The sequence below is a fragment of the Staurois parvus genome, unplaced genomic scaffold (genome assembly GCF_062004578.1).
Source record: "Staurois parvus isolate SC_StPar_1 unplaced genomic scaffold, SC_StPar_1.0 ptg000068l, whole genome shotgun sequence".
Lineage (NCBI taxonomy): Eukaryota > Metazoa > Chordata > Amphibia > Anura > Ranidae > Staurois > Staurois parvus.
In genome coordinates, this window is record NW_028317864.1 from 1,045 (window position 1) to 203,681 (window position 202,637).

The 202,637-nt window shown below is 43.4% G+C and overlaps 2 protein-coding genes, 1 non-coding gene and 2 pseudogenes across 11 annotated transcripts; 3 read left to right on the forward strand and 2 right to left on the reverse strand.

Moving 5' to 3' along the window:
* Positions 1-15,540: 15,540 nt before the first annotated feature.
* Positions 15,541-136,060, reverse strand: GOLGA2 (golgin A2). Of its 9 annotated transcripts, none has more exons than XM_089668977.1 (28): positions 135,931-136,060; positions 109,493-109,609; positions 95,998-96,078; positions 89,937-90,044; positions 85,645-85,685; positions 84,328-84,391; positions 77,120-77,176; positions 73,236-73,316; positions 71,938-71,976; positions 71,784-71,846; positions 61,276-61,369; positions 55,371-55,477; positions 52,307-52,365; positions 52,078-52,219; positions 51,525-51,614; positions 49,517-49,624; positions 48,448-48,535; positions 48,023-48,369; positions 39,552-39,665; positions 39,244-39,468; positions 38,552-38,651; positions 38,201-38,289; positions 36,278-36,434; positions 30,776-30,843; positions 27,622-27,724; positions 25,719-25,825; positions 25,476-25,635; positions 15,541-17,934 (listed from the first exon to the last, which is right to left on the reverse strand). In XM_089668977.1, the coding sequence occupies exons 1-28, from the start codon at positions 135,973-135,975 to the stop codon at positions 17,687-17,689; spliced, it is 3,102 nt and encodes a 1,033-aa protein (XP_089525103.1). In that variant the 5' UTR covers positions 135,976-136,060; the 3' UTR covers positions 15,541-17,686. The 9 variants fall into 9 exon arrangements, with proteins under 9 accessions (XP_089525103.1, XP_089525104.1, XP_089525101.1 ...); XM_089668978.1 differs by having other exon boundaries at positions 48,023-48,366; positions 85,645-85,688; XM_089668975.1 differs by having other exon boundaries at positions 85,645-85,688.
* Positions 44,063-45,157, forward strand: LOC149469469 (mRNA export factor pseudogene; annotated as a pseudogene).
* LOC149469470 (U2 spliceosomal RNA) lies at positions 63,123-63,300 on the forward strand (annotated as a pseudogene).
* A 12,095-nt stretch (positions 136,061-148,155) lies between the features above and the next one.
* Positions 148,156-173,561, forward strand: SWI5 (SWI5 homologous recombination repair protein). Its single transcript, XM_089668973.1, has 6 exons — positions 148,156-148,186; positions 148,366-148,489; positions 155,998-156,046; positions 161,054-161,178; positions 163,142-163,236; positions 168,819-173,561. Exons 1-6 carry the CDS (start codon positions 148,156-148,158, stop codon positions 168,881-168,883), a joined length of 489 nt encoding a protein of 162 aa, XP_089525099.1. The 3' UTR covers positions 168,884-173,561.
* A 3,942-nt stretch (positions 173,562-177,503) lies between these two features.
* TRNAR-UCU (transfer RNA arginine (anticodon UCU)) lies at positions 177,504-177,594 on the reverse strand. The gene is given in 2 exon segments: positions 177,504-177,539; positions 177,558-177,594. It is a non-coding gene; the product is annotated as a tRNA-Arg (tRNA).
* Between the last annotated feature and the right edge of the window lie 25,043 nt (positions 177,595-202,637).

The following is a 202,637-nucleotide window of genomic DNA, read 5'->3' on the forward strand; positions in this document are numbered from 1 at the left end:
GTATCCTTTAAAGAGGCAGATAGTATGAGTTCTCAAACTAACATTCTTGATATTTCAAATATATACAAAATATTACAAATTCCAGGCATTTAGGATATCTCTAAAAAAAAGGGGTGATTCCCAAACAATTCCTGGGCATTTTTGTTTGCATGCAACAAGAATGATAAAGAAACACCTCAGCTAATTGATGTTCAAAATTGAAAGCAGTAATGTTCATTTTTTTTTTTAAATCCAGACTAAAGAAGTTCTTATCAGTGCAGCAGTGTTATAGCATACAACCTGATCTGCTTAAAATGTAATATTAGGCCATTCATTCTGCTCTTTTTACTCTCCAGAGGAAGTATCTAATTCCCTTAATGAGCCTCGACATATCTTCTGCATAAATCAAAAGGGGTAGAGATGGAATCAAGTACATCAGTCTTTGTAAGATATTAGATTTTTATTAAATTCACTTAACTAATTAAGCACAAACTCATTAACTGGAGGTTACTTAAAGCGGAGTTCCACTCGACCTATCAAAAAATAAAAGTCAGCAGCTACAAAAACTGTAGCTGCTGACTTTTAAAAAACAGCCACTTTCCTGTCCCTCGGTCCCATGGTGCGTCCCCTGCAGCCCGTTTCACCGGCTGTCCTGGATTCCAGGAGGCCGGCATCTTCAGTGTGGGCACCCGGCTGTGAAAGCTTGCGGCTGCACAGCTGGCTGCGCATGCGCGAGTAGTGCTGCGCTTCATGAATGGTCCTGTAGTCTTCTGGGACCTGTCGCGTGTCCCAAAAGACTACAGGGAGGGAGGACACCTTCCGTTTCCGATCGTCTAGGCGATCTGACCGGAAGCGGGTACCTGTCAAATTCAGGTACCCGCTCTCCAAAGGTGCCAATCCTTAATGGGGAGCGGGGGAGCAGTCCTTAAAGCGGAACTTCCCCTTTTGGGTGGAGCTCCATTTTAAGAGGATATATTTTATCTCACTTTTTAGAAAAGCATAATCCCAAATATAGAAATCTCTGCTTACATTCCCTCCAAGGAGGAGTATATCCCATAAACCATGTCCCAACCACAAATATTCTGACTTTTAATTAATTTTGTATCCTGTGAAGGATCCAATATTTTAATCGAATCTATAATATTTGATAAATACAGGGTTGGTTCACAGATGTACAATAGCAAATCTTCTGCATAAAACAAAACATTTTGTAATTAAGTTCCCACTAGTACAACAGGGAGTTATATTTTAAGCATAATAGCTAGAGGTTCCACATCACCATCCTGATCTTTACACTTATTTCAAAACCATATCATGAAACTTCAAAATTATTTTAAAAAGGTTGACACTGCCCCATTGATGTCTCGTTTGGCCTTCTGAGAAGTTCCTTAGTGGGTAGACCTGGAATCCTTTTGTCACTCACCTGTGAACATCCTAACACCCCAATCAAGGCCTTAAACCTCTTGATGTTGCACAATTTAGACATTTTGGGGGACCACTATTTCAGCAAGCTCAATTTGCTGCATCTACCTTTCACTGCCACTCCTAGTCAACCTACTATTTGTACCTGGCCCAGCAACACCTGGTGCCCTTAAGCTGGTGGAGCTCTTAGAAATACCAGTATTTCCATTTCTATATTAATGGCAGTTCTATATACAGGTGGACTGATGGAAAAGACAAATTCCAAGCTCCTCAGTCTTTCAATATATGCAAATCATGAATTGTCCCACCTCATTTATGTCTATTGGGAACCTCACTGCTCAACTATCTTTTTTTAACATATTTGTTATGTGCTTCGTGATCCAAAAACAAATAACTTTTATATACTCCCAACTCACCTGTTTCAACATCTTGACTGTGCACATTTCCATTTGGAAGAGTGATCTTAAAGGCATGAACACAGAAGAGGATCTTTAAAAAAAAAATGTTCCAAAGTTGCTTTATGCTTCATTCTTAGGACTTCTGCCAAATTAAGGGCCTCACTCAATGACACGAGCCAGATTGGTGCATCACCACCTCGCTTATTCTAAAATGTGCTTCAGAGGTTGTAATGTTACATAGCTAGTCTGGCTAAAAAAAGACAGTCTATCCAGTTCAACCATAGAAAAAAAAAAAAAAAGTTATAATCTGTTGGCAGATCTGTTTGAGTGCTCAAACCCAGGGCCTGCCTTCCTTTTCTGTAAGCCACTACCACTCCCTCTCATTACAGTAACCCATCTTCCTACCTTATAATCCTGATTAGCCCATCTGCCCTCCACATCAATCCCATTAGCTACCTGCTCAGAGAGCAGAAGACCCCTTTCAAGGCTGATAGTTCTGCCCAGTGTTGCAACTTGCTCCTCCAGACCTCTAAAACGCAAGATTCCAGAAGGGAAGCCTCTCACATCTGTTGCAGCGGTATCCATCCTGGAGCTGTTGCTCCATACATGCGGCTCACTGTGCACTGCACAAAACCCTCAACCCTGCTAGCACTCATATCCCAGTTACAATATTAATAGGAAAGATCAGTTGTCACTTACAGGTTACATATTTAATATATCTGTCCCCCATGTTGGCTAAATTTTGGACCAAAGTGTTAAAACTATTACATACCTTATTCAACTGATCTAAATTCCAATTTAAACTAAATATGTGCTGCTGGCAGCTAAACAAACCATTGCTAAGGCAAGGAAGAAATGATTTGTACAATTTTCAGAAGGTCAAGGAACACATGAATTTGTTTTCATTAATGAACTTACAAGCCAGTTTTTTTTCTCCATCATGACATGCCCATGCAAATTTATATGAAGTTGGTTGTCCGACACTTGGTAAATCCTGATCGATCACGTATTTAGGTATTCTGGCACTGTTAATCCATCATCCTTCAAGCAATGGTTTAAACAAGGTAGAGGACATTAAGGAAATAGAACATTTGACAGGCTCCTTAAAAAAGCACAAATGGCAAAATTTCACAAAACTAGGTTTTACTGGCATGCCTATTCTTGCACAGAAGAATTTAAATATATATTAGCCAATTAAGTATATCTTACTAATTCAATCTATTCTCCCTTGGATCTTGCAATAGGACACCCAATCTGTCCACAGGGTACAGGAGACATTATATAAAAGGGGACCTGGGACCCCCCACCAGGTGCTAAATCTCTGGTGTTTTCTTTTAAATTTTTCTTCTACTTGATCTTTTTTTTAACCGTACTGTTTTCCGCTCTTTTATTGTACATGGATTCGTGTACTTATGGGTCACAAAGATACTGTATTTGGGAATTATTTACAATCTGTAGTGGTATCAACAGACTGACTTTAGGGTAGGGTTGCTGAAGGAGGTGATAGATGTATGCCCAATATCCTATGTATGCAATTATTCATTCTTAACTAACCGTTTACAGGTATGCTTTTAATTAGACATACTTTGTATACATCGATTATCGCGTGACCTTTTTGTTTATTCTGCGCTGTGCATGTTATGCTACTATGTGAATTCATTGAACGTATCCTCTGGAACGAAAGTTTAAGTAAAAAAAAAATTACATTCATAAGAAATTTCTCAACATATGGTCCTTATGGATCCAATATGCTCATGGGTTTGCTTCTGCCTGAAAAACTTTACCTCCTTATAAGCCTCTATCCTGGAAGGGACACACATGAGATTTTTGAGCCTCCCGTACCCTCAAAACCTCTTATCCCCCTGCCTACCCCCCAGTCCTCCCAAGTTCTCTTATTTTCTATTTATCCTACCTTTTCTCTCTACCCAATTACAGAGACTCTAACAAAGACCAACCCCTCTTGTTATGCTTGTCAACGCTTTCACTTAAGTTGCTACCAGTGCAGACGTGCATACGGTCTTTTATGAACATTTCTTATTGTAAGCCAATCGAAGGTGGGTGGCACTAATATGTGCCTCTCTGGAACTTTGATTTTTCACTTTCAGTAGTTTAAAATAGACATTTTCAACAAAGGTGAAAGTGGACACCTCTGTCTTGCCCACTTTCCCCAGAAGATCTTAGCTGTCTTAGATATAGGACCATTAAAAATCATCCTTTGAGGGTTTATAAAAGTTCCCCAGACGTTTAAGATTACTCCTACATCCAAATCTCTTCAAGGTCTCTATATTACGATCCTATTGGATGCTATCAAAAGCCTCCTATGAATCTGCTGAAAAAGACCAATCCCTCCTTTTCTGGATCTACACTAACCCTGCGTTGTTTTCCACTGCCCACTAAAAGCTGTCACATATTCTTCATCAAGGAACAACCTGACATACATCTTGCTCAGTTTTCATGTGTCAGGCCCTCAATTACATTCCTCAAGTGCTCTGCCATAATAATTATAATTATTAAATCACCATTCAGTAATGACATGTGATGGGAAGCAACATCTTACCTGGTTTCAATAACAATATATTTACTGTAATAAATTTTGGTATTTACTCACATCCCACAAAAATACATTTTACAGTTTAGTTAGGTTAAGAGCTCTCTAATATTGAATATAATTCTGCACTATATTCATCTGGTCCAGGAGTCTTAAAATCTAGAAGCCCAATTATATCACTCACTTTTTAACTTTTTTTTTTTTTTGGGGCTATTTATTGGTTGACCTAGATAGAATTGTCTTTTTTCAACCAGACTAACTATGTAAGTTTACAATAAGTCCACAATTGTCTACTGTTGTTGGAAGAACTAGATTTATCAAGATTTGTATAAAATTCCATACATGCACTATGGCCACCCCTGATGGTACTACCTGGATATTTATTTTTTTACCTGGTACATAGTGATATTTGAACATTTCTTTCTAAGATTAGAAAGCTTTCCTTATTTATTACCATACCTGGAGCATCGTATTAGGTTCTTTATAGCATTCTCCAGTTCTTGCACCATTTATTATTCCTCCATATGTTTTAGTGTTCAAATATTGCTTATATATATCTTTTATTCTAACTGACAAACTTTTACTGGGAGTTTATGGCTGTTTGTAGTCAACACCTCTTTTCTTAAACTGCTGCCATTGTCCCTATCCCTGCCTAAGAACATTCATTCTGACATTGACAGCATTTCTTACACCAGAAAAAGGGTAAGTCATCATGCTGACATTGGTGAACCACCACAGCTAGTTTTGCATTTTTAATATGACCTCTACAATTTTAAACCAGACATCTACCTTCCAGTGGTGGATCAGCTGGTCTAGGCAGCCATAAACATAATCTATGCCTCTTTGGATGGAAGTTGGTTGAATGCTCACATCAACTCTGTGGTGGTTGTAGCATTGAGAAAAGTCCTCTTCTGCCTGTAATGTGATTTATATTAAAAAAAAAAAAAAAATGTTTCAGGGTGCATAATATGGATGTTAAGTCATGGTCACTTACCTGATAGGGTCTAATACTCCATGCCACAACCTGTCCAAAAGAAGTGTTGGTTTACATTTTCAATTTATAACATGTAATAGCAATACGACCAATAGTTATTTTTGACAATCTACTCTCCTAAAAAATCTCCTTTCATGTTGTGAGTGCTTCGGTCTCCTGGCCATCTCTTCCAAGAACTTTCTGGATACCCTGCATCCTTTGCGGCTTTTCTGCTTATTCCTTTGTTCTACTTTAGGACTACATATCCCATGGTACCTTGCTGTCTGCAAGCAATAACTCCTGTACAGATTCCACCACCTCCTGAACCTCCTCCCTTTAGCACCTCTGTAGTTCAGACAGCAGGTTCTATGGAATTTGTGACACAGCAATACATATTCCACATGACTTTGTAAATGTGTCGCTGCATGTAAGTAAATGTGTGGTTTTAATAAGAAAGTACATTTCAAAACGTAAAGATCTAGCATTAGTAGGAGTAGGCTAAAAATATTTTAAATTCAAAGTGAAAATTAACTTATGATTTTAAATGTTGATTACAGATACAAAAAAGGCTTCCCTGCAAAAAAATAATTAATACCCCTCTGAAACTTACACAACTGCTACACCAGCTTCTGAAACAGACAATTCCAGGAGTCAGATGCCTGGCCTCCCGCTGCTTGCTGTGGTTCCTTCAGTCGCTACTGTATCCTGTAATTATGCAGGGAGCAGAGGGGGAAGAAACATTGTACACTCCATGATGTTTGTTCAGTGCTGAAGACTTTTCTGCCATACTGCTTGAAAACAGTGGAGATCAGCAGTGCAGGTGGCTCTGATATGTAGTACTCCTATTCTTTAAAAGGGAACCCATTTTAAAATTTTGTAGTGACTAAATTACTTTAAAACTGAAACAAGTCATCTAGTATTAATCAGTGGTATTTGTGGTCATCTGTTCTGGAGAAACTATTTTAATATCAATTGCGTTCGATCCCATAGCAAGCAGAAATTTCTCCGTCACACACTTAGACAAGCAAAGAGAAACATGGAGGTTTTATCTGAAAATAGCTACAGCGCAGTTCTGTTGCCCTTTGAGTGGCTAATAAAAGATGTACCGTATTTTTCGGCGTATAAGACGACCCCCTACTTTTCCTGTTAAAATATAGGGTTTGAGCTATACTCGCCGTATAAGACTACCCCTCTTCCAACGCACACCAAATAAAAATGAAAAAACATCAGATTTGATTTCAATATGGTATGCTATTTCAGTATGGTATTCCAATGATGGCGTGCTATTCCTCCCACTGACACCAATGATGGGGCACTATTCCTCCCACTGACACCAATAATGGTGCCCCATCATTAGTGTCAGTGTGTGAGGAATAGTGTCCCATCATTAGTGTCAGTGGGAGGAATAGTGTCCCATCATTAGTGTCAGTGGGAGGAATAGTGTCCCATCATTGGTGTCAGTGGGAGGAATAGTGTCCCATCATTGGTGTCAGTGGGAGGAATAGCACCCCATCATTGGTGTCAGTGGGAGGAATAGCACCCCATCATTGGTGTCAGTGGGAGGAATAGCACCCCATCATTGGTGTCAGTGGGAGGAATAGCACCCCATCATTGGTGTCAGTGGGTGGAATAGCACCCCATCATTGGTGTCAGTGGGTGGAATAGCACCCCATCATTGGTGTCAGTGGGAGGAATAGCACCCCATCATTGGTGTCAGTGGGAGGAATAGCACCCCATCATTGGTGTCAGTGGGAGGAAAAGCACCCCATCATTGGTGTCAGTGGGAGGAATAGCACCCCATCATTGGTGTCAGTGGGAGGAATAGCACCCCATCATTGGTGTCAGTGGGAGGAATAGCACCCCATCATTGGTGTCAGTGGGAGGAATAGCACCCCATCATTGGTGTCAGTGGGAGGAATAGCACCCCATCATTGGTGTCAGTGGGAGGAATAGCACCCCATCATTGGTGTCAGTGGGAGGAATAGCACCCCATCATTGGTATCAGTGGCAGGAATTGCGCCCCATCATTGGTGTCAGTGGGAGGAATAGCGCCCCATCATTGGTATCAGTGGTTGAGAATAGTGCCGCATCATTGGTGTCAGTGGGGAGGAGGAATAGTGCCCCAACGTTGGTGTCAGTGGGGAGGAGGAATAGTGCCCCATCATTGGTGTCAGTGGGAGGAATAGTGCCCAATCGTTGGTGTCAGTGGGGGAGGAATAGTGCCCCATCACTGGTATCAGTGGGGAGAATAGTGCCCCATCGTTGGTGTCAGTGGGGGAGGAACAGTGCCCCATCACTGGTGTCAGTGGGGAGGAGGAATAGCGCCCCAACGTTGGTGTCAGTGGGGAGGAGGAATAGTGCCCCATCATTGGTGTCAGTGGGAGGAATAGTGCCCAATCGTTGGTGTCAGTGGGGGAGGAATAGTGCCCCATCACTGGTATCAGTGGGGAGAATAGTGCCCCATCGTTGGTGTCAGTGGGGGAGGAACAGTGCCCCATCACTGGTGTCAGTGGGGAGGAGGAATAGTGCCCCATCGTTGGTGTCAGTGGGGGAGGAATAGTGCCCCATCGTTGGTGTCAGTGGGGGAGGAATAGTGCCCCATCGTTGGTGTCAGTGGGGGAGGAACAGTGCCCCATCACTGGTATCAGTGGGGAGAATAGTGCCCCATCGTTGGTGTCAGTAGGGGAGGAACAGTGCCCCATCGTTGGTGTCAGTGGGGAGGAGGAATAGTGCCCCATCGTTGGTGTCAGTGGGGAGGAGGAATAGTGCCCCATCGTTGGTGTCAGTGGGGAGGAGGAATAGTGCCCCATCGTTGGTGTCAGTGGGGAGGAGGAATAGTGCCCCATCGTTGGTGTCAGTGGGGAGGAGGAATAGTGCCCCATCGTTGGTGTCAGTGGGGGAGGAACAGCGCCTCATCGTTGGTGTCAGTGGGGGAGAGGAGCGGCTGTTCCTTCTTTCAGTTCGGCCGCTCGATTTTTGCGGGGCCGCTCGGCTCCGCCTCCTCGCCGGTGATTGGTCACCCGTGTGCCTTTCCAGTGCTGGCGCCCAATCACCGGTGAGGAGGCAGAGCCGAGCGGCCGCGCGACCATCGAGCGGCCGAACTGAAAGAAGGAGCAGCTGCGCTTCCTGGACCGGATCGTCGTGGGACCGGAGCCAGGTAAGGTACAGCAGCCCCTCTGCCCACCCCTGTACTTAGTGTCCGTTGGAGGAGGAAAGGGGGCGGTGCCGCGCCGCCCCTCGAAAAAGTGCCGCCCTGACACCGGCTCGCCGTATACCAGCGTATAAGACGACCCCCGACTTTTCAGAAGATTTTCATGGGTTGAAAAGTCGTCTTATACGCCGGAAAACACGGTAATAAATTTAGGATAGTGTCCTTTAAAGAGGTTGAAAAACAAAATCAAAGTTAGTCCCTAATAAAAACCCAAGATCTTTCCTGTCTCCACAAAAGTCCCTGCATTAATATATTCCCATGTTATATGATTCGTGATTGTGGACACTATCACAAATTCATCCATAGTTTTTTTTTTTCCTTTCTAGTTCAAACTTTTTATTGGGGTTTAAAGTTACATGGCATACAACAATATGCAAAGTACATTCTCAGTAGAAAAGAATTAAGGCATGAGGCCTAGTGGCCAATGTTAAAGTTCCAACATTTGTAAACTTAGGAGAAACCGCAATGAGTGGGAGACAGGAATACAAAATAAAGGGAGCAGGGTATTGGTAAATGGAAACAAACATATGGCTGGGTTCCTTGGAAGGTGAAGAAAAAACAATTGGGATAGTGTGAATGGTCAGAGTAAAAGAAAAAGAGCAAGAAAAGGGGGGGAAAAGGGGGGGGGGAAGAAAAGGGGGGGGAAAGGGGGGGGGGAAGAAAAGGGGGGGGAAAGGGGGGGGGGAAGAAAAGGGGGGGGAAGAAAAGGGGGGGGAAGAAAAGGGGGGGGGAAAGGGGGGGGGGAAGAAAAGGGGGGGGGAAGAAAAGGGGGGGGAAAGGGGGGGGGAGAAAGGGGAGGGAAAAAGGGGGGGGGGAGAAAGGGGAGGGAAAAAGGGGGGGGGGGGGAAGGGGAGGGAAAAAGGGAGGAAAAAAGGGGGGCGGACAGAGCGTGTGACTACCAGCATAGAGAGGGGGACTTGGGACCGGACCAAGGCTCAGGACTACCATCAGATGGGGGAAATTATTAAGGGAGGAGCAATGATTCGTCAAAGCTGGGGGAGGGGGTTAAGTGTTCCACCCAGGGGGACCACACTGACAACAATTTAGGGACAGTATCTGTAATGCAAGCTTCCACTTTAGCATGCATCATTGCCTGTGTTACCTTATTCCGAACCGCCAGTATGCACAGGGATGGGGTTTTCCAAGATTTAGCTATAATTTGTTTGGCAGCTGTAGTGCTCTGTAAGAGAAGTTTGAATTGGGACTTGGTTATCGAGGGGGGGGGTCACAAATTTAGCAAGGCAATGTCTGGGGTAGGCGACAGTGGTTGTGAAAAAGAGTAGACAGCATATGGAAGATTCCGATCCAGAAAACTTGACCAGCAGATATGGAAATACGTTCCCGCCATCGCACAGCCCCGAAAACAATCTGGAGAGTAACCCGGAGTATATTTAGCAATCCTTGTCGGGACTAAGTACCATCGAGTCTTGACCTTGTAATTAGTCTCAACTGCTACCAGGTTCTGTGAGGAGGATTTGGTCCAACTAAATGCGGTCCCATTCGTCAGGGCTCAGCTTGGAACTTAGCGACATATGAAGAGCCAGGGGAAGACTCAGGAATCAATAATAGAGTGTAAAGAGCAGAGATGAGGCCCTGCCTCTGCGGGTCTTTCTTGCATGCGCTTTCGAAGATGGTCATGGAGCGAACGGAGCATGAAGCAGTTGATAAGGGGGTATAGAAGTGCTTCAGTTGAAGGTATCAAAAGATTTCCGGCGCTGGTAGTGAATGAGATTCTCATAGGGAGGGGAAGGATTTGATACCTGTAGTCAAAAGGTAATGGACACGAAGAAGGTTTGCTGAGGACCAAAGCGCAAAAGAACATGGAGAAAACCAGGCCAGAGGGAAGGCCGGGTTTCAAAGATGGGAGAGAAGAGGGTTATTCGGCGATTGGAGGGGATATCGGGATTTGAATCTATCCCAAAGGGAAATAAAGTGGGAAGTAATCGGATTCCGAATTGTACGACGGTCAGATGGTCGGAGCAATAGTAGGTTGACTAGTGAGAGCGGATCGGTATCAACTGATTCAAGAACAACCCATTGCGGGATCTCGTGGGTCGCATGGTATGTTGGGAGTTGCGCAAGATGTGCGGCTTGATAATATTTAGCAAAATCTTGGAGGCCCAGACCTCCCATTAATTTACACTTGTAAATGATAGAACAGGATACTCGAGGGCGAACAGGACCCCAAATATATGCGTATGTGCGCCGTTGCAGAATGCGGAGAAAATGTGCCGGAACAGTGATGGGAAGAACTCTACATAGGTATAGTATCTTAGGCAAAATAGACATTTTAACCACTGTTATTCTTCCCATCCATGCCAGTGAAGACCAGTAAGATAAGTGCGCATTGGTAAGTAGTTAACGGAGTATAAGTCCGATAAGGCGGCCGTCAGCTTAACCCTTTGAGGAACATAAGATGTTGGAACGCCAAAAGAATACATTTTTTTGTTTTTAAAGTTTGTACACTTCAGTTGCTGTAACTATGCCATTTCATGAAATAATTGGCAAAAAGCTAGATCCATTTGTTTGTTGATAAGAACTAATATTTTGACTCAAACCAAAAAAAAAAAAAAAAAAAAGTTTTAAGTTCCTAATCAGATGATACACGCAATTAAAAACATGGAACAAATACGTCCCTTGGTCCTCAAAGGGTTAATGCCTAGATATGGGATAGACTGGTGGGACCACAAAAAAGGGAGAACCTGTTGCAAATGCGAGATCTCCTGAGAGGAGAGGAGATATTCAAAACCGAAGATTTTTGGGGGTTAACATGAAGGCTGGAGATGTGGCCAAGCCGGAGTAGGGAGTAGGGTAGAGGCGGAGGTCAGTGACGAAATCAAAAAGGAGTACATCATCCGCGAACAGGCAAAGTTTGTGGTGAGACCCACCAACCTTGAGGCCACGTATGTCAGGATCCGCTCTAATCAAGAGGGCTAGGGGTTCAATTGCTAGGGCGAAGCGTATTGGTGAAAGCGGGCATCCTTGGCGAGTGCCTAGAGATATTGGGAAAGAGGACGATTTGTGGCCCAGATAACGGACACGAGCTGAGGGGATACAATATAGAGAAGAAATCCAGGTTAGGAAGTGAGTTCCAAAGCCCCAGCGTTGTAGAATAAAATTGAGGTAAGACCATGAGACTGTGTGTCAAAGACTTTCATAATGTCCAGTGACAGGAAACAAGTGGGGATATTGCGGTGCCGTGAAGGGATAAAACCTACTTGATCGTTATGTATTAGAGAGCCTATAATCGGATTCAAACAGGTAGAGAGGATTTTAGCGAGAAGCTTGATATCGATGTTGAGTAGGGAGATAGGTCTAATTAGACCAGGCAGAGTCATCGGAGTTTAGTTTCGAGAGCATAGTTATAGTAGCAGATACTGTTTCGGGCTTAAAAGATTGGCCTGTCAAGATAGCGCTGAAGGCATTGGTCAGCACGGGGGAAATAAGATGAGCATATTTCTTATAGTAGGAGGCGGAAAAATCGTCTGGGCCAGGGCATTTTCATGTCTTTAGATCTTTAATTGCGGACAAAGTTTCAGTTGGTGTGATCGGCATCTCAAGGACTTCTACATGAGTGGACAAAGTCGGGAAAGAGAGGTAAGCAAAGAGGTTCTCTGCACAGGACTGGTCGAAGGGCTCCGTCTGGGAATATAATACAGCTAAATGCTTACGGAAGATTTGCAATACTCTCGTGGGATTGCTAGTGTAGCTACCTTGAGATAGTTTTAGGCGAATTGGTTTGGCGATGTGGTCTAGTCTACGGAGTGAAAGAGCTAGGAATGTATCTGGTTTGTTCACTTTGGTGTAATATTTGTGACAAGATCTACGAAGGGATAGCTCGGCTTGGTCTGTCAAAAAGAGATCAAGTTCCAAGCGGGACTGTTCTAAGGCTTTGCGAAGAGGAAGTAGTCTGAAACGCTTGACGAGACTGATTTTAAGCCACCTCAAGGTGAAGGTGTGTTTATTGCCTTCTCTGTTGAGGAAGGACGATTTGCTAATACAGACTCCTCTAAGGACTGGCTTATGTGCTTCCCTTAACAGGAGAGGAAAGATATCTGGGGTGGAGTTCATTGCCAGGTATTCTTTAAGGGCAATCTCTACTGTAGATCTAGGATATATGTTGGGTGGGATAACAAATTAGCGTTGATTACCCAAGAATTGTCGGTAGTAGAGGGGGACAGGGGGGAGATAGTCGTGAGAACAGCGTTGTGGTCCGACCATGGTATGGGGAGGATGTCTGAAGAAAAATGAAAGTGGGAGGGAAGTCACATGGAGGTAGGAGAGTAGTGCAGAAAGCAGAAAACAGCAGATGAAGGGGGAGAACAGCTAGAGTCATTGGTCTGGCCCCAGGGACAGGAGCGTGTCGAACGGTCCAGGGGGGTCAGAAGCAGCCCGGGCAATACAAGAAACCTGTACTGCATGGACTAATGGTGGGTGCGCAGTGGCAGACATAGTGGAGAAGACAACCCGAGTGTAAATACAAACATGCAGACGCCAGTGCAAGCGACAGGTGCCCGAGGCTTCCAGGATAGCGGGGGAGTCTGAGGCTCAGGCAACACTGGAAGCAAGCTCACTGCGGATATAGCTGAGCCCAGGAATGCCAGGCAATCAGGAGGAGCTCCAAAAAACCAGGCGAACAAGGCTGAATAACCTAAGGGAAGAAGGCATGGCAACATTAAGCAAAATACAACACAATGAAATTAGCAAAATGTCAGGAGACAATGAAACCTGAGTGGCAAATGCTTATTAGCAAAACCCAAAGTAAGGGAAAGGCCCTGTTGCGGGCGGGTGGACGGTGGGACCGGGAGGCCATCAGGGTAGTTAGATCCAAGGTGGGTTCTCAAAAGGGCAGGGAGGAGCCTGAGAACCAGGGAAGGTGGCCGTGAGTGCCGGACTGCAGAAGGCTGGCTGTGAGGAGTGGCCAGCTGGGGAACCAGGGCCAAAAAAAAAGGTCCTCCGGGGGTGTTCTCGGTGGGAATAGGGATCAACAATAACGTGCAGTGATAGAAGGTCCCAGTGACAGGTATGGCCCAGTGTAAGGCGAGGTAGGGGTAAAAGATACGGGTGAGAGCTTCAGTCCATAGAATCTCGGGGGGGCTGGAGCTGGAGATGAGAATCATCTGCGTTTGTGGGCACTGAGCTGACCTGAGGCGGATGTTGAGGGATGATTTTTCTGGGGAGAGCAGGATGCAGACCTTCTGCGCGATCCATCTGGAGTGGGCGTAGGAGGTTGGAGTTGGTGTAGTGTGTCGAGCAGCTCCTCTGAGGTCCAACAGATGTAGTCACGGGACTGCAAAAGGAAAGTTCCAACGGTATGCTATGACCTGTTGCTGAATAAGCTGGAAATGAGGCTTCATTGCCCTGCGTTTGGCGATTGTGGCAGGGCACAGGTCTTGGAATAGCTGGTAGGTATGACCCTGGAAGGTTAGGGTCCCCGCATTGCGGGCCGCCTGGAGTAGTTATTCCTTAGTGCGAAAATAATGGAATTTGCCAATAGTATCGCAAGGTGGACTGTCCGGTCTACGTGGAGCCAAGGTGCGGTGTACCCTGTCCAGTTCAAGGTGTTCAATTGGGATAGCAGGTGCTAATTGTTGGAAGAGGGCAGTGACCATGGAGAGGACATCGGTTATGGTTTCTGGGAGGCTGCGGATACGGATGTTTGAGCGGCAGGCTCTATTTTTAAAGTCTTCCAGGCGATATTGAAAAGTTAGGTTTGCATCCCGTAGAGGCTCAAATTTACCTGAATACGTATGAACGGCGGCGTCTAAATTGTCGACCCTATGTTCTAGCTCAGAGGTGCGTACCCCTAGGTCACGTATTTCTTTAGATAGTTTGCCCGTGATATGGTCAGAGGTCTGTTTTAGAGCTTTGTGTAGCATTTTCTCAAATTGTTTGAGAAGGTCAGGATGAGCAGGGTCAGAGATAGGGGTTGAGAGAGGTATTCCCAGGTCATTGTCTGACTCACCATCAGATGTGCAGCGAGAGGGAGCCATCTGCAGGGCTGCATAGGAGAGAATGTGTGGCATAGGTTGTGCTGTGTAGCCGGCAGCCATCTTGGATGAAGCTCGTGCCTGGGCTTCTTTAATTGGTTTTGCCTGGGGCTGATGTTTGGCAGCTCTCCGGACCATCGCAAAAGGTTCCGGGGTTGCCGTTTAAGTGGCCGAGACGTTTGTGGAGCGGAGTCAGGCCGGCAGCAGTGTCTGGGAGGCTTCTTCTCCCGCTATGTTGCGGAGCCTCAGACGGACATGTCTGGTCCGGAGCTTCTGCGCATGCGCCCCTCTTTTTTTTTTTTTCTTTCTATTTTGGAAGCTACCATTACTACTCATGCATTTCACAGCATAAAATGATTTATAAGGGCTTGACCCATCTTTACATACCTAAACCACCCCTCTCCCTATCTAAAGCACGTTCCATCTTTTTTTTTTCTTTGACTTGTTTCCATAGTGATGAACGGCTTTTGTTACTTCCTGGGATGCCATCACCAAGCTTGTGACGCTTTTGCAGGAACAGTTGCTGGCAGATCAGTTTCTATTGATGTAGGCATGCAACCAGAACTACAGCTCTCGTAAGTGCTTTCCATACACCACAGTGTGTGGGCAGACAGCAACACTGACTTATTGGGGAAGGAATCAATGTATGTGAAGAAGACAGAGGGGGTAGGGATGAGTGAAGTGTAGTAGTCCAGCAGGGATAGAGCTGCTTGGGAGTTCTCCGCAGCAGAGACAAGGCTGTCTGCACACAACAGGAAGTGTAAACGATGGAGAAATGTACATGTAATGCAGATGCATCTATTTTTTTCAAGAAGTATTCTAACAAAAAAAAAAACCCTAAATTGATGGCAACATATTTTCTCCACATACAAGGCCCCTTATTTCTTTATGGAACAAGAATTGTTCATTCCAATGATTTTATAATATTTATCAAGAGCTTGGAGATATTCTTTAAATCATATCTAAATTATCTTTTTCCCCAAAACTAAACCTTTGGAAAACACACAATTAACACCAAGTTTAATTTGCTGAATATGTTTATTCAGAAAGAAACAAAATTTATTTCCAACAAGATGAAATCATTTCAGCAACAGAATGGAAAGTGCAGCCCCCTGACCTGTGAAGGATCACCTAATAAATTATAATAACCCCCCAATCCCCTATTAATAAATCTCCAATCAAGATGACAAACCAGCTTCTATAGAAGCTCCATCATATTATAGTACAAGATCCCTGCAGCGGAAAATGCTGCGGAGGTCCAGCGCCTTATCCAGGAATATACAAAATGTTACACTCATACACTATGTACAGGAACCGTTTCCGAACCGGACTCGGGAAAAGATATGGGAATTCTATCCAAGCCTCACCCACCCAGGCTACTTGTGCAAACTTTCAGGACAGAGCATGATCGACAGGATGAGCAGCCAACCTTCTTAATCTCACAATTGTTTCAAGCTCTTACTGAAATTCATAGTTGTTGAAGATGGATAAAACAAAAAGAAACTTTTGATGCAAAAAAGATCCATTTTAGTGTTGCACACTCAGATCTAACATTTACTGGCGGCTCTAAATGTTTTTTCCTGGCAAGGGTGGGATTTGTGAACACAAGTGTTCTGAAAGTGCTAAGCAGTATTACTGTATTCATAAGAGTAAAGAAAAATGTCTTTCTAGTCCATCTCTCTGCTTCTTATTAAAAACCACACACACAGCCATCCTGTTACTGAAAATTCAACACTGTATAGATGGCTATGTTGTGAGACCTACAAGTTTACTAAGAACTAATGCCATCGCCAAATATTACAATACCCACACTCAAAGTGTCATTGTAAACCAACTATTAATATTTCCCTTAGGCTTTTTATATTTTTCAGGGACAGTTCCCCCTAGAGCTCCCAGCTGTACCCCAAACACTGACTTCTGTACACAGCAATGTAGACATGCTCTTCATGCAGATGGGGTGCAACTATCCAAGCAAATCAAAAAGTCAAAGCCACCACCATCCCAGATAGCTATAAGAAGCCAACAGATGACTGGACTTGCTATCATTCAGCCAATGACTGAAAATTCATATCTGGGTAAACTTGCCCCTTAGTTCTTAGCAAATAGACTGCATTCTCACATAAAACGGCTGCCACCAAGGTTTACCTGTCAGCTTGCCTGAGCACATTACAAAATCACCCACAGACTTTGGTTTGGCTTATCCTGAACTGCTTCATAACAAATAAAAAAACCAAAAAAAAAAAAACCTTCAAAAAAGGAATTATTTCGATCGAGTCACAGATGCTTAAATCATCACCTGAATCAAACTGCTCAGGAATCACTTATATGCCCCTCTTAGTAAATTATTAGATTTTCCTGTTAAAATGCAAGTATAAAATCTCTACGCACCTGACCTACGATGGGACCTGCAGCCAAAAAAAAGGGCCACAGCAACCACTAAGAAGAACTGCCAAGACAAAAAAAAAAAAAAGACAAAACATCCCTGTCTCCTTCATTTGGACATTCTTGCACCACGTCATACAGATATACAAAGCAGCATGTAGAAACGTGGACGACACTGCGTAACGGCCTGCCACGGTCCTCAAAGTAAACATTCCTAGGCAGTTGTTCCTTTGACTGCCTGGCATGTTGATGCTTCCATTCTATCTAGTCACTCCCTCTGAGACTATGCCCTGCCTCCTCTTTGTAGCAGGGGCATCTTGCAGACTTCTTGTAGCAAAAAAAAAAAAAAAATAAATTAGAGTTAGAGCGGTTTAAAAATTAAGCAAGAATTTGAATGGCGTAGACTGTTATCTGACCCAAGGAGCTACAGGTTAAACAAGCAGTGCACAGTAACGAAGGATAATGCTAATCTCCTTATGCTGCCAGCCTGTGTGAACAGGACCTACAGACCCTTGGGGTAGCTGTATTGGGGCAAATCATTTTTGAATACTGAAAACCTCCTCTGTTTTCATCATGTTTTGGAAGAAGAATCACACCCTCCCAGAAACCAATGCTAAGGTGAGGGAAGTCAGTTCCAGTTCTCAGCTGTAGTACCCACCGCTCTCCAGCCCACCTCACCCAACCCCAAGTGACCACTCCTCCTGCACAGCCAGAGGTCATGAGTCACAGTTCAGAGAAGAGCTGGCATGGAAGAAGTGGTGGTTTGGATAAGAGGGACTGATCTCAGACCACCATAATCCGGACCTCATCATTCTCATCCACGCGGTAGAAGAAGGGGATGCAGGGATTGTGAAGAAGAGAATTACTGCGTTCTTGTGGGTTCTGGATCTCACGAAGGAGCTGCATAATCTGCTTCGTCGTGGGGTCAGTGGAACTGGGGGTGGCACTTGCTCCTTGTGTTGTAGAGAGGGGAGATGAGATCTGAGCTTTCTCCAGTTCAGAGTCCTCAGCCAAGCTGACTTCCTCCATTACTGTGGAGACAAGGTCATAATTAGCTTTATATTGACATTTGGCATTCTGTTCTGTAAAATTTTCCTCTCAAGTAGTCAGTAGTGGTGTTTTGTGTTTTTAAACAGCATCAGACTTTTTTTTAAAGTACAAGTCCAGTCAAAAAAAATTTTATTTTGGGTAGAGTGGGAAAATATAATTTGTCATGTTTTTTTTTTTTTTTTTTTGCGGTCTCTGCCTGTGAAGGGAAACTTTACTTCCTGTCCTGGTGACAACTCAAGCAAGTGAGATCTTTCCAAACTAACAAAAAAAGTAGAGATATACTATTCTAATAAATATTTTAGAATGGCAATTCTAATAAATATATACAGCATAGTGCCCGTTTGGAATAACAAAATGTTAGAAATATCGTACTGTTTGCTCTACTGCTGCATCACATGTTTAGGCTTGGTTCATTGCGAAGCAATGCGATTTTGGCACAAATTTCAGTGATTATGTAGTGGGACTTTGATGCAACTCGGGTGCATTTTTTTCCTATGGGGCCAAGTCGCACTATAAGATGCACTAAGGTAGGACAGGAACCTTTTAAAAAAAAAAAAAAAATCATTTAAGTCACCTTGATGTGAATGGCCACCACTGGTAACAATGTGATTTTCCTTATCATTTGATTCTGTGCGACTCAAGTCGCATCAGAAAAGCAGCAGTATGAATGGAGCTTCAGTCCTGACATGACTTGAGTCACTGGTGAGAAGGAGGTCAATAGTCACTGTGCCCTTTAAAAGCGTATCTAAAACCAAAAACAAACATTTAAAATATAGAAGAGGTGTCTGCATTCGTTTTCTTTTTTTTTTTCTGGCTTTTCCCCTTTTATTTAGCCTGAAAATCCTGTGAATCATACACTTACTGCCCCTGGATGGCTAGTTATGATTGTTACCCAAGGTGGACTTTAGATATGTCTGTCTTTGTTCAACTCCATTACATGAGGATAATGGAATTTGTAATCTACAAATTGTAAGAAAGATTGTTCTTGTATCCAGGACAGGACATGACAAGGATATAACTTCTCTAGCAACAGGTAGTTTTTGTACTTAACAAAAAAGTTCTCAGCCTGAAAAACAAAAACTAATGCAGTCACCACATCTAAGGACTTGTAAGCTGCAGTACATGACCTTTTTTGGGTTTAGATACACTTTAAGATCAGGTGATGGAACAGTGCTGACAAATCAAAAACATACTTTTTGTGCTGAACATAAAATCCTTTTCTTGGAGTACAGTGATGCACAAAGGAAGTCTTTAACCTTCAATTTATATTTCCATCAACAGGAGTAATTGGCAAACAAATAAAAACATTAGTAGCCCTATGACCCTGACGAATAGGCAATGCTAGATGCTGTAAAGACCCCAAGAAATCCAACCTCTAGGGGAGCAGGTAGGGAAAGAGGGACTCATTTCCTGACAGCAGAAGCCCTAAAGAAAGGTAAATTAACCACCCACATGGGTGGAAGAGAAAGGAGGAGTCCCATATAGAGAACGTCCAGTGAGAAACAGAAGAGGGGTCAGATGGCAAAATAATACATGACAGGTAGTTATAAAGGATGGTCCAGACCCTATCCATAAGACATATGGGAGGTTCTTCCCATAAGGAAGGAGAGAGGAAGGGAGAATGACAATTCCACAGATGGCAATAAAAAAACCCATGGAAGGACCACTTCATTCCTACACAGCGTAAGAAAAGGAGGGGTGCCCAAAGAACATTGGGGAAACCAAAGCAAAACTACTGCTGTTAGGGGAATGAAGTAGAAAAAGTTTGGTTCTTACAAAGGCCTTTTAAAAAGGAGGTTGCCCCTTTGAACACAAAGGGAGGGCTGTGTGGGCAAAATCACCCAATGAAGGCCCAAGAGGGAGGACACAAATAGCTGCAACAGTGACGAAGAAGTGCAACTTTTTGCAAAAGGGAGTGCACAAAGAGTGCAAGGTCAAACGGTTATGAAGGGGGTATAAAGGAAGGTCTAAGACATGACAGGTAACAAAGGCTAGGTGTCTTGAGAGTCCAATGGAAGAAGTTGCAGGATGAGAAATGGGAACAATCCCTAACACAAGGGTTCCCTATCATCACGCTAGGTGAGAACTGCCTCACATGATAGATTACAGAGTATTGAAGGGGCAGTAGTCAGCATGCCCCCAAGAAGGAGAAGCTGGTAGATCTCTAAGTGAGTTTGTAAGACAGTGACATTATTGAATATATTTGGTGAGAGGGAGAGAGAGAAACAAACATGCATGTTGGGGGAAACAAGCAAAAAAAGGAGGTTTTGAGGATGGGCAATGCACTCTTTACCAGTACTAGGTTGGTGTAGAAGTTGACTAGTGTAAAGGCCAATTCTTTTAAGGATGCAAGAGCAGAAAGACTTCATTTCATATAACAGGTGATCCAGTGATCTTTGACCATGATACAGAGATGGAGGACTCATCAAGATTCATGGCAGATTGTAGGTCAAAGAGGCATCTGTACAAAAGGGGGTCCATGTAACGGACCGGGTGTACTGACCCTACTGCTTCCACTAGTAGATCCGTTGAACCTGGTAACAAACCTTTCCAGTTTATTGTTGAGTCCAGGATATCCACTTTCAGCTAAATCTGGAATGGATGATCCTCCAGAAGAAAAGGTCCAACACCGCAGACAGCCAGATCATCCTTTGGTCTAGGATGTAGGACTGGAGAGGAGACTCCTCTGACCAAGTCCCATGCATTGACAAGGTGCCCAGGACTTCCCCCTAGCCCAACAATTAAGCATTTGTCATGAATATCTTTCAAAAGAAGGGAAGGAATGAGTTCCCTGACTTAAGAACTGTATTGCCTCAGCAACCAAACCAGGGAAAATTGTTGCCCAGGGATAACTGAATTGGTCTGTCCAAAGATCTGTTCAACTTGTCCCACAATGAGAATATTGTATTGCAAAGGTCTAAAAGTGAAATACGTCAAGTGGAACTGCCTCTAAGGAGGCAACAATCAGGTCCAGGACTCTCAAATCAGTGAGCTGGATGGCTGGACAGTCAAATTCATGCCAGACAGTACCTACACCAAATGTCCCCTCAAGAGAGTAGGTCATCTAAGTATCCCACAATTGGGATGCCACAAAAGCACAGTGGGGCTAGCTCTCTGGTGAATACCCAGGGTCCAGGTGAGTGGCTGGAGGGCAGGGTTACTCCCATAGTAAAACTAAGGAATCACTGATGTGCTGAAAAAATGGGGGTAAGCACCCTTGGTGTCAACAGAAGCAAGAAAGTCTCTCAATGACCAATTTGACAGATTTCATGCAGAATTCCTGACCCAAATTACCTCAGAGATCCAGAATTCTACAAATGCCCCCTTTGAGCTTGGGCCACTGGAACTTGGGCAGTGAAAGCCTTGATCCAGAAGACCCAAGAGGGTCTAACAGAAATATGCTGATCTGTGCAGTGACACAGGAAGGGTGTAGGCAAGAAACCAAGCAGGGGGCAGGGAACGAAATTCCAACTCACAGGTCTGGAATACCAGTACCTGTACCCAAGTGTTGAACAAGCAAGCTGTCCATAGGTCCACAAACGTTAAACCTGCAAACTGTGTGCCATACCTTTCCAAGCTTGGAAAGTCTCACTTAGAACGCTGACGGCTTACAGAAACAAAGGGGACTTATCTGAACATTCTGAGAAGGAAAGGACTTCACAGTCTGCTCCTTAGGCTTCTGTTGGCATGTGGACCAAATACTTCTTACAAAAACATTCTGCAATCCAGCACTTTAGCTCTATGCATATGTACTGACATAGACCAAATCTTCAAGATCAATAATAGCTGAAACAGCCTCTTTTAATTTGGGAGAAATAGCAATAGTCTGCAATTCCTCAGGTGCTCGCTTATCAGTCAACGCTTGGAAGAACTCCGATTCGGACACAATCTCTGAGGCCGACGCCTCGGAAGCCGGTAATGCTGTGGGCAATTCAGAATCTGCAGGAGAGGGTACATAAACAGCAAATAATTGGGTCATAAAGTCTTGCATGTCAGTAGTAAAAACAGCTGAAAGGGTCTAGCCAGACCCAACAGAACAGCCTCAGAGCCAATAATAGAATCTGAGCTAGAGGCATCTGGTAAATCAGAACTTTCCAGAATGAGACATGTTGTGACCAATGTAAAGGCTAAGGGCAGAACAGCAACAGGGAAATGCTTCCTCGAAAATGATTGGAAACATCATCATTCAGTGCCACAGCATTAACCCCTTCCATGTTACAACCAGTAGGAACAGGGAATAAAGGCATCCAGTGACCTAAGTAAATGCGTTGGCTCCTGGTGCTCAGCCTGATTCTTCCACTCAGTCTTCAGACAGGGCAAGTGCTGAGGCCCTCTGGATCTGGAACATACTTGTAAGCTATATTTTACCAGAATGGAGTCTGGAAAGCACCCAATCAGAGCCAAAATTACTGAAAATCAATTCCAGGCTTTCCCAGTGTCCAACACAGCAAGGTCCAGATGCAGTACTCCAAGAACTAGGCTGCGGACAGCTATGCCAGATGCAACTAAAGAGACAAAGTCCCTGCAGCAATGAAGAAATACATTGACAAATGAAAAAAGCCTAGTGGAAAAATAAGTTAGTCATTAATACAGCAGAGCTGCAGAAAAGGCATTCATCCTTCTAGGACACAAACGACTGAGGCATAGCAGTTATCCAGAGCTGTCCTAAAATTTATTTGCCAGTGTCAAATTCTCCCATAGCTGCCAGTAAAATAGAAGGTTAAAAATGTCCCATGTTGTCCAAGTTCTGTCCCACTCACAGCCCAATGTGTCCTAAATATCCTGGGCACCTTCTATCACCTATTGTGGACCTGTCCCAAAATCTAGGGGTTTTGGATGTAAGTGGTACGGTTTGGGTTTTCCATGATACAATTGCTGCCTATTAGCTCTACAACCCCAAACAAAGCTTACTGCTGCTATACTCTGACCCTGATAAATAAATGACAACATTCTTACATGCAAGAAAACGGATAGCACGTAGTTGGATGCCAGCTATTCTTCCTACTTTTCAGGCTTGCCTTTTAGAAGTTAATACCACCATTCCCCATAAGAAGCTTATCTATGTTCATAGGGCTGTCCCTCTAAATATAATATATACACTCAGGTCCATAAATATTGTGACATCAACACAATTCTAACATTTTTGGCTCTATACACCACTACAATGGATTTGAAATGAAACGAACAAGATGTGCTTTAACTGCAGACTGTCAGCTTTAATTTGAGGGTATTCACATCCAAATCAGGTGAACGGTGTAGGAATTACAACAGTTTGCATATGTGCCTCCCACTTGTTAAGGGACCAAAAGTAATGGGACAATTGACTTCTCAGCTGTTCCATGGCCAGGTGTGTTATTCCCTCATTATCCCAATTACAATGAGCAGATAAAAGGTCCAGAGTTCATTTCAAGTGTGCTATTTGCATTTGGAATCTGTTGCTGTCAACTCTCAAGATGAGATCCAAAGAGCTGTCACTATCAGTGAAGGAAGCCATCATTAGGCTGAAAAAACAAAACAAACCCCATCAGAGAGATAGCAAAAACATTAGGCGTAGCCAAAACAACGGTTTGGAACATTCTTAAAAAGAAGGAACGCCCCAGAGAGCTCAGCAACACCAAAAGACCCGGAAGACCATGGAAAACAACTGTGGTGGATGACCGAAGAATTCTTTCCCTGGTTAAGAAAACACCCTTCACAACAGTTGGCCAGATCAAGAACACTCTCTAGGAGGTAGGTGTATGTGTGTCAAAGTCAACAATCAAGAGAAGACTTCACCAGAGTGAATACAGAGGGTTCACCACAAGATGTAAACCATTGGTGAGTCTCAAAAACAGGAAGGCCAGATTAGAGTTTGCCAATCGACATCTAAAAAAGCTTTCACAGTTCTGGAACAACATCCTATGGACAGATGAGACCAAGATCAACTTGTACCAGAGTGATGGGAAGAGAAGATTATGGAGAAGGAAAGGAACTGCTCATGATCCTAAGCATACCACCTCATCAGTGAAGCATGGTGGTGGTAGTGTCATGGCGTGGGCATGTATGGCTGCCAATGGAACTGGTTCTCTTGTAGTTATTGATGATGTGACTGCTGACAAAAGCAGCCGGATGAATTCTGAAGTGTTTCGGGAAATTTTATCTGCTCATATTCAGCCAAATGCTTCACAACTCATTGGACGCCACTTCACAGTGCAGATGAACAACCACCCAAAGCATACTGCAAAAGCAACCAAAAAGCAACCTTTTTTTAAGGGAGAGAAGTGGAATGTTATGCAATGGCCAAGTCAATCTCCTGACCTGAATCCGATTGAGCATGCATTTCACTTGCTGAAGACAAAACTGAAGGTAAAATGCCCCAAGAACAAGCAGGAACTGAAGACAGTTGCAGTAGAGGCCTGGCAGAGCATCACCAGGGATGAAACCCAGCGTCTGGCGATGTCTATGTGTTCCAGACTTCAGGCTGTAATTGACTGCAAAGGATTTTCAACCAAGTATTAAAAAGTGAAAGTTTGATTTATGATTATTATTCTGTCCCATTACTTTTGGTCCCTTAACAAGTGGGAGGCACATATGCAAACAGTTGTAATTCCTACACCGTTCGCCTGATTTGGATGTAAATACCCTCAAATTAAAGCTGATAGTCTGCAGTTAAAGTACATCTTATTAGTTTCATTTCAAATCCATTGTGGTGGTGTATAGAGCCAAAAATGTTAGAATTGTGTCAATGTCCCAATATTTATGGACCTGACTGTAGATATAGATTTGGGACCTGCTGGCAGCACTGTTCTCACACGTGTGACACCTCCAATTCAGTCCTAATGGGCCTCATGGGTATGCCTCACATTCTTCTGACCTTTTTACGTGACAGTTGTGACCCTACGTAAGCTGTGGTCATGCTGTAATACAACTGTTGGATTTATGTTTCTGAACACCCAGCATGTTACAATGCTGTTGCTACAAGCTGTCCATCACATATACTTAATCTCCACTTTGATATTCGTCACTGACTTGACCTCTGTATATGTTAATTATTCTCTGATGGGTCTTGCTAGGCCATTATTCAATGTAAATCTATAAGTCACAGCTTGTTTTGCACTGTTCCTTTATTTTCATGTAATGATCTTTAAAATAAAGCATTTGCATTTTTCATTGTAAAAACAAAAACGGGAAAAAAAAAAATTCTTCCTGTGTTAACTCAACGGACAAACTGGAAAATACATTTAAAACATTTTTACTAAACCATTAAAAATATATTAATACTTGGCAGGTTTTTTGATTGGCATTTGTTCTGACTGAATGAATTCAAATAACCTTGTTATATACTTAAAATAAAAAAATAAAAATGTTTCCTCTGCCAGAAAGTACAAGCAGCACAGCATTCCCACACTATTTGGTTACTGCTTCCCACTTTGGGTGTTCAGAAATGCGATCATCAGCAGTTAACTCCGTTAACTATTGTAGAAAAACTGTAAACCGGTTCCTTGACTAAAAGTATCCATAGATCTGGTGAATCCAGCCTTACCTTCCCCATCCGCTGCACCCAGCTCCATTGGTTTATCATTAGGGAGAGCTGTATCTCCCACATCTTTAAAGCCTCCTGTTGCTTCCGCATACTTCTTGTACCAGTCATTTCTCTCACCAACCAACCTCATGACTAAAACCTGCAGCTCCAGTAACTTGGCCTGGGCAGAACAAAATGCAGAGGTCGATTACAAAAATAATACAGTACAGGGAGAGCAACCAATCATGTGCCAGGATCCGTCACCTTCATCTCCTCCTTGTCCTGAGCCAGTCGGCTTATATACTCCTCTTTTTCTGTGTGACGCTGTTTTAGGATGGCTCTCTGACTCTGGTAAAGTGCAATGTACTCCCCTGTAGAGACAGAGAATCATTTCATATCACGGTCAAGTTAGTCAACCTTTTTGATCAGCACAAAGAGGCAATTTCAAATATGCATTCTGAATAGACTTAAAGCTGGCTATAGATGAGCGAGATTATTTCACTCAATCAACGGTTTGAACAAAAAAACCTGACCCAATTCCCGCACATATCTTCGGTAGATTGGCAGAATCCACCCCACCGCCCTGCTGACCAATTGTATTCTAACAGCAAGTAGACTTTCCCACCATCAGAATACACTGATCAGCATTGCAGGCTATAGCCTGCAGCACTGATTTAGCGGCGAGTATCTGATACAGCCCATACTAGGATCGAAATGTGGCTGGTCCCTGCTGAACCAGTGAATTTGGATCCATATATGGCCAGCTTATCAAAAGGGATCAGATTACACACAGGGCTGAATAGCGCACTGCTTTTTCTGTTTCTTAGAACAGCTGTGACCTTCAAACAGGGTTACATGCCAGAAGTACACGGATCTGTTACTGGACAATCAAACATGCTCTGCAAGTGTTATGAATGTTACTCCTATATTGAATGCATTTACTGTTAAAAAAAAAATAATATTCAGGGAAAGGTAACTAAACTGATAAGATTCATGGAGGAGCTCAGCTATTAGGGAAGATTAGAGGAACTAAATTTATTCTCTCTTGAGAAGAGGAGATTAAGGGGGATATGATCAACATATATAAATATATAAGTGGTCCATATAGTGAACTCGGTGTAGAGTTATTAAAGACCAGGCCATTACAGAGGACAAAGGGGTACTATTTACATCTGAAGGAAGAGAGATTTAATCTCCACATATGGAAAGGCTTCTTCATAGAGCTGTGAAAATGTGGAATAGACTCCCTCAAGAACTAGTTCTGGCAAGCTCAGTAGATTGTTTTAAAAAAAGAGTTTGGTGTATTCCTATATTAATAAAACATAACCTGATATTAATATTTATAGGTAAAAACTCCAGAGATTGTTGATCCAGGGAATATTCAATTGCCTTCTGGGGATCAGGACGGAATTTAATTTTTCCCCACTGGAGCCAATTGGATCATGCTTTACAGAGGTATTTTGCCTTCCCCTGGATCAACTGTGGGTATGGTATTGTGTATATGGAGGTTTTCTATTTATTTATTGTTTACTATTGGTTGAACTATGTTAGCGCCAATACCTCACATGTGTGGTGAGAACACAGTTTACATATGTGGACATGACTTTTTTTTTTTTTACTATTTTTTTACACTGTCCTATTTTTTTCCTTTTACCACTTTTATTGCTATCGCAAGAAATTTAATTATCCCTTGCGATAACAATACAGCATGACAGGTCTCCTTTCCTCTCTTAAAAACAATAAACAAGGCCTCAGTTACGCTGGGTCGTAACTGGAAGTGATGTCATGACATTGCTCCGGTCCTGCTAGGCCATCTTTCCTTAGCTCATCTCTGTGACCATCCGCTGCCAGCACTGGATCAGTTCCCAGAGCCAACGATCAGCCAGGTAAGCCTGAGAACCACTGGAAGGTAACAGTAGTTGGAGGTTCCCTCCCGCTGCTTCTAAAAGTGATCGAGCAGCGAATCCGCCGCTTGGATCACTTTTAACAGAAAGACCAGAGCCTCAGGGAAATTTAATACCGGGGTTATGGTGTCTACCTGCAGCCATAACCCCAGTATTAAACTTCAAAAACATGATATTTTTCCAGTTAGGTGGTCTGCAAGTAACATTTTATAAGTGTATTCAGAAGACTGATGCACAGGCAATGACAAGCCCATCACACTAACCAATTGTGTCCGTCTCTCCCGACAGCTGGATACAGCGATGCTCCAATTCTTCCACCCTATCTTTAAGTTCCACCCGCTCCTGCATCAGGTGTGTGAATCGAGACTAAAACCAAACACAGGAAGAAAATTAAATATGTCTGCTGGACAGAGTAAGAAATTACAAAAACAGAGTATGAAATCAAACAAAAACACATACTATTTGTCAAAGTCATTACAATATATTGTGCCAGAGTGGATCCTTCAGCATTATATCACAATCACATGAGCACACACATGTCCCATAATAGAAACAGGCCAAACTGTTTATCTCTGGTTTTGCAAAAGTTGTCCAGAATTGCTATAATCTGATAGCAAAGTCTCTGTCCGCCATCCATTAGATTTACCAAAATTTTGTAATATGAGGACCTACCTATACAACCCTTTCAAATAATATCCAATTAGGCAGCCTTTGCACTGCATAGTTGTTGGTAGAGGTTATACTATCAGACTCTGAAGTGTATGACCAGCTTAAAGTGTCAGTAACATACCGAAACTTGGTTGTACATATCAGAAGAAATGAAAATACTTTAAAGAGCAGTCAACAAATGACATTCAAATAATATATGCAAACGTCTTATTTTAGATTCTCCATACTGCAGTCATGTGACATTCTACCAACTGGTCAACACCGCATAGTGAAATGGCAGAGCAAGTAGTAAACTTCTGATGCCACTGAGCTGCTGCAAAACTCCATCAAGGGAGAGGGGAGATGGCAGTCAATCTGCTGGAGCTGCACAGCAATCTGATGGAGAGTCACAAGGACCAGCTTCCAATGCAGAAAGCAAGAAGTGAATGTTTTACAAACAGGTATCTGACAGTGCATGCACACGGAGATGGTTACCGGAGGGTGCAGAGGATTGCCTATTATAGCGCTGTCACTGAGAACAGGGAAGTTGTTTATATGCTCTGAATGGGGGGGGGGGGGGGGTAGTAGGATCTGTGCAAGATATTTAGAGATCAATTCTGCCAAAACTGGTTTCCTTTTAGAAACAGCAAGGAAGAGTTTTCATTGAGATCTGTCTGCCTATTCCATTCACTGTTAGGACAAGAATAGAAAAACAAAAAAAAAAAAAACATTTTTAGTTTAGTGAGAAAAGGTTAGAACTTCTAATACTGTTTTTATTGCGGTCTGTGCATCCTGTCCTAATGACATCTATTTCTTGAACTGATGTTACTGGCACTGATTTTTTTCAGTACCTGCTCCTACTTCGGAAATCCTTACTTAAGCAAGCAGGACATCCCTCGTCCCCCCTTCCTGGGCAGCCTCCTGGGACATGTGACATGTCCCAGGATGCTGTAAGACCATTCACAAGTTGCTGTGTGAGCTCACACATGTCCAGTGGGAATCCGGCTGCACCCAAATTAAATTTACGACCTTTTTTTTCCCACAAACTGAGCTTTCTTTCAGTGGTATTTGATTGCCTGTGCGGTTTTTATTTTTTGAGCTATAAAAAAAAAAGGACCGACAATTTTGAGAAAAAAAAAAAAAAACAACAGCATTTTTTACTTTTTGCTATTAAACATGTCCAGTAAAAAAAAAAAAAAAACAAAAAACAGATTTCGTCAAATGTAGGCCAAAATGTATTCTGTGACATGTCTTTGCTGAAGAAAAAAAATCCCAATATGCGTAAATTAATTGGTTTACATATAAGTTATTTGGCGGGATATATACTTGGATTTTTTTTTTTAATTTGTATTTTTACTAGTAATGACGGCGATCAGTGACTTATAGCGGGACTGCGGCGCACATTCTGACACTGGGGGGAACTGACTTGGTGTCACTGACATCCCCAGTGACACTAATACAGTGATCAGTGCTAAATGACACTGAACAGGAAGGGGTTAACATGTGGGGCGATCAAAGGGTTAACGGTGTGCAGGGAGTGTTTTACTATGGGGCGGTGTGTGTGTTTCACTGTATTCACACTGCTCTGGATGGCTGGGCGCCGACAAGTATTTACCGGTCTGGACCCGGTGATTGACAGCCCGCGGCCGCGAAAGGGGGTGCGGGTAGGGCGCTCGTGCCCCCTACCCAGAAATTCAAAATCACGTGATGTGATGCAACGCGTAGAGTGGGCCAATGACGTCAAGCTGCTAAAACAGGAAGCTTACGAGCCGCCATCTTAGAAATTCCTGAATACATTATAACAAGGTTTTTAAATGTGATGTCCCAGAAGGACACTGGGAAATGTGAGTGCACTTTGTTGTTTTAATAAATCACGCTATAAATATATACCACACTATGGCAAGCGTTTGTTTACATATGCGGAAGATATGTGGGATAAAGAGGAGACAGGACCGTTTGCAGCAGAGTGAGGAGGAAAGTGGACTCATCTACACAGTGTACCCACCCAGGTTAAAAGGGAAAGGCGGTATTTGACCTATGCAATTTGGGTCATAAAAGGAGGTGAGAGTATATATGTATGTCTCTGGTGGAGGCGCACCTATAGGAATATATGTGGATATAAGCAATAAAGAGCACCTGTTTGGAAACAAATTATAAACGCACGGATCAAGCATATATTATGGACTTTTAAGTTGTATTCATCATTGTTGCATAATCACATGGTTTGGATGCTTTAATTCATAGGTTACAGAGATATATGCGTGGCACTATTTTATGAGATATATATATATATATATATATGTATGATTTTGTGCACCCGTGCTGCCCTGTAGCAGTATTTCTACTACAGGGCAGTGGGGATGCGGTTAAACTGTATTGTACAATGTTGTTGCACAGCCTTTGATATTTCCCACTTCTAGCATAACAGATTTGATTTGCTTAAGACTGAAAGTGAAACAATGATGTCAAAGCTTCCAACTGGGAGCAGGGAGAGCACTGGGCTGTACTAGGGAACACACACTCTCCAGGCAGAATAGGTGGTTCTAGTTTAACACAATGAGCCTCCGAGTGTGCCCATGAATTTAGAGTACAAAATGTGCCTGTTCAAATTATAAATGAAGGAGCCCGGTGCTGCAAGGCCATAGTGCTGTACAGGGCAGATAAGAGACAGGTCTGTTCATAGCCATTGGTGATATTTGTATGACAAATGCTGTGAACAAAATAACAAATTGGTAATAATTTCAGAATTGGGATCAGAGAGGCTCCTACCTGTAACTTCTCCATAGCACTCTGTAGAGCATCATACACCTCTCGGGGGACACTATCCACACTTAGCTCTGTGAGCAAGAACAGAAAATAAATATGGTCATGACGCATTACAGAAACAGTCACTACTAGTACATTGACATCACACAATAAGCTCATAAGTCACAATATTATAAGTAGTCATTTTTCACCCACACACAGATCATGCAAAGAAATCACCTCCCACACCTGCTATGGCTACAAGAAATCACACAAAGAGGTACAATTAGGATTTCTTGAAATGTAGAAGTTATGCTGGATGTGAAAAACAACTTATAACACCTTTGGAAATAGTAAATTTTTCTTACAGTGGGCAAAGTGCAGATTGCTGAAGGTGATCTATGGAGTGAGTGGAGTAATATGTAAAGAAGATCTTCAAAAATGACTGAGGCCATTTGGTAATTAGCAGCCTATAAAGAGTCTGTACGGAGGGAAACATGGAGGCTGCTTTACTGACCTCCTGCTTGGCAGTCTCTGGCCTATTACCTTTGAGTAAACTGGAACAGACATGCAGCTAGTGAAGTCAGAGAAAAGTCAGAAATCCTCATCTACAGTTGTATTTGTTATTGGGCAGCTCTGACTATTGATTCTCCCATGGCTGTCTGTATGAAATGTGTTTACATAAAGAAAAAATATCTACCTACTTGTTTAATTTATTCAGAAATTATAGAAGTATAACAGACTTTAAAAGACCCACTGTATTTTCTCACCAAAGGTTCCCTCTAAATGTAGGAATAGCTGAGGGCCATTTTAGTCTCACCCCCTATTTGTCTGATCAGTGAACATGTGGTCTGGATGTTAGGAGTAGGAGCAGGATTCCAATAAAAATGATTAGGTGTCTATGGCAGCACCTGCCTTCCTGAACCAAGAAGCCTACACACTCGCCTTCATGGTGTAGCATCAGTGTCACACTGCAGTTGTCCCATGCTGGCTCTATGATCAAGAACCAAGCGATCACATGAACAGTGCCGTGCTTCACTAAATATGCTCAAAAAGATATATATAAATTAGTGCAACTAAGTGCTACTGTGTATACCAAGTGACAAAAATAAATATTTGAACCAATATCAATTTTTAAAAGCAATACGCATATAACATATTAAAAAAAAAAAATCAATATGCCAAAATTAATGTCCACACACGTGTCCCTTTAACCGGGCAAAAATGGATGGGATGGTGTCCTGCTGTTTAGGGTTCTTCTCCAATCAAACGATAGGCTCCCCTTCCACAGTGGTAGATATAGAAGAATAATCAAATCATAGTGTATAGAAGAATAATCAAATCATAGTGTATTATCCTTTTAAAAACCTTTTATTAATAAAAGGTAATGAACTCACATATGCTCTGCATAAGAACTGCTTTGTGCACACAATGTGTCCTCCGGATATTATCCAATGGTAAATATTCTAAAGTATCCCAGCTGGTGTCAGTATGGTTCCTTCGAGCATTGTGACATCAAAGCCCCTCCCCTACGTGTTAAGCCACCGGTCACCTGGCTTCATCAGAGGGAATGATTCTTTTTAAAAGGATATGATTTTGATTATTCTTCTATATACTATGATTTGATTATTCTTCTGCTATATCAACCACTGTGGAAGGGGAGCCTATCGTTTGATTGGAGAAGGACCCTAAACAGCAGGACACCATCCTATCCATTTAATGATTTTTTGTTTTTGTTTTCAATATGTTATATGCGTATTGTTTTTGAAAATTGATATTGGTTCAAATATTTATTTTTGTCACTTGGTATACACAGTAGCACTTGGTTGCACTAATTATATATATCTTTTTGAGCATATTTAGTGAAGCGCGGCACTTTTCATGTGATCGCTTGGTTCTTGATCATAGAGCCAGCATGGGACATCTGCAGTGTGACACTGATGCTACACCATGAAGGCAAGTGTGCAGGCACTGAATAGTGTTGTGCTAACTCACATAAAGATAATAGTCCATAAACAGATTCAAAATGTGCTAGTTCAATCAAAATATGAAATATAAATATAAAGTGCTTGAATGGTGAAAATACAGAGCGGGAGTTTTAAATTACAAATCGATCTGTTACCGCTTCTACCATATGAGTGACACTCAGGAACTTTTTCATGTGAAATTAAAACAGTATTACACTATGGGTGATGTCCTCTGTTCTTTCTGTATGTGGAGCTAAGCTGAGAAGAGTCCCATTTATACTGTCACTGAAGGGGTGCCTCATCAGCTCTCTGCTGCCATCTAGAGCATCTTTTTGGAATTACCAAGCTTGGTTGACCTGTATTATTTAATGGGTCCCCAGTAGGAGGTGAGCGACCATACATATATATTTTTAGGCGGAGGAACACTAAGTCAAGGTGGAGCACTGTGTTTTTTTAAATAGACTTCAATTATCCGGAGCACATCGTATTGATTTTTCACGATTCAAGCACTTTATATTTATATTTCATATTTTGATTGAACCATCACATTTTCAATCTGTTTATGGACAATAGTGTATAAAGATAAAGGTTTATATGAGTTAGCGCAACACTAATTATGTATGTTTTTGTGTTTTAAGTGTGGGATCACCTTTTAAGTGTTAATTGCAGCGACTATTTTATTAGCTCATTCACAAGTTTGATAGCGCACATTGTTTATTTTATTTAAGCGATCACATGACTGCCAATTGCACAGTTCTCGGTCTGTTTAGAGTGGCGTCAGTCACTGCTCTTTGCTCTGCTCCTCCAGCCAGGCTAGGGAGGAAGAAAGGGCAGGCACAGTTGGCTGGCTCTGGCACTGAGCCATGCACTGCAAGAATGAGCAAGCAGTCAATCAGGAAGCCAGGTGGATCTCAACAATATTTTTGGGATCCTTCCTGTGGCTGGCATAGCTCTGCTTCTTTGGGTCAACATAGAAAAAAAGTGTGCTCCTGTGACCCTAAAGAGAAACACGGCCGAAAAAGCTCTCACCACGCATCTATTTTAAAGCTACTTCAGCCAAGAAAAAGGAATATAAAATATTGCCTTTTTGACATAAATATCTATAAGCGCTACATAAAATTTTCTCAACCACCCTGCCGACTTGCTGGCACTGTAATGCCTCAATGAACAGTTGTACAGAAGACCCAATTACACAAGCTACAACAAACATCAGTAAAATGGTTACTGTGGGGAACACGAATATAGCAGTGGTCCCCACAAGCAGAAAACAGCCGTACAGAGAAAACAATTACACATGTGGTCACAAGAGGTCATAGTTACATAGTTAGCCAGGTTGAAAAAGACACAAAAATCCATTTAGTTCAACCAACGGGATAAAAAAAGGTAAAAGAAAAACCCCATATACACAATCCTATACCCACAGTTCAGAGAAAGGCAAAAAAACAAAAACAAAATTGTGATCCAATGCACTCCAGTGGGAGAAAAAATTATTTTATGATTCCCCCAGGAGGCAATCGGATATTCCCTGGACCAACTACCCCTGGTGTTATTACCTCTAAATGTTAGTATAAAGTTATATTTTAAGCATTTTGCATCCAGATATTTTTTGTAAACAAATTTATTGAATTGTATACACTTGGTACAAGAATATCTTGGCAAACAACTCTAAACTATTTTTTTTTTTCATAACAGTGGTGAGTACAGAAGTCAGTACAACTTCTGTAATGGAAACAAAAGACAGTATCCAATGTTACAACAAAGCAGTACAACATAAGCTGAATTCCAAGAAAGAAAACATTTTTAAGCAATTCCCTAGGAGCAAAAGTTTGGTTATGCAGGCCTGAACAATAACGACTATCAAAAAGACAATTGAGAAAGAGTGTCATATGGGCTAAGAAACATAAGGAGGAGCATGGGTTCCATTACGTGACTGGGAAATATAGAACTGTGGGGTGTGGATACAAAAGGAGTTGGATAATCGTAGTTTGCCCAGCGTATTGGAGAGTTGAGCTTTGAGATACCAAAATGAATATCAAAAAAGTTTCATATGGGTGGCCATTTCCGCAGGAGTAAAGGAGTGTTCCAGAACCACCGCCATCTAGAGATGAAGCGGCGTGCAGATTTAAAATACTGGGTAATGGTGTCCAGCTTCTCAAGATTAAATAGGGCAGTTAGTGCCTGTATTACGATTTTAAGCTATGGAGGGTTTGGCTGTATCCAAGCTTGCATGAGTGCTCTGCGAACTTCCAACAAACAAAAATGAATCCACTGAGGAAGTGCAGTAGAACTTGTCGACATCGCAGGATCTTGATAATTAAAGAGACAGAGCACAGGGTCTTTGGTGAGAGAGATGTTATACAGATTAATGTAACAAAGAACACGGTCCCAGAAGGTGGAAACTCGGGCACATTCCCAAAGGCGATGAAACCGAGTATAGGTCGAGTGTGGTCGCACCAAGGACACGCAGGGCGGGGAGTAACAGATGGATTCGCTAAAAAAGGATAGTAAGCTCTGTGGATGATTTTAAATTGGGTTTCCGCCATAGTTCACAGGCGAGTGAAGTGATTTTCCGGTATCCTGACAATATTTTTTAAAGAATTTACAGAGTTGGCCACAATTAGTTCTTGAGAGTCTATTCTACATTTTCACAGCCCTTACTGTGAAGAAGCCTTTCTCTATGTAAAGGTTAAATCTTTTTTTTCTTTCTACATCAAACAGGAGTGTTTGAAAACTTTTGTTCGATCAGCACTGCAGTCAATAGGCTGCAGCACTGACCAGTATATTCTGACTGCAAAAGTCCCACTGTCAGAATGCAACAGTGCAGCGTGGAGGATTCCCCCATCCACCTTGACTGTGTTGATCAAAAAAAAAAAATACATGTATGGTTAAATTCCTCCTGAAAAGCAGATGTGCACTTCTGTACCTAGATAGTCCAGTGTTTTTAGTCTTCGCTGTATATCAATAGTGTGATATCTTAGTCACTGTTGCTTACTGCTGCTATTGTCTGGAGATTTGGAGTAAGATTTGGCAATGTCATTACGCTTCTGCCCATGTTGGAGAGAAAGCAGTACACAGATTACCCTGCTTCTACTATATTTGTTCTATGGATCCTTTCTTCCTACAACTCCTACTTCATCACAACCACAGCAATCACCAGATTACCAGTCATCAGGGGGGCAGCTATGACATAAAGAAGCAAAGCCCTACCCCTTTACCAAGATGGCTACCCCCACATGGAGAGAAAGCATGGTAAGTCAGTAGCAGTGAAAAGAACAGCTGCAGGGTGACAACAGAAAATAGTGTGACAGCAGACAACTCAGAGGGCAAAGGACTAGTCTTTTACCCTATTTTGACACAACCTCCGGAGTTCAGGTCCTCTTTAACCTACTGTCCATTGTTCAAAGGGAGGAGCTATTCTGCTATTGGCCACTGTGTCCACAGTGAATGGCTACACAAACAGCAATATAAAGACACCCTCATGTACACTTCCATGCAATAACGCAGAAAATTACCCATAAAATGACAGAGGTAGCCCTATATTCAAACATATATAAAATACCTGCAGGGTGATGGTGGGGAGGAGACAGTTGCTGTTGTCGGAGTTCAGATATCTCCTGCAGGAGCTGCTTACAGGTTCTCTTCTGCTCCATGAGTTGCCTCTCTACCTCATCCCGCTCTCCATGTAACTTGGAAATAGCAGAGGAAAGGAATGTCATCTGTGGACATAAACCATTTATACATTGGTTCCAAGACAAGAAATTTGGCATAAGCAGAAAAGAATAAACGAATGGGATTTTTCTACATACTTACCTGTAAAATCCATTTCTTGGAGTACATCACGGGACACAGAGCATGGTATAATCATGACTATCATGACCTATAGGTGAATGGACACTGGCAGATCAAACAGGAAGTTCTCCCCTATATAACCCCTCCTATACAGGAAGTACTTCAGTTTTGTAGCAAGCAATGAATTCCCAGAAAGAGGGGAGGGACTTCTGCGTCCTGTGATGTACTCCAAGAAATGAATTTTACAAGTATATACATAGAAAAATAATTCAGTTTTCTTTATTGTACATCACGGGACACAGAGCAGGCTATAAGCATGACTATGAGGGATGTCCCAAAGCAATAAAACCTGAGGGGTGGGAGACACAACAATAACCACCACCATCAACCCCAAAGGATCTACTCTGCCATTCGTAATATGCCGCAGTCAAAGGTAGTATCCTCCATGGCTCTGACATCCACCTGGTAAAACCCTGTGAACATATGAACCAAAGACCATGTAGCGGCCTTGCAAACCTGAGCCACTGATGCCTGATAGCCCAAGATGCCTCCACACTCCTGGTAGAATGCACTCTCACCCAAAAGGTAAGATATCCCTGCGCTTTCACCCAAAAAGTGAGGTTTCCTGAGATGGACACCACCTGCTTCCTCAGCAGCCCCTGATTCACAGAAGAACAGTTTTGGACCTCAAGGCATGTTTCAAGAACACATGCAGCACATCAGTGGCCAACCACCTTACAGACACTGGTGAAAAAACTGAGGTGGTACTTGTATAGGAGGGGTTATATAGGGGAGGAGTTCCTTTTTGATCTGCCAGTGTCCATTCACCTACGGGTGGTTCACAGTCATGGTTTGAGCCTGCTCTGTGTCCCGTGATATATGGTAAAGAAAACCCACATTTATAGAGCTGTTTTTTTTTCTTTTTACACACAGACATGGCAGAATTCACAATTGAAATTGTCTAAAAGGTAAGTGGACCATGCAGTAACCAGATTCCAACAAAGCCTGTGTACAATTAATATCAGACAATAGCAGAATGGCTGCTTTAGACAACTCGCTTTCCTTATGGAGGCTTCTGACACGCACAAATATAGAAGATGTGGTTCTGAGCCAATCCTCCAAATGGTCTGACTTGTGCCAAGTACAGCACACTGGCCAATCTGGGCACTGTCTGCAGAAATTAGCTCAATCTATTGAAACAGATAAACAGTATCACATACATGATATAAAAGGCTAAAAAAGAAAAAAAAAGGATAATCTAAAGCTGACTAGACTATTACCCCAAGGACACTATTCTTCAGTTTTGAATAGAGTAGGAAATGGTTAATCCCTATCAGGTTTTTTTGCCATCTGTGTCACAATTGGGGAGATTTCCCTGAATTTCTTATACTGTAGACTCAATAGGAAGCAAGATGAAATCACAGTCCTAAATGGGCAAGTAAAAGCATCTCTTTGGGTCAGAAGTGCACAGTTTTTTGGTCCTATACATCAGTTCCATTGTTTATGAGGTTTCCATCCTCTCCATGTTCTCTGTCCACTTCAGTCATTCCAGCACTCAGCCACAAGTAAAAGTACCAACTGTAAAATGTGTAACTGGGCAATTGTGTAATGTTCACAGTAAAAAAAAATTAGAACACAGACAGACACACACTACATGGACAAAAGCAAACACTTTGTATGAAAGACAACCTACCATCTCTTCTCGAGTCTCAAAATCTTCAGGAACAACCAGTGATGTCTTAGGGATTTCATCTTCATACACCGTGCTCTCCACACCATCTCCTGCAGCAGTAAAGGAATGCTTAGCCTTTGTTATTCAAAACTCATTCAGGTAGTTAAAGCCCAAGTCCCATCAATTTATTTATTTTTTGACAGTTTGGAATGGTTAAAATCTTCAATTTGATATGTATTGTGATCCATGTCCAGTGGGGACACCGACAGATTCCCAAAATATAACCAAGGTTGTTCCAACCCTTATCTAATCTGTCCAACACTAGATTTGTCTAGCATTGTGATTTAATGCTCATAGGACAATATCACTAACCTTCTATCCTACTCAGAACTCTGCTGTCTGGGTCACTGCGGATCTGCAGCACCTGTGCTCGGAGCTCCTGGTTTTCTTTGGTGAGAAGTTGCAGACTTTCCTGAAAAGCAAAACAAGATGTTACCTATCTTCCGTGTGCTTTCTCACCACCCCAAATGAGCTGCCAAGCCATCTAAGTCACAAATTACACAGGGCTGTGAACTCCAGTGTCTCCCATGACAGCAAGAATTTGACATGGAAACTGGCCACTCAGATACCATGTACTAAATGGTGGGGAGACAGGAGAAGTGTCACAGGTTTCCCTACACCTGAAATATCAGTTATTTCTCTGAAGGTTGCACAGAGCTGTGCTCCCCAAACCCTCCACTCACATCGCAGCAAGGATTGGGTCTGTTAACGGCCCAAACAGATAAGTATTAAACTGTAATGAGACAGAAGAACTGCCATGTTCTCTCATACCTAGGAGTATCAGTTATTTTTCTGGAACTTACACAGGAAGACAAATTGAAGCAAAGCCCAAATTGGGAAAAGTATTTACGATTAAGATCACTTTAAGATAAAATATGCAACATGGATGTCGCTGTGTTTCTCTTAATACAACAAATCCTTTTTGTAGGAACCTTCTCCTTTTACATACTTTGCTCTACTGAGGGCAGGAAAGTGGTATGCATCTTCCATAAACTAACACTCACTCTGCTCTGCTGTAGCTCCTTGAGATGCATTTCTGCATTGACTTTTCCCTGGACCTCATCATGCTGCAACCTGTCCATAAGCTGAGCCTGCAGCAGATATTGTCTTTGGATTTCCTCCTTCTCTATTGATACTTGCTGGTAGGCTGCTACATATTGCTGAAGATGGGCAGAGATTTCATCTCGCTGTGCTGTCAGTAGCTGAACTTCCTGGTCCTTTGTGGCAAGCTAGAATACAAAAATGGTCACAATGTGAATCCTGCTGTGATCCAAGCAGATTACTCCATAGTATTTCCAAAAGGCAGCCTCACCTGCTCTTTAAAATCTCCTAAGCTTTCCTGCAACTGTCCCAGCCTCTTCGCCAGTTCTTTCTTCACATGCTGCTCACTCTGCAGCCCATTTGTGAGTTCAAGGTTTTCATTTGTCTATACAAGAAAGAAATAAAAAGATCGAACAAAAGGGAAACCAGTCAGACTACACAAAATTCACTATACCACTGTGAAAACACTCACTACATAAAACTCACTGCAATTTCAGAAAACAAACGTTCTTTCAAAATAAAACATTTAAAATAAACCTTGAGAAATATGGGGGTGCCATTCCTGACCTCTATCTGCATATGGGAGTTGTCTGGTTGTTGGAATTAACCCATGGCGTTAATATTTTTTTTTCTGGGCCAGATGTCAGTGCTCATCAGTGCCACATATCAGTGCCTACCAGTGCACATCAATGCCACATATCAATGCCCATCTGAGCTGCCTTTCAGTGTCACCCATCATTGCCACCTATCAATGACTATCAGTGCCCCCTAACAGTGCCATATATCAGTGCCATATATCAGTGCTGCCTTTCAGTGCCACCTACCAGTGCCTCCTCATCAGTGCCATTTATCAGTGTCCATCAGTGCAGCCTATCAGTGCCCATCACTGCAGCCTCATTAGCGCACATCAGTGAAGGAGAAAAATCACTTATTTACAAAATTTTATAACAAAAACTAAGAAAAAAAAGTTTTTTTTTTCAAAATTTTCTGTGGTTTTTGGTTTGTTTACGAAAAAATAAAAAACCCAGAGTTCATTAAGTTCCACCAAAAGAAAGCCCTATCTGTCACAAAAAAAATGATAATGGGGATAACTGTGTTGTGTGACCGTGCAATTGTCATTCAAAGTGCAACAGCGCTGAAAGCTGGAAATTGGCCTGGGCAGGAAGGGGGTATAAGTGCCCTGTAGGCTTGTGGTCAATAATAAAAATAATGCATTTAACCACTTGCCCTCCTGAGGATCTATCCTCCTTCCTGACCAGGCCATTTTTTGTTATGACGCTGCGTTATTTTGACAATTGCGCAGTCATGCAATGCTGCACCCAAATTAAATTTACGTCCTTATTTATCCCACAAATTTAGCTCTCTGTGGTATTTGATCGTCTGTGCGTTTTTTATTTTTTGCGCTATAAGCAAAAAAAGACCGACAATTTTGAGAAAAAAAATCCAATATTTTGGACTTTTTGCTATTAAATGTACAGTAAAAAATTTTTAAAAAAATTTCCTCATAAATTTAAGTCAAAATGTATTCTGCGACATGTCTTTGCTGAAAAAAATCCCAATGCGTGTAAATAATTGGTTTACGTGAAAGTTATAGCGTTTACAAATGGCAGTATAGATAATGGGATTTTTTTTTCTTTCTACTAGTAATGGCGGCGATCAGTGAATTTTAGCGTGACTGCGGCGGACATTCTGACACTGGTGGGGGAACTAACTTGGTGTCACGGACACCCCAGTGACACCAATACAGTGATCAGTACTAATGGCACTGGGCAGGAAGGAATTAATGTGAGGGGCGATCAAAGGGTTAACTATGTGCTGGGAGTGTGCTTTACTGTAAGCACACTGATTTGTGAGCAAAACAATCTTCCTCCCCTTCGGAGATGCTCAGTAATCACCGGACGCCAGCGGGTAATTACCTGCAGGGACCCGGTGATTGACATCCACAGTCGCGAATGGCGGCGCGGGTAGGGTGTGCGCGCCCCCTACCCAAAAAATGCAAAATCACGTATATATACGTGATGTTGCGCACGGGGGTCACCCTGTAACAGTATATCTGCTATAGGGCAGTCCTTAAGCGGTTAAAATTGTAAAAAAAAACATCCTCAACTGTCAAGTTATAGCCTCTGTATATTTTATTTATTTTTCTTCAGCTAAAAAGCTTTGATGTAAAATCTAGCATTTTTTTTTTGGGGGGGGGGAGGAGATTGCAGCAAACACACTAGTTATGCATAATGGTGTGTATCCCATTTTAAATGCAAGCTGCTTCTTTTGCTAAAAATCACCCCTGCAGTGTCTCCTTCACAGCCTCCAAGTACTGCCACAAGAAGCTGCCTTCCAGCATTGTAAAGGTTAAATGCAGCCACTGTACAGAGCAATGTTGTACCACCCACCTGCCCTTTCTGCCTTCTATGCTATTAACAGAACTCCTACTGATATTGTCCCACAATGCACTGCATTCTGTGAATGGAAGAGCAGTTGAATGACAAGATCTCTCATCCTGTCCATTCACAGAAGGCAATCCTTTGTGGGAGAATAATACTACGAACAATATGGTGGAGAGGACAGAAGGGAGTGGGTGGGCGGCACAACTTCTCTGTAGAAGACTCTTCTTTTAATCTCCACAGAACTGAAAGACAGGTTCTCAAGGCAGTGTACAGCGACTGTGAAGGAGACACTGTGGGGATGATTTTTAGCAAAAGAAGCCGCCTGCAGGTAATTGGATACATGTCATTAGTATATATACTATTACTATACTATCCAAATACATCCCCCCTGCCGCTCCAACCCCCTTCCACTGCAGCTGCTGCTGGAGCACATGTGGAAGATCCTTTCTTGAATGAACACACTGAGTGATCGGTATCGATCACTCCTGTGTTCATTCACCACTGAACTATAGCAAACTGTTTTTACTATGCTTCAGTTTGTGTACAGCCTCTATGTGAAGACTGCTATTCATTCATCTGCAGTGCAGCTGAGGCTGCAGAGAAAGGGAGGACCCTATAATATGTCTTTAGTCCCTCTCTCTGTCTCAGGAAAAAAAAAAAAAAAAAAAAAAAAAAAAGACACCAGGGGTCTGTTTAGACCCCTGATATCTCACCAAAGCCAAAAACAAACATAGAAAGGCCTCAATCTCATTAAGGTGTTCCGTGCATCCCCACTGATGTCAATTGGGAACCAGTGGATGCATGGAAATAGCCATTGCTCTCAACCTGACATAAGTGTGGGTGCATGTCCCTAAACTCACACTGTCTGCATCCAAAACGGATGTCAGATGGGGAGCAGTGGCTGTTTGTGCTGCTGCTGCATCCCAATTAACAGGAATGGGACTGCCTGCACAGGGTGCACAGAACACCTATGTATCCCCGTGATGGTAAATACAGCCCTCCACTGGCGTACATTTTACTACGCCCCATGTCAAGGTTCAAAATTTCAAATGCTGAGCTGCTAGCCAGGCCTTAAGAGTTGCTCGCCACCAGTTGCACCACCCAACCCTTACCCTGCCCCTAAACACGCCCTCATAAATGATCTCATGAAATGATACTGTTAAATGTTTTATGCAAAATAAAGTTTCAAAAACAAATATTAATAACTGTAACAATATTAAACTGCTTCCCGTCCGCCCTATAGCGGGAATACTGCTACAAGGCGACACGGGTGCAAAAAAATTACGTATATATACGTGATTTCGCATTTCCAGGTAGGGGGGCGTACCTCCGTTCGCGGCTGTCAATCACTGGGTCCCGGCTGGTGATTACTTGCCGGCATCCAGTGATTGCCAAGGATCTTTGACAGGGAGGAGAATGGTTTGTAAACAAAGCAGTTCTCCCTGTCAGCTCCTGCACACTGCTTTGCATAGCTGTGCACAGCACAACCATACCAAGCAGTCTGCTTACGGAGAAGCATAAACACACCCAGCACACAATTAACCCTTTAGATGTCATAGTTGCTGTAAAACAATCAAAGAAAGTGCAAGCCCATGGAAATAGAGTCCTCTGTAATTAAAGGTTCTGTGAATACTAAGTAACAATCCTGCAAGGTGCTGTACAAACAACATCTAGTAAAGTGCTCTGCAAATGCAGATAACCTGTGTTCAGTTCTTTCATTCATATGAATCAAGCATTACAGTACTGCTTGTGAAAAACCATGACTTGGGACTGACTGCTATACAACAATGATGTGCATTAATACAATACAGTAAAGTGTTGTGCAAACACAGAGGGCCAGTATCCTGAAATTGGCCATAGATGGAGCAACTTACTGACTGTTGATGGGGGAATCCCTCCAGCAGAGCCATTGTGTGCTGCCAATGCTGCTGAGAGAACACAGTGATTACTGTTAGAGGCTATAATAGCCACTAGCAAAAATCACATGTAAAATCCAACAGGCTGGTTGTACTCAAGTAGATTGAACGATCAACTTGGGTACATTCAGCCTGCCCATACATAGTTTGAATTGCATTTGGTTCCTGCTGAACCGTCAAAGATTCAAACTGTCTATGGCCGGGTTTTTATTTTGATTCATAGAAGACATGGATGGCATTGAGGTCAGTGTGTAAAAAGTGTAAACTGCTTAGTAAGCTGCAAGAAAACATCAAAGTTCACGTGATTCCTTTGCAGTGGCTCTGTGACAATCCAGCCAAATGCTGTGCAAATGCAAGGATTCAACGTTGTTATGCATTCATATATTGACTGAATGATCAGGAAACAGATTGCTGGTGGGATGGGTGATTGGCACCGGTGTGGGTTCTTCTGGAGGATTCGGGCAGAAAAATTCAGGTCCAGGATGAGTTTATTTGGCTCCACAAGCGGTTTTGGCACTGGAGGGACCAGCATGTTTGGTGGCACCACCACCAATAACCATAACCCTATGAAGGACATAGAGGTCAGCTCTCCATCAGATGACAGAATATCATGCCTATCCTTTAGCCCACTGCCTATGTCAGGGAACTTCCTCATCACTGGCTCCTAGGCAAATGACGTACAATGTTGGGAAGTGCAGGACAATGAGCAGACTATTCCAAAGACCCAACAAATGTAAAGGGGACGTCTGCTGGAGTGACGATGGCAGCAAAGTATTGACAATGTCTTTTGACAAAGCTGCCAAAATGTGGGACTTGAACAGCAACTAGTCTATAAAGATTACAGATTGCATGGCATGAAGCACCAATAAAAACTGTACACTGGATCAAAGCGCCAAATGATACTGTAGCTGTGTAATGACTGGTAGCAGGGAAAAAACTCTAAAGTTTTAGGACACACGCTTGCCAAATCCTTTAATGGCACTTGAGATACCAGAACAAAGTTACTGTGCGGATGTGGTGTACCCCATGGCCGTGGTAGAGACAGCTGAGAGAGGATTATTAGTTCGAAATTCAGAGGGCTGATTCTCCAACTGATAATCTCTAAGGCCTGAATCTCCATTAAAGCACCAGCACCAATATGTCGCCATATTTAAAGATAAACAGAACAAGACAACCGGCTTTTTCCTGGGAAGTATCAAAGGTCGAGTTGTCATCCACTTCATCAACCCCCCTGAATCCAGGCAAAGACAGCTTTGCATTTAAATGTTATCGGTCCAATGGGAAAAACAGCTGCTCCCCCTGAAATTTATGCCATAAAACGGCATTGCCTTTTTCCGGTACAGACCACGCTGGCCACTGTCGGCTTTGTTGGCTGGTTTGATTTCTGAGACAAACATGCCCGAACCAAATGGAAGACGTCAGAACAGCTGGACCAGCCCATCTCCACGTGCTGCTTCAACCACAATGGGAACATCTTTGCCTATGCAGCGAGCCATGCTTGGTCCAAGGGTAACTAGCTGTCCAAATTGCAAAAGAAGGATGATATTTTCCTGCGAAGAGCCACGGAAGAACTGTAGCTGCAAAGAAAGTAATAATAAAATTCCACCACCGTGTTATTTAAGGCCAAGTTCTGAATACCATCCTTTTGGAGAGATTAAAACCAAGGGTGATAGTTATAAAGCTGTGCCTTAACACCTCCACGTTGCTTTTTAATATTCTTGCATAACTGTAAAGGACAATGATGTACTTTACAAAAGTGCTTAGGGCTCTGCCGGTTTCAGGACTCCTGAGCCAACAGAACGCTAATAAAATTAAAGCCAGGATGCCACTGCCTGCATTACATGAATGGACCGCAAAATGAAAGCCATGGCATATAATAGAGAGCATAGTGGTATTCTCTTTGTGATATAACTTGACCCCTATATGTTTACTGTCACTGTATTCATATGAAGTAGGCTTTGTTCAAATTGTTTTGGGTGGTTGTGGGTCCTTGGATGTGCATAGTGAGGTGATTGGCCTTGGGTGATGCAGGGAATTAGGATGGATTCTCCTACATGGGTTGTGCCTGTTTGCCTGCAGCCCTCTCTCCTCTACAGCCATTCAAAGTGCAGTTTACACAGCATTTCTTAGCTTTCGGGGGGGAGGAGTATCTGATGACGCACACTGCACAGCGGAGAGCTTGGGGTAATCTGGGATCTGAGTAAAGGGAATGGATACAGCCCTTTCTACACATTCACATAGGGAAACATGCAGCTGAGGCCGTCGATCATATTCTGTGGGCTGGAGGGGGGAAGGGATTCCCTGCTGTTGGGATAAATGATCAGGAATGACTCAGGAGGGAGGAGAAAGAAATCGGAGATCACACTAAGTGCTTGGAATTGAGACAGGTTCACACTATAGAGGGATGTGCTTGGTTCATTTTTCATCTCAGAGGTTTACAGCCACTTTAAGGACAGTCATTGTAGTTTGCCTGGTTCATAGAGCTCCCGCTGCACTTCAGGAACACCAGCCAACATTGGCAGCTGCAGGAAGAGCCCAGCAAAGGTGTCATGTCTATGCCCCACCTCCTGCCCAGCCTGTCCAGCCAATCTTAGCAACCAAACCAAACCAATTTTGGCCACTCTAGGCTGCAGTTGGAGGAGGAAATTGTTTTGAGGGTAACAGTCATAAATGTGGCAAGACCCCAAAATCATGTAAAAAGGCCCTATCAACAAGAGATCACTCACATCCAGCTCTGCATTTTCTAAGACACAAATCTGTTATGTTGTTTTATGAGAGAGATGCAGTGAATCGATTTTTCCTATAATAAAGACAACGGTTTAGTAAAAATAAAAAAAAAAATCGAAGTGCCTGTTAGCACCTTGTGCTGAGACTGACATTTTCATGCACAGGGAGAACACCAGCCACTGCTAGGATACACACAGAAAGCAATTGATTTTGTGCCCTGTTCACACTACAACACAACTCGGAGGAGCGGTGCAGTGAGCTGCGATACAATGAAGACATGCTGCATTTTATCGCAACGCACAGAAAGGCACCACATGTCACCATACAAAGCAACACACTGTACTGCTGTACGGTTATATGAATGAAGTGTTGCTTTGTAAACTTGACAAAAAAAAAAAAAAAAACAACAACATCACACTGCCCCTACAACTGCCATCACACTGCAGCCAGAACAGATAGCTGCCCACAAACCAAACCGCTCCAGTGTGAACAGACCCTAAATGATCCAGAGTATGGTTTGGGATCAGCAAAAGTCCATAGCCAATAGTCTCAAATCTGACAACAAGACAGGTGTCTTTCAAAGTATTCAGCCATTTCCACAGATTCATTGAAAACACAGGATTGAACAGACACCTAACATAACATGATAATTTGTATGCTCCATTCGGCAGCCCCAGTACATGTACTCCACACCCAAATGGATAAACACAAACATCTAAAGATTTTTTTTTTGTTAGAGGTTAATAAGAGCATAAAACAAATTTGCAGATGTTAACCAGGTGTTTGAACGAGTATTGTTAATTACTAGGTTAGGATGTGGGAGAGTTAAAGAGTAACTCCACTTTTGTTGAGAAAAAAAAACAAAAAAAAAAACATTCCCCTCTGGTGGATCTATGTACATTGCAAGGATTGTAACAAACTGTTGCAGCTTCTTCCTACCTTTTGTTGCTCTAGAGAAATAGCTGCTTGTGTCCTTGTGCAAAGTGCATGTGAATGGGAGCATCTTTTTCATCAGTGATCAGTTGCTGCACTTGCTGGGTTCCAATGAGGAAAGTGGTGGGGTCTGAATTCTTTTAGATGTGATTAATCCTTTGTGAGTATGTCATCAAACCGGAGATGTTTGTTTCAGAGGATGCAATGATACCAAAAATCTGATTTGTATCTTAGTAAACCAATCACACACAGGAAATGGCATTTCAGGGGGGGCGCTCCATACATCAGCTCTGTACAGAACACCTCCAGGTTGCCATATTGTTTTGCATTTTACTGAAAATTACAGTGTTGCAGATTGAAAAGGAAGGTAATCTTTGAAAATGTGATACTACAATATTGCTTATGTTGCAATAGTATATGATATATTTTTTGTGCTATTTTTTCCCAAGAAAGTGGAGTTACCCTTTAAGTAATGACAATTAGCAGTTAACCTTAGCAGTAAGGAGTCTCTCTCCAGTTTTGTCTCCAGTACTTCCAACTTGTCAGAATAAAGATAGCATGTACCTGTCCTATGACCATAGCAAGATACATACACAAAGGAGACAGCGTCACTATGTAAATTGGGGTTCAAATACTGCTAGGAAGGATTTGACATATGATCAAACCCTAATGTAAAAACACAATGACAATGCCCTCTACCCCATTGTGGCACACAGTCTGCCACAAAATAACCCAAGTACATCCAGTAGAAGCTTAATCTCTGGCAAATGCAAGACTCTTACCAGTTTAACAAATCCATTTTGGAGCTCAGCCAGTTGTTCTTTCAGCTGCCTGTTCTGGGTCAGCGCTCGGCTGATGGTGGCTTTGTCACTCTGCATGTTTTCCAGGATCTGCTGTTTATCTACATTTTCCTCATTCTGCCTTTGTACTGTCTTCTCTAATTCCAGTAGGCGTTCCTCCTGCTCCTGATTGAGGCGACTTAGCTGGCTGTTGTCCTGCACCAGGGCCTGATACCTGGACTGCAACTCTTGAAACTCTTGTTGGAGCTTCTCTACCTCTCTTTGAAGAGCCTGTTCTGTTTCAGAAGGGCCATGTGTCGCAGAGTTCTCTGTGTCAGCAGGTTCCGCTGCTGGAAAGTAGCAGAGACACAAATTGCATTATGTGCAAAAATGACTCTATTAATGACTGTCTTCACTTTGCTGTGTACCTGATGCAAGTAACAGTTCTGTCACTCTGGTCTCCAGCTGTTCAACTTGGACACGCGCGCTCTCCTTCTCTTCGCTGAGGGTGTGTAGCTAGTAAAAAACAGTAATATTAATTGACTTAGTACCAGGGTAATATTTTTTTATAAAATTATTTTTATTGAAATTTATGTATGCGTATAACAACACATACAGAAACAGTACAACAAACAGAAAATAACTTCAGAAGAAATCAGCAGCCTCGCAGGGCCAATTTACTAGGTTAATATTTGACACACACCAGTAGGAAAGGGCATTATCAGTGTCACAATGGGGAGATTTTCTTTCACTTCCTGTCCCTCACAGGCAACAGGAAGTGAGAGGAAATATCTACAATCTGAGGGGCAATCCCATTCAGACAGTTGTCTCCAATGGAAGATGTCCCCTCACCTGTTGCCCTTTGGATTATTCATTACTTTCTGCCTCTGGGATAAACTGACAGTGTAAATCTATCTAAACAGAACACAGTTGACAAACTTGACAGAGGTTCTATTCTTTCCCTGCGCTATCCAATCAAAAGAACAATAAAAGCAATCATGGCTATGTAAGAACAGTTGTGAAATTTAAAGCTATAAGCGGTTTAACTCTAACCAAAACTTTTTTCCCATTTAAGTTTTTATCGCCAGGTTTATACCGCTTTCTGGGTTTGCATTTTGGAAATTTCCACTCTCTTCCTGAACCAACAACATAGGATGTCATAAGAACAGAAAGTTATGGGAAACTCCCAAATGCAAACAAAAACAAAAACACTTTTTTCTATTTTAAAAAAGAAGTGTAGTAGCGAAGAAAACTCCTACGTTTTTACTGCTGTAAAATGTAATTTATCAAAATGTCAGTCAGACAGCAATAGAAGCTGGGAGGAAGTTTCAGCCTTTGACAATCTTGACCGTCAAAGTAACAAAACATTTTTGCAGTTTTGCTTGAATTAAATTGATTATCACCATCCCAGGTTGATAACAAACACATGCTGGTGTAATGTTCACAGAGAGGTTAGAGAAAAGCCAGAGAGGAAATTCAAGCTTAAGTAAAGCTCACCTGCTCAGACAACTGACGAACTCTTTCTTGCCAGACAGTCCCCTCTTCTTTCAGTTTTTCCACATACTGGTCTCGTTCTGCCCTCAATTGTTGAAGAGAATTTGACATCTATGGATGAAGAGTAAAAGACGAACTAAAACACTTTAATGTAGAAATGCTGCACTTGGCTTCCCTCATTCCTGGCTACATGGCCACAATCCAGGAGTTTGGTCACAAGTTTAGAGTTCAAACTGGCTGGTCTTCCCATTAAGCAGAGATTATTTGATTGAGTGTCTAGGCTTTGGGTCTAGCGAGCAGCACTGCAAAGAGCTTGAAGCACCACTGATTGGGTGGAATATCTATCTACTGTTTACTCCACAGTTAAGGATGAATCTTTTAACCAAGTACAGCAGCTGAAGGAGGGCTGTACACATGTCAAATGTATACCACTCACAGGTTACAACAAAGGATAAGGAGGCAACATATCGCCGTCCAGCTGCCTGTCAAATACCATCTGAAAAGAGATCTACAGCATATCACTTTTTAGAGGGGCAGGTAAAGGCTGCTGCAAGTATAAACGAGTCCTAAAAATAAATGAATAACGGCTCGTTCACACTAGAATGTGGTGCGTTACCACAGCTCTCTCGCAACGCATTCTGATCTCAATGCCCTTGCGATTTGCTGTGGGGGTCAGTTAAGAGTTAACGACAACCCAAACGCAGGTCACAAACACAATGCGCATGCCTGTACTGGCCCACACCAAATCGCATAGTAGATGCAGTTACCAAGCTTTTCAAAAAGTAGTGCATGCACTAATTTGAGTGTTGCAATTTCAGCACATTTAAATGAATGGGCTTGAAATCACACCGCACAGAGCTGCAGATGAATCACACAGGAACACACAGCTCGTTCCTGTGGGATTCAGCTCAGAGCATGGTGTGAACCGGGCCTAAAGCTTTCTGCTAAGCTGTAGAACTTATTTCTGCACTGAGCAACAATAGGAAAAAAAAAAACAATAATTGAATTTAAAAGCGGACTAGATTCTTTCCTATAAACGAAAGCATCTACACTTGTAATGAAATAATAAAAGTAATGTAGCTGCCATTTCTGGGATACTGACACTAGCCACAGACTGATTGCATAGCCTCCCCAGTGGTCTGATTATGTCACTATTTCTGTGCTCAAAGAGGTACATTTTTTTGCATGGAAATATGTCGTTTTATTATTATAGGCCTGTACTTTTTAAGAATAACTCACTGAAATCTGTCCGAACAAGAGTCTAGTGAACATCCCGGGTATGTTAAAATTTGAAACATGAAATTATAAATTATAATTTAATAATCATAAAAAATATAATAATAAATTTAATTCAATATAATCAAAACAAAAACACTGAAATTTTAAATACAGCGCCAAGTTCGCACATCAATGAGCAAAGTTGCAAAATCGTTTTCAATGTCTGATGACGAAATTACCCCACGAATCATTATCACTCAATTCTGTAAGTAGTTCTAATTTACGATCGCTGTTTTCTAGCTGGTCTAAAACTGCTTTTTGGACGCCATGGACATTTCTCAGTTTCCAGGCAGAAAGAACAGTAAAAATGGTTTGCTACAGTAATGTTTTACTATGTGATTTTAGTGTATTTAGTGAATGTCATTTTTTCACATTTTAAAATTTCCCACCGTTCCGTCCCCGTACTTCCTGACGTTGCAGGGAACCGAACCCGGAAGACAGATGCCGACATCGGCTGGAGGACATTGCCGGGGACGCTGCAGGAGGAACATCGCGTGAGCGCAGGATAAGGTAAGTGAAGAAGAGATCCCGAAGCAGCACAGCATGGTATTCCTGAGTGTAGCTCGGGGTTACCTGAAACTTTACCCTGAGCTACACTCGGGAATACCTCCTGGGAGGTTAAGCCTGATGATTATATGGACAAAATTGTCCCAAGCAGAGAGAACTGCTGAAAATATTCTCATCTAGAAATTCAGTATACAGCCAGTGGTCATATCCATCACACAAAGGTTACCTGTGCTAGCTGGGTACCCAGTTGGTCTCTCTCTTCCAGGGCCATCAGAAGCTGTTGATTTGCATCCGGTACTCCCGTCTGATTAGAAAACTTAAAAAAAAAAATCACACAGATATATAAATAATGGTCACCAAAGAGGTCATAAAAACAAAACGATTTGGGCAAAATATTAACATAAAAACCCACAGAGTTTACAGTTTAGTGGTTTCATCTGTAAATGACCAGATAACTGAAGTGCATATTTACACAATGTATAAAGGTATTGTGTGAACATCCTCAAATCTTTTGGTAAAACGGATTCAATATGTGAAGCTCTGGTTGGTATAGCTCTATTTAGTGACATGGGAGAGCACCAACTGCAAAGGAGAACAGTGGTATAGACTTGCATACTGATGAAATAGAACTTAATGAGAACAGAAAAACGCAGGCTTCTTCAACAATATAGAACTGTGGCAAAATACCACCTACCAAAGAGTCAGAACCTGAAGTCCAATACCAGAACATTAACATGGATTTCTACCAGAAGAAACAATTTGCTTGCATTAAAGCTTACCTGCTGAATCATAAGTTCAGCCATTTCAAGCTTCTTGTGCAGATCTCCCAGCTCCAACTTCATGGCAGCATTCTCAGAGAGAAGTGCATTCAGTTTCTCTGACAATTCAGAATTCTGCTGCTTCAGCTCATCACTACTCTTACTGTGCGAGAAGATAAGGACAAGCATGACAAGGCTGACCTCTGGTAACCTCTTTAGAGTCAAGACTGAAGCAAAAGAAAGGACTTACCTGTTCTTCAAAGATTCAAGTCGCAGGTTGTCACGGTCTTTCTCCAATTCTTTATTAAGCTAAAAAACAGAGGCAAATGCACAATATTACTAAAAATGGCCAGGCCTTACCCTAGAAACAGAAAGTAAAGATAAAAGTGAGCGCTAGATGGAAAAGCTGCTATGCGCCAATAAGTACCAAACAACTTAAAAAAAGAACATATAAAAGAGAAGGGCGCAGCGCTAGAACACAATATAATTAAACCATATACATATAAAATGGTGACAAAGTGCCAAAAACTGTGCATAAGAATAATGATAGTCCTTTAAACATCAAATGGTGACTGAAAAAACGTGCGTCTTCCGGTGATCAGAGTAACTGAATCATGCACTCACCAGATGCATAATTCAAATATGCATATAGATGGTATCCCGATATCCATACGCAGTTATCTCATAAACGGATCTGGTCATCATCTAAGCACAGCAGTCCATCCAAAGAATCCTCTTATGAATCGTGTGTTGCCACACTAGGACACCCCTCAGCTGTCCCCTAAGAGACTCTGCAAGTATTAGACTCAGCAGGGTCCCAAGAAAAAAGCCAGGATGGTGTGATACCGTTTAAAATAAAGATTTATTGATCCAAAAAATAGATAGACAAGGACTGCATAAATAGACTGACCATAAATTTGCATAAAGATAACCACCGCTCCATGCGGTGGTATAATGTCTGGGATATGCTGCTCTTACCCTGACGCGTTTCGTGCCATGTGCACATATTCATAGGGAGTGTGTCAGCTGACACACTCCCTATGAATATGTGCACATGGCACGAAACGCGTCAGAGTAAGAGCAGCATATCCCAGACATTATACCACCGCATGGAGCGGTGGTTATCTTTATGCAAATTTATGGTCAGTCTATTTATGCAGTCCTTGTCTATCTATTTTTTGGATCAATAAATCTTTATTTTAAACGGTATCACACCATCCTGGCTTTTTTCTTGGGACCCTGCTGAGTCTAATACTTGCAGAGTCTCTTAGGGGACAGCTGAGGGGTGTCCTAGTGTGGCAACACACGATTCATAAGAGGATTCTTTGGATGGACTGCTGTGCTTAGATGATGACCAGATCCGTTTATGAGATAACTGCGTATGGATATCGGGATACCATCTATATGCATATTTGAATTATGCATCTGGTGAGTGCATGATTCAGTTACTCTGATCACCGGAAGACGCACGTTTTTTCAGTCACCATTTGATGTTTAAAGGACTATCATTATTCTTATGCACAGTTTTTGGCACTTTGTCACCATTTTATATGTATATGGTTTAATTATATTGTGTTCTAGCGCTGCGCCCTTCTCTTACCCTAGAAACAACACAGTAGATGTCAAAAAAATACTACTATCTGTAGTATAAACTGTGCAGTATTTCCAATTATTACTGAAAGGTACTATGCAAAGCCATCCAAGAGGATTAACTGTATCCTGCTTTAACCCTTTTACTGCAACAGCATGGAGATCTGATGTCTTGTTTAAAAAAACCTGTCACAGTAAGAATATTATAACAGACGTTTTGAGGCACGGTGATGTCATCTGCAGCTCCTGGGCCATGGAATTCCTCCCCTTTCCCTCCCAGCTTTTCTCAAATCGGCATTTATAGGCAATATGACTTTGAGAGGCGAAAGCTTTTAGTAAAAGCAGAACTTTCATTTTTGTCTGCTTTAACCATTCCCTACTCTATAAGAAAAAATAAAATGAAAGTTTTTACATACTGTAATTGTATCAGATTCATACTATAAACATACTGCACTGTAAACGGCTCTGAATCCTGAAGTTGTCAGTTTTCATCTCTTGGCTAAAGATATCTATTTCCTAAATGAAGCCGAGAGGATATTGATCATCAGTGGGAAACTGAGCAGTCGGTGACATCCAGCATTAGGAGGCACTAGGAGCATTATGTTAACAGGGGACATTTATTAAAGTGTAACTAAAGGTAAAATATTTATTCTGCATAGAGTGGAGAGGGATTAAAACACCTGTTAGATTTTTACAGCCATCTGCACCCTTGTTCGGAGATTTGTCCTCTCAATTTGTCCAGTTTACTGTCATCACTAAAAAAATCTTCCAATGGGGACACTAGTTATGGTGACAAGCAGAGATTCCCAGACTGTGGAGATGAAGGTAAAATTTTCCCAAGGGGACACAGAAGGTGTAAAAATAAACTAACCCCCTTTAAGCTATTCAAAATGAAAAGAAAAAAATAAATTCCTTTAGTTATCTATGCCTCGCATGGGGCAATGTGTGGGCAGAAAAGCTTTAATGTGGTTAAAGGCAGAATGTAAAACCTTCTGTGTTCTGCTCCCCCCACAGCCCCCGTTAATATTCACCTGAGGGCCCTCTTGATCCAGCGATGTGCACGAGAACCTTGGATGTCCTGGGACTCCCTCCTCATTGGCTGAGATAGCAGTGGGAGCTATTGGCTCCCAATTCTGCCAATCACAGCCAGTGAGCCAATGAGTAGAGAGAAGGGAGCAGGGCCAAGACGTGGCTCTAATTTGTCTTATGGACACAAAGCCGGGCTTGCTATTGGGTCCACTGGTCAAGGGGCAGGAGCCAGGAACACCAGCGGGAGACGCAATAAGAGGAGGATTGGGGCTGCTCTGTGCAAAACCACTGCACAGAACAGGTAAGTTACTTTTTTTTTTTAAAGCCAAACCTTTAATACCACTTTAAGAAAAATAACGTAAACTGTGAGTTTAAATGTGGCAGTTACTTCTAATGGTGACTAAAGACACTTTAGAATACTGTGCATTCTGGGTCACAATTCATGATACCTTTAGTCACTTACCACTGATAAAATGGCAAGGCATACAATTAATGTATTGACAGGAAGCCTGCAGTAACTCATAACCCATGCCATCAGAAACCAGCATTCGTTACCTGATCTGGTTGCTTGTTATAGGTTGCTGCAGCCTATCACTCTTTGCAATGAAATAAAGCCAAGAGAATACTGTAAATACAGCAAAACTAGATCAATATGTGTTCTTTATTTCTCATACGTATTATAATTCCACTGTTACCTTTTCTAGCTGCTTCTGCTGAGCAGAGAGGGAGGACAGTGTACGTTCCAGCTCGGTTACTCTCTGCCGGGTGGACTGTAATCGCATGACAAGATCCTCCACCTCCCCTATAAGAACAGAAAGAAAGGTTTATGGCCATTTAATAAAACACAACCAGGGCTCACAGAATAATTATGGTACCGATCATAAAAGGAATGTAAACCTCCTTATGCTTTCCTTTCAGGAACTCCATGCTGAATGTGAACTAGACCAGAAAAGGTTCTATCAGTACTTGCATTACAATTATAAAACTCCCTTGTGATTCTTCGCCTTCTCCTCTATTTGATGCTCTCGGCCAAGTGGCCAATACTAAAGGTCTCCTCTCTGAGGCATATACACAACTGTGAGCTACATTCCTGCTGCATAGCAGAAAAGAATGAGGCCAATTTCAAATGGCATAAGAGATGAAATTTTGCAATCTGCACAGAGGGTAACGTTATCACCTTCATGTAATTAACACAACTTTTCTTCCTCCACAGAGTATATCGTAGCTCTACACATGCATGGCTCCGTGCACATCAAAGAACATTGCACACAAGCTGGTTCATTTGTTTATTTAAGAAGAGACATAGGGGGTTCCTTGGCTTGTCTTGGCTATCCCGGGACTCCCTCTCCTCATTGGCTGAGACAGCAGCGGGAGCCAGTGTCAATCACAGCCAGTTAGCCAATGAGAAGAGAGGGGGGCAGGGCCGAGCCGTGGCTTTGTTTGTGAATGGACACACGCAGAAGTGGCTTGGGAACGCACCTGCTCGGGTGCCCCCATAGCAAGCTGCTTGCTGTGGGGGCACCTGACAGGGGGAGCAGCCAGGAGCACAGGCAGGGGACCCGAGAAGAGAAGGATCGGGGCTGCTCTGTGCAAAACCACTGCACACAGCAGGTAAGTATAACATGTTTCTTATTATTGTTTTTTTTCTTAATTATAAGCCTTTAATATAACTTTAAATGCATTACTATGCATAGGCGATGCTTTAGAAGCCTTTACAGATTACTACTTTAGATTTACAGAGGAGGTCTTGTGCTAGAATTTCTGCCCATGACCTGATGATCGCGGCAATACCTCACATGTATGGGACGATCGCTGTTTGCGTAAGGGATTGACACATGCATTCACATTTGCAGTCATGCCCCTCCCCCTTTTTCTGTCTAAGCATAATGCCCCCTTTTACTATCTGCCTCTTTGCATAGTCCTATCTTTGGCAGGATTCAGTCTGTGTGTCCTCTTCAGGGTCTCCCTCAGCAGAGCCGGGGGTGGAAGGGGTTGCAGATCTGGACAAAGGAGAAGAGCTGCCCACATTATAATATTAACAAGCGGGTGACTATCCGCTTGTTAATATGAAGAGACTCCTCTCTGTCCAGATCTGCAGCTCCTCCTGCCCCTGCTTTGCTGAAAGGATGACACCATTAGTGGGGCTGGAGAGGAGACACAGGCATGGCCACATAGCGGAAGGTGAGTAGAGATCACAGTCTGTGATAGTCCTGTCCGAGCCGGTGTCGCCACTTACCTCCCACTGTCATCAATGGGCCACGGGCCGGTACCTGTGTGCGGTCCAGGGGTTGGGAACCCTTGCTTTAATGCATTCCCTGCATTAAAATGATAGTAAAGACTAAAAAACAAAAAAAAATCATATTTACCTGCTCTGTGCAATGGTTTTGCACAGAGCAGCCCCGATTCTCCTCTCCTCCATTCCCCCGCCAGCACTCCTGGCCTCTCCACCCCGCTCAGTGCCCCCCATAGCAAGCTGATTGCTATGGGGGCACTGGTACGTGCTCGTTCCAGAGCTGGCCTTGTGTGTGTATGAGACACACAGAGCGTGGCTCAGTCCCTCCTCCTGCTCTCTCCAGACTGGGTGTGATTGACAGCAGTGGGGGCCAATGGCTCCCGCTGCTGTGCCTCAGCCAATGAGGAGAGAGAGACCTGGGAGAGCCGATGTTCCTGTGCACATCACTGTATCAAGGGGTGTTCTCAGGTAAGTATTAGAGGGGGCTGTGGGGGGAGCAACACACAGAAGGTTTTTTATATCTATGCAAAATTTCAGCCTCTCCAACCAATTTAAGGTTAAAAAAAATGTCCCAATAGTTGTGGCACCCCACACCCCCTTATACACTTACTCGAGTCCTATCTCAATCCAGGGCTGTGACCATTTGCAGCATTGCTGGTCTGTGTTCCTCTCCTCACAGGACATAGAGGCAGCAGCAGGAACCACTGACTCCTGCTGCTGTCAATTAAATCCTGAGCAGGGAGCAGGGTGTGGGCCTGAGCCATGCTGTGTCTGTGTGTCTATGGACACATCAGCTCCCATAGCAAGCAGCTTGCTATGGGGACAGACAAAGAAGGGGAGGAGAAGAAAGCACCAGCAGGGGACCCCCAGAAGAGGAGGATCGCGGCCACTCTGTGCAGTATCATTGCATAGAGCGGGTAAGTATAACATGCTTGCCATTTTAGAAAAAAAATAAAATAAATTAACTTTTACAACTACTTTAAGTTGTCACTCTATTATCATGTGAATGCTCTTCATTCAGATTTTACATGACTTGTTAAGTGCGTTTACATTTAACTTGTTTCCTGTCCACATTTTGGGTTCTGGAGCCCATGCCTGAAAGCTAAAACCCAGCCATACTTGCACAGTTTTATAGGCTTTTCCCCTGTACAAATAGACACTATATTGCCAAAAGTATTGGGCCCACTCTCCAAATCATTGGATTCAGGTGTTCCAATCACCTTCATGGCCACAGGTGTATAAAATCAAGCACCTAGGCATGCAGACTGCTTCTACAAACATTTGTGAAAGAATGGGTCGCTCTCAGGAGCTCAGTGAAATCAAGCGTGGTCCCGTGATAGGTTGCCACCTGTGCAATAAGTCCATCTGTGAAATTTCCTTCCTACTAAATATTCCACAGTCAACTGTTAGTGGTATTATAACAAAGTGGAAGCAACTGGGAACAACAGCAACTCAGCCATGAATTGGTAGGCCATGTAAAATGACAGAGGGGGGTCAGCGCATGCTGAAGCACATAGTGTGCAGGAGTAGCCAACTGTCTGCAGAGTCAATAGCTAAAGACCTCCAAAGTTCGTGTGGCCTTCAGATTAGCACAGCAACAGTGCATAGAGAGCTTCATGGAATGGGTTTCCATGGCCGAGCAGCTGCATCCAAGCCTTACATCACCAAGTGCAATGCAAAGTGTCGGATGCAGTGGTGTAAAGCACACCAACCACTAGACTCTAGAGCATTGGAGAAATGTTCTCTAGCATGACTAATCACGCTTCTCTGTCTGTAAATCCAATGGACGTGTCTGGGTTTGGCAGTTGCCAGGAGAACAGTACTTGCTTGACTGCATTGTGCCAGGTTTGGTGGAGGGGGGATTATGGTGTGGGGTTGTTTTTCAGGGGTTGGGCTTGGCCCCTTAGTTCCAGTGAAGGGAACTCTTAAGGCATCAGCATACCAAGACATTTTGGACAATTTCATGCTCCTAAGTTTGTTGAAACAGTTTGGGGATGGTCCCTTCTTGTTCCAACTTGACTGCGCACCAGTGCACAAAGCAAGGTCCATAAAGACATGGATGGCCTGCACACAATCCTGACCTCAACCCAATAGAACACCTTTGGGATAAATTAGAGTGGAGACTGCGAGCCAGGCCTTCTTGCCCGACATCAGTGCCTGACCTCACAAATGGAAGAATGGTCAAACATTCCCATAGACACTCCTAAACCTTGTGGTCAGTCTTCCCAGGAGAGTTGAAGCTGTTATACCTGCAAAGGGTGGACCACCTCAATATTGAACCCTACGAACTAAGACTGGGATGCCATCAAAGTTCATATGCGTGTAAAGACAGGCGTCCCAATACTTTTGGCAATATAGTGTAGCTTACTCTGACCTTATCAGTGAGTGTATTAAAAGTTGTAGGAAGTCAAAGTCTCATATCCTTGCTTGAAGAATTTCATCATCATCCAGCACTTCTCTCCACAGCCTGTCACTGGTCCACTCCTTCCATTCATTTGATTTCAGTTTAATCAAGGAGGCTCAGCATCACATTTGTATTACCTAAGGTGGTCTACATGCAATGGCAGCTTGCCTAAGAACACCTACTCCTCAGGACTGATATTCGCTCATCAAGGTATTTTGATATTTGCCTAATTTCTCCCAAAAACAGACCACTGCAAGCATCAAGGTTTAAGGTTCTTGAGAGAAGAATTGAGGCAGGGTGCTATGACGTTTTCAAGAAGTTATATACAGCACCCTGTCAGCCCCAGCAACCAGCCATGATCTGCCTTGCTTTGCATAGAGAAGCACAGAGAATAAGTGATGATATCTGAGTGCGAAGGTATATATTTGCAATATTATTTTTTCATAATATAACTGTTTATAGAACAGGGGGGAGAACAAGGAACCAGGGATGGCAAAACAAAAGCAGATATTCAGCTTTAAGAATTATATTGAGCGTAGTGGTTTAGCAGAAACTTTGCTTTATATTAAAGCCAAACTCTGGGCATTTTTTTCTTTTCCCTTTGCAGTCGGGCTGTGACTACATTTTCAAGACCGCTGGAGTGCGGGGTTGCCGGACCGGTCTTGTGCGGGGAGGACAGGAGGACCAGGCAAGTATATTTCCGCTCTCCTCTCCCCTAGAATAAAACGAGCAATTAACCTTTGCAGTGCGGGCATGGGGGGGAAATGCCCAGAGTTCAGCATTAAGGTTTTGTGTTTCCTCAGAGATAACTGCTGAAGAAATTCTTGATCACTGGGGCGAAAGTGATTTCAATATGAAAGCCTAAACTGGATACACAATGTCTGCTTTTTTTTTGATCAGCCAGCAGGCAGAATAAAAAAAAACAAACTAAAAAAAAAACTGACAGATACATGCATCCACACAATATGTGTGGATGCAGAAATCCTTCCCTGCTGGAACACTATTCTGGCAGAGGAGACTCTTAGCTCTCAGAATACGCCAATCAGACCTGTAGCCAATTGTCTGCAAGTTGCTGATCGAACAAGGTTTTCCAGAAGTCCGATTCGGCTTCTGTCAAAAAGGAAGGACTGCACACAGATCGAAATGAGACTAGTCCCTGCCGGCCAAATTTTGATCCATGCACACCCATCTTAAAGGATAACTTCACCTTTTGAAGCATGTTACACCCATATTCAAGGTGTACAATTGTACCAGCCCCCGCACCCAGGGGATCTTCTCTAAATCCCACCCCCCTCTAGCTGTAAAACCCTGTCATCTATTCACAGTGTACTGTGAATGGAAAGGCTACAAGTCCTGACAGCCTTTGCGGCTGTCGGCTTGTAGTTCTCAATGAACTACCACAGCGCTGCTGAGCACTGTGGTAGTTCATAGATTCTTCCAGTCAGTATAAAACGGTCTGCTCATAAAAGGTACGAGTAGACAGATTACACTGAAAGTCTATAGGAAACTTGCATGTCACCAGCATCTGCTTTTCGCCGGTGCAATGCTTTCCAGACTCCTAAAACAAAAAAAAAAAAAAAAAAAAAAAAAAATAGTAAATGCACACAGTTCTTATTTTTTGTTAAAAGGTGGACTTCTCCTCTTGGCGCCGGTCGAACGCAAATGTGCGGCCTCCCGGTGTCTGGGCCTAGATGCCGAGCGGCCACACATTTGCGTTCTATTAACAAAAAAAAAAAACCATACGTGCTGAGTGCGTGCCCTGCGCGCTCCCAGCACACATGTCCAGTACTCTCCTCTTTCGAGTGGGACTTTTCCCAATCATGTGACCGCCATGACGGCATGTCACGGCAGTCATAGGACCCTAAACCCTGCCCCGCCTCCCGGCTTCTGAAAGCCTTAAAGCGCCGGGAGGCGCCAAGGAGTTAAGGACTGGTGTAAATTTAAACATTTACAGGATACATACCTCCTTTCTGACGTGCTGCCTGCTGTGTAAACGAGAGGGCGGTCTGCAACTCTGACTTTTCGGATACCAAAATTCCAATTGTCTGGATGTGAACCTGTGAACAAACATTATTCATTACGTTATCAGATTTTAAAAGAATGGTGACAAGAAGGCAGCAAATCACTGACAATTTTATGGTACAGTTCATAGAGACCACGACTAGGAATGATGCTCTGCTGGATCTGGCAATCTCAAACCACACAGAGCTTACTACTAATGCTCATATAAAAGAACATCTGGGTAGCAGTGACCATAACATGATTTCATTTAACCACTTGCCCTCGTGAGGATTTACCCCCCTTCCTGACCAGGCCATTTTTTACATTACGGCACTGCATTTGTTTAACGGACAATTGCGCGGTCATGCAACGCTGCACCCAAATCAAATTTATGTCTTTTTTTTCCCCCACAAATGGACCTTTCTTTCGGTATTTGATCGACTGTGCGGTTTTTATTTTTTTTTGCACTGTAAACAAAAAAAGAGCGACAATTTACCGAAAAAAAAAAAAATTATTTATTTTTTACTTTTTGCTACAAAGCCTATCCAGTAAAAAAAAATGTAAAAATCAAATTTCATCAAAATGTATTCTGTTACATGGCTTTGCTTAAAAAAAAAATGTAATGTAGTAATGGCGGCGATCAGCGACTTCTAGCGGGACTGAGGCGGGTGTTCTGACACTGGGGGGAACTGTGCCACTGACATCCCCACTAACACTAAGGGTTCGTTCACACTTGACTGTTTTACCAACGCTTGCCAAACGCCCCTATAGCGTTTGGCAAGCGTTGGTCCGGAGTTTGCGGAGCGCTAAAAACACCCCACAAACGCCTATAATGAAGTTTGAATGGTGTGGAGCGGCACCATAGACTAGAATAGGAGGCTTCAATGCCTCCTGACTCGACCAGAGGCGTCCGTTTTGCCGCGACGCTAACGCTCCCGTTAGAACAGCACCATGTGCTGCAATGTGCAGAATTGTCCGAGGCGTTTAGGAAGCAGTAAAAACGCTTCACAAACGCCTCTCTGCCACCTGCACACAACGCTAGTGTGAACGAAGCCTAATACAGTGATCAGTGCTAATAAAAAGAACTGACACTGTACCAATGACAATGGGCAGGAAGGGGTTAACATCTGGGGCGAGCAAAGGGTTAAACTGTGTGCTGTTTTACTGTGTTTTCTGTTTGTGCTTTACTGTGTACGCACACTGCTTTGTATTGCTCTGCTGTGTACAGCAATACAAACCAGCATGCTGGTGCCGAAAGGGGAGAGATCTGTATTGTTTACATACAGACCTCTCCTCTGTCATTGTTCCTCGGCAATCGTCGGGTGCCTGCGAGGAATCTCCAACCGGGACCCGGTGACCAACAGCTAAAGCCGCCAATGGCAGCATGCGCTCCCCCTACACCAAAAAACTAAATCCTGTATATATACACACACGTGATTTTGCGCAGCCCTATCGCCCTGTAGCAGCATTTTTGATATAGGGTGGTCAGGAAGCGGTTAATGCTAGCTGTAATTAACAAGCACACACTGGAAAGATAAAAACACTCAACTTTAAGAGAGCTAATTTTCCAAGGATGAGGGCTGCTCTCCAAGACTTTGATTGGGAGGGAATATTGGCATTGAAGAACCGAGAACAGAAATGGGAATTCTTCAAAAAGACTGTCAACACACTGCAAAATATATTCCCATGGGCAATATGTTTAAAAAAATATTGTTATGTGGTGCATTTATGCGCATTCTGTCACAGTACAGGGTGGAATGTCCCCCAATAAAGTACCTTTTTTTTATATACCTTATATAAAAATAAAGTAAATTTTTTTCAAAAAAAAAAAAAAAAAAAAAATCTTAGTTTAATATCCAATACATCCCCTATCTGGGCACCATAGCTTAAATGGATTTTTAGAACTGGGTGATGGAAAAATAGCTTGCTCCGTCAACTCCACGCATCGACCTGGTATTGCAGTACCTCCAGGAACAGTGTGCACCACTCTCTTACGCAGTTTTCAAAAAGCAGAAAAGAAAAAAACCCAAGGGAATAAAGGACGAGTTAAGGAGGACAGGACCGAGGCCCAGCCAAGCTGTCCCAAGCCTTTGCCTTCACTCCACCTGACCCTGCTGCACCTGCTCATGGCCAAAGTTAAAAAAGCTATATAGAATGAGAAAAGAGCTTTTAAAAAATAAAAAAATTAAGGATTATCATTTAATTGTTACAAAAAAATATAACAGAATATGTAAAAAGGAAACCAGGGCCGCAAAATTCAAAGCGAGCTACAGGTTTCAAAAGAAAGAATAAACCCCCAAAAATTCTTTAAATATATTAATAGTAAAAAAGGACAGATCCGAGCATGTAGGCCCTTTACAAAATAAACTAGAGTGGGTGACTGGGGACAAAGAGAAATCAAATTTATTAAATACCTTCTTAAGCTCTGAGTATACAAAGGAGCATGGGAGCTCATGCCCATAATGGGGATGAAACTGACACAGCTCCAAATGATCCACACTGGCTCACAATTGATATGGTCCATAAACATTTAGACAGAATAAAGGTGAATAAAGCACCTGGACCGGATGGCATACACCCATGGGTCCTTAAAGAATTGAGCTCTATCATTTCAAAGACATTGTTTCTAATTTTTAGGGACTCTTTAATGACTGGCATAGTACCACTGGATTAGCGTAAGGCCAATGTGGTGTCTATATTTAAAAAGGGGTCAAAATCTTTACCAAGTAATTCTAGACCTGTTAGTTTAACTTCTATAGTTGGGAAGATACTGGAGAGTTTAATAAAAGACCACATAGATGGGTTCTTGCTGGAAAAAAATATTTTAAGCAACAGACAGCATGGATTCATGAAAGACAGAAGTTGCCAAACAAATTTGATTTCTTTTTATGAGGAGGTGAGCAAAACCTTACGCAAAGGAGTAGCTGTGGACGTGGTATACTTAGATCTTGCAAAAGCGTTTGACACAGTTCCCCACACACGGCTAATGTGTAATGAAAAGTCTACAGGCTTGGAAAAACCAGTTTGTAAATGGATAGAAAACTGGCAAAAAGATGGTATTCAGAGAGTAGTGGTTAATGATTCATACTCTGAATGGTCTAGGGTTGTCGTGGTGTACCCCAAGGTTAAGTGTTGGGACCCTTACTTTTTATAAATGATATAGGGTCTGAGATTAAAAATCCCATTTCAGTCTTTGCAGATGACACCAAGCTGTGCAGTGGAATAACGCCCTTACAGGATGTCTTCAATTTACAAGCCGACCTCAATGTACTGTTTAATTGGGCAACTATGTGGCAAATGAGGTTTAATGTTGATAAATGTAAGGTTATTCACTTGGGGGTTAAAAATATGCATGCATTATACATACTGGGGGGGGGGGTACAACTGGGGGAATCAATGGTGGAGAAGGATCTGGGGGTTCTGGTAGATCACAAGCTTAATAATGGCATGCAATGCCAAGCTGAGGTTTCTAAAGCGAGCAAAATCCTCTTGTATTAAAAGAGGCATCGATGAGAGAGAGAGAGAGAGGGGGGGGGGGGCATAGGGGAGAAAGAGAGAGATCATTTTACCCCTGTACAAATCATTAGTAATTAATACCTCATCTGGAATATGCAGTTTAGTTTTGGGCACCAATTCACAAAAAGAACATTGGGGAACTGGAGAAAGTACAGAGAAGAGCAACTAAACGGATACGAGGCATGGAGGAGCTCAACTATGAGGAAAGATTAGAGGAACTGAATTTATTCTTTCTTGAGATTGAGGGGGGATATAGTAAACTTGGTGTTGAGCTATTCACCCTGAGGTCATCACAGAGGACAAGGGGGCACTCTTTACGTCTGGAGGAAAAAAAATGTAATCTCCAAAACACGGAAAGGTTTCTTCACAGTGAGTTGTGAAAATGTGGAATAGACTCCCCCAAGAGTTGGTTCTGGCCAGCTCAGTGGATTGCTTCAAAAAAGGCCTGGATTGTTAGATACACAGAATATAACTGGATACTAACATTTATAGGTAAAGTTGATCCTGGGAATATCAGATTGCCTCTCGGGGGATCAGGAAGGAATTTTTTTTTTCTCCAGCAGGAGCAAATTGGATCGTACTTTGCTGGGGGGGGGGTTTTGCCTTCCTCTGGATCAACTGTGGGTATAGGATTAGAATTTACTTAGTGTTGGGACCCTTACTTTTTATTATACTTATAAACAATATATGGTCTGGGATTAAAAGTACCATTTCAGTCTTTGCAGATGACAACATGCTATGCAGTGGAATAACATGTCGTCTCCAACTTACAAGTCAGCCTCAATGCACTGTTTACATTGGTAACTATGTGGCAAACGAGGTTTAATGTTGATAAATGTAAAGTTATGCACCTGAGGGCTAAGAAAATGCATGCATCATACATACTAGGGGGAGTACAACTGGTGGAGAAGCATATGGAGGTTCTGGTAGACTGATGACTTAATAGCAGAACAGAGTAGAGCAAGAGCCACACCACCCTAGTGGAGTCACATAAACATACCTAGATTGCTCAGCATAAGTGAGTACACCCCAACAGATTTGTCAGAAAACCTTTACTTTCTATTCAGAATGAACATTTTCTATGGGACACTAAACTACAAAATACTCCCACAAATGTGGGCCATTCATTGCAAAAAAGATTTGTTTATTTGCACACAAAAAAACAAAAAAGTATTTTTCCTAACAAATTAATTCAAGACCATGTGGCAAAAATTAAGACACCCCAATGAAAGTCTTCGGATCAAAGCTAAAATTTTAGACAACAAAATCTTAATTAACAAGAATTCAACTACAGGTGTGTCTAAATATTCATTAAACAGGTGTCCAACAGACAGCTGATTATAAAAGGGCGTTACTTAACTAATAACACCCCTCCCATTTCATGCTGTCAGCAATGGCACCACATGGAATAGAAATGTCGTTGCGCACATTTCCAACATGACAATGATCCAAAACACACTGTTGCATTTCTGAAGAACAGGGCGAAAGTGATTCAGTGGCCAAGTATGTCTCCTGATCTGAACCCAATCAAACACCTATGGAGAATTTTGAAGAGATAAGTTGAGCATTACTCTCCATCCAGCATCCAGGCTCTAAAAAAGGTCGTTTTTGAAGAATGGAAAAAGGATCGATGTTGCAATATGTCACTAATTTGTTCATTCCATGCCTAGAAGTCTTGATGCTGTCCTTACAAATCATGGAGGTCATACAAAATACTAGATGGAGTAGTTTTTGTTGTGGGATGTATTCATTTTTGCATCAACCAATTTGAGTAAAACTGAAGATTTTGTAATCCAAGTTATATTATTAACCTTACTTTCATGTAATCAGTTAAACAAATGTTCTATAAAACTCAGTTGTCAAAATTTTGGAAATTGTTCTTGCGTTCATTGAGATATTGATTAAAATCTTACTTTTCAAAAGGGGTTTACTCATTTATGCAGAGCACTGTACGTGTTCATGCCTGGAGAACCACTCTCTACACCATCCATGCCTATTGTTATTATGGCTCCCATAAAATTTCTAACATAGAATGTTAGAGGATTGCGTGCAAAGCCTAAACGCACTGCAATCTTGAATCACCTCAAATATCAACTGGCTGATGTACGTGTCCTGGTGGAAACCCATATTACTGGCAAACCGCACCTTGCTCTTAAAAAAAAACCCTTGACAGGCTGGCTGTACCAGGCCCCCTTTACATCACAATTTCAGGGGGTGGCAATCCTTATTGCTAAAACAGTACAATTCCAGTGATCCATTGCAAATCAGATCCACAGGGCAGGTGTCTATTCTTACACGCAATAATTAGTGGAGTGAACTGTTGCTACTAGCGTACTATATCTCTACTCTTTTCCAATTTTCTGCTGTGCATGATGGATGAACCACTTGCCAACCGTGCTATAGCCGAATGAAGGCTACAGCACGGTTGTCCAGTTCAGGGAGGGCATCATATGACGTCCTCCCATAACGCCCTGGGGGCACACACAGAAACGATCTCCATGATCACAGACACAGCTGATCACATGATGTGGTAAAAGGCCAAACACAGCAGCCTTTTACCACGTGATCAGCGGTAAATGCATTTGCCGATTATCGGCTGCACTTTCCTCACACTGTCACAGCGTGAGGAAAGTACTGCCAATAACCGGCAATTGTCAGAGGACGGAACGGAACCGATCATCGGGGAGCTGATTATCAGTGCCCTGATGATCAGCGCTCAGCAGTGCCACCCACCAGTGCCGCCCACCTGTGCCCATCAGTGCCACCCACAAGTGCCCATCAGTGCCTAGTAGTGCCACCCACCTGTGCCCATCAGTGCCGCCTCATCCTAGATTGTAAGCTCTAACAATTAGTGCCCTCGGTTTCCTCTTGTACCAAATTGTATTGTAACTAATGTCTACCATCATTTTGTAAAGTGCTGCGCAAACTGTTGGCGCTATATAAATCCTGTATAATAATAATAATCAACGCACATCAGTGAAGGAGAAAAATTACCTGTTTGCAAAATTTTATAATAGAAATAAAGAAAAACGTTCTTCAAATTTTTTGCTTTTGGTTTATAGCGCAAAAAATAAAAACACCCAGCGGTGATTAAATACCACCAAGAGAAAGCTCTATTTGTATGAAAAAATTTATAAAAATTGCTTATGGGTACAGTGTTGCATGACCGCGCAATTGTCAAAGTGTGACAGCGCTGAAAGCTGAAAATTGGCCTGGGCAGGAAGGGGGTATAAGTGCTTGGTAGGCAAGTGGTTAAGCCTTTATGGCCCAGTACCTCATAACTCCTATATAGTTGGGTGATTTTATTATGGTTATAGATCACTCCCTTGATAAAGTGGGCTCAGATGCTCCAGTTTGGCTCCCCTTACTAGATTTGGCAGGCTTTTAGCTGAATTTGTCCTGGTAGATACAGGTGAAACTCAAAAAATTAGAATATCGTGCAAACGTTCATTTATTTCAGTAATGCAACTTAAAAGGTGAAACTAATATATGAGATAGACTCATTACATGCAAAGCAAGATAGTTCAAGCCGTGATTTGTCATAATTGTGATGATTATGGCTTACAGCTCATGAGAACCCCAAATCCACAATCTCAGAAAATTATAGAATAGAACAAAAACTCTATAGCTTCCCACAGAAAAGTCAAACTTTCACCCTTGAAAGTGCAAATATCATAAACCTTTTCAATAATCTACGTTAAACACACACCCTCTCCCACAATCTCATACTACTACCATAGTGTCCATAAGTGATCCCGATGCTCATTGCTGCAGGAGGAGGGGATTCCATTGTGTACTCCTATTAAAGGAAAGCATACTCCCAGTGAAGGCAATTCTATCTGGCATATGGGGATTTCAGAATGCTTTGAAAGCAGAAAGAGGGTAATTGTATATTATCCCAAATGTAGAGCGGTGACACTTATTAGATTTGGCACTACTTTTCACTGATCACCAATTGTGTATTTGTGGTATTACACGGATTGCAGTGGTTGTTTCACAGGACCACTAGTGAAGCAGTGTGTGGATTTTCACTTCACGTGTGTGATGTTTATTTTTTAGTGTATTTACATCACCAGTGTGCTTGCATGATATCACTTATAATTTTTGTTAAAGACAATGCACTATATTTAGTTTATTTTTTTGAGGTGCTTTGGATTGAAGGGAAGATTTGGACATTTTCACAGTTGGAAGATTGGAGAGTGAGGACTATAATTTTTTCATTTTAATTTTTGGATTTTCAATTTTGAATTTGGGACTTTATTATGGACACTATGGTAGTAGTATGAGATTGTGGGAGAGGGTGTGTGTTTAACGTAGATTATTGAAAAGGTTTATGATAATCTCAGAAAATAACATATTACATGAAATCAATAAAACAAGGATTGTACATAGAATAATATCAGACCTCTGAAAAGTATAAACATGCATATGTACTCAGTACTTGGTTTGGGCCCCTTTTGCAGCAATTACTGCCTCAATGCGGCGTGGCATGGAAGCTATCAGCCTGTGGCACTGCTGAGGTGTTATGTAAGACCAGGATGCTTCAATAGCAGCCTTCAGCTCTTCTGCATTGTTCGCTGTCATGTCTTTCATCTTTCTCTTGGCAATGCCCCATAGATTCTCTATGGGGTTCAGGTCAGGCGAGTTTGCTGGCCATTCAAGCACAGTAATGCCACGGTCATTGAACCATATTTTGGAACTTTTGGCAGTGTGGGCAGGTGCCAAGTCCTGCTGGAAAATGAAGTCAGCATCCCCATAAAGCTCGTCTGCAGAAGGAAGCATGAAGTGCTCCAAAATCTCCAGGTAGAAGGCTGCGTTGACCCTGGACTTAATGAAGCACAGTGGACAAACACCAGCAGATGACATGGCTCCCCAAATCAACACAGACTGTGCAAACTTCACACTGGACTTCAAGCATCTTGCAGTGTGTGCCTCTCCATTCTTCCTCCATACTCTGGGTCCTTGGTTTCCAAATGAGATGCAAAAGTTGCTGTCATCAGAAAAGAGGACTTTGGACCACTGAGCAACAGACCAGGTCTGTTTTTCTTTAGCCCAGGTAAGATGCTTCTGACGTTGTTTGTTGTTCAGGAGCGGCTGGACAAGAGGAATACGACATTTGAAGCCCATGTCCAGGATCCATCTGTGTGTGGTGGCTCTTGATGCACCGACTCCAGCCTCAGTCCACTCCTTGTGAAAGTCCCCAACACTTTTGAATGGCCTTTTCCTGACAATCCTCTCCAGGCTGTGGTCATCCCTGCTGCTTGTGCACCTTTTTCTTCCACACTTTTCCCTTCCACATAACTTTCTATTAATGTGCTTTGATACAGCACTTTGGGAACATCCAACTTCTTTTGCAATTACCTTTTGAGGCTTTCCCTCCTTATGGAGGGTGTCAATGATGGTTTTCTACACAACTGTCAGGTCAGCTGTTTTTCCCATTATTGTGATTCCTACTGAACCAGACTGAGAGACCATTTAAAGGCTCAGGAACCCTTTGCAGATGTTATGGCTTAATTAGCTGATTAGAGTGGGACACTTTGAGCCTAGAATATTGCACCTTTTCACAATTTTCTGAGATTGTGGATTTGGGGTTTTCATGAGCTGTAAGCCATAATCACCACAATTATGACAAATCACAGCTTGAACTATCTTGCTTTGCATGTAATGAGTCTCATATATTAGTTTCACCTTTTAAGTTGCATTACTGAAATAAATGAACTTTTTCACGATATTCTAATTTTTTAAGTTTCACCTGTACATGGAGACATACATTCACCGGCCACTTTTTTTTTTTTTTTTTTTTTTTTAGGTATACCTGTTCAATTGCTTGGTAACTCAAACTGCTAATCAGCCAATCACATGGCAGCAACTCAATGCATTTAGGCATGTAAACGTGGTGAAGACGACTGAAGTTCAAACAGAGTATCATAATCGGGAAGAAAGGGGATTTAAGTGACTTTGAACATGGCTAGTTGTTGGTATCAGATGGGCTAGCCTGAGTATTTCAAAAACTGCTGATCTACTGGATTTTCATGCACAACCATCTCTAGGGTTTGCAGAGAATGTACTGAAAATGAGAAGATATCCAGTGAGTGGCAGTTGTGTGCATGAAAATGCCTTATTGATGTCAGAGGAGAATGGGCAGACTGGTTGCTGCGACATTCAGATGGTAGGGTCAGAATTTGGCGTAAACAACATGAAAGCATGGAGCCAACCTGCCTTTTATCAACGGTTTATGCTGGTGGTGTAATGGTATGGGGGGATATTTTCTTGGCACTAGCAACGTGTACCCAAAAAAGTGGCCGGTGAGTGTAAGTACCCTACATCCAGGACATATGCACGATTTTCATGTTTTTCCACTCTACTATGTCACATATTGATTATATCAATATCTTTGCTATACAAACTGGGAGAGGTGGGATTTAGTGCCAGCGTACTGTGTTCATATAGTGAACTTGGTGTTGAGTTATTCACTTTAGGGTCATCACAGAGAACAAGGGGGCATTGTATGTCTGGAGGAAAATAGATTTAAACTCCAAATACGGAAAGGTTTCTTCACAGGAAGAGCTGTGAAAATGTGGAATGGACTCCCTCAAGAGCTTGCTCTGGCCAGTTCAGCAGATTGCTTTAAAAAAAGGCCTGAATTCTTTCCTAAATGCAAATATAACTGGATACTAACATTTATAGGTAAAGTTGATCCAGGGAATATCAGATTGCCTCTCAGGGGAATCAGGAAGGAATTTTTTCCCCTGCAGGAGCAAAGTAGATCATGCTTTACTCAGGTTTTTTGCATTCCTCTGGATCAACTGTGGGTATAGGATTGTGTATATGGGATTGTATAATTTTCAACTAGATGGACTTGTGTCTTTTTTCAACCAGACTAACTATGTAATTGACATTTAAATTCTTTGGGGAAAAATAAAAGAAGATTCCCCCTTATATTATGCTTCTCACCTGCAGCTGTTCACGAAGCGCACTCTGCTCCTTTGAAAACTTCTGCTCAAACGCCTTTCTTTCCTGGAGGAAACAAGAGATTTGAAAATTTTTGTAACAAGATGACAGCAGCATAGCAATCAAATTCTTTTTTTTTAACAAGAATTAGTTTTACCTTGTCCAGCTTCTCCATAACATCTTGGTTCTGTTGATTCTAGTTAACACACAAAACACAATAATTAATAAAAAGCATGTTGTACACAGAAGGCAGCAAAGTCGAAAGTTATGATGTGTAGCAGCACACTAATCAGTGGTTTGAAACAGAACCTGCAATATACCACTTGAATCGTAATTTCACTTTGTAGACTTCTTGTATCAAGCATGAACTCTTTCACTGCAGCAACCACAGGCAGATGTGCCTTTTGTGATTTGCTCCCAGCTGCCAATCACAATCTGTAAGTTGACCTGCAGAAGCTGTGCTAAGGAAGACACAGCATTAAAGTTTATTTATTGCTCATCGATTAACTTCTCTTATTGTCCCCTATTTGGTCTGCTAAAGTATGTTTATGTTCTATTATATATACACACACACTATATATATATATATATATATATATATATATATATATATATATATATATATATATATATATATATATATATTTTTTTTTTTTTTATTATTATTATTTTTTTTTAGATAAAGTGGAATGGGGGTAAAGCACGTCAGGTTATTTTTTGCTGTCCCATTTCATCCTCACTTTTTGTTCTGGTGATCAATCTAAATGTAGGGATTTACTATTTCATTGACAGTGGTCGTCATGACCAAAAAAAAATTTGACATAAGGCCTAACCCTTCCTCACGCTTTTAAAAAGTATACACTTAAAATATATAGCTGAAAGCATTTTATTATATCATTCCAAAAAGGGCAAAATTATACCAGGTGATTCTTCAGAATTTCTTAGCAATCATGTGTCCCCTTGCACTCTATTATCTCAAAGACTCTAACCAGGTATCAAAGGCAATCAGCAGCAGCAGCAGGAGGATATCACACGGCAGACTGAATAACAATGTTGCTGCACTATTCTATCCTTAGCACTGCAGTGCAATATGATTTTACAGAGCGCATTCTCACATAAATTGCATTTCATGTTAAATAAAAATGTCTGTTCATGGACTGAAAAGAATATTAATGTGTGCCATATGTAAAAACAACATTTTAAAAACTAAAAAGAACACAGCATTTTGTACAGTAAAAAAATGACATACAAAATAAGCTTTGTTACCACTAAGCATGTTCTATAGACAACATATACAAGGACATTAAGTGGTAATAAAAGACAAGGTCCTACACATGCAAAAGGGGAAAGATTAAAGTGATTTAAAGAAACAGCAGTGAGTAGAGTCAGCACATGATATAGAGCATAGAGAGCAGTACACATTATAGAACTGTGTTAGCTTTACTCTTCTCTTACCAGTTCCTCTATCTTTGAACTGAGCTGTTTGTTTGTTAAATTACTGGAGTCCAAGGCAGCAGACAAATCTTGGAAACGAGACTGCGGCGCATGCACATACAAATGAGAGAAGACAGATTGAGAAAAGGAAAAGGAGAACAATAAACATTTATAGACATGGGCATTATAAAAGAAAACAACGCTTTGTTTACATATTCAAGCCTACCTTTCTAGTAATGAAGGCCATGAATTTTGTGTGTTATGGCCTGCCGCTTTAGGTTTCATTAAAGACTCCTGCCCACTTACAAAGAAATGAAAGGTCTATAATTTTTTATCATGTATATTCATACATCATGATTCATATATATCATGTGTATTTTAAATGATAGAGACAAAATATCAACCAAAAATCCAGAAAAAACACAAGATACAAATGTTATAAATTGAGTTGCAGTTCAATAAGTAAAAAAAGTATTGGATCTACAAGCAAAACATGACTTAGTACTTGATGGAGAAACCCTTGTTGGCAAGCTCATAAAATGTTTCTTGTAGTTGGTTACCAGGCTTGTACACATCTCAGGAGGGATTTTGGTCCACTCTTCTTTACATATCTTCTCTAAATCCTTAAGGTTTCTTGGCCGACGCTTGGCAACTCGAAGTTTCAGCTCCCTCCATACATTTTCTGTAGGATTAAGGTCTGGAGATTGGCAGGCCACTCCATGATCTTAACGTGCTTCTTCTTGAGCCAGTCCTTTGTTTCCTTGGTGGTATGTTTTGGGTCATTGTCATGCTGGAAGACCCATCCACGACCCATTTTCAATGCCCTGGCATGTGTTCTGGAAGTGTTCTGGCTGAGAGAAGAAGGTTCTCATCCAAGATTTTACAATACATGGCCCCTCAATACGACAAAGTCAGCCTGCACCTTTAGCAGAGAAACAGCCTCAAAGCATAATGTTTTCACCTCCGTGCTTGACTGTAGGGATGGTGTTCTTAGGGTCATCGTCAGCATTTTTCTTCCTCTAAACAGTTACGTTAATGCCAAAGAGCTCAATTTTGGTCTCATCCGACCACAGCACTTTATCCCAATCCTTCTCTGAATCATTTAGATGTTCATTGGCAAACTTCAGAAAGGCCTGTACATGTGTCTTCTTGAGGAAGGGGACCTTGCGGTTGCTGCGGGATTTCAATCCATGGTGGTGTATTGTGTTACCAATGGTTTGTTTGGAGACTGGTCCCAACTGCCTTGAGATCATTCACAAGCTCCTGCTGTGTAGTTCTGGGCTGATCCCTCACTTTTCTTATGATCATCGTTACCCCATGAGGCAAAATATTGTATGGAGTTCCAGACCAAGGGCAATTAATGGTTATTTTGTATTTCTTCCATATCTGAAAAATTGCTCCAACAGTTGTCTCCTCACAAAGCTTCTTGCCGATGGTCTTGTAGCCCATTCCAGCCTTGTGCAGGTCTACAATCTTGTCCCTAACATCCTTTGACATCTCTTTGGTCTTGCCCATTATTGTGAGGAAGACTGAGATTTTGTGGACAGGTGTCTTTTATACACATAACGAGTTGTCATTAGGAGCACCTTCTAAAATTGAAATCTAATCTGTGTAGCACATGAGCACATAGCCAGTCTGTGTGAGTCAGAATTATTGAAAGTTGGTAGGGGATCAAATACTTATTTTACTCACCGAACTGCAGCTGAAATTATAACATTTGTATCATGTGTTCTTTCTGAATTTTTGGTTGATATTCTGTCTTTATCATTTAAAATACATCTATGATAAAAAAAATATAGGCCCTTCATTTCTTTGTAAATGGGAAAACTTACAAAATCTACAGGGGATCAAATAATTATTTTCCCCACTGTACATAACCTTGGTTGAATTTGTAAAATGTTAGCCATTTTTAGTGCACCAATGCCACAAAACAGCTTGCTTCCAGTATGCCAAAAAACCTAAACATTTATGGAAGAAAGCATTTGAAGCAATGAGACCAAAACTGAACTCAATGGTCCCAACCATAAGCATTATGTTTGGAGAGTAGTCAACAAGGCCTATGAAGACAACACCATCTCTACTGTGAAGCATGGAGGTGGATCTTTGCTATTTGTGAGGGATGTGGTCTACAGTAGCACAGAGAACTTAATCAAAATGTATGGCAAAATAAATGCAGCACATCAGAAAATTTTGGAAAAACATTTTAATTAATCTGCCCAGAAGCTGCATATGGAGAGCACTTGGACTTCCCAACAAGACAATGATCCAAAATATAAAGCAAAATCAACCCTTTAGTGGCTGCAGAAAAAAAACAAAAAAAAAAAAACGTGGAGTTTCTATGGTGGCCATCACAACCTTTTGACCTCATCATTAAAAGGATAAGTTCACCTTTGGAACATGTTACATCTTCCATCCGTTTTTAGAGTGGAACATGTAACATGTTCCCATAGCCTCAGCCGCGCCCGCCCTCTGACAAATCGTACGAGGATAAATTTTCCTGTACTGTCAAATTTGAAAACAGCGTGGCCATGCGGGGCTACGCCCACGCGGCCATGTCACTCACAGTGTTCAGTGTTAGCAGCTGTGGGCTTGTAGTTTTCAATGAACTACCATGGTGTGAAGCCTCCGGTCAGTATATCTGCTTGCTCGTACATCCCGTACAGCAAGCAAATATTCTGACAGGTCTGCAGGAGACCTGCACGGCTTCAGCAATTTACTGATAGCTGGTGCAATGCTTTACAGGCTCCTTTGGACAAAATAATAAATGCACATTTTTTTACCTGCAAAAAAATGTGCATTTATTATTTTTGTCCAAAAGGTGAACTTATCCTTTAAGACACTTTGGGGATATCCCTAACCAAATTAAATTTACAGGACTTGGAGGCTTTTCCCAAGAAGAATGAGCAGCTTTCCCATACAAGAGAATAAAGGGACTATAACAATTTAACTGAAAGTTGTCATTGATGCTAATGTGACAATACTTGATATTAAAACTTAGGGGTATGCAGAACTTTTGAACAGGAACATTTAATATCTTCCTTTACCAAAAAAGTTCACCTTTACCAAAAAAGACACTATGAAGTCCCACAAGGGTGAGCTCGTATGTAAACCTACCTTCCAGCCAGGGCTTCCTTTTAGTTTAAAGAATGTAGCCTAAAACCACATTTAAAAGAAGCCTTCCTAAAATCTCCTGCAGCCTGTGATGGCTCCATTCTGAGTTACTGCAGGAACAGGGCAGCTGTCGGAACCAGGACCATGGTTCCATGGGAGAAAGCGATGTCCTGTTCTTTCGGGCCACAAATGCGCAGTGTGTGCTCTCTCCTGTTGCTTATGATAAGCTCAGCTACTGCGACAAGCGAGAGTACAAACTGCGCATGTGTGGCTCGAAGAAACAAGACAGCACTCCCTCCTATGGAGGCTCCCTTGAGTTATGGGGCACTGGTCCCAACAGCTACTCTGTATATAAATAAGCTTTGTATTACACTGTGCTGTTCCGTGATGCCGAATAATTATGAATCACATTAAAACAAAAAAAAAAAAAAAAGTGTGTTTAGTCTGATCACTCAGGTTTTCTTAAAACAAAAAAAGGCCCCTATCAATTTCCCTAAGGGTATACACAATTGTATTGGCTGAGATGTAGCAGAAAGCTTCTGTTGTACACATTTCCTTATATGGAAAAAGGTGCCAAAATGGTTATTCCTGCATGACTGAGCTAACCTCAGAGCTCTGCACTATTGAATTCAAACAGGGAAAAATAGTATTTAATATTTAAAATATTTAACCCCTTACATTGGATGCCTCTCATTGCTTGGCCTTATAGCTCAGTTTGTGTATGTTTGTTTTTTTATAAACTTTCCTGGTGGAGTTTATATCAGACAAGCATGAATTATCACAGTTAAACTTACCTCTAATTCGGGACTCGTGGCTGAGCTGATATTCTCCCCATTCATGTAAGAATTACTCTAGAAAAGGAAACCATTGTTTTTACAGATCAGAGCAAAGCTTTGTGATCACACATACACACACTACACACACTCAAACAGGGTATTTTTTACCTAGCTTTTAGTAACAAAAATGTTAGGTTAGGACAATTTATCATAAAAAGGTTTATGTATTATTATTCCTCATTTTGCAGGCATGGTGTTAGGTTGGCCATATTTGATCATTTTTACAAAATTGGTTACATTGGTAGAATGACTGAGTGTATAGCTAGCATACAGCTGAATACGTTTTTAGCAATAGCAAAGTTGTTGCTCATACTGCAGACTACTGGATTCATTGAGAGGGAGAAGACTGACTTTGGGTGAGAGCACCATTTTTAGATTTTTAATTTTAGCTGTCATAAATAAGCTTTGTATTACAGTGTACTTATAGGATGTATTTTATTTAAACATGCTTTTTCACCATTCTGAGCTCGGTCTTTCCTTTTTCAAATGGGCTTGCTTTAAAAGGCTCAAGCTACAATACACACCTCCTCTTCAGCCTGTCCTCTGCAATAATTCCTTTATAGCACTAGAGGTCTTTTCAAGACTGAGCATAGGGCACCATGGACTCATCCAGAGATATGTTACTATGACACCCTGCTCTCACATTCAACAATGAAGTCCAGACTGTGGCTGGAATCAAAATGGGTCCCAAAACTCATTTCATTTGGTCAGGAGTTATAGCCTTCCCTTACTCTGCCAACAAAAATACTGATTTCTGTCTACGGTGCTGTTGGAGATTTTCCCTTCCCTTCTTGTCTGGTAAAACCATTGTTACCAGACCAACAAGTGAGCGGATTATTTTAAAGAGAGCCCAAAAAGCAGTAAAACACAACAGGGGTTCTAATCCTTTCTCAATTTATCCAAAAAAAAAAAAAAAAAAGTGTTCACTAGACTTGTACTTTATTCACAGGTAAAAATGTGTGCAACTGCTCAAAATCTCCAGATAACCTCATTTGTTCTATGCACTCTGTTCTAAAAGCATTGGGTGTGGTTCACAGGCATACACCTGAGGTTTCTTCCCAGTTTTCCCCTCATGAACCACTGTGGAAGAACCCAAATCTAATACACTTCCCAGTGCTGACCCTGTACTGTGGATGAAATATAGGATTAAGACACCCCATTATACAGAGCCTTGAAAAAGTATTCATACCCCTTGACATTTTCCACATTTTGTCATGTTACAACCAAAAACGTAAATGTATTTTAATGGGATTTTATGTGATCGACCAACACAAAGTGGTACATAATTATGAAGTGGAAGGAAAATGGTAAATGGTTTTCCAAATTTTTTTACAAATAAATATCTGAAAAGTGTGGCATGCATTTGTATTCAGCCCCCTTTACTCTGATATACCAAACTAAAATCTAGTGGAACCAATTGCCTTCAGAAGTCACCGAATTAGTAAATTCCACCTGTGTGTAATTTAATCTCAGTATAAATACAGATGTTCTGTGAATCCCTCAGAGGTTTGTTAGAGAACAATAGTGAACAAACAGCATCATGAAGGCCAAGGAACACACCAGAAAAGGCCAGGGATAAAGCTGTGGAGAAGTTTAAAGCAGGGTTAGATCATAAAGAAAAAAAATATCCTTCGCTTTCAACATCTCACGGAGCACGGTTCAATCCATCATCCAAAAATGGAAAGAGTATGGCACAACTGCAAACCTACCAAAGCATGGCCGTCCACCTAAAGTGACAGGCTGGGCAAGGAGAGCATTAATCAGAGAAGCAGCCAAGAGGCCCATGGTAACTCTGGAGGAGCTGCTGAGATCCACAGCTCAGGTGGGAGAATCTGTCCACAGGACAACTATTAGTCGTGCACTCTACAAATCTTGCCTTTATGGAAAGATTGGCAAGAAGAAAGCCATTGTTGAAAGAACCCCTTTGCAGTTTGTGAAAAACCATGTGGGGGACACCGCAAACATGTGGAAGAAGGTGCTGTGGTCAGATGAGACTAAAATGGGACTTTTTGGCCTAAAAGCAAAATGCTATGTGTGGGAGAAAAACACTGCACATCACCGTGAAACATAGTGGTAGCAGCATCATATTGTGGGGATGCTTTTCTCCAGCAGGGACAGAGAAGCTGGTCAGAGTTGATGGGAAGATAGATGGAGCCAAATACAGGGCAATCTTAGAAGAAAACCTGTTACAAAAAGACTTGAGACTGGGAAGGAGGTTCACCTTCCAGCAGGACAACGATCCTAAACATACAGCTAGAGCTATAATGGAATGGTTTAGATCAAAGCATATTCATGTGTTAGAATGGCCCAGTCAAAGCCCAGACCTAAAGCCAATTGAGAATCTGTGGCAAGACATGAAAAGTGCTAATCACAGATGTTCTCCATCCAATCTGACAGAGCTTGAGCTATTTCTCAAAGAGGAATGGGCAAAAATTTGTCTCTAAAGATGTGCAAAGCTGGTAGAGACATCTCCAAAAAGACTTGCAGCTGTAATTGCAGCAAAAGGTGGTTCTAAAAAGTATTGACTCAGGGGGGGCTGAAGACAAATGCATACCACACTTTTCAGATATTTGCAAAAAAAAATTTGATAATTTTCCTTCCACTTCACAATTATGTGCCACTTTGTGTTGGTCTCACATAAAATCCCAATAAAATACATTTAAGTTTCTGGTTGTAACATGACAAAATGTCAAAAATTTCAAGGGGTATGAATACTTTTTCAAGGCACTGTATTGTGTCCCACAGTTCCCTGAGGACCTTTTATAATTTAAAATCACTTTATTAACTGCTTAACACTCATTTCTTAAGATATATTCAATTACAACACACTTCCCAGTCCCAGTATGGGACCGTCCAGCTATTAGAGCTTTTTGGCAAGAGGTTTTGACTTGTATCACCTCGATAACTAGCATTTCTGTTCCCCTCTCCATAGAAGTTTGTCTACTCAGTTTAGTTGACTCTTTTGCAACCATTAAACCCACACATACTCTCCTCACACTGTTATTTTATGCTATAAAACTAATTATCCTCTTCCCCGCTGCCCTATAGTAGAATTACTGCTACAGGGCTGTGCAAAATCATATATTATATATATATATATATATATATACACACACACACACACGATTAGCATTTCTGGGTAGGGGGCGTGCACGTGCGCCACCCTACACGCTCCACACCATTGGTGGATACAGATGTCAATTACCGGGTCCCGGCCAGAGATTCCCCACCGGCAATTGCCGAGTAACACTGACAGGGGAGAGACCTGTGTGTAAACACAGGTCTCTCTCCTGCCAGCAAGAATATGCTGCTGTGTATTTCTCTGCACAGCAAAGAAATACACAGCAGCATGTTTCCCTAGTAAAACACACACAGCACATGATGTAAAACAGCATACAGCACAGTTAACCCTTTGATCGCCCCAGATGTTAACCCCTTCCTGCCCAGAGTAATTAGTACAGTGCTCTTTATTATAACTGATCACTGTATTCGTGTCATTGGGATGTCAGTGGCAGTCAGTTCCCACCCAGTGTCAGAATGCCCCCCGCAGTCCTGCAGTAAGTCGCTGATCGCCACCATTACTAGTATAAAAAAAATTAAAATAAAAATTCCAGTATATATACACTGCCATTTGTAGATGCTATAACCTTTATGTAAACCAATTAATTTACATGTATTGGGATTTTTTTTTTTCGCAAAGACATGGAGCAGAATATGTTTTGGCCTAAATGTATGATGAAATTTAATTTATTTTTTTTACTGGATATGTTTTATAGCAAAAAGTCAAAAATATTGTTTTGTTTATTTTTCTCAAAATTGGCTTTTTGTTTATAGCTCAAAAAATAAAAAAACAAGCAGGTGATCAAATACCACTGAAAGAAAGCTCTATTTGTGGGGAAAAAAGGACATACATTTCATTTATGTACAGCATTGCATGACTGTGCAATTGTCAGTTAAAGTAATGCAGCGGCGTATCACAAATATTTGCCTGGTCAGGAAGGGGGATAAATCCTCTGGAGGGCAAATGGTTAAATTATCGTGGAAGAAAACATCAGCATTATCTTTGGCGGCATGGAAATCGTTGGTAAACAAAAGCAATCCCATTGTACAAAGCCAGATATTCGAGCAGGGGTGCATTCAGTAAGTTCAATAAGGTGTGGGGCAGATAATTCTCTTCGGCTCATGCGGTTTCTGATTAAGCGACTCTATGCATTTACATTTCTAACTATTAACCTATGGACTATGCTCCCTCCCTTTTGTTTTAGACATCACTGTGCCTACTTAGCTATTGGGAGATGATCAGGGTTATCCTGTACTTCATGGAGAGTTGCTGTTCTCCTTGAATTCTCACGGCTATGTCACTTGATGCATACTCCTTGGTAAAATGTCAATAAACAGAATTAAAAAAAAAAAAATGCTACATGCAAAGTTGTAGCAGATATCATATACCCAATGGAGGAGTGTTACTTAAACTGGAGCACTCAGAATCTGGTGCAGCTGTGCATGGTAACCAATCAGCTTCCAACTTCAGCTTGTTCAGTTAAGCTTAGGCAATAAAACCTGGAATCTGATTGGTTTCTATGCACGGCTTGTAGTGACTTTTGGACTATTTAAGAAAAATGATATTATCCCAAAGAGGAAATTCTAAGCTGACTGTCATGGGTTAACATAGTTGGTTGATTTCAGGTGACCTTCCAGGAACCTACCATAAACAATGAGTGGAAGCGACCTGTTTAAAATACAATAAGATTAAACACCACTATTTGAGGTTTTGCAGATGCTCAAACTACCATAATTTGACAATGGTGGGACTAAAACCTTATTTACTCTTTATTACAAGACCTTGCAGATGTGTGTTATTTAAACAAGCACCATTGTCTATGGAAAGCCAGAAGATATTTCCTTTGAAGGTCTCAAGGAAATTCAATTATAGTGAGTCAAACATCTCACTAAACTCCAACTGGATGTGTACTCTAATTATCACACAATAGTGCTAGTAACTAGACGCTTCTTATGTCATCTCTCCTTAAACTTTGCCCTCAGCTCATAAGGAAAAACTTGGTTCATTTAAGATACAAAGGAAAGTGTGGCATATACCCACACACCAAGATCTATTCAACAAAGTTGGGTACTGCATGCCACTCAACTAAAGATCATGAAGTCATAGAATATAAGATGGCTTGTGAGTTGGGTAAATTACATATCTCCAAATAAAAGTTACAATAATACATGAGTCTATATCAAGATGGAGAGAGAGATGGTATAAATCAGTGGTTCTCAACCTGTGGGTCGCGACCCCTTTGGGGGTCGAATGACCCTTTCACAGGGGTCGCCTAAGACCATCGGAAAACACATATTTCCGATGTGTAAAGAGCAGCTACTGTGTAGAAAGCAGCTGGAGTGTTGAAAGCAGCTACTCTGTTAAAAGCAGCTACTGAGTTGAAAGCAGCAGTATTGGAGGTAAAACGACACTCATGAATTATAATTACTGGGTAAATAATTTTATGGTTGGGGGTCACCACAACATGAGGAACTGTATTAAAGGGTCGCGGCATTAGGAAGGTTGAGAATCACTGGTATAAATCATCTGATGAACGGGAATTAAGCACACGAGATAATACCAGAACAAATTATACCAACATTATACAGAGATCGGCCATTTCATGACAAAAAAAATCAGCAATCCCAATACAGCTCATATCAGGAAGATGAGACACCAAATATTTCTATGGTCCTTATTCAAGAGTTAGTGGGGAAGTCATTTATACCTGAATAGGACCCATATATTTTATCCATAAAGACATACTGTTTATATCAAAGGGTGAGTCATCATTAAGATCACCAGTTCATTTGTGATACCTGACTGTCCCCGGTGGACAGGTAAGGAACTTCTAAAAGGTACACAAACTTCTTAACCGTCCAATCAACAAGCCCGTTGGGAGGTCCTTCGGAACAAAGGACTTGTATGGTACAAAAATGCCACACGCCTCAAATTAAAAATCACTTCTAAAATTACTTCTGAAATCACTTCTTGATCACTTCTGAAACTATACTACTGAACTTCTAAACTAATTCATACTATATTTTTCATTTGACTATACTCGCTGCTTCCTGCTACCTGTGGCCATTTTGCTGAAAACTTCCAGCTGCCATTTTGTTTTTGAAGGAAAAGACTTTCGCCAGAGACTCTGCTGCTGATTTAAATTCTGGTGCCTGACTGACCAGAAACAATTTTCTTTTCCCAACTGCATCCCACTGGGAGTCCTCAAAAATGGAAATTCTGGGAGTGGTGAGACTGTGCCAAAATACTATAATTTTCTTTTATATTTCAAACTTAAGATTTACAACATTTTTATTGTGTGATTAGGAATGTACCAAGGTTATCTGAATAATTATTAATGTTACTGTTTGAGTATTAGTACTGAGATCATATACTGCATACTAACTGATTTGTAGTGTTTTTGTGGTGCTAATTATCAGAGATACTTTCTTGTTTCCCTACGGCCGCGGGAAATTGGAAATAATATCTGAAGCACTATAGGTTGCAACTAACTCCTCTAAAATTAGTTGTAAGTCATTTGATAACCATATATTGTATTATACCATAGAGATTAGCGTACTATATCTTTGATTGTGTGTACGAATATATTCATCATATATTCGCGTTTGTATTAATATATATATATATATATATATATATATATATATATATATATATATATATATATATTTGTACATAAATAAATGTATTTATCAAAAAGGCAAATTTTGTGTATATGGTAACGAAATCACATTGGTGAAAAGAACTCAAGAAATATTATTAAGTGGTGATCAAATTATTAAGGTGGCCAAATTATTGGTTTATTAAATATTTGCCGTATTTTAATGGCTGGAGGCACTGCAATATTTTGTTTAAGGGAGCCGACACCGCCCTGCTTAGTTAGTATAAATTATTACATAAACCACCACAGGCTGCACCAGACTTTGCATGCTCCAGTTTTAGTAAATCAACCCCAGTTTGTCCTAATTTCAGATTTCTAAAATTACAAGAAAAGTTGAACATAGCTCCACTATATTCACTGGTCTTTTTCATGTAAGCATATGCCACAAACCTCTTCATATCATGAATCACATTATGTTCTCTGGACAGAAATAGGTTTACCTACTTGTGACACCAGTCCATTCAGCTGTTCAGAAAGCTGCCGCAGACTGTCCGTTGATGAGACAAACCTAGTAAATGGTACACATAAGTAAAGGTGTTGTTTTTCCCACCCAATTATAATATTAATAATACAGTTTACTGTAAGAAATGTTGTTTTCCTGCTATTTGGAGAACAAGCAGTTTTTCACGGTGCAGTCACCCAAAACAAATACTCCAGTTCTGGAAGATTCTGGTTGAATCAACGTGTTTCTTACATTTTCTGGTGACCCACTGAAAAATCTTCACAAACTAACTCGAAATTTCTCCCACCCGCTGCTGCAATCGCAGTGAGACACATACTTGACATAGGATATTTTCTGAACACATACAATGTAGTGAATTCAGCAGACTAATGCATCCCACTGCAGTGGGAGGAAGTCTTAATTACAGGAAGAAAAAAAATTGAGGAACTCCTACCCATTTGTAAGAATAAACCCTTTAAGAATATATAGATGCTCATGGACCAACCCTTATCCGCCGGTCACATAAAAGCCGATTTTGAAATTGTGCGACTTACAGTGAAGTCGCACGATTTCAAAATTTGGGTTACCTGCTGACTTCATTGCGATTTGCAAGACATCTGACACAGATGTCTATGCAAATCGCAACAAAAGTCGGAACCGCACCGATATGACCGCTGTAATAGCGGACAATAGGGTGCGACTTGGCATACGATTAGCAAACCGCATGCCAAGTTGAACCCAATGTGACCGGGGGCTTAAAGTGTTTCTAGCTGTTCATAAGTGCAAATGACTCCACTAGTGTAGAGAGCTCCTGGTAACATTCATTCCTGCATTGTAAGGAGGGCCTTGTTGTTGTTGTCAATTTTTAATCCCTAATAATGCCAAGACTTTCCCCATCATTTAATAATCCAATGTCAGAACCTAAAGGGCAGTAGAGTCTCAGAGAAGAAAATGTAATATAGTGGGGACAAGGGACACAAAAGTAGAATAGCCAAGCAAGCTGCCTGTGTTTCAGCAGTATGATTAGTTTTATGAAGTTTAAAACCCTGAAAGGTTCAATTTACACCTCTGCACCTCTAGCTGAGTGATATCCAAAGCCAGCACCCCTACTCCTGAGCCACAGAGGGCAAGAATACCTCACTCGTGCTTGGAGCAGTGATACAAGGTTTTAAAGGTTCACATCACAGTCATAAGCCAACATCAATGCTCTGTACCAGCATACAAGGTATCTCTGGGATTTGGAGTATCCTCCAGAATTAGAGGAATTGTTTTTTTTAAACCATTTAATGCAGGACACATACTGAGGAGAATACACTTACCTGTTTCCATCGGATGTCACCTTTGTACCATCATAGTCATTCTGCTGAAGAAGAAAACAGGTATTACCAAAAGCAAGGAAGCAAAAAGAAAAGAAAAAGAAAAGAGAAAAGCAAAGAGATCAGAAAGGCAAAACCCAGAAAAAAGAAATGACAGAACCACCAAATTATCTATCCACAGCCAACACAAACCAATGCAGCATGCTAAAGCAGAGAGGACTCCCAACACCCGAACTTGATACAAGAAACAGGAAGTACACATCCCCTACTTCATGCCAAAACAAAACACCATAATTGGTTGTAAACATGAAATTGCGTTGTACTGCGTGTATCTGCTTAATCACAGTGTTAATAAGTTTCCAAGCATCAGTCTGCCACTATAAAAGCCACAGTACCATTTTCCCATTTTTAATATTCTGCAGTTTGCCCCATAACAGGGAAAACACAAATGTCACCTAGTAAAGTTCCCTTTAAAGCAGGGGTAGGCAACCTAAACAGGTGGAGATATGCCTGGAGAAGTCAAAGATCACCAGGCACAATGTCACCTCCTCACACCTGATTTAAACCTCTAATTGTCATATTACTGTGTTGCAATCATGTGCATTCCATGGCAATCATGGGTTTAAATCAGAGGAACATCAGTGCCTGCTGCACTTGTGAATGAGCCCTTAGCTGCATTCGGCAGTGGCACCCTTAGGGCTTGTTCACACAAAGTGGGAAGTGGTGAAACTCTGAGGTTTAATCTCGTTTTTTACCCCCCCCCCCGCCTGAGGAAGCAACCCACAGTAGGAATTAAATCCTCTGTTGCTTTTGGTGGGTGCTACTGCCTGCCAATCACGACCCACATAAAGGGGATCACTCTGCAAGAGAGTGGCATCATTCACTGGAATAGGTCATGCTTGGAAGGTGCTACACCCATCATGACAGGGTGTATAACTCCTGCTGCAGCATGTGTACATCCCTGACCACTGCAGCTAAACGGGGTGTGCTTGGGGCATGGGTGGCAAGAACATATATATATATATATATATATATATATATATATACATACATATATATATACACACACATACATACATACATACACAGACACACACAGTAAAGGAAATAAGTATTTGATCCCCTGCTGATTCAGTCTAAAAATCGAATGGTAGGTGTATTGTAACACTGAGACAGAATAGCAACAAAGAATTCCAAAGAAATGCAGGTCTAACAAATTATGCACGGATTTGCATGTTCGTGAGGGAAATAAGTATTTGATCCCCTATCATTCAGCAGGATTTCTGGCTACCAGGTGTCTTTCATACAGGTAACAAGCTGAGATTAGAAGAGATTAGAAGCAGTCTCTTAAAGGCAGTGCTGCTAATCTCATGTTACCTGTATAAAAGACACCTGTCCACAGGAGCAATCAAACAATCAGATTCCATACTCTCCACCAAGGCAAAGACCAAAGAGCTGTCCAAGGATGTCAGAGACAAGATTGTAGACCTACACAAGGCTGGACTGGGCTACAAAACTATCGCCAAGCAGCTTGGTGAGAAGATGACGACAGTTGGTGCAATCATTCGCAAATGGAAGAAACACAAAACAACTGTCAGTCTCTCTAGGTCTGGTGCTCCATGCAAGATCTCACCTCGTGGAGTGTCAATGATCATGAGAACAGTGAGGAATCATCCCAGAACTATACGTGAGGATCTTGTCAATGATCTCCAGGCAGCTGGGACCACAATCACCAAGAAAACAATTGGTAACACACTATGCCGACAAGGATTGAAATCCTGCAGTGCCCGCAAGGTCCCTCTGCTCAAGAAAGCACATGTCCAGGCCCGTCTGAAGTTTATCACTGAACATCTGAATGATGCAGAGGAGGACTGGTTGAAAGTGTTGTGGTCAGATGAGACCAAAATCGAGCTCAACTCGCCGTGTTTGGAGGAGGAGGAGGAGGAATGCTGCCTTTGACCCCAAGAACACCATCCCAACTGTCAAACATGGTGGTGGAAACATTCTGCTTTGGGGGTGTTTTTCTGCTAAGGGGACAGGACAACTGCACCGCATCAAAGGGACGATGGACGGGGCAATGTACCGTCAAATCTTGGGTGAAAACCTTCTCCCCTAAGACAGGGCATTGAAAATGGGTCTTGGATGGGTGTTCCAGCATGACAATGACCCAAAACACACGGCCAAAGCAACAAAGGAGTGGCTCAAGAAGAAGCACATTAAGGTCCTGGAGTGGCCTAGCCAGTCTCCTGACCTTAATCCGATTGAAAATCTGTGGAGGGAGCTGAAAGTTCGAGTTGCCGAACGTCAGCAACCAAACCTGAATGACAGAGAGGATCTGCCAAGAAAACCTGGTGGCCAACTACAGGAAACATCTGACCTCTGTGATTGCCAACAAGGGATTTGCCACCAAGTACTAAGTCATGTTTTGTGAAGGGGATCAAATACTTATTTCCCTCATGAACATGCATATCAGTGCATCATTTGTTAGACATGCATTTCTTTTGACTCTTTTGTTGCTATTCTGTCTCTCAGTGTTACAATACACCTACCATTCGATTTTTAGACTGAATCAGCAGGGGATCAAATACTTATTTCCTTCACTGTATATATATATATACATATACATATATACATACATACATATACATACACACACGGTACAGGGGCGAACTGACCATTTGGAAACTCGGGCACTGCCCAAGAGCCTGGGGTCAGTAGGGGGCCCCATGAAATGCCCCTGGTACCTTTTTTATAGGCTTTTTTGCGTTTGGGAAGGACACAGGGGCCCCATGATCCCCTATTGCCGGGGTACCCATGAGTTGTCATAACGTTTTCATACCCCCTTCACTTTTTTTCAATTCTGTGATGTTGCAGCCTGATACCAGATATTTACATTATATTTTCCTATCTACATGTAGTGCCCCATAATAAAGTGAAAACAGAATTTTAGAAATGTCAAAATTTTTGAAAAAGAAGAAATTGAAATAGCACATTGGCATAAGCATTCAGACCCTTCGCAACAACACTTGCAATTTAGCTCTGGTGCCTCCCATTTTTTTTGAGGATTGCTGAGATGTTTCTACACCTTGGAGTCCACCTGTGGTAAATTATATTGATTGGACATGATTTGTAAAGGCACACACCTTTCTATAAAAGGCCTTACAGCTGACAAGCAAAGTAAAAGCCATGAGGTCAAACGGAACTGCCTGCAGAGCTCAGAAACAGGATCTGGGGAAGGCTACAAAAAATGTTCTGCTGCACTGAAGGTTCCCAAGAGCACAGTGGCTCTCAAAAGGAAGAACTTTGGCACAACCAAGACTATTCTAAGAGCTGGTCGCCTGATCAAACTGAGCAACTGGGGGGACAAGGGTCTTGGTAAGAGAGGTGACCAAGAGCCTGATGTTCACTCTGACTGAGCTCCAAAGATCCTGTGTAGAGATGGGACAACGTTCCAGAAGAACAGCAATCACTGCAGTCCTCCAGCAATCTGGCATTTATGAATTGGGGGAGGTGTCACTAGGCAGTGCCCCTAAAATAAAAAATCCCCCCCCCCACAGTAGTACCCCCTGCCCCCCCTTTACATCACCACAAACTGCAGTGTCCCATACTCCCAATGCAGTGTCCTCTGCCCCCTTCATATCATCTTGCTGCAGGTATCATGAGAGCAGCCAAGGCTAGGGGGAGGCAGAGCCGCGGGGTCACACGACCCGTCGGCTCTCCGTGGTTGACCGGGCAATCGAAGGCTTGCTGACCCCCCCGAAATAAAAGGGTCTGAATACTTAAGTATATGTGATATTTAAATTTTTTTTTTATATAAATTCACAGACATTGCTAAAATTCTGTTTTCACTTTGTCATTATGGGGTACTGAGTGCAGATTAATGAGAACAAAATTAATTTAACCAACTGTAGTATCAGGCTGCAACTTAACATTGAAAAAAAAAAGTAGGAGGGGGTCTAAATACTTTACAAATGCAGTGTGTGTGTGTGTGTGTGTGTGTGTGTGTGTGTGTGTGTGTGTGTGTGTGTGTGTGTGTGTGTGTGTGTGTGTGTGTGTGTGTGTGTGTGTGTGTGTGTGTGTGTGTGTGTGTGTGTGTGTGTGTGTGTGTGTGTGTGTGTGTGTGTAAAACCAAAGCAGTACCCACAATACAAAGCAAATACTACAATGCCGCAGCCAAAACAGAGGATTTAATGCTTAGGGAACTAAGATCATAGAGTTGGGGAGAGAGAGATTTTAGAAAAGTTGCTACTAAAATCAGCACTACTCAGACAGTGCAGTGTGTGGTCGCTGCACACCTCAGACAGTGGGTTATCAAATTGCATTTCGGTTGGGGTTTTAGAGTTATCGTAGACATCCTCTGTTAGGATTTCAACGTCTTGAGCAACATCTTGCTCCAAGATCACCTGTCAGGGTACACAACATGGATTAGTGGTATAGATGATCTCTTTACACAAGGACCTGACATTTTTGAATTAGAAGACAACAAACCATGAGAACGTGCAGACAAACAGGATGAATAGTCAACAGAACTGGAAGCAAAAACGAGAATATAAACAAATATACAAAGGACAAGACTAGGGGCAAACCAAATAAATACACTAGCCATTACCTTGAAAATTCATTATCCTAAAAAATGCTTAAAAGCTGCATTAACATTATCAATTTTTTTTACATTTATACAGCGCTAAATCAATTTGCATTTCTTTGCAGAGTTTACAGAATCAATCTGCTTAGTCCCTGCCCCAGTGGAGCTTACAATGTAATATCTTTACAGTCAGACATACATGCATACACAAGTAAACATCCCTATCTCAGTTAGAGAGGCTTTGGCAATGCAATTATTCCTGTTCTAAAAATGCCCATTTTGCAAATAAAAGGAAAAAAAAAAAATTGGAAAAAAAAAATATATACAGTCATGGCCGAAATTGTTGGCACCCTTGATATTTTTCCTGAAAATCAAGTATTTCACACAAAAAAGGTATTGCATTAACACATGTTTTGCTATACACGTTTATTCCCTTTGTATGTATTGGAACAAATATAAAACAGAGGCAGAAAAGCAAATATGACATAATGTCACACAAAACCCCAAAAATGGGCTGGACAAAAGTATTGGCACCCTTAACTTAATATTTGGTTGCACACCCTTTGGAAAACATAACTGAAATCAGTCGCTTCCTATAACCATCAATAAGCTTCTGACACCTCTCACCCGGAATTTTGGACCACTCTTCCTTTGCAAACAGCTCCAGGTCTCTCTTATTGGAAGGACACCTTTTCCCAACAGCAATTTTAAGATCTCTCCACAGGTGTTCAATGGGATTTAGATCTGGGCTCATTGCTGGCCACTTCAGAACTCTCCAGCGCTTCTTTGCCATCCATTTCTGAGTGCTTTTTGACGTATGTTTGGGGTCATTGTCCTGCTGGAAGACCCAGGATCTTGGACGCAAACCCAGCTTTCTGACACTGGGCCCTACAGTGCGACCCAAAATCCTTTGGTAATCCTCAGATTTCATGATGCCTTGCACACAGTCAAGGCACCCAGTGCCAGAGGCAGCAAAACAACCCCAAAACATCATTGAACCTCCACCATATTTTACCGTAGGTACTGTGTTTTGTTCTTTGTAGGCCTCATTCCGTTTTCGGTAAACAGTAGAATGATGTGCTTTACCGAAAAGCTCTATCTTGGTCTCATCTGTCCACAAGACGTTTTCCCAGAAGGCTTTTGGCTTACTCAAGTACATTTTGGCAAACTGTAGTCTTGCTTTTTTATGTCTCTGTGTCAGCAGTGGGGTCCTCCTGGGTCTCCTGCCATAGCGTTTCATTTCATTTAAATGTCGACGGATAGTTCGCGCTGACACTGATGCTCCCTGAGCCTGCAGGACAGCTTGAATGTCTTTGGAACATGTTTGGGGCTGCTTATCCACCATCCGGACTATTCTGCGTTGCAATCTTTCATCAATTTTCCTCATCCGTCCACGACCAGGGAGATTAGCTACAGTGCCATGGGTTGCAAACTTCTTGATAATGTTGCGCACTGTGGACAAAGGCAAATCTAGTTCTCTGGAGATGGACTTGTAACCTTGAGATTGTTGATATTTTGCCACAATTTTGGTTCTCAGGTCCTCAGACAGTTCTCGTCTCCTCTTTCTGTTGTCCATGCTTAGTGTGGCACAGACAGACACACAATGCAAAGGTTAAGTGAACGTCTCTCCTTTTTATCTGCTTTCAGGTGTGATTTCTATATTGCCCACACCTGTTACTTGCCCCAGGTGAGTTTACAGGAGCATCACATGCTTGTAACATTCTTATTTATCCGCAGTTGTGAAAGGGTGCCAATACTTTTGTCCAGCCCATTTTTGGAGGTTTGTGTGACATTATGTCGAATTTGCTTTCTTTCCTCCCTTTTTTTGTTTTGTCCCAATACACACAAAGGGAATAAACATGTGTATAGCAAAACATGTGTTAATGCAATACGTTTCGTGAGAAATACATGATTTCCTGGAGAAATATCAAGGGTGCCAACAATTTCGGCCATGACTGTATATACACCACTGATAAACTACATCTACAGAGGGGACGTGGTTCCTTCAAAAACTGGTGGGAAGGCCTCACAAAAATGGGCAGCAGTATTTCAACTGTGTATGCAGCTGCTTGCCAAGAGTTCAATGCTAACCACTCCTGGACTGCCCACCCACAATGTACTGCAGAAGGGTGGCCCATGCAGGAACAGCAATGTACTGTTATGTCACTGCCCGCTTCATGGTTTTAGGGCAAAAATATGCACGCCCTCCCGCCGACACCCATTGTGAGTGTACACAGTGGGAGTCTATCAGCAAGTCCCAGTCAATGATTCATGGCTGGGATCTGCTGTGTCCAATCACAATCCAGAGCCCCGTGTTGACAATCAACACTGGCTCTGTACAGAGAGAACGATCTCTAAGTTTCTCAACCCTGCGAAGCAGCACATAATAGACACACTACACAGTTAGGCACACAACTTACCCCTTGATTGCCCTAGATGTTAACCCCTTCCCAGCCAGTGTCATTAGAACAGTGTATAGTATAGTATCATCAATGTATTAATGTATTAATGCCACTGGTGATGTCAGTGGAAGTTAGTCAGTCCCCCCTCCCCAGCGTCAGAATGCCTGCCACACTATTGCAGTCTCATAAGTTGCTAACCTTGTCATTCGTAGTATAGAAAAAAAAAAGAATAAATAATAAAAAAGTGTGTGTGTGTGTATATATATATATATATATATATATATATATATATACACACACACACATATATATATATATATGTACCTCGGTTTACAAATTTAATGCGTTCTCCGGGACATTTTGTGTTGCGAAAAATTTGTAAACCGAAACAAGGTTTCCCATAGGAATGCATTGAGAACCAACTAATCCATTCCAGAGGTCAGAAAAAAAGTAAAGAAAAAAAAAAAGTCTTAACTGTTCAAAACTTTATAAAGTGCACTTTAAAGGCATAAATACTGTCCAGGGACACGATTAAAAAATTTCCAGAATGGCTCCAAAACTCGATGCAAAAACCGCTCCAACAACTCTACAATCAACACCACATGCTACCCACAGACTCCAGCATGCACGGGGGTGGCACCATAAACCTCCCTGGCGCAATGCATCCTGGGGAAACTTGCTTCGTATTGCGAAAAAAAATTGTGAACTGAAACGCGGTTTCCCATAGGAATGTATTGAAAACCAATTAATCCATTCCAGAGGTATACACATATAAAATTCACACAAACCAATCAATATACACTTATTAGGATTTTTTTTTTAACCAAAGACATGTAGCATAATATATTTTGTCATAAAAATATATTTTTATGTGTTTTATAGCAAAAAGTAAAAAATGTTTTTGTTTTTTTTTTCTTCAAAATTGTCCGTCTTTATTCATTTATACCACTAAAGATAAAAAATCCAGTGGTGATCAAAAACCACCAAAAGAAAGCTATATTGTTTTGGCATGACCGCACAATCATCAGTTAAAGTAGCGCAGTGCTAAATAGGAAAAAATGGTCTTATTATGAAGGGGGGTAAAACCTTCCGGAGCTAAAGTAGATCACCTAGCAAACAGTTTTGGTTTTAGATAGACTATGCACACACGAGGGCCTTGTGGTGCCATTTATTTGATTGGCACACCGACACACTAAGGCAACACTCCTGCGATGCACTACTGTGCGTTATGGTGCTCTGCATTGAAAAGAAGAGCACATAACTGTTTGTAGGTTCATTGTGCTGCACTGGCACTACTGGAATGAATGGTGTGCCTTAACATAACCTGCGTAGAGTTGTGACGCATTCAGCGGGCACTATTACCCACCGAACATGAGCCATTCAACAAAACGGAGCTGGGCAGCAATCCCATGCAACTGAGATGAGGTAGTGTGGCATGTGGGGGTTAGGAGAAGAAAAAAAAAAAAAAAAAAAAAAAAAGTGAGGTGAGGTGGTGATAGAGCCTTCCTCACTACCTGTCAAACACCTCTGAATAGCAATGTTACTGTGGATCACTTTTCAGAGGTGCGGCAGTCCTTGCTGCTAGTGTAAACAAGCCCTAAGAGGCAGAATATATAGGTGTGTGCATGTTATAGGGATTCTGAGATTATGATTTTAACCTTGAGTTCAGCTTTGTCACAGATGAATAATATTTTGTAAAGCACTGCCCAAACAAACAAGGCCTCTGAACACAGCCCACTTTATAATTTACAAAAGACATTTAGAAAGATGTATTTTTTTAGGCAAATCGGTGTATTCTTGCTTGTTTTGCCTTTGCTGAGATTTCTAGTTCAATAACCGAATTAGGAACAGAAGGCACTCTTCATAATAAAGTCATCCTTCTCATGCAGGAGAGTGACGTGTCAGCAGTGACTCACATGCCTACCTGTGAGAAGTTCCTGTTTGACAAGTTAGGGAGTTGTTGGCATATAGGATGAGAGGAAAGGAGCTCAGACACCTGTGAAACCGACACCATCAACATGTTACTACCTTCTGTTTTCCTGACTGCTTTTCAGGAAGAGCTAAGCTGGTCACACACTTTCAGGTTTTTTTTCTTTCAACCAGCCATGATACCATTATCTCCTACCTGTGCTTAAATCACAATAACTCCAGCCACATAGCAGCCCTTCTTTTCTGAACCTAAAAAGTCACAAGGCTGAGAGAGCAACACGGTCATTATTATCTGCACAGGAACTGCAGGAATGTCAGCTTGCTGCTTGTGACAACTGTTTGAACAGAAGTGACACTGATATGCTTGATTTGAAACAAGCCTTATATCCTGCCAGGGCTATTTCAGAGGCGCGAACCAGCAAATGGCAGGATCAGTCATGGACAACCAGTGACAGATAAAATCCGCCTTGCTGGCATCCATGCCGCGTACAGACAGCAGGAGAATCCAATAATCCTATTCAGTCACACTGCAGTTTTGGCTGCCCATAGTGTAAGTGGTCAGGGTATGTACACAGTCGTCTTGTTCCCAAATTCACTCGCTCTACAAACCTAGGTATCTTACATTGAACACAAAGCTAACAAGCCAGACAGAACTGAAATAAAGGATGCTTAATCTGAATTACAAACCAGTCCTTAAAGTGATACTAAAGGCAACATTTTTTGGTGCGTTTTGGACAGAGTGGAGAGGGATTAGAACACCTATTAGGCTTTTATTGCTGAATGTGCCCTCATTAGGGAGATTCACTCTCTCTCTCTATATGTCCTGTTTAGTATTATCATTGAAAGTAAAAGAAAATCCGAAACTTGGGTTGTCCCCAGAACAGAAATAGAGGTGAAACCTTCCAATGGAGACACCAGTTCTGGTGATGTGGGGCGCCCCAAGGGAGCTCCACTTTAATTTCACTTTGGCTAGGCAGCAAAAGGAACACTGAAAGGGGATAAGGTCATCAGTCTCCTGCTTCTCTTCTACTGTCCAGTCACAGGTTGGGGGAGAGACAAGACCTGTAAGTGTTACTTAACTTCTGCAAAGAAAAATCAGGTCTCCTGCCAGACAGGACTGTACTTGTGTGGCAGAACTGTGTAAATCTCAGGACTGTATAGACAATAATATAAAGGAGTCAGAAGGTGAACACACCATATACATGAATTTCTTCTGTGTAAAGGCTCAGATAAAGTTTGACCTAAGCACTTCAGTAACAGCTTGTAAACTGTCAATTGTTGGTAAACAGTCCCCCAATGCAAATGAAAAGTGTAAAATGAAAACAAAAAACAAAGTACATAAACACAGCCAGCAAAGTTAAAAACATGAACAAAGCAGAGCAGAAAAGCACAGGCAAAGCTACTAAAAGCAGAAAAACCGAACCCCAAATAAAACCTCACCTTCATATCGGCCAGTGCGGGGATGGATACCCCATTGGTTCTATGAAGATCTGACACCAGCCCCTTCAAAATCGCCTCAATCTGAACACAGCAAAGAAAACAGAGAAAGAAGGGAAAGATAGACAATAAGCAGAAAGGAGAAACCTATTTATTTAAAAAATCCAGCAATCCATAACATTTCAAGGTACTGTCTTCTCTGGGAGCACCAAGGCACAGTTCTGAACAGGAACAAGTACACAGCAGTCACCAAGGCAGAGCTGCCTTCCTTTTATCTACTGAGCAATACATTACAGAAAATACTGAAAACAAGTTTTGATGTCTGCCCACTGCATTCAGCTTAGTAAATGTAGCTTTTACACCAAATGTTTGAAGAGCACTTGGCAGGAGTCAAAACGGTCTGCTGAATGCCAATAAAAGGATAATATAGGAAAACCTATAGCTGCACTGACAATCAACACAAACAACACTATGAACACTAGATGCAGATACCAATATGAACACTAGATGCAGATATCAATATGAACACTAGATGTAGATATCAATATGAACACTAGATGTAGATATCAATATGAACACTAGATGTAGATACCAATATGAACACTAGATGCAGATACCAATATGAACACTAGATGCAGATATCAATATGAACACTAGCTGTAGATATCAATATGAATACTAGATGTAGACATCAATATGAACACTAGATGCAGATACCAATATGAACACTAGATGTAGATATCAATATGAACACTAGATGTAGATATCAATATGAACACTAGATGCAGATATCAATATGAACACTAGATGTAGATATCAATATGAACACTAGATGTAGATATCAATATGAACACTAGATGTAGATATCAATATGAACACTAGATGCAGATATCAATATGAACACTAGATGCAGATACCAATATGACCACTAGATGTAGATATCAATATGAACACTAGATGTAGATATCAATATGAACACTAGCTGTAGATATCAATATGAACACTAGCTGTAGATATCAATATGAACACTAGATGCAGATATCAATATGAACACTAGATGCAGATATCAATATGAACACTAGATGTAGATATCAATATGAACACTAGATGTAGATATCAATATGAACACTAGATGTAGATATCAATATGAACACTAGATGCAGATATCAATATGAACACTAGATGCAGATACCAATATGACCACTAGATGTAGATATCAATATGAACACTAGATGTAGATATCAATATGAACACTAGCTGTAGATATCAATATGAACACTAGCTGTAGATATCAATATGAACACTAGATGTAGATATCAATATGAACACTAGATGTAGATATCAATATGAACACTAGATGTAGATATCAATATGAACACTAGATGTAGATATCAATATGAACACTAGATGCAGATATCAATATGAACACTAGATGCAGATATCAATATGAACACTAGATGCAGATATCAATATGAACACTAGATGTAGACATCAATATGAACACTAGATGCAGATATCAATTAATAATAGTTAATAGCCAATAGTTAGGGGAAGCATAGCATTATGTAAAAGATCGCTTTGGTATTTGTAACAGTCACATCAATATGTAATGATGGTTTTGTTTTCCTTACCCTTTAAGACAGGGGTAGGCAACCTTTTGAGCATGATGTGCCGAAAAATGTTTTCAAAGAAATTGAGAATGCCAGTTATATAAAAAATGTCAACTTTACACACTCAATAACGAAAAAGGAATTTTTATACAGTAAATGCTGTAAACTATTTGAATAATAGTAAGAAAACAATAAGCTTTCAAGGATGGTAAATGTTAGCTTACCCCTTTTCCAGAACATATGTGCTGTGAGGTAAGTATGGTAAGGTTGAAATGAATATGTCAACCGAGGACTTCCGCTAAATATACAGTTGGAAATGAAGTGTGAGGTGATCGTGGTCACCCTAATAAAGGTCTCTCAGATCAAACCCAATCTCTGCACCTTCGGACCCTAAATCAGCCCTAATTCCTTCACACCTCAGATCACCCCAATTCCTGCACCTTATAAATGGAGCTCCACCCAAAAGGGGAAGTTCCTCTTTAAGGACTGCTCCCCATTAAGGATTGGCACCTTTGGGGGGCGGGGGAGGAGTGGGTACCCAAATTTCACAGGTACGCCTAGGCGACCAGAAGCAAGAACGTGTCCTCCCTCCCTCCTTGTAGTCTATTGGGACACGTGACAGGTCCCAGAAGACAAGACCATTTATGAAGCGCATCGCTACTCGTGCATGTGCAGTGGGTACCCGGCTTCCTCAGGCCTCAGATTAGCTCCAATTCCTGCACTTTCACACCTCAGATCAGCTCCAATTCCTACACCTTCATGGCTCAGATCACCCCAATTCCTACACCTACATGGCTCAGATCACCCCAATTCCTACACCTTCATGGCTCAGATCACCCCAATTCCTACACCTTCACATCTTAGCTCAGACCAATGCCTGCACCTTCACCTGTCAGATCACTCCAATGTCTGTAGTTTTACACCATAGATCACCCAAATTCCTGTACTTTCACAAACCAGATTGGCCCCAAATCCTGTACCTTCACACCTCAGATCAGTGCCAATTCTTGCATCTCCAGGCCTCAGATCAGCCCCAATTTCTGTACCTTCACACCTCAGCTCACCCCAATTACTGGAACTTCACACCCCAGTCCCCAGCGAAAATTCTTGTGGCTTCAGGTCTCAGATCAGCCCCAATTCCTGCACCTCCAAGCCTCAGGTCAGTCCCAATTCCTGCACCTTCACACCTGAGGTCAGTCCCTGTGACAGATCCAACTGGGACAGGGGCTTTTGGAGGGGAATAGGGGCTAGCCTACTGCCCACTGGTTATGGCCCATGGAGAGAGCAGATCATTCTCGAATGATGGATAAGAACGTGATGAATGCTGAGAGTGAGGCTTGGATTATCTGCATAAAGACAATAAATCTTCCCTTCTGGAGTGGATGGAAAGATGTAATATTATTCTTGTACAGGTTAATGGTCAGAAGAAATATGGTGGTCCTCATGAGAACTGGGTTGGAAAAGCTCCTCTATTTGGGACAGAAATATGTATCAATCTCCCTCAAGAAATCTATCAAGATAAATGAATTCCACTGTTCAGACTGTTGGAATATTGTATGAGTTTTGTCTACAGATTATACAAATGAAAGCAAACACCTGAAAGACAGCATGTGTAGTGGACTTTGTGTATTCAGGGGTAGGTTTGTTGCTGGGCTGTCTGTGGTGGGCTCCCTAATTTATCAAAGCACTGCTGGGTGCCTGGCTGTTGATTAGATCACTGTTAGCTGTACTGTTTACACTGTTTAGGATAATGTGATCAAGCTCTTATTTAAAGCGGAGCTCCACCCAAAAGGGGAATTCAGCTTTAATGCTTTGTCCCCTGCTCCCCATTAAGGATTAGCACCTTTGGAGAGCGGGTACCAGAATTTGACAGGTATTGCTGCAATCGCAAGCAGAAGTTGTCCTCCCTCCCCGTAGTCTTCTGGGACACACAACAGGTCCCATTAGACTACGGGGCCATTCACAAAGCGCATCGCTTCTCGCGCATGCGCAGTGGTCACCCAGCTGTGAAGCTGCAAGCTGTCGCAGCCGGGTGCCCACACAAAAGATGCAGGCACTGGGGAGAGAAGACGGCCGGTGAAACCAGTGGTGGTGAGGACACCGTTGGACCGAGGGACAGATTAGTGGCTGTATTTTAAAAGTCAGCAGCTACAGGTTTTGGTTTTTTTTCAGCTGGAACTCTGCTTTAACCAGTGAGAGATGTTTATCCCAAAGTGTAATATTTGTTTTATTGTTCATGAGGGTATGGGCCCTATTTCTGGATTGTATAAAAACTTGTGTTTTCTGTTGAGTAAAGAGTTCCTGTTTGGCATCTAAGCTAGTTTCATCTAGTCTTGGGTTCAATACCCGGCTAGAATACCTTGTTCCTGTGTCCCAGTTACAAGGAAGCAGTTCTCTGACAAAATCACCCAATTGGGGAGACAGGCGTTCCATCACAGTCCCAATTTCTGCACCTAAGGTCAGCCCCAATTTCTGCCCCTTCACACCTCAGGTCAGCCCCAATTCCCGTTCCTTCAGACCCCGATTCCAGCATTTTCACACCTCAGATCACGCAAATATATGTGTATCTTTACACTTCTGATCATCTTCAATTCCTGCAAACTAAGAGCTCATATCACCCCAATTCCTGCACCTCCAAGCCTCATCAGATCAGCCCAAATTCCTGCACCTCCAAGCCTCAGAACAGCCCAAATTCCTGCACCTCCAAGCCTCAGAACAGCCCAAATTCCTGCACCTCCAAGCCTCAGAACAGCCCAAATTCCTGCACCTCCAAGCCTCAGATCAGCCCAAATTCCTGCACCTCCAAGCCTCAGATCAGCCCAAATTCCTGCACCTTCACACATATCACCCCAAAACCTTTTACAACCTAGAGCAGCCCCAACTCTTGTTTCTCCAGGTTTCAGATTAGTCCCGATTCCTGCAATTTCCCACATCAGATCACCCAAATACCTGCACCTTTACACCTCTGATCATCTTCAATTCCTGCACCCTTACAGCTCATATTCCAATTACTGCACCTTCACATTTCAGCTCACCCCATATCTTGCACTTTCACAGTTCAGATCACCTCCATTCCTGCACTGCTTCTTCTGAAGAAGTCTGCACTGATTGGCGGACGAAACACGTCAATGTAACGTACTGACGTCATCATACCCAGAAGCAACGTCCCACGTGGACAACACCATGGACTGGTCAGAGCGGCCATGTTATTGTGCCATGCGATATGCCTCATGATCTGGCGGGAACTCTGCACAAGGAATACTCGTGATATGAGGTTTGATCATTACCCTAACGGGAACTGTGTGAATAAATCCACTCTATATCTACAACATGACAATCAAGTCTCAACGGGCTGAGAATCTATTTCCCGGGAAACGGCTAGGTCATTAGCCAGTATTTCGGTGGTCAGTGGGGTGCATTGTTAAAACATCATTAAGTGTTACTGCACACCTCATCTGAAGTTTTGTAATTTATTCTCAGCTTCATACTACATTTGCCATGATGTTTGGCTGGAGGAATATCTAGAAGGGATAAAGATATCTACATATTTTCACAATATATGGAGGCTTAAACCACACAGTATTCAAGCTATAAAGGAACATGGGACAGTATGAATCTTTCAACACTATAATTCCATGAGAACTCCTTCTTGCACTCTACAAACGGACATACTCATTTTTTCAATTTGCATTTTTTTGCTGTTCTCACACAGCCAATGATCATGATTATGCATATTTAGCTATATACGTGGCTATTTTTTGTCTTACTGCTATCACTGTAAATGCAGGATATATATGTGTACAACATAAAGCCTTGTGATAAACAGCTGAATTTTGGCTATCTTTGCTACTATGCTGTATATCTCAACCAGTCAAAGTGTATACCACTAGAAATATTCAATGTTGCAATCCGGATTGCTTGTCTTTCATTGTTTTTAATGTGTATTCAGTGATTGTATAAGTCAGTCACCATCCATGGATATTACCTTTTCTCCCAAAGTAAATAATAAAAATGTGATTTTACATATAAAGCTACATTGCTTGGGTGTTTATTACCTACTTCGGTAGTTGGCTCATGGCAACTACTACTACTTTTGTTACACCGATAGTAAAAGCCTTGCCATGAGCCAGCTCAGGCTAAAAAAAAAGTGCTGTACCACAGAGGAGGAAAAATACTGAATATAATTACCCTTTCAAAAGGGATAACAAGTAGCCTGGGGAATCCGATTTAACACAGCTTCACTGTGGAGAGAGCAGTGCAGGAACATACACCAGTGGGAATAGAGGGAGGTGGGCACCAGCCACACTAATTCTTCTGAATGGAGCTGCTGGCCAGCTTTATTGTTTGGGAGGAAGGTCTCCCAGGACTCCACTTGTGTGCCGTCATTGATGCGGTCACGTGCCACCTGCCTACCCCTGCTTTAAGATGATGTAAACACAAGGGGTGGTTCAATGGAAAAAGGGGTGTATTATAATGCAAACGTTTTACCCGCACTGCATGGGTCAACTGTTCAGTTTTGTTTAGGGCAGTGGCCTCCAAACTGCAGCCCTTTCCATACCTTTATCCAGCCCTTGAGGCATTTTTTCTGCCACTGACACCAACAATTGGGCACTATTCTTCCCAATGACACCAATGAGGGGGCACTATTCCTCCCACTGATACAAAACATGGTGCATTATTGACTCCCACTGGGCATAGTCCGGCCCCCTTAAAGTTTGAACAACAATAAACTGTCCCTTTGATTAGAAAGTTTGGAGACTCCTAGTCTAGGGGATTGAAGAGCCAAGATATACTCACCTAATTCGCTGATCCTGTTGCCCTCCACAGTCTAGCGTCTTGTGCAGTGGACTGTTTCTGATGTCATCACGCCCATAGGCAGGCTCTGAACATGTGGACAGCAGGAACAGTTCACCGCTGGACATGAGAGCATCATTTTTCTAAAAATCGGGTAAGTGTAAGCTCTATGCTCACCCCTAGAAAAAAAACATGTAGTTAACCTATGCAAAGCGAGCACATCCACACTGCATGGGGGAGGGGGATGTAGTCCGAATTGTGATGACAGACAAAAGCAGTAGCGATGTTATATGCCAAAGATGAATGCTGTGCACTTTATTAAAAGAATAGTTTACATTCACAAAGATATTGATCTGCAAAGTTTATGTTTGCTTCTTCTGTTTGGGGCACTAGTGGATCAAGTAATGGAGATTGAAGATGGAAAAGTATCCACAAGGAAGATCAGGAAATTCCAAGGAGGAGCTATCTAAAGGATCCACACAGTGAAAGACCCTTATTAAAAAGCAAACTAAAAGTGCTTCTTGGGGCCTTATACACCCCTCAACGTTTGGCTGCTATCTACCCTAACACAAGCTCCCAATGTATGTGTTGTGGTACCTCTACTGGCACCTTTCTACATATGGTGTGGTCTTGTCCTACTAGCCTACCCTTTTGGGAGTCAGTGGTTGGCGCTCTTAAATAATATTCATGATTTAGCTTTGAGGCCTGACCCTCTGTTTTTCTTACTGGGTGTGATGGAGATGTGGTGGTGCGTAGACATACCAAGCTATTTCTAACCAACCTGAGATGGGAGATCTTGTTACGTAGGAAGTTGCCCATGCCTCCGACAGGGTCTACCTGGCGGAAGGCTATCAATGCTGGGCTGCCATTCTATAAGTTGACCTATGAGAGTAGGAATAGTCCGAGACAATTCAACAAGCTTTCGTTGGCCTGGATAGATGCTCTGGGACAGGAAACACCTGATGCAGTGTAATTAAATCTTATATCCCCCCTCCTCTCTTTATGGCTCGAGCCCCCCAATCTCCCACTTCTTCCTTCCTCAACCCCATTTTTTTTTTTTTTTTTAAAAAACGCTCCCCGGTCCCTCCCTTACCTAACACTTCCTGAGGTTTGCTATGGTCACCCTGCCTGGGGCTTTGGCCTTCTAGTAATTTATGTGCTTTACATCACCTCTGTTCTAAGTCAAGTTTGTATTCATATGATCCTATAATTTTTGTAAATAGACTGTGGAATACTAAAATTGCACCCAGTAAAACCACACTTCCTCTGTCTTGTCTCTAGCATTTGGTTACACTTTAATGCTACCTAGAAAACAGATTCTACCGTGAAGGAAATAAGTGTTTGATCCCCTGCTGATTTTGAATGTTTGCCCACTCACAAAGAAATGATCAGTCTAAAAATTGAATTGTAGGTGTATTGTAACATTGGGAGACAGAATAGCAACAAAAAAATCAAAAGAAATGCATGTCTGACAAATGATTCACTGATTTGCATGTTCAAGAGGGAAATAAGTATTGATCCCCTTCACAAAACATGACTTAGTACTTGGTGGCAAATCCCTTGTTGGCAATCACAGAGGTCAGACGTTTCCCTGCAGTTGGCCACCAGGTTTGCACACATCTCAGGAGGGATTTTGGCCCGCTCCTCTTGGCAGATCCTCTCCAAGTCATTAAGGTTTGGTGGCTGACGTTTGGCAACTCGAACTTTCAGCTCCCTCCACAGATTTTCAATCGGATTAAGGTCTGGAGACTGGCAAGGCCACTCCAGGACCTTCATGTGCTTCTTCTTGAGCCACTCCTTTGTTGCCTTGGCCGTGTGTTTTGGGTCATTGTCATGCTGGAACACCCATACACGACCCATTTTCAATGCCCTGGCTGAGGGATGAAGGTTCTTACCCAAGATTTGACGGTACATTGCCCCGTTCATCGTCCCTTTGATGCGGTGCAGTTGTCCTGTCCTCTTAGCAGAAAAACACCCCCAAAGCAGAATGTTTCCACCACCATTTTTGACAGTTGGGATGGCGTTCTTGGGGTCATAGGCAGCATTCCTCTTCCTTCAAACACGGCGAGTTGAGTTGATGTCAAAGAGCTTGATTTTGGTCTCATCTGACCACAACACTTTCAACCAGTCGTCCTCTGCATCATTCAGATGTTCAGTGGCAAACTTCAGATGGGCCTGGACATGTGCTTTCTTGAGCAGAGGGACCTTGCGGACACTGCAGGATTTCAATCCTTGCCGGCGTGGTGTGTTACCAATTGTTTTCTTGGTGACTGGTCCCAGCTGGCTGGAGATCCTCGACAAGATCTCCCTTAAAGGCAGCACTGCCTTTAAGAGACTGCTTCTAATCTCAGCTTGTTACCTGTAAGATACCTGGTAGCCAGAAATCCTGCTGAATGATAGGGGATCAAATACTTATTTCCCTCATGAACATGCAAATCAGTGCATAGTTTGTTAGACATGCATTTCTTTCTCAGTGTTACAATACACCTACCATTCGATTATTAGACTGATCATTTCTTTGTGAGTGGGCAAACATTCAAAAATCAGCATTTCCTTCACTGTATAAGCTAGTCAGAAAACCTGTTCAGTCTGTTCTTTTATCATTCCCATGTGTTGGATGCTGGACAATGTTGCAGAAACCTTCCAATCAAGAAGCAGAAAAGGACCTGAAGATCAATAGAAAAGACTGTGAATGGTAAGATATCCTCAGTGACTTCAGAAGCCCTCGGAAATGGTCTCCCTCTGGATCTATAACCTGCAGGCACTAGTGACAAAGTCTCATGAGAAAATAAGTGGGCTTTTCTCTACCAACATGTGTCACATCCTACTCTGTGATCTCCAGAAACAGAGACTTAAACAGGACATCTAGCAAACCGGTATTTCTAGCTACACCAAACAAAGCCTACAAATTAAAGCACATCATCTCTTAAAGGATTTTACAGTAACAAGACAAAATAATGAAAAAAGGTTTTATTCTGACCAGTTACATTAGTACCACAGATGTGTCACCATTCCCTATTACCAGTTGACTTTTCAGTAAAAAGTCAATAGCAGAAGCATAGCTGTTTTTTTTTTCTCATGAAGGAGGTCTGCATGGATCATAAGACTTTTTAGCTTTGTTGGTTTTTACCAAAAATAGGGGCCCCCTTTAAAGTAAAGCTATGAGCAACATCAAAAATTATATATGTGTTGCAGTCTGTCATTAGCATTAAATATATTTTTTTTAAAACTGTCCATGTTGGTTTTGGTTTTAGGGCAAGTGCATCCTGAATTTTTGGTTTCGGCACCAGAATTTTTATTTTGGTGCACCACTAATTTTACCCCTGTACAAATCATTAGAAAAACCTCATCTGGAATATGCAGTTCAGTTTTGGGCATCAAATCACAAAAAGAACATTGGGGAACTGGAGAAAGTACAGAGAAGGGCAACCAAACTGATACGAGGCATGGAGGAGATCAGCTATGAGGAAAGATTAGAGGAACTGAATTTATTCTCTCTTGAGAAGAGGAGATTAAGGGGGGATCTGATCAACATATATAAATACATCAGTGGTTCATATAGTGAACTCGGTGTAGAGCTATTCACCCTGAGGTCATCACAGAGGACAAGGGGGCACTTTTAACGTCTGGAGGAAAAGAAATGTAATCTCCAAATACGGAAAGGTTTCTTCACAGTGAGAGCTGTGAATATGTGGAATAGACTCCCTCAAGAGTTGGTTCTGGCCATCTCAGTAGATTGCTTTAAAAAAGGCCTGGATTGTTAGACACACAGAATATACAGTTGTGCTCAAAAGTTTACATACCCTGGCAGAAATTATGAAATTTTGGTATTGATATTGAAAATATGACTGATCATGCCAAAAAATGCTCTTTTATTGAAGGATGATGATCATATGAAGCAATTTCTTATCAAATAGTTGTTTGGCTCCTTTTTAAATCATAACAGAAATCACCCAAATGGCCATGATCAAAGGTTTACATCCCCTGGAATGTTTGGCCTTGGTACAGACACACACACGTGTTAAAATGCCAATTAGAGGTTAATGTCCCACATCTGTGGCTTTTTAAATTGCTATTAGTGTCAGTGTATAAATAGTCAAATGAGTTTGTTAGCTCTTACGTGGAAGCACTGACTAGGCTAGATACTGAGCCATGGGGATCAGAAAAGAACTGTTAAAAGTCCTGCGGAAAAAGGTAATGGAACTTTAAAAAGATGGAAAAGGACATAAAAAGATGTCCAAAGCCTTGAATATGCCAATCAGTACTGTTAAATCACTTGTTAAGAAGTGGAAAGTTCAAGGATCTCTTGATAAAAAACCAAGGTCAGGTAGACCAAGAAAGATTGCAGCCATAACTGACAGAAGAATTGTTTGGGATTCAAATAAAAACCCATAGGCAACCTCAAAAGAAATAGACTGCTCTGGAAAAAGACAATGTGGTTGTTTTGAAGGAGCACAATATGATGACACTTGAACAAAAATTAGCTGCATGGTTGAGGTGCCAGAAAGAAGCCTTTACTGCATCAATGACACAAAAAGGCCCGGTTAGACATGTCAAGGTGTTGTCAGGCATATTGTAAACGGGCTCTTTTGTGGCATTGGTGCAGTAAAAGCTTCTTTCTGGCACCTCGACCAAACAGCTCATTTTTGTTCAAGTATAACCGTATTGTACTCCTTAAAAACAACCACACCATCTTTTTCCAGAGCAGCCTGTATATCTTTTGAGGTTGCCTGCGGGTTTTTCTTTGAGTCCCGGACAATTCTTCTGTCAGTTATGGCTGAAATCTTTCTTGGTCTACTTGACCTTGGCTTGGTATCAAGAGATCCCCGAACTTTCCACTTCTTATTAAGTTATTTAACAGTACTGATTGGCATATTCAAGGCTTTAGACATCTTTTTATGTCCTTTTCTATCTTTATAAAGTTCGATTACCTTGTTACGCAGGACTTTTGACAGTTCTTTTCTGATCCCCAAGGCTCAGTATCTAACCTAGTCAGTGCTTCCACATAAGAGCTAACAAACTGAATGTTTATACACTGACACTAATTGCAATTTAAAAAGCCACAGATGTGGGACATTAACCTCTAATTGGCATTTTAACCCGTGTGTGTCACCTCTTGTGTCTGTGTGTCTGTACCAAGGCCAAACATTCCAGGGTATGTAAACTTTTGATCATTGCCATTTGGGTGATTTCTGTTATCATTATGATTTTAAAAAGGAGCCAAACAACTATTTGATAATAAATGGCTTCATATGATCATCATCCAAAAAAAGAGCATTTTTTGGCATGATCAGTCATTTTCAATATCAATGCCAAAATTTCACAATTTCTGCCAGGGTATGCAAACTTTTGAACACAACTGTAACTGGATACTAACATTTATAGGTAAAGTTGATCCAGGGAATATCCGATTGCCTCTCGGGGGATCAAGAAGGAGCAAGTTGTATATTGCTTTGCTGGGATTTTTTGCCTTCCTCTGGATCAACTGTGGGTATAGTTTATTTTTTTTTTTTTATAGTTGAACTGGATGGACTTTAGTCTTTTTTCAGCCAAACTAATTATGTAATTAACTTACATGCATGGCTTCACTCCAGTGCATGAGCAGGAATGCAGTCATCCAAACACACAGCCCGGGTGCCAGAATGTAAACTGAGCTGCGCATGACTGTACAGTCTACAGGGGTTTGCAAACAAGCAGATAAGTGTATTTGAATGCAGAAGAGATATTGCATGTAATAAAGTGCCTGCTTTTTAAAGAGCCTCCTGTTCACAATTGTTTATTTTTCAACTTTAGTTCTACTTTAAGACCCTTGAGTGCCTCTACTACTTTTTACTTATCCACTGATGTTACCTTACTGCAGTGTAACCGGGGAGATACACCCAGGACGGCATGCAGTGACTTGTAATTCAGGGCTCAAAATGTGAAGTCCTGAGCAACTAGCCAGGCCTTAAGAGTTACTAGCCACCAGTTGCCCCACCCAACCCCAACCCTGCCCCTAATCATGGCCTCCAAAATTATCTCATGAAATGACACTGTTAAATGTCCCCCCTGTTACATTAGGGTCCCCAGAGTTCCCCCCGCATTACATCAGGGTCCTTGGAATCCCCCCACATTACATCAGGGTCCTTGGAGTCTCCTACATTACATCAGGGTCCCCTGAGTCCCCCTACATTACATAAGGGTCCCCAGAGTCCTCCCACAGTACATTAGTGTCTCTTGAGCTCCCCCACATTACATCAGGGTCCCCATAGTCCCCCTAAACACTCCATCATACTTGGACCATGCACCACATACAACCATAACCCCCCATAATCTCTCACTCACCAAACCATAACTCTACCAAGCATATCCTACCTTCTATCCAACCCAGCAGCACCTTAAATACCACATACTCTACCACCCATATTAAACCACAATCCTGAACCTGTCCAAACCACCCATATGATTACACACGCATACAGACACATGTACACATACACGTGTACAGCCATATAAAGTTGCAGTACATTACCTCCCATCACAAAGCCGGGCACCGCACTCTAGAGGGAGGCAGAGAGCACAGCAGACACTCCCCTTCCCTTTGCTTTCACTTTGCTCGGCGATTTCAGCAGTTTGACAGCTCCCAGCGCCAATGTAAAGACGGCCCTGTGGGACACACTCGCCTCCACATTATTTACACTTGCCATATGTGAGCAGGCGAGTGGAAATTTTGAGGCCTGTTCTAATTGATTAGGAGGAGCTTTAGGCAAATGTTTAACATTTTAAAAGTTCTCAGTATGACATCTTTGATGCATGACATCTATTAAAATGTCAGATAAAACTATAAAAAGCTATAAATAAGACAGATTATAAAAAAAGGCCCAGGTTCATATTGCAGTGAACAGCATGCTGAATTCACAATCTGGTCATGGTTAGGAAGATACTGTCCAGCTGGGGTAGCAGAAAACCGTGTTTGCATCTGAAGGGTTTTTATTAGCTATTGTTGTGAAGAGTGTAAAACTACAATTATCCTTTAATTAGCAAAAAGGGAATGTTTTGAATGGTAAAGATAAAAGAAAAGGTGCAGCTATGTGTAGATATTAAAAGAAACCTACTGGATCTGGAGAGAGGCGATTTGGGGTATCAGGATGGCTGTTCGAATCTTTTCCCTTTTTCTTCTTCTTGCCGCCTGTAGATGCTGGAGGAGTAGTCTTCTGCTGATATTCCTTTAACTAGGAAAAGATTAGAGTGATCAGAGCACAATTTAAAAACAAACTATAGAGAGTTTATGCTCCTTCAGGAGTTTTACATTTTGCCTGTAGAAGCAGCTCAATGTAATCCTATATGTCCATTCACTTTAGGACGTTTCGAGGCATATTATTATTATTATACAGTATTTATAAAGCACCAATAGTTCGCTCAGCGCTGTACATTACAAAGGGGGACAGAACATGTGACAGAACAATACCAATACAATGCAAAACATGAGGGGATTGAGGGCCCTGCTCTTTCGAGCCTACAATCTAGGAGATATTTTAAGCTCAGCGTCTTAAGACATAATAAAACTAAAAAATTATTTTTTGCATTTGATAGCAGTTTTCGAAACAAAAAAATTAAGTTAAATGTGCCTAAACGCAAGTTCAAAAAATGCTCAAAATTAGCTTTTTTTTTTCTGCCAGGGGAACTGGCGTATTTTCAAGCTGGTGTGCATTGACCCTTAGGCTTTTTTCCTTTATTGTCAACTGGTGATCCTGCCAGTAATTCTGGTGCTTTTCAACATAAGCTGTCCTGCAGATGTAGCAGTTAGAGGGTTGAGACAAAGCATCTAACACTGAAAGGGTGCGTACAATAATCAGCTATCTTTTATGTAAACCTTTATTCCAAAAAACTGTTGCAGTAACTGCTTGTTTAACTGAAGTGTTATCTGAAGTTTGACATCAAATTTGTTATTGTATCTAAATCTGCTAGTACATCTAACACTCCTCTCTCTCCCCCAAACTGACAATGCTGCTGATCAAAGGCGCTCTCTGTGCTCCTTCATCCAGAGTGGCGGTATTCTTACACAAGAGGCTGTGCTACTGGCCAGATCACCAGGTGAAAACAGAGGGAAAAAAACCTAAAAAAGAAAATTAATGCAGCCACTACATCCAATGACCAGTAAGCTTCAATATAATACATTTTTGGTTTTGGGTTTAATACTGCTTTAAGCTGGTCATACAGAGCAAATTTCAAAGTTGCTTCAAGAACCAAATTAAATTCAAACTGTAGGCACCCTTTTCAGCATCTTCCCGCTTAACATCGCTTGGTCTGAAAATGGAAGAAGCCAGGCAGAAAATTGCTGGCATAACAGCAGCTGCATCCAGTCATAGGCTCAGCTATTTTGACAGCCAGCGGTGTGGCATGTCAGAATACAATAGCTTGCAGGGGAGATTCCTCCATCCATCCAGACTGTTTTTAAGGTTTTTTTTTTGGGTTTTTTTAACAGGTATAGATTTATTGTATAATGCATATATAGATAAAAGCATGACTGTCAACATGGTACAGAAACAAAGTTGCATAAACATATTTCCAGTAAAAGTCAGCAAAATAGGGTATCGAGACACCATACAGACATGCCAGGTACTACAAAACTACAGAAGAGTGTTAATACAATTTACCAGTGCAGAGTCACCCCTGCAGTCATCACCACACCTCCATCCAGACTGTTTAATGTGAATGGAGGAAACTGACAGCTTCCCATGAGACTGAACAGTTTTAGTCTACACAGATCCTAAGGTAGAACTTCCTGAACCCCCTGCAGCAGGAGATTCAATTCTAATGTCATAGTATACATAAAAAGGTAACAAGTGAGCGCTTGGTTGTCTAGCTGCTTGCATAAAGGTGAAACCTCTTACCCTCTAAATAAATATAAATACAAAAAAGCAGTGCTGAAGAGAAAATATTAAAGTGACTGGTGTGGGCGCTTTGTAGCATGTAATAACAGCACTCACATCTGGGAAAAGTAAAATGGCCACCGCCAGATGTCCATACTATAAAAAAAATTAAAACACAAGTGGTGATCAAATACCACCAAACGAAAGTGAAAAAAATGGTAAAATTTTCATTTGGGTCATTTGCATGACCACAAAATTGCCAGTTAAAGTAGTGTAGTGAGGAATAGCAAAAAATGTCCTGGTTATGAAGGGGGTAAACTCTTCCGGAGCTTAAGTGGTTAACACCAAGACTGCTCAGGTGGTAATAGTCAGTTTGAGAAAGTGCATGGTAAGGCCACCATCAACGTCTTCAAGACATTGAAATGTAAGAAATTACAGTGAAGTTGTTCACCTGAATGAGATCATTGTCTCAACAGATCATTGTCTCCTCAAAGTTAAAGTTTGAGCTCAATTCGGTCAGGCTGAGGATTTCCTTCTCTGCAGGATGATAGGAGCAAAGTATCTATGGTCAAAATACAAAATCAAATCATGGATTTCAATTATTTCTAGTCTGCTCTTACCAATCTGAACATTCTTGAAGTTTTGAAAACTTACTTTGTGAAGAATCAGACACATTTCCTATGGTTTGCATTGCTATTACAATGCTGGTGTTATGAAATGGTGTGTGCTGTGACTAGAAATGGGAAGGCCTGGAAAAAATTGGAAAAATCTTAAAAAAAAAAAAACATTTTCCCCCTTTTTTTCCAAAGCAATGTTTGTTTTTTCCCAGAAAAAAAATGAAAACCTTAACTACCTCCAGTCCAGCCATTGTATATAAAACGGCCGGACGGTGGCAGTGCAGGGAAGGCTGGCCGTTTATAAATGGCCTCCCCGCTCCCTGCTTGTGCGCGCTCCCTGGGAGTGCAATCCGGTGCCCGCTGTGTCCTCCGGACACAGTGGAACGCCGATCGGACGGGACCTCTGTGCGAGGTCCCAATCATGTGATCACTGATTGGCCAATTACAGGATATCTGCCAAGCCAAACTTGCCACAGAGAACAGCTCAGATACTTATGGGCTGGTGCTGAAGCACAAAGTGATCACTTTTTTCCACGCAGTGCAAAGTTTTAATAAGGAATCTGTAAGATGTTTATGCACTTCCTCAAATCTTTTACAATACCACATGATGGTTTCACGTACGTGTATAAAACGACAATAAAGTCAAGGCACGTCATAAACAAACAGCTGGGTCAACACCACGCTGAGTAACAGTCCGCAATAGGGAGTGTAAACATCCAATAGGCTGACGCGTTTCGAGGATTTGCCTCTTCTTCAGAGCCCTTCCGCATCTCCACATAGCTGGCAGTGAAGCTGCAGATTCGCAGAGGGAAACAATTTGCATCACTGTCCTGTGCCAATTCCAGCCAGCCCTCTACTTCTGTCTGCCCCAGTTGCCTATGTGTGATATCACACGGGAGGGACGAGGGTGGGTGGGTATTGTGCCCTCCAGCACCATTTCCCCTTGTACTTTGCTCTACTGGCCCCCCTATACTGTGCTCTCCTGGCTCCCCTATACTGTTCCCTCCTGGATCTCCTGCACTATGCCCTGCTGATCTCCTGTACACTGCTAATCTCAAGTTTGACCCAGAATTGAGCACTTGTGCAAGAAAAAAAAAAAAAAAGCAAACATGAGTTTCACATTACAGCGGAGCTCCACCCAGAAGGGGAAACTGTGCTTATTTGCACCCTCCACTGCCACATGACACTTTTTTTGGGGGGGTGGGGGGGGGGGGTAACCTGGTTTTGACAGGTACCCACTCCTCCTTCCAGCTCAGTCAACTGTGGCCCCCCTTCTTCCCTCTGCAGTCTTCTGGGACACTTCACAGGTCCCAGAAAACTATGGGACCGATCACAAGGCACAGTGGGAAACCAGCTGTAATGCTGCAATGCTTTGCTTCCCGTTTCCCTTACTTGCTAAGCTGAACCTGGAGGCTAGTGAGGAACTAGCCCAGATGACGATGGTGCTGGAGCCCGGGACAGGTAAGTGTCCTTATATTGTCCTGCTGACTTTTTTGGGGGGAGGCCTAGAACTCTAAGGAGGCAAGTAAATATTTATCCAATTATTTAATGCAATAAGAATAATTGTTATATATACAGCTCGCTGATTACATCAATGTTCCGTGAGCTGTACATACAAAAAGGATTTCAGGGGTTCTCCAAGATATCAGGCTTTTTGCCAGGGGTTCATCAAAGGTAAAAACCTGAAATCTAGAGATGGGAAACATTTCCACAATGCAATTTCTGCTCAGATAATTGCACAGCGGTTTATCAAATGCAAATTTTCAGGAAAAAATACACTCTAATGAATTCTAGTGCACACAAACGCAATAGAATACCCAATGTTAGGTAAAACATAAAACATGATGCTATGCCAAGTAAATAGACACCTAAGATTTCACGCTTTAAAATTGCGTACGCCTGTGGAACGGCACAAAACTACGGTACCTAAAAATCTCCATATGCGACGCTTTAAAAGCCTTTGTAGGTTACCAGTTTGGTGGGTTACATACGTCTGGCACTGTAATTCTTGCTCTCACTGTGACGTTCACGGCAAAACCTTAAATGTGTGTTGTGATCACAGTTTACATATATGTGCGGTACCTTAGTGCGCATTCGCATATGAGCACGGGGGAACATTGGCACTTTAATATACACACACCGCTCAAAAAAAATTAAAGGAACGCTTTTTAATCAGAGTATAGCATCAAGTCAATGAAACTCCTGGGATATTGATCTGGTCAGTTAAGTAGCAGAGGTGGACAGGGCCATAGAAGGTCCTTAACCCATCAGCAGGACCGGTATCTGCTCCTTTGTGCAAGGAGGAACAGGATGAGCACTGCCAAAGCTCTACAAAATGACCTCCAGCAGGCCACTGGTGTGAATGTCTCTGACCAAACAATCAGAAACAGACTTCATGAGGGTGGCCTGAGGGCCCGACGTCTTCTAGTGGGCCCTGTGCTCACTGCCAGGTACTATAGAGCTTGATTGGCATTTGCCATTGAACACCAGAATTGGCAGGTCTGCCATTGCCCTGTGCTTTTCACAGATGAGAGCAGGTTCACCCAGAGCACACGTGACAGACGTGAAAGGGTCTGGAGAAGCCGTGGAGAACGTTATACTGCCTGTAACATTGTTGAGCATGACTGTTTTGGTGGGATATCCATGGAGGGACGCACAGACCTCTACAGGCTAGATAATGGCACCCCGACTGCCACTAGGTATCAGGATGAAATCCTTGAACCCATCATTAGTCCCTACATTGGTGCAGTGGGTCCTGGGTTCCTCCTGGTGCACGACAATGCCCGGCCTCATGTGGTGAGAGTATGCAGGCAGCTCCTGGAGAATGAAGGAATTGATAACACTGAATATCCCCCACGCTTGCCTGACCTAAATCCAATAGAACACCTCTGGGATATCATGTTTTGGTCCATCCGAGGGCACCATGTTGCACTTCAGACTGTCCAGGAGCTTAGTGATGCCCTGGTCCAGATCTGAGAAGAAATGCCCCAGGACACCATCCGTCGTCTCATTAGGGGCGTACCCTGATGTGATCAGGCATGTATACAAGCACGCGGTCACCAAACTAACTACTGAGAACCATTTTGAGTTGCTGCAATGAAATTTCAGCAAAATGGACTAGCCTGCTGCATCATTTTTTCACTTTGATTTTCAGGGTGTCTTAATTCAGTCCTCTGTAGGTTGATAATTTTAATTTCAATCAAACAATGGGGCATCCTTATGTTAAAATGTCAGGTTTCTGTGATGTAAAAAAATGAGACAAAGATAAGTAATTTCAAAACTTTTTCCACCTTTAATGTAACCTATAAACTGTACAACTCAGTTTAACAACAAACTCAAATCTTTTAAGTGGAGGGAAGTAAAAATAAAAAACTGAAATAATATGGTTGCATAAGTGTGCACACCCTTAAACTAGTACTTTGCTAAAGCACCTTTTGATTTGATTCCAGCACTCAGTATTTCTGGGTATGAGTCTATCACAGGGGTGGGCAAACTTTTTGACTTGAGAGCTGCAATGGGTTCATATATTGGACCCGGGGGCCGGACCAAGAGTAGATGAATGATGTGTATGTGTCATCCATAGTAAGTATAGTAATATTCCCCCATAGTAAGCATCCCCCATATAGTAATTCATCCCCCATAGTAATTCATCCCCCATATAGTAATTCATCCCCCATATAGTAATTCATTACCCATATGGTAATTCATCCCCCCTATAGTAATTCATCCCCCATATAGTAATTCATCCCCCATATAGTAATTCATCCCCCATATAGTAATTCATCCCCCCTATAGTAATTCATCCCCCATATTAAGTCCCCAAGTCCCCCGTGTCAATTCACTTACCTTTGCTCCACGCGTTCCTCTCGCCGTGTTCCCGCGCCGTTCCGGTGTAGCATGAAAATCTGTCTCCTATGAGGATCTGTCCCCCTCGACGTATCTGCGCATGTACCAGTTTCAGGCATTAGCAGCCGATCGGCGATCTCCGGCACATGCGCAGATACGTCGAGGGGGACAGATCCTCATAGGAGACAGATTTTCATGCTACACCGGTCTTCAGGGCGGACTGTGAGGGGAGCCTAGCTCCGCGGGCCGGATTAAAAGGTCCGCCGGGCTGTATACGGCCCCCGGGCCGTAGTTTGCCCATTGCTGGTCTATCAGCATGGCACATCTTGACTTGGCAATATTTGCCCACTCTTCCTTGCAATACCACTCCAAATCTGTCAGATTGTGAGGGCATCACCTGTGCACAACCCTCTTCAGATCACCCCACAGATTTTCAATCAGATTCAGGTCTGGGCTCTGGCTGGGCCATTCCAAAACTTTCATCTTCTGGTGAAGCCATTCCTTTGTTGATTTGGATGTATGCTTTGGGTCGTTGTCATGCTGAGAGATGAAGTTCCTCTTCATGTTCAGCATTCTAGTAGAAGCCTGAAGGTTGTGTGCCAATATTGAAAGGTATTTTTAACTGTTCATAATTCCCTCTACCTTGACAAAGGCCCCAGTTCCAGCTGAAGAAAAACAGCCCAAAGCATGATGCTGCCACCACCATGCTTCACTGTGAGTATGGTGTTCTTTTGGTGATGTGCAGTGGAATTATGTCCAAAAAGTTCAACCTTGCTTTCATTAGACCAAAACACATTTTCCCACATGCTTTTGGGAGACTTCAGATGTGTTTTTGGAAAACTTAGCCGGGCTTGGATGTTATACTTTGTAAGAAAAGGCTTCAGTCTTGCCACTCTACCCCATAGCCCAAACATATGAAGAATACGGGAGATTGTTGTCACATGTACCACACAGTCACTACTTGCCAGATATTCCTATGGCTCCTTTAATATTGTTGTAGGCCTCTTGGCAGCCTCCCAGACCAGTTTTCTTCTCGTCTTTTCATCAATTTTGGAGGGTCGTCCAGTTCTTGGTAATGTCACTGTTGCGCCATATTTTCTCCACTTGATGACGACGGACTTCACTATGTTCTATGGTATATTTAATGCCTTGGAAATTCTTTTGTACCCTTCTGACTGCTACCTTTTAATAATGAGATCCCTCTGATGCTTTGGAAGCTCTCTGTGGACCAAGGCTTTTGCTGTAGGATGCAACTAAGAAAATGTCAGGAAAGAACTCCCAGATCAGCTGAACTTTACTTAATCAGAGGCACTTTAAATGATGGCAGGTGTGTACTGACTCCTAATTAACCACTTGCCTACCAGGCACTTATACCCCCTTATTTACCAGGCCAATTTTCAGCTTTCAGCACTGCCGCACTTTGATTGACAATTGCGCGGTCATGCAACATTGTACCCATATGAAATTTTGATAATTTTTTTCTCACAAATAGAGCTTTCTTTTGGTAGTATTTAATCGCCACTGGGCGCTTTACTTTTTGCGCTATAAATTAAAAAAGTGCAAAAAAATTTGAAAAAAAAAAAGTTTCTTTGTTTCTATTATAAAATTTTTCAAACAGGTATTTTTTCTCCTTCACTGATGTGCGTTGATGAGGCAGCACTGATGGGCACTGATAGGCGGCACTGATAGGCAGCACTAAAGGGCACTGATAGGCAGTACTAATGAGGTGGCACGGATAGGCGGCACTGATAGACAGCACTAATGAGGTGTCACGGATAGGCGGCACTAATATGCAGCACTGATAGGCGGCACTGATAGGTGACACTGATGATGGGTACTGATAGACGGCACTGACTGGCATCACTGCTGGGCACTGACTGGCGGCACTGACTGGCACAACCCCTGGGCACTGACTGGTGGCACTGACTGGCAGCACTGCTGGGCTGCACTGGTGGGTGGCACTGGTGGGCGGGCACAGGTGCGTGGCACTGCTGGGCACAGGTAGGTGGCACTGCTGGGCACAGGTAGGTGGCACTGCAGAGTGGCACAGGTGGTGACACTGCAGAGTGGCACAGGTGGTGACACTGCAGAGTGGCACAGGTGGTGACACTGCAGAGTGGCACAGGTGGGTGGAGCTAGTGGGCGCACTGCTGGGCACAGGTGGGCGGAACTTGCGGGTGGCACTGCTGGGCACCGATCATCAGGGCACTGATCATCAGTGCCGATCCCCGCTCTGACAACTGCCGGTTCTCGGCAGTACTTTCCTCACGATCTGACAGCATGAGGAAAGTGCAGCCGAGAATCGGCACTTGCATTTCCCTGTGATCAGCGTGTCATTGGGACACCGCTGATCACGTGGTAAAAGGCCGGTATGATTGGCCTTTTACCACATCACGTGATCAGCTGTGTCCGTAGGACACAGCGATCACGGAGATCGCCGGGTGCGCGCCCCCTGGGGCGCGCAGGAGAGCGCGTTCTGGGAGGACGTCATAGGACGTCCACTCAGAACTGGCCGGCCGCAGTTTAGCCGTCATTCGGCTATCTGCGGTCGGCAACTAGTTAACATGATTTTGAAAGTCAATGCTTAATTCTGAACACAACTACATCCCCAGTTAGAGGGTGTGAACACTTAAGCAACCACATTATTTTAGTTTTTTATGTTTACTCATCCCCCCCCCCCCCTCCAAAAAAAGATGTCAGTTTGTTTTTCAATTGAGTTGTACAGTTTATAGGTCACATTAAAACTGGAAAAAGTTCTGTCTCATTTTATTACATCACAGAAACCGGACATTTTAACAGGGGTGTGTAAACTTTTTATATTGTGTTTGTGTATGCCTATATACAGTTACAACTCAAGTAATTTACAATAAAAAAAAAATAGTGTATACAGTTGCAACTCAAGTCAGTTAAAGTAGCGCAACGTGGTATAGCAAAAAAAATTAATGGCCTAGTCATAAAGGAGGTAAAACCTTCCATAGCTCAGATGGTTAAAGGGTAACTCTACTTTCGTGGGGGAAACAAAAAATTATATATAGTGTATACAGTTGAAACTCAAGTCATATTACCACCAAGCTAAAGCTACATGTGTGCAAAAAATGTATACAAAATTTGTTTTTGTACAGCGTTGCATGACAGCGCAATTGCCAGTTAAAGTAGCGCAGTGTGGTATAGCAAAAAAAAAAAAAAAAAATGACCTGGTCACAAAGGGGGTAAAACCTTTCATAGCTCAGATGGTTAAAGGGTAACAACTTTTGTGGAAAAAAAATAAAAATACATAGTGTATACAGTTGCAACTCAAGTCATATTGTAATTGAATGTTATATTGTACAGCGCTGAGCAAACTTTTTGGCGCTATATAAACACTGTATAATAATAATAATGTTATTAAAAACTACCTTTACTTTTCAATCTGCGGCGCTGTAATTTTCTGTAAAATGCAACATAATACGGCTACCTGGACGTGTTCTGTACACAGAACAGCCCCAGAAATGTCATTCTCTGCTTGTGTGATTGGCTTACTGATTTTCCTAGAAGTCTGCGCTAAGATACATGTCACATTTTGGGCATCCCCAGCAAAAAAAATGTCATTTGGTAAGAAACCCCCAAAGGGCTACCATGTCTAAAGGTATGCAATCCCTGAAGTTTTCCCTCTTTAGAGCCCTGCAAGTGCAGCAGCTAATGGATAATTTTAAAACCACTCCCATACAGATTTACTCAGTATATGGACAGCAATTTCTTCAGAATAATAAAAGGTAGGAATCTGCAGCAAAGTTTGTTAAAATCCTTGCAATGTACATTGATCACCCAGAGAGGAATGTTTTTTTCTCAACAAAAGTGGAGTTACTCTTTAAGTAAGGCAATTTTTACATAGCTACATTGGTCCAGATTTGTCTAACAGTGTCATGCCTGTGGAAGCTGAAAATCACTGTAGCAGTCACCTCTACTACAGTGATTGCCACTAGCTCCCAGGTCGCATGCCTAGCAGCTGCCCTGCTTGAACTCTGGGGGGGTCGTCACTCGTCTAGCATGTGGGCCATTCAAAGAACGATTTGCATTTCTTCAGTGAATGCAAAGGGGTTGATTTACTAAAGCTGGAGTGTGCAAAATCAGCTTCCAGGTTTTGTCAAAGCTTAACTGAACAAGAAAGTTGGAGAAAGAAGGTGAATGGCTACCATGCACAACTGCACCAGATTCGGAATGTTCCAGTGTTAGTAAATCTTCCCTAGTGTTCTCTGGACAACAAGGAGAGGCAGAGTGGTGATGTGTTCACTATGCAGCAGGGCAGCCGCTTGCCACAGGATGCAGAAGCTAGTGGCAATCTCTATAGCAGTCATACACTACTACAGTGATTTTCAGCTTCCACAGGGAAATACTTACATTTATCGAAGCTAGACCAATATAACTATGTACAATCTGGCAAAAACAACTTCAGCTTTAACATGTTTGTCTTTGAAAATTTCTGCTCCTATGTATAATTTTAAATTATGTATATGCATGTGGGTGGCCATATTTGCTGACTAAATAAGCAGACTCTGCTTCCTACTTTGAAGTATAGGGTGGTTGTACTTTACTGTTCTTCACCAGAAAGCAAGCCGGCCAGCTGACTGAAAAAAACAATATGTTCCCTGTGTGGCCATTATCTTATCTTAGTTATGAGAGAGAACAATTGCACTGAGCCTCTGTGAGCAATCATCTCAGTCTGCTAACCTTCAAATCACTATACTTAAATACAAGGAAAAGAATAATGTAGAACGGAAAACATACAAGCTGAATCAAAAGTTAAACTACGTAATAATATTTGAAAGCACACCATACATTCCATATAAAGTGTATAAGACCAATACAATAACAAAACACAGCTAACCAGTTGTATTGTTTTACATGCTAATGTAAACCAATACAAAGGACACACCACACAATGGCCCCTTTCACAAGGGCAGACCAATTGGGTCTGCTTGTCCATTTTTTAGGTGAACCCGATTGGACCATCCTTTGTTATCTATGGCGAGGCGGATGTAAATGGACATATGTCCATTTACACCCACCTGCATTCAATCCAATCTGCTAAAAACAGACACGAGTTATCCTTTCCCCATCCATCTAGCGGATGGGATGCCAGTCAGATGTAAACGGACAGGTGGTCTGTTTACATTCAACCACCTCAGAGAACAGTGGACTGCTCTGTACAAGCGGAGCGGACCTGTCATCCGCCTGCTCAGAGGGGATCACCAGACAGATCCCCCGCTGAGCAGGCGGATCCATTTGACGAGTCCACCCATCTCTAATGTGTACTTCTGGGAATAAACAATCTGGATTTGTGAATACAACACTAATGAACCAATTCTTTATATTTAAAGATCATTTGAAGTGTGGTATATCAAGCACCACCATCGCCCAGCATTGTCTAAACAAATGTTTAGCAGACGCTTGAATTAAAGTGGTAGTAAAATCAGAAGGAAAAAAAAAAAAAAAAACACCTCCCCCCTGAAAGTGAAGGACATAATGAAGTACACAGCACATTATGAAAGACTCCCCTGAAAAAGAAGCCCTTCAGCAGTGTGCTCTCACTGCTGACAGGGCTTTCATCTCCGCCCAGTCTTCCTTCCGGGTTTGCAGGATGCATGTTTAGGAGATATTCCTTGTACCTACAGGTAAGCTTTATTAATATGCCTACCTGTAGGTACAAGTCACCAAGCATTTTACTGCTTCTTTAATGTCAAAGAACAGAAGAAGAGGAGGGAAAGAGTGACTTATCTAACAATCAGGACAAGTTTTCTTACCTACCCATAGTGCTCCGGTCAGCGAGCCTCGGTGACATACAGAGACAAAAAGGCAGGAAGCACTTCCATAGGGTAAAACTGCATTTAAAAGTCCATTTATACATTCCTCTACCTTCATTGTACACTGTAATTCACCTCTGATGTGAATCACTGTACTTAAGATGGTGACAGCAAATCTACTTTCATTGTGCATCGTACTTTACCTCTAGTGTTGGCATTTTGCTAGTATTTAAGACGGTGACGGCATTTGCTTCAGCAAGTATTAGAAAAGTGGTGTGTGTCACTATCCCATGGCCCATCCCCCTGACGAGATCATCTATGATGAAATGCGTCAGTTGGACTTTCAGGAGTGACATCAGCACGCACAGCAGATGATTGGATGAGTGGGAAGGATTCCAAGCAGCCCATAGGAATGCTATGCAATAGTACTATATGCGCTGTGAAGCGTTTTTTGGCCCTCGGATATTGTAAGTGTGTAGATTTTATGTATAAACTTTTAATTGCAGTTTTGCACTATGGAAGCACTTCCTGCCTTTCGTCTCCGAGTGTCACCATGGCTGGCTGTCTGGCGTAGTGGTGATCATTTGACGGAGGGTTGGCCTCAATAACCCTGCAAGCACTATTTGCCCAATTACTGAGGAGAAAGTCATGGTCACCTGGTAAGCAGCTGATTTTTCTAGTGGATTGGAATCCATTTAAGCACTGGGTCTGCAGCACTGCGTGATCACTAGAAAATTTACATTTCTGCTCGGTTTCTGCAGTCACAGTATACCAATGTCACATGAACATCAGTCACAGTATCAAAGAGCTCGATTTTGGTCTCATCTGACCACAACACTTTCAACCAGTACTCCTCTGCATCATTCAGATGTTCAGTGGCAAACTTCAGACGGGCCTGGACATGTGCTTTCTTGAGCAGAGGGACCTTGTGGGCACTGCAGGATTTCAATCCTTGTCGGCGTAGTGTGTTACCAATTGTTTTCTTGGTGATTGTGGTCCCAGCTGTCTGGAGATCATTGACAAGATCCTCAGGTATAGTTCTGGGATGATTCCTCACTGTTATCACGATCATTGACACTCCACGAGGTGAGATCTTGCATGGAGCATCAGATCTAGGGAGACTAACAGTTGTATTGTGTTTCTTCCATTTGCAAATTATTGCACCAACTGTTATCTTCTCACCAAGCTGCTTGGCGATAGTTTGGTAGCCCAGTCCAGCCTTGTGTAGGTCTACAATCTTGTCCCTGACATCCTTGGACAGCTCTTTGGTCTTTGCCATGGTGGAGAGTTTGGAATCCGATTGTTTGATTGCTCCTGTGGACAGATGTCTTTTATACAGGTAACATGAGATTAGTAGCACTCCCTTTATGAGACTGCTTCTAATCTCAGCTTGTTACCGGTATGAAAGACACCTGGTAGCCAGAAATCCTGCTGAATGATAGGGGATCAAATACTTATTTCCCTCATGAACATGCAAATCAGTGCATAATTTGTTAGACATGCATTTCTTTAATTTTTATGTTGCTATTCTGTCTCTGTGTTACAATACACTGAACATTCGATTTTTAGACTGATCATTTCTTTGTGAGTGGGCAAACATTCAAAATCAGCAGGGGATCAAATACTTACTTCCTTCCCTGTAAGTTTCTTAGTTCTACAGCTAGAACTATTCTAAGTTCTAGCTGTAAACAAAAAGTGTCAGAAGGCGGCCTGGTTCCTAAAATGGATAATGCCTGAAGGTTCTCCTTGGATGCTGGGCCTCTCTTTGTCGCTACGCTGTGAAAACATCTCACATGTGGTATTGTTTCACATGTGGAGTAGTAGCAGAATGTATTTTTGGGTATAGTTGCAAGTATGCCTATGCCATGTGTGAGAAAGAACCTAACATTACATTTTTGTGGAAAAAAAAAAAAACAAAAAAACCCACAAATTTTATTTAATTTCTTCCATTTTCAAACAATTGTGGAAAAAAATTACAACTTCAAAAAACTTCATATGCCTCTTACTAAATACCTCAGACTGTCTAGGTTCCAAAAATGGGTCATTCGTGTAGTATTTGTACTGTCCTGGCATGTTAGCGGCTCAAGAAATGAGATAGGCAGTCAGAGTCTACAAGTAACAATCATTGAAAATTGATCACACCTGATGTACTAACGTTCACACAGACCCACTGATTTGGGTAATTTTACCAAAAAAATGTAGCAGTATAAATTTTGATTAAAACTTATTTGCTAAATTTTATAACAGAATTGAAGAAAAACACACTTTTTTTTTTCTTTTTTTTTTTAAATGTGCAGTCTTTTGACATTTATAATGCAAGAAAATAAAAGACCCAGTGGTGATTAAATACCACTAAAAGAAACGGTCTCAAAAAAATGATAATTTCATATGAATACAGTGTTGCATGACTGAGTAATTATCAAAGTGCAACAGTGCTGAAAACTGGCCTGGGCAGGAAGGGGGTGACGGTGCTCAGTATTGAGGTGGTTAATATTGGTGTCATTTTCTAAGCGCTGCACTGTTTTTTCTACATACACTTTTTGGGTTTAGTAACACAAGCTCTGTTGGTGTTAGTAGCTATGCTGTGTGGATATACTTAAGCGCAGAGATTTTAGTTTAATTAAATCACAAGATTACCTGACTTGGGGGTCAATTCACTAAGAGATAAATGCTGCAATTTTTTTTTTACGTTAAAATAACTCATGCGTTCGTTATTTGAAAAGTAGTCAATTCACTAAAAAACATGCATTATCTACCAAATGCATTCCATATTTCTGTCTTGCAATATTTATCACTTAAATTTAGCATGATTTTTAGCGTTTTTTCACATTTTTTTCCCTTTACATGCTAACACTGCACCAGAGGAAGAAATAAATGCACACAGAAATATTATGAAATTGTGAAACAATTCTAGTATGCTTTCTTTCACAGAACGATCTCCCTGCTGAAATGTTCCAAATTATTTGCACTCCTGAGCTAAGGGCAGAACACTTCCACACTGATACATTGTATTCTTTAAACTTGCTGGCCAATGCAGAGTTCCCTTTATTGTTATTTTGTACAATGATAAAATACGACTGTCTACTGACAGGTGATAAATAACCAATGTGTGTTCTTTAGAGAATTGACTTGAATGATTTCTCTTTATGTTGCCATTATTTGCCTCACATTTGATATCTTACTTTGATGAACTGACTCTTTATCCTATGTGGTATTTCTGAAAAATTGCTCAAGTGACCTCCATATCACAAGCGGTAACCCCTTGGTGAGGTAGAGTCGTACATAATGTTGTGCACGCTTCTTACTGTAACAGGCTTGTTTTTCTACCTCTGTCACATGTCATCTGCAGCGTGTTGGTTCTTACTGACAGCAGACAGATGCTGGTAGCAGTGGTATGAATCCACTGTGGGAGCACTGACCTGTAAAGAAGGCCGCAAGGACTGGCATTACATAGAATATTATGTGCAGTTCCTTTGTGATGTCAGGAGCTGCATTTGAGAGACGCAAAGTTGACCACCACTGATATAGACAAAGTGTCTTGCAGTCAATCAGCAGCAATGAAATGTAAGGAAGGGTGCGAAAGAAAAACAAAGCCATTGTAACAAACTATTGTTTTTTTTTTATAAAGTGCTTAAGCAAACACAAAGTGGTTGTATAGGCTAAAAGTTTTTTTTAACCTTGATGCATTCTCTGCATAAAGTTAAAAAAACCTTTTAGGTGCAATTCCCTATAAATAATTACCTGAGCCTGAACTCAATGCTGCTCTCTCTCTCTCCCTCCTCACTGGACTCAGAGCAGCGGAAACCATTGCCTCCTGCTGTTGTCAATCAAATCCACTGAAGAGGGAGCAGGGGTCGGGCCAATCTGCACTGTGGGTGTCAATAGACGCACACAGTGTGGCTTAGGATAAAGCCCGCAAGAGTGCAACCCTAGCAAGTGGAGGTACTCAGAAGGCAGGAAGAGCCAGGAGCGCCGGCAGGGGACCTGAAAACAGGTGTGTTGGGGCTGTTCCAGGGTGGATAAAAATCAATGATTTTTTTTTTAAAATCCAAAAAAAAAAAAAAATATCGGATTTCTTTTATTTAAATCGGATTTTTTTAAATAAAATGCTTTTTGAGGAAAATATATTACCGTCCAAAGGTTATTCCATCATGAAATAAAGATTAGTTTTTTAATTATGTAGAATAAGGCTGTATAGGTTTAATTTTTTTGGTAAATAAATTCCATGAATCCATTCACAATGTCATGCTCTTCCAGAGGTTTTTGTAAGATTATTGGGCAGTTTCTCTGCCTACAAGATATTATCACAGACGTTTGGTTTACTTTGCAGTTATCAAAACTGAATTTGGCTCAGCGGAGATCACATGCCTCTTCTTCACAGCAAAAATGTTATAACATGAACAGAGTTAAGAAAAAGACCTTCATCCTAACTTCTACAAACCTATGAATACAGAATCAACCCCTTCAGTGCGAAGTTTCAAGAAGCTCAGTGAATAGAATAGAAACAATACTTTTCTGATTGTTTGGAGTGGAATAGATCTGCACAAGAAGAAAGTGAAACTAAGTGTGAGGAGGAAGGGGCTGACAGTCTACGTTTCTTAAAATATATATATTTTGTTTAGCCAAATTATTTGCTTAAACAAACATCCATGTTTGTTAACTAACATATGCTGGAATGTTATTGTTTCAGTTGAATAAATCTATTTAAATTGTTATTATTAAGGAATGATTATTTTTCTCCTTCCTAAGTACAACAGAAAAGTTGTCCAAATATGAATGATTAACCTAATAAACTGGGGATAAAAAAACTAATAAGAAAAGTTGTTATTCTAAAAATCTTCATCTACTTGCATATTAAAGTTATACCAGCAAGAATTAGTCTTTATGTAGAAAACTAGGATTTAAATCAAGCCTTACTGACTAGTGATATAAATCATTATTTAAATCAGTTTGATTTAAATCAAATCCACCCTGGGCTGTTCTGTGCAAAACCATTACACAGAGCAGGTAAGTATAACAGGTTGTTTTTTTGTTTTGTTTTCTTGTTTGTGTTTCAAAAAGATCCTTTACAATCACTTCAATGGTCACATTGGGAGGGGGAATTTTCCTATGTCAACAGCATCTATGAAAAAGGATAAACACAATGGGGAGGAATTTGATGAACCAAACTATGGCTTCAAGAGAGTCTAAAAGAATTAGCATCAGTTCACACATTAACAGACTGGCGGTAATGGAGGCCAAATCGGAGTTGGTATACAGAGAAACTTCAGGGCTCAAAGTTGACCATATGTGCAGGAAAACCGTCATCCTGACCAGAGCCATATTTGAGTACTGACATCAGTCGCATGCACGTCCCTTTGTTTACTTTCAGCTGTTGTGTGAAGACACTACCATCCTGCAGCTAAATGGGGCTGGAGATGCATCACTGGACAGTGTTCTAGCTAGTAGAGATCTAAGCAGCATGGAGGACGGGACTATCCAAGGTATGGACACTCCAGCCTCATTGCCACCCCCTCCAAGTGAGAGATTTATGTACCTGTTCCTGACAGGCTGCTACTTGAGAATACTGGAGAATTGAGGGAAGACTACAGGGCACCCACAACACTCTCATTTCCCCAGAATATACCTCTGCTCTATAGGTCACTTTTTAGACTTCTGCAAACTGAGCTCCTCACTTCATTGTTAGATAATTTCAGTAACAAGTAAAGGACAAGCCACAGGGCGTGATATCGCTGTCACCACCAACCTCAAACTGAACGGATACATTTTCTCAAGTCAGTGCTTTTCCTAGTGTGAGGACAAGAAACACGGCTTTCTCTAAAAGGACAAAAGAGGAATTGTATCAAGCCTGCAATACGGAATCCATAATCCCACCAAAGAAAATCTGCATACTAGGCAAAAGTTTTATGTGAACATCTAATACAATAGCTAGAACGTTTGAAGTACCTCTGAAGTATTTTGGTTTCAATTGACCATGTGCATTATTTTTGGGGAATAAAGCAGCTTATTAATTTTTATAGCTCAAGAAACAAACCATGAAGAAATAATGGTCAATACACACTAGGCAAATACCACAAATTACTGGGCATCTCTGTAGATATGGATATCCTCTACCTAACAGGAACTAGTAACATGGGCTCTAACCACCCTCTACCCCACAGTAAACAGCTGTGCCTCCTCCACAGCGGCATCCAGCTTGTATTCCCAATGACTTGTATGGATAGAAAGCCAGACCTTACAGTGACAAATGTTCATATATATATATATACTGACCTTTCCAAAACGCTCCATTGCAAACCCTTACTACCTGACACAGACACACAGAACAGGATGGACCAGTGTCTTTATTCATCCTTACCAATTATGTAACTATGTATATAAGGCCAACTTAAAAAAAAAAAAAAAAAAAAAACCTGCCAAAAGGATCAGATATACAATATTCCACCATGACCAGGCCACCTTTTGCATCTAAGGCCTCAGTCACAGGGGCATAGTAAAGCGTGGGAGGGCAGTGTTTACCCACACTGGGATTCCATATATCCCTGCGCAGGCAGTCCTATTCTTCCCAATTGCTGGCTGCACAGACACAACCAAGGATTCCAATCTGACAGCTGTGCAGGTGCAAATGCCCCAAATGCCGACAGTGCGTGTTCATGGCCACGCACCCACAGGGATTTCAAACTGGAGGCTGCAGCTGTGTCCATGCAGCTGCTGCTTTCCAACTCACATGAATGGGACTGTCTGAGTGCATGTGAATGCATGTAATTTTGCGTCCCTGTGCAGGTAAGCAGGGCCCTCGCACAGGCATACGTTGTAGGACGGACGCCCAGTGTTAATGAGGCCTAGGACCGAACTATAGACAAACCACAGTTACCATGACCAAAGCAACCCTTTCTATTTCTAAAGTTTACAGTTGATTGTAGCCGTATTAGTGCATTTGCGACAGAAACAATTGAGTACTGTCCGTGATACTTTTTTTATTTGCACTAACATAAAATTTTGAGGACAAGCTTTCAGGGAATGTCCCCTTATTCAAGGTCTAAGCAGTACTACTCACAAAGTTAGCAGAATGTTAGAAGAGATAAAAGAAAAAAAAAAAAAAATAAGGAGGCTAGACATAAGATGCAGTCAAAGAGAGGGGGGAGGGATACTACACTCACACAGAGGGAGTCAAGCTACAGCTAATAGTCAGCTAATAGTGAGAACCCGAAGAGGAAATCTACTTCAGTACAAGGAGAAAAAAAAACAAACAACCGTGTACCTCTAGTAACCACATACAACCCAGCACTAGAAGGGATAAGAAAAATAATCAAAGATTTACAACCCATCATAACAGAGGATGGAACTCTGAAAGAAATATTCCAGCAACCCCCAATACTGGCTTTCAGGCAACCCCCCAACCTCAGAAATAAACTAATCAGTAGGAAACTTCCTTCTGATTATGATGTCACAAATAATGGAAGCAAACCCTGCAATAAGAAATGCTGCAAACTGTGCAACCAAATCAATCCATCAAAAAGTGTCAGACACTCAAAAGGGATCTTCAATATTTCCGGATCATACAGCTGCACCTCCAGTAATGTTGTGTACCTTATCCAGTGCAGAAAATGCAGCAAAGGATCTTATGTTGGCGAAACAGGACAGAAGTTGCAAACAAGGATGAATCTGCACAGACATACCATCAAGGAACATATAGAAGATGACCTCTGCACACCTGTGGGACACCATTTCGCACAACCAGACCACACAATGGGAGACCTCAATGTTTTAGTACTAAAAGGAAATTTCAAATCCATTCGGGAAAGAAAAACTTTTGAACTAAGAATGATAATTCTATTTGACACAAGAGATAAGGGCCTGAATTTGGACATGGGATTCCTCAACCATTATCCAACAGTTTTATGACTATTAGCTGTAGCTTGATTCCCTGTGTGAGTGTAGTATCCCTCCCTCCGCTTTGACTGCATCTTATCTCTAGCCTCCTTTTTTTTTCTTTCATCTCTTCTAACATTCTGCTAACTTTGTGAGTAGTACTGCTTAGACCTTGAAGAAGGGGGCATTCCCCGAAAGCTTGTCCTCAAAATTGTATGTTAGTGCAAATAAAAAAAGTATCACGGACAGTACTCTAAAGTTTACAGAAAACTTTGAAAAATATAATATGAACTATTCAGTTTGTAAAGAACTGATACACGATAAGTAAACAAGAACTGAGCTCCAATCTGCCCCACCCCTGAGGTACAAATAATCACTGATCGGACACTATTATTTCATCAGCATAGAGAAGGTAAAGCTGAGCTGTCAAAGTACCCAAATCAGACTCTTCAGTCCTCCCTGTGACCGGCGTGTCACTGCTCTCTGCATGTCAGAAGTTAGGGGGGTGAAGAGAGGAGGAGATGAAGGGTTTAAGTACGAACTTCACAGTCAAAATTTGCATATCAGAACCAGTGGTGTTTAGTCTGCTACAGTTTGTGGAACAGGAGTTGACTTTGAAACATCAGAAGGAGAGCAAACCAAAAATGCCGCAATGAGTGTGTAGGGGCGCCAAGTGTCCTGTCACCCCCATCTCTCTGCATTCCTCATCTCTGTCTCCTGTCACCCCCATCTCTCTGCATGCCTCTTCTCTGTCTCCTGTCACCCCCATCTCTCTGCATTCCTCATCTCTTGTCTCCTGTCACCCCCATCTCTCTGCATTCCTCATCTCTTGTCTCCTGTCACCCCCATCTCTCTGCATGCCTCTTCTCTGTCTCCTGTCACCCCCATCTCTCTGCATTCCTCATCTCTGTCTCCTGTCACCCCCATCTCTCTGCATGCCTCTTCTCTGTCTCCTGTCACCCCCATCTCTCTGCATTCCTCATCTCTTGTCTCCTGTCACCCCCATCTCTCTGCATTCCTCATCTCTTGTCTCCTGTCACCCCCATCTCTCTGCATTCCTCATCTCGTCTCCTGTCACCCCCATCTCTCTGCATTCCTCATCTCGTCTCCTGTCACCCCCATCTCTCTGCATTCCTCATCTCTTGTCTCCTGTCACCCCCATCTCTCTGCATTCCTCATCTCGTCTCCTGTCACCCCCATCTCTCTGCATTCCTCATCTCGTCTCCTGTCACCCCCATCTCTCTGCATTCCTCTTCTCGTCTCCTATCACCCCCATCTCTTTGCATTCCTCTTCTCTGTCTCCTGTCACCCCCATCTCTCTGCATTCTTCTTCTCTTGTCTCCTGTCACCCCCATCTCTCTGCATTCCTCTTCTCGTCTCCTATCACCCCCATCTCTTTGCATTCCTCTTCTCTGTCTCCTGTCACCCCCATCTCTCTGCATTCCTCTTCTCTTGTCTCCTGTCACCCCCATCTCTACATTCCTCTTCTCTTGTCTCCTGTCACCCCCATCTCTCTGCGTGCCTCTTCTCGTCTCCTGTCACCCCCATCTCTCTGCATTCCTCTTCTCTTGTCTCCTGTCACCCCCATCTCTACATTCCTCTTCTCTTGTCTCCTGTCACCCCCATCTCTCTGCATTCCTCATCTCTCGTCTCCTGTCACCCCCATCTCTCTGCATTCCTCTTCTCTTGTCTCCCGTCACCCCCATCTCTACATTCCTCTTTTCTTGTCTCCTGTCACCCCCATCTCTACATTCCTCTTCTCTTGTCTCCTGTCACCCCCATCTCTCTGTGTGCCTCTTCTCGTCTCCTGTCACCCCCATCTCTCTGCATTCCTCTTCTCTTGTCTCCTGTCACCCCCATCTCTCTGCATTCCACTTCTCTTGTCTCCTGTCACCCCCATCTCTCTGTGTGCCTCTTCTCGTCTCCTGTCACCCCCATCTCTCTGCATTCCACTTCTCTGTCTGCTGTCACCCCCATCTCTAGATTCCTCTTCTGGTCACCCCCATCTCTCTGCATTCCTCTTGTCTCCTGTCACCCCCATCTCTCTGCATAACTCTTCTCTTGTCTCCTGTCACCCCCATCTCTCTGCATGCCTCTTCTCTTGTCTCCTGTCATCCCCATCTCTCTGCACTCCTCTTCTCTTGTCTACTCTCACCCCCATCTCCCCGCAGTCCTCTTCCCCATCTCCTGTCACCCTCATCTCTCCACATTCCTCTTTCCTATCTCCCCACATTCTTCCTCCCCGTCTCCTTTCACCCCCTTCTGAAAGAGCAAAAGATCTGCTCCAGGTGAGTGCCGGATCTGCATAACCCCTCCACAGACACGCAGGTGCAGGTCCGATCCGTGATCAGAGATGCAATGGAAAAAGAGAATGGTTGGCCGCACAAACAGCAATGTGGTGGATGAAACCCTTTATTGGAATCCTTTACATGCAATGTAAGAACATGACAGCTCCAAGATGGGGCAGAAAAACAGTAGATGCATTTCACACGAACACATGCTTAGTCATTAGGTAATGGCTCCTCTGCCCTGTCTTGGAGCTGTCATGTTCTTATCATATTGCATGCAAAGGATTCCAATAAAGGGTTTCATCCACCACATTGCTGTTTGTGCGGCCAACCATTCTGTTTTTCCATTTCACCCCCATCTCCCCACATTCCTCTTCCCTGTCTCCTGTCACCCCCATCTCCCCACATTCCTCTTCCCTGTCTCCGGTCACCCCCATCTCCCCACATTCCTCTTCCCTGTCTCCGGTCACCCCCATCTCCCCACATTCCTCCTCCCTGTCTCCGGTCACCCCCATCTCCCCACATTCCTCTTCCCTGTGTCCTGTCACCCCATCTTCCCAACATTTCTCTTCCCTGTCTCCTGTCACCCCATCTTCCCAACATTTCTCCTCCCTGTCTCCTGTCACCCCCATCTCCCCACTTTCCTCTTCCCTATCTCCTGTCACCCCCATCTCCTCCCATTCCTCCTCCCTGTCTCCTGTCACCCCCATCTCCCCACATTCCTCGTCCCTGTCTCCTGTCACCCCCATCTCTCCTTATTCCTCCTCCCTGTCTCCTCTCACCCCCATCTCCCCGCATTCCTCTTCCCTATCTCCTGTCACCCCCATCCCTATTTCCTGTCACCCCCATCCCTATTTCCTGTCACCCCCATCCCTATTTCCTGTCACCCCCATCCTTATTCCTCCTCCCTGTCTCCTGTCACCCCCATCTCCTCACATTCCTCTTCTGTCTCCCCCATATCCCTGCATTCCTCTGTCCTGTAACCAGTCTCCAGTTACACCCCCACCTTTCTTTGCTCCTTGTCCTATCCCCCCCAAAAAAATTGCCTCCAAATCTTTGCCCAATGTGCGGCTATTCCTGGCCCCCTACATTTCTCTGCCCCATGTCCTGTCCCCCCCCCCCCCAAATTCCCTACCCCACCCCAGGCTGCCATAATTTCTATGCTTCGGTTTTGTCACCTTGAATTCTCTACATCTTCCTGCACTGTATCCACTCCCCCCTTTATTAGTCTGTCCCATGCCTCTTCTCTTTGTCCTGTACCTCCCTCTGGTGTCTCTGTCCTATCTCTCGGCCTTGTGTACCTTCCCTCTCTGCATCCCTGTCCTGTGTATCTATCTTGTCTCTCTGCCCCGTGTCCTTTCCCTCTGTCCTGGCTTTCTGCCTGTGTCCCCCTGCCTTCTGCCATGTGCCTCTGCTCCATGTCCCATCTCTTTGTCCTGTCTCTACCCTGTGTGTCTCAGTGAAGATATTTGGCAGCACACCATGGAACTTCAAAATGAGTCCAAATGTTTTCTTGAAGACTGATCACAGCTCAGATCATAAAATGCTATGCTTCGAGTCCACAGGACCCCTTCATCAGGCATGTGATGCCCTGTGTGTCTGACCCTGTGTCCCTGCCCCCTCCCTCTGCCCTGTATTCCCCATCTCTGCCTCCTGCCCTGTGCCCCCCCGCTCTCTGTCCCTGTCTCCTGCCCCACGCTCCCTGTCCCCCTGCTGTCCTGTGTCCTCCTCTTCTCTCCCTGTCCAGTATGTGTGACCCCCTCTTGTCTCCGGCCCTCTGTCCGGTGCTCTCATTCTCCCGGCTCTCTCCTCTCAGCCAGCTGCCTGCTTGTCCCATCCAGCACCTCACATGTCCCCCTGTCCTCCCCAGCCCTGTACCCTTACACGTCCCCTATTCTCCCTGTCCCCATCCCCTCACACGTTCCCCTGTCCTCCCCGGCCTCTCAACACATCACCCTGTCCTCGCCTCCTCACACATCCCCCATCCTCCCCCTGTCCCTCACACGTCCCCCCCCGGCCCCTTAACACATCACCCATCCTCGCCGGCCCCTCACGTCCCCCTGTTCTCCCATGCCCTGCCCCTCACACGTCCCCCTGTCCTCCACTTCCCCAGCCCCTCACACGTCCCCCTGTCCTCCCTGGCCCCTCACACGTCCTCCTGTCCTCCCTGGCCCCTCACACGTCCCCCTGTCCTCTCCGGCCCCTCACACGTCCCCCTGTCCTCTCCGGCCCCTCACACGTCCCCCTGTCCTCTCCGGCCCCTCACACGTCCCCCTGTCCTCCCTGGCCACGTCCCCCTATCCTCCCTGGCCACATGCCCCTGTCTTTACCGGCCCCGTCCCCTCACACATCCCCCTGTCCTCCCTGGCCACGTCCCCCTGTCTTCACCGGCCATGTCCCCTCACACATCCCCCTGTCCTCCCTGGCCACGTCCCCCTGTCTTCACCGGCCATGTCCCCTCACACATCCCCCTGTCCTCCCTGGCCACGTCCCCCTGTCTTCCCCGGCCACGTCCCCTCACACGTCCCCCTGTCTTCCCCGGCCACGTCCCCCTGTCCTCCCTGGCCACGTCCCCATCTTCCCCGGCCACTCACAGGTCCTTCTGTCCTCCCTGGCCACGTCCCCATCTTCCCCGGCCCCTCACAGGTCCTTCTGTCCTCCCTGGCCACGTCCCCGTCTTCCCCGGCACCGTCCCCTCGTCTTCCCCAGTCCCGTCCCCTCACACGTCCCCCTGTCCTCCCTGGCCACGTCCCCCTGTCTTCACCGGCCCCGTCCCCTCACACATCCCCCTGTCCTCCCTGGTCACGTCCCCGTCTTCCCCGGCCCCGTCCCCTCACACGTCCCCCTGTCTTCCCCAGCCCCTCAACACATCACCCTGTCCTCGGCTCCTCACACATCCCCCATCCTCCCCGGCCCCTCACGTCCCCCTGTTCTCCCATGCCCTGCCCCTCACACGTCCCCCTGTCCACTTCCCCAGCCCCTCACACGTCCCTGTTCTCCCCGGCCCCGTCCCCTCACACGTCCCCCTGTCTTCCCCGGCCCCGTCCCCTCACACGTCCCCCTGTCTTCCCCGGCCCCGTCCCCGTCTACCCCGGCCCCGTCCCCTCACAGGTCCTTCTGTCCTCCCTGGCCACGTCCCCCTGTCTTCCCCAGCCCCGTCCCCTCACACGTCCCCCTATCCTCCCTGGCCACGTCCCCCTGTCTTCACCGGCCCCGTCCCCTCACACATCCCCCTGTCCTCCCTGGCCACATCCCCCTGTCTTCACCGGCCGTGTCCCCTCACACATCCCCCTGTCCTCCCTGGCCACGTCCCCCTGTCTTCACCGGCCGTGTCCCCTCACACATCCCCGTCCTCCCTGGCCACGTCCCCCTGTCCTCCCTGGCCACGTCCCCCTGTCTTCCCCTCACACGTCCCCTCACACGTCCCCCTGTCCTCCCCGGCCACGTCCCCCTGTCCTCCCCGGCCACGTCCCCATCTTTCCCGGCCCCTCACAGGTCCTTCTGTCCTCCCCGGCCACGTCCCCATCTTCCCCGGCCCCTCACAGGTCCTTCTGTCCTCCCTGGCCACGTCCCCCTGTCTTCCCCAGTCCCGTCCCCTCACACGTCCCCCTGTCTTCCCCTCACACGTCCCCCTGTCTTCCCCGGCCCCGTCCCCCTGTCTTCCCCGGCCCCCTGTCTTCCCCGGCCCCCTGTCTTCCCCGGCCCCGTCCCCTCATACGTCCCCCTGTCCTCCCTGGCCACGTCCCCGTCTTCACCGGCCCCGTCCCCTCACACATCCCCCTGTCCTCCCTGGTCACGTCCCCCTGTCTTCCCCGGCCCCGTCCCCTCATACGTCCCCCTGTCCTCCCTGGTCACGTCCCCCTGTCTTCCCCGGCCCCGTCCCCTCACACGTCCCCCTGTCTTCCCCAGCCCCTCAACACATCACCCTGTCCTCGGCTCCTCACACATCCCCCATCCTCCCCGGCCCCTCACGTCCCCCTGTTCTCCCATGCCCTGCCCCTCACACGTCCCCCTGTCCACTTCCCCAGCCCCTCACACGTCCCTGTTCTTCCCGGCCCCGTCCCCTCACACGTCCCCCTGTCTTCCCCGGCCCCGTCCCCTCACACGTCCCCCTGTCCTCCCCGTCCCCTCACACGTCCACCTGTCCTCCTCGGCCCCTCACACGTCCCCCTATTCTCCCCGGCCCCTTCCATGTCTCCTCTCGCCCTCCCGGCCCCGGAGCCCTCTATTTGGTAAGTGACATACCGTGACACTCCCCCCCCCCGGTTGGTATTTACCTTCCTCCGGGCCGCCGCCAGCTTGTGTTGCCTGTCGTCAGCCATCCTGGGTCCGACCGGGGAACACGTCACCGCCTCCCCACAATACACCGCGACCTGCGCTCCGCGTGACGTCACCGCCAGCTGGACCATCCCAGAGGGCGGGAGTGGAAGGGGCGGAACCGGGGTGGAAGGGGCGGAAATAGACCTCAGCTGTCATCAGAAATATTATCAATCAGTTCTATGTCAGAGGGTTCGATGACAGTTACAGAAGTCCGGGGTGGAATACTGCGATTAACTGAGCTGCTGGAGAACTACAAAACTCAGTATGCAAGGGCATCTGAACAATAAACTATAGGATCCAGCATGTCATGACATATATACAATGTACTACAAGATCCAGCATGCCATGGCATCTATATCATGTACTACAAGATCCAGCATGACATGAAATCTATACAATGCACTACAAGATCCAGCATGTCATGACATATATACAATGTACTACAAGATTCAGCATGCCATTGCATCTGTACAATGTGCTACAAGATCCAGCATGTCATGACAGTACACTGTACTACAAGATCCAGCATGTCATGACATATATACAATGTACTACAAGATTCAGCATGCCATGGCATCTGTACAATGTGCTACAAGATCCAACATGTCATGACAGTACACTATACTACAAGATCCAGCATGCAATGGCATCTGCACAATGTATTACAAGATCCAGCATGTCGTGACAGTACACTATACTACAAGATCCAGCATGCCATGGCATCTATACAATGTACCACAAGATCCAGCATGTCATGACAGTTGTACAATGTGCTACAAGATCCAGCATGTCATGACAGTACACTTTACTACAAGATCCAGCATGCCATGACATCAGTACAATGTACTACAAGATCCAGCATGCCATGATATGTGTACAGATCATATATCTAATACCTGCTGCTGAATGATATCTAAGACCCAGTGGATCATACCAGCCATATTTGTGCCACTAGTTCTGCCAATAATGACCATAAATCACCAGCGATGTCAATGCTGATCATACCCCCGGCACAGCAGGAAGGGCACACTGAGAACTGCCATGTCTCTGATTGCAGAGCTGCAATAACAATAATTCTAGATTAGAGTAGAACTAGAGGCAAAACGTTCTTTTTCATTTTGGATAAAGTAAGAGAGATTTATACCCGTCAGTTTATTTTTGTTCCTTCTGTGTCCAATTGGGGAGATTTCCTTTCACTTCCTGTCCAGTACCCAAAACAGGAAGTGAGTGCTAACACCTCCGAAGTGAGGGAACCAGTGTCCCCATTGGAAGATTTCCCCTCTATAAGGCTGCATTCACAGTTGAGTGATCTGTAGCTTGAAAGTAGAAGCTCCAAAAACGCTCAAACTTAAAAAATCAATTATTCTCTACACCTGATAGCATGAACAGGCACCATAGAGAACTATTGAATTCTGATGTTTGAGCGTTTTCGGAGATTCAAACTACAAATCGATCAAGTGTGAATTCAGCCTTAGTGTTCTAGTGACAACCCAAAATTTGGGATTTTCTTTTACTTTCACTTTCAATGGTAATGGTAAACAGGACAAACTGAGGGGCAAATCTCCATAATGGGGGCACAGACAGCAATAAAAACCTAACAGGAGGTCTAATCCCTCTCCACTCATTCCAAAACGAAAAAATAAATGTTGCCTTTAGTCTTTCACCCTAAACTGCAGAGTCTGGAAGTGGGATTCTACTCGGCACTCATTTTTGTGCAGCAAAATTCAGGAAAGAGTTATACTGTATCACAAGGGCAAGTATAAAAAAAAGGCCCTTAGGCCCCATTATTCATGCCTTATCCAATGGGGCTGTTCACATGTAGGCAATGTATTTCCATGTGCTGTGATGCCCAGAGACTTCTATAGCAACACATGAAAATATTGCATTTTCCTGCCTTTCCTGCCCCTAAAAGTAGATCCTGACAAAGTCCACACAAAGATGCCACTGCAGGAAATCAGTCCTCACTGTCCAATCATAAAATTCATGCTGCATGAAAATGCATATTAACCAATCAAAATTGCACCACAAAAGCATAATGAAAACACTTGTCAATGTGCTCCAATGGATATAAAAAAATGCACTAAAAAAAAAACGACAAAATATCCGATATAGATAGATATGAACCTTGCCTTAGGCCTCATTCCCAGGCACTGAGGCCCAGGGGCGGACTGACCATTTGGAAACTCGGGCACTGCCCAAGGTCCCGGGGTCAATAGGGGGCCCCATGAGATGCCCCTGGTACCTTTTTCGAGTTTGGGCAAGGACACAGGGCCCCAAAAGTTATCAGTCCACCCCTGCTGAGGCCTATACACCATGACTGGGCTGGAGTCAGGTGCTGTGTGCAGGCAGCATATGTAAGTCTATGAGGACACAGTGACTTCATGGACACAGCTGCTCATCATAATTTGCACACTGGCCACTCACCTGCATGCATATCCACATAGACTTACATAGACTACTCGCATGCAGCACCTGGCGGCTCCAGAAACATCAACAGATGACCAATTCATGGTGTACAGGGCTCAGCGCCCATGTCATCGAGGCCTTAGACTTGACTGGAAAGACAAATATTAGATGGCTTTTATTAGAGGTAAAATACATATGTAGCACCCCTCAGGTTTAGCTAGGGGAAGCTAGACAGGTTTTTTTAGATAGAGGCTGAGTAGCAGCCTAGGATGAGTCAGCCAGGTTACTCTGGGTCAGGGCTGAAGGCTCTGTAGGTCAGTTATTTGATATCTCCCCCTGCTTTAGAACCTTGAAAAGCTTCTAGAAGGCAGTGGGTGGGGGCAAGAAGGAGCTGATCTGCAAATTTAAGGGATCTTGGCCAGTCACCAAGCATGGGGCTAGGACAGCCCTTAACTATGATTAAGCCTGATCAGGAGGAGTAGTATCGGGTGGAAGATAAAGTGAAGGCTGGAGTGTGGAGCCTGGGAGGGGACCAGTGGAGAGGAGCCTACCTGCAGGCAGGAGCTGGAAAGGAGGATCTCTCAGCCTCACTGTCTACTAAGAGAGAACCACCTGTGGAGCAGGGAAGGAGCCAACCCAACATAAGACCTGGAGGCAGCCACCAACCCATCAAGCCCACAGGACAGGACTGAGTGAGTACCTCTTCATCTTGGGCTGCTTCGCTAAAGTGGCAGTTTCTGTGTCCCCTTGCCCAGGGATCCCCTCAGACAGCTGGGTGAAGAGGAGACTTCATCTATGGTCTGAGGTGGTACACCAGGAGGACTAGAGAGCTCTTCTGCGAAGAAAACTTTTTGTCTATGGACTTGTACATAGTTGCTGAGGAGTTTGTCCTTATGTTTGCAGTTTCCTTGGGCATCCCGTACACCCCTTAACCCCATCCAAGTTCAATACTCCTTAATAAAGCTAAAAAAAAAAAAAGAGATGTGGCGTCTTGGATCTCCCCACCCGGCTGCTGACATCTTTGGTTAGCCGGCTTCTGGATCTCGACTAACGTCCAATGTCATTGGCAGGGATGACGTCACTGCCTCCCATGCATGAGGGTTCAGTCAGATTCGGCATTGCCAACTTTGTGAAGTGAGCTGTGTGTGTGCAGATTATTGTACAGGGGTGGACAGGCAGCTAAGTAACTTTAATGCAGAAGACACAAAGCTTGTCTCTTCTGCATTAAAATTCCTGCCTGTCCTCGCTTTTGTATATTTTCACCTAAAGTTCCACTTTAGGCAAATCTTTTTTTTTTTATATAATCCAACTTTGAAAAAGTTTTGAGGCAATACAGAAACAAAAAAACAGTAGGAAAACAATATAAAGCTTGTTTCAAGCTCATACAATGTACAGCAGGTTACATACTGTAAAATCAGAATGACAGCAACAAAATAAACATGGTCCAGGTACAATCTGGGTATTAAGCAATAGGATGGAACCCACTCACACCCCAAAACATTGACTAAGTCAGATATATATGGTTCCAAGGATTCAAGTATAGATACAATAAAATACAAAATATTATCAATACAACTGGGCCAACCTTATAGAGTGTACCATTGGTGAAATACACTACCGTACAAATGACTAAGAAAAAGAATTATCCTAAAAAAGAAAGAAAAAAAAAACAAAGAAAACTACTACTATCCAGCCAATACCTGGGTGGAAAAATAAGGGGGTTAAGCAATAATAGCAAATGAGCTTTTATGCCTCACATGGGGAAAATAATTAGTCATCTGGGATCTCAGTAGAGAGTACATCCAGCCCATCCACATATCTAAATTACTCCTGTTAGTTTTTGACCGTATGCACCCAGCCTCTATAATAGTATCTACTTCTCTCTACCAATCTAATAATGTGGGGCAAGTGGTCTGTTTCCACAATCTAGGGATAAAAGATTTGGCTGCATATAGCAGATGGGAAACAACACTTCTTTTATAAAGTTTGGAGGAGGGGACCACGTGAAGAAGAAATTGAAAGAGAGAACTTTCTATCAGTCTAAGAGTTGTCTTTTTAATCCAAGGGAAGATGGCCTCTCAGAAGACTCTAATCTTAGGACAAGACCACCAAGGATGGAGAAGTGTGCCACATTGGTCGCACCCCCTCCAACAATGGGCATCAGCTGTAGGAAACATCTGAGCTAAACGGAATGGGGTTTTATACCACCTAGTGAGAAATTTGTAAGATGACTCCTGGATAAGGGAACTAATGAAGGGGGAATGTGTCAGTTTGATAATCCTCTGAATCTGGGGGGGGGGGGGTAAATTACAATCCAAACTCTTTCCCATTCCTTTATGTAGTATGGAACAGACTTGGAATGGGAGCTTAGAAGTTTGTACATTTGAGACAGTAAATGCCTTGAAATCCGGGAATTGAACACACATGGATTCAAAGAGCATAAGTGTAATTAGGGATCACGGCTTGGACTCCAGCCTAGTTAGGAAGTTTGTCAATTGGTGGTGCCACCAGTAAACGAGCGTAAATGTTCTGTAAGAATATTGTAAGAGTGGTCTGTTTCCAAAATCTAGGGATTAAAGATGTGGCTGCATTTAGCAGATGGGAAGTAATGCTTCTTTTATAAAGTTTCATCAAGGAAGGGACCACGTGAAAAAGAAATTGAAAGAGAGAACTCTCTATCAATCTAAGAGGGTAAAAGGGTACCCCGAGGGACAAATTTAGCACAGGAAACATTTCTGTCTATTCTCCAGGAACTAAAGAACCAAAGCTATTCTTCTGGTGGTAACCAGGAATAGCCTCCTAACGGCACCAAAGGGGATGCTTTAGGAACATACTGGCCAGTCCCATTCAGTCTTTCCCAAATCGCTAATGTGGCCCAAGTCAGAGGAAGCAAATCCTATCTTATAAGAAAGTGAATAAGCTACTACCTTCCCACCAAAGTCAGCTGTTATAAGGACTACTGAGCCAATCAATAGTGTTGAAGGAACTCACCATACAAGGACCCGTGTGGACGATCTGCCTGTCGTGTAGGTTGGCACCTCTGCATACGGTGCCCATGATGTTCAGATGCTGCTGATCAAATATGCAGCAAATACTTTAGGTGGCTGAAGCCCAGACATATAACAGAAATTTGTATCAAATACTTACTTAATACAAATACTTAATTTCCTTTTCTGGCGCCAATTCTTGGCAGCATACTGAAGCCGCATGTATGCAGCCATGTTGGAAGCAGGATAATCCTTATGAAGCATGATCCAATTTGCTCCAGTGGAGAAAAAAATTCCTTCTTGATCCCCAGGGAGGGAAAGCCAACTGCTCAGTGTGCACATTATGCATACTGGTGTTGTCAGGGATCGCCACGTCGCATAGGTATGCGCATGCGCAGATTGCCAAAGCGCTAGGACCTGGGTGCCCGTGGCGGCAGTGCACATGGGCACGCGCTTGTCACCAATGACAGCGCAGGGCGCTCTATTTAAAGCTGGCTCTTACAATGCTCAAGTGCCGTATGGTCTTATTCCTGTTCCTAGTGCTGAGATTGTTTGTTGCCGAATCTGCCTGAACTGGATTATCGTGACCTTCTCCTGCCCTGATCCCTGGCTTGTCTGACCATTCTTCTGCCTTCTCCTGTTTGTCTGACCTCCTGCTGCTGAACCTGGCCTGTGACCTGTTTATCCTTTTGTCTGCCGCTCTGTACCGTCTGCCTCCACTGTTATCCGACCCGGCCCGTCTGACTACGCTACTACCTCTTCACATCTGGCTCTCACCTGTCACCTGCCATTGGCGGCTTCCTCTACCACAGCTGGTTGTACTCGGGGGTCGCAACCTGGTCTCAGGCTGCTTCAAGTCCATCCCCACCATCAGGAGCTCTGGTGAATCAGCAGACTGAGACTTGGACTCCGCGCCCTGAGGAATTCCGGCCTGTGGGTTGCTAGAGGCTACCGCCAGTCGGCTCCTAACAGGTGTGCTGTGGTGCCAGTGAGAGTAGTTCCTGAATGTCCTTCATTTGGAGGGACTGTCCCTCTTTTGGAACCAAATCCCTCTGTTCCTCTTTCCTCCTAAGTTGTCCATCTTTTTGGTCAACAATCACTTTCTGCATATTAAGTTTTTGTGGTTTACTTAAATATCAACTTCACTCCCTGCCCCCTTACCTTTTTCTTTACGGTCCTGTCCACCATTTTCTTGCAGACTTCCCTGAAGACTCCTGGGATGTGTGATGCCATTATCCCAGGAGGCTTCGGGTGGGTGGTCCTTTTCACCTAGGCTTCCTATGAATGGTCTTTGCCCAGATTTTCCTGCTGCCTTCCTCCTCCCAGAAACCCCCTCCACCCCATATCCTACAAAATGTACATTTCCTTATAGGCCGGCCTCTTCCAGCCAGTTACATGATTAGTGGGGTACTTCCTCTAACTGCTGGGTGCCATTTTTATTATAAATGATTAAAGTGTATCTATACCCAAAACGTCTTTTAAATTTGGATAGACTGGAGAGAGGTTAGAATCCCTGTCAGCTTTTGCTGCTGTCCAGGGCTTTTTTATTTGAGATTTCCCCCCTATTGATTGTTTTGGCGACAACCTTTTCCCCAGAGAGGAAGTGAAGGAAACTGAAACAGCTGCACAAGTAAAAATTATTTTTTAAAAAGTATAACCAAAAGCACAATTTTATTTTCAGTTTTGAGTGGAGAGGGATTAGATCACCTGTCAGGTTTTATTGCTGTCTGTTCCCCTGTTAGGGAGATTCAAGCTATTCACCCTATTTGTCCTGTTTACCATTATCATTGAAAGTAAAGAAAACGCCAAATTTTGTTTTGTCCCCAGGGCCGGTGCTAGACTATTTTGCGCCCTAGGCAAGACCAGCTAATTGCGCCCCCCAAAAAATAAACAAATAAAAATTTGTAAAAAACAGTAGAAAATATTAAAGCAACAACAAATGAAACTGCTAAAAGATGCCACCAGCACCAATATTAAAGACAAAATATATATTACCAAATATAAATTAACTGTATTAACCAATCAGAGAAACACAAAAACAAAACAAAAACAAGGGAGTTACAAAACTCCACAGTGATCAGCAGCCACCAGCCGGCTTGCAGTAAGGGACTGAGTCTGAGAGGAACACTGGAAGGAGCAGCAGCTCAGCTGTTACACTGGCCCCACACTCTCGACATTTCCTCTGTCCTTTCTTCTTCCCCTCCCCTCAGCTGAAGGATCATTCATGACGTAGTGATGTCACACACGATCAATCAGCATCCGCTCTCCTCACTCTGACCATTGTCCGCCCCCCTCCTCCTCCTGTCACCTCCATGACCCGCCATCCTCCTGGGCTCAGCTCACCTCTGATGACTCTTGCCTGGGTGCAGAATCCAGGCTGCGGCTCTCAGTGAGGACAGGCGGCCTCCCAGCACTACACCGCTTCCCTCTCATACACATTTGGCCCAGATCATCCTACTCACATAGGGTTAACCCTGCAATCAGAGCACACCCCTGGCTATTGATTGGCTCCAGTTTTGTAGAAGAAGGTGGAGCCAGTGCTGGACATGCGCCCTTCGGGCACTAGCCGACTTCCTGTTACAGGTAAAGGATCGTGTGTTCCAGTGTGTGTACTGGAGATGTACGGACCGATTCTTCGATCCAAGACTGCTGACCGCCCGGGGTCCTGGGCTAATGTCACCACTTCCCATCCTAGGGGGAGCCGACACTTCACTGCTACATGGAATACTGTCTTATATAGTACTAAATGGTCCTGTTTGCGGACAGGGTGTGAGACAATTGTGCAGAGTAAAGATACCATCATTCCCTGTGTATGAGGAGACGGGGACTCTGCAGAGAAATGGAGAATTCATGCAAGAGCTCCATAGGCCACACAGAGCTAGTGCTGGCCTGAGCTGCGCCGAGGCGCCTCTAGGTGGCAGTGCACCCTAGGCAGCTGCCTAGTTTGCCTAGTGGAAGCTCCGGCCCTGGTTGTCTCCAGAAAAGTAATAAGGGGGAAATTTTCCAATGGGGACGCTAGTTCTGGTGACCTGGGGATTATCTCTCATTTCCTGTTTTAGCTATGGAACAGGAAGTGAAGTCTCCCCAATGGGACAAAGACGGCAAAAAAAAAAGTCAGGGGATATAACCCTTCCTTACTCTATTCAGAAGGAAAAAAAAAAGTTTTCCCCATAGCTCTGATTTAAGCTAATCGCTTTCCCGCCACCCTATAGCAGAAATACTGCTACAGGGCAGCAGGGGTGCGCAAAATCATGTTGTCAGGGAACAAGAAAAGTGCAGCAGTGCATGAATCTGCGCATGCGCAGGATCCCGACAATGCATACAGGCAAGCGGGCACTAGGACCCAGGCGCGCCTGTCACCAATGACAGAACGGGCAGGCACTAGGACCCAGGCGCGCCTGTCGGCTCTGGGCGAGCTATTTAAAGAGCACCTCCGTGCTCATTCAGTGCTGACTGGTCTTCAGCTTTCCCCAGTGGCCTGCTTGTTTCCTGTGCCATGCCTTTGGTGCTGACCCGGCTTGTTCCTGACCCGACTCTGATTACGCTCCTGCTCCTGGTTCCTGACTTCGGCTCTGCTCCTGACCTTGGCTTCTCCTACTGATTCTGTACCTCGCTGCCCGACTGTTGATGACCTTGGCTTCCTTTGATCCTGCTCCAGTTCTGTGCCCTGGCTACCTACTTGCTCTTCTGCACATCAGGCATTACCCAGAACCTGCTCTGTCTGCTATACAGTATTCTAATCAGAGGATACACTGCCTTTCCAGGCCATCATCTGCAAGAGCTGCAAGCATCAACACTGCCGCTCTTGTCCCCCTGGTCCCTAGACTCCCTCTGTTCCAACCTCAGCGGAGTCAGGGCTAGTGACACAACTGAGGCCAACCTCGTCAATTCAGTCTCCTATCAGGTACGTGATGTGTGTGTGTGTGTATATATACACACGTGATTTTGCATTTCCAGGTAGGGAAACCCGCGCCGCCATTGGCAGCCTCACCTGTCGATCACCTGCCGGTACCCGGCGATCACTGTGCATCACCGACAGGGGAGACATCTGTATGTAAACAATTCAGTTCTCTCCCCTGTCAGCTCCTGCATACTGCTTTGTATGGCTCTGAATAGCAGCATGCTTACACAGTGAAGCACACAGTTAACCCTTTGATCACCCAAGATGTTAACCCCTTCCTGCCCAGTTTCATTAGTACAGCGTCAGTGCTTTTTATTAGCACTGATCACTGTATTAGTGTCACTGGGGATGTCAGTGGCAGTTAGTCAGTTCCCACCAGTGTCAGAATTCCCACCGCAGTCCTGCAGTCCTTCTATAAGTTGCTGATCGCCGCCATTATTAGTATATATATAAAAAAAAAATCCATTATATATACTGCCATTTGTAGACACTATGACTTTCATGTAAACCAATTCATTGACACGTATTGGGATTTTTTTTCAGCAAAGACATAGCAGAATACTATTTGGCCTAAATTTTATGATGAAATTTGATTTTTTTTTTTTTACTGGACATGTTTAATAGCAAAAAGTCAAAACTATTTTTTTTTTCTCAAAATTGTGGGTTTTTTTTATTTTTATTTTTTTATATAGCACAAAAAATTAAAAACTCACAGGTGATCAAATACCACCAAAAGAAAGCTGTTTGTGGGAAAAAAATGATGTAAATTTAATTTATGTACAGGGAAGCATTACTGCACAATTGTCAGTTAAAGTAATGCAGTGCCATATCGCAAAAAATGGCCTGGTCAGGAAGGGGGTAAATCCTCAGGAGGGCAAATGGTTAAAGAGGAACTTTACTGCCCCCCCCCCCCACCTCTGTATCTGGGTTGTGTAAAAAACAAACAAAAAAAAAAACACTTACATGCAGGGGTGGACTGACCATATGGAAACTCTGGCACTGCCCGAGGGCCCGGGGTCAGTAGGGGGCCCCATGAGATGCCCCTGGTACCTTTTTCATAGGCTTTTGTGAGTTTGGGCAAGGGCACAGGGGCCCCATGATCCCCTATTGCCCGGGGGCCCCATGAGTTGTCAGTCCGCCCCTGGTTACATGCATGATGATCCAGCTGTGTTCTTCAAAGATCTGCTGCAGCACACCCAGTCCCGTGCCACCATTATCTTTTCAATGTCAGCAGGGCTGCAGGATGTCTCGTCTGGGTTCTCGTAGCTGAGCCCAGGATGGTGTGCATGTGCAGGAAACTATGAAGAGACAGCCGGCCCCTGATGGAGGCCTGTACAGTACCCCACAGCTTGCCAGGATGCATGACATTGGTATGCGGGCAATGATGTACTGCTCACCTAGATGTGAATGTGTGGGCAGGGGTCCCCAAGTAAAGTATTTTTCCCCCAAAATATAAGTAAATAATAGCCAATCCTGTGGGGGGAGGGGGAGTTGCAGTGGAATGTGAGAAAGGGACTGGGAGGGTGAAGGTCAGCTTTAAAGTCCAACTCTGGGCAACTAAAAAATGATCCATTGCAGTGGGGCTGTGTCGGCACTGCAAAGTTTAATTGTTTGTTTAGGTCTAGAACAGTGGTCTCCAAACTATGGCCCTGGGACCGTATGCAGCCCTTTGCTTGCCTTTATCCAGCCCTTGAGGCATTATTCCTTCCACTGACACTAACTATGGGGCACTATTCCTCCCACTGACACCAATGATGGGGCACTATTCCTCCCACTGATACCAATGATGGGGCACTATTCCTCCCACTGACACCAATGATGGGGCACTATTCCTTCCACTGACACCAATGATGGGGCATAATTCCTTCCACTGACACAAATGATGGGGCACTATTCCTTCCACTGACACCAATGATGGGGCACTATTCCTTCCACTGACACCAATGATGGGGCATAATTCCTTCCACTGACACCAATGATGGGGCATAATTCCTTCCACTGACACCAATGATGGGGCATAATTCCTTCCACTGACACCAATGATGGGGCACTATTCCTTCCACTGACACCAATGATGGGGCATAATTCCTTCCACTGACACCAGCGATGGGGCATAATTCCTTCCACTGACACCAGCGATGGGGCATAATTCTTCCCACTGACACCAGCGATGGGGCATAATTCCTTCCACTGACACCAATGATGGGGCACTATTCCTTCCACTGGCACCCACAATTTCTGCTCCTAATATTAAAGATAAGGCATTGTTTACACCCACTGGGCACAGCCACCCCCCTAAAATCTGAAGGACAGTAAACTGGCTCTTTCTCTGGAAGGTTTGGAGTCTAGAGGGACAATAAAAGGAGTTACTTTTTTTTTTTTTGTGGTTGAACTTTTTGTCTTTTTTCAGCCAGACTAAGAATGTAACTACTTACCTAATCCTCTGCTCCTCCCACAGCTACACTGGTCCCGCAGTTTCTTCTCCCCCATGCTCCAGTAGGCTAGAATCCCGATGTCACCAAGACCAGAGCAGGGTCCATAGCCTTGCACTGGACATGAGAGCCAAGGCACAGTCCACTGTCAGATTGTGGGGGAGCACCATGTTCCAGGGGAACGAATGATCTGGTAAGTAAAACCTTTCTTTTCTCTCCTACACAAAATGAGCTATTAACCCTTGCAGTGCAGGGAGTTGGGCTTTAGTTAGGTAATACTAGAACCCCCCCTGGCTTTTTATTGTTGTCTGTTCACCCATTGTAGATTTTCCCTCACCTCCTGCCTGGTAAGAGCCCCGGACACCTGACAGTGGATTTCATCTTCCCTACTCCATGCAAATCATAAGGTTTGTGTGTGGTTACACCTCATTTACTGTAGCTCAGGCTGACTCTGTGATGGCGGGGCCACCACCCATAGCTGTGCTCTGTGCACACCAGTACTGGCACGGAGCACATCACACAGCCTGACAGCTGACACACCTGATCACGTGAGCCGGGGAGTCATGTGACCGGTCAGCTGACAGAGCCGTGCCTTCTCCCAGAGCCTGGCAGTGATCGGGGAGGGCTGTGTACTGGGATAGCTCACCACCTGTGATCAGAGCTGAGTGTGGCCCCAGAACTGCAGGCTGGAGTCTCCCCACAACACAGGGGCCCCTCACAGGGAGGATTCTGCTGGGACGCCCAGACAGACCTGCTTCCTCACCCCCAGACCCAGGGCCAGTCTCCGCAGGTGAGGTGTGGGACAGTGTGCTACTAAGGAGGATCCAGGGCAAAGACCAGTCATGGGGGGCATCACTTCTCCACGACCCGATATGGTCTTTATGTATATTATATGTGGGGATAGTATATATAGTTATATGTATGTTATATGTGGATAGTATGTATATTTGTATGTGGATAGTAAGTATAGTTATATGTATATTAAATGTGTGGCATATAGAGAATAATGGAAAACAAAATATAAACTCATTTGCAGGCAAATCTGAAAAAAATATAGCAAATATCCTTTCTCACAGGTGTTCCCCAAGTAGAGTAACAGATTGTAAAACTGAAATAATTTGGGATTATAGCTGTTTTCTATGGAGTGACAAAGGTGAATGACAAAAGAAAATGCCCATTGAGTATAATGAGAAGCAAAATGTGACCTGGAGTCAGACTCAGTACTATTCAACATACCAAATAAATCCGTAGCAGACATACTCTCAACATTCAGTGGTGATTAAAATTGAGATGAAGCGGGATTATCATTTTTGTTTTATATGGAATGACGAGTGAGTGACAGAAGGGACCCTTCACACTGCCACCACCGCCTTTTTGTAGATAAAAGGAGGAAACTCGCCAATATTAGCAATAACACTATGATGTTTGTATAATCATCTGTATAGCACTGTCACCGCAGGCAGAGATATATAGAGGTTTAAAACACACAGTAGCGCTATTCAGAGACAGGGATTTTTAGTTTGCATTGAAGAGCTTTAGAAACAGTTGAACACTTTTCAGATAATAGGATGTATTACTAAAAAGGTCAAAAGGGTGCAATAACATTATTTACAGAAAAAGATGTAGCGTATGTATGTGTGTGTGTATATATATATATATATATATATATATATTACAGAGAGCAATAACACAGCAAAGAGATAACAGAAGTTTTAGAGAGGTAGAGTACTTGCCAAAAGTCCTGGGTTAAGCAGATCAAGTTTCAGAGCAAAAGGGTGCCGTTCTCCCAAGTTGATTCAGATGTTAAAGGAGATTTTTTTTTCAACTCAACTCCAAGCATAACAGCCTTTTTCTAGGAACTCAGCAGGGTGTCTCCTTAAAGCAGAGAACCAATCGCCTCATTTGGGGAGCGGTGTTGTAGGCGGGGGACTCAGGCTAGAACCAAAATCCCTCACAAGTTATACCAGGGCAATAACCTTCCCTAGGTACATGTAACATTCTATCCACGGATAGATTCATATGCAGAATCATCTGCTGAACGTCTAGATATCAAACATGCCATATTTGACTATTCCAGCTAGAACTATATGGCTTTCTGCTCTCCTGTAGACACTAAGGGTGTAAGATATCAGACGACTCGCATTAAACTGAGCTATCCGAATATATGCTTTATGTAATTATTTCCTACGTTAAGATATAAAATTATATGGAAAGTGGGTTTTACATGTGAGGTCTGTTTTATGGCTAGCTGAAATGTCTTTGAAGTCCAGTGAAGGACTGGTTTATGGTTTTACGATTATCTCAGATTGAGAAGCTAACAAACACTCGAGCACCAGCTAATTTGGGTTTATAACCATGAAGCTCTCCAGCTGGAGCCTGATGCTTTTTGAACTCAACATACACACAGACCACATTCCTGAGGAGGGGGATTGGAGGGGGAGAGAGATACAAGATGGAGGGTCTTGAGCAAGATGGATGACAGCGTCCATCTCTGTACATACGATTGCTACAGACATAGTCTCAAAATTCAGTGGTGATGTTTAAAATTGAGATTAGGCGGGATTGTTATTGTTTTCTATGGAGAGACAAAGGTGAATGACAGAAAGGAATGCCTATAGAATATAATGGGTAGCGAAATATAAACTAATTTGCAGTCAAATTTGAAAAACATAGCAATTTCATCTTTACTACAGATGTTCCCCAAGTAGAGTAGCAGATTGTAAGATTGAAATTATCTTGGGTTATAGTAGTTTTTTAAGGAAAAACAAAGGTAAATGACAGAATGGAATGCCAATAGGATATAATGGGAAATAAGATGTGACTTGACATCAGGACCATTAAACATATCAAATGTGGTGATTTTTGGTGACAGGTGTTTTTTTTTTGTTTTTTTTTTGTTTGTTTTTTTTACATCCAGGGTCTCCCCTGTGCTCCACTGAATGTAATGCGGTGCAATTCTTTCCCTGCCTCGATGGCTGGGAATCTGTCAAGGAGGACCCGGAAGGTACGTCACCTCTCTTCCGGGTCAGGACAAGAAGGGGAGCGGATGTATCCACTCTCCTCCCTGCCCTATACCCGCTGGCAGCCACTGAACTGGTCCCAGATCCACAGATGGCAACATAGCGGGGTGTGTGGAAGCAATCGGGCGGCAGTGCTGCTGCCCGAATGCTTCCATCTGACAAGTGAGCCCTGCTGCTTTTAAAGAAATTTAGCAGTTTCAAGTTTTGTTGATTTACTATTTTCTACTGTTTTAGAAAATTGTATTTTTTTTTTGGGGGGGGGGGGGGGCACAAGTAGCTGGTCTTGCCTAGGGCACAGAATAGTCTAGCATTGGCCCTGTATACACACAACTTGAAGGGCTTGAGAGAGCTTTTTGGTTTTACCCATCGTGAGATGTTTCTTGTGTGACCCCCTTGGTAATGAGACACCTTTTTATAGGTCATCAGTTGAGACTGAACCAGCTGATATTAACTTTCACTGATAAGGGGGCAAAATTACTTTCTAAATACTGATAGAGTTCAGCTGGTGTCTTTGCTTTCCATGCCTTTTTGCACCCCCCTTTCTTCATGTGTTTAATACTTTTTCCCTGTGTCATTCCATTTTATTACACATAACTTAATTTCTTAACCTATTTGTTTTGGTCTCTTTGTATGTATGGATTGCATGGGTTCTTACCGACATGTGGTGAAAATGTCATACCAATAGCACCTTTAGAAATATATTTACCTAGAAAAATGGTGATATGTTCAATACTTATTTTACCCGGTGAGTGTGTCTGTATATGCATAGTATGTATAGCTATAGCAATTGGGGTGGTTCGTTCACACTACAATGCACAGAAAATGCATGCATTTTTTTTTTTTTTTTTTTACCACATTGTGCTCCATTTTCTGCGCATTAAAGCGGTAATAAACCAAAAATCATTAAATGTAGTGGCTGCATTTTTTTTCTTTTTTAGGCTTTTTTCCCCCTCTGCTTTCACCTAGGTGATCTGGTCAGTAACACACCACCTTATATTAGAGTGCCCCCACTCTGGATGAAATGGCACAGGGGGTACAGAAGACAGCAGCATTGTCAGTCTGTGGGGGAGGGAAGTGTTAAATGTACTGGCTGATTTATTTAGTGTGTTTACACTAATAAACTGAAGCCAAACTCCAGCTAAAACATTCTAGGCCGTTAAAGCACAGTTTTTCCCCTTTGGGATAAAAATGTTTTACATAAATTCTGTTCATTGTAAGGCCTCATGCACACAGAATGATTTTACTACCACTTTTAGGCTTTCAAGCGGTTTTTTTTTTTTTTTTTTTTCTGCTTCTATATGCCCCTTCATGTTCTTCTATCTGTCTGTGCACACACGGGCATTTAGCAGCATTTAGCTACAGGAGAGTTTAGAAGCATGAAAAGACACCCACTGCCAGTGCGTCCAGGAACAGCAGCATTTTGGCAGAAAAACACTTTTAAACGTGTCTAAACGTTGTGTTAATGCTAGGTGCTTGAGCATTAATTCATTTTAATGGCCAGAGTAATTTATTTTTCTGTCAAATGAAATTAACTCCCAAGCGCTCGACTCCTGTACACACGCCTAAATGCTTGCAAAACGTTTTTTAGACACTTTAGCAAGCATCAGGCAGTTTTTCAGGAAAACCGCTGCTGCTAGGAGGAAAAGCTTCTAGGAGAGTTTTCAAAATGTCCTATGTGCATGAGGCCTAAGTAACCCTCTCGATGGTAATTGGTTTGTTTCATCCCTCTAACTGCTACCTCTGCAGGTCAGTTTGTTCTGTTGGAAAACAATAGACTTACTGGAACATTCACCAAGTTAAAGGAAAGAAAATCTAAAAAAAGATAACTAATGCAGCCAACACATCTAAGAACTGGTAAGCTACAATATAATAAATGTTTGCTTTTGGATTTATTACTGCTTTAAGTTTTGTTTGTTAAAGCTGAACTCCTAGGAATTCTGCCAGTCTGTACAATCTGCTGGTGTAGTCCAAGAAGGTGCATGCTACCTGGTGGGTTTATCTTTTTAACCACTTCTCGCCTGGCCTATAATAATTTGATGGCCAAACAGGAGCGCTGCTAACCTGGGTGGACGCCTCGCGAGCACCTCACAGTGACAGATTAGTGTACTGGGCCGCTGCCGGTACCATTTGATTGCTATGACCAGTTACAGCAGATCACATTGCAATTGTACACTATGAATGGCTTTCCTTCATAGCTATTCATCGTGTGCTATTGTGTTGATCTCTGTGATTGGTCTCAGTGATCACAAGGTACAGACAGGGCCAAACACAGTGCATGTGTACAATGTGATAGCTATGGCCAATCACAGCTCCACAATGGATGAACGAATGGTAGTCATAAAAAATGGATGCTTATAACAGTGATGATCACCTTTCCAGAGTAGTACAGTGTCACTATGGTAACACTATTGTTCTGGTCAGAGTATGTAAAAAAAAAAAAAAAAATCATTAAATTGTAATATATATATATATATATATTATTTTTTTTTGTAACATACTTTCACCAGTGTCCCTGATCACTGCCACCATAGTTATATGATGATGCTGTTCTGCATTGTTGACCAGTGCATTAAATAAAAAGTGAAAGAAACCCACTTTTTTTTTTTTTTTTTTTTTTTTTTTATTTCTTAATTTTACAACACATTGTGAAGAATTACAACATTATTATTATACAGGATTTATATAGCACCAACAGTTTGCTCAGCACTTTACAATATAACGCAGCAACAATACAGTTCAATACAAGAGGGTTAGCAGGGCTCTGCTCCTTGGAGCTTACAATCTAAGAGGTACTTCAAAAACTTGTAATGCCTCTTGCTATGGCCTGGGCAGGAAGGGGGTGAAAGTGTCTGGTATTGAAGTGGTTCATTTACATTGACAGTTTTATGGAGCTCCAGGAGTACAGCTATCACAACACTGTTGTAGCTCAGCATCTCTGCCTGCCCATCCTGTCTCCTGCCCATTTATAGGAGCTTCTTTTCTAGTGTGAGCACATTGGATGGGTAGCAATAGCTATGCTCCCCGTGCTCCATAAAATTGCAAATTAAATTAAAGGGTCAAAATACTAACACTTGTTTTGTTTTTTTTTTATAATTTTGATAGACTGCATTGACGCATGTTTTTGTGTCCTGCATACAAAATACAGCACACTTACATTGTTCCTCAATGCACTAGAGTGTTGTTAACAGGGCACATAGACAGCAATTGTTTTAGAGCATGGGTTTTCCAAACTTTCTAAACAAAGGGCCAGTTTACTTCAGACTTTAGGGGGGCCGGACTGGTCAGTGGGAGTTATCAATGCCTCAGGCTTGATGGTCATAGTTGCATAGTTAGTCTGGCCAAAAAAAAGACAAAAGTCCATCCAGTTCAACCATTTAAAAAAATTAAAAAAAAAGTTATAATGCTATACCCAAAGTTGATCCAGAAGAAGGCAAAAAAAACCCCAGCAAAGCATGATCCAATTTGCTCCTGCTGGGGAAAAGAATTCCTTCCTGATCTCCCGAGAGGCAATAGGATATTCCCTGGATCAACTTTACCTATAAACCTGGTCAGTGGGAGTAGGACTAGCGCCCCATCATTGGTGTCAGTGGGAGTGGGAGTAGGACTAGCGCCCCATCATTGGTGTCAGTGGGAGTAGGAATAGTGCCCCATCATTGGTGTCAGTGGGAGGAATAATGCACTCTTGTTGGGTCAGTGGATGGAATGGTGCCCCAAGTGCCGGATAAGAACAAGCAAAGGGCCGCATCTGGCCCAGTTTAGAGACCTCTGATTTAGAGTGTACCTGCACTGAGCCTAGTGAGATCAATACATCGACGCACCTGGTGTGAACAAGCTTTCAAAAGCTAACTCTGGCCAATTATACAATGTTAAAATTGTACCCCCCCCCCTTCAAAAAAAAGAGAGAAATTATCCTGTTCAGACACAGTCCTGCGGTCTTGCACAACACCAGTTCTGGTTGTGATGATCAAAATTGTCACCGCCTCTCTTGCCGCCATCGTCATGTACAGTGCAGGATCTGTGGTGTCGGCTGGTCCTGCTTTGTGAGTTATGACATAGGTTGCACACTCACATCTCTGTTTTGGAGAGAAGAGGACCAGACTGCCAGCTTTTGCAGGACTGTGGGTTAAAGTATTACTAGACCAGTATCCCTTAGACCAGTGGTCTCCAAACTGCAGCCCGGGGGCTGGGTGTGGCCCTTAGCTTGACCTTCTACGGCCCTTGGGGCACTTTTCCTCTTACTGATACAACACACTGTTCCTCCCATTGACACCAACGATGGGGTACTGTTCCTCCCACTGACACCAACATCCGGCCCCCCTAAAGGCTGAAGGACAAACTGGCCCTTTAAAAAAAAAAAAAGTTTGGAGACCCTGCCCTAGACAAATGAGTGACTGATCTTTCATCTTTGGGGGGGGGGTGTTAATTATTTTGTACTGCCTGAATTCCAGCTATAAAGTAACCCGTCACCAGCATTTTAACCTGACAAATACATGCAGACAGACTGTATTACTTGTTCACTGACTGGAAATCAACACTTCCAGGTCCCCTTCCACCCTGACCCCTGCGTCGTCATAATGCGTCTGCAGCAAGTAAGGCTACGTTCACACTAGCGTTGTGTGCAGGCGGCAGAGAGGCGTTTGGGAAGCGTTTTTACCGCTTCCCAAACCCCTCTGACAATTCTGCACATTGCAGCACATGGTGCTGTTCTAACGGGAGCGTTAGCGTCGCGGCAAAACGGACGCCTCTGGTCAAGTCAGGAGGCGTTGAAGCCTCCTATTCTAGTCTATGGTGCCGCTCCGCAAACACCCGGCCGGAGTTTGCGACGCGGTTGCGGGGCGTTTGCGGAGCGGTAACACCATTTAAACTTCATTATAGGCGCTTGCGGAGCGTTTTTAACGCTCGGCAAACGCCTAGCAACCGCCACTAAACCGAGCATGCGGCGCGTTAAAAAATGCTCCGCAAACGCCGGACCAACGCTTGCCAAATGCTATAGGGGTGTTTGGCAAGTGTTGGTAAAACAGTCAAGTGTGAATGAGCCCTTAGAAGATCTCCCAAGATCAACAGTAAAATCACTTAATAATCCAGCTGTCAGTGTCTGACATGCAAAGGCTATCCTGGAAGATGATTGTACATTGTGGTGATGACAAGCAGAAGCCTGGAGCTAGAGTCAGAAAGTGGAAGCCCTATCACTTTTTTTTTTTTTTTTTTTCAGTACTTTTGTAAATATTTCAATCCATTGTCTCCATGACACTTATCACATCATATCTGTTTCTTCTAGGACACCTCTGGGGAACCGAAAAAATGTCAACACTGTATTTAAGTCACCAGTAAGTTTTATATTAGACATACAAATATTTTTCATAAATGTATTTACATTGATGCCCTGGAACTAAGATATTTTTACTGAGTGGGAATGGTAATCAATCCTATGTAAAGAATACTGGCAGAGGGTTTGAGATTGCTTTTATTTTATTTATACAGGTATGTTTAGCGCTTATGTTGATGGGTTTTGTGCTTGTGTCCGTGACATTAGTTTAAGATGCCTTCGAAGATCATTCAGAATTCGATAGGTGCAGCTGGCTCCTCTGACTTCCAGGTATTGATGTAAAAGGGGGTACTTATATATTTACACAGCACTTTACATATATATTGTACATTCACATCAGTCCCTAACCCTCAAGGGCTGTAGAATCTAAGGTCCCTAACTCACATTCATACATACACATACTAGGGCCAATTTAGACCAGAGCCAATTCACCTACCAGCATGTCTTTGGAGGGTGGGAGGAAACTGGAGTACCTGGAGGAAACTCACTCAAGCACAGGGAGAACATGCAAACTCCAGGCATGTGGTGCCGTGGTTGGGATTTGAACCAAGGACCCTAGTACTGCCAGGCAGAAATGCTAACCATTTAGCCACTGTGCTGCCCTAGGACATGTAACATGCCCCCTGCCTCTCCACAGTGGAGCATTTGTGGCCTGAATGGCCAATCACAAGGCTTTTCCACTGTTGTATTGAGCTTGGGTGTTGTACCATGAAGCATGCAAATATCAAAAATATTGGGCACCATTGTGTGTGGATTGAAGTAGTGGCGGAGAGGAAATACAAGTAAGTATAAGCATTGGGGTGTCTGACACAGGACGTAAAATTTAGATTTGTTTTTTCTTTTAATGATAGTTTACTTTAACCACTTGGTGACCCATAGTGTACTGGGGATGGGCTGCCACTGTAGGCAAAGCAACATACCCATACCCCCATGTTGCTGCCCACTTGCGGGTTTAGGGTGCACGCCTATGTGCCCCCGCCTGGCACTCATTGTGAATGTGTCAGCAATTTCCGGGCCAATGATTCACGGCCGGGACCTGCTGATCAGCTGTGTGCGATCACAGCCCAAGGCTCTGTGTGGGTAAACAACACAAAGCTTTGTACAGAGGGAGCAATCTGTCAGTTTCTCATCCCTGCAAAGCACTTTACACACATTACATATTCTGTAGTTATACACTTATTGGGATATTTTTTTTTTTGTTACCAAAGACATGTAGCAGAATATATTTTGGCCAAAAAGTTTAAAGAAATTTTAATTTTTTTTTTTTATTGAATGTTTTTTTTAGCAAAAAGTAAAAATATGTTTGTTTGTTTTTTAATTTTTGGTATTTTCTCGTTTCACAAAGAATGAAAAACCCAGTGGTGATAAAATACCACCAAAAGAAAGCTATTTGTGTGAAAACAAATATAGAAATGTTGTTTGGGTACAGAGTTGCATGACTGTGCAATTACCAGCTAAAGTAGTGCAGTGCAAAAAATGGGGTGGTCATGAGTTTAAAGCTTCCGGAGCTGAAGTGGTTAAAGCATGCCTAGGCTCAGACAACCTTTATCCTTCAAACTGTCAGTTTTGAATGTTATACACTTACAGTAGACACTCTGCAGCTGTTCATTTTTATTTCCATATCACAGTGCTGACCACACCATGGTTGCCATATCAGTGGAGGTGTAACCTATCGCCAGGTAGCTCTTCATGTTCTTAGATCACACTTCCCCAGTGACTTTATCTGTGCAGTCCTGTGATTGAAGGCAGGAGTCTGATGATTCAAAAGTCCTGACAAGCACCAGTGATGCTAGAGGAAAGCAAGTTGCATAGGCACTTAGAAGTGCTGCGTTGCTTTTAATAGGGAATTTCATGCTGAAGGTACAATTTTGTACTGATTGCTTTGTCACAATAAAACTATGGTGATGAATCCCTGTTAGAAATCCAAACTTTAGGGTGCATTTACAGCTGCGCGTGAACCTGCACTGCGATTAGATGCACAAACCCAAGCGAGGGTTCCAGCGATTGGCTGCAGGAGACAACCCCATTAAAAGCTATGGGAGGCTGGCTTCTCCTGTAGCTAATCGCAGCCACTCGCATGTAATCGCTCATACAACGATCACAGGTGAGTGATCAGCCCTGGACACAGACTGCCTGCCTCCAAGGCTGATTGCTGCATGAGCGATTACATGCAAGTGGCTGCGATTTAGCTGTGGGAGCTGGCAGTCTCCCATTTCTTTCAATGAGGTCGCCTCCCAAAGCCAATTGCGGGAGCCCCCACTGGCATTTTCACATCTAATCACAGTGCAGGTACATTCGCAGGTGTAAAAGCACCCTTATATTTTAGGTATAGGTCCACTTTAACCACTTGCTTATACCTTATTGGCCTGGGCAGGAAGGGGGCACTTTTACCCCCTTCCTCCCCAGGCCAATTTTCAGTTTTCAGCGCTATCTCACTTTGACAATTGTGCGGTCATGCAACACTGTACCCATATGAACTTTTTATCATTTTTTTCACACACAGCTTTCTTTTGGTGGTATTTAATCACCACTGAGTTTTGTTTTTTGTTTTTTTTTTACAACATAAAACCTGAAACTTTTGAAAACGCACTTTTCTTTTCTGCTATAAAATTTTACAAATAAATAACATTTCTTCATAAATTTAGGTCAAAATGTATTCTGCTACATTCTTTGGTGAAAATAATAAAAAATAATTGAATTTGTATTTTTTTTCAAATGTTTCTATTTATTTATTTTTTATTACATTTATTTTTTCCTTTTTTTTTTTTTCAACACACTGTGACCAAAGTAATACAATGTTACCATGGTAACATTGAACTACTCTGGGCAAGTGATCAGGATTTTTTTTTTTTTTTTAAACACATTATGATTGCTAATACCAATGCATTTCATTCATATTTGCAATTCCTGTTACTGAAAGAAACTGAGTAATTCAGTCTTTTGTTGTGATTATCTGTGATTGGGCAAAGTTGATCACATGATACAGATGAGCTGTGAATGGCCCTCTCTTTATCATGTGACTGCTTTGACCAGTCACAGCTTACAACATAATTGTACACAATGGATGGCATGACAGGAAGCCATCTATTGTATGCAATTTACATGTGATCTGCTGTGATTGGTCACCTGACACTGGCAACGGGCCAGTGTAATGATATGTCATTGGCTGTGTCCACAGGACACAGCCGGTGACAGATCGCAATGCTGCGTGGCCCTGTGGCCACGTGAGCGGCTCGTTTTGACAGGATGTCATATGACGCCCAGTCACAGTGCGGAGTTTAAATCTGCAATAGGCCGGGCGGGAAGGTGTTAAGTTTTATTTACACCAGCCTTGGTAATGTGAGCCCCATGTTTGTTCATTATGTATGTTATCTATCTTTTTCTGCTTAGGAATGTTTGCAGATTGTTCCTCTTAGGTAAAGGTCAGTAAAGTTCCTCAGACTGAGTTAAAAACAAAACACTCATTATCTGGCTTATCATGTAATCTGGGCAGTTGCCTGGCAAGAATGCTTAATGCCTAGTACATATGATGAGAACATTGTACGAAAAATACTGCTTTCGAAGCGATCGTTCGATTGATCGTTGGTACACCACTTTTGAGAGACGGTCAAGACCGTTTATGTGAATTTATCTGAAGAGATCAGCACGAACATTTTTTCGTACAATAACAGAACTAATGATTTTTGTTAAATCGGTACAGTATTCATCCATAGAAAAACCAAGTGACAAAGACCATGCATGCTCGGAAAAGAGAGAATACGTTCCAATACATTACATCACTTCCAAAGTCGTATTCTATCTTAAGATAATTTTTGTAACTTTAGTGACCTATTCCTTTTTGATACGAGACTAGCGTGCAAAAAAAAACAAAACAAAAAACAGGCTTAACCATTCCCTGATATGCAGAGAGACACTAGAGCAGCCTTTCTCAGCTTTTTCAACACAGAGGAACCATTGAAATAACTTTCCAGTCTCAGGGAACTCCTGCTAAAAATTACAACCACATCTTCAACTCATGATACATTTCTAAGATGATCAGTGGGAAGAATGCTCCTTACACTTGTGGTCATTGGGGAAAATTATCCCCTTACGGATATAAAAAGATCAATGGTGTCAGTGGAAACCTATTTGAGATGCAGAAATTGCTGATTTGCTCAAGGAACCATTAGCAACTTCTGGAGGAACCCTAGGGATCCATGGAACGCTGGTTGAGAAACCCTGCACTAGAGAGTATCTTTACATTTCTATATATGTAAAGGATGAAATATAGTCATGAAAGAGAACCTGTCAAATGACTGTCACTGGAACACTGCTTCAGGCAGAACTTCCATTAAAGCAGTTCTAAAGGCAGAAGGTTTTTACCTTAATGTATGCTCTACAGTAAGGTAAAAAACCTTCTGTGTTCAGCCGGCCCCCCCACTTACTTACCTGAGCTCAATCTCGATCCAGCGATGTGCCCAAGAGCAACGGTTCTCTCCACTCTCTCCCTTTTCACTGGACATGGAGGCAGTCATTGGCTCTCGCTGCTGTCAATCACAGCCAGTGAGCAGGGGGCGGAGCTGAGCCACGGTCTGTGTTAAACACCGAGCATGACTTGGGAGCGAGCCTGCACAAGTGCCCCCATGGCAAGCAGCTTGCTATGGGGGCTCCCAAAAGGAGTAGCCAGGAGTACTGGCGGGGAACCCCAGAAGAGGAGGATAAGGTCTGCTTTGTGCAAAACCACTGCACAGCACAGGTAATATGTTTGTTATTTAAAATAAAAATCCTTTACAATCACTTCAATAGTATAAACCACTGTATATGTATTTAGTGGAGTTGCATTAAAACCTGGATGTGTTGGCTTTATCATATAGTGTTTGTTTTAGCTTTTTATTCTGTCCTGAACTCTATACACCTGAAAAATCTATAGAAACTTGATTGGTTTTTATAGACAAGACTTCTATTGTCACCGTGAGTATCGAAATGTTTTTTTTTCCCTGTACTTTTCCTCTGTTTCGTATTGTTCCAGCAGGTTCAGCAACCTAATATCAGCCAGTCACCTGCAGGCGATGAAGACACTTTGGAAAAGGCCATCTCAGAACTTAAGGAAAAAGAAGCCTCTGTGGATAAAGAAATAGCACAGCTCGAGGCACAGTATGTTGTATACAAAGCTGCATTACTCTTTGTATTATATTGGTAATACTTTTAACTCCTTCCCAGCCTGCCCTGATATCTCTTTACATCTGGGGGAGGAAAGGACATTCTGATCACATTACCACTGTGCTTTAAGTAGGTGGCAAGAGGTTAGAATGTATCCGTAATTTTGCATAGTAAGTAGCATTTTTGAACCTGTCATGATGTTTTTATGTTTGTCTCTGCTGGGGAGATTTGCCCTTACTATCTATCTAGTTAAAGTAGAACTCCAGCCTAACAATAGTCTTACAAATGTCCCCCCCCCCCCCTCTCCCTACATATATTACTGATATTGTGTAATTAAGATGTGTTATACTTACATATTTTTATCTTGCTTTTCTCTGCTCACAAGATTCCCTCTGTTAGTGAGGGACGGCTGCTGGGAAGAGGAGGGAGCGCTAGACAATTGCTGGATCTTCTGGGAGCTGTGAAATCACTCATAGGCTCCTATGTCCCAGCTGTTGTCGGCGCTCCTTGACACAGCGGAGGGGGGCCGTCCCCCACATTACAAATGGCAACCACCCCAACCTAAAACTGGATTTTGCAGCAAGGAGCACATGGAAGGGCAACGCATGTCAGAAACCACAAAGAAAAATTCCCAGCTCACTTACCAGGCAGCCTCCAACAAAGCAAATTGTCCTGTCTAACAGTCCAGGTTAAAACCAGGGGTTTAGTTTGCAGACATTTGCAAATATATGCATAAACTGCAGGCCACTTCACAGTACCCTAGTGTACTACAGTTCTAATCTGTATTTTTAAGAGTTGGGGCACATATATAATAGATAAAGGGCAGGTATGCTTGGAGGGAGCGCACCCCTCCTTAACCTCTTAATACTGGTGCAGGGTTTATGATCATGTGACCGCCGTGATTGGCTGTCACAGAGGTCACATGATCGAAAAACTCCTGATCATGAGCAGCAATCAGGAGCTTTCCATATTCCTCCCTCCTAGATTGTAAGCTCCAAGGAGCAGGGCCCTCAAATCTCTCTTGTATTGTTACTGTATTGTCTCCCGTTATGTTGTAAAGCGCTGAGCAAACTGTTGGCGCTATATAAATCCTGTATAATAATAATTATCCGCTGGTGACAGGCGCATGCTCTCGGCACAGCTGTGTTTACATTCTGGTATGATTATATACAGCCTCTTGGCGTTAATGCCCACCCACTGACACCTAAAAGGTATAGGGACTCGCTGGACACCCAGCAATAGCATAATGGCAGCAAAGGTATCCAGAGCTCCCAACAACAGCAGGTAATTCTGGGAGCAATGATCTTATTCATAGGTTCCCATGTCCCAGCCGTTGTTTGTGCTCCCTCTTCTCCCTTGCAGCAGCCACTCACTGACACAGGGAACCTGGAGCTAAACTAAAAAAGGCTCTACCTTTAGATATACAGGTGTACCTCGGTTTACGAATTTAATGCAGTTTCCCAAAGGAATGCATTGAAAACCAATTAATCAGTTCTGGAGGTCAGAAAAAGGTAAATAAAAAAAAGTCTCTTGTCACTATAGGTCAGTGCCAGTTTTTAAATGCAATTACCGGCTTTTTTTTTTTTTTTCTCTTCACTATAGCTCAGAGAATCATCTGTCACTTTCCCCCCAGCTAAAAGAGAGAATGTTTCCTTTTAGTTTGTTTCCCAAGATAAAAGAAACAAAGTATCCTTTAGCTCCAGGGAAAGTGACAGCTAATTCTGTGAGCTATAGTTAAGAGAAAAAAAAAGCCCGCAATTGCTATTAAAAATCGGCACCGACATACACTTCGTATTGCGAAAAACATTTGTAAAAAATGTGTAAACCAAGGCATTATTTTCAATGGATTTTCATTCGTAAACCGAAAATTATGTTAACTGAGGCGTTCGCAAACCGAGGTACACCTGCACTTTAAGTCAGAATGCATTTTTAATATTTTTTTTTGGTTTGTTTGTAGAGGCTACAGTCTAGCAGAATTGGACAAGCATATTTCCCTTCTTCACCAATACAATGAGTTAAAAGATACAGGACAGATGTTGTTAGGCCACTTGGGTAAGCATTTTGCTGTGAGTAGTTTTAAAGGCTTTTTAAGATCCGTTGCTACTTGTGTTGGGTTACACTACTTACTGTACTTCAGCTACTACTTACAATTACAAACAGCTTGGTTACAAAGGTGAAACTAGTCTAATGCTTAGAGCAGTGTTTTTCAACCTTTTTTGTGCAAAGGCACACTTTTTTCATGAAAAAAATCACGAGGCACACCACCATTAGAAAATGTTAAAAAAATTTACCTCTGTGCCTATATTGACTATATATAAAGTAATTCTCTTGAATGGGAATCAAACACAAAGAAATTATTTTATAATTACTTTATTATGAAATAATAAAGTATTTTATAATTGGACCCGGGGGCCGGACCAAGAGTAGATGAATGATGTGTATGTGTCATCCATAGTAAGTATAGTAATTCATCCCCCATAGTAATTCATCCCCCATATAGTAATTCATCCCCCATATAGTAATTCATCCCCCCTATAGTAATTCATCCCCCCTATAGTAATTCATCCCCCATAGTAATTCATCCCCCATAGTAATTCATCCCCCATATTAAGTCCCCAAGCCCCCCCTGTGTCAATTCACTTACCTTTGCTCCGCGCGTTCCTCTCGCCGTTCTGGTGTAGCATGAAAATCTGTCTCCTATGAGGATCTGTCCTCCTCGACGTATCTGCGCATGTGCCAGTTTCAAGCATTAGCAGCCGATCGGCGATCTCTGGCACATGCGCAGATACGTCGAGGGGGACAGATCATCCTGACAGTATCACGCTCCGCGGGCCGGATTAAAAGGTCCACCGGGCCGTAGTTTGCCCATTGCTGTTCTAATGATTGGTCTATTTGTGAGCCGAGGCCACATGTTACGGATGAAATTGCAATTTTTCCCACGGCACACCAGACAATATCTCACGGCACACTAGTGTGCCGCAGCACAGTGGTTGAAAAACGCTGGCTTAGAGTATGGTGACAAAGGATATTCTAGCCAGTACTGCTTACTTAAATGCAAAGTGGTGTAGCGCTAGATAACATATACCATAATAAAAATGTGTGACAATGGGTGCTCAAACACACAAGGTCAGAAGGACCTGATACGTGACCTGTAAATAGTGAACCCAATGCCAATAAGGGATATAAATCAAGTGACCCTTAGTACCCACAGCTGGGACTCAAACCTATGAACATGTGAATCCCTGTGGAGGGATAAAGAAACATTAAATGCTCATAAAACACATAGACCATATAAACCGCAACAGTGGAGCACAGGTATCTCTTGTTTGTTTTATTGTGTGAAAGAAATATTTGATGTGCTGAGTTAGGAGCGGAGCCCGATTGTGATCATGCAAAACGCAGACTGACCGCACAACGCACCGGTTGGTGCTCCCAAGAATAGTTGCAATTGCCTCTCACCTCCACTCAGCGACCCCCTAGGGGCCAGAAAGCATTGCGAATCCTTCCTGGATCCTTCCTATATGAGTACTCCTGATGGTCTGATACCTGGGCTGCAAAGGACCCTTTTGATGTACCGTATCTTCACTAGGAAACCCCTCTGGGTCAATGGATAGGCAGGCAGATGGATACTTGCAAGCAGCTCAATTCAAATGCAAGTAATAAAATAGGCTAAAACATAATGCACTCACATTTCAGCAGACTTATTCAGGCATTACCCATGAGGGTGGGTGTATTGAGATGAAACAGGGTATACAAAGATGGCGCCGCGCCGGAAGTGCGTCACGCTGGAATTACGTCACCACGCTGTGCCGTCGACGCATTGCGTCATGCTATCACGTGACTTCGTCTGACGCAATCCTGGCTTGATGCACTTCCAGCAACATTTGTTGGACTTTGCTACACATTATTGCTGTTTATATGGGCTATATGTGTTTTGTGAGAACTTAATGTGTCTTCATCCCTCCACAGGGATTCACATGTTCATAGGTTTGAGTCCCAGGTGTGGGTACTAAGGGTCACTTGATTTATATCCCTTATTGGGTTCACTATTTACAGGTCACGTATCAGGTCCTTCTGACCTTGTGTGTTTTTTGAGCACCCATTGTCACACATTTTTATTATGATATTTGTATTATGGTATATATTATCTAGCGCTACACCACTTTGCATTTAATATCTATTATTGACCTACAGGTATAGGATTAGGTGTTTAGCTGCTTTAATTTTTATTTCATTAGGTTTTTTCGGTTACATCTGAGCGCGGGGGGACCATTCTATTATATTTACTTGAGTTCTGCTTACTTAATACTAATGCCCCACTTTTTGCTTGCCTTGTGGAAAACGACTACACTGCCCTCACTTACCCTTTTTATACATTTTGTAGGATTTCTGTTTCCATAGATGCTGCCTAAGGGGCCAGCTCAACTACATGGTTCATTTACTTTTTCTGCATCCAAAATTCACAGAAAGTAGGTTATATGATTGTCAATGTCATAATTCACATCAGTGCTTGTAATTCCAGTGCATTCCGGATGCAGAAAAAAAGTACAACAGGCTGCATTTTTCCTGCACGGAACTGTATTGGAACATGGTAAAATGCACCAAAAACACTTCGGAACGCACATGTCCCTGTTTACATTGAAGAAGAAGAGAGGGGGAAAAAATGAACTGGAATGCATTAAAAATGCCCCAGAATGCGTAAAAAATGTACCAAAACGCATCCAGACTACGTTTCTATACTGTGAACCAGACCTAAATGTATTCCTCTTTGTTTTGGAAGGAGCTTTGAGAACAAGTATTTGGTTATAGTTACTGTTTACAGGAGTCTTTCATGTTAAAATAGCTTGCTAAAATTTCCACTTTGAATCTTACTCTTAGACTGGCCATAGATTTACTTTTTTTTTTTTGGGCCATAGGCCACAGGGCTAATCAGAAAAAAAAAACCCCAAAACAAAACCAAATCGTTTTCCCCATTCACACAAGTGAGGTGGATAGATGAATCATCGCTTCAATGCCATTGTATTCTGACAGTGGGACCTCTCTGCTGTTAAAATGCACCGATCAGTGGCTGCAGCTGGTAACGGACAAAGGTTGTTCAACACTCCGACAGAAGTCGATTCTTAGATTGAGGTAGATCTATCACATGGGAATGCTCATACATGGACCGAAATTTTGATCGGTCTATGGCCAACTTTACATTTACGCTGTAGCATTCTCAGCTCCCCTGACCTGTCCTATATTGAACTGATCCCAGTCCAGTGAAACCTCAGCAACCAACTGCTTGCCAAGTCATCTAGGCTGGGCTGTGCATGTGCTCTGCCCTCTCCGTTCAGTACTGTATAGAATTCATACTTCCTACATAGGAGACAGCTGGAGGAGGTGGGAACATTGGCTAAACAGGCAATACGCTGCCAAGAAATACAATCTACTTTCATGTTTAAATGATTCAACAGGCACCACTCGTAGGGGTTGATTTACTAAAACTGGAGAGTGCAAAATCTGGAATCTGAACTCACTTTATTGGAATTTTAGGACTGGATTTTGCACTTTACAAAATAGCACAAGCACTTTTATTTGATAACGACTGGTGTATGTTGTTTGGTATGTAATCGAAGCACATGCATGTTGGATATACTGGGAAAGTTAGCCTCAAAAAGTAAATAGCTGGCAACTGCATTTGGTTTAAAAGTAACTAGCGGGTGTTTTGGGTGAAATTAGGAGGTGCAATATATGAATACATTTATTTAATATAATTTATAGTAATTTACTTATACTTTAGCTTTGTTTTTAACCCCTTCCCTCTGATGTCACACAAATATGTGGCCTCACAGAACTGGGCTTTGTTCTGTGGGGCCACATGTTTGCGTACCTGTCTTTTGTGCTAGAAGCGTGCCACGCAGCATGCTCCCAGCACAAAGACTGGGGTGTCACTGAGAGCCCTGGATCCTGTTCTAACGATTGGGACCCGGGACTCCCGATTCTGGGTCACAAGATTGCTGTGATAGCCTCTGATTGGCTTTCACAGTGATCAGTCACTTTGAAGCCTGCCTCCCTTGTGTGTGTTTGTTTTTTTTTTTTGTTTTGTTTTTTTTGTTTTTTTGTTTTTTTTTCTTCCTCTCTCTGAATGAAGGAGAGAAATACATTGTATCTCTTATAGAGAGAGATTTAAAAAAACCTAGATCATGGTTTAACCTAGTTCAGTGCCTGGGTTAGTGTTTGGGTCAAAAGTCAGGATTTTTTTTGGTATTATTGGTATCCGTGTCTGTGTTTTTAGGTAAAAAACAAAAACCCAAAATGCGCACTATTGTTTCTGGGCTGTAGTACAGGTACAAACAACAAATATCATACACATATATGATATCGCTGCAATCGTCAAGAGCTGGAATATTTATTTTGGGTTGTTCTTTGGTGGTAGGTTATGGTAGTAACAAGAAACATACAGTTAAATTAAAAAAAATATATATTTTCACTATTTTGGGCCAGTTTTCCTTTTGATAATAATAATAAAAAAAAAAAATCAGGAGATATCCATTACCATTTACCACCAAATGAAAGCCCAATTTATCCTAAAAAAAAAAGCGGTATAATTCACCTGGATTTACAAAGTAGTTGTGATGATATGTATGGTTTTACTAATACATGTCAAAGTTGTAAAATTTTACTTGGGCATTAAGATTTGTTTTACGCTCAGGCATTAAGGGGTTAAATTAATAAGCATAAGAAGGGGGAGGGGACAGTTTTAAGAGTAGTTGAGGTTAAGCCCAGAGTTCTACTTTTAGGTCGTCTATACAAAGCGGAGCTGTTGGTGGACCTGGCAGCATTAGGCTTGACAAACGTTTATTGAAAAAAAAAAAAATCAAAGGAGCCAAGAGAAAAACTGTCAGCCAATCAATATCAGATAGAGTCACTGATTGGTATTCAAACAACTGTGGGTACTGCAGCTGCCTGAATACAATAGCCAGTAGGGGCTAAACAGTGTGGATGGAGGAACCTATTAGATTTCTCTTATTAACCCCTGGCTCACATATATGCGGTCGAGTGGGCCGTGTTTTGCGTGGGCATGAGAACCTATTCATTTGAATGGACTTCCATGCCCGTGACACGCAGGGAAGAAGTCCCTGCACTTCTTCTGAGAATTAAGCCTGCACGGGACCCTCTGTTCCCAGTACGGTTGCATTTTTTCCAGTGCGGACGGCGTGCCATTAGAACTACTGGCACCTGCCCAAAGGTCCGCATTCCTCTCTGAGGGTGGTGCTGCTGCACGGATTTTTGTGCAGATCCGCAGCCACACCACCCGCATATATGTGAACCTAGCTTCAGTCTGTGCTCATTGCGAGGGCATGTTCTACCATTTTCACCCTCGGGAAGCTGATGGCACGTTCACCCAGAAGTTCTGCTGCATTGTGGTATGCTGTGATGTAGGTGTGTTCCCAACATATGTTGGGGTGCTGTTCAAAATGAATGGCATCCCAAGACATGAATGGTGTACTACTCTGCATTTTAGTGCTTGTTACTGCATTGATGTTAGCGTGAAGTAATCATTAGGGTGTCGCATCTACTTAAGTACATTGCTGGTTATATGTACTGTTCAGTGATGGTTCATGAAAGCAATTTTATTTTTCCCTTTTAAACAGCGCTCCTCCGTGGTGTAACCACCAAAGACCTGTATGCAGAGTTTGGCTTGGACTTGGAAGACTGAAGACAACCTCGGGATTTTAATTCTCCACTCTGTTGCCTATTTTGGATTTCATGAAAAAAAGGCTTTCAAGTTTCCTTCCTCTTCTCAGTTTGTTTGAAGACAAGGTGTTTTGTTTCAGATGCTGCAGGACCCAATTCAAATCTAAAATGCTTTATTCACTATATGAGTTTTTTTTATCTCGGCTGCAATGTGGAACCCTGTGACTGCTGAATAAAAACACAATCATTTCTGGTACTTGCAGCAAACTGATGAGATTCCAGCTGATATTCCTACCAAGTTCTTGCATTAAGGTGTGTTAGGATAAAAGTCTGTGCCATGAATTTGGGGACGTTGACCTGCATTTTCCCAGTCAAATAATTTGAAACCTCTCTGCACACAATTTGAAATGTCTATAACTCAGCAGAGGTTGTGAAGACTTGAAACCTTGGCCCTAAAGACCTATGGGGGCTTATTTACTAAAGCTGGTTCACTCAGTCTTGAGCACGTCTGCATAGAAAATAATCCGCTTCCAGGTTTTATTGTCAAAGCTTAATTGAACAAGCTGAGGTTAGATTGGCTACCATGCACAGCTGCGCCAGATTCTGAACTTTAGTAAATAAACCCCATGGTGTCCTGATTACCCAATTTATTTTAAATCCATATCAACTTGGAAGCTAGCCTTGCTAAGTTAGGCTGGTTGCCAGAGATGATCAAAGCTAGGTTCTTTACCATACATACCCATGCATTTCTATGGCTAACCGTGTTTCAGAACCCTTTTGGAACATTGAAACCTGCTCTACTTCATCTGGGTACAGAGCATGTTTGGACCCAACACAACCTACAGTTGTTTTTGGAAATTAAGGCGTTAAAGTAAAGGAAAATATTTTTGGATAGCGTTGAGAAGGGGCTTTTTGTCTGAGTTATACTGGGAAGGTTATCCTTTAATTCCTGTCTTGGAAGAGCAAACATTTTTTTTTCATTGTATGTTCAACACATGTTTATCCAGGTACTATTCTTTAGGCCCCACTATGCCACAAGTCCTGTCATTTGGTGCTACCTATTGGTATTACTGCTTTGTATTCAGGTCAGTCACTGAAAGGAGATGGAGAAATTCAGTGTATAGTTAGCTGCAACATTGAAAATAACAATTTTGGTTTTGTATTCTACGTCAGCGCCTCCTGTGGTGGCCAGGGTAAATGCAGTCTGACTTCTATCAATTGCAGAGTATGGTCAGATGTGCAGGTACGAACTGAGTGTCCTCAAGTATCTCAGTCTACAGCTGTGTAAAGACATCAGCGATGTTTAGAAATCAGGGGTCTAGACACCACATCAATTTCTGCCCAAATTTAAAATATATTGCATGCCAAAAATCCATGCAAGTTTACAAAAATAAATAAGCAGAAGTACACCCCTCTCCACCTTTAAAAAGAGACAGTGTTGTCCACCCCATACACACCCTCATGTATCTGACTACCTACAATCATATCCCTACTATACTGCAATTATTTCATATAGGGTAAGCATCGTCTTCAAGTATTGAAAATCCATTGAAATGTATAAATAAAGCTGATTATAGCTGTCTCCAACCATATGTTTCCAAGCACTATGTACACTAATCATAGATGTGGGTCAAAGGAAACACAAGTTGGTTGGCTGTCTTCAAGTTAAATCAGTGTGAAGCAACAAAAATGTTTTGCGGAGTTAATCCAGCATGCGTAGCAAGCAAATAAGCTGCCTTCCCCCACTCCCCATCTCCCAGTCGGTGGAAATAAAATCCCTTCTTATACAGTTCTGACAGGCTCAAGTGTCCCCATTGCAACTGTTCTGTTTTTGTGACAATAGTAAGATGTTCAATTTGCAATCAGTTCCTATCGTGGAGAAATAGAGAGGGGGAAAGTTCAATCCAGGAGACATAAAAAATATATGATCCAGGAGACATGGCAATAGAAACAAACAGAGGTTCTAACCCCTCCATGCTGTACCCAGAAATACAACAGTTTGTCTTTATATTTTGTGTCCCTTTTAAGTTGGCATACACGGTTTGAATGTTGGCTCATTCCTGCTGAATTACCTGATATTTAGGCTTTGGGTGTCCCTGTCAGCCCAGCTTGACAAAATTCTACAACAAAAGCGAAAAAAAAAGTTACTACAAAAGTGAAAGAGCCAGGTGGAAAATTGTAGGCCAAACACTGTTTAGGTCTTCAGACAGCCACTGGTGCTATGGCTATCAGAATACAGTAGCTGGCAGGCGAGATTTCTCCGCCTTATGATTAGAGGGCAATTTATTGATTTCTCTCGATGAGAAATTTAAGCATGTATGGCTAGCTTTAGATAACATCTTACAATAATTTGTCAATCACTAAATGACTGCAGGATGCAGCGTCACCTTCAGCATTCTAGACACAGACATATACAACCCCTGGCAAAAAGTATGGTATCACAACTCTTGGAAAATGTTCATTCAATTGTTAATTGTGTAGAGAAAAAAAAAAAAATACAAAGCCATGCCTCAAACCTAATTTCATTTAACATTCCAACCTTCTGGCTTTAAAAAACACTTAAAGAAAAAAACTAGTCAGTTACAACTGTTTTTGCAGATCAAGCAGAGGAAAAAAAATATGGAATCACTCAATTCTGAGGAAAATATTATGGAATCATGAAAAAAAGTCCTACAGTACACCACTAGTACTTTTTTGCACCACCTCTGGCTTTTTTAACAGCTTGAGTTTTCTGAGGCATCGCTTTAACGATTGACAAACCGTATTCTTCATCAATCCGGCTCCAACTTTCTCTTATTGCAGTTGCCAGATCAGCTTTGCAGGTTGGAGCCTGGTCATGGAACATTTTCACTTCCACCATAGATTTTCAATTGGATTGAGGTCCGGACTATTTGCAGGCCATTCCACTGACATTATGGGGTTTATTTACTAAAGCTGGAGAGTGCAAAATCAGACTGACTTCTGCAAAGAAACCAATCGGCTTCCAGGTCTCATTGCCAAAGCTTAATTGAACAAGCTGAACTTAGAAACTGATTGGTTTCTATGCAGAAGTCAGCCTGATTTTGTACTCTCCAGCTTTAGTAAATAAACCCCTATATGTCTTTGTTGAAGGAAAGTTTTCACAGCTTTTTCTCTATGGCAAGATGCATTATCAGCCTGAAACATGATGTCATCACCAAACATTCTTTCAATTGATGGAATAAGAAAATTGTCCAAAATCTCAATATATATATGTTTATTTATTGAAGATTTAATGGCTGTCATCTCCCCCATACCTGTACCTGACATGCAACCCCATATCATCAATGATCGTTAAAATTTGCATGTTTTCTTCAGGCAGTCGTCTTTATACGTTTCATTGGAAAGGCACCAAACAAAAGTTTGAGCGTCATCACCCTGCCTAATAAAGATTCGTGAACACAAATGCTCTTGTGCTTGGGGATGGACTTGATGCAGGCTACAACCACATTAAGTATGTCCTGAAACATGCACACTGTGCTGCCCTCCAATAGACCGGGGGAATCCAAATATACTGAATGAGGAAAGACAAAACAGAGGGCGCACAGGCCTAGTGCATTACCATAAAAAATAAAGTGGGTGTTGTACTCACAAACGACAATATAGTCAAGGCACATCATAAAGAACAGCTGGGTCAACACCGCGCTGAGTAACAGTCCGTAATAGGCAGTGTAGACATCCAACAGGCTGACGCGTTTCGAGGACTTGCCTCTTCCTCAGAGCCAACTGACCAAATGTCTGCTTCCTCTTTTATATGCTCACTACTAGTTGAACCAAAGATCACATGGGCCGTCCTGAATGAAGATTCGTGATTCATCACTAAATATCACTTTCATCCAGTCATCCACAGTTCATGATTGCCCACTGTATCCTTGTTTTTTCTGTTTAGGTGTTGATGGTTTTTGTTTTGGCTTTTCTATATGTAAATCCCATTTCCTTTAGGGGATGTCTTACAGTTCGGTCACAGACATTGACTCCAGTTTGTGAACATTTGTTCCTCATTTGTTTTGTTGCACATTTTCTGTTTTCAAGGCATATTGCTTTAAGTTTTCTATCTTGACGGTTTGATGTCTTCCTTGGTCTACCAGTACGCTTCCCTTTTACAACCTTCCCATTTGATTTGTACTTGGTCCAGATTTTAGACACAGCTGACTGGGAACAGCCAACATCTTTTGCAACATTCCGTAATGATTTACCTTCTTTTATAATCCTCTCCTTTGTTTCAACTGCCATTTCTAGAGTTGGAGCCATGATTCATGTCAGTCAGCTTGGTGCAACAGCTCACTGCGGACTAATTAACAGATGTAATCTGATGCAGAAGTTTGTTTTAGAACTGCAAAGTACATGGTGATTCCATAATATTTTCCTCAGAATTGAGGGATTCCATATTTTTTTCCTCTGCTGATCTGCAAAAAGAATTACAACTGACTACAGTTTTCTATTTTTAAGTGTTTCTTAAAGCGAGAAGGTTGGAATGTTAAATGAAAATAGTTTGAGACTTGTCTGTGAGTGTGTTTTTTTTTTTTTACACAAACAATTGAATGAACATTTTCCAATCGTGGTGATTCCAGGGTTTGTAGCAGAGCAAGTATTCCTTTTTTAGGATCAGACATGTTGAATGTCAGTTATCGAACAGGAGTTCTATGTCATTGTATGTATTAATAAAAACAAGGAAACGTTAACTTATTTCATGTATTTATATAGTAATGACCTTTGCAGTGCTTTACACACACACCAATCATCCATTCATTTCGACTACTGACAGGTAAAGCGAATAATATTGATTATATTGTTACAATGGCACCTGAAAGTGGGTGGGATATAAGAAGCAGCAAGCACCATGTTGTCCCTGAATTGGATGTGTTTGAAAGTAGAAAAAATGGTCAAGCATAAGGATCTGAGCGACTTTGAAAAGGGGCCAAATTGTAAGGGTTAGATGACTGGGTCAGATCAACTCCAAAACCACAGCTCTTGTGGGATGTTCCTAGTCTGCTGTGGTCACGACCTTCCAAAAGTGGTCCAAGGAAGGAAAACCGGCAAACCGCTGACAGGGTCATGGGCGGCCAAGGCTCAATGATGCATGCAGGGAACAAAGGCTGCCCATGTAGTCCAACCCCATAGAAAAACTACTGTAGCTCAGAATACTGAAAAAGGTAATGCTGGTTCTGATGGAAAAGTGTCAGGGCATCTCAGTATGGGGCTATGTAGCACAGAATGATCAGGGTGCCCATGCTGATCCATGTCCACTGAGTAAAGCACCTACAGTGGGCACATGAGCATCAGAACCTGGACCACGGAGTAATGGAAAAAAGTGGCCAGGTCATTTGAGGAATACAGCAATGAGCTTGAGGCTTGACCTCCAAAATTTCCAGATCTCAGTACAATTGAGCATCTGTGGGATGTGCTAGAAAAACAAGTCCGATCCATGGAGGCCCCACATCACAACCTAGAGGACTAAAAGATGTTTATTCACTAAAACTGAAGAGTGCATAACCTGGTGCAGCTCTGCATAGAAACCAATCAGCTTCCAGGTTTTATTGTCAAAGTGTAATTGAACAAGCTGAAGTTAGAAGCTGATTGGCTAAGCTGCACCAAATTTTGCACTCTCTAGTATTAGTCAACCCCAAAGTGTTTCTAGCTGAAACTTTTTTTTTAACAATGCATTTTCTGCATTAAGGTAAAACATGTTACAGTAGTAGTAGTATTGCTCCCCCCCCCCCAAAAAAAAAACATTACTTAAGTCCAGCACTGTGCTGGCTCTCTTCTCTCTCCCTGCACTCACAGGACACAGAGGCAGCAGCAGGGGCCATTGGCTTCTGCTGCTGTCAATCAAATCCTGTGAACAGATGACAGGGGTCATGGCTAAGCTGTGCATGTATCTATGGACTCTCACAGCCCAACTAGGGGGGTGTACCTGTATGTGTGCCCCCATACAGCTTGCTATGAGGACACACTCGGAAGATGAAGGGCTTAAGTTGGACCCCAGAAGAGGAGGTAAGGGGTCACTCTGTGCAGTGTCATTATACAGAGCAGGTAACTGTAACATGTATATTATTTTAGGTAAAAAAAAAACAAAAAACTTTTGAACCACCTTAAAGGAACTGCTACTGATGGCTTGGTGCCAGATACCACAGCATAGTCTATTGGAGTCCATGCCTTGAAGGGTTATGGTGGGTGGTCATGATATTATTTGAAACATGCAGTCACTTCCAGTGCTTACAAATCCACCAAAGACAAGAAGTACAGTGAAGATAACATCTGCCGGGTTTGCTCCACTGATGCAGCCCTCCTCAGATTGGGCTATGCAGTAAAAATGGGAGATGGGGGTCTTGGATGGTAAGCTTCATGAGCTCCATGACTGATATGCATAGATGAGCCAGAACATCATAACCTACAAAAAACACACACAGGAGGGTGCAAACCCCTAGTGCATTACCTGAAATTTATTGTAAAAAAAAAAAGTGTAGCAAATGGACCCTCACAAAAGTGGAAGAAAATAAATCACTGAAATCATGAAGCGCAATCCAGTGCAGAAATCGCGTAACCAGACAAGCGATACTGTAGTGCTGGTGGTTTAACGCATTTCAGAGCTCAGCTCTGAAGAAGGGGGTGAGCCTCTGAAATGCGTCAGTTGGCCAGCTTTAGAGTATTAGTTACATAATCTGGCTGAAAAAAGATAAAAGTCCATCCAGTTCAACCATAAAGAAAAAAAAAGTTATCCTACACCCACAGTTGATCCAGAGGAAGGCAAAAAAAACCCAGCAAAGCATGATCCAATTTCCTTCTACTGGGAAAATAATTCCTTCCTGATCCCCCGAGAGACAATTGGATATTTCCGGGATCAACCTATAAATGTTAGTATCCAGTTATATTCTGTGTATCTAGGAAACAATCCAGGCCTTTTTTGAAGCAATCCACTGAGCTGGCCAGAACCAACTCTTGAGGAAATCTATTCCACATTTTCACAGCTCTTACTGTGAAGAAACCTTTCTGTGTTTGGAGATTAAATTTCTTTTCCTCCAGATGTAAAGAGTGCCCCCTTGTCCTCTGTGATGACCTCAGGGTGAATAGCTCTACACCGAGTTCACTATATGAACCACTGATGTATTTATACATGTTGATCATATCCCCCCCTTAATCTCCTCTTCTCAAGAGAGAATACATTCAGTTCTAATCTTTCCTCATAGTATCGCTTGTCTGGTTACGTGATTTCTGCACTGGATTTCAATGCCTTCTTTTCATCTACATTTATAAGTACACATTTGCTACACTTGTTTTTTTTTTTACAATAAATTCCAGGTAATGCACTAGGCGCTTGCACCCTTCTATGTGTTTTTCTTTTTTTTTTTTTAGGGCATGATGTTCTGGCTGATCTGTGCATATCAGTCATGGAGCTTGTGAAGCGTACTTCCAAGACCACCATCTCTCATTCCAGGGCCAATTTAGACAGCCCCTGAGCATGTCTTTGGAGTGTGGTAGAAAACAGGAGTACCTGCAAGAAAACCACCTAAACACACTCCATGCAGTCAGTGTCATGCTTGGGATTTAAACCCGGGACCCTAGTGCTACAAGGTTGAAGTACTAAACCACTGTGCTGCCCTATTTGCAGTTGATATTTTGGTCTATGCCTTGAAATGATGACAATTAGGCCTCATGCATACAGGGCGTTTTTGCAGCCATTTATAGGGGCATCAGGGTTTTTTGTGTTTTTTTTTACTACTTCTAAAAGGCCCTCTATGTTATCCTATGAGTCCATGCATACGTAGACTTTTAGAAGCTTTTAGCAGTGTTACCAGCAGGAAAATAAAATCACAGAGCCAGTGTGGCCAGGAGCAATAGTGTTTTGGCAGAAAAACCGCTAGATGTAGCTAAACGTGTCTACATGCTGGGCGCGGTTAGCGCTTGAGTGATAATTCATTTCAATGGCCAGAATACATGATCGTTCTGGCCAAGGAAATTAACACCCAAGCATTTGATGATTGTAAACGCACCTAAACGCTTGTTAAAGTGTTAGATGCTTTTATAAGCGTCAGGCGTTTTTTCTGCAAAAACGCTACTGCCAGGAGGATAGTTTCTGGGAGAGTTTTTTTAATGTCCTGTTTGCATGAGGCCTTATAGCCAAGTGCAGGGAAGAAAATGAGAAAAGTCACCGATCATGTCACCCATGCTGCTGATCACAGATCCATGATTGCATTGGAAGGAAGTGAATGGGCGTTCCTATCAAATGCCAGTAGGTGGCGGTGATGCGCCCAGACGAGTAGAGGGTTCTGACGTCACTGAAAGTTAGTTTCTGCAGAATGAGGGTAACAAGTGGAGGGGGAGCAGAGGGACCCGGATCATGGAGTGTATGGACAGATCGGATCGGATCCTATAGAAAGAGCTCTACACAGGAAAAGGCAGCAGATATCAACACTCATCTATGTTCCGGGAGCGGAGGCGGTGGGTGCAGGAGGTGGGGGGGGGCGGGGCGGGTGTACACAGGGGAGACTTCAGATCCCACAATTATATTCATCATCATCATTATATCCAGACTGGCGATGTCCGCCGAGGTCAGTGTGCGATGTGACCTGACGGGAAGTTGTGTCTGCGATTCCGAGAACATGGTGAGAAGTTTTGGTAAAAGTCGACTCTGGTGGGACTCGAACCCACAACCTTTGAATGTCTTCACTCATCCTCGCTAGAAGTCCAATGCGCTATCCATTGCGCCACAGAGCCGCTCTGTATACTAAGGCAGCGGTGAGCCTACACAACCTGCATACATTACAGAGCCTGCACATACTAAAGAGCCTGCACACACTACAGAGCCTGCACACACTACAGAGCCTGCACACACTACAGAGCCTGCACACACTACAGAGCCTGCACACACTACAGAGCCTGCACACACTAAAGAGCCTGCACACACTACAGAGCCTGCACACACTACAGAGCCTGCACACACTACAGAGCCTGCACACACTACAGAGCCTGCATACATTACAGAGCCTGCACATACTAAAGAGCCTGCACACACTACAGAGCCTGTACATACTAAAGAGCCTGCACACACTACAGAGCCTGCACACACTAAAGAGCCTGCACACACTACAGAGCCTGCACACACTACAGAGCCTGTACATACTAAAGAGCCTGCATACACTACAGAGCCTGCACACACTACAGAGCCTGCACACACTACAGAGCCTGCACACACTAAAGAGCCTGCACACACTACAGAGCCTGCACACACTATAGAGCCTGTAGAGCGTACAGAACTTAAAGAGCCTGCAGAACCTACAGAGCGTGCAGAGCCTAAAGAGCATGCAGAGCCTAGAAAGCCTAATGAACCTACTGAGCCTAAAGAGCATGCAGAATCTGCAGAGTATGCAGAGCCTACAAAGCTTATAGAAACTGCAGAGCCTGCAGAACCTACAGAGCATGCAGAGAGCCTAATGAACCTACAGAACCTGCAGAGCTTATAGAACCTACAGAGCCTGCAGAACCTTCAATGCCTACAGAGCCTTCATAGCATTCAGAACCTACAGAGCCCGCAGAGTATGCAGAACCTACAGAGCCTGCAGAACCTACGGAGCATACAGAACTTAAAGAGCCTGCAGAACCCACAGAGCCTACAGAACTTTCAAATCCTACAGAGCCTGCAGAGTTTACAGAGCATGCAGAACGTGCAGAGCCTAAAGAGCAGGCAAAACCTAGAGAAACTGCAGAACTTTTATAACCTACAGAGCCTAGAGAACCTGCAGAGCCTTCAGAACCTACAGAGCTTATAGAACCTGCAGAACCTACAGAACCTGCAGAACCTATAGAGCCTTCAGATCCTACAGAGCCTGCAGAGCCTACAGAACCTACAGATCCTTCAAAACCTGCAAAGTCTACAGAACCTACATAGCCTGCAGCACATACAGAGCCTAAAGAACCTGCAGAGTCTGCAGAACATACAGAGCCTACAGAGTGTACAGAACATATAGGGCCTCTGCAGAGCATGCAGAACCATCAGAGAGTGCAGAGCCTAAAGAGCATGTAGAGCCTAGAGAGCCTAATGAACCCACAGAGCCTGCAAAACCTACAGAGCTTATAGAAACTGCAGAGCCTACAGAACGTGCAGAGCTTAAAGAGCATGCAGAGCCTAGAGAGCCTGCAGAACCTACAAAGCCTGCAGAACCTACAGAGCCTTCAGATCCTACAGAGTATACAGAGCCTCTGCATAACCTAGAGAGCCTACAGAGCATGCAGAACCTACAGATTGTGCAAAGCCTAAAGAGCATGCAGAGCCTAGAGAGCCTAATGCGCCTGCAGAACCTATCAAGCCTACAAAACCTACAGAGCCTTCAAAGCCTAAAGAACCTGCAGAGCCTGCAGAACATACAGAGTCTACAGAGCGTATAGAACCAACAGAGCCTGCAGAACCTAGAGAACTTTAAGAGCCTACACAGCCTGCAGAGCCTGAAGAACCTACAGAGCCTACTGAACCTGCAGAGTGTGCAGAACCTGCAGAACCTACAGAGCGTACAGAACTTAAAGAGCCTGCAGAACCTACAGAGCCTATAAAACCTGCAGAGCCTGTGGAGCCTACAGAACCTGCAGAACCTATGGAACTTGCAGAGCCTACACTACCCAGCATGACACCTGAGGATAGCAGCCAGCCACACACTGGACACACTTTAATTTCTCAGCTCATCAAAATGGAAATCAGATATCATTTACAATGTGTCTCCCAGATTGTGGTTACATCAGTGTGGTGCCTGAAGCCTGGGACACACGATGAGAATATCGGACGAAGGACCTTCCATTTATTTTTTTTTGGCATTTTAGTCTCATATCGAAAATAGAAGTTACTAAAGTTACAAACATTCTCGTACAACAGAATACAACTCCCGTGATGACGTAATGTATTGCATTGTATTGTATTGTAATGTATTGTAATGTGTTGTATTGTATTGTAATGTATTTATTGTAATGTATTGCATTGTAATGTTTTCTTTTGTTTCCGAGCATGCTGCTGTCTTGGTCTCTGGATTTTGTTGGGATAAATACTGTACCGATTAAACAAAAACTGTTCATTTTGGTATTGTACGAGAACATTTTTCGTGCTTGTCCCTTCAGATAATTTTGCATAAACTGACATGATCCGCTCTGAAAAGCTGTGTACTGACAATCAGATTATCAAACTATCTCTTTGATATTTTTTGTCTGATTTTCTCATCAAGTGTACTAGGCATAAGGCTGGCCCTACACTATGCCAGGGGTATCTAAACTTTCTAAACAACGGGCCCCATCATTGGAGTCCACGAGCGGAATACTGTCTCATCATTGGTGTCAGTGGGCAGAATAGTGTCCCATCATTGGTGTCCATGAGAGGAATAGTGCCCCATCATTGGTGTCAGTGGGCAGAATAGTGTCCCATCATTGGTGACAGTAAGAGGAATATTGTTCAATCATTGGTGTCAGTGGGAGGAATAGTGTCTCATCATTGTTGTCAGTGGGAGGAATAGTGTCTCATCATTGTTGTCAGTGGGAGGAATATTGCCCCATCATTGATGATAGTGAGAGGAATAGTGCCCCATCATTGCTGTCAGTGTGTGTGTGTATGTGTGTGTGTGTGTGTGGGGGGGGGGGGTAGTGTCTCATCATTGGTGTAAATGAGAGCAATACTGTCTCATCATTTGTGTTAGTGGGAAGAATAGTGCCCCATCATCGATGTCCATGAGAGGAATAATGCCCCATCATTGGTGTCAGTGGGCAAAAAAGTGTCCCATCATTGGTGACAGTGGGAGGAATAGTGTTCCATCATTGTTATCAGTGGGAGGAATAGTGTCCCATCATTGGTGTCAGTGGGAGGAATAGTGTCCCATCATTGGGGTCAGTGGGTGGAATAGTGTCTCATTGTTGGTGTCAGTGAGAAGAATAGTGCCCCATCATTGATGACAGTGGGAGGAATAGTGCCCCATCATTGGTGTCAGTGGAGGGGAATAGTGTCTCATCATTGGTGTGAGAGGAATACTGTCTCATCATTGGTGTAGAGTGGGAAAAATAGTGCCCCATCATTGGTGACCGTGGGAGGAATAGTGTCTCATCATTGGTGTCAGTGGGAGGAATAGTGTCCCATCATTGGGTTCAATGGGCGGAATAGTGTCTCATCGTTGGTGTCAGTGAGAAGAATAGTGCCCCATCATTGATGAAAGTGGGAGGAATAGTGCCCCATCATTGGTGTCAGTGGAGGGGAATAGTGTCTCATCATTGGTGTAAGTGAGAGGAATACTGTCTCATCATTGATGTCAGTGGGAGGAATAGTGTCTCATCATTGGTGTCAGTGGGAGGAATAGTGTCCCATCATTAATGACACTGGGCAGGAAGGGGTTAACATCTGGGGCGATCAAAGGGTTAACTGTGTGCTGTCTGTGTCTTACTGTGTTGTGTTTTACCAGGGAGACATGCTGCTTTGTATCTCTCTGCTGTGCATAGAGATACAAAGCAGCGCGTTCATGCTGACAGCAGAGAGACCTGTGTTGTTTACACACAGGTCTCTCTCCTGTCAGCTTTGCCCGACGATCGCTGAGTGCTGGCTGGAAATCGCTGGCCAGGAGCCGGTGATTGACATCTCTAACCGCCAATAGTGGCGTGGGTAGGGTGGCACATGCATGCCCCCTACCCGGGGATGCAAATCACGTATAAATACGTGATTTTACACAGCCCTGCCGCCCAGTAGCAGTACTTCTGCTATAGGGAGGAGGGCAAGCGGTTACAATCTAAAATATACTGACCCTGGCTTTGACTCTCACCCTGACCTTAATCCTAGTTTTTTAGTTCACCTTTTGAAAAAAGTAATAAATTGATCCACATTTGCAGGAAAAAAATGTTTATTCTGTTTTGTGCAAATAAGCCTGCAAAGCATTGTAACCACTTTCAGTGGACAGCGAGTGGCACATGCAATGCACAGCCTTCTGCAGACCCTTCCTCCAGCCCCATGTCCATACTGAGTTGGGGGCTATCAGTTATGGAGCTGGGGGAAATTTCAATGGACTATGAGTGCGGTGATTGCAGCACTTGTTACAATGACTGTGCGTTGGTAGTAGATCATTCATTCACAGATCTCTGTGTGGGTGGAACCGCGCGCTGCCACTCAGAATTTCAAAGTGAAAGCTGCTGCTGGGGAGAAGAACCCCTGGTCTCTGTAATGGAGGGAGGCAGCATGTTAGGGCTTGTTAGCCTCCTCGGTGGTATGATTCTTTCTGATTTTTTGTCCTGAAAGCGGTACCATTTTTTTGCATGGAAATATGTAGTTTTTTATTGTAGGCTGTAATTTTTAGGAATAACTCACTGCAATCTGTACGAACAAGAGTCTAGTAAACATTCCGGATATGATAAAACTTGAAACACGAAATCATAAATTATAATTTAATAAATAATCATAAAAAATAATAATATAATAATAATAAATTTATTTCAATAATATAATCAAACCAAAAACACTGAAATTTGAAATACAGAGGCAAATTCGCACATCACTGAGCAAAGTCGCAAAATCGTTTTTAGTGTCTGATGACGAATTTCCCCACGAATCATTATCACTCAATTCTGCAAGTGGTTCTGATTTACTATCGCTGTTCTAAAACCGCTTTTGACGTAAAGGGACGCTTTTTGGACGCCATGGACTTTTCTAAGTTTCCAGGCAGAAAGAACAGTCAAAATGCAGGCAGGGCACAGGACAAAGCAGTAGGGACAAAATATATGTGAAATGCATTGAAACAGCAATGACAGCAAAAATTACATTTTTAAAAAATTTCAAATTTCCCGTACGTCCCGACGTCACAGGGACCGGAACACGGAAGCCGGATGCCGGCATCGGACGGAGCAGATGGCCGGGGACGCTGCAGGGGACACATCGCGGGAGAGAAGGACAAGGTAAGTGCTGCAGGGACCCCCTGAGCAACGCTGCATGGTAAGCCCGAGTGTAGCTCGGGGTTACCGCTCTTGGTACTCAAATTTTACCCCGAGCTACACTCAGGAAAACCGCTAAGGAGGTTAAGGCTAAATTTAGATTTGCATCTAAACTGCCATGCTTCTAAAAAGCAATCCATGTTCAGATTGCTTTTTAGAGACATTTGACAGGCAGTGAGGAGGTGTCTGTTTTAACCCTATAAATGCTGCACCAATGCAACGCAACCACATGCATTGCACATAGTTGTGCGGTGTCGTTCTCTTGAATGGATTGCATTCTGCAAGCTCGGAAGGAGCGATCATTTTTGCCATGGCTACAGCACAACTGCAGCAAGTAAACATCCAGTCTGCTGGTTTTTAATGCCCCTTCCCCTTCGCAACCGAAAACCTAAATGTGCCTTTGCACTTAGTGCACCTCTGAAAAGTGATCCTCAATTGATAATTTTTCAGAGGGTGTTTGCCAGGCAGGGATGGATATCAGAACACATACATATCACTCTGCATAAATGTCCAGCTAGGTTTAAGGGTAGGTGTGCAAGGTCTGTAGCTTTTTGCTGCAACCATCACAGCCAGAAGAGGCACCAGACCAGACCTGGCACATGATGCCATTAAAGATTTCTAAGCCTATGACAGGCGCTCCTGCAGTTTACCAGCATGCCATCGTTTCCTGGCTGCCCTGGGAAGCAATTATCAATTATCATAATTATTATTATTCAGCAGAACAGTGTGGCCTGCACATTGATAGGAGCACAGTACACTGTCTCGGACATGGCAGCTGCAGGGTACTTGTCAGTGGTTTATAAAGCCTGTAAGCAGCCTCTTTTGTAGCCCATGTTAACATAGCCCAGCACTGTGATGGAGAAAAGTCAAATACCAGTGACCTGTTAACAGGATTCAGTGAATCCTAACAGAATCTTGTGGGAGGTCTGTGTAGCTGTGTTTATTGTAGCCAAAACCAGACTGTATTTGGGAACAAACAGCAACCATGACTTCTCTACTTGTAATGGTGAGCTGCCATATCTCAGACTAAGCTTAGAGGTGGGCTGACATATATCACTTGTGGTTATAGGGCACTTGGCCATACAAGGGAAAACTTTCCCTGGGTGGGATTCAGACCACGGCAGAGCAGAAATTCTTGTCCAGATGCATTTCCACAAGCACCTGTAGTTCAAAAGATGGGTCTAATAAGCTCTTGGGCCACACTCCACTCTTGGTGTTCCTGACTATATGATTTGTGTCCTCATGGACAGGACTGTCACCTCACTAGGCATTATTCAACAGAGGTCTTCAGAAAGTCATAGAAAGTACATTACTAGGACAATGATTTTACCAGTGCCTCTCTCATATGAACAGCCGATCACTGATCCCTTCCTATCTTTCCAGGATTCCATTGAGGGAATATCTGATTTCCAAATACAAAAGTCTATAAGCTGGCACCCAGGTTGTCTGGCCAAATCTGTTTCAGCAGATGTCCTGCCCTTCTCTCATTTCTCGAGCTTTTTGTGGCCTTAGTCATTCCACTTCCCCTTCTGAATTAAATGCATTATCCCTAGGCCAAATGCTCTTTTGTGGTCAGGGCCGCAATCATAGAGAAGAGACTGGAGGAGGACAACATGGGATGGAGAAGGAGAAGAACTTGGAATGGAGGAGGACATGGAATGGAGGAGGACATGTGCTGGGGGAGGCCCGGGACTGGAGGAGGAGAAGGACATGTGACATGGGTGATGAGACTGCAAGAGGGGTTGTGAGAAGGGGGAATGGGTCTAGAGGAGGATATGGGATGGGGAATGGGACTGGAGGAGGAGGACATAGGATGGAGGGGTTGGGATTGGAGAAGGAGGAGGACATGGGATGGAGGAAGAGGAGGGCATGGTATTGAGGAGGAGGGGGACATGGGACAGGAGGAAGAGGAAGACATAGGATGGAGAAGATGGGACTGGTGGAGGAGGAGGAAATGGGATGGAGGAGGAGGAATAAATGAGATGGAGGAGAAGGGACTGGAGGAGGAGGAATAAATGAGATGGAGGAGAAGGGACTGGAGGACATGGGATGGAGGAGATGGGACTAAAGGAGGAGGAGATGGGACTGCAGGAGGAGGACATAGGATGGAGGAGTTGGAATTGCAGGAGGAGGAGGACATGGGATGGAGGCAATGGGGCTGAAGTAGGAAGAAGACATGGGATGGAGGATATGAGACTGAGACTGGAGGAGGAGGTGGACATGGGATGGAGAAAAAGGAGGTCAACTGATGAAGGAGATGGGATTAGAGGAGGAGATGGGGCTGGAGCAGGAGGACATGGGATGAAGGATATATTAAGGTGTAAGAGTGTTAAAATAAAGGTGGGCGCACTAAGGACTCGATGAGATGGCCAGTGCCATCATTCAGTATGATGGCACCACTGTAGTCAACTTTTAAACTTTTAGGAACAACAGAAAATCATAATTTCAGATTTTAAGTATCATGGTGTCACATCATTAACTAAAGTTTTCACAGGCACACCTTTTCAAAGCCACATACTCTATACGTACAAAGGAGGTATCCTCAACAACCCCTATGAGGAGCAAAACTAAATGTGCCATACTTCCCCCAGGTGTGCGGAACAAGGATCTCAGCTACATGGTGGTTTTGCATTCTTTGACTACCTAAGAGAGACAGAGAAATCCATCTTCCACCCTTCAGGTCTCCATAGTACTAAACTACACCATGCATGACAACATACTTTCTCTTAATTGTGAACTCTTTAAGGGAGGGTTATGGCATCCCCTTACACCCCATACCATTACTAAAAGGAATCTATTAGGTTACACCCTCAGATTCTCAGATACAGTTTCAACTCCTTTGGAGTTCAGATATCCTTTTTAAAATAATGGAAAGGAAAGATACCCCCCAGTGTCAAGCATCCAGTAGGTAGCCCTTATAGTCCTCCTTCATAATATGATAGCAGAGGGTTTATGGATGGATTGTACATGCATGCACAGCCTCACAATACCAACACATTTATAACCATTTAAGACTGGCAGAGCAAACAGCTGGGTATGTTGTGTGGGGTGGGAAGGGGTTACTGATGGCGAGTGACCATTGACAGGGTCACCACAAGCAGCAGAACATGTATGAAACCACAGGGATTGGGAAAAACTATAGGGCTGATAAAGGAATTCAAGTATAAAGAGAGCCAGAGGAGCCCATTGACATTTTATGTTGTATGGCTTTTCCCTGGGTATGATTTTCTGGTCTATGATTACAAATAGTTTTCAGCAGTCTTCTACCCAGCCAGGCGTATCAGAGAGAACAAAGCTGTTCACGTAGTTGTGGAACAAGAACAGAGAACCCAACACATCCAGCTGCTCCTCCAGGCATAAGCGCTACACTTGTAAAACCCAACATTTGAATATCTGGGCAGTTCCAGTCCAGCATGCTAAGCAGCACATTACAGAGCCCAAATTCAAACTGCTTGCTCCCACCAATCAAGTGAGCGTTCACAAATCCTGTAGGCCCCTACTGTCCCTCTTTTGAGACCAAGTCACAAGCCTCAGTTGTCCCTCTTTTTGATTTGAAATGTACAATATATCTATACAGAACTTCCTATTTTACTACCAAAAGTTTTATTCTGTACTAAACTCTTTTATCCAACCAACAACAAAAAAAGCTGGCTATTACCAGTTGTTAAGGGGCGGCCACCATGTCCTGAACACCCGATCACTCATTCAGCTGTCAGCAGGGTTATACTGCTGATAGCTTAAGCATAAACAAAAGAAACATTTCACAATTGGAACTGTCAGAAAACGAAAAAAAAAAGCACAAACAATGTATATGAACAACATTGCTCAGTGCTAAAAGATAAAAAGAAACATTGTTTCATTTTGTATCTTTCTGTTTATTTATCTACAGATCAGAACTTCGATTCATTTTTTTAAAATTAACTGCTTCCCTTCCACCCGCCTGCAATGCACCGCAATGGACAGGCGGCAGCTGCAGGCAAACGATGTACCCGTACGCCGCTCTTGCTGTACTGACACGGGGGGGCAGCGTCCGAGTGGGCGTGCTGCGCTCCCCCCCCGCCCGACTGCTGTGCCAGTATGCAATAAAGATCCCGGTGAACGGGACCCAGTGATCATGTGATCGCTATGTTAGCAAAGCTGTTATGAATCAATCTCATTCATTACAGCTCTGCTTCTCCTTCTAGTGAGCTGTGATTGTCCCACAGTTGTCACATGATACATGGGGCCAATAATAGCACCCTGTACCATGTGGCCAGCTCCAGCCAATCACAGATCACTATTTTGAGCTGTCAAAGACCTAACTCATTCATGACAGTTTATGAATGAGGTTCATGACAGCAAGCTTTGCAGGATAAATGGTCTTTATTTCTCTTGCAAAGTAAAGTGTAAAAAAAAAAAAAATCCCTGATCACTCCCCCACCTCCCACACAGTAGTACAATGTTACTATGGTAACATTGTACTTTTCTGATAAAAGTATTAAAAAAATAAATAAATAAATGTTAAAAAATAAAATAACATATACCATATTGAGAATTTTAAAAAAAAGTTTTAAGTTTTTTTTTTTAAACTACTTACCAACCACTTACCCGCATTTTGCGGGTGAGCAGCAGCTCTTGGCAAAGCGATGTAATCTTGCGTCGTTTCCTGTTTTGGGGTGTGAACGCGCCTGCGCCCCCCACTGCCCCCCGGTCAGTCCAGGGAGAGAAGGGAGAACACGGCACCGAATAAAAGCACTACATTTTACACACACGTTAGATTAGCACATTTAACTCTTTGATAGCCCCTATTAATCCTTTGATCACCCTGTCACCCAGCCAATGCCATTAGTATGGTGTCAGGATATAACATTTTTCACTGATCGCTGTATTCCTGCCACTAGTGACATCAGATAACATCAGGGTGAGTAAGCACCCCACCCAGCCAAGGTCAGCTAGTGTTAGGTTGCCCGCAAACTATCACATTCACGCTATAGGTCGCTGGTCACTGCCATTACTAGTATAGTGTTTGTACAGATTAATATAAGGATCATGAACAGAACTATACTAGTGCCTGCTTAGTATAGTGTCCCCAAAAATGCAGTGTTAGCAGGATCAGCCCCGTTCGCTGCCAGCTCTAACATTTAGTCCTTACACTATTTTTCACAGAAGATTTGTACTAATTAATTGTGGGCCAAAGCAATTTATACTCACAACAATACATCGCTGCCCACCTAAATTAAGCTTTTGCCAGACAAACTTTTTTTGGACTAACCCTCAACATGGATATTACAAAAAAGAATGAATTGCTGTCATATTGGTCCACAGAGCCGATTCATCGTATCCTCGTGTTCTCTGCTGTTACATATATGCTCAGCATGGACCAGCAATGTACTGGTACATCGCTGGAATTTGAGTGGTTATGCCGGGATGATGCCTGTAGCTACTACCCCTTTTTGGAAAGAACACACTTTAAGGTATTTGCTAAAAGGCATGGTGAGTATTTTGCAGATCTCATTTGTTGCCACATGTTTTTGGAAAACGAAGAAAGAATACAAAAGTTTATTTTTTTCTTTTTCAAAACCCTGTGACAAAAATTATACCTGTAAAATACTCACCATGCCTCTTACCAAATTCCTTGGGTGTCTGCTTTCCAAAAAGGGGTAATTTGGGGGGTGTTTTTACTATCCTGGAATTTTAGGGCCTCCGAAACTGTGATAGGTAGTGGGGAAGTGATATGAGGAAATGTTCCCTTTGAAAGCCTGGAGGTGGTTATTGTATTTTGGAGGCCTGTATGTAGCTAGGCTGCCAAAAAGTCTCTGGCATCCCCATACTCGGGAGAAGTAGAAGAATTTGTTTTGGGGTGTTATTCCACATATACCCATGGCATGCATGAGCAATATATAATTAAAATGACAACTTTGTGTAAAAAAAATTGTCATTTTCAATACTATTGTGGCAAAAAAAAAAAAAAAGTTCCATGGACTCAATATACCTCTCTGCAAAGTCCTTGGGGTGTCTACTTTCCAGAAAGGGGTCATTTGGGGTGGGGGTTATACTGCCCTGGCATTTTAGCACCTAAAGAAATGTGATAGGCAGTCAGAAAGTAAAAACTACGTAGATTCCAGTATATATACCATAGTTTTTAAATGCTATAACTTTCACACATACCAAATAACATACATATATTGCGTTTTTTTTACCAAAGACATGTAGCAGAATACATTTTGGCATAAATTTATGACTAACTTTGAGTTTATTGGATATTTTTTATAACCAAAAGTGAAAAATCGTTTTTTTTTTCAAAATTTTCTGTCTTTTTTTGTTCATAGCGCAAAAAGTAAAAACCACAGAGGTGATCAAATATCACCAAAAGTAAGCCCTATTTGTGTGAAAAAAGGACATACATTTCGTTCGGGTACAGCATTGTACAACCGTGCAATTACTAGTTGAAATAGCGCAGTGCCGAACAGCAAAAATGGCCTGGTCATGAATTGGGGTAAATCTTCTGGAGGACAAGTGGTTAAATGTTACTCTGTTTACCCCTTATTAACCCTTAATTTACTTTAATCAGCCCTAATTAACTCCTTATTCTCCTCCATTTAAAGTGCTACTAAACTCACATCAGTAAAATTAGTCTGTAATTGCAGTAAAGTATGCTTGTTATACTCACTGGGGAAACTAAGGGGTTAATCCTCTGCATTGATTAAAAAGAGCTGTTTGATCTTGTCTTCTCTGATCCTCCCCTTCTTCCACAGTCCTTAATTAATCTGCTGGTAGAACAGAGCCTTGGGAGAAAGCTGCTCATGCCCAACTTGAAAGTTCTTTTTTTTTCTTGGGAGGGTGCATGTGATCAGCAGACAGCCAATCAGTGCTGTCCAGACAGAGGGTCAGGGGTCCTGCAGCCTCATATGACAATCAGGGGAGAATGAAATGCCTCCTACAAGCTTTAACCAGTGCTCTGCTGGACGCTGATAGAAGTCACAAGACTGCTCTAACTGCTGATGAGAAAAGGTATTTAGCAGTTTATATTTACTAAAATAATTGCATTTCCATGTTGTGTGTACTGTGGGAGACCAGATATAGTGAATGCAGGGTCCGGGGTTTAGTAACACTTTATTATTTTCCTGCCAATTTTTTTTTCTTCATTTATATTTTATAAACTATTAAAAATTAAAGCATTTGTTGTTCTTGTTTGCTTTGTTTGTTAATATTTTTTACACCTCAAAACATATATTTACACGTTTCAGATTAAAAAAGTGCAAAAATAGAAGTAGAAAGTAGAAAAATAAATTTATTTCATTTTTAAATAACTTTTTAATGCTTTATACCAGAATCATAATTTTAGTGTCATTTAAAACAGGACAAATCACAGAATAAAATGTACTAACACTATTTATTTTTAAACTAACATATTTAAAAAAAAATTGTTACATTTAATTGTCTTAGGACTGTGAAAAAAATATTGTTGCAAGACAATCACGAAAAGAAAGCCCTGTTTGTTCTTAAAGTATAACTAAAGACAAAACTTTTTTTATTAGTTTTGGATAGTTTTGGAAGTTTTTTAGTTTTGGAACACTGTGAATGAATGACTTGGCCGTGTGGGCAGAGCCCCGCACAGCTGCACTGTTTTTGAAAACTCACAGTTAGTATGGGGAACTTCTCATCGTAATTCTGTCACAGGGAGGGGGGACAGTGGGCAGTGGCTGTAGGACCGGGAACATGTTACATGTTCCACCTAAAAATGGGTGGAACATGAAGCATGTTCCCAAAAGTGAACTTAACCTTTAATTAATTTTTAATATTTAAAGCAAACTCCCCCATCTATCCATGTCCCCATGCTTTATTTTGCAGAGAAATCACTTAGAAAACACTCCCTAGCATTTCTGGTCATGGCCATCTTGAGTAAGGGTAGATGATTCATGTAGCAATTACTTCCTGGAACCCATCTGCCCTTAGTTCAGGCATACAAGCCATAGAGCGTGCTTAGCTGAGCAAACCCCTCCTCCACTCCTAAAGACTCCTGGGATATATATAATTTGCCTAGGCATGGAAACTAGGAAGTGACTAAAGATATCTAAAAAAGTGCAAACAAGTAAATATGATATACTTTCCTATCTCTTTATTAATGCTAGCAGCATAAGGATTCAAAATAGTACTTGTTGATTGAGAGAGTGAAGTTCCACTTTAAGTAATGACAAAGTTATTCCTGAATAAACAGGTCCATAGCATAAATGTAAAAAGCGCTCTGGTCCATAAGGGGTGAACAAGTCTGAGAGCCGAAGTGGTTAAGGAGCTGGCAACCATTTCCCTAACAATCAATCACTCATTCAGCTGTCAGTGGGGTTTCGCTGATGACAGCTGAACTGTAAACAGAACAGTTGCTGGCAGGTATCGGTAGTTGGTATTGGCAATGGCAAAAAAAAGTATTCATACTCGCTGTAAAAAAATGGTATCAGGGCATCATTAGTAATCATTAATAAGACCTCATCGGGAATATGCAGTTCAGTTTTGGGCACCAATTCACAAAAAGAACATTGGGGAACTGGAGAACTGGAGAAAGTACAGAGAAGGGCAACCAAACTGATACGAGGCATGGAGGAGATCATAAATGTAAAAATCGCTCTGGTCCATCGCTCTGGTCCATAAGGGGTGAACAGGTCTGAGAGCCGAAGTGGTTAAAGAGCTGGCAGCCATTTCCCTAACAACCAATCACTCATTCAGCTGTCAGTGGGGTTTCGCTGATGACAGCTGAACTGTAAACAGAACAGTTGCTGGCAGGTATTGGTAGTTGGTATTGGCAATGGCAAAAAAAAGTTTTGGTACTCGCTGTAAAAAATGGTATCAGGGCATCATTAGTAATCATTAGTAAGACCTCATCGGGAATATGCAGTTCAGTTTTGGGCACCAATTCACAAAAAGAACATTGGGGAACTGGAGAACTGGAGAAAGTACAGAGAAGGGCAACCAAACTGATACGAGGCATGGAGGAGATCATAAATGAGATCAGCTATGAGGAAAGAATAGAGGAACTGAATTTATTTTCTCTTGAGAAGAGATTAAGGGGGGATATGACCAACATGTATAAATACATCAGTTGTTCATATCGTGAACTCATTGTAGAGTTATTGATGTAACGGAACCGATCCAGACAGCGCTTGAGTACTTCCGTTAGAATACCACTTCCCCGTCCGAACACCGAAAACAGACACCACAGCCGGCCATACAAGACAAGACCCTGCAGGAGCAAATTGGATTATGCTTTGCTGGGTTTTTTTGCCTTCCTCTGGATCAACTGTGGGTATAGGATTATAACTTTTTTTAATGGTTAAACTGGGTGGACTTTTGTCTTTTTTCAGCCAGACTAACTATGTAACTATGTATCCCTAGCTTAAAGGTGTCCCTCTTTATCATTTTAGAAAATTGAGAGGTAATACAATAAATGCAAGTTAAAGCTCTAGCATGCAATGAAAAAGCCATATCTAAACATGATCTAGAAATGCCACAATCTTCTCTGGACCAAAGCTCATTTAAAATGGTATGTTGCAAAGTGGAAAACTGTTCTTTGGTCAGATGAATCGAAAATTTGACATTCTTTTTGGCAACCATGGGTGCAGCATCCTCTGGACTAAAGAGGGGAGGGACCTTCCTGCTTGTTATCAGCACTCAGTTAAAAATATTGAATCTTTGATGTTATAGGGGTGCATTAGTGCGTATGGATTGGGCAGCTTGGATATCTGAAAAGGCACCATCAATGCTGAAAGATATATCCAGGTTTTAGAGCAGCATATGCTCCCAACCAAATACATTTTTCAGGGAAGGCCTTCCATATTACAGCAGGACAATGCTAACAACATACTGCATCTACTGTATGACAACAACATGGCTTCATAGTGGAAGAGTCCAGGTGCTTAACTGGCCTTCCTGCAGTCCAAACCTTTCACCAATTGAAAATATTTGGTGCATCTTGAAATCAAAAACAACAAAAAAAGACCCAGGACTGTTGACCAGTTAGAATCTTATATCAGGCAAGAATGGGACAACATTCCTCTCCCAAAACTCCAGCAACTGGTCTCCTCAGTTACCAATTGTTTATAAAGTGTTGTTAAAAGAAGCAGGCATGCTACACCATGGTAAACATGGCCCTGTCCCAACCTTTTTTTTAAATCGGTTACTGCCATCAATTTTAAAATTACTTAACTTTTTTTATTAAAATTATTATTATTATACAGTGTCAGGAATCCCGAGGTTCGCCACGGCGCGCAGATCTGCGCCAGCGCGGTTTACCTAGACACACGAATCTGCGAGTGCGTAGGATCCCGACAAGACCTACAGGCAGACGGGCACTAGGACTCAGGCGCGCCTGTCACCAATGACGGCGCCGGACAGGTACTAGGACCCAGACGCGCCTGTCGGATCCGGCGGGCTATTTAAACTGGCCAGTGCAATGTCCAAATTGCCTTATGGTCTTTCCTGCTGTTCCTGTTGTATCCTGTAAGATTGCTTTGTTGCCGACCCTGCCTGACCCTAATTCTGTTGACCGTCTCCTGCTCTGATCCCTGGCTCGTCTGACCATTCTTCTGTCTGCTCCTATACGTTTTGACATCCTGTTACCGAACCCGGCTTGTGACCCGTTTACCCCTTTGCCTGCTGATTTTGTACTGTTACGCCTCCACTGTCACTGACCTGGCTTGGCTGACTTCGCTTCCCTCCACCTCTTCACATCAGGCTCTCACCTGCTACGTACCACTGACAGGTACCTCTACCACAGGTGGTTGTACCCAGGGGCCGCAACCTGGTTTCGTCCTGCTCCAAGTCCATCCCCACCATCAGGGGCTCTGGTGAACAAGCAGGTCAAGCTTAGATTCTGCGCCCTGGGGAATTCTGGTCTGTGGGGCGCTAGAGGTTACCGCCGGTTGGTCCCTAACATACAGTATTTATAAAGCGCCAACAGTTCACTCAGCACTGTACATTACAAAGGGAGACAGAACATGCAACAGTACGAAAACAATACAATGTGATACACGAGGGGTTCGAGGGCCCTGCTCTTTCGAGCCTACAATCTAGGAGGAAGGGGATAGTGGTACAGGAGGAGATAGCTGTGGGGAATGGAGTGGTAGGAAGAGTGGAGGAGGTCGGCAATTAGCAGGGGGTGGGGTAGACTTCCCTGAAGAGGTGGGTTTTCAGGGTGCATCTAAATGAGAGGAGAGTAGGTGATAGTCTGATGGATTGGGGTGGGGAGTTCCAGAGGATAGGTGATGTCCTGGAGAAATCCTGGAGGCGGGCATGGGAGGAAGAGACCAGGGAACTAGAGAGAAGGAGGTCTTGAGAGGAGCAGAGCGTGCGTGTTGGGTGGTACTTGGATATTAGGTCGGTGATGTAATTTTGGGCAGTATGGTGGACAGCTTTTTATGTCAGTGTTAGGAGTTTGAATTTGATCTGTTGTGCAATCGGAAGCCAGTGGAGGGATTGGCAGAGGGGGGTGGCGGAAACGGAGCGGTTGGTGAGGTGAATGAGTCTGGCTGCTGTATTCAGGATCGACTGAAGCGGGGATAGCCTGTGGTGAGGCAGGCCAGTGAGGAGGGAGTTGCAGTAATCGAGTCGTGATATGATGAGGGAGTGGATGAGCTGTTTAGTGGTTTCTGGGGTTAGGAACGTGCGGATTTTGGCAATGTTGCGGAGGTGGAGTCTGCATGAGTTTGTAAGTGATTGGACTTGGGGCTGGAAGGATAGGTTGGAGTCCAGAATGACACCAAGTACTCTGGCCTGAGGGACGGGCCTGATAGTGGCATTGTTGGACATGATGGAAAAGTCAGTGGGGGGTGGTGTGCGAGCTGGGGGGAAGACTAGGAGCTCGGTTTTGGAGAGGTTCAGTTTAAAAATAAAATGGTACCTTTTCTCAGTTTAAACATCTGATATGTTTTCTATTTTATATTGTGAATAAAATATGGGTTTATGAGATTTGTAAATCATTGCATTCTGTTTCTATGTAAATTTTACATACATAGCATCCCAACATTTTCTTTTTACAGACCTTCAGTCATCTTTTATCCATGTCCTAATCCAAGCCCTACCCTCTCACTTTTAAAATTTTGAAGTTTTTTTTTTTTTTTTTTAGCAAGTATATTTTGCAGAAGGCACTTGCTCCCACTTCCTCATTCCTCACCTAACTGAGGATGACGTTGTGCTGGGTCTGCTCTCCCACTTGCTGCCTGCTGGAATACATGTCACACATCTCACAAGGCTTTAGGACAATCTCCCCGGTTGGTGCATCTTGTGAAAGTGCAGTAGGGGGCCAGATATGACTAATCAGGAAGTCAGAGCTGGCTCCTGAATCCAAGATGGTGGCTTGGGAACACTTTTTTGGGACCAGGGGGGAGCAGGTTCCTGGTTTTGACAGGTACTGTAACGGTAGTCACTTTGGGTGGGGGGCCCATGGAACCCAGCTCACTTTGGAGAGGTGGAGAGACCCCTGTCTCAGCTCCCCTTATCCCTCTTATGTGTAAATCACCCTTTGCCTGTTAGGGGTACAAGGTGATCTGTCCTAATATTGTGTGGGCTTTGTCTCAGACTGTGTAGTCATGTTTAGGAGATAGGTGGGGTGGGGGTTGTTGATTTTTTAATGTTATGTGGCTGCATCCCATTGTTCTATTCTCTGTCTGGCTTGGGAGCAAACTATTATGGGATGTATGTGTTTATGTGTATTAGTTTAGTGGGGGGTGTGACAACAGACCCCTGACCTTCTCACCAAACTCGTGATCGAAGGACTAGCCAATCTAAAACCGCGATGTCACATGCGTAACAATGCCATGCCCAGCTGCACCCTGCACAGCGATTTTCCAGCTAATTGGACCACAATCGATGTACCGGCAGCCTGGGAGCGATTGTTACTGGGTCAGGTTAATTACGCAATTAACCCTTCACACTGCCACCACCTCCTTTTTGTACAGAGAAAGAGGAAACACGGCTATACCAGCAATAACACTATGATGGTTGAAATAATCGTCTGTATAACACTGTCACCGCGGACCGGTTATACAGAGGGTTAAACAACACAGTAGTGCTCTTTCAGAGGCAGGAATTTGTAAATTGCAATAAAGAGCTATAGAAACAGTTCAACACTTCCAGAAGGAAAGATTTATTACTAAAAGGTCAAAAGGGTGCAATAAAAATATTTACAGAAAAAAGATGTAACCAATATATATATTTAAATATACAGAGAACAACAGCACAGCAAAGAGATAACAGAGAGAAGTTAGAGGGTTAAAGTACTTGCTAAAGTCCTGGGTTAGCAGATCAAGTTTCAGAGCGAAAGGGCTGTCTCCCAAGTTGGTTCTGATGTTAAACAGGAGAATTCTTCAACTTAACTCTCTTAGGCCTGACAGCCCATTTTGTTGTTCCCCAGCAGGGGGTGTCTCTGAAGTCAAAGACCAATGCCCCGTTTAGGGAGGGAAGGTCTGGGTGTAGACCTAAAGTAGAGCCAAAATCTCTTCTAGTTCATATTTTGGCTCATAACTTTTCCTATGTGCAAGTGACATTCCACCCGTGGGTAGATTACTATGCAGACGCATCTGAGGAACGGGTAGATATGAAATACATATTTGAAGGGTTCCAGAGATGTAATTTTCTGCTTTCCTAGGTATTCCAGTCAGGGAGTGTGACCTATCAAACTGTTTGTCTTCTCGTGGCCAGTCTGAAGATATACCTGGTTTTTATGTAAGTCTCTCATATTCCAGGATATGAGACATAGGGGAAAAATTAATTTTAAAAAATGTTATCTGGTTCTTACTCCTCTGGAAGGTCTTTGAACTCCTGGGAAGGCTTGGGTTATCCTTTACTATGTGCCATATGTCACTGTGTATGAACAGAGAGGAAGGGGGAGAATGAGGACAGATATGTTTGTACAAGATGGTTGATCCTTTGCCAAGATGGAGGTTGGAGCAACATGGTTGAACCGCGTCCATCACTGGGTGTACGCTTGCTACAGGGGGTGTCTCCAGCAGCCCTCCCTCCTGATAGGACTGTCTGCTGGTGTGAAGTTTGAATACCTGTGTGTCTCTTGTTACTAAATGTAGATTGCCCCGCCCTGTGTCATTATGCAAGGACGGGGGATTGTCCCATGAGTGTATATATCTTGTATCTGTGTTCAAATAAAGTAGTCTACCTCCTGGTTTACTTTAAGACTGGTGTCGTCTAGTCTTGTATGGTCGGCTGTGGTGTCTGTTGTCAGTGTTCGGACGGGGAAGCGGTATTCTAACGGAAGTACTCAAGCGCAGTCTGGGTCGGTTCCGTTACAGGTACCCACACCCACTGCCGGTCAGATGCGCCGTGGCAATATGAATGGAAGTTTGTCCCCCCTCCTTCCACCTGCAGCCTTCTGCGTCACTGGTCCCAGAAAACTGCGGGACCTGTGCCTATGACACAGGTTGTCGGTAATGGTGGGGAAGAGCCTATGACACAGGTTGGTGGTGGTGGGAGAAAGCCTATGACACAGGTTGGTGGTGGGGAAGAACCAATGACACAGGTTGGTGGTGGTGGTGGGGGAGAACCAATGACACAGGTTGGCAGGGGTGATGGGGGAAAGCCTATGACACAAGTTGGCAGTGGTGGTGGAGGAGAGCTTATGACGCAGGTTGATGAGGGTGGTGGGGGAGAGCCTATGACACAGGTTGGCGCGGGGGAGGGGTGGTGGTGATAGGGAACCTATGACGCAGGTTGGTGGTGGCGGGGGAGAACCTATGACACAGGTTGGCAGTGGTGGTGGAGGACAGCCTATGATGCAGGTTGGTGAGGGTGGTGGGAGAGAGTCTATGACACAAGTTGCCGGTGGTGGGGGAGAACCAATGACACTGGTTGGCAGTGGTGATGGGGGAGAGCCTATGGCACAGGTTGGCAGTGGTGGTGGAGGACAGCCTATGATGCAGGTTGGTGGGGGAGAACCAATGACACTGGTTGGCAGTGGTGGTGAGGGAGAGCCTATGACACAGGATGGCAATGGAGGGGGAGAACCTATGACGCAGGATGGCAGTGGCGGGGGAGAACCTATGACGCAGGTTGGCAGTGGCGGGGAAGAACCTATGACGCAGGTTGGCAGTGGCGGGGGAGAACCTATGACGCAGGATGGCAGTGGCGGTGGGGGAGAGCCTATGACACAAGATGGCAGTGGCGGGGGAGAACCTATGACGCAGGATGGCAGTGGTGGTGGGGGAGAGCCTATGACGCAGGATGGCAGTGATGGTGGGGGAGAACCTATGATACAGGATGGCAGGGAAGAACCTATGACGCAGGATGGCAGTGGTGGTGGGGGAGAACCTATGACGCAGGATGGCAGTGATGGTGGGGGAGAACCTATGACACAGGTTGGCGGGGAAGAACCTATGACGCAGGATGGCAGTGGCGGGGGAGAGCCTATGACGCAGGATGGCAGTGGTGGTGGGGGAGAGCCTATGACGCAGGATGGCAGTGGTGGTGGGGGAGAGCCTATGACGCAGGATGGCAGTGGTGGTGGGGGAGAGCCTATGACACAGGTTGGCAGTGGTGGTGGAGGACAGCCTATGACGCAGGTTGGTAGGGGAGAACCAATGACACTGGTTGGCGGTGGTGGTGAGGGAGAGCCTATGACACAGGATGGCAATGGAGGCGGAGAACCTATGACGCAGGATGGCAGTGGCGGGGGAGAACCTATGACACAGGTTGGCAGTGGCGGGGGAGAACCTATGACGCAGGATGGCAGTGGCGGGGGAGAACCTATGACGCAGGATGGCAGTGGCGGTGGGGGAGAGCCTATGACACAGGATGGCAGTGGCGGGGGAGAACCTATGACGCAGGATGGCAGTGGTGGTGGGGGAGAGCCTATGACGCAGGATGGCAGTGATGGTGGGGGTGAACCTATGATGCAGGATGGCAGGGAAGAACCTATGACGCAGGATGGCAGTGGTGGTGGGGGAGAACCTATGACACAGGTTGGCGGGGAAGAACCTATGACGCAGGATGGCAGTGGCGGGGGAGAGCCTATGACGCAGGATGGCAGTGGTGGTGGGGGAGAGCCTATGACGCAGGATGGCAGTGGTGGTGGGGGAGAGCCTATGACGCAGGATGGCAGTGGTGGTGGGGGAGAGCCTATGACACAGGTTGGCAGTGGTGGTGGTGGACAGCCTATGACGCAGGTTGGTGGGGGAGAACCAATGACACTGGTTGGCGGTGGTGGTGAGGGAGAGCCTATGACACAGGATGGCAATGGAGGGGGAGAACCTATGACGCAGGATGGCAGTGGCGGGGGAGAACCTATGACACAGGTTGGCAGTGGCGGGGGAGAACCTATGACGCAGGATGGCAGTGGCGGTGGGGGAGAGCCTATGACACAGGATGGCAGTGGCGGGGGAGAACCTATGACGCAGGATGGCAGTGGCGGTGGAGAACCTATGACGCAGGTTGGCAGTGGCGGGGGAGAACCTATGACGCAGGATGGCAGTGGCGGTGGGGGAGAGCCTATGACACAGGATGGCGTTGGCAGGGAAGAACCTATGACGCAGGTTGGCAATGGCGGGGGAGAACCTATGACGCAGGATGGCAGTAATGGTGGGGGAGAGCCTATGACGCAGGATGGCAGTGATGGTGGGGGTGAACCTATGATGCAGGATGGCAGGGAAGAACCTATGACGCAGGATGGCAGTGGTGGTGGGGGAGAACCTATGACACAGGTTGGCGGGGAAGAACCTATGACGCAGAATGGCAGTGGCGGGGGAGAGCCTATGACGCAGGATGGCAGTGGTGGTGGGGGAGAGCCTATGACACAGGTTGGCAGTGGTGGTGGAGGACAGCCTATGACGCAGGTTGGTGGGGGAGAACCTATGAAGCAGGTTGGCAGTGGCGGGGGAGAACCTATGACGCAGGATGGCAGTGGCGGTGGGGGAGAGCCTATGACACAGGATGGCGTTGGCAGGGAAGAACCTATTACGCAGGATGGCAGTGGCGGGGGAGAGCCTATGACGCATGATGGCAGTGGTGGTGGGGGAGAGCCTATGACGCAGGTTGGCAGTGGTGGTGGGGGAGAACCTATGACGCAGGATGGCAGTGATGGTGGGGGAGAACCTATGACACAGGTTGGCGGGGAAGAACCTATGACGCAGGATGGCAGTGGCGGGGGAGAGCCTATGACGCAGGATGGCAGTGGTGGTGGGGGAGAGCCTATGACGCAGGATGGCAGTGGTGGTGGGGGAGAGCCTATGACGCAGGATGGCAGTGGTGGTGGGGGAGAGCCTATGACACAGGTTGGCAGTGGTGGTGGAGGACAGCCTATGACGCAGGTTGGTAGGGGAGAACCAATGACACTGGTTGGCGGTGGTGGTGAGGGAGAGCCTATGACACAGGATGGCAATGGAGGGGGAGAACCTATGACGCAGGATGGCAGTGGCGGGGGAGAACCTATGACACAGGTTGGCAGTGGCGGGGGAGAACCTATGACGCAGGATGGCAGTGGCGGGGGAGAACCTATGACGCAGGATGGCAGTGGCGGTGGGGGAGAGCCTATGACACAGGATAGCAGTGGCGGGGGAGAACCTATGACGCAGGATGGCAGTGGTGGTGGGGGAGAGCCTATGACGCAGGATGGCAGTGATGGTGGGGGTGAACCTATGATGCAGGATGGCAGGGAAGAACCTATGACGCAGGATGGCAGTGGTGGTGGGGGAGAACCTATGACACAGGTTGGCGGGGAAGAACCTATGACGCAGGATGGCAGTGGCGGGGGAGAGCCTATGACGCAGGATGGCAGTGGTGGTGGGGGAGAGCCTATGACGCAGGATGGCAGTGGTGGTGGGGGAGAGCCTATGACGCAGGATGGCAGTGGTGGTGGGGGAGAGCCTATGACACAGGTTGGCAGTGGTGGTGGTGGACAGCCTATGACGCAGGTTGGTGGGGGAGAACCAATGACACTGGTTGGCGGTGGTGGTGAGGGAGAGCCTATGACACAGGATGGCAATGGAGGGGGAGAACCTATGACGCAGGATGGCAGTGGCGGGGGAGAACCTATGACACAGGTTGGCAGTGGCGGGGGAGAACCTATGACGCAGGATGGCAGTGGCGGTGGGGGAGAGCCTATGACACAGGATGGCAGTGGCGGGGGAGAACCTATGACGCAGGATGGCAGTGGCGGGGGAGAACCTATGACGCAGGATGGCAGTGGCGGTGGGGGAGAGCCTATGACACAGGATGGCGTTGGCAGGGAAGAACCTATGACGCAGGTTGGCAGTGGCGGGGGAGAACCTATGACGCAGGATGGCAGTGGCGGTGGGGGAGAGCCTATGACACAGGATGGCGTTGGCAGGGAAGAACCTATGACGCAGGTTGGCAATGGCGGGGGAGAACCTATGACGCAGGATGGCAGTAATGGTGGGGGAGAGCCTATGACGCAGGATGGCAGTGATGGTGGGGGTGAACCTATGATGCAGGATGGCAGGGAAGAACCTATGACGCAGGATGGCAGTGGTGGTGGGGGAGAACCTATGACACAGGTTGGCGGGGAAGAACCTATGACGCAGAATGGCAGTGGCGGGGGAGAGCCTATGACGCAGGATGGCAGTGGTGGTGGGGGAGAGCCTATGACACAGGTTGGCAGTGGTGGTGGAGGACAGCCTATGACGCAGGTTGGTGGGGGAGAACCTATGAAGCAGGTTGGCAGTGGCGGGGGAGAACCTATGACGCAGGATGGCAGTGGCGGTGGGGGAGAGCCTATGACACAGGATGGCGTTGGCAGGGAAGAACCTATGACGCAGGATGGCAGTGGCGGGGGAGAGCCTATGACGCATGATGGCAGTGGTGGTGGGGGAGAGCCTATGACGCAGGTTGGCAGTGGTGGGGGAGAGCCTATGACACAGGATGGCAATGGTGGTGGGGGAGAGCCTATGACACAGGATGGCAATGGTGGTGGGGGAGAGCCTATGACGCAGGATGGCAGTGGTGGTGGGGGAGAGCCTATGACGCAGGTTGGCAGTGGCGGGGGAGAGCCTGTGACGCAGGATGGCAGTGGCGGGGGAGAACCTATGACGCAGGATGGCAGTGGCGGTGGGGGAGAGCCTATGACACAGGATGGCGTTGGCAGGGAAGAACCTATGACGCAGGTTGGCAGTGGCGGGGGAGAACCTATGACGCAGGATGGCAGTAATGGTGGGGGAGAGCCTATGACGCAGGATGGCAGTGATGGTGGGGGTGAACCTATGATGCAGGATGGCAGGGAAGAACCTATGACGCAGGATGGCAGTGGTGGTGGGGGAGAACCTATGACACAGGTTGGCGGGGAAGAACCTATGACGCAGGATGGCAGTGGCGGGGGAGAGCCTATGACGCAGGATGGCAGTGGTGGTGGGGGAGAGCCTATGACGCAGGATGGCAGTGGTGGTGGGGGAGAGCCTATGACACAGGTTGGCAGTGGTGGTGGAGGACAGCCTATGACGCAGGTTGGTGGGGGAGAACCAATGACACTGGTTGGCGGTGGTGGTGAGGGAGAGCCTATGACACAGGATGGCAATGGAGGGGGAGAACCTATGACGCAGGATGGCAGTGGCGGGGGAGAACCTATGACGCAGGATGGCAGTGGCGGGGGAGAGCCTATGACGCATGATGGCAGTGGTGGTGGGGGAGAGCCTATGACGCAGGTTGGCAGTGGTGGGGGAGAGCCTATGACGCAGGATGGCAATGGTGGTGGGGGAGAGCCTATGACGCAGGATGGCAGTGGTGGTGGGGGAGAGCCTATGACGCAGGTTGGCAGTGGCGGGGGAGAGCCTGTGACGCAGGATGGCAGTGGCGGGGGAGAACCTATGACGTAGGATGGCAGTGGCGGGGGAGAGCCT

Coding starts and splice junctions, on each gene's coding strand:
- GOLGA2 (XM_089668975.1), bottom strand. CDS start 135,975: ATGGCTGACGACAGGCAACACAAGCTGGCGGCGGCCCGGAGGAAG. Junction 49,625..51,524: donor TGGGTACCCAGCTAGCACAG/GTAACCTTTGTG, acceptor CTTCATCCATAG/ATGTCAAATTCTCTTCAACA. Junction 27,725..30,775: donor GTGCTATGGAGAAGTTACAG/GTAGGAGCCTCT, acceptor GTTTGGTTTTAG/TCTCGATTCACACACCTGAT.
- SWI5 (XM_089668973.1), top strand. CDS start 148,156: ATGGCGGGGCCACCACCCATAGCTGTGCTCT. Junction 156,047..161,053: donor ACACTGTATTTAAGTCACCA/GTAAGTTTTATA, acceptor GTATTGTTCCAG/CAGGTTCAGCAACCTAATAT. Junction 161,179..163,141: donor ATAGCACAGCTCGAGGCACA/GTATGTTGTATA, acceptor GTTTGTTTGTAG/AGGCTACAGTCTAGCAGAAT.